At 45.2% G+C, this 259588-nt stretch overlaps 72 protein-coding genes across 75 annotated transcripts; 36 read left to right on the forward strand and 36 right to left on the reverse strand.

The window, feature by feature from the left end:
• Window positions 1–8600: 8600 nt before the first annotated feature.
• GL218_05454 (Anucleate primary sterigmata protein A) lies at window positions 8601–12724 on the forward strand (the record flags this gene model as incomplete). The annotated part of the gene is made up of 4 exons (XM_033582117.1): window positions 8601–8755; window positions 8822–10164; window positions 10249–11649; window positions 11703–12724. 4 exons carry the CDS (start codon window positions 8601–8603, stop codon window positions 12722–12724), a joined length of 3921 nt encoding a protein of 1306 aa, XP_033434480.1.
• Window positions 12725–13833: 1109 nt separating this feature from the next.
• Window positions 13834–14532, forward strand: GL218_05455 (NEDD8-conjugating enzyme UBC12; the record flags this gene model as incomplete). The annotated part of the gene is made up of 3 exons (XM_033582118.1): window positions 13834–13854; window positions 13914–14001; window positions 14084–14532. The coding sequence occupies 3 exons, from the start codon at window positions 13834–13836 to the stop codon at window positions 14530–14532; spliced, it is 558 nt and encodes a 185-aa protein (XP_033434481.1).
• Window positions 14533–15491: 959 nt separating this feature from the next.
• On the forward strand, window positions 15492–16973 carry GL218_05456 (Ketol-acid reductoisomerase, mitochondrial; the record flags this gene model as incomplete). The annotated part of the gene is made up of 5 exons (XM_033582119.1): window positions 15492–15699; window positions 15774–15805; window positions 15871–16149; window positions 16205–16872; window positions 16946–16973. The coding sequence occupies 5 exons, from the start codon at window positions 15492–15494 to the stop codon at window positions 16971–16973; spliced, it is 1215 nt and encodes a 404-aa protein (XP_033434482.1).
• A 564-nt stretch (window positions 16974–17537) lies between these two features.
• On the forward strand, window positions 17538–19074 carry GL218_05457 (Serine racemase; the record flags this gene model as incomplete). The annotated part of the gene is made up of 3 exons (XM_033582120.1): window positions 17538–17847; window positions 18041–18412; window positions 18614–19074. The coding sequence occupies 3 exons, from the start codon at window positions 17538–17540 to the stop codon at window positions 19072–19074; spliced, it is 1143 nt and encodes a 380-aa protein (XP_033434483.1).
• Window positions 19075–19332: 258 nt separating this feature from the next.
• On the reverse strand, window positions 19333–21147 carry GL218_05458 (MFS antiporter QDR3; the record flags this gene model as incomplete). The annotated part of the gene is made up of 2 exons (XM_033582121.1): window positions 19333–20633; window positions 20733–21147. 2 exons carry the CDS (start codon window positions 21145–21147, stop codon window positions 19333–19335), a joined length of 1716 nt encoding a protein of 571 aa, XP_033434484.1.
• A 1169-nt stretch (window positions 21148–22316) lies between these two features.
• On the forward strand, window positions 22317–23204 carry GL218_05459 (putative gamma-glutamyl phosphate reductase; the record flags this gene model as incomplete). The annotated part of the gene is made up of 2 exons (XM_033582122.1): window positions 22317–22617; window positions 22681–23204. 2 exons carry the CDS (start codon window positions 22317–22319, stop codon window positions 23202–23204), a joined length of 825 nt encoding a protein of 274 aa, XP_033434485.1.
• A 1308-nt stretch (window positions 23205–24512) lies between these two features.
• GL218_05460 (Cellulose-growth-specific protein) lies at window positions 24513–25720 on the reverse strand (the record flags this gene model as incomplete). Its single annotated transcript, XM_033582123.1, has 4 exons — window positions 24513–24560; window positions 24674–25081; window positions 25208–25550; window positions 25620–25720. 4 exons carry the CDS (start codon window positions 25718–25720, stop codon window positions 24513–24515), a joined length of 900 nt encoding a protein of 299 aa, XP_033434818.1.
• Window positions 25721–30062: 4342 nt separating this feature from the next.
• Window positions 30063–31333, forward strand: GL218_05461 (uncharacterized protein; the record flags this gene model as incomplete). Its single annotated transcript, XM_033582124.1, has 4 exons — window positions 30063–30159; window positions 30293–30342; window positions 30417–30535; window positions 30721–31333. 4 exons carry the CDS (start codon window positions 30063–30065, stop codon window positions 31331–31333), a joined length of 879 nt encoding a protein of 292 aa, XP_033434817.1.
• Window positions 31334–35816: 4483 nt separating this feature from the next.
• GL218_05462 (Metaxin-1) lies at window positions 35817–36779 on the reverse strand (the record flags this gene model as incomplete). The annotated part of the gene is made up of 2 exons (XM_033582125.1): window positions 35817–36482; window positions 36540–36779. 2 exons carry the CDS (start codon window positions 36777–36779, stop codon window positions 35817–35819), a joined length of 906 nt encoding a protein of 301 aa, XP_033434820.1.
• Window positions 36780–39859: 3080 nt separating this feature from the next.
• Window positions 39860–40084, forward strand: GL218_05463 (putative thiol methyltransferase protein; the record flags this gene model as incomplete). Its single annotated transcript, XM_033582126.1, has 1 exon — window positions 39860–40084. One exon carries the CDS (start codon window positions 39860–39862, stop codon window positions 40082–40084), a length of 225 nt encoding a protein of 74 aa, XP_033434819.1.
• A 2196-nt stretch (window positions 40085–42280) lies between these two features.
• Window positions 42281–44642, reverse strand: GL218_05464 (uncharacterized protein; the record flags this gene model as incomplete). Its single annotated transcript, XM_033582127.1, has 4 exons — window positions 42281–42426; window positions 42481–42966; window positions 43630–43858; window positions 43947–44642. 4 exons carry the CDS (start codon window positions 44640–44642, stop codon window positions 42281–42283), a joined length of 1557 nt encoding a protein of 518 aa, XP_033434822.1.
• A 2353-nt stretch (window positions 44643–46995) lies between these two features.
• On the reverse strand, window positions 46996–47913 carry GL218_05465 (INO80 complex subunit 4; the record flags this gene model as incomplete). The annotated part of the gene is made up of 2 exons (XM_033582128.1): window positions 46996–47392; window positions 47516–47913. 2 exons carry the CDS (start codon window positions 47911–47913, stop codon window positions 46996–46998), a joined length of 795 nt encoding a protein of 264 aa, XP_033434821.1.
• Window positions 47914–57582: 9669 nt separating this feature from the next.
• GL218_05466 (uncharacterized protein) lies at window positions 57583–57957 on the forward strand (the record flags this gene model as incomplete). Its single annotated transcript, XM_033582129.1, has 1 exon — window positions 57583–57957. One exon carries the CDS (start codon window positions 57583–57585, stop codon window positions 57955–57957), a length of 375 nt encoding a protein of 124 aa, XP_033434824.1.
• A 105-nt stretch (window positions 57958–58062) lies between these two features.
• On the forward strand, window positions 58063–58810 carry GL218_05467 (putative carbohydrate-binding module family 1 protein; the record flags this gene model as incomplete). Its single annotated transcript, XM_033582130.1, has 3 exons — window positions 58063–58226; window positions 58308–58675; window positions 58749–58810. 3 exons carry the CDS (start codon window positions 58063–58065, stop codon window positions 58808–58810), a joined length of 594 nt encoding a protein of 197 aa, XP_033434823.1.
• A 344-nt stretch (window positions 58811–59154) lies between these two features.
• GL218_05468 (putative aaa family atpase protein) lies at window positions 59155–60000 on the reverse strand (the record flags this gene model as incomplete). The annotated part of the gene is made up of 4 exons (XM_033582131.1): window positions 59155–59273; window positions 59328–59576; window positions 59633–59762; window positions 59809–60000. The coding sequence occupies 4 exons, from the start codon at window positions 59998–60000 to the stop codon at window positions 59155–59157; spliced, it is 690 nt and encodes a 229-aa protein (XP_033434816.1).
• A 2709-nt stretch (window positions 60001–62709) lies between these two features.
• On the forward strand, window positions 62710–64474 carry GL218_05469 (4-coumarate-CoA ligase-like 7; the record flags this gene model as incomplete). The annotated part of the gene is made up of 3 exons (XM_033582132.1): window positions 62710–63932; window positions 63983–64328; window positions 64388–64474. 3 exons carry the CDS (start codon window positions 62710–62712, stop codon window positions 64472–64474), a joined length of 1656 nt encoding a protein of 551 aa, XP_033434815.1.
• A 629-nt stretch (window positions 64475–65103) lies between these two features.
• On the reverse strand, window positions 65104–65859 carry GL218_05470 (uncharacterized protein; the record flags this gene model as incomplete). The annotated part of the gene is made up of 1 exon (XM_033582133.1): window positions 65104–65859. One exon carries the CDS (start codon window positions 65857–65859, stop codon window positions 65104–65106), a length of 756 nt encoding a protein of 251 aa, XP_033434456.1.
• Window positions 65860–67697: 1838 nt separating this feature from the next.
• Window positions 67698–68879, forward strand: GL218_05471 (uncharacterized protein; the record flags this gene model as incomplete). The annotated part of the gene is made up of 1 exon (XM_033582134.1): window positions 67698–68879. The coding sequence occupies one exon, from the start codon at window positions 67698–67700 to the stop codon at window positions 68877–68879; it is 1182 nt and encodes a 393-aa protein (XP_033434457.1).
• Window positions 68880–69375: 496 nt separating this feature from the next.
• On the reverse strand, window positions 69376–70017 carry GL218_05472 (uncharacterized protein; the record flags this gene model as incomplete). The annotated part of the gene is made up of 2 exons (XM_033582135.1): window positions 69376–69745; window positions 69794–70017. The coding sequence occupies 2 exons, from the start codon at window positions 70015–70017 to the stop codon at window positions 69376–69378; spliced, it is 594 nt and encodes a 197-aa protein (XP_033434454.1).
• A 5351-nt stretch (window positions 70018–75368) lies between these two features.
• GL218_05473 (uncharacterized protein) lies at window positions 75369–76768 on the forward strand (the record flags this gene model as incomplete). Its single annotated transcript, XM_033582136.1, has 2 exons — window positions 75369–75659; window positions 75716–76768. 2 exons carry the CDS (start codon window positions 75369–75371, stop codon window positions 76766–76768), a joined length of 1344 nt encoding a protein of 447 aa, XP_033434455.1.
• Window positions 76769–77298: 530 nt separating this feature from the next.
• GL218_05474 (putative l-fucose permease protein) lies at window positions 77299–78291 on the forward strand (the record flags this gene model as incomplete). 2 transcript variants are annotated; one of them, XM_033582138.1, is made up of 1 exon in its annotated part: window positions 77299–78291. In XM_033582138.1, one exon carries the CDS (start codon window positions 77299–77301, stop codon window positions 78289–78291), a length of 993 nt encoding a protein of 330 aa, XP_033434460.1. The 2 variants fall into 2 exon arrangements, with proteins under 2 accessions (XP_033434460.1, XP_033434461.1); XM_033582137.1 differs by having other exon boundaries at window positions 77743–78291.
• A 1339-nt stretch (window positions 78292–79630) lies between these two features.
• Window positions 79631–81760, forward strand: GL218_05475 (Vacuolar basic amino acid transporter 1; the record flags this gene model as incomplete). The annotated part of the gene is made up of 6 exons (XM_033582139.1): window positions 79631–79853; window positions 79983–80328; window positions 80416–80488; window positions 80543–80698; window positions 80756–81079; window positions 81137–81760. 6 exons carry the CDS (start codon window positions 79631–79633, stop codon window positions 81758–81760), a joined length of 1746 nt encoding a protein of 581 aa, XP_033434462.1.
• A 629-nt stretch (window positions 81761–82389) lies between these two features.
• Window positions 82390–85316, forward strand: GL218_05476 (Meiotically up-regulated gene 14 protein; the record flags this gene model as incomplete). The annotated part of the gene is made up of 4 exons (XM_033582140.1): window positions 82390–82696; window positions 82745–83303; window positions 84745–85128; window positions 85193–85316. 4 exons carry the CDS (start codon window positions 82390–82392, stop codon window positions 85314–85316), a joined length of 1374 nt encoding a protein of 457 aa, XP_033434458.1.
• A 378-nt stretch (window positions 85317–85694) lies between these two features.
• GL218_05477 (uncharacterized protein) lies at window positions 85695–86207 on the reverse strand (the record flags this gene model as incomplete). The annotated part of the gene is made up of 1 exon (XM_033582141.1): window positions 85695–86207. One exon carries the CDS (start codon window positions 86205–86207, stop codon window positions 85695–85697), a length of 513 nt encoding a protein of 170 aa, XP_033434459.1.
• A 9596-nt stretch (window positions 86208–95803) lies between these two features.
• On the forward strand, window positions 95804–98611 carry GL218_05478 (putative integral membrane protein; the record flags this gene model as incomplete). Its single annotated transcript, XM_033582142.1, has 4 exons — window positions 95804–96261; window positions 96311–96379; window positions 98254–98447; window positions 98538–98611. The coding sequence occupies 4 exons, from the start codon at window positions 95804–95806 to the stop codon at window positions 98609–98611; spliced, it is 795 nt and encodes a 264-aa protein (XP_033434452.1).
• Window positions 98612–98696: 85 nt separating this feature from the next.
• Window positions 98697–99080, forward strand: GL218_05479 (Methionyl-tRNA formyltransferase, mitochondrial; the record flags this gene model as incomplete). The annotated part of the gene is made up of 1 exon (XM_033582143.1): window positions 98697–99080. One exon carries the CDS (start codon window positions 98697–98699, stop codon window positions 99078–99080), a length of 384 nt encoding a protein of 127 aa, XP_033434453.1.
• Window positions 99081–100191: 1111 nt separating this feature from the next.
• GL218_05480 (uncharacterized protein) lies at window positions 100192–100742 on the reverse strand (the record flags this gene model as incomplete). Its single annotated transcript, XM_033582144.1, has 2 exons — window positions 100192–100429; window positions 100525–100742. The coding sequence occupies 2 exons, from the start codon at window positions 100740–100742 to the stop codon at window positions 100192–100194; spliced, it is 456 nt and encodes a 151-aa protein (XP_033435022.1).
• A 2412-nt stretch (window positions 100743–103154) lies between these two features.
• GL218_05481 (uncharacterized protein) lies at window positions 103155–104117 on the reverse strand (the record flags this gene model as incomplete). The annotated part of the gene is made up of 2 exons (XM_033582145.1): window positions 103155–103867; window positions 103949–104117. 2 exons carry the CDS (start codon window positions 104115–104117, stop codon window positions 103155–103157), a joined length of 882 nt encoding a protein of 293 aa, XP_033435021.1.
• Window positions 104118–105865: 1748 nt separating this feature from the next.
• On the forward strand, window positions 105866–106957 carry GL218_05482 (Fe-S cluster assembly protein dre2; the record flags this gene model as incomplete). Its single annotated transcript, XM_033582146.1, has 2 exons — window positions 105866–106592; window positions 106650–106957. The coding sequence occupies 2 exons, from the start codon at window positions 105866–105868 to the stop codon at window positions 106955–106957; spliced, it is 1035 nt and encodes a 344-aa protein (XP_033435020.1).
• A 5059-nt stretch (window positions 106958–112016) lies between these two features.
• On the forward strand, window positions 112017–113287 carry GL218_05483 (Casein kinase I like protein 1; the record flags this gene model as incomplete). The annotated part of the gene is made up of 4 exons (XM_033582147.1): window positions 112017–112145; window positions 112260–112329; window positions 112391–112539; window positions 112595–113287. 4 exons carry the CDS (start codon window positions 112017–112019, stop codon window positions 113285–113287), a joined length of 1041 nt encoding a protein of 346 aa, XP_033435019.1.
• A 1500-nt stretch (window positions 113288–114787) lies between these two features.
• GL218_05484 (putative membrane protein C16E9.09c) lies at window positions 114788–115739 on the reverse strand (the record flags this gene model as incomplete). Its single annotated transcript, XM_033582148.1, has 3 exons — window positions 114788–114937; window positions 115114–115479; window positions 115536–115739. The coding sequence occupies 3 exons, from the start codon at window positions 115737–115739 to the stop codon at window positions 114788–114790; spliced, it is 720 nt and encodes a 239-aa protein (XP_033435026.1).
• Window positions 115740–116495: 756 nt separating this feature from the next.
• Window positions 116496–118340, forward strand: GL218_05485 (SWR1-complex protein 4; the record flags this gene model as incomplete). The annotated part of the gene is made up of 1 exon (XM_033582149.1): window positions 116496–118340. One exon carries the CDS (start codon window positions 116496–116498, stop codon window positions 118338–118340), a length of 1845 nt encoding a protein of 614 aa, XP_033435025.1.
• A 1752-nt stretch (window positions 118341–120092) lies between these two features.
• Window positions 120093–122474, reverse strand: GL218_05486 (putative maltose O-acetyltransferase; the record flags this gene model as incomplete). Its single annotated transcript, XM_033582150.1, has 5 exons — window positions 120093–120158; window positions 120217–121475; window positions 121529–121562; window positions 121646–121679; window positions 121747–122474. The coding sequence occupies 5 exons, from the start codon at window positions 122472–122474 to the stop codon at window positions 120093–120095; spliced, it is 2121 nt and encodes a 706-aa protein (XP_033435024.1).
• A 9170-nt stretch (window positions 122475–131644) lies between these two features.
• GL218_05487 (Phenylacrylic acid decarboxylase 1, mitochondrial) lies at window positions 131645–132333 on the reverse strand (the record flags this gene model as incomplete). Its single annotated transcript, XM_033582151.1, has 2 exons — window positions 131645–132029; window positions 132122–132333. 2 exons carry the CDS (start codon window positions 132331–132333, stop codon window positions 131645–131647), a joined length of 597 nt encoding a protein of 198 aa, XP_033435023.1.
• A 647-nt stretch (window positions 132334–132980) lies between these two features.
• On the forward strand, window positions 132981–134782 carry GL218_05488 (Ferulic acid decarboxylase 1; the record flags this gene model as incomplete). Its single annotated transcript, XM_033582152.1, has 4 exons — window positions 132981–133626; window positions 133690–134017; window positions 134084–134198; window positions 134252–134782. The coding sequence occupies 4 exons, from the start codon at window positions 132981–132983 to the stop codon at window positions 134780–134782; spliced, it is 1620 nt and encodes a 539-aa protein (XP_033435028.1).
• A 3355-nt stretch (window positions 134783–138137) lies between these two features.
• GL218_05489 (uncharacterized protein) lies at window positions 138138–138854 on the reverse strand (the record flags this gene model as incomplete). Its single annotated transcript, XM_033582153.1, has 1 exon — window positions 138138–138854. The coding sequence occupies one exon, from the start codon at window positions 138852–138854 to the stop codon at window positions 138138–138140; it is 717 nt and encodes a 238-aa protein (XP_033435027.1).
• A 2441-nt stretch (window positions 138855–141295) lies between these two features.
• GL218_05490 (putative transcriptional regulatory protein C1F7.11c) lies at window positions 141296–143717 on the forward strand (the record flags this gene model as incomplete). The annotated part of the gene is made up of 4 exons (XM_033582154.1): window positions 141296–141420; window positions 141478–143157; window positions 143208–143556; window positions 143613–143717. The coding sequence occupies 4 exons, from the start codon at window positions 141296–141298 to the stop codon at window positions 143715–143717; spliced, it is 2259 nt and encodes a 752-aa protein (XP_033434285.1).
• Window positions 143718–144891: 1174 nt separating this feature from the next.
• On the reverse strand, window positions 144892–145467 carry GL218_05491 (putative pentatricopeptide repeat protein; the record flags this gene model as incomplete). The annotated part of the gene is made up of 1 exon (XM_033582155.1): window positions 144892–145467. One exon carries the CDS (start codon window positions 145465–145467, stop codon window positions 144892–144894), a length of 576 nt encoding a protein of 191 aa, XP_033434286.1.
• A 2376-nt stretch (window positions 145468–147843) lies between these two features.
• On the forward strand, window positions 147844–148240 carry GL218_05492 (putative cwf18 pre-mRNA splicing factor; the record flags this gene model as incomplete). The annotated part of the gene is made up of 2 exons (XM_033582156.1): window positions 147844–147997; window positions 148059–148240. The coding sequence occupies 2 exons, from the start codon at window positions 147844–147846 to the stop codon at window positions 148238–148240; spliced, it is 336 nt and encodes a 111-aa protein (XP_033434289.1).
• A 1011-nt stretch (window positions 148241–149251) lies between these two features.
• On the reverse strand, window positions 149252–149634 carry GL218_05493 (uncharacterized protein; the record flags this gene model as incomplete). The annotated part of the gene is made up of 3 exons (XM_033582157.1): window positions 149252–149327; window positions 149379–149517; window positions 149598–149634. The coding sequence occupies 3 exons, from the start codon at window positions 149632–149634 to the stop codon at window positions 149252–149254; spliced, it is 252 nt and encodes an 83-aa protein (XP_033434293.1).
• Window positions 149635–151369: 1735 nt separating this feature from the next.
• Window positions 151370–154075, forward strand: GL218_05494 (uncharacterized protein; the record flags this gene model as incomplete). Of its 2 annotated transcripts, XM_033582158.1 has the most annotated exons (7): window positions 151370–151423; window positions 151509–152023; window positions 152125–152397; window positions 152450–152779; window positions 152829–152917; window positions 152975–153300; window positions 153353–154075. In XM_033582158.1, the coding sequence occupies 7 exons, from the start codon at window positions 151370–151372 to the stop codon at window positions 154073–154075; spliced, it is 2310 nt and encodes a 769-aa protein (XP_033434281.1). The 2 variants fall into 2 exon arrangements, with proteins under 2 accessions (XP_033434281.1, XP_033434280.1); XM_033582159.1 differs by lacking the exons at window positions 151370–151423; window positions 151509–152023 and having other exon boundaries at window positions 152135–152397.
• A 1083-nt stretch (window positions 154076–155158) lies between these two features.
• GL218_05495 (Eukaryotic translation initiation factor 3 subunit F) lies at window positions 155159–156201 on the reverse strand (the record flags this gene model as incomplete). The annotated part of the gene is made up of 2 exons (XM_033582160.1): window positions 155159–156010; window positions 156094–156201. 2 exons carry the CDS (start codon window positions 156199–156201, stop codon window positions 155159–155161), a joined length of 960 nt encoding a protein of 319 aa, XP_033434282.1.
• A 489-nt stretch (window positions 156202–156690) lies between these two features.
• Window positions 156691–159016, forward strand: GL218_05496 (U3 small nucleolar RNA-associated protein 25; the record flags this gene model as incomplete). Its single annotated transcript, XM_033582161.1, has 4 exons — window positions 156691–156697; window positions 156942–157653; window positions 157707–157846; window positions 157941–159016. 4 exons carry the CDS (start codon window positions 156691–156693, stop codon window positions 159014–159016), a joined length of 1935 nt encoding a protein of 644 aa, XP_033434283.1.
• A 353-nt stretch (window positions 159017–159369) lies between these two features.
• On the reverse strand, window positions 159370–160084 carry GL218_05497 (54S ribosomal protein L8, mitochondrial; the record flags this gene model as incomplete). Its single annotated transcript, XM_033582162.1, has 2 exons — window positions 159370–159753; window positions 159869–160084. The coding sequence occupies 2 exons, from the start codon at window positions 160082–160084 to the stop codon at window positions 159370–159372; spliced, it is 600 nt and encodes a 199-aa protein (XP_033434284.1).
• A 510-nt stretch (window positions 160085–160594) lies between these two features.
• GL218_05498 (uncharacterized protein) lies at window positions 160595–163130 on the forward strand (the record flags this gene model as incomplete). The annotated part of the gene is made up of 3 exons (XM_033582163.1): window positions 160595–160615; window positions 160707–161291; window positions 162483–163130. 3 exons carry the CDS (start codon window positions 160595–160597, stop codon window positions 163128–163130), a joined length of 1254 nt encoding a protein of 417 aa, XP_033434672.1.
• A 1365-nt stretch (window positions 163131–164495) lies between these two features.
• On the reverse strand, window positions 164496–168330 carry GL218_05499 (uncharacterized protein; the record flags this gene model as incomplete). Of its 2 annotated transcripts, XM_033582164.1 has the most annotated exons (4): window positions 164496–165890; window positions 165946–167332; window positions 167406–167829; window positions 167898–168330. In XM_033582164.1, 4 exons carry the CDS (start codon window positions 168328–168330, stop codon window positions 164496–164498), a joined length of 3639 nt encoding a protein of 1212 aa, XP_033434673.1. The 2 variants fall into 2 exon arrangements, with proteins under 2 accessions (XP_033434673.1, XP_033434674.1); XM_033582165.1 differs by lacking the exons at window positions 165946–167332; window positions 167406–167829; window positions 167898–168330 and having other exon boundaries at window positions 164496–165008.
• Window positions 168331–176240: 7910 nt separating this feature from the next.
• Window positions 176241–176782, reverse strand: GL218_05500 (Small COPII coat GTPase sar1; the record flags this gene model as incomplete). The annotated part of the gene is made up of 2 exons (XM_033582166.1): window positions 176241–176609; window positions 176690–176782. The coding sequence occupies 2 exons, from the start codon at window positions 176780–176782 to the stop codon at window positions 176241–176243; spliced, it is 462 nt and encodes a 153-aa protein (XP_033434751.1).
• A 554-nt stretch (window positions 176783–177336) lies between these two features.
• On the reverse strand, window positions 177337–179079 carry GL218_05501 (putative leucine aminopeptidase 2; the record flags this gene model as incomplete). Its single annotated transcript, XM_033582167.1, has 5 exons — window positions 177337–178224; window positions 178292–178462; window positions 178516–178752; window positions 178814–178906; window positions 178969–179079. 5 exons carry the CDS (start codon window positions 179077–179079, stop codon window positions 177337–177339), a joined length of 1500 nt encoding a protein of 499 aa, XP_033434752.1.
• Window positions 179080–180422: 1343 nt separating this feature from the next.
• On the reverse strand, window positions 180423–181645 carry GL218_05502 (Delta-aminolevulinic acid dehydratase; the record flags this gene model as incomplete). Its single annotated transcript, XM_033582168.1, has 2 exons — window positions 180423–181334; window positions 181403–181645. The coding sequence occupies 2 exons, from the start codon at window positions 181643–181645 to the stop codon at window positions 180423–180425; spliced, it is 1155 nt and encodes a 384-aa protein (XP_033434650.1).
• Window positions 181646–182854: 1209 nt separating this feature from the next.
• GL218_05503 (Monocarboxylate transporter 14) lies at window positions 182855–184385 on the reverse strand (the record flags this gene model as incomplete). The annotated part of the gene is made up of 4 exons (XM_033582169.1): window positions 182855–183126; window positions 183332–183722; window positions 183824–184128; window positions 184178–184385. 4 exons carry the CDS (start codon window positions 184383–184385, stop codon window positions 182855–182857), a joined length of 1176 nt encoding a protein of 391 aa, XP_033434750.1.
• Window positions 184386–185110: 725 nt separating this feature from the next.
• Window positions 185111–186044, reverse strand: GL218_05504 (Tyrosine-protein phosphatase; the record flags this gene model as incomplete). The annotated part of the gene is made up of 2 exons (XM_033582170.1): window positions 185111–185442; window positions 185543–186044. The coding sequence occupies 2 exons, from the start codon at window positions 186042–186044 to the stop codon at window positions 185111–185113; spliced, it is 834 nt and encodes a 277-aa protein (XP_033434653.1).
• Window positions 186045–186719: 675 nt separating this feature from the next.
• On the forward strand, window positions 186720–191267 carry GL218_05505 (putative amidohydrolase YtcJ; the record flags this gene model as incomplete). The annotated part of the gene is made up of 6 exons (XM_033582171.1): window positions 186720–186993; window positions 187058–187263; window positions 187317–187785; window positions 187839–188569; window positions 189462–189969; window positions 190039–191267. 6 exons carry the CDS (start codon window positions 186720–186722, stop codon window positions 191265–191267), a joined length of 3417 nt encoding a protein of 1138 aa, XP_033434654.1.
• Window positions 191268–192195: 928 nt separating this feature from the next.
• Window positions 192196–192927, forward strand: GL218_05506 (Fatty acyl-CoA reductase; the record flags this gene model as incomplete). The annotated part of the gene is made up of 3 exons (XM_033582172.1): window positions 192196–192425; window positions 192547–192815; window positions 192875–192927. The coding sequence occupies 3 exons, from the start codon at window positions 192196–192198 to the stop codon at window positions 192925–192927; spliced, it is 552 nt and encodes a 183-aa protein (XP_033434651.1).
• Window positions 192928–194056: 1129 nt separating this feature from the next.
• Window positions 194057–195098, reverse strand: GL218_05507 (uncharacterized protein; the record flags this gene model as incomplete). Its single annotated transcript, XM_033582173.1, has 3 exons — window positions 194057–194353; window positions 194428–194532; window positions 194586–195098. 3 exons carry the CDS (start codon window positions 195096–195098, stop codon window positions 194057–194059), a joined length of 915 nt encoding a protein of 304 aa, XP_033434652.1.
• Window positions 195099–197133: 2035 nt separating this feature from the next.
• Window positions 197134–198787, forward strand: GL218_05508 (Complex I intermediate-associated protein 84, mitochondrial; the record flags this gene model as incomplete). The annotated part of the gene is made up of 2 exons (XM_033582174.1): window positions 197134–198560; window positions 198613–198787. 2 exons carry the CDS (start codon window positions 197134–197136, stop codon window positions 198785–198787), a joined length of 1602 nt encoding a protein of 533 aa, XP_033434308.1.
• A 164-nt stretch (window positions 198788–198951) lies between these two features.
• On the reverse strand, window positions 198952–199806 carry GL218_05509 (uncharacterized protein; the record flags this gene model as incomplete). The annotated part of the gene is made up of 3 exons (XM_033582175.1): window positions 198952–199179; window positions 199313–199632; window positions 199707–199806. The coding sequence occupies 3 exons, from the start codon at window positions 199804–199806 to the stop codon at window positions 198952–198954; spliced, it is 648 nt and encodes a 215-aa protein (XP_033434309.1).
• A 410-nt stretch (window positions 199807–200216) lies between these two features.
• GL218_05510 (U3 small nucleolar ribonucleoprotein IMP3) lies at window positions 200217–200898 on the forward strand (the record flags this gene model as incomplete). The annotated part of the gene is made up of 3 exons (XM_033582176.1): window positions 200217–200303; window positions 200367–200435; window positions 200503–200898. The coding sequence occupies 3 exons, from the start codon at window positions 200217–200219 to the stop codon at window positions 200896–200898; spliced, it is 552 nt and encodes a 183-aa protein (XP_033434694.1).
• A 621-nt stretch (window positions 200899–201519) lies between these two features.
• On the forward strand, window positions 201520–204717 carry GL218_05511 (DNA excision repair protein ERCC-6-like 2; the record flags this gene model as incomplete). The annotated part of the gene is made up of 1 exon (XM_033582177.1): window positions 201520–204717. One exon carries the CDS (start codon window positions 201520–201522, stop codon window positions 204715–204717), a length of 3198 nt encoding a protein of 1065 aa, XP_033434693.1.
• A 1082-nt stretch (window positions 204718–205799) lies between these two features.
• On the forward strand, window positions 205800–206917 carry GL218_05512 (putative gpi anchored cell wall protein; the record flags this gene model as incomplete). Its single annotated transcript, XM_033582178.1, has 2 exons — window positions 205800–206224; window positions 206329–206917. The coding sequence occupies 2 exons, from the start codon at window positions 205800–205802 to the stop codon at window positions 206915–206917; spliced, it is 1014 nt and encodes a 337-aa protein (XP_033434696.1).
• Window positions 206918–208071: 1154 nt separating this feature from the next.
• On the reverse strand, window positions 208072–209700 carry GL218_05513 (Pisatin demethylase; the record flags this gene model as incomplete). Its single annotated transcript, XM_033582179.1, has 5 exons — window positions 208072–208337; window positions 208385–208436; window positions 208507–208740; window positions 208795–208855; window positions 208913–209700. 5 exons carry the CDS (start codon window positions 209698–209700, stop codon window positions 208072–208074), a joined length of 1401 nt encoding a protein of 466 aa, XP_033434695.1.
• Window positions 209701–211065: 1365 nt separating this feature from the next.
• GL218_05514 (uncharacterized protein) lies at window positions 211066–212175 on the forward strand (the record flags this gene model as incomplete). Its single annotated transcript, XM_033582180.1, has 1 exon — window positions 211066–212175. The coding sequence occupies one exon, from the start codon at window positions 211066–211068 to the stop codon at window positions 212173–212175; it is 1110 nt and encodes a 369-aa protein (XP_033434698.1).
• Window positions 212176–213563: 1388 nt separating this feature from the next.
• On the reverse strand, window positions 213564–214345 carry GL218_05515 (Glutathione S-transferase 3; the record flags this gene model as incomplete). Its single annotated transcript, XM_033582181.1, has 2 exons — window positions 213564–214256; window positions 214310–214345. 2 exons carry the CDS (start codon window positions 214343–214345, stop codon window positions 213564–213566), a joined length of 729 nt encoding a protein of 242 aa, XP_033434697.1.
• A 616-nt stretch (window positions 214346–214961) lies between these two features.
• GL218_05516 (DNA repair and recombination protein rhm52) lies at window positions 214962–216648 on the reverse strand (the record flags this gene model as incomplete). Its single annotated transcript, XM_033582182.1, has 3 exons — window positions 214962–215881; window positions 215938–216578; window positions 216641–216648. 3 exons carry the CDS (start codon window positions 216646–216648, stop codon window positions 214962–214964), a joined length of 1569 nt encoding a protein of 522 aa, XP_033434700.1.
• Window positions 216649–224159: 7511 nt separating this feature from the next.
• On the reverse strand, window positions 224160–224892 carry GL218_05517 (FAD binding domain protein; the record flags this gene model as incomplete). The annotated part of the gene is made up of 2 exons (XM_033582183.1): window positions 224160–224570; window positions 224626–224892. The coding sequence occupies 2 exons, from the start codon at window positions 224890–224892 to the stop codon at window positions 224160–224162; spliced, it is 678 nt and encodes a 225-aa protein (XP_033434699.1).
• Window positions 224893–226696: 1804 nt separating this feature from the next.
• Window positions 226697–227472, reverse strand: GL218_05518 (uncharacterized protein; the record flags this gene model as incomplete). Its single annotated transcript, XM_033582184.1, has 2 exons — window positions 226697–226813; window positions 226894–227472. 2 exons carry the CDS (start codon window positions 227470–227472, stop codon window positions 226697–226699), a joined length of 696 nt encoding a protein of 231 aa, XP_033434702.1.
• A 2535-nt stretch (window positions 227473–230007) lies between these two features.
• Window positions 230008–231822, reverse strand: GL218_05519 (Oxygen-dependent choline dehydrogenase; the record flags this gene model as incomplete). The annotated part of the gene is made up of 4 exons (XM_033582185.1): window positions 230008–230209; window positions 230281–231306; window positions 231357–231456; window positions 231525–231822. 4 exons carry the CDS (start codon window positions 231820–231822, stop codon window positions 230008–230010), a joined length of 1626 nt encoding a protein of 541 aa, XP_033434701.1.
• A 7729-nt stretch (window positions 231823–239551) lies between these two features.
• Window positions 239552–240471, forward strand: GL218_05520 (Trichodiene oxygenase; the record flags this gene model as incomplete). The annotated part of the gene is made up of 4 exons (XM_033582186.1): window positions 239552–239743; window positions 239796–239906; window positions 240062–240228; window positions 240309–240471. 4 exons carry the CDS (start codon window positions 239552–239554, stop codon window positions 240469–240471), a joined length of 633 nt encoding a protein of 210 aa, XP_033434340.1.
• Window positions 240472–240936: 465 nt separating this feature from the next.
• GL218_05521 (NAD(P)-binding protein) lies at window positions 240937–241809 on the reverse strand (the record flags this gene model as incomplete). Its single annotated transcript, XM_033582187.1, has 1 exon — window positions 240937–241809. One exon carries the CDS (start codon window positions 241807–241809, stop codon window positions 240937–240939), a length of 873 nt encoding a protein of 290 aa, XP_033434341.1.
• A 756-nt stretch (window positions 241810–242565) lies between these two features.
• GL218_05522 (uncharacterized protein) lies at window positions 242566–243585 on the reverse strand (the record flags this gene model as incomplete). Its single annotated transcript, XM_033582188.1, has 1 exon — window positions 242566–243585. One exon carries the CDS (start codon window positions 243583–243585, stop codon window positions 242566–242568), a length of 1020 nt encoding a protein of 339 aa, XP_033434342.1.
• A 3983-nt stretch (window positions 243586–247568) lies between these two features.
• On the reverse strand, window positions 247569–248511 carry GL218_05523 (60S ribosomal protein L10-A; the record flags this gene model as incomplete). The annotated part of the gene is made up of 3 exons (XM_033582189.1): window positions 247569–247804; window positions 247864–248248; window positions 248467–248511. 3 exons carry the CDS (start codon window positions 248509–248511, stop codon window positions 247569–247571), a joined length of 666 nt encoding a protein of 221 aa, XP_033434343.1.
• Window positions 248512–248926: 415 nt separating this feature from the next.
• GL218_05524 (60S ribosomal protein L30) lies at window positions 248927–249499 on the forward strand (the record flags this gene model as incomplete). The annotated part of the gene is made up of 3 exons (XM_033582190.1): window positions 248927–249002; window positions 249066–249220; window positions 249401–249499. 3 exons carry the CDS (start codon window positions 248927–248929, stop codon window positions 249497–249499), a joined length of 330 nt encoding a protein of 109 aa, XP_033434344.1.
• Window positions 249500–251375: 1876 nt separating this feature from the next.
• On the forward strand, window positions 251376–252908 carry GL218_05525 (putative m serotype protein; the record flags this gene model as incomplete). Its single annotated transcript, XM_033582191.1, has 1 exon — window positions 251376–252908. One exon carries the CDS (start codon window positions 251376–251378, stop codon window positions 252906–252908), a length of 1533 nt encoding a protein of 510 aa, XP_033434345.1.
• Between the last annotated feature and the right edge of the window lie 6680 nt (window positions 252909–259588).

Raw genomic sequence — 259588 nt, forward strand, 5'->3', positions numbered from 1 at the left:
AAAAAACTTTTTAATAATTAATTTAACGATTTAAACGCGTTTTAAGTTTAGGTTGCTGGCGTATAAAATTTATAGCCTAATTTTTTCTAACAGGTTCCTTATTACGTTTTTATAATAATATATTAGCTATTTTTTTAACGTGAAAAAGCTTAAAAAAAAAAATTTAAGTATTTAACTTAAAAAATATAAATAATAATATTTTTTTTATATTAAGTTAATTTTTGTTATAGTTTTATTATATTTACGCGTTATTAACAATTATATATTTTATCGCGTAATATTTTATATAAAATATTATAAATATGTATAGCGCGTTTTATATTAAAATTTTTATTATTTTTATAGCGTTAAGAGCTAGGTTTATTTTGGTTTTTTTAAATAGTTAAAATATTATAAATTAATTAAGTAATTAATTGTTAAAGTTAAAAAGTGGTAGTTTAAATATTTTTGGGCCTTTAATTTATGTAGGCTTTTGACTTGTGGATTACGTTAAGTTATTTAGTCTCCCTCTAACATTAATGATTAGGTTTCTCTGGGATATTATGTTAACTCTACCGGCTGTAAATTTAGTTATAAGAGTATTAACTTTAGAACCAAGTATAAAGAAAGCTGGTCTTCTACCATATAGGAAGGACATCCAAAGAAGCGTATCTATGTGATAAATGACTCCTTATATTGGTTTTGTTGGTTTTGTTTGTTTTGTTTACAGGTAGGAGGTCCTGCGTAATATATGTTTAGATATAACTATATCCTAGTTTCTATTAGGTCATTGACTTAGTTTTGGATTCTTAGCAAACTACCTGTGTAGTAAGGATTATAGGTGAAACCGAATAGTGGTTCATCAACCTGGTATTTAAAATAGACAATGCCTGGCAATAATGTTGACGCCTCTTGGGTACTTTTTTCTTGTTGTCTCTTTGAGTTTACAGGTATATATACACTCCCACCGGGAATAGTTATGCTCTATACAGAAATGTGTGATATTTTTGAAGCCTTTCTTCGATTCTGTATATTTCTAGCTTGGGTTTATGGAGCTCATCTAAAAGAAATATACGTGCACGACCGTGCTACTTACAGCATATCTACGGCTACGATTGATAGAGAACGAACGTTGTAAAGTAAAGCTTGAAACTCGCCTAGGTTTCATAGGTTTGTCTTGTAGTAGTAAGTATATGGAAGGGTTACTAAGACGTACCTGCTATTTCTAACGTGTTTGAAAAAGGAGTTATAGTAAACCAGAGTTAAGCATACCTAAGTAGTGATTCCGTTATATCCAGAGAAAGCTTTTATCAGAAACAAGGTAAAAGGTCTGTCTACTGTTGACTACGCAGAACAAGTATATTCTTAAGTTTACCTTCGCTGATAAGGTACGTAGCAGGCTCTACTCGCAGAACTACTCAAATGAAAAGAATAATGACATGTCCCTTTATCACTACCATCGATAAATCAGGATTAATAGAGGATTTGTACATATCCCTCAAGTGATATTACAAGTAGACTCAGCCACGAAAGCTCAAGAGTATTTGCCGTGGTTTACATAACGGTAGATAGGGAGATGCGTAACTAGTTTCTAGCTTTCTTAAGATATGTATGTATTCGGATTAGTATCTATTTACTACTGCAACGCACGGCTTTGTATCAGACATAGCCGTGTGTTAGTCGAAGCCGGGTATCCATTCCGTAGCGTCTTCTAACAGGTACCTGTTATGTGGCGGCTATTCCTAGTCAAAGAGCTAAAGCCATTTGAGGTTGATACCTAGGTAAGTTTGCACATCATCTCCCCAATGCAAAGACTTAAGCCAACATGAAAACTTTTGTTAGTTGTATCTTGTTCGAATTGTCCAGATGTAAAAGCGCGGGATCTCCCGCGTACCATATCGTCTAACTGTAATATCAACGTCTTGTTGGGGATACCGTGTGCTAATCTCATGTTCTTAATTAAAGCCACCCTAGGACTAGCTGGATGAAATTGCAAATTCGAAAGTTAGGTACGAGTGCTGTGGCTGCCGCGGAATCATACGTTCTGTAAGCAATAATTCTAACGCCCTGGAAGTTCTGGTGTAGCCTCAACTGAGGAAACCATGGTAGCTATATAATAGCTTTTCGGGCTACCGGTATATGGGGCCGCATAGGGCGAGATCGACGACACGGTTGTTATGGCTCCACCCACGGCTTATTATTATGGTATATACATACACTACGCATTATCTCAGATCGAGATGTCGATAGGAACACGTGAAGGACTTGGCATGCAGAAAAGTTTTACGAACTCTCATTAAGTTACCGAATATACACATAAGTTCGTATATACGCCCATTCATGTTGGTCCTACGTTGTCCAAGTAGCCTACGAAAATGCGTTGTGGGACAATGGTGGCTAATCAGGGATTATTATATACTAATACACAATCGCCAAGCCATCATGATGTGATGATAGTTAGGTTGATTGGCTAGAGCAACCATGGTGATAATTTGACCGAAAGCCCGCAGGTCTAGGTTTTGGATTGACTTCCTAGGTTTGAAGCACCGAGGTTCGTCTTAATTCAGCGCACCTCGGATGACATAGTCAGCTAACCAACATCTAACCAGCCACGAAGTCTCAAGTAGAACTGTCTTGGATAGGGGTGATCGCGCGAGGAGGATTTAAAAGTAAAGCGTAACTCCCTTGCGAGAATTACACTAGAGAGCGCCTCTCAACCAACCGCTCATATGTAAAATGATAAAAAGCGGCCCGTATAATCTGACATGTTAGTTCTTACTAACGACCGAGACGATTCCTGGACTAGATCGTGCAGTAGTACCTAGTGTTATGTTAATTGCTTTCAAGCACAGTCCAACTATATTACCTTCCGTTATGCGGAGATGATTGAGCCTCAACGTTCCCTTACGTGAGAACCTTAGTAGTACGCTTTCCGGATATTGTACGTGCATGGATTTATCTTCTCGATGACGGACAATCCACTAGTATCGATGATGATGATGGAACCCTCTTTGATTGGAGTCCAGGTTGTGATATACGCATAGGTTATGCGTAGAGGGCCAGCCACTTAATACTTGAACTAGTTATGAAGGCTAGTTAGTTAAGTAAAGTGTCTGTCACAGTTAAACTTTTATGTCTTTCGTGGAGAAATGGTCAAAGAGAAAAATCCGGGGTAATACATAAGTGGCTAGCAGGTAGCTAGCTAGCCACCTATGTAGGGGTAGCCAGTAAAAAGAAGATAGGTGTTGCAAATCTCGGTTATAAGCCTATAGGCGTACGGTACAAGTTAACACGGCACGTAATATCGGGTATGGGGGTGCTAATCTACCATCTACTCGTATGTATGTGGTTTCTTCCCCTTCTCGATTGTTAATTCAGTGATCATATGCAAGTGCGTTGAAAGTGGCACAAGCCCCGAGATGTGATTCTCCTTGCATACACGGAGAGCCGATCGCATTCGAGGGCGGGTGAGTGGAGCACCAAGTAGCAACTCGTGTGAAATAGGAACTAGCCGGATGCGATAATTTTTCTCTTTTTGTCTTTCCTCTTTCTCTCTCCCTTCTCATCCGCGCCGTCCGTCGTATCAGTTTCGCGGAACTCACATTCGGAGCTGGCGTGGCTTGTTTTAGCGGGCGGGATTCCCCATGCTGTTGGACCAACCGACATCCGTAATATTGACACGAGAGACGGGCCGCACGCACAGGGAGGAAGCCATGATAGCGTGGCTATTGGTTATGGCTATTATTCCCGCCGCCTCTCTGCGAGTGGGACTTCATCCAAGCATGGGTATTATGTTTGCTAGGTATGTATCAAATTCTTCCGTACGTACGATTAATCGCTTATCAAAAGCTGACGAAAAAGCCTCGATTGATAGCGAGAGACCTCCAGACTGTCGGGAATATTCTCGAAATCCTTCGGGGATCCTTACCGGCCTTGATGAGGTACCGAGCTATGTAAGTTGCCAAGTTGCTAAGTTTCAGAAGATCCCAGTGTGAGCCCATGTTAAGCCCGATATCCCAATTTAGCCTTGTGATGGACGTATAATGGACGTAATGGGTAAGGTAGCCCGTCAAGTTTAGTTAGAAAGTGATTGAATAGTGTCCACGCCGAGAGGGTAGCAAGGGCTCTAATTTAGTATGTATGTATGGTGTAGTTCTGCTAGGTACTGTCATAGATCTTGGAACAAGTTAGGCTTCTGATCCTACTACTACTCTACTACTACTGTACATACTGTAATCCAGGCTTGGCTCCCGAGTTGTCGGGGACGCCATGTTCCGTCTCGGTCAACTAAAACTGGCGTGATGTGTAAAGGCTGAAACTAGAACTATTAATGGCGCCAGGGCTAGTTGCGCGTCTTTATTTTTTTTATCATCTCCTATTGCTTAATTAAAAGTCTTAGGTACCTTAGGTAGGTATTTATCATGTAGGTATTTGATGATATGGCAATTATAGGCGGCTCATTAAAGCCCCTTGTGTAAGGACGGAGAGAAATATCAAGTCTATTATTAGGGACCGTTGTTTATTTATTTATTCATTTATTTATTTATTTGAGCCTATCATTCAGCCGCATGGGGTGGTTATATATTTGAAAAACCCTAGTATTTTATGTACTAAGCCTTGCGACTCACGAGCTGTAAAATTATTAATTATTACATACCAAGTATACAAACTATGTATGTAGAAGATCAAGGCGTTCCAAAGTATGAAGAAACCTGTTTCTCCTCGGCTTTCTGTATGTGTTTAGACCTTGCTAGCGGCGTAGAAACACGTGCTTCACTTTTCCCCCTGAAAGGTCATGGGTAAGGCTTGGGTGAGAAGTGTTTTGGTTGATCGCAAAGCAGGGTTACCTTTTTTCTCCAGACCGGGGTGATGCAGGTCCCGTCACATCGGTCACCGTCGCATCCGGCTGTCAATGGAAGGGTGATCTTGTCGGGTTCTCTGCATCGATTGCGTCTGCGTCTGCATCTGCGCCTGCGCGAATGTCGCCCTATGTCGTCCTTGAAACATGTGAAGTCAATATCGATATGACAGGTAAAGTCTCTTCGACACTTCGGCAACGATATGTTTGGGCAGCCTCAGAATTATTACCTTGGAACATGACCTAATTGTACGCGACGGCTGCGGCCAATGTAGCTGCTACCGGAAGGGGCCGAGACTCACCTGTCAAGTTTAATAGGCTGGTCCTTACGTCCTGATGCCTGACTCCCGACGCCTGGTTGTTCAAGGGTTTGCAAAATTTTACTTCGTTCTCGAAGCGAAGCGAAGGGAATTATCATATTATCAGAAGACCCTTAAAAGCATGGGGAGCTTGTATATAGCTCAAATTCAGTAAGTGGCTTATAGCCTAATATGAAACAATGACGATGGAATATTCCGAAGGGCCTCCGATATAATTTTTATCTTGGTTACGGGATTGCGTATTGAGATGTCTTGCAAGATATCAAATATGCAAGAACTCGGCATTGGATATGATTATGGGTTCTGCGTGTCCACTGTCCGAGCAATTGGGTTCCAGCCGGCTGCATACGATATCTGATCTTAGTCTATGATCGTCTGTGCCCTTCACCCACAGACTCTGCAATCCGGGGAGTCAAGTTGAGAACGCATAATCATAAGCGATATCTCTTGGTAATACAAGGTCTTGGTGACACGCGTAGAGGTATTAATGGTCGTTCTTAAGAGTAGTATTTTTTCTTAATGAGGCTAACAGATCATGGCTAAAATGTTCATCGTCGAGGGTCCTTGTCGGGTGGCCCGTCCCATGCATGTCTGTCAAAGTTGTGCCTTGCATATGCACTTCAACATCACTCGGAGTGGGATTGGTACCTACTTAGATGAGCGATCATTTGGGATGAATGCCTAACTGGCGGGTTTGAACCTTTCTCAGGTATTATCCGCGTTGGTTCGTTCGGGGTTACCTTATATTAGGTACGAATCAACATACGAATTATCCAATCGTGGGACGTAGACAGTTACATGTACAGCAACACTAGGTACACTATGTCCGACGTGTAGCAGTTTAGAATAAGAGGCACAGCTGGGGAAACATGTTAGATCGGCATTGTAAATAATTGCTGCCATAGCTTCCTATTCGACATCACATTTTAAGATATCCTAGTGTTCGAATTACATTAGGTTAGTAGCTCGTTTGAACTTTTTCGGGATTCGGTCGAGTTTCCTCTTCAAAATTCGTCACCCAGCGGGACGGGATACGCCTCACTTCATCTCAGGTGAACCCCCTGGATATCTTAAAAAAGGCCAGCCCAGTTTGCCAGTATGCACATAGGTACTAAAATGCTGCTAATATTCCCTGTAAATCCCCTGTAAATTACTTGTGACTGGTCCACATTCCGCAGTTCGTCCGCTGTCGCTTGTCTGATGCGCTAACGCGCCGAATGTGCGTAGAAGCGGTTCTTTGCAGATGCCAAATCCTACGTTAGGTGGTGTACGTGGCTAGGTAAGTGACGAGAACAAAGGCTTTCTTCAGCAAATCGATAGTCTTGATATCAGATGCTCAGTGGGGGATATTTATTGCATGAGAAAACAACCATTGAGAGTTCTCTAATTCAATAAGCAGCTAGCCATCGCCTTCCTGTAGCTGCAACAGCTTGCTTCCAATTAGACCTCTCCTCCTTAAGGTCGCTTAGTTTAACGGTAGCTTGACGGTAGCTTGTCACCTACTACATTGCCATCCCTTTGCCGTTAAGCCCCGCCTCAACCCCCCGTTTGGATTGCCGTTCTAACCTCCCTGGGAACGGCATGGCCTTGCTACGGCAAGGTACCTAGCTGGGGCCTGCCTTGCCAAGAAGCCAAGCTATTACAGCGGGCCATTGGGCAACAGTTCCATATTAGTTACCTATCTTAGTTATTCAGGGGAACCCTCGTTTGTTACCTTCTCTTGATTTTAGCACCTGCTTATTCCACGGATTTGGAACCGCTTGGTCAAATTTTGACCCCTGATAATCTTGTCGAGCGTGTCTGTCACTTCTATGCCTGTCAATTTGTAAGTTAGCACGCTCATAGGCTGACATGCTATTAAATGCTTGTCTACGGCTAGTTGATTGGGCATTGCGAACACGAGTAGTACGGACATGGAAGCATATACTATGTAGTTATGTACAAAAGATAGAATATGTTTTCTATCACTAACTACTCCACATATACTATGCAAAGGACTATGTAGTAGGCAACGCACATCCTCCCGCGTTGTCTACCCTTCGTGTACCTACCTGTCTACCTACCTATTACTTTTATCCTGGCGTCATGGTCTGGCCCTGTATCCCATGTCGAGTGGGTATTATTACGGATTACTTCGTTGTGTACATACGACGCTAGAACCTGGTTGGTTATAGGCTGTTTTCTTTGCTTCTGGATATCTTGTCAACTTGTTCTACGACTAGTTACTCTCTATCTTGCTTTTTTCTTTCCGTCTCAGTTGTGACAACGCTTCGGTACGGTAGCGAACCACGAACTACGTTCTCTCCTTTTGCTTCTTCTCTTTTCTCGGATTGTTCTACCCGTTTCCCAGCCCATTCACTCTGTCTTACCTATCTTGTCCTTGCGTTCTCTGGGGAAAACCCATTACCATTACCCCAACTCTTGCATATTCGACCGAGCGTCTTGGACGTCCGGCATAACGCAACGACTGCCAGCCTATGCTTTTGATTATATTCATATGAGCGCGAACTTTCTTCTTCGACTAGCATATCTTGACAAATCGTTTCATTTCGTTGTACAACTTTTGACTTGTAATTTTTCTTGTAAGTTGAAAAACGCCGATGTTGGGTTTTCTATAATACATTTTTTAGACCAAAAAACTATAATAGCCACCTGGGTACTGACTGTAATCTTTCATAGGAACTAGTTCACCTTTAAGGTGCATGCTTTTAGTATATATTTTCATATATGTACACGGTATCTCGAGTCTCGTCCAATAAGTTTGAGTAAGCCGGAGCATGTCTATACTGGTTTTAATTCTATAACGGCCTGCCAAGCATAAGGGTAATGCGTTAATGCTTGTTCGATTTTACTCTTATCAACCGTTGCTACTCGACCAAAGAAAATACAGAATGAATTAGGAATCGTATCTAAGGAAGCTTAGGTAAGTAAAGATAATATCTTACTATTTTACCTCTTGATCTCCCGAATTAGATGCAGATCTAAAGTGTATGGTCTTATGCCGTCCAAAGCATTAATGACCAACTGTAGCAGAAATGACAGAATCACACTCTGTAAAATAACTGACCGAGGCTGACAATACAAGACAGTCGGTAATTTCCATTACTTACCATTTATTACGCCTGGTATGTTCTAAAATGTCCAAGCTCACATCCATTCCTAGCATCCCATGTCTTTGGAGGGATTAGTGCTAATTGCGGAGTTAGTTGTATTAATGCAGAGTCCACTTGCACATCGTCACTCTCTCCCACGCAGAACAAATCACCCCACTGGCGACAGGGGGTACATAGTGGAGCCCGGTGTTTGGACCCTTTTCTAAGATTGAACAAAAGAGGTGCAAATCTGGAGTCGATGTAATTTAGCCTGCTCTGCTCTGTTCTGTGTCTCTTAGACGCCGCCATCTTCGACCGGGAAACCGGGCTAGATCGTGAATACTGGCAGATATGGCCGTGTGGGAAACCGAAGATGAGTTAAGCAGCGTTGCAGCTTCACCACTGCCGGCTCCCATTGATACACCATACCGGACGCCCTCGCGAAACTCAAAGAAGTCGCGTCGTTCTGCTACTCCGCCGGGGGGTTCAGCTTCTTCTCCTCCCCCGTTGCCACAGATAAGATGAGAGAAGAAGAGCAAGCGATCATCGAGAGATGTAAAAACCGACGAAAGTAACGGCATTTTCGATCCTCGCCGATTTACACCCACCCTTCATGCGAACCTAGTGTCAGAGATTCTGTCCTTACGAAGAGACCAAGAGGAGAAACTCAAGATAATCGAAAGCCTTGAAAGCTCACTACATGCTACTCAGGAGGAACAGGAGTCTCTCCAGACCAACCTATCCAATACCTCCAAGGAGAGCAGGTCTTTGAAGAGACAACTATCCCTGCTCGAAGGAGGGACTTCGTCAGCTATAGGCGAGTTAGCAAAGGAACGTGATGAAGCGGTTGACGCGATAACCGAGACTAGGAGACGGCTCGAAGCTGCGCAGAAGAAAGTCCGGACGCAAGAAGAAGATTCTCAGAGAGTCCATGATCTCTGGGCCAAGGAGAAAGATGAGTGGGACGAAGAGAGGCGCCGATACGAGCGAAAGATACATGTTGCCGAGAGTCGTCTCCGAGTCGTCCTGGAGGAGGTTGCCAATTTACAGGCAGCACAAATCAACGGGAATCATGATAAACCCGAAAGTGATATCGAGAAGGAAAATGATGGTGTCAGCGTACGAACGATGAGCATGACTAATAGTGTCCGGTATTCAGTGATGAGCGGACCCGGCTTTGGCAAGATGAATGGATACAGTCTTGCTGATGAGCTCAACTTCGACGACGACGATGATTACCAAACAGATCCTGATGGCCGCCAAAGTGTGATATCGCTTGCAAGACACCACCGAAATCAGAGTCGAGACAGTATGATGTCTAAAACTCATCGACGTAACCAGAGCAGTGATAGCCAGATACGACCGGGTAGCATTGTACGAAGCAGACTATTTATGAATCAAACTGTACTCGACAGGCTCGAAGGCGGAATTCGCGAAGACGACGAGACCTCCGTGGTATCTCAGAAGGTACAGTATACTGACACGGGCGTTCAATTCTCACCACCACCATCCCCTAGGACAGTACCGACGAAGCCAGCAACGCCAGAGCCTGTCTTGAAAAGTGAGAAGCCGATGGGCCTAGAAAGTCCATCTCGAGTTGAGGGTGAGATTGAAGCAAACCAGAGTCGCAAGAGGGTATATGTGAATAAGCCAGGACCAATGGAATCTCCTAAAACAAGACCGATGGTATCAGCCGCATCTCAAACATCAGAGAAAGCGCCCTTGCTCGCTACATCTCAACCAGTAATCGTGGAGACGAAGCCCGCTCCCGTCACAATTTTGATGTCGGCTGCCACTCAAACAGAACCTGCCGCGCCTAAACAACAGCCAGTTACTCCTCCACTTTCGATACCGAGCATTAGCATAGTTCCACCAACTAGTCGACCGTCGAGCCCGCGCGAGCATGTTTGCCTCAGTACGTCAAAGACTTCGGATGCCAGGTTTCTATCTTGCAGTCAAATCCCATGAGGTCGATTTCTGTGCAGACAGATGAGATCAGGGTTGACAAGAGGCTCGATAAATTACCGCCACATCTTCATCCGTCTGCGATCACTTCAAGGCCTACGTCCCCTACTACCTACCGCTACTCCTACTACTGCGACGGTCGATGAGAGCAAAAATTTCACACCGGTGCCTGGACACGTCCCTCCGCGAAACCCACGTCGCCTCGAAAGTAGCAGACGAAGCTTTTCAGCAGAATTACCTACTTCGCCCCCAGCATCACCAAGCGTTGACGACTTAGAAACGCGGGACGCATATCCTGGCAACAACGATGATGGTCCGTTATCCAGTGCTAAGGCCCCCGTTAGGCGACCGCATCGTATAAGTAGCTTATTTGCGGGTTTCGATGTTCAAAGCTCAGATGAGCAGGACGAGTTTGATGAGGACCAGAGCGACTCCGAATACCGTACGGCACTTGCCCCGAGACCCAAAACTGGCCCTAGTAAACCTAACAAGCGAGTAGCATCAAGCGCAGTCTCTGCTTCTCCCGAACAAAGTAAACCTGCCGCTAGACAATCGACGAGTGTTATAAGCAAGATCGGAAGTCCAGAAGTTTACAGTAGTTTCCGTCTCGCTGAAGCCCCGGAAGGTCTAACACGAAAACCTTCTCTCAAGGTGGCCACTGGAGCAGCTGGTAGACCGTTGTCATACAGTACGGGTTCCCGAGCTAGTGTTATGCGAAAATCTGCAATGATTCAGAGCGGCATTGCCTCGCATCAAGGCCTTTCGCGGACCCCCGACTTGCTCGAATCGAAGGACCCCCCGTTCCCAATTCCCACGAGAGCGAGCTCAAGGAAGCCACCATTTAGTATCAGTGCCCCGAGCGACGGCCAACGTAGTCCTACCTATACTGGCGAGCATTGGCCTCGTAGAGGCAGGAAAGCTAGCGTGTATAGGAGTAGCAGCATCCGCAAAGCTCGTTCGGCGGCAGCGATACCCCAGAACCAGAGGCCCGGAAGACGTGGTAGCCGTTCGCCACCACCGCCCATGTCACCCTCAGAGGAGGCCCCTGAAAGCCCGGGTCTCCCGCCGCTGCCGACCAACGACATCACCACCCCTCGACGAGATCGTGGAGGATCTCGATACCGTAGCCATAGATCTCAACCTTCTACCAACACTGCGAACACCGAAAATACGAACACGGGTTCCGTCGGTAGCAACCAACAATCATCGACTGTAGTAGATGCTATCGCGCAGACAATGGTTGGCGAATGGATGTTCAAGTATGTTAGAAGACGTAAGTCGTTTGGTGTAGCCGATGGTACCGGCCGCGGGGAGGAGAATAGCAACGACCGCCATAAACGGTGGGTATGGCTCGCGCCTTATGAACGCGCGATCCTGTGGAGCAGCAAACAGCCTGCATCTGGCAATGCGTTGATGGGCAAGCCAGGCCGGAAGCGTAAGTACTGTCGAACTACTAGGTTTAGGACGACACCGCTGACCAGATTATAGTGATCATACAATCTGTGCTTGATGTAAAGGATGACAACCCCCCACCCAAAGGCAGCACCCTGATCTTCAATCGTTCTATCCTTATCTTAACACCGCAGAGAGCATTGAAGTTTACCGCCACAACGGCTGAGCGTCACTACCTTTGGTTAACAGCACTGTCATTCCTGGCGCATTCACAGCAAGATGTCCCTGAGATCATCCCAACAGCTAACGCGCCAAATATCGGCCCGGCGCCAGATTTCGAAGCGCCTCAGGCAAAAACCAAAAGGGGCGGCATTCGTGACTCGATTAGGCTAACGAAGGGAAAGAATCCTGCTTTGATGGCCCGTCATGACCCTGTCCCAACCACCAATCATCTAGAGGAAGCCCTATCAGCCCAACAAGATACGTTCCCTCCGGTACCTGCTCATCAACGTGACCTGTCGCGCGACGCAGCGGAACCCCCCTTCATCCCGCGATTCCATGAAAGGTCACATGAACGAGTACATGAACGGGCAAACCAGGTTGTTCTTCACGGTCGTAAGAGGAGTAATACTGGTGGCCACATCCCTCCGCCGCTCTCGTTCCGAGGCTTTTCGGGACCGGCAAGCCATAGCAGCTCTTACCATACCTCGACCAACAGTACCGCGGGTAACAGCGTGGATACGGCGGGCTCGTCTGAGATCTATCAATCGCAGGGGTCCACCAACATAACCTGGGGTATGAGCACCGCCGGTTCCCAACGAACGTCGGAAGCATCATCTCGACCACCAGGTAATTTCTTCGAAGCAATCGGCACCGTGCGGATGGAGGCTTTCATTAGCCCGTTGGCATTCCCGCGATTCGAAGATCATCCAGACGAGCAAGAGGAGTGGCGATACAGAGCCCGTCGACGGAGTAAAGAAGCTCGTCGCCGCCGTAGTCGGAGCAGACATCGGGATAGCTACGTTTCTCGTGGCACGCGCGGCACCGATTCTTATTATTCCGGAAGTAGGGCAGGAGAAGAAGATTACTTCCGAGATGATCCATTTAAAGGATTCTAATAAGATCGCTTGCCCTTTTAGTACTTGTGTTGTGCGCGGAGATACCCAAATTCATCGTATTAGATGATACCATTCGTTTAGCAAGCAGCAGGAGGTCAGGGATTCTTTCTACAATATGGTTTGTTTTTGTTGGTGCTTTGGAGTTTTATACGTCTCATACTATTGTAGATATTGCCGAAATCTCGGTGTACGAGTACGACGTGGGTTTCCTTGTCTCACATTCTTCCGCTTCTTTTAACTTGTAACTTATTTATCATTTGTCGTCTTCCTCTCTGTCGAATATTCTTGTACAGTAATTTCAACTAGTTTTCAGACTATGTTATGGGGTTGGAAAATGGAAGGAGTTGGATGCCTAAGGATAGGATCTGAACAAGGACCAAACAGGACAGGAGGGTGGTTAGGTAGCCCGGTGTTATTACCAAGGCAAGGAAAGCAACCTTAGATGAGCGATTTGCTTGGGTCTCAGGACCGATTCTGGGGTTAAAAAATAGTCGGCTCAATGGGGTTGTTGGTATATTATCTGAGGATAGGTTTAATCTAGCTAGAAGGAAATAAGGATGAAATCTCCTGAATATTGTTGTGCATGCGTTTGGTTTTGATTTTGATTTGAAATGTTTAATATAGAATGATTACTGTACGGAGGTACTTAACTAATGTACCTACCGTTTGCTTTGCTGAAAATTTCGGGTTTGTACATGACTAATGGATGTTGGACATTGAGAAGGAGGCGGGAGGGGCAGAGTTTCGCGGGACGTGCCTCGCTAATTCGATACCGGGAAGCCGGGTGGATCATGACTACCCAGCGTGGCAAGGTGAGGCTTCTAAACTTATGCCTGAGCCTTTAATTCTAGGTAACAGGTACACCTGAGTTGTCTCATCACGCGAGACGGCATCCGCCATTCTGCTACTCTGCCCTTCCTTCTAGATCTTTTTATTTTTATTTTTTTACTTTGTAAACGTCATAAAAACCTACGCAACATACTACTCCTCGTCCTGCCTCGCTGCATCTATACCTACAATCCTCATTCCGAACGGGCACCTGTGTTTTCTTCCCTCCATATCCACCCGACTCATCTTAACAAATACGCCTTCGCTCTACAACCTTCACGATGTTGAAGATATGGTCTATGGTAAATCGCGCGAGTTGTTGTATCTTACTACATAATACATTCTAACGCTTATTGTATAGAAATCTGCCCAGCAAAAAGCTGAAAATGCTGATGGCGCAGCTGGAAAAAAGAAGAAAGTCACACCCGCTCAACTACGGGTACAAAAAGGTAACTATCACCATTCTGCTATTAGGTAGTAGTTTATCTTGATTTTGGTTCACTGACTATTATTGTTATCACTTTAAATTAGATCTCTCCGAGCTATCTTTAGGATCGACTATGAAAACTGTATTCCCCGACCCGGATGATATCCTCAATTTCGTGCTCGAAATCACACCAGATGAAGGCATCTACCAAGGCGGATTATTCACCTTCACATTCACCATGGGCCCGAACTACCCGCATGAGCCACCCAAGGTGCGCTGCCAGCAGAAGATCTACCATCCCAACATCGATCTCGAGGGCAAGGTGTGCTTAAATATTCTGCGCGAGGACTGGAAACCGGTACTTAACCTGAATGCCGTCATTGTTGGTCTACAGTTCCTATTTCTCGAACCGAACGCCTCGGATCCTCTAAATAAAGAAGCTGCCGATGACCTACGTTCGAGCCGCGAAAACTTCCGAAGAAACGTACGTGCCGCTATGAGCGGTGGTTCGATACGCGGAGTTACATATGATCGTGTGCTTTCTGGTAGGTAAAGACTAGAAAGATCTAAATGACTTAGCGACGGGGCATTTTGTGAACAAAAAGGCGCTTCAGTCCAGTCGGACTACACGATATACTCGAGCTGGCACAATAAGAACCCCTATACAAATTGGCTGATGCTCAAATGTAAGGGGGCAAGATGAGACCAAGGGAGAAGTTTTAGACTGGCTTTGCGGACGGCACATAGCAAGGCGTTTACGAGGGGGCCGCATTTACTCCAAGGTATCAAGGAGACTCTTAATTTCGTCTCTGCTTCCGACGTTTTGCAGCTGTAAATTACTTTATGGCCAAGCATTATGCTTAATTCTTTACGTGGACGACCAACGACCACATCACGATAGATAGATACTGGTATATGAATATGACGAAATTATAACTACAGTATTCACGTGGGTGTTCTTATACATCCTCTTTAGATTCTTAATTAACCATAGAGGACTCTCGAATAGAATTTAGGTGGTATAAGTATATACATAGGCAGACATCTGATGCAATTTATGATTGTTGAGATTTCATCGTCACCGCCTATTGAAGACGTGGGATATTCCCTTACTTGCACATCCTACCTAAATCATAATAGTACCTGTACTAGAAAGTGGCTTTAAAACTATACTTGTATACAGGTTATTTTAGGAAGCCAGGTGTACCTGTACGATGAGACCACTGCACCCCAAAGCCCGCTCTAGCCAGACCGGACCGGTGATTAACCCCACCATTGGCCTGCGGGCAACGGATTGATTCGACTCAGCGCCGAAGTCGCAGTTTAAGCTCTCTGCAAGAGCTCCCAAGACCCTGGAAAAAATGAAAAATAAAAAAATAAAAAATAAAAAACGTGGGTAAAAAATAAAACTTTGATCCGTGAAACAACAGCGCATTTATAGACATCGTAATACCCATTAAGTTGTCTTTACACCTTTCCTCACCTCAATCTCCACTCAGTAGATTTTTCACGATGGCTTCCAGAGGCTTTTCCAAGGCTCTTCGTAGCCAATTGGCCCGTCGAGTGGCTTCGCCCGCTGTTCAGCAACGTTCTTTCGTTGCTGCGTCCAACATCGCCAGAACTACTATCAAGGCTCGTCCCGCTCTAGCTGGTGCCGTTCAGCAACAGGTTCGCGGTGTCAAGACCATTGACTTCGCTGGAACCTCCGAGGAGGTCTACGGTAGGTTCAGTTAAAATATTATATAAGAACATTATATAGGTGTCATCGACTAATACTTACTGATATATATATAGAGCGTGCTGACTGGCCTAAGGAGAAGCTCTTGGTAAGTCTTCAAACCTTATAATTAGGTTAAGAGAAATTAGAGACAATAGCTAACACCAAATAAAGGAATACTTCAAGAACGACACCCTCGCCCTTATCGGCTACGGTTCGCAAGGTCACGGCCAGGGTCTTAACCTCCGTGACAACGGCCTGAACGTTATTATCGGTGTCAGGAAGAACGGTCAGTCGTGGAAGGATGCTGAGCAGGATGGCTGGGTTCCCGGCAAGAACCTCTTTGAGGTCGACGAGGCTATCTCCAAGGGTAGCATCGTCATGAACTTGCTCAGTGACGCCGCCCAGAGCGAGACGTGGCCCGCTATCAAGCCCCAATTAACTAAGGGCAAGGTATGCTAATATGAGTCACCAATTCTAAGAAGCACAAAAAGTTGACAATTTATAGACTCTATATTTCTCGCACGGTTTCTCGCCTGTCTTTAAGGATATCACCAAGGTTGATGTTCCCAAGGACATTGACGTCATCCTCGTTGCCCCTAAGGGCTCTGGCCGAACCGTCCGATCTCTCTTCCGTGAAGGTCGGGGTATTAACTCTTCCTACGCGGTCTTCCAGGATGTCACTGGCAAGGCTGAGGAGAAGGCTCAGGCCCTCGGTGTTGCTGTTGGCAGCGGATACCTCTACAAGACCACCTTTGAGAAGGAGGTCTACTCTGACTTGTACGGTGAGCGTGGCTGCTTGATGGGAGGTATCCATGGTATGTTCTTAGCTCAATATGAGGTTCTCCGAGAACGTGGCCACAGCCCCAGCGAGGCCTTCAACGAGACCGTTGAGGAAGCCACCCAGAGTTTATACCCTCTGATTGGTGCCAACGGTATGGATTGGATGTACGAGGCTTGCTCTACTACCGCCCGACGAGGTGCCATTGACTGGACCCCGAGATTCAAGAGCGCCCTGAAGCCCGTCTTCAACCAACTCTATGACGCTGTCAGGGATGGTACCGAGACTAAGCGATCGCTCGAGTACAACAGTCAGAAGGATTACCGACAGAAGTTTGAGTCTGAGATGGAGGAGATCCGCAACATGGAGATCTGGAAGGCCGGCAAGGCCGTGAGGTAAGAATTACTTGGAACTAGGAAGTCCAAATTTAAGCAACTGTGATCATGGCTAATCAATTTCTCTGTATAGATCTCTCCGACCCGAAAACCAAAAATAAGTGTATTTGGCGTTAAAAACTAAGAGTATCGGAACGGTAAACTAAAAGGTGGTGTGGCATATTCCCCGGGGGCAAAGGGAGCTTTTGTACTTATATTTGGGATTCCCCAATGTCGTCTCACGAAGATCTAGGGATATTCCCCCCCAAAAGTGTTCCTAGTCGAATTTTCAATAAAGCTTTTAAAAATCAATCGTCTTCAGGTTACTTTTACTCGTAACGGATCCTCAAGTATTGCTTCTCCGTTATCGGACCTTAATAACAAATCGTAGATTTTTGACTGGATGAAATATCATTGTTAGGCTAGCCTTAAACATTTACCAAGTCCTTGCCACTTTTGGTATAATCTTTTTAGCTTTGACTTGTGAATATCTAAGGAGGATTGGCCAGGTATACGATAATTAGACCTTGACTTGCATAGCCTACTTAGGTACCTTACAAGACATTCATTTATTCACTTATCTATACTACCTTTAACAACCTTTCTTCCCGCCATTTAGTTTTAAATACTAAAACCCTCCTTATTGGCCCCAGGACAAGGCCGAATCAAGGAGTTCAAAGCCAACTATGGCGGACCCATCCACGTCGCCGCCCCTGACGCGGGCCTCGGTGGCAGCGGCCCGGGAACTTATCAAGCCGTTCGTGCACCGGACGCCGGTGGTCACGAGCACATCGCTTTCGACGCTGGCTTCCGGCGCGGATGCGGATGCGGGAAGGGCAAATCCAAAGCTGAGGCTCTGGTTCAAGTGCGAGAACTTCCAGAAGGTAGGCGCCTTTAAGGCCCGCGGCGCGTTCCATGCTATCGAGAGGCTGAAGCAAGAACCTGGCTGGTTAGAGGGGGGAGGGCCGGAGAAGGGCGTTGTTACGCATAGTTCTGGTTTGTTTTGGGGTTTCTTATTTTATTTTATTTTATTCCATACTTTCGTCTCTATCTTGGCTCCGTGGAGCATAGGTTGGTTCATGAGGAATACGTATTTCTATGTTGCCTCAACCTCTTAACAACTCGGCCGTATTTAAGACCGACTTAGATACTTAACCTACCTCCTAACTAACCACCACCAACCAACCAGGGAACCACGCACAAGCCCTCTCCCTCGCAGCCCGCACCAACGGCATCCCCGCATACATCGTGATGCCCAAGATCTCGGCGCCGCCCAAGATCGCCGCGACTAAGGGGTATGGCGCCCACGTGATTTTCAGCGGCAGCACGAGCGTCGAGCGCGAGGCCGTCACCGCCAAAGTCATCGAAGACACTGGCGCGCGCCTCGTGCCGCCCTACGACCACCCGGATATTATCCTGGGCCAGGGCACGCTGGGCCTCGAGTTCCAGGAGCAGGTCGAGGCTCTGATGGCTGAGGAAGATGGGAAGGAGGAGGTGGGAAAGAAGACTGGGGGGAAGAGGGGGCTTGATGCCATTATTGCCCCGTGTGGTGGCGGCGGTAGTAAGTGTCTATTTTTGATTTATATTATTTTCAGTTTTGCTTTGAGAGTCCGGCTGTTCTAGAGATATACATATGTCGTACTTGTACATGCGACTGGTTTCTTCCTTCTTCCATTCTCTTAAACACCCTATGCTACTAACCATATATACTCTCCTCTTCCCCCTTTAAAAACAAGCCACGACTAACACTAACCTCCTATAGTGCTCTCCGGTGTAGCTCTCTCCTGCGAAGGCACCGGGATCCGGGTCTTCGGCTCGGAACCCTCATTCCAGGGCGCCGACGACGCGAAGCGAGGCTACGAATCGGGCACCCGCGTAGAAACCGTGTCTTCGTTAACCGTAGCGGATGGTCTGCGCACGCCGCTCGGTCGTATCCCCTGGTCCGTCATCTATGAGCGCCGCCTTGTGTCCGGCTTTTACAGCGTCAGCGAGGCCGATATCATCCGTGCGCTACGCCTCGCCTACGAGCGTCTCAAGGTCGTTATCGAGCCCAGCTCCGCCGTGCCCCTCGCCGTCGCCCTGTATAATGAGGACTTTAGGGCAATGGTCGAACGCGAGGCTGGCGAGGACGGTTGGGATGTAGGTATTGTGTTTAGCGGAGGGAATGTCAGTTTAGAGGCTTTGGGTAAGCTATTCTCCGAGAGTCCTGAAATAGCCAAGTAAATATAGAAATTTTCTCCCTTTGAAGACGTGGTGAATATATGATTATGTGGATTACATTTTGGTATCTTGGGGTTAAACTAGAAGGCCTTGCTAATACTCGGCCTATATGCCAGAGAAGGCAGCGCTATATGACTAAAATAATACTCTACCTCGACCTACATGCTTCTCAAGTTTCATCATATCGGCAGCGTCTCGTTATGTCATGAGCGAGGCGTCTTAGGCTCGCTCTGACTAAATAATCTAAAATGATTGTTGGGCTCATTTACTTAGAGCCTTGTCCATCTGTTCCCTCCATTTCCGACTGTTCTTTCGCAGGAACCAGATCGATAAGTTGCCGCTCAGCCAGGCGATCAAGCCGACCATAGTCATCAGCCATCCAATGCCCATTGCATTGATGAGAGGTTGGCCTACTATACCACCCACGCAACTAAATATATTCCGCACGAAGTTATTAAGAGCAACACCGCTACTACTTCTCTGCGGCATGAACTCGGTGAGCATAGTGGTAGCAGCACTAAAGACAAGCATACTACCGACGCCGAAAAAGAAGTTAGCTACGGATGGAGCCATCCAGTGAATTCCGTACTGTATTGTCCAGCCGGACCAGATTAATGCCCCGGGATATAGTGTGGCGGAGATCCATGCATTCTCGCGCATACGATCCTCAGGCAGATAGATGAGCTTCCCATTGGCGTCGTATCTTTGGGCCTTCTCCGCTGCTCGGACCATGATCCGGTCGATCCATCGTCCGCCAAGCAGCGACGCTGCAAAGTAACCTAACGAGCTTGGCAGGTACAAAAGTCCTATAATAATAGCTGAGTAACCATAGGGAGCTGACGAGAATGCCGATTGAATGGATATGTTGAGTACGTATAACGACCCAAAAGTGATCGCAGCATAGTACACTGTAATTGCCACAGCGGGGAAACGCAGGTACATGATTATCTCAAGCGGATCGACAAAGCATTTCTTTAACTGTACGAATGCCTGTTTAGTGTGCACCTGCACGGAGCGTGTAGTAGAAACACGCGACAGGCCGTCAGGGTGCGATGGCTCGGCTGCAGCCGTAGGCTTACGCTTCGCCAAGGTCTCCGGGACACAGAACAAGACAAGGATGAAAACGACAGCACCATAAACAGTTAGGAACCATACGGTACTCCTCCAGCCAAACCCTTCTGTGAGAGCGCCGCCTATGATCGGGGCCAAGAGGGGTCCCATAAGCGGTCCAAGGTAGAAATATCCCATAGCGCGGCCGCGTTCCCGGGGTTCCCAGCAATCTGCGATTGTGCCGGCGCCGACAGCTTGGACGGAGGCGGCAGCACCGCCCGATAGGATACGAAACACAATCAGCATGCCAATATTGACGCTTAACCCGCTCAGTAGTGAGAAGACAATGTTTAAGAAGAAGGACGAGAGATAGATATTACGACGTCCTAGGGTTTCGGAGAAGGAACTCCACCAGAGCGGGAAGATTGACATTGCTAACATATATAATGCTACCGTCAAGTTTACGACTGTTGGCGAGGCACCGAGGTCCTTTGACATGTCCGGAAGGGCAGCTAATATGATCAGGTGAGTCTTCTAATATACCTTGACTAAAGGGGGGGGGGGGGGGGGGGGGTTGTGCTACACTATAATGGAAGGTATATATTGCTTACGATAAAAGATGGCAGAACCCATTGGCGCTGCACACGCCGCTAAGGCTATGAAAACTGTTATTGTCCATTTCACTTTATTTGGATAATCGTAAGGTCGCTCGACCTCTGGGATGAAAGTCAATTGCGCAAGGAAGCCTCGCCGTTTCAATCTTGGCACTATAGACAGCGGCTTAAACCGAGCAGATGACGCCTGGGACCTAACTCGGTCCATTGGTACTGTAGCCGCAACCTCTTCGTCCACCAAGATGCCATTTGGAGTTAGCAACTGGTCAGGGACGGCGTCTATAGATCCATCCTCCACATCACGGTCCGTGGTGGTTATAGACGCGGCAGTATCGTCATCATCCTCTGGGCGTTTTCCTTGCAACTTATTGTTCTCTGTTTTCTCATCCATATTTTCTGAGTCGACAGCCATGTCAAATTGTTTTGGCTCACCAGAGCAATAGTGTTTAGCGGTGTGTTCGCGTGAAGACAATAACTGGTAACCGATATCGGTGGGGTAAGAGAAAAAACTAAGCGAAATACAGGTATTATGATATTAGAAGGCTCTTAGTGTAGGGAGCTTCTTCAGTCAGTCCGTGGTGAAATCCTGTACATATGTGAGGAGATAGCTATAACGATAGGAATGGGTTGGTTAGAGATTGGATGTTAGAGATGATGAATGAGTAAAACGACGTTAATATTGGTAAATATACCTAGGTAAATATTGTCTATTGTCGACGTTGTTGGATGATTTGCTGCTTTAATTTTTGTGTGGGGAAAGTCTGCAGAAACGGGAATTGTAGTGCATCTAAAAGTTGAAATGCCGACAAAACCGAGACTATGACTGATGACTACTTGGGTCAGTGATTCTGTTCGGGTATTGATTCCGATACACCAGACCATAGCCGGCAAGAGCGATCTCCATCGCCTAGGTCAACAAGGTTACAATGAGGTCCTCAGCACACTATTTCGGATGTACCTAATGTATGTAGCATCAAACGGTATCCGCGTCTATAAAAGATGTCGGCGAAACGAATAGTTCCTCGGAATGAGTGTAGGTTAGATAGTTGATAACGACCATCCCAGTATTTGACTTGGAGTTGGATTATCTTTCATTGGATAAATTCTACGACAGGGGAACAGATTTACATAAACATGTCCCGGAAGCTGTCGGAAGCTGAACTGGCAGCTGATAATTGGAGACTTGTCCATGAGAGGCTCTTATGAAAGTGATTGTCGGAAGTTAGATCCCCATCGGCTATCGCACCTTGAAGACGTAATGTATTACGGATGTTAGTATAGTAGATCTTATTGGATGATGATGTTGAGTTGCACAAAAATCGTAAAGTGTACCTAAGGTACCTAATGGACTACCTACCTAAGGTATGTAGAGGCTGAGATCCATTGTGGCTTACCTTGCACTAGTCTGTGTAACCGGCCAGGTGATAGGGTAAAATCTTTAGTGGGTACCAAATTGCATTCAATTATTCAATTGATACCAGTATTAACCACTCATATCCTTTCCTCAATGCTATGAAATGATGCTTCCGATAATAGGCACATACACATACACACATTCTACATTGTAAATATCTGCATGCAATGTCTCTCACAAACGCATCCCCTTCGGAAGCTGCCAAATCAGCCAAAGAAGCATCGCATGTACTCGCTACATTATCCGAGTCAGCGAGGAACGATGCTCTAACAGCTATCCACGATAGCTTAACTGCTGCCAAGGATGACATACTTGCAGCCAATGCTCGTGACCTCCAAGCTGCACGTTTAGCAGCAGAGCATGGTCAACTAAGCCAAAGTTTGGTATCAAGGTTAGACCTTGGTAAGAAAGGGAAATGGGAGGACATGCTTAAAGGAATACTTGACGTTAGAGGCCTCGAAGACCCTGGTGAGTCACTAGCAGAATTTGATCCAATATGTTAGGTACCTAATAAAACTAATTGTATTAAAGTCGGCAAGATTACCTTAAAAACTAAGCTTGATGATGGGCTAGAGTTGACAAGAGTCACTTGTCCTATTGGCGTTTTATTAATCATATTCGAGGCGCGACCTGAGGTTATTGCCAATATCGCTTCCCTTGCAGTAAAATCAGGCAATACTGCTATCCTGAAAGGTGGTAAAGAGTCAACAGAATCCTTCGTTGCCATTTCCAAGGCCATTTCTGCAGCTCTGGACAAGACTAAGGTGCCCAATGGTGCCATCCAGCTGGTCACCACAAGAGATGTAATACCGCAGCTGCTAGATCTCGACCAATACATCGATCTTGTAATACCCCGGGGCTCCAATGAATTGGTCCGATATATCAAGTCATCCACCAAGATCCCGGTCCTTGGCCACGCCGATGGCTTATGCTCCATCTTTCTCGAGCAGTCGGCAGATCCGAAGATGGCTGCAGATGTGATTGTTGATTCAAAGACTAGCTACCCCCAGCGTGCAACAGCTTGGAAACATTACTGGTGCAGGAATCTTCTCTAGACACGCTTCTCCCCACAGTAGCCGAGGCCCTCATTACAAAAGGCGTTGTCTTACGCTGCGATACCAAAACCAAAGCGGTACTTTCTAGCAAGCTATCTTCCGATCTCTCTACAAAACTCGAGGATGCCCAGAGCGCCGACTATGATACTGAATTTCTCAGCCTTACGCTTGCAGTCAAAGCAGTTACAGACATTCATGAAGCAATTACCCATATCAACATTCACGGTTCCAAACATACGGACGTGATACTAACTAGCTCTTCGGAGCTCGCTGAGCAGTTTATGTCGAGCGTAGATGCGGCAGGTGTATTGGAATGCCTCAACTCGCTTCGCCGACGGTATGAGGTACGGTTTCGGGACAGAAGTTGGTATCAGCACAAATAAGATCCATTCTCGAGGCCCCGTAGGCTTGGAAGGCCTCATGATCTACAAATACAAAATCCGAGGGCAAGGTCATGTCACAGCGGCATACGGCGAAGGCGAAGGAAAGAAGAGTTATAAACATGAAAAAATCCCTTTGTAGGTCGTTGCGCTCTAGGAACGACGTATGTTGAAATCTAGTGGCGTTTAGGAAGCATGGTGTGTGGGTAAAAAGTTATGTAGAAAAGGCATTGGATTCTGCTAATTATATGGCAAGACCATAGTAGTTATCTAACTCTCAGTCCTTGGCTACTAAGAGTAAAATTATATCTTCCTAATACTAGTTGTCGAAGAGGCCCCCTATGCTTGCCGTACTATTAATATAATCAAAGGAAACTATAGATTTATATTGAGCCATGCGCTTTCTGTAAAGTCACCTGTAGGTTAGGTACCTATCAATATATCATGTCATTAGTTAGGTATTTTTATTCTATTTTTTTAGGGTAGTTGGTGAGGCAAAGTGAAAATAGGGAAAGGTATGAAATTTAGTCGTACCTCAGACATGAATCATGGAACGATACTTTTAGAGAGCCCTGGGTAAACATATCACCGTAAGGGGTATATCCGAGTAGTATGTGTGCGTAAGGTGTTTAAGATATGAGATTATCGAGTATGATAGTAGTTGAATTGATAAAATGGAAAAAGTTCGGAGTTATCAGAGATTATGATAACTTCGTATATCAGCATGAATATGTACTAATGAGCGTTATAATATACCTAGGTATTGATTATAACTACCGTGTTCCCAGGAGCCCTTCACGACATTAATACAGGTCGGCCAGTAAAAAATAAGTACTTCCTAGAAATTTTTAGAGCATCTTTAAAGGAATGACCTTTACAAGTCAATTGTTTCAAGAACGTTATCATCTTCCATCTCCTGAAATGCCCCTTAAGCCTTTGAAGGATCCCAGACCTTGGGGCCGGGTATAGTATAGTTCTATATTTCACATTAGTACATTAATATCCAGAGATTAGATAAATGGTGAGAGATATTCCGTGCCTATGGTAAAATCAAAAGACACACATCAAGAGAAGATACATAATACTCACAAAAATACTGTGTCCGACTTTGGGGTTATACAGTTCGCCCGCCATCCATAAACCAGGGTCATCCGCGCTATATGCACCAGGGAATTCGACAAGGTAATCCTCGGAGGGGATAGCATCGCCGTCCCCAATGACCTCTAGCTGTGCACACTCAGGGTAGAACTGCAGGCTTGCCTCGAGATTTATGAGTTCGTGCCGAATCAAGTAGTTACCAGGCTTCAGGTTAGGAATGGTGATGTTCCAAGCACCAGTGGTGTCTCCGCGTTCTATTACATAATCTTGCCACCACCGGTCCTTGGTTGAGATGGGCTTATCCGTGCCGTACTCATAGGCACCCTCCCATCCCTTAGGGTTGTAGCCTGCCTCCCAGATTTTAAACCAGCGCTTCCCAGTGCCATCCCATTCATCGCACTATTGGTAGTTAAGTGCTTCCACTACAATATAGACTACGAGGTATCTGGGATCATTGCTCGCATCTACAGTTGGGAAATTGGTCTGGGAAGAGATACGTTGTGACAATTAAGGGAAAGTACTCACGGGTCCTTGACAATCCGCCATATACACCATCATCGGTCCCTGGCTGTGTACCCATGTATACTCCGGCCCGGAACATTTCATGGGCGGGTCTTCCTCGTCGTAATTTGGCACCGATGGCGTTTTTGGGAACGGGACAGGCGGCGAGGTGGGACATAGAGGTGGGTAATAAGAGGCTATAACCTCGCTACCGGGCCGTACAGTCGCATGTAGTTTGGTGATACTAGTAGCGAGAGGATTTCCTCGGTTGCAGGCGAGATAGGGGTGGTCTGCCCGATAGATTGGGTCGGGCCACCAGCGGCGCTGGATCGACACCTGGCCTTCTTCCGGGAGCCAGGGGTAATGCCTAGTAGATCTCTTTAGCGAAGAAAGATCGGGGAATTAAATCGGTTACAGGGGTTGTTGGTTGGCTTACCCAGGGTACTCCACGCCGTCAATGGTATAATTGTATAAACCTCCATGGCCATAAACCTTGGAGATAGCCGCTGCGCTAACAATGAGAGAGATTGGCTTCATATTGCTATGATCCGTGAGATCCACGACCGAATATCTAGCCAAGTTAAATGATGTAAAAACGAACTAGATGCAGACGCAAATTTGCATGGATATTTTCTTTGGTTAACTACCTGTTAATTCCTCACGATATATATACGTCTTCGCCCGGGAGAATAAAGCCCTTGGACAAGAGTTCCCGTCCTGTGAAGCTCAGAGTGACCCCTATTCAAGAATATAGATATGCATATGCGCTGCAAGATCCCGCTGTAGATTCTTATTCGCATACGGTAGCTTCCAGGCCTAATTCTGTCAACTTACGCGGGGTTCGTAAGTGAACCAACGGGCCAAGACAAGAGGTGCATTGTATTCGATCGACGGCTAAACTACGAATACAGACCTCTATCATAAGGGGATTGCTAACCGTATCGTATTTGTATAGGCTATTCGAGCCAGCATGATGAGAAACGGAGTCATCAAACAGCTTCCTGTTTGGCATCACTGGAAAATATTGATTCCGATTGACTATTCGAGGCTCCTGCTTGCTCATATTCATTACCACTGACAAGATAGAGATGATCCGAGGGCCCGAGCAGAAGTAGAAAATATTCTCAGGATAAAAATAGTAAAAATTGCAGTTGTAGTGAGAGGGTAAAAGATGTCGACGGCATAGCTGATTCCGTACCGTGACATAGACGAGGTTACGACTTATAAGTATATATAGTAATTAGCCTTACTTGGCTTGTGAGTCTTTCATGGTACTAGAACATGACAAAGAATGTAACAGAGACCACATCGAGTTGAAGGATAGAGAGTGTCAGTTAATACTAACATAGGTAGACTTTAATGATAATTGATATTTATATAAATACTCGATCTAGAGGGATAGTTGCAACACATCTGTAAGCTCTATTATAGACTTATATTATAGCCAATTTTCCAAGACGATACGGTAGTGGTTTATATGACTTCCCCCTTAGCATAGTAGGATATAAAGAACTAGTTGAACGTCTTTAAGTATATCTTATTGGGTGTTGGAGTAGTTGATAGGTATTAATAACAAGAGCATTACAGATGCCCCTTTCAAAAGTTTTTACCATAGGGAACCCCTATCAAGATTGTCGCCAGCTGTCTGATACTTGGCCAGCAACTGTCGGTGATTTAAAGATGTATACATTATTATCCCTTAGGTTTACTACTAGCCATAGCGGGGCTATATGGGTTCGTGGAACGATTACAACCCCCCTATAATGATGCCATGCATAGTAAGCGTTCAAATCAGACCTAATCATTCCAACATCGTGGAATGATTCCAATATCGTGGAATGATTCCAAATTGTGGAACGGTCTTGTAAAATGCAATGATTCCGCAAATTCACGTGACTTTCACGTGAAAAAGTGGGGTAAAAAGTCAAAAAAGTCAAAAAAGGGGAAGACTGGTCCTCGAACCCACAACTCTTACGTGTGTAACCATAAACCCCACAATAAGGTTTAAAGTTTTAACGTTTGAGCTAATGGGACGAGGTGGCCAATCTCATCGAATTATTTCGAAAATTTCATTTGATTTTAGACCTTATAACCTTTACTTCGGACAAAGTAAAAATTTTACTTAGAAAAATTTTTAAAATTTTTTTAAATTTTTTAAATTTTTTTTAAAAATACCCTGCGGAATGATTACAAATTGTGGAACGCTTGGCATATTTGCGGAACGATTCCATATGCGATTTATTGATTATATAAGAAATACCCCACTAATATTTGGATTTAGCCAATTAGAGGCCTTAAATAGGTGGAGCGTTCCACCCTTGCCAACCGTTCCGACATATTGGAATCATTCCACGAACCTACATTTTGCCGCTATGGAGGTTTTACAGCCAAATATAATTTCAAAATAAACCAGAAAACTTAAATTTTGAAAAAGATTCTTTTTTATTCATAATTTCCATTTTCAAAGAATTTTAAATCTTTTTTTAAAAGCATTATATTTTATTGAAAAAATAAAGTAAAATAAGATACATATGTTAAATAAGTAAGCAGCTGTTGCCAAGCTTGGTCAAAGCTTACCGGGGGGGGGGAGAGGAGTCTTCCTATGGTAAAAACTTTTGAAAGGGACATCCGTAATAAATAATAAAATCTAAAGAGAAGTTGCTTTGGGTTTTCTTAGGCCTAGACTAGCTTCCTCGCTACTCAGATCAAATGTAGCAATATCGGGAAATAATTCCTGACGTGAATAATTCCTATGCATTGTCTCCACACTGAAATCCTTAAAATACTGCAAGATGCAAAGCGAATCGATCCATAGAAGCTCCAGTCTCACGTGCCGAATACTGCTAACCGTATTCTAAAGACTTTCGTGCAAAGCCAAGAGAGGGACTTTGTCCTTTTCCCCTCTTCTGAACTCCCGGTTCCGTAGTGCATACTTCTCTGGCTCTGTGCAAATTGAGCCCGTAAGACACCAGCATAAAACTGATATGCAGCAGTTAAATGATAGTGAAGCCAACTGGTCGTCGATACGAGGTTAAACTGGCTGCACATAGGGATGGCTTGGCTTGCATATATTTATTTTAATACTTATACATTACATTGATAGTATTGAGATGTAGCCTGGGGATAGCTTCCTAATTCACTCCTATAATAATGCGAAAGAGTGAAAAAGGGGCAGGTAAAGTATATGTATCTAGTTATTATCCAGTTGAATATGCGTATATCTGCTGTGGTAGCAGCAGGATATAGTGGAACATAGGGGCACATAGATAGAGGAGAATATTTCTCGTGTTGAGACTTTTCACTGTGAGCAATCATTACTCTATTCATTGAACTTTTTACCCAATCTATACCTTTCGTGTTGTTGTAATAGCAACCATCCTTCAAAAAAAAGCAATGGGTGTGGATGACTCACGTAATTTTATGTTGACTGGCATTGATATTCCGTCTAACGCACTAAGAAAAGAAAAGACGAAAAAAAAAGATTACTGTTAAAAGTTGGTAAAAGTGGTACGATATTGCTGCATCAACAACTTATAGACTACTAATGTATACTATTTTAGAGATCTAACCTACCTTGCCTCCTTGATGGGTCGTCTGCATTAATGCATGCGCTAATTACCGAATATAACCACCAATATCCACCGGTTTGTCAAGTATGGAGAGTTGTTTTTTAATAAATATTCATGAAGGCTGCGATGAGTAATGATACACCTTGACCGGACATATACCTTGGACACCAATTACCACAAGACTGGTGGATTTGACGAATGGAGTTGTCACAAATAATAATGATACCATGCAGGCACCGATCCGGTATAGTTACAGAGTCTGCTTCGCAAAGGGCGGCAGATCAGGTCACGCATTATACGGACTTGTCTTCGTGATGTGTCTGTCCACGTCGTCGCGCACCGGACCCGACATCACGGGGTTTTCAAAGGAGAGTTCCGCTGGGGGCTAGGGGCTGGGGGAGGAATGAGGGGCTGAGTAGAACCACATGCGATCGGCTCTTCCGACCTCCCGAAGTTCTCGTGGCGCCGATAATTGTTGGTTCGATTTGACGTCAGTGTACCACAATCGCGGGTTCGTGCTTCGCATCATGGACCGTCCGTTGTGGGTGAAGAAATGGGTTTTCATGCGGATTCTAAAGTGCAGAAGCAAAGAAGGTAAATCGAACACCCCGCAGCGGGCCGGGAGCCCAGATTTCCAGATTTCTCTTCATGTCCATAGGCGTCCGTCGGACACGCCAGACCCGATCAAGGAGGAATGTTCGAGAGTTAAAGTGGAATAGAGGGGGTGAGGGGGAGGGGAGGAAAAGAAAGAGGGAGGAGGGTCAATCTACCTATTGTTCTACCTATTACATGGTTGATGAAATTGCCCTTATCTCAGGGAATGGTTTGGAGTTGGCGGAAGCCAAATGGCGGTGACGATGTGGTCGATTTTCTCTGGCTAGCTGAAGGGCCCTAGTATCCACTTCGCCGCCTCATTCCCCGGCGTCCGTTGTCCCCCTTGTGATCTGGGCTGACCATATGAATCGCTTGACTAGGATATCGGAGGATGGTGGAGCCTCATCGTTGATGTAGCCATTAACAACTACAGGAGAAATGCATACTCTATGCATATCTGGTGGAGTTGATGGAGTTGGGCAGCATCACCGCCTACACAATTCGACAAATAATAAGGGGTTTCATTCACTACCAACACGTGCTAAACATTACTAGCAAGAAAAAAAGAAACCCCCCCTTCTAATTACTATTCCCTTTTCCTCTCTTTGAAATCCCTAATCCCTAAATATAACTCCGAACGAAATCGGCCCTCCTTCTTAATGCCCCCTTCTCTCTTTTCTTCTCTTTCTTCTGGCTTCTCTTCTCTCTCGTCAGAGATGGGACCACGCGATCAAGCTACTATTAGAAGTGACTCAGGCTATGGGGACGATGCGTCCGAGGTGCCGCGGGACGGGCCAGATGCTCATCCGTTGAGTAAGTTTGATTTGTAGTTATTGGAAGAAAAAAAAAAGAAGATCTATGATTTACTATTTTCCCCGGTGCGAGCCTGTGCAGTTGGATATGTGAAAATATTTGTATCGTGTATCGCTGACATTTCATTCCGCAGCCCTTAAGGGATACGACATCGGACCGGCGTCCAAATTGCAAATCGGCGACGTGAGTCTATTCTGATCTACCGAAAATGTAAAATTGGAAATAAAGAAGAACGTGCTAAATATCGTATTTTCTAGGTCTTCGAATTTCTCTGGGCCGACGCTCCGGAGTTCGAATGGGAGTGGAAATGTCTTGGATACACTCGTTTCATTGTTTTGCGCCATAGCGATACCTTTCCTCATCATTGCGCTTGCATGTAAGTCAACGACCATACCACTCCAATTCACCAACATTACTCCCATTCTCTCAATTTCGCCGATACCATGAACTCCTTTTTGAACTACTCTGGGTGTTTACGGATAAACACAAGAAAAGCGAACGAGAGTTAGCTTCACTAGTGATCGGTTTCATCAATATTTGACTGACCGTGACCCAAATCAGACCTATTTCCATAGGAGGCAAACATGAGTTCGCCAAGCCTGGCATTGACCATTTCCAGCAAGGATACGTCTTCGGCAACGGTGATCCGACACCGGGCCTCGATCAGGGCGGTGTAGGGCAACGCCTACCGTATTCCCCCGTAGGAATTGAGCTGCGCCCCGGAAAGCTCCGCGTGAAAGAAGACTCTCGGGCCAACTATGCCGATATTGTCGACGTCGACCACGATGCTCAAGTCATGGTTATTGGTGATGTGGTGCGCTACTTCGATCGAGTCAGGAGGAACGTCAATAAGGCCTTCATGCGTCAGATTCTGAGGAGGGCTCTGGAAGAATATAAGCGTCATAGGGCGAATCAAGCAGAGAGCAACAGGATGTCTAAGATTCCCCAGTCGGTACTCGACGGCGACGAAGCTCAATTCAGCGCCTCAGAAAGCGTCGTTCCACCTTCAGAATCAGCAAGCACAATTGGGGAGACCAGATACGAAAGGGAAGGGAGGAGACACAGGAGATATTCAAATTCCAGTTTAAGCTCTCGAAGGCCGAGAACCGACTCACGGACTGGTAGCGTCAGACCGCCTCGGGAAGCCCCCCAAGAAGGCCGGAACGAAAATTGACTACGATATGAAGTCCATGCACAACGTTGCGATGGCCGGATTGAGATAAGAAAAGAAAAAAAGGAATCAGGACTAAATTCTAATTCATGAAAAGAACCTTACCCTGCATGGATTTGGCGTACGGAGAGGAGTTAACTCGAGAAAGAGGACTCGAGCATTTCCCAAGATGCAGCATGCAACAGAACAACATAGACAGGCAACAGGTACGACGTGTATATTACGATTCTACGACTCCCCCGAAGTTCAGATAAACGACAAACAACACTTATAATGATTTATGCCAGATTAAACTAGTTAAGACGCGAAAACGCGCACCAATGGTTATGAAATGATATTTACCTTATACCAAGCATAGGAAACCCTTCGTGGGAAAGTGGGATTACCTGCAATATTTTTGCAGAGGACCAGAGAGCCGGGTTACGCATGTGATAGGCTGTTTTAGCATTGTCGTCCAGTGGTTTATTTATTATAACTCCACTGGTAGAGTTCTTGATATCTCATGAGCTTGAAGATAACCCGAGCCACATGATCATCCACGTTAATAATATATAATGGTCTCAAATTATGAGGATGCGTGAGAGTGAATGAGCTATAGTAGAAGCCATATAGATAGGGTCTGCAGCGTATTTAATCTGATTTAGCATCCTGTATGTCTTACTTGCCGGCGCGAATTCATCCATCTGCCTTGCGATCTGACCCGAAAATGACACCAAAGTCCAAAAGTGGGACATCCGATCTACTCTCCGATCATTGGATCCCTTGGTCTCTGGTCCCTGAAGCGAACCGAGGCAGCCGCTAAGAATGAAGCATTTCCAACGATCGGGTAAGATTAGTTGCATCTACAGGGAAAAGGATCTCTGGACGAAATTTCTCGGGACTATTATATGTGGGTTTTGGGGACGAATAAGTCGAGCACCTCCTTTATTTGGGGGATATAACAATGCAAACGGGCCGATCTACCGGGTGGTCAGAAGCAGTACGACCACCGGATATTGACTCATTGGCTCGGTGGAATTTCATATTACCGATCCAGCATTATTCTAAGTCCCGACTCCGTCGTCATTGATGCAACCTGGGAATTAGACCGTGTCTTCTTACAATATGATGCCCAATATTTCAGCGCCAGGTATTCAGGGAGGCGGGCAGATGGATGCAATGTATTTGATTCTTATCTGGAGGCCTTGTCGATCCTCGCTTCTGGGTAAATACCGACATGCTTGTAAGGCTTTCCATATGATACATGACCAATGGGCGCGCCGGCTTGTGATTTCGAAGCTGTGAGGGTGGGTATAATGTATTAGTCGTCCTATGGTATATATCGTCGCTGCATCCCCCCCCCAACTAGGGGCTTTTTAGAGACTTGGGTAATCAGTATGAATTAGTTGATTCGTTCTCGGAATCAGATCGTCCAACATGATCCCAGAAGCAGATCTCTGGGGAAGGCTTCCCCTGGAGTTGATCGAGCGGATCTTAGACCTTTTGGTAGACGACTATGACCAAGACCCTACATATCAATGGACGACCTTACGACATACAGCAAGAAGACAGATGCGCCGTATCGAACGTCATTTCTTGTGGTATTGGGTCCCGAAGCTAACTATTACGCTGTACTCGGGGCCACGATGTCAAATCGATTATAAACTCTCCAACCATACTAGTGAGGGCGGCTTTGAAACTAGTCGTGTTCGATTTCAAACTTCGGGAGCTAGCCTTTCGAGTTCATTGAACAAAAGGGAAATCTATACACTGTGGAGTCAATATAGCTTCGAGAATCGAGTCGCGCATCTCAGATTAGGCGAGGGCATCTTAAAGAAGGGTATGACAGGGGGCTATATTGTCAACGACACCGACATCGCCGATCTAAAAGTAGAAAATGATGGCCTCGATATCATATTTAACTGGCGGAAGACGCTTGACGCACTTCTTCGGGAGGAGGTAATGATGCGTAGGCTACAAGCAGAGATGGTATGCGATCTCTATTCCCACCTTGCCCAGTCTCTCTCCGAAACCCTCTGCTTATCGTCGAGTAGGCTTTGGATAAGAAGACGAAGTTAGCAGCTGAGCATCGGTGGCCGCCATTTCCAAGGATTCAAAGGCTAGCCCTGGTTAAGCATTTCGTGCTGGACATACAAATGGCCAAACGAGTTGCTGTCCAACAGCACCGCCTGAAGCATTATGATGCATCCAACGAGATTAAGTTAGGAAGCCTAACTCACGAGTCCCAACATCTGCATAAGCAATCTCTGCCTCCGTTGCCTCCAGTGACAAAGCCGAGAAGAGCGTGCTGCGTAATCTGCTCTCGCCAAACGGGTCCATCCATATTCGAAGTTGTCTCCTGTGAGGAGAGCGTGGTGCTCAGCCTAGATGGATGGGAGAAACTCGGCAAAGAGGAGCTACTCGACTTGTATGCCGAGGCGTACGGCTGGAACTGTTACCGATGTCTGGGACAAGAGAACAATATCGAGTGGCAGCAGATAAGTAAGAATGACTGGCTCACCGTATGCGCCAGCGGTGCTGAGAAACTGCATAACGTACGAAGGTGGAACCCTTGGTTCTAGACGCGACTATGAAAGTTTGAACTGTAAGGTTGGTTTCTCTTCTTGAATCGATGGTATAAGTTCTAAGTTGGACTACATTAATATAATGTATAACTAGGAAGAAGAGGTGTACCTTAATCATATTTTATAGCTATAGGTTGGGGGCTGCTTTTCGTTAGGAGGTAACGAGAAGTTAGAGTGTAAGTTTGCTACCTTAGGCTATCAGTGCCTAGGCATTCACGAGTTTATATAGGTTAATGAGGAAATAGTACCTAAAGTAAATGCAACTATGCCCAAGTTCTAAGGGTTTCAGACCTCGTGTATCTTAGACTGCATTCAAACAAAAGCTCTAAGTTTAGCTAATGATTTCCACTAGATTGTTAAGTGTTAAGTCTATGACTATGATTAATCTTATAGTTAATAAGGTTAATTTTTAAGGACTCGTAAATGGTTGGGCGAGTAAATTAAGACCATATAAGGACCTCGCAGCAAACCTCCTTGGCCTCTCCCCCCGGTGGAATCTCGCACACCACTAACCATCTAGGTCAGACACCAATACTCCCTACACGCTACAGTAAAGAAAAAAAACAGACAACAGGTAATCAATCTTACCGCTTTATTACCACCAACCCCACGATGTCCTCAAGCAACGTCGCCGGTAGCAATGATCCGTCTGGAGCATCCAACTGCAAGAAGGAAGGCAATGCGACTCATTCGTCAACCTCATATTTCTGCGGACTCTGGCATCCCAATTGGCCGTTCTCAAAGAGTGCTTACCACAGTTTCGTTGCTAGCAATGATCCAAATTTCGTCGCTAACGCCCGGCGGCGGCCTCAGGTGCAGCCAGAGCCGGCGAAGGAAAAGCGGTAGTGCCGGGGCACAAGGCCACGGCGCAGAATCCCAGTCGAAATAACGCCGTGAGGCTTAGAACACCATTTTGAACGGGTATTTTACCAAATGTATGCTAGGATGAGGGAGGAATATCCCAATAGGGACTGTTGGTAGAAGGCAAACAGAAGCCTCGGTATTCTTACCGTAGTATGTTCGTTTACTAGCGATTTGATTTCCGAATATATTATAACACGAAACCAATTTTCTTTTCGATAATAATGGTATGATAGTCGATTGTTTCATCGTATTTCACGGGTTAGTATGAAATAATAACTCTACACCTAGATATTTAGGTATGCATTATGCTATGATTTGCTCACTAGATAGTTAGATGGGATATAATGCCTACCTACGGTTTCCAGCTCCTTTACATATACCTTACAAGATAATAGTGTACTTGAAATACCCTAAATCCTATAGTAATCTAAGTCTAGCTGGCTTACGTGCGTATGCAGGTGTAAAATAGATACATACCTCCTAACTAGAACGTATAGGCCTTTTGCTGATCACTTTCTATATATCCTATTAATTACTTTACATTAAACTATCAGTTACCTATTACCTAGGTACACGCGTTTATTCAGAGTACTTCTCCTTAATAGGGTCAATTTAGCATTCAAAGGTAATGGAGCTATCTCAAGTCACATCTCACTTAACCTGAAACCACGAAGCAAGAAAGAGAAATGTTGTTGTATAAAGAAGCGTGAGCCTATCTGAGGCTCAGATACTGATACAGCCGCAAGCTCTTTGTTTTCATTGCCTTAGTAGGTAGTTTTAGGATAGCTTAATTAGTTTCTTAGATAATAAGAATTATTCATATAATCCTATACATGGAAGTACATAACACGATAACATTCTTGATAGCTACCTAACCAGGTCTTCATTTATGCCATAGATATTTGTTAATGGTGCTTAATATGTACTACCAAGATTTACGGGGGTATATTGTCTATCTTCATATCTCGTGAATTCGTACATGCACTTGCCCAACGTCTACTAGTTCGTTATAGAACTGTACGATATACACAATCGTTTAACCACAGTGGCTTGCTATTTCAACCTAAGCCCTGACCCCAACATTTCTGTAATATTCTGTTGCGGTGCTCGACTAGATTTGGGAACTCGCTGACGATTTCAGTAAGCCTCCTATCTTCCCATGCTAATCCCTCATCGAGTAAGAGGTGTGTATAACTGAACACTGTAGAGTCAAATAGACTTGGCTCTGGTGCCTCAAAGAACCAATCCCCCGAGCCTAGCACCGTTGACAAGGCCTCAAAGGCTTCCCTCGCCCCATCATATAGCTTCCTCGAATATATAACCGGCGTCCCTATAGATCTTAATATCTGAGCCTCTGCCGCATGACGCAATTGGTATAGGATTGTCGCTTTCACGATCTGTGATGCGGAAGCCGGTGTGACGTAGAGATGCGAAAGTAGGGATGAGTTTGGGCTGGATAAATATAAGGAGTAGAGCCACGCGTTACGTATTCGGTGGTCGAGCAGCGATTCGTAGGCTTCAAGCTTCAGGCTTGGGACTTCGGAAATCTTATGTGTGCCACTTTGAGCTGCATATTGTTCTAGTTTGTTGGATGGTATAGGTAAAGGTGGGTCGAAGCTGTTAGGACTCGACGAAGGAATCAGAAACGGCAATGCGCCTGTTGGTGAAGCGTGATTGTTTGAGGGTATTACTTGGAAATCGACCCCGGATAGCTTGAGAAAGGTCTGTATCGACTATTAGGTATATAAACTTGGAGCTTAGACAATATACTTGTAACATACTTGCCATTTGAGGCAAGATGGATTGAAGCTAGGTAAGCTATCTAGGGCATTTTGGTCGGATATAAAGACGTATAGAGTCGCTACGTCTCTAGTTCTAGGGGAACGAATAGGTAGCTCGTTGGGAGGATATGTTATGAGGGGAAATCTCTTGAAGAGTCGAGCTAAGGGAGCTGGTATGGTTAACCAGCCCGATGCGCCAGAGGGCTTTGGAGTAATAGCACCGTGGGGTTTTGAAGACATATTAAAGAAACCGTGGCGCGTATCAGTTGTCTTGCTTGTGAGTGTTTATAGGAGTGAGACTTGAATAAGTTAACTTGCGACTTCGCGCAGTGTTTCTAGTCGCATTCAGTAAAACTCCATCATTTGAACCCGCAAAAGAAGTCATAGTTTGGTAACTTCATATCTTATCGATTAGATCTTGATACGATGTACAGAGAGATAGGACCTAGGTATGTACTTTGTAGACCGAGGATTTAGCGAGCTGACGAGTCTGCGAGTCAACGAGTTTCCGACAAATTCGCGTGTCCTAAACCTAGACTCGCTAGATTCCGCTAGTCTCGGGCGTTATGTGGATTATGTGGGGTTATGCAGACATTTTTCAGGGTCCTTGTAGTGCTTAAATGGGTATTCCGAGGTACAATGCCTGTATATATGATGCTTTGACGTAGTAGGGAAGTATTTAATAGGTGGGTTAAAATCAGATGAGGTGTTAAAGACAACATGATTAAACATACCAAAACTTGGAGATAAAAATCTATATATCGCTTAGACTATGTAATATCCCTTGGCGCTATCGATATTAGGTATGAATCTAAGATGTATATACGGAATAAGATGTACAAGATTGGCGCAGGAGGATTCGCGCGAAAGCAAGAGACCCGTCGATCACAAGCTAATTCCGACAATGTCAGACATCCAGAGTCCGGGCGCATTGCGGGGTGGAATTCTATTTTACCTCATCTGTGGGGGCACAAATGGCACATTAAATGACAATAATTATGTACCGAAAGTCAACGTAGGATAGATGTACTTCCGACTTGCAGAGTCGGGCATCAACTCAGCCCATATCATCCTATCTGAAAATATGTTGGCTGGTATCGTTAAATGCCGATTGCTATCTTGATGTTTCTTGGTGGTCAGATATAGTGACTCACGAGTTTCGAAGCCCATCCATAATTCTTCGAGAACATGGCGTAAATTTCTATTCGTTCCATTTGTTTCATTGCCAAGGAAAAAAATACATGAAATATTGGAAGATGGAAGAGCTGGAATAATGGAAAAAGCCAACTTCTTCGTCCTCCGGTGGAAAGATATCTCGGCATGGTGGTGGGGGATGCGATAGTAATGGACTAGACCACTGTAATTTTAAATAACTTTTAATCGCCTCACTTGCGCTCGTCGGTGCACGAGCCGTTCATCCGTTTACAAGAGACTACCGATGACGCTAGAAAGTCTAAAGTAATTGAAAATAGCGGTTATATTCTCGATAGACAAGATCTACCTGCTCATTTGAATCATAGACTACAATTATTACGGATTCATACGGATTCATATGGATTCAGGCGGAGGACGGACTTATACTATTTCTGGGTATGGTCGACGAGATCGACTAATTATCCCACTACTAAATCTACTTTTCAAATGTACTATGATGTAGATTCTCAGTAATGAGATCTGAGATCAGTAAGGGGGATCGAAGCTTAAGAAGCTTAGGAAGCTGAATATGATGTTCCATTGCCAAAGTCGCATTTGGGTCATCCCTAGCTACGTGGTACTCATTGCTACGACACCTGACGAAGTCTGTTCAGCTTTCCCTGCGGGATGCTGTTAATAGTTTGGTTTATCGAATGAAGCTGAATATAAGTCTAAGTACCTAACCTTCTAAATGACTTATATATCTGGGTAATTTATCTACAGCTTATAGGGTGAATCACCCATATGCATGTAAGCCAGCATATAAGCCGGGACAAATAGTCGCTGTCGCAACTACTGATTACTAGGATCGACATTGTCTTTATTTTCTCTTCCCTTGTTGAGGGGTCAAGTACTTGATCAAATACTTGGAAGATTCGGCAACTAAATATTAAATACTTACCCGAATAGGTTATCCTCGGTCATGTCATTAATCTCCGGTTGGTGTAAATAGATATCATGGCCACGCCTAACTTAACTAGTACGATACTGCTACGATAGAGGTAGATATTGTTCCGGACGACCGTTGTTACATACCCATACTGCTATATCGCTATATCACCATATTACATTAGGTAGAATATAAAATATAAGCAAGGTAAAGATGTAAGATGTACGGTTAGGTATACATACATGCATATGTACAACGTATTTTGTTCGGATCTCGCCTGACTTGCTGCACCAGACCCTATATGCAGTCCCCTCCTGAACCTCTCGAATAACTTTTTGGTTACTACTATATATATTAAATGGCTCGATATCCATAATTCTGAACTGTTCATCCAGATCCAGCCCATTCGACAATCTGCACGTACTTGCAGCCCGCTACTTGAAAAATTAAGGGCCGGTTGGAAAAACCCTGGTCTTAAACGTGCGTTGCGTGCGTTATTGAACTCGGAATTGGGGGTCAACACAGTAAAAGACCCTCTCCTCCTCCACTTTAGATTGTTATCAAACAGCCTTGCAACAAACAAAGGGAAACTAAAAAAAACAACTGATCACGATACCTTAATACCTCAATACCTCAATACTTGAATACTTCAAAGATTAGATACATATATCCCCACGCTACCTACTTCCTTCGACCATAATTTTTTATTTTACTCTCAAGCAAGAGATTATTGAAAATAGGAAATCAATCATCAAGATTTTCCCCCAACTCAACCCACTTTCTCTCTCTTGGGAAAAAAAAAAAGGGAATTACGACACGATATACTCCTCGCCTTCTTGACATCCTCCACACTAATTTCGTCACCGCCTAACCCAAATCAATTCTTGCGTTGCATTCTGATCGACGACTTGGCTTATATAGTCAGACTCGCCTTTAAAAGCCTTTACCGCCAGCCTGCTGTTAGTCCACGAAAAGCTCTCGTCCTCCTTTACCTTTACCTTCACATCCTCAAAGACACGCCCACTCTCACACGCCTCTATCTGTTGTCAACTCATACATATAACCGCTTCTGTACACCAGCAGCAAAACTCCACCTGTCGTACGACATCGCACCATCTCGTGCTTTTGCTACCACAGGACCTACCCCAGGATAAAAAGGCCGACGTTGGACCAGACAGCGCATACTCGTCGTGCGCATCTCACTACGAACAAACCTCTATCTACGCACTCCAACAATATGAACGCCCCGATCACTTCTCCCACTATGGCCCAGCGCCAACTACCATCCACAACGGCTGTAACGGGTACAATGACACAAGGCTTTGCACCACCTCCTCCGCCAGTTCAGAAGACGCCTGGCACAGATGCCTTCATCCAGAACCTGAACTTAGTCGCAGAGGCTGCGAAACGTGCACAGATGGCGGTGCTGATGAGAGATCTAGAGGGCATTGCCATCTCGTGATTTACCCCTACCCCCCCTACTTCCCCCCCTCTCTGCCACTTTCGAGAACCTTTATGTTGTGTGATGCGACAGTTATATTATACTACTTAATACGTCCTTCTTGCTTGCTTCTCATCACTATTCTGGAACCATTGGATACACAACCGAGATTGGAGAAAATCTATCAAGAACGGACAATCCGGGTTCATCACTACCTCTTTTTGTGCTACTTTGTGCTACTTTGCAAATTTGGCACCTGACATTGGCATCTTTGGGGGTCACGGATATAATGACGTTGGGCGTTTTTTTTTTCTTCATCTCCCCCTCCCCCCACCAACACCAAGAGTAGCGACCACGCAGCGAGAAACTTCGGTAACGAACTCCAACTCCATCGGTATAACCCGGAAACTTCCTCGAGACACGCCCCGTCATCATGATCATGACTTGTTCTACATAATAAGACTAAAGTTCGGCGAAGGGTTGAAGACCATCACAAGCAAAGAAAGAAGATAAACGAATTCCTACGAAGAAGAAAAACTCAATATCTAATACTTAATTTCTGGGTTATTGTTTAGGTACACCACTACGCTTTTTCTATCGTTCGAGTGCGGATTGGGGGGGTTACCTATGTCTATTGGCACCGTTGCAGTTAGGGCACGGCTGGATTCGCGAATCCCCATGCGCCGCTGCAATGCGGCACCACGCATCAGAGCGCACGCAGCAGCAGCAGCATAGACGGGTGGTGGACATGTCTGAAGGGAAGGTCGCAGCGATCATATTAAATTTTGGTTTTTTTTTTTTTCCCCCTTTTCCTACCTAATCTTCATTCATGAATGCATGCGCATGCGGACGGGTTCTTTTCCGGATACAATTGATACAATGGATGGTTAGGCTGGCGCTTCGGTTGAACCCAAGCCGCATGACGAAACGGCCGTGGCCCGGACAAAGGCGAAATGGGATCAAAGATACCTCAGAATAGAAATAAAGAAACTCCAAAGATCTCGATCTTATTTACATAGTCTCCAAAGCCAAGCCCACGCGACGCGGGCTGTCTAGATTTTAATTGGTCTCCCTCTGGCTTGTGGTCATGGTATTTTGCTGATGTGTGCATGTGAATAAGTGCGCGGGTAACGGATGTTGCATGCCTACCTACCAGATAGGTATCTACCTAAAGCATCCCTCTATTCTGCCGGACCAAATAGGTTCCTAGATTAATAGATCGATCGGATTCCATATAGTAGTTGCTATATATCTTTTGCTACATATCATTTTTCCAATATATATTTGTCATACATCGAATGCTTATGGTAAGTTTTCTCTAAAGAGCGTAGTGACCAATATCAAGTTTGAATAGCCTCCATGTCATCCTTACATGTGTCATGCACTCACTACGAGTTTAAATTGCTTACTACAATGTATCTGGCCAGAATCTCTGAATCTGTTATCTGCCTGTTATCTGCTAACTTGCGTGCTATAACGAATTCTATTCATCTATGAGCAGGATGACTTATGCCATTTTTACATTCGAGCATGGGCTAGGAAGCCCAGCTATCATCAACGCGGTTAGTCATGATAGGATAGACTAACTAACTACCTATTAAACAAGTGACTTCCAGGGAGGCGTTCGGTTCGATTCGATTCGCCCCGCTGTGTGTTATGCGCCTGGTTACCGGAAACCTATGATGAAAGCCCCCAAAATATGCTAGGAGTGAGGGGGATGATAAGACAAACAAACTTGTGCAACGAATACAGAAGAGAAGTGCTAAGAGGTAGAAAATGCCTGCCCGCTTCTCTTGCCATGCCATCCTCCTAAGTCTGCACCGCCATCGCCGAGCTAGTCTAAAAATAAGTAGCATTTCTTCCTCCGAGGAAGCTTGGTTTGGTGAAAGGCAAAGTATCGAGGGCAATATACATGAGTTTTGAGACTGAATATTTTGTTGGATGTTCTTCTATTGAGCTTCCGTAGGACATGAGGCGGGCCAGTTCTAATGAGGCTGGCACTTCTAAGTCTCAAGTTTTACTATGAAAATGATGGAAGAAAGCTTGAGGCCTCATTGATATCATCATATGAATTATGATTCGGTTATTGATGGGGAACAAATATTACGTTCCGCATCTAGCCACATTTTATCCGCCTTGCTCGGTTAGTGGACAAGGTCTCGGCGGGAAGTAGAGATACGTTGTAACGTCTTGCACCAAGTTACAAACCTCATCGTACTAGAACGGTCGAGGTATCGCGTCGACAACAGACTGAATGGTAATAAATGAACCTGGCCCACCATCTTCACGTAGGTAATCCAACAAGACGCTCGTTTGTCCATAGAGGTTTTCTAATGCTGATCGCGACGATTTTCCCAAAGATGCTAGTATATTGTTTAGTTACACACATGATTTCGTAGATGGAGAGGTGGACTTACAGAGTATTGCTGAGTTGAGCTCTTCGGCCACAGCTACTCTACCTTTGCGATCTAGTAAAGGCGCAACCTCCTTAACCTCTAGGGGATTAGGATATGCCAGAAGCGAGAATACCTCGTTGAGTGTTTTCGTGGTTTCTGGTCTCGTATCATCCCTGAAATCCTCCTGTAATGATTGCCCATATTGGACAGCTTTTACAAGCCAATCCTCTTGATTTGTTTGAGTGTCCAAGACGTCTTCTTCCATCTGGTCTGGGAAGCCATTCTCATCGACGTCCATTTTGTTAAGAGTGTCATCGTATGGGTGCCCGTTACTCTTTTTGGTATTCGAGTTGCTTATCTCAGCTGATTTCCGTACCATTTCGATGAAGGTTCGACACCTCAATTTGAAGTACACGTCGTAGTTTTCCCTCAACACATCCGGATAGTAAGTATAGGTGTACTTGACAGCCTTATCAATATCGCCCTCGAGAATGGCTCTCCGGATACCTGGTGTAGTTAGTATATGGTAGGCCAAATTCATAACTCGTACATACGTTGTCTATGGTGCATCCTCATCATCCTTAATGTTTGCCAGGTACAGGGGTTTGTTGATCGATTTGTAAGTCTTGCTTTTCTGCATGTATCTCCTCGGCAAACGCCCGGGCTGTCTCGACGTATCCATCGTGTTGTAAAAATTGCAAGACCTAGTACGTTTCGTTAGCTAAAATGAGAGTATAGGACATGTCTGCTAGCTTACGAGTTGTTGGATTAAGTCGGTCTCATTTTTAGGAGGCGATACTAATCTCTCTATGCTACATCGTATAAGTCAGCTCTCTTGCGACTTAATAGTTGGCTGGATTTTAACTTACCTTGTCCTATTTATGGCCGCCATCATTTTTTCTTGCTCTTTCTAAGCATAATAATTAGCCGGGCTGCCTATCTCCCGAGAGAAATTCATTTTGTAATATGGGGAAATACCTTTACCAAGTTATCGATTTGGAACATGAACTTTGTCTGGCCAAAGTTGATGCGAATGTGTTCCCCTGTTTTTCTTCATGCCAACGGTAGGGTAAATATCTCCTTTTATGTCCCGAAACGCAGTTTCTGTATTTAAGGTTAAAAACCGATCTAATCACGGCAAGGTTACGTGCTCGCATGCACTGGAAATACATACTAAACTGCCTTCCATTTTTTGTAAAAATGCTTCGCGAGTTCGGAAGTTGACTCCGCATCCAATGATGTCTGGTGGCCCGAAGTTTTTTCCTTCGTAGGGTTTCCCAATCTTATCCCCGGAATAGATATCACCGTCATCGCCGTGATAACCCCATGAGTCGGGCTCCCAACCTGGCGGTCGGCCAGAGGGACGTTCTTTGCCGAGAAGCCAATACATACTGTGGTTCTACGTTTACCCAAGTTAGACCTTACCGGAAGTATAGAGAATTATTGCTTAACACGTACTCGTCTCTTCTCCTAGAAAGAAGACTGACTTCAAAATAGTAGAGGCCTGCTTGCCATGGCATTGGATGGTCTGCACGAATCGCACAGGCTTCATGCTCTTGTTCCCTCGCGGTGCGACCTGAAGCGTACTTAACCTCCAAGCCGTCGGCTAAAACCTCTAGGGGACCTTGTTTATCGTCCTTATTCCATTTAGTAGGTAAAGGCGGAACTATGGTCTCATCGTCGACGGTCGGTGCTCGTTCGATCAAATCGTATGTCATTCCTAGGTGGGAGGCTGGTGGTTTACTTGCTAGGGCACCCGTTGTTGTGATACCAGCTGATAACCCATTTCCTGCTTGCTGCTGAGCCTCTTTCCGCGCCTGTTTAGCCTTGCGCGCTTCATCAAGCTTCCGTATGTAATCCGAACCATGTAAATAGGATGGTGTGAACGCGACCTCCTTATTGTGCTCTTCATTACGCATAAATGGTTCGAAGGCCCTCGAATATAACGGTAATTGCGGGAGACGAGTCTGGGAGGATATAACTCCATCCAAGTAGCCATTATTCATATCTGTGTCCATGCTGTCATTAGGTCTTTGGGAGGAAGGGTTTGCCGCGTAGAGATCCGAAGTTGGTTCGGATGGGGGATTGAGGAGATATGAGAGGCGGTTAAGCGGCGAATGGGGCGAACGTGTAAAGCCTGCACCGAATCTACTGGTTGGAGGGGGAGGAGGTAGATCTCTCATCTGAGGATAGGATCTTTGGGGATATGAATTCGTATACGATATATCTGTTTGGAAGCGATCATGGTTAAATGGGTTTGCCATAATCAAACTTAAGTCCGAGTTGTGTCGCAGTACGACTAAGGAGGACCAGGAGCTCGCTGAATACGCTTTGAGTCTTTCTTGCCCGTGGTACACTAATCCAAATAATGCGGAACAAGCGGTAGGAGCGTAGGCTTAAAAAAAAAGGTGACCTTTACGGAGAGAACTATAAACTCGTATAAAGCGATTAAGGGATGTAATGCTTAGATTTTGCGCAAGACGTGGTCGTTTTTGCTCGAGGAAAGAGGTGGTCCGTTTTCGTACCGTGTCGTAGTGCAAGGACACCTATATTAAGTGATTACATGGGTATATGTCATGACCAGCTTCTAATGAAGTCAGTAATTATCAGAAGCGCTTTACTACGTATGTATCTCGAAGGCGGTGTGTTAGATGTGCGTTAGATGGGCAGCAATGATGCTAAGGGTATGTCGAGTGATGATAGGTTATTGCGGAGAAATGCTAAAGGTAGTGGTATGTACAGCACACAGAGGTGTAAGTATGTAAGAGGTATGCATCAATCACGAGGTCACGGATGCTGTTGCTTTACTTAGTCCGACTTTCCCCAGATAACGTACAGCTAAGGTAATGCCAAGTTTGTACCTAAGTACATATTTATGTACTTACCTGGTATACATGGTGCACTTTAACATTGATAAGCGCCAATCGGTAGATAAACCCAGAGTTAAGGTTACTCCTATATAGGTACCTACCTACCTATGTATGTACAAATTGATATACCTACGTATAGGGTACCCCGTAGGTACCTATAAAAAGGTGGCTTTTGATATCTCATTTTCAATGTAAACATCTCCAAGTGGCTGACATCAAGAATGACATATGCGTGAGTAAGTAGATTCCCTCGTTTACTCATTTACTTTTTACAGCCATACCTAACTTGGACATGCTCGTATATAATCTTTTTTGGTTGGCTTATCCCCTTGGCTGGCATAAGACAGCAACTCCATAACTTTCAGTATTAGTACATAAGGCTTAACGTCATTCATTAACATAATAGGAAAAGGCCTTATGATTAGTCTCTAAAACCGCAACCCACAAATATTATTGGTCGATTCAGTACCGCACGAGCGTTTCTTTCTTTTCTAGCCAATCCGTATGTATTGATACTGAAAATTATGGAGTTGCTGTCTTATGCCAGCCAAGGGGATAGAACGCTAGGCTAGGTACGTACTGCGGTAAATACAATACTTCTCAAGAGTTATCAAACCAGATGATGCAACGATTGCCTTGCATTGCATCTTCTGGATGAGTTAATATATGCATTACAGGTTCGACAGACGATGAAGAGGGGCCGATTCATTAAAGTGGCACTTCCTCATTATATCAATTTCAGATGTATATACGGATTGTTGAGTGTAAATTCATAGCTGTCATCAGGTAGAGATAGGTACCGGATACCTAATAAGGGTGACGAACATAGTTCTGCATTATAAAGGGGTAGATCAGATACATACATATGTATCTTCTTCTGGATCGGCCTGATCGGGTTCTTATGAGATGAGCTTAGAATGCGCTATCGTTACTCACTTTGGTATGAGTATTTAGGAACGGAGTTTGAAACTAAAATATCTGAGAACCAAGATACTTATAAGTACCTGACTACCTAACCTAAGTCGTCTTATACGAGTAGAGATATGTACATTATATAAATACAAATATGATGTTAAAGCATATCCGTAATTCATCATAGGTCAGCCTAAGTTAAGTATACTAGAAAAGATTTATTTGAAAATTGTGACAGATATATTATATGCAGGGCATCACAGCATCACTAGGTCAACCAGGTAGTCTAATATTTCAAAGCTCATAAATTAAGCAACTAGGGCTCACAAGCCAGTCACACAGATCCTATGATCTCAAACACCTAAGCAGTAATAACAACATTGTATAAGAATTCATAAAAGCCATGACCAAGGCAACAAATGTATGACTTTGCTTCACCATTGTTCCGTGCCGACTCCGTATTTTTATAGTCGTAACGCCAGAATGTTAAGCATGGTGTACAATCCTCCCCTTATCCCTCTAACGCCAAGTAAAGCAAATCTGAATCTGCCATCTAAACCGAGACTGCATTGTGACCTGAGGCAAGCACCTCGCAGTCTATTAGTACGAGTAATGTGACCCCTCACCACCCCTAAGCTCGCATCGTAGCTGCAGTCCTAAACGCCTTGCTTTTTCGTCAACCCTGTAGACCCTTATCAAATACACGTGGCGGCCAATGGCGCCGTTATAATGGAATGCCAATGTAAGGCATCGCCTAAGAAGCAGCGGCAATAGGTGTAGGAGCCGGCGAGCTCGCATTCACGCTTGGTGGCATGCTTTGCTGTTCACCATCAGCATGGCTATTGCTATTATCGCTCTTTAACTGGCTGCCCTCTTTGTTTTCTTTATTGCTGCTCTCGGCAGAGGCGGCAGTCCCCTCTGCGGTGGGTTGAGGCTTAGGTTTAGGCGGGGCGGTCCAACGAGGAACCTCCCAGATGACACCAGTAAAGCTCTTCACTCTGAAGCCGCCCCTGTTCCACTTTCGGCAGGGGGCACCTGATCGATCAAGTGCGCGAAGCCCGGCGTTGATAGCACCCTGATTTGCCTTCGGTCCGAGTTTGTGATAGTTGCCTCCGTTGGCTCGTCCACTAGGATCAATAGTGCCGTCCTCCCTAATAGATATAATTAGTAAATAAACTTAATAGTAGTTGACATTAAACCAAACATTCTTTAACGGTAGCGCCGTAGAAGAGATAGAGTAACTCTAGGTAATGATGACAACACGTTATACATACAATCTAGGTTTCTTCTTAGGGCCAGGCTTGCCCCTAATCTTAGCCGTTGGGTCAGATCCATTCGCCATAGCAGCACTTCTCTTCACGCCTTTCTTCTTGGGAGCCTCTGTCGGGGGTCCCATAGGCACCTGCGACGGCGTTCCCGCGGCGGCTGGGGTACCAGGACTAGACGCTGAACCATTGTCGCCATTTGACGCGGCCGGAGCTGGCTCGCTGGGAAGGGTAGTCGAAGCAGGAGACTCCTTTACGGGCGACTCTTCCTTAACGGATGTCGGGTCGAGGAGCTTCTTAAGCTTGATAGACGGGACGCGCAGAGTAATAAGATTCGAAGATTTTCCGGAGGATTTTCGTCGATCCTTCTCTTTGGCAGAGGCAGACGCCTTGCTTGGAGTTGGCATAGCGAAAAAAATACGCGATGATTTGATGAAGTTGCGTTGGGATGATGATGCGTCGATGAGACAATAAAGAAAGGTGTGGAAAGATGGTAGGAATGTGCAAGAGTAAGATCTTTCTTTTGGGGGAAAACCTTTGGTGGGATTGTGCACTTTGTATTTAGATTGGGTTGGGTCAGGTCATCAACCTGGCAAAGTGTGAAGTGATCCACCCGAGATCCGACGTTTAAAGCGCTTCTTGTCCTAAGAGGCGTCGGTGCCAATCTGCCCTTTCGGAGATAGGCCCTGGGCGGTGCGGTGCCTGCGGACGCCTGCGATGCCTAGGGTTACGGGCGAGGCGGTGGTTTCTAGGCTAGGCACGGTCTGGCGAAAAAAGTGACGACGATGATGGGAATGGTGGTGATGATTTGGGGATTGCAAGAAGAAAATTATCATGGGATGGGAAATGGGAAATAGAGATGAGGGTGCGATGGCAGGGTCAAATTATGAATTACGGGGGCAGCCATTGTGCTCGTTGGTGGTATGTAATAAGTTTTTGGGGCAGTCTAAACTGTACAATCTTTTTTAAAACGGCCTCCCGGGCTGCTGCTCTCTGTCTGATGGCTCAAGATCCAGCTCGTCGCGAAGAATCTAAACTTGGTGGTGCACGCACCACATTCCATCCCATATAAACCTTGAAAGTCACGTGTTAATACTACTGTTAGTCACTCTTTCCAACCAGATCCATGCCGATTAAATAAATAAATAAAAATAAAAAAGGAAAAGGGGATTAAGTTAGATATATACATATAGATAGGTATGCGATTAAGTATATTTACATGTAGTGATGTACTTACATTAGGTACATATATACATATATGTACTCGCAATGGTAACTTAATTCTTGTATCCATACCCGACACTTACTGACCTGAAAGTTTATAATTTCTAAATTCTATTCAATTGAAACTTCTTTTCCATTCTTTTACCATCGTCCGTCATTGCGTGTTCTCTTTATCATTGACAGGTATACATTGCTTGGTCCTTAAGCTTAGGTTCCTAGCCTCAAAGTTTGAAACCCCCTGGCTATAACAAAACCCCTCGATTCTGCCTACATTGAGATAGTGACACAGGTAATCAAGAAGAATGAGAGGTACTTACTCAGCCCCCCCTTCCCCTAGTAGCCTAGTCTAGGTAATGATACTGTTTTGTATCACCCGTTGACGCCGTTTGTCCTCCTGCCATTGTAGTAAATGAGCCCAACCAAGTAATGGGGCTGGTGATCAGGAAAGGAACCCGTGAATGGTACCTTTTATTTACGCATCGCGCGGAGCGAAGGGGGCCGACCGTTCGCCAAGTCAACCGATGGATTTCTCTCAGGCTTATTCCGTACAGTTTGACCTTCCAAGTACTTTTTTTTAGGTGTCGTCACCTACTCCTAGTGCGCCCGGTAGAAGCGTTCCAGCTCAACGAAGATTTGAACTACGTATGCCCGCATGCTCGTATGTAGTCAGGACAGTCAAGCCCATCTTCACGTGCCTAAGAAGCAAATTTCCCCAGATTTCTACTCAACCTGCGAACCGGGTTACAAGTCAAGATGATTTTTGTTACACCGGCTGTACGTTTAGGTCTGACCACATACACTTTACTACCTAATATACGCATGATTGAATGCCTGATTTTTGCTTCATACATTAGGTACGCATGTATACGTTTCTTTCATCGGGGCTTCTAAGTCCTCTAGTGCTTGCGACTCTCCACACAGCCTTGAACTAAATTCAGATAAATACCTAAAGTACACTGCTACATGGGGAATTTGGTTATAATTGGAGGATGCATTCCTTATCAAAGCCCTTTTCCTACACAATGCTGCTACATTATTCCTCCGATCATAAGTTTGGGCTCACAAGGACGTATAGTCCATATTAAAATGACCTGCTCGGCAATGCAATATTGTCAGAATCCTGATTTGTGTTGTAGACAGGCACTCGGGGCTATCTACCAATATCATAATTCGGCCATTTGTAAGGATTTATCTGCATAAAAAACGTTAAGTTCGAAGAGCCCTACGACAGATAAGTATCAGGAACTCAGCATTTAGGTGTCTCTTGCCAGACCTTGTGCATCATGATCAGCTCTTGGTCATATGTGATGAAGGTCGTCATCACGAGTTATCTCTGAGACCATCTCGAGATCACGAATCAATCCAGGTAGCCTCAAGGATATCTTGTTATATACTTATCATTTCCAGTGTACAACTCAGGGGCCCTCCAAGCTTGCTATGAACTAAGCCAAATATATGAGTCAAGTTGATAGTAAATCATATAATTATATTGAATAGAACTTGAAATGCTTATAACCAGTGTTTGCAATAACTTTAGTTTACCAAATAAGTGTTAATTTTTATAAAAATGCGAAAAGGAGTGAGAGCGCAACTTTCCCAGGCATCATAAGGGGCATAGTGACCTAACAATTTGAAGTTGGGCTCCTTTAGATTGACTATCTTATACCACAAGTGGTCTTAACAGTAACTATCCCTAAGATCCTCAAATGGGTTCGACGAGAGTATCATTCCCCGTAGTATATGTAATCTATTAAATATTATACTATTAAATTCAATATTTTGATCTTGTGGATAATTGATATTATACTAAACAATATGTATCACTCAAGTTCTATTAGGATATACTCATAATTTTTTTTTATAGAAAAGCCCATTCTGCTATTTAAAGTAAAGAGCACAAGCATCAGGCTTATTTATACTGTTTCTGAAAGTTACTTAAGTAAAAACCCCTTTTTGTTGGTTGACTCACTGGGGACTGATCTAATAGTTTGTTATATAGCCAAACGCTATAATTGATTATAATATTGATTCATAATTATATGTTTAATTACCTAGATATCAAATCATATCTTAAGAATAAACAAGACTTTCATAATTGAAAAGTTTGCTAAAAGTCTTTTATTTGGCCTCGGTGTGACTATTATAGACTAATAACATAGAGGTAAATGTTTAGAACAGTCAGCCTAACAGTTCATTGCCGAATAATATTCAAGTATGCAAATACTCCAATGTGTATTGGGTACTTTGGACGATGATAACCACTCTTATTGCCGTAACTCTAAGATACTTCCATCAGAATGCAAAGCAGAACTTATACTGACCTTATCTTAGGTATACCTATGAACCTACAAATGGGAACGCCTGGTTCGTAAGAAACACATCAAGTAATTCAACCCTTCGATGAGAAGGTCATCCTACTCATTCTGTCCTCCCTGAAGCCGTATATGAAGGAAACGTGTCCTGCTTTAGAAAGCTAGTTATATTACAGCATCCTGCGTATCGTTGGGCAACAAAGTGGCATCATAATGCATGCTTTGGTCCGGCCCTACTACGTTTTAGTCATCTATAAAGGTTCGTGGAGGTTCTTGATGCCTAATACTCACCCCAAAACACATATCCTATATGATTGGCTACTTCGAGGTCTTTTTTAGTAATATACGAAGATGATGCTGTTTATTGGGTTTTTAATTAGTCATACACACATAGGCGTGCGCTCTCCTCGAGATATTACCAGTATGTCCTCCCCCACGCAAGGATGCTGCGATAATACCCCCAGATAAGCCGACGGATACCCACAGCACGTCCAGTTGGGGTTTCGGTAGAAGTATAGTCTATTATTTCTTGGCCACCTGCAACAACTTGCCTATCCGCGTCAGGTATTGTTTCGACCCGACCCACGATTGCCGTGTAGTGCATATAGAGCGTCACGCGAAAGGTCAGGAACAGACGATATTGAAACTTAGACACGCGGCCGGCTACGGACGGGCCGTAACTGCCAGGGGTTAAATTACATATCTCCTTTTTCTAAAGGTACGAAAACTCCAAAGGTAATATTTACCTTACTGATTGTCAAGTTCACGGGATCAGTTTGAATTATCCGGGGTTTCCGCTAGTCTACTATCACATTCTACTATACACGTATAGTAGCGCGAATACAATTTGTTGAAGTTATATTTTCAATACAAGCCTACCTATATACCTCACGAATCATGGGTTCTAACGACGTTGCATCTCTCGTCAACCCGTTACATCCTACATACAAACTCCCTCGGTGAGGCGCTACCCGTGCTTTGCTACGAGATCTACACATTCGCTACCAAGGTATTGGTTATCTTGAAGCTGCTTCTCTGTATATCATATTCGGTCACTTACTAGTGAGCCCACAGCATCTAGACTACGAGCTGATCAAGTTTCTTACGAAGAGTACAATCGTGACCGGAAGAAATACGACTTCCCGACAGCTAAAGTCGCCGGACTGGCGCCAGACGTAGCCAGCACCAAGATCTACCAAGTTCCCGTATCGAATCCTTCTGGTGAAATAGCTATACAGGTGTACGTGCCTACGCCGGAAGCAATAATCAGTGCTGGACTTGAACGGGAAGGCTTGCTTCCAGCACTGGTGAACTTCCATGGCGGGGGCTTTGTAATCGGAGGTCTAGACTCGGATGAATCTCTGTGCCGAAAGATCTGCCAGAGAGTTGGCTGTATTATAGTAAACGTCGCCTACCGACTTGCTCCGGAATATCCTCATCCAGTTTTCAGCAACAGATAGTTGGCAGGCGCTGAAATGGATATTTAAAAATACAGAGGGGTTGAAGATAGATCCCTCACGCGTAGGCGTCGGGGGACTTTCTGCTGGGGCGTGTATTGCGGCAGTTCTCTCGTTACAGGCTCGAGATGACCCGAGTTTACCACGTCTTGCGGTGCAATTGCTCATCGTGCCGGTGATTGACGCGAGATTCGTCCCGAAGGAGGGTTCATGCGACCCTACGAAGACGCCGTATAGGAGTTATGTTGACTTCGAATTCGCGCCGATGTTACTCTCAATCGTCTAGTATGGTTCTATAACTTGTGGCTGGGAACGGATGAAAGCCACGAAGAGAAGGCAAAAGACTTTCGTGCATCACCAATCGTTGCCGATTCGCATGCCAATCTAGCGCCGGCTATCATCCGTTGCGCTGAAATTGACCCATTGGTCTCAGAGGGGATTGCATATCACGAGAAACTAACAGCAGCTGGAACTTCCAGTAAAATTAAAGTCTATAAGGGACAAGGACATCCGTTTGGTCATTGGGATGGATCTAACCCAACGTCAAAAGAGTTTGTTACTGATTGTGTCAACGAGCTGAAGGCTGCCTTTGCTAAAAATTAACGAGATTTTCTTGCACCATTACTATTGAAATATATTACAATGAAGCACAAGTTACACGATATTTAGTCTTGTGGGATTTGGTTATATGGCTGGCAGTGTATGACTTACTCTTCCTTGATGTCGACTGTGTTTAATGGGACTTGCTAAGCATTTATACTTAGGAGGTACCTAACTATAGCAACTTGTCACAGGTATATGTCAAGTATTTTGATCAAATAAGCAAGAGCCTTTTATCAAAAACATTATAAGCGTCGATTGGCACAAAGACAACTGTATGTACCTAAGGTAGGTACTCTAGAAGATGTGTCTATAATTCGCCTATCACTTACAGAAGCCAACCGCTACACATAAATGAGATAAAACTATCCAAACCGACCACGACAATAGAAAGAGTTAGTAGAACATCACACGAAAGCTCTCCTCATCAACCAACAAGGATAGTTGGCTTATCGGCTCTATCTTAAACAAACCGATTGATCGCCTTATTATTTCGGCTAAGCACACGGTCTTCGCTACATGCGCAGAACCCAGACGAGTGTCTTTGGGTTGAATAGAAATCATCCGGACATTGGTTCCAGATCAATGTTTCACCGGGTTTCCTACTAGGTACTACATGCTCACCTACCTCTGGCAATCCTTGTCCGATTAGCAGAGAAAATAATATAGGACGAGTCCTACTACCTGTTTAAGATCTCTTTCGGATGCAAGCATCAGCCTCGCCGATAGTAACGCCACTGATGAAAAGTCCAGTCGCCTAGCCTAGAAGCCTCAAAAGTCCAGCCTAGGAAATAGTTCTTGAAGCAGTCGAGGTCTGTAATCCATCTGCCCCTCCCTGCCCATATATGTCACCCGTCTAACCTATCCTAGTATTCGAAGCAACCTGATGGTGATACGAGTAATTGCGAAGTTTATATTGTAATCAATACAATCTCAGCATTATTGAGATCTTGTTCAGCTATACCAAGAGAACTAAAGCTAAACCCCTTAAGCTTATGTCGTTTACTCCAGCTACAAGTATGGCTCGAATTTTATGCATTTCTCTTCGTCATTTCTCTTCAATGGCACTACATAGAGCCTAAAGTCCTCCTTTTATGGAAGAATCGATAATATAGACAACATTGAACACCCTGATGGTACTAATAGGCCCTACGCTAGAATATAAGCCTTGCCGGTGTAGTTATGTATAACTACCATAGACTTACCGTTAAGTTTTCCCGCGGTCAGACCTCTCCTCCGTTCAACATGCCACCTCTACCACTCTAAAGGGGGTTTCCAGCACCAAGAAAGGACGTGTTAGCTTACTCCTAGTCTCGCTTAAGGGAGACCCTAGGGTTACTGTAGGCGGGTTTTATATGCCTTTCGCGAGCCAGCAAGACCGGTTAATTGAGGGCGACTAGATCAGGGACGCGACACTGACTGATGGCGGCGTTGCGGAACATAATCTTTTAGGAGAGATGTTTCCGTTTGGATCCATGGTTACCAATATCGTATCGTCTCCCCTACGACGTGTTATTAATACTGCAATACTTGGAATTCTTCCAATAATACCTAATAACCACACCAAGGTTAAACTACTCCCCGATCTACAGAAGACCAGCCCCTTACCAAGCAGCACGGGAATTCCGAAAAGCGCGCTCTCTTCCTAATATAGCGGTGTTGCTAACTTGAATATAGATAACCCTGACAAATATTGGTATCGTAAAGGCTTTAATACCTCTTACGCGCCAATGCTGCACAAATTCGAGGCATGGGCACTATGGTCAAAAATGGTCCGACTCAGGTTTTACCTTGGGCATTGCTGGGCGCTGAGGGTAATTCTATCTCCGTTATAAGAAGTCGTGTTCGACAGGTTTTCCCCTGGTCAAAGTCGGCTACCTGGCGCTGGCGCTAACTAGGTAGAGTGATGCTATAGACAGGAAGTGGAGGATCTCTCATGTCAGGCGAAACTCTAGCTCTGTTTCCTTTGAAGGGGGTACTCTAGACTTCTAAAAGCGCCATAGATGCGTCGCTGTAGCTACCTAACTTATAACAACTAATAGACATTAACGTTCTCATCATCATCATCATCGAGGCGCGGGGCGCGATCCGCACGTCAATACCTACGGATGCTAGCAAGAAGGGCATGGAAGAATCCATATAGCAGGTAACACGTCACATATAGTCTGTTTAATACAGATACCTTTGGCCAGGAAATCGTCTGATATATTGTCGTGGGATATTACAGATAGCACTTGGGCGACGTTGGCTTTTTCCCATATAATGGCAACGAATCCGTCTGCTACGATCTCGTCGATTGCACCCATTTTAGTCGTTCTGGGTATAACAATCTCTTTGTCTGATTGGTTGATGAAAGCGATAGCTTGGACGGCGTCTGAAGTACATATACTATGAAGGGCTCTTGGGTAAGCAGGCTGGAATTGGTAATCTCTTCCTTCGGGGAGATTGGCGAATTGTACCGGTATGGTCATCATCGTTTTGGCTGGTACGATAGTCTTCTGTGCGGTGAGGACTCTACGGCGTAGGCTCCCGAGATTCCTCAAGTAGTTGGTATATGGCAAATAATGAAAGAGAATGAACCTAGATTCTAAGAGAAGGTATCGAATCTGGGAGCTTAAAAACCAGACAACGTATCTGAAGTCACATCCAAGGACGGAGTACATTGTTGCAACACATCACAATCGTTTGACAAATGATTGGTAGACATATCGGAAAGCTATGACCTATAGGAGAAAATTTGGGATCTGATGTTTTCCAACGACCTATTGGATCTCTAGCGTTGAAGTTGGAATACTATTTGTATTGCATAGTTACGTAGATAATGAATTAGTTGATATCGACTTAGTTATAATTGTATATGTCTTAGGACTATTGTCCATATAAAGCAGCTATTTTTAGCTATACCTGTTTATAGTGTTTCGACATAGTTTAACCTTAGAGAGTATTCAGATGTTATTGGGTACGCTTATGGGCACGCGCCATGTTGATTTCTTCGTGTGGACATAAAATCGCTAGGTACGTAACAGCGACTAATGGAAAGATTTTACTTTGAAGCCGATAATATAGGAGTTGCTCAATAAGGTAGGTAATTAGAAGATGGCTACCCCTAAGCTTTTAATGAAGAGTGGATTTAGATACCTCGGCGGTAACGCAACTGTCCTGGTAAATTGTTCATAGAAGAAATATTTCCTATTTACGTAGGTAACTAGAAAGCAGAATAATATATACCCAAGGTACCTACTTTCATTAGCTGTATAAAGACTATTGGACTTTTTTGTTTCGTGACTTATATTATACTATCTAGGTTCTGCCACTCTTTGAATATGTGATTCTTACTCTCTGATATACATCTAGAAGTTGAGAATTAATAACTTGCACGTACTTATATATACTCAGCCTACTGTCTCCTGAATTTAAGCTCTATAGGGACGTGTGTAGATCCTTAAGCCGCGTCAGTGTGGTCATCTGCCTTACTAGAATTAAGTAACAAAATCTAACCAAGGGGACGGGCCGATAGCTCTCAATCTGGAATTGCAAGTAAGTACACCAAGTTTCTATATAAAACCTCGGGAAAAACACATGTGCCCTTGTCGGATTTGGAATTTCTCCCCTGGGACGATCCAAACAGCGGTAGCCGAACAAGGGTCAACTCATGCATCTCATTTTATCCGGGGAAACAAAAAGCATCTAAATAGGATGCCGAACCAGGTTACGTATGCATGTAAGTCTCTACATATTTCCACTGCCGGTGCTACATAATCCGGGGTTGTGGCCTATATGACAGCTACTAATGCGCCAAGATCAGATGCAGACACATCCTATTATCACCTGATGATTGACTTGAGATCTGAAAACGTACCATTCAGCTACCTAACTAAGCTTTATCTGATCTTGACGGAGGCAGGCCCGTGAGAATTTTGCTGATTTGGTGCTCTCTTGGGTGTTATTTTTACCACAATGGTAGCTAACATAGCTAGGTAGTCTAGAAGTAATATGCCCCTACGTTGAGATCCTTGGCGTGATAGAGAGAGGGGGTACTTGGCCGTTTTATCAAAACTTAGAGTCGCCATCGCTTAACTCCCCCACGATTTTCCTACGGGTTTCCCATAATTACATAGTAGAAACTAAACCTAGCCAGCGGCAATACTCGTAATATTCCGCTGCGATGTCAGACACAACGTGACAACCCCCCTGTCTATCCCCATAGCGTGAATGCACATTCGCGGCTCGTCGTTCCCCATGGGAAACCAGAACCAGGGGGTGATCTCGGCTATATTCAAGATATTAACCGCCATGCTTCTATACGACGATACCCGTGACGGGACGGCAGCAGCATGCAAAAGGAAATGAAGAAAAATCTCCGGGCAAATCTACAAAAGGAAGATTTGTTCACCCGGCTACGAGTTTAAATAGGCGACGAGTTCCACATCATGACAGCGAGCCCGAAGAAGTATCTACAACGATCGCCTTCGCTCTTCTCAGGATGCAGCTGACCGTGAACTCGCTCGCCGCCAGCCTGGCGCTGCTCGCGCCCAGTGCCCATGCGCTCCTCCGTTTCTCGTGCTCGCAGCTCGTCGTCGAGCGTCTCGACCCGCTCGTCTTCCCCGGCGTCACGGGCTCGCCGCACGTCCACCAGATCATCGGTGGTAACGCCTTTAACCAATCTATGGAGTACCCGCGCATGGATATCCCAAGCGAGGCCACATGTACCACGTGTACCTTCGCCGAGGACTTGTCCAACTACTGGACTGCCGTTCTCTACTTCCGTGCGCGCAACGGCACTTTCAAGAGAGTCCCGCAGATGGCAAACTCTGGCTTTGAGGGCTCAAATGGCGGTATGACTGTTTTACACGCCTAGCTACAATAACGGCAAGGTTACTGCTTTCAAGCCCGTGAGTAAAACACCTGCCTACTAGAGATCTAAACTAGAGGCTGATCGTGAATCTACCCATAGGGCTTCCGAATGATCGTTGGAGACCCGTCATACCGAACTGAGGCCCAGGCCAAGAAGTTCCGTCAACTTACTTACACCTGTCTCGAGAACATCCTCACCCGCAGTGGTGAGACCCTTGACATGCCGAAGAAGGTCTGCAAGGCCGGAATCATGGCTAACATCCGCTTCCCGACGTGAGTACTCAAAACCTTTGTCTCCTGAAAATGAAAGTAATACTATGTATTGACCCCCTTTAAAGCTGCTGGGACGGCAAGAACCTCGACTCAGCCGACCACTCGAGCCACGTCGCGTACCCCAGTGGTACCTTCGAGAGCGGCGGTGCCTGTCCCTCGACTCACCCCGTCAAGATCCCCCCTCTTTTACGAGGTCATCTGGGACACACGCGCGTTCAACAACCCCAACGACTGGCCTACCGACGGCAGCCAGCCTTTCGTCTGGTCCTACGGCGACCCAACCGGATACGGAAACCACGGTGACTACATGTTCGGCTGGAAGGGCGACGCTCTCCAGAAGGCCATGGACTCCAACTGCAACATCAACTGCCCTCAGCTCAAGACCCAGTCCATCTCGCAGGGTAACCAGTGCAGCAAGAAGGTCTCTGTTAACGAGGAAATCGACGGCTGTAAGTAACACCTTTATTCGCTCCAACTCCACACATATCTTATTAGATAAATATTCTAACACTTGGTATCTAGGGCTCAAGGAGCTTCCTGGCGGGATGCCCGTCACTGATGCAACTGGCAAGGTCCTCTACTAAGCAGACGGTGTTTGAATGATAGTGTAACGGGTGTATTTAATGAGTAGAAAGATTAATGGTCTTGGTACAATGAAAACCGGCGATGTAGGCACGAGTTTATCAAAATTCCGTCTAATTCTAGCAAGATACCTGTCTAGCTAATCGACCATGAAACCATCAAAGTCCAAACACCTGATATTAGTTCATAAGAATTTATTCATCTTGGCATCTACGTGCTTTTAATATACACTATAAACATGACAAATCTCTAATGCCTTAGGTAGGTTAGGTACCTAGCTTGGCTACTATAGAAACTCGCTTCCTAAGATATTGAGAGATGTGTCATGGTAGTACATGCCCCGACATTAGAATGTTTTGACGCCGTTAAAGAACTCCAGTGCAGTCCGTTGTCGTATGTCAAAAGGGTCATGACGCAAATCGGTATAGGCACCAGAGTCATTGATTGCGGCGACGAGCCAAGGGTCTGGAGTGATATGTCAGACAGGGTTAAATTTAAATGAAAGTTATATTGACTTACACTCGTAATCGTCAGCCACCTTCATGAGAAGAATATCCCATTTGCGCGTGGCGATCTGGAGGCAACCTTGGAGAGTACCTTCCGGGGTGACGGTGCAATCATAGATGATCATGGCATCCCATGTGTGGGCCGAATGGCTCTCGGGCGGTCCCTGGAGGAACTTGAACTTGTTCCAGAAGGACCTGAGGAAACCAGTAGTGGCGTTGAACGTGTCTCGTTTGTCTTTCGGGATGTCGACCTTGACGTGGACTAGGAGCACGTTAGCAAGGGCGTGTTATATTTGTAGGAAAGGAATAAGAACTCACGTTCCCTTTGGCGATGCCTAGCGGCCAAGAAGAAACCTCCAGGTCGTTCTTCATTGCGTCTCAATTGTTCTTCATTCGTGACGAACAGTCTCTTGCCAGACTTGACTCTCATCTCCATCGAAGCGGTAGTCTATAGAATGTTAGAAACATGGGAATAAGTTCCGCGAGAAACTTACGATCTTGCGGAGGTAGCTTGTGTGGTCGTATCCGATAAAATCGACGGGACCGCAGCTGAAAAGATCAAGGTCTCTCTGAGAGCAAGGTTCGAAACCCATCCAGAGATAGGGGCGAGCAGCCAACGCTTCCCTTCCACGGACAAGTCTTACATGTACATCGTCGGCCTCGTCAGTATGCCCCTGTTCTGCCATGATGTCTAAATGAAGTAATAGAAACTTGAAGGATATAGATGTAGAATATCCGTATTTTCTAGTCCAATGGTAGAAATTACCCAATGGAAGCTGGAATTTGGTGGGAGAAGAAGATGAAACCAGGGGACAAGATATCTTTAAATACATGATTTTGAGGATAATTTATCTGCTCAGGGTGTGGCTTCCTTGAATCAAAATCAAAACAATCGAGAAATACGGGGATATACTGTGAGTCGCTAGGCGGAGAACTGTAATTTTTCTACTCGTGTTGCTTTCACATGATGTGGAGTGGAATCATGACTCTGGTTTTTTTCTCACTACGGCTGCCAACAAATGCAGTATTGGAAGACTAAGGAAGTAGCACGCGAGATGAAAGCTTAATGCAGATTCCTAACTTCATAGTTCGAGAACTTTTCCTTCGAACAATGTTCAGTTAGTCATATCTTCACCTATGCACAGTCGAGTGACACGATCCAGATACGGGGCTACTACTTGAGTAGATTTCTTTGATATTTATTATCTATATGAGCTCGATAGGTTGATATTTGTAAACTGCTTTTGATCTGTTTGTGTTGGTTGCGTAACTCGAAGAAATACTGCTTAATCCTGTCGAGCTATGGGCTGGAGATTCTAGGCAAGCTTAACTGAATCGAAAGTTCGAACCGAAATTCTATAGTTAATGATAAGTGACAATGCTTATCCGTGTCAGTGAGTACATACTTAAATACCTAGGTACCTAACCTAGGTACCTAACCTAGGTGTTTATGTTAACAAATCGTAACAAGCAAGCCCGCACTGCCTTTTATTAGGTCTTCTAAGATATGACAAAGGCTACCTAACTCATATCATCCAAAGTATTACTTGCAACCCGATCCGTGTAACCTACCTTCATGACATTCAAGTATAAATAGGAATTATGTTTTATAATATATTTTATATATCGTCAAACTAGAAAACCTCGCATGCGGCTTACCATACACACACTCTTTATTGTGCTCATCTTTATATGACTTGTTTATTCATATTTTTATTCTAGGATATACGTATATACGTAAGAACTTCATAGTGTTTACAATACAACTTATCTAGAGATTGAGAGGGTTGAGAGGGTTTCGATGGTAGTAGGAGCTGTAGTAGATATCTATCATGCATCAAATTTTCATGCTACCCTATTCAAGTAAGCTTTTTGTACCTATTTACTTATCTTTCGATATTAGTATTTATATATTCTTTCGTCGTTGAAAAAGCGCACAGGGCGGGAAACTGGTATCGAAATGACTGCAATAATAATGGCTGACACAGCTGTTCAAAACTACAAGCAATAGTTGGTTGCTGTATACAAAGGTTGAGCACCTGAATCAAGCGATGTGACACGCGAAAAATAATTATAAGCCAAACAGACAGACTGGTATTCATGATAACAAGCGAGATGGGACGGATCATTTTTGGTGGCTTGCTTGTACGCGATGGTACCTAAGTATCCAATCGAAGGCGTGGTTAGCGAGGTGTGACACTGGACTTATAGGATCGGGGAAAAAGTAACGCTCAGCTGGAATGCAAGTAGACGTGGTGCTTTTATGATTTAAATATTGTCTTAGTTACATAGATAGACTATTAGCATTTAGCATCTTGTATCGACTTTTTTCATTACCTACCTAGGTACCTATATCTGCAGCTCTTATAAGTATACCTCATAAGCATAGTTGGAGTAACTATTGGTTAATTTAACAATTAAACACGTTTCCCGTTACATTGGAGAATTACGTCACAATCTCTATTGTAACTGGGGGGAATTACTAGAATCCTAAGCCAATGGTTATGATTATCTTACTCATAGTAGGTATAGTTACTCCGTACGTGTAGTCCCCGTCTAAGGTATATAGTGTATATATAGGTAGTGTAAGGTTACACATATTGTCTCAGGAGGCGTGTCGTGCCGGACCGAACGTATGCTAAATAAACCTCAGGTGCTTGGTTAAGATAATGATCAAGATAATTAGTGTAAATAAATCGCTACGAGGAATAACGGCAACGGAATTGCGAATACACCGAGTTTGGGGTAGGCATCTCCCCCCCCTGCTCTGAATAGATATAATGGTTAAGTATCCTAGGTAGGAATGAAAAAGGGGGGCAAGCCTCGGTTCATAGCTACTACCCTAGCGTTTTTCTCCACTGCTCCCAGGGCTGATTTGCGGGGATAGCGACCGAAAAGGGACCACTTCAACCCAATCCTATTCGTCACCATCACTGTCTCTTATAAACCATACGTTTTGGAGCCAATGATAAGGCTCCCGTAGCGAAGAAGCTATGATTTGCATCACTACGGGCTACGGTACCAACGAGGTCATTCGTTCGGCTCCATATCCGCCACGCCCGAGCGAGTTCTATATTAATGTAGGTAGGTATGATTTCTTTTATACACGAACATGCAACTCCGACTTAATCTTATTTATGTCTGGGAGTCTGGGAGTCACAAAAATTGTGAACTCTAAGTCTTCGTGATAGTGGCATTTTGAATCGATACAGCTGCCTGAATCCCCTCTTTTCGGGATAATATTCATTGGCGGGGCGACGAAAAGCTGTTAGTCTAACTTTATTTCGAAGAAACTATTCGATACTTTTCGACACTTCATAGGGAAGTAAATTTGAAAATATTTTAAATCGTTTCCAGCCAACCCTCTTGTCATTCTTGCGATATCTGTTTCCGCTATGGTTCTTGAATCAAGATGGACGGTACCAATACCGAATTGCTCCGTGCCAAAATGGGTATTTGGATCCTCCTTCGACTCACTCCCAGATAATCCCCAATTTATTGATGTCGACCGGCCGGAGACGCATTTCATCACCCAATCTGATTTTCGGCTGTGGTCGAAGAGACTGGCCTTGGGATTGATACGAGCAGGCTTGAAACCTGGCGATCGCGTACTCCTCTTCTCTGGCAACTCACTTTTCACCCCCGTAGTTTTCATGGGTATCCTGATGGCAGGGGGTATTTTCACAGGCGCTAACCCTAGCTTTGTCGCTCGGGAACTTGCTTACCAGCTGAACGATAGCGGCGCTTCGTTTCTAATTGCAGCCGACGCTAGCATGGAGATCGCGATAGAAGCCGCTGACAAGGCTGGCCTTCCGAGGAGTCAAATATATAGTTTTGACATAAGCGCACTCGATAAGAAACCGGCTAATGCGCGACTCGGGACTCAGCATTGGACTTCTCTCCTCGCCCCTAAGAGCGATGCTGTCAAGTTTGACTGGGTTGAGCCCGTCGATGCGAGAACGACAGTGTGTGCTCTTAATTATAGCTCAGGCACGACAGGTGTGCCGAAAGGTGTCGAAATCACACATTACTCCTATGTAGCGAACGGCCTCGGGGTTAACTACATGGAGCGACTAGATCCTGAATATGACGAAAAGAAGAAACGATACCGCCGTTTAGGCTTCTTACCGATGTATCATGCATACGGCCAGACCTTCTTCGTCTGCAACTATCCGAAAGAAGGCGTTCCAGTATACATTATGCCTTCGTTCAATTTTGAGAAGATGCTACAGTGTATTGAGAAGTTTCGTATTGACACTCTCATCGCTGTACCACCTATCATAGTTCTACTTGCCAAAAGTCCTCTTAGCCGCAAGTATGATCTTAGCAGTCTCGAAAATATAGGCTCTGGTGCCGCACCGCTAGGAGCCGAAGTTAGTGATGAGGTCGCTAAGCTTTGGCCAGACGGCGCATTGAATCTTCGTCAGGGGTGGGGCATGACAGAATTAACTTGTACGAGTACAAGTTGGCACCCTAAAACGGCTGGTAAGTCTGCAGCCGTTGGCGAATTATTGCCGAATTGCAAAGCACGTATCATGAGAATCGACGGCTCAGGCGAGATCACCAAAGCCAATGAGAGGGGCGAGGTATGGATTACTGGGCCTACGCTATTGAAGGGGTACTGGAAAAAGCCAGAAGCTACTGCGGCTACCCTCCATGTCGATCCAGATGGCACCCGTTGGCTAAAAACTGGCGATGTTGGGTTGTGGAGAAGTATGAGCAGGGTGGACTGTTCCACATTGTCGACCGCATCAAGGAGCTCATCAAGGTGAAGGGTAATCAAGTAGCGCCGGCCGAACTCGAGGACGTATTACTCGAAAATAAGGGTGTCCGCGACGCCGCTGTCGTAGGCGTAACTATTAACGGCGAAGAAGTACCACGTGCATACATTGTCCCAGACCCCGAGGTGAAGCAGACGGAGCAGGAAATTGCCAAGTGGATGGAATCCAAGGTTGTCAACTACAAGCGGTTACGAGGCGGTGTGAAGTTTGTCGAGGCCATTCCCAAGAATCCGGTGAGTTTAACAAGACCTATATGCTTGACGAGAAGTCGATGACTAATAGTTATATGTAGTCCGGCAAGATCCTTCGCAAAATACTTAGAGACCAAGCAGCGAACGAAGTTGGTGATAGTAAACCAGGAATGGCGAAGTTAGCCTAAAGTTGAACTTGAACAGTAGCTGAATTGTTAGATTGCTTTCTCTTGAAAATGTACCCAATGTAAAGAGAATTCAATGGAATATAGAGATTCCTATGGGCTTAACAGATTCACAATATATAAGAAACTCTGAGGTATATTAGAAGTTGCTTCTCTTAGCATCGACGTCTAATAAACTAGGTATTCAGCATCCATAATCACTCAGTGTTTAAATACATATACGGGTATAATAGAGGAAACATCCTCGTTCATACTTATCAAGTGACTATTAAGACACCTACTCCTTAGACAAAGAAGTGTTATATATATGTATATACATGTATTTCCAGCCCGTGAGATCAAAATCTATAATTAGTTCTTTGTACACAGGACCTTATTCCTTATTGACATTGTTAAATTTCGTCATGAGAGGCGACTTTGCATAGCTTCCTTCCAACCCCAAATGACTTAGACTTAAGACAAAGAAATTGTTTTTAATAAATTAGCAACTATCTTACAGACTTGCTAAAGTGTAGTATCAGGTTGGGTATATTAACTATCATCTAATAAATATATCTTAGCTAATGGGTAATACGACTAGGTGTCCAACGGACTCCTTTAATATATCTATACTATGGCTCTCTATCAGCTACTTATTTTTCCCATACCATTTCTGGTATTTTTTGTACGGTACTGTGCAACCCTATCCTTCCTCCTCCATACATGTCAATTCCACCCTTGATGTTGAGAGGGTTGTCAGGCTCATCTGGGTATCCATAATGGCCCGTGTTTTCCGATTTAAATATCCAACAGCGGCGCATGAGATCATCTGCCTCCTTATGGAAAGCCTGGACTCCAGATTTCCTCTTAATTAACGGCTGCATCTTCTGGAGAACCCTGTAGATCCAATAGCGGCGGCCTCGACCGTTCACCAGCCTATAATTGGTTATATCTCCAGAGCGATCCGCATGGTGCACAATGTCCTTTAGTCTGAGGTTATTCTCGCAGTCGCGTCCAGTTACAAATACGCTAGTATTACGAAGTCTCTCAAAATCGTGGCTTGGGTCGCGACCATCAGTGAAGGCGCGGAAAAGAAATAGGTGTTGCTCGCCAGATCGACTACGTCGTAGCGTGCCGTCGCATATCTCAAGAGTTATCAATTTGCCGCCCTGAAGCTTCAGAGCAATCTTCCACGTATTAGGTAGTGGAAGAAAACGATCCTTCGATGGGAGGGCGAACAACCAGACGCTTTCCACGACCTCTTCCCAGAGGCCGGGCCAGACGTCAATTGGTGTGGAGGAGGTAAGGCCAAACCAGAAATTGAGGCTGAAGTTGTATACGGCTACGTCGAACTCCTCACGCGAGCGGGTGGTGAGGTGATCCGTGACGTGCTTGAGCTCCGTCTTCATCTTGGTACAATAGTAGTACGATTTATGATGAGTGTAAAGCAAAGTTGATGGTATTAGAATACCTAGTTGAAAGTATTAGTAGGCAAAGTGTCTTGATTCCGAAGTAAGAGAGTTGAGTTAAGCGTTTAGTTTGCTGTTAAACTTCTTTTATTTCTCTTGAATAGAGGCCGAACAAAATGGTTTTTATACGGCATAGATCCGATAGTTGACGAGGGAATTGTTTTCTATTGATATCTAACTATGTTGTAGTTTAGGAACAACACCAATGTATGCAATTGTTGGACATTTAATAATGTGTATTGTAACAAAAAGACTTTTGCTAAGGTGTGAGTGTATATTATCAATGAATTAGAATTTATTTGGGCTCTTAAGTTGTTAGTTACGATATAATAATTATTAACTTAGAACTTAAATAGACAGGATCTGAAGTTAGACTCACTTTAGGTGGGCTTAAACGCGTTTCTAATGTAATAACTATTCGTATTAAATTTAATCAAGTTTACTACAATATAGTTAGATAAAAGTCATAGTTGAAGAAGAACCAGTGCTCACTTCAATGGCGTATTCAGCACTTGACTTACTATCATGGTAACATATGTTTTTATATACTTTTAGAGGTTACCTTCGTCCTTATGAATTAAGTTAAGCATCTCCCCATGTAATATAGAAACATTGGAAATCAATTGTTTTCTTCCCATTTAATGAAATTTATTTACCGTCCATATGGCTAACGAAGATCATAAGACAGTAATGGGGTTGTTTTTACTTTTGATTACCTCTAGTGATTATTATTAATAACCATATATACCTATTATAAGAGTAATATGTAGTTAGTGCTATAAGTTACTAGGAGCTATTATTCTATCCATATAAATTCACGATTGGCTATAGTTGTCAACATTGACCCTATTTAAGTTAATCCCAATGCGCAATGTGCATATACTGTATAGATACACAGTATATGCTATGTCAACACTACAACCGTGGTTTAAGATATTGATATAAATCAAAGCATGGAGTGTTGGTATCGTACAAGGTTACCGAGATATCTTACCCGTATGCACGTATACACGTTAGACGAACACTAGGGTTTCCATGATGAACATAGATAGGTACCTAGGTTAGGTACATTAGGTACCTATACACGAGCAAGTTCTTGACATGTAGACCAATCAAGAGTAACCTTCTATTGATTCGGTTATATGGCCCGAGCGCCTAACCCCTTTTGACCACAAGAACCTATGCGAAGTGCTGTAGTATTATGTTGATAACGCATATTTAATTCGTATATGTCGGAGACCTGCAGTGCTTGCGCGTTTATCACTGATAGGGTGTTGATCTGATTGCACCATGAAGAAAAAAAAAAAGGTTGATTCACAGATCGATCGACAAGATAGAAACACCGCGGGAACGGGAAGGGTGGGAAAGGGTGTCAGTGTCCATCATTCAGCCCACCGATTTATTCCTGTTCCTGTTTCTCCCCCCCTTCCTTTTCCCCCCTTCTCCGAAAAAAGAGGCTGGGCCAATTGATAGTGGAGACAAGAATCGCGTACCCAGCCTCCCCTATGTACAATACGAACATTTTAGCTGTCATAAATCTGTCAATTTTCAATTGAATCGACACCGCTTCTAACATTTCCCAATTCCAATTTCAAATTCCTTTGTTTGTTTTCGTTTTTCTCACACTTGCGATAGCCACCAAACTATCTAACTTAACCTAACGCGCCTCGTATTAGCGCTATCAAGTATAGCTAACATTACCTTACATACTGTACATACCGCCACGATTTATGGAATGAAAGGAAATGAGTAGTAGTACATCTCGTCATCGTACCACTATGAATTCACCTTCTTCTAGGCCTCGTCCACGCCAGGCCCAACAACCACGTGATTACGAAGACGCAGCAGCAGCGGCGGCGTACCACAACAGCGGGAAAGCCCCGCGCTTCGATAGCCACGAGGACTTTTACGATTTCCTCGAGAGCAATCGAGGAGGTCCTATGTCCGGCCTAGGTGCCAATCCAGCCCCTAGCGCAAATCACGGTGCTGCGATGCAAGGCCAACCCTCACAAATATCCACACAACAGCTACAACAGCAACAACAGCAGCAGCAACAGCAACAGCAACGCTTTAGCCAGGGAAGTCAACCTGGTAATAGCCCATCGCAGCAGAGTAGGCCACCATTGACAAATTCATTTCCCCCTCAACCGCAAGGAGGAAACACGCCGAATCAATCGCGACCTCCGTCATATTCAGGCAGTAGTCGTTCCGAGGAGATGCTCGTAGCAGACCGTACCAGCGGCGACAGCAGAATCCAGCGCCAAAATGGCCGTCGCACCGGACCAGGCAAGCCTGTAGCAGGACCGCGACCGCCCAGCAGCTCTGGCGGATCGTCCCCGCCACGGAATTCGGCAGGATACCCGACCAACCATCCTCAGATCCAGCAAGCCCAAGCCCAGGCCAAAGCAGTAGCGGCGGCCGCCGCAGCAGCAGCAGCCTCAGGATCCGACCCCAGCTTAGCAGTCCCCAATGCCAACCTAGGCGCGTCCATCCAGCGGCTCAAGAGCCCCAGCGTGATGGATTGCGTGCTACAGCCGCTAGACCAGAAGGTACACGAGTACGCCGAAGTGATGCACCGCGAGCAAGACGAGATGGACCGCCTAGACGCCGAGATCCGGGCGCTGCAGGAACGACGCGCCGACGCCGAGACACGGTTCCTAGAGGCCAAGAGCAAGCACGACGACTACCGACGGCAGTATCTCGACGTCGAGCGTGCTATGCGCGGCGACCCGCTACCCCCTCCTACACCCCGGGAGCTCCCCCAACAACCGCACCAGGTGCCGCTAGCGCGACAGCACACGCGGCCTATGAGTTTCCAGGACGACGATGACGACGACGACGATGAGTTTGCGCCGCCGCCGTCGTCTCATCGCCGTATTAACTCCCAACAGTCATTTGGACGGACCTCGCAGAAGATGAAGGGAGGTCGTTTCCGGTTTAGTTTGTTTGGAGACAAATAAATCGAGAGAGTATCTAATTTGAAATCTAATGCTTGGAAGAAAATAAAAGGGAAAAGGACTATTGGTGTAGTAAAGATGGATGGACATAGGTACCTAATGATTTATGCTATAACGTCTTCCACTTCATCAATGTAATATGATGGGATAATGGTAACGACAATTAGAGCATGTGAACCGGCGTCAGGGAAAATAAATTTAAACTTTTTCAGGCCCTTGGCAGCTGAGAACCCCTCTATGCTACATCTCGAAGGGAAGTCGAATTGGTTTCGGAACAAACGATTGGGGAATAAGGAATTTTCCAAATAATATATTTTTACCCATTCATCGCCTGGGAACATTACATTTGCTTTGTCTCGTGTTAGGACCATGCCAGCTGAATCTCTCTTTACAAGCTCGCTAATTGAACTTAGCACATGTGTTATAGTTAACTCGTTTAGATCTTCTAGATACCCCTCCGAATCAGCCGATGCTATCGAAGCAACTTTGAATAGATCTACTACCACTCAACTCCCATAATACAGAGTCTTTCGAGTTGAGACGACCAACCAAAAGTCAGCGTAACGCGTGCGTACAGCAGTTGTTCTTCGATGTCTCTAAGCGCAGCGGTGCCGAGAATTGTCAGATCTTCCCACGACTGCTCCACGAGGTTGGTTTCCGGGTCATCCCCGGTTTGTATTTCGTTCGATGTGCCTCCAAAGAAGAGTTGGGACCAAGCATCATCGTGCCACACGAGCTTACTGGCCTTGATCATACCGCTTTCGTCGATCATTGATCCGATTATACGTGGGTTGAGTGCCAAATCTCGCCGCGCATCGCAATTCTTGCAAATTGCAATGGGTTTGTTGGCGTAAACTGGTATGCCACAGCTGAATAAATAGTTAGATTGGTAAGATGAGATGTTATGTTGGACTCACCACTCAAAGCAACAAAAGGAATGATTCTGCCACTGTTCCACCAATCCCATCTCGAGAATAATGACATTCAATTTCCCAGTGAAGTCAAGTCTCGGCTCGGGATTACGCACCTGATCTTCAATATCGGCGATCGTGTATAATATTCGGTTAGGGCCACAAATCGCAATATTAATATCCCAAGTATCATGAGGGAAGGGGATGTGTACGCTCTGCTTCTTGCTCATATTCTTCACTCTATCTCTAAGCCAGTCGGCATCTGGGAACTCAGGATCCACGTCGATCATTGAGGTATAACTAATACCAAGTCCAGATTGCGGACCGTCCTGTCGACAGGTTGGTTTAGATATAAGGAGAATAGTTCGATTTGGAATCCAAGTTTTAGCCGAGGGAACTTTATCCTGCCATAGCCTCAGAACGCAAGTTGCCGTATCGTCAAAGATGCTTACGTCCACCATATCAAGATCACATTGGCGTTTTTTCGAGTGGACAGTTCTACGCGGTCCAACGCTTTTCACGCAGACAAGAATCCTACCCTCTACCATATCGTATCCGGTAGAAAGATAAGCCTTTAAAGTCATGAGAGCAGGGAGATAGTTATACTCCTTTAAGTTGCAATCTAAAGGGCAACGAAATATACGGTAGCCATCGGAACCGGGAGTGTCGTTATAGAGGGCAATGTGTGTTGCAATATTGCGGCCAGGATAAATCTTGGTAGACGATGCGCAAAACGGTATATTACCCGCGCCACCCTGGACTGAAGCGGCAATATGAGTTGCCCAAACCGTGACTCTCTGGCCAAAAAGTAATTGGTAGTCGGAAGCCTTCGCATAGTAAATTTTAACCTATAAGATCTACTATTAGCATCAAGATATAAAATAGGTTACTAGATCCTAATAGCCATACTGCAATAGCCCCTGATCCATCAGATATAACAAGGAAATGATATCCTTGCTCTTGGGGGTACATAGAAAAGTTTACAATCCTCCCAGAGATTTCATAGTTAAATAGCCCTGTCTGGAGGAGTGAAATGGGACATTTTTCATATGATCGTAGTGGTTTCCAGGGTCTTGAAAGCGGTTTCGTCACTACTTCTATCTCGGATGGCGTGAAACCATCCCCCGGGATCTGAGAATCTAAGAAATGATCATTCACATCTTCGGAATTTAACTGTACTTCTCTTGAATAGAAAGTCTGGATAGATGGAAAAGAGGTACCCATGTTGGCGAGAAACAGCTTGGTAAGAGGTTAGGTGTTAAGTACCATAAGGACTGATGAGAGGTGTCGATAGAAAGTATTCTTCTTTCTTTTGCGATATTTCTAAGCTTCCCATGTCAGCATGGATGGTAGTTTAGCAGGTGTTTCCTACCGGTCCATTGGAACTTCCTTTTTTCAGTATTCTCATGTAAGAACGCACCTACTTCGTTACCATTTTCTCTAGAATACGCTTTGGGTAGGTACCTTATGTACCCCTTTAGATCGAGCACCAGTTACCTAATCTCACATATGAGGTAAGTACGCAGCAGTACCTGACCTAAGACGGTTCTGATTAAGGACACTAAACTTCCTATTATTCTACATGTAGGTATATTTACTATATTCTTCACAATTATTCATAGCCCCTTAACGAATACCCCCAGTATCAGATTCCTTTTTCTCGCCAGAACCTCTCTGAAAATAAGGTGCACTTCGTCTATCGTCACAATAGTCATTTAAATAGTTCCAGGGTCGATATTGATATTTGCCTGTTACTATGGCCCCAAGCTTCCTTTTTGTCGGACTATCGTTTAAATGACTTATAGGCACTGGGTTACATATATGCTTTAAGACTATACCTCTAAACAGCTCTTGGACCATTCATATAATATTATACAAAGTAAATAGGTACCTATTTAAGGTTTTAAAGCTCTTTAGATTATTGAAAATAAAGTTGCGGGATGATGAGAACCCTAATAGGAGTCGGGTTGGATATTTGGACAGTCTGGCGGAGAAGCCGAAGTAAACAACACATGATTGAAATAGTCAAAATACATTAATTTCTAATTTGTCCAGCTATATAGGTATCTTCGACAAATCCCAATCTAGAACTCTTCGACTGAACTACCTAATTAGGTATCAACCCCTAATGTTGTTGTACGTGGTTTATCTATTTCGCAGATCCACACCTTCCTAATGGGGTCGCTGCATACTTCGGGTCACATTGCATTGATGTTATAGCTTATTTCAACGACGGAAACTTTGGTATCTTTATAATTAATATTTATTATGGGAGATTGTTTAGAGAATATAGATAAATGTAAGGTTTTGCTATTGGTATTGGTATGGTGGCTGGTTTGTAGCCCAGAAGACGGCCCAGGTTATCTTAGGTACCTATCCAATCAGCCCAAGCTTTTATATTATATTGTGATACCGGTAAGACTAGACCTATAAACACACTTGTGGTGGCAAACTATAAGCAGCACGGTAATGGAGTCTAGAAAATATAGGTATGTTTTTGGGCTTATACTATAATCCCTTGTGGGTTATATTATAGAAAGTAGATGTACTTCCGGATAATAATTACATAAATTCAAGAACCCGAGAAAATATATATATTTCATAGCTTGAACTAGTACTTATATAATTATATTAGGTACTTTCTAAACCAGGATAAATAAAGTAGCCGCAGGTGGATTGCTTTGATAAATCTTGATCTGCCCCATCATCAAACATTGCGGGGATAGCTTCTTTATTCGCATCCCCTTTCGGCGATAGGCACTAAAGTCGAATCGGTAGTTACAATAAGATACTGATAGCGCTAATGGGAAAGTAACACTAAATTCGCTCATGGCTAAAGCGGTAATGTAGGTAATGAAATTCAATGTGTCTTCAAGATGCATTATATCCACGGCGGTGTGACCTACCTAACCTTTGCTGGTTCGCTCAATATCCCCTCCCCCGATATCGAGATTCTACAAACCGTTGCTGTAGTACAAACTTACGGTCTCGTGCCTGTGAGGTGTAGTTGGTAATGTCAGCACTACTTTAAGCTTAATTAACCATGGGGAACCGATATGGGGAAGATTCTTACGACATCATCTATATCCATATGTTGTGTGAAAGGGGCTGTAAGATCTCTGGGTTATGTAATGGAGATCGATCCTCTGGGCTTTGGAGTAAAGTCTCCTACTCTTGACATTAGGTATACGGGCACATTAACCCCAGCCCTAGATAACATATAGTTAATTTACGCAAGTAACATAAAGTATTGTTGTTCATAGAGTGCTGCAGTCACAGGGCCAAGCATGTAAGGATGTTGAGTGTGTTTTCATACCTTTTATTTTCCCCTCTTCTGACTTATAAGCTTGATCAACGTGGAAGATCTAGCCCACTAGCTCATAATCATTGCGTATTAAGATGGTTCAAAGTCGTGTCTAGTCTAGATCGAAGTCACGCGTATCGTAAGTGGAGCATCAGGAATAATAAGATAGGTATTGGCATGATGCTAAGCTAAAATGATCTAATAAGGCCGCTAATTCGAATCTTTCTAATTGGAGCATCATCGATAGGATTCACTAATACTCGAATCCAAATATCCGACAACATAAAATGAAGTTTCACGCGGATTACCATTTCAGGACTTCCTAATAGCAAGGAGAAATAATTTCGTCATAGTTAAATGGGCTATATATAGAACCGGGATAGTCAAGGGATGATTTATTAAAGCGGAGAAATCTATATTGGTTATAATTGGTCGAATATAACGTAACGAGACAGTTGTATGGTATTAACCAACCGATTTTGAGAGAAATGTAATATGGTCCAAACACACACTTTACCAAACACCTAAAAAAAGGTATAAAGCAACTGTGTACATACATGTAGTGAGTTAAGCTAGTTTTACCACGTTGTGTGTTTGCGTACCACAGTGAGAACAATAGCGGTTGTTAGCAATGGGCGAGACGCAAGCTTGCCGAATTAAGTACCTACAGCAAACCATACATTTGACAATTCAACACGTTTTTTAGTCATGCATAGGGAGGTCGACTCGGGCTTCGTCCGTCTTGCTACGCATGTGGATAAAGTACCTAAACTTAGGATAGGCCAAGCCGAACCACCGTTGTGTGTACGAGTTTTATTACCTAGCGGCGGAAGTATGAAGACATGGCACGTGTAATTATCAATTGAAAAATGTAGATATGAACTAATAAAGAAAACTTGATTAAATGGTATGATTTGAAGCTAGAAGTCAGGGAAGATGTCAGTAATAGACTCGAATCTTTCAAGGCTATAGGTTAGGTAGGTACATAAGACAATACTAAACAAAAGCCAATCTAGGCAGTACCTACCCTAAACGGTCTTCGTTAACCGTTCCAATCAGTGAAACAAACGTTAGGATGCGACGTAGATCTGGGGCCAATCTGGGGTAACTAGCGGTGATTAAAGTGGAGAGGCTTATTATCCTAGTCTGTTTCTAAGCGTATCAACGTCATCCCAGCGGAAACTAAGGAAGTTCCACCAAAGTAGCCGAGCTAGCTGTCCTCGCTAAAATGCTAACAAAATTTTCTTTTCTTTCGCGTAGGTATTACCTTGTTAGTGCCCGAAGGTAATTGGGTGTGCTACAATTTCAAGCTTAGGAAGAAGGTAACCTAGGTAGGTCTTCATACTTTATGTACTTCCGAACATGCAGGACAACTCCAAATACGCCAAGCTACTAAAACCGAATTAAAGAAAAGGAAAGAAAAACATCTCATTACCGATATCTAGCAACCAGTGCATTATAGCAGCCGAGAAAGGCCAAAATTGCGGCTTTTCTGGTTTCCATACTAGTATCCTTCTAGCCTTTCAGTCCTCTTTTTTCCCCTTCTCTCTTCTTATTACACATTACACGTATACCTAACGCACATACGGACATACACCAAATACGCAAATACAACTACACATACACAAGTCTTTGTGCATCCGTTTCCATTCCCCATCCTCCATCCTCCATTCTCCATTCTCCAGCTTCCCGCTACCTTCCGCTACCTTTATTTCTCCCTCGGTCCAGGTCATTATCGCTCACCTATGGCGGTCGCGGGGTAGGCAGTTTTGTCTGCCTCATTTACAATAGCTCCAGCTCTCTCCTCACCGCCACCAAAACGCATACTTTCTTACCCTCTTTTTTACTTTACTTTCCCTCCTCACTCTCTTGCCACCCTTCGTTTCCATCGACGTCTCTGGCCATTATATATACCCTTTAGTTGATACTTGGTTAAATCAACACCCCCTGGAAAGTTGGGATTCCTTACTCCAATCACGGCCTCGACGACAATTCGTTCTTGAGGTCCCACCGGGCTGCACTTATATACCTATCTAGGTACCTAAACAACACTGATTACGAGCCGGCCAGTGTTACATGATTTTTATTCACTTAATGTCCCCACGTAGTATAAATCTAGGAAGCACAATCGCCTTAACCTTAACGGGACCGCTTCGGTCAAATATACTATAATTCACGTTCCCTTAAAGGCATCTATCTCATCTCCTCTAAGGAGCGGATACGTTCTAATGGCCTTGCCTGAGGTACCTAGTCGCAAACGACATCCCCATACCAAATATGTCGTCAAGCGATTTCCCCAATCGCGGTCCTGCGGTCTTTGCTGTGACCATAGCGACGCTTGTCCTGACTAGCTGCATCGTTGCGGCAAGGCTGCTCTGTCGGATCCGTATTGTACGAAGTGTTACATGGGACGACTACTTCATTATTATTGCTTGGATTCTAGCCGTTGCTCTTAGTTTTTCCATCGATCTGGGTGCTAGTAAGGGACTCGGCCGACACGACGAGGACATACCTGCTGAAAATTTGAACACTCTGCGGCGTTCCGAATATGCCTTTTCAGTTCTATATGTAAGCCCAATCCCACAGTGGAGGTTACGTTGAGCTCAAATCTAATCATACTACAGAACCCGGCCTTGATGGCTACAAAGACGTCCGTTCTAGTATTTTACCTCCGCCTGTCTAAGAATACGCAGAGGGTATTACGACTAGCTTCGTGGGCTGTTCTGGTTATTGTCAACCTAGCTGGCACAGTATTGACACTGATCAACATCTTTCAGTGCCGCCCGGTCCAAGCGGCATTTGATCCATATCCCGATACGGCATACTGCATCCCATTGCTTACCGAGTTCATATGTTCAGCACCGGTCAACGTTGTAACGGACCTCGCCATCTTAGCTTTGCCATTGCCTGTTCTAACTAGCATGCGGCTTCCACGGCGACAGAAAATCATCTTAATATTCACGTTTGCTTTGGGTATATTTGTTACTATAGTTGATGTCGTCCGGATCTACTACCTCGAACAGGCCATTACTCAGGTATCCTCAACAGCCTCGAGTAACCCAGAGGCAACATTCGGAAATTCGTCTCAATTCGCCTGGAACGCATCCTTCTCCCTCATGTGGTCTGCTGTCGAAGTCAATGTTGGTATAATCTGTGCATGCATTCCGACACTGAAGCCTCTCATCCGTCGTATCTTGCCTGCTATGCTGGTCGACCCTAATGCGACCCGGACATACGACAAGGATACCTCGACAGACGGGAATGGAAGTTCGAATACTGGTCGACCCCCAACCTCCGGTATTCTAACTGACGACCTGGTCACGTCACCTTCCCAAACACGTGCAGCGGGTAGTCGAGATAGTCAGGTATCTGCCGTCGATTTTCTCACTACGCCAGAAATGAATTCACATCCAATTCCTACGCCAGATCCGCTTGATCGATCGCCTACTGCACTAACGAGCATCACGGGGACCTACTCGACATTCGAAAACTCGGTGTATTTTGGCTTCGTGAACATGCGTCGGCCAAAAAGCATGATTAGGACCTCTGTCCGGGACTCTTTCAAGTATTGCACTGTGGTCACAATCTTGTTTTTGTTGTGGGGGTTCTCATATGGCCTTCTTAACCAGCTCAACGACGCGGTCGCTTCGCTTCGTCTCAGGCATGTCAATCGCTGAAACGATAGGATTATCTTCAATTTACTTCGGAGGAGGTTATCTAATTGGTCCACTGCTCGTTGGCGAGTGGATCTTGCGACATGACGAGCATTCCCGGTCGAGAAGGAAGAAAAACGGCCCGGACCAGATCGGCGGCTATCGGGCAACGTTCATTGTAGGACTCTGTTTCTATGGCGTGGGAACAATTATGTTTTGGCCTAGCGCTGTTCTGACTTCGTTCGCCGGCTTTATGATTTGCAACTTCGTTGTCGGATTTGGTTTGGCGATTATTGAAACAGGGGCCAACCCATTTCTTATATTCTGCGGGCCGATGGATTACGCAGAGATGAGGCTTTGTTTAGCCCAAGGAATCCAGGCTATTACCACCGTTTTGAGCGGACTTCTAGCCCAGAAAATATTCTTCACATCCGACAACACGGAGACATTGTCACTACTAGACGTCCAATGGACGTACTTAGCCATTACGCTTCTCTGTGCGGCACTGGCTCTCTTCTTTTATTATGCCGTTACCGGAGGTTACTGACGCTGAGATGGAGCACTCCACACGTTACCTCCCCGTGGACCCCCAAAAGCGTAGCTGCGGCGGGCTAAAACTTCGGACCTGGACCTTGACGTTGGCAGTTTTGGCTCAATGGACATATGTTGCGGGCCAGGAAACCACCAGTATCTTTTTCCACGAAATTCTAACGCAACAGGACCATGTGCAAGCCCCACCAGGCTTTAGGAACACGACAAAAGAATCGTTGTACCCTCTACCGGGTCTCGCGCTTTCAGTTCCAAACTATCTTCTTATTGCTCATACTGCTTTCGCCCTTTCGCGTTTTGTTGCCGCATATCTCGCTTATCTATCACCGACTCATCCAAAGGTGCCACAGCCACGTACAGTTTTGAGCATCACGACCGGGCTCAGCATTATCTGTGGCATTTTAGTAACAGCCCTCCGTGAAACTAATCCGAATCTTATTGCTATTCCAATGATCCTTTTTTTCTTTTTCGAGGGACCTATGTGGCCTCTTATATTTACGCTTGGGCTTCGCGGACAGGGAAAACGTACGAAACGAGCAGCGGCGTGGATCACCATGGGAGCTTCTGGGCCGGCATTCTGGCCATTTGTCGTTTACGCGATCACCGAGAAAGGTGGCAGTATCCAAACAGCTTTCAGCCTGGTTCCAGCTCTTCTCGTTATTACTGGAGTCTTCTCTCTGTTTTTGGATTTGAAACGTGACGCCCGTGCGTTGGTTGATGCTCGAGTCGGCGCCGAGGATCAGTCTAAAATACAGGACCGAGCTAATCGGGATATGGACCTCGATACAATTCTTGCAGCACGGCGAAGGGCTTCGGTGGGTTTAATGCCTATCGACGAGGAGAAGTCTAATTTCCTCAAGCGCTTTTCGGTCGCTTTGAGCAAAGGGAACACTGCGTCCCCAGGGAGAAAAAGCTCCGACCCTGGAGCGGCCACAGAACTCCACGAGATGAATGGTAGCAGTCCCGGTAGTCCCAGTAGCCCCGGCAGCCCTGGTTGAGACAGAGTACAAAGAACCAAGGTGTAAATGAAATTCATAATAACTATTAACAACCAGCCAGCATAATACTCTTTCCGAGCCGACTTCTTGGTGATAAAAATTTACCGAACCGGTTCGGGGCGAGAGGAGAATGAGATGCGCCATGAGGTGAATTTGAGAGCCCTTGAGTTCTAAATCCAAAAATGGTTATTCTACTTATTCCCAGGATTTCGTTCCTTCGTTGCTCCAGCAGATGGGAATGCTCGCCGAAAATTTTCGATTTGCTTTACTTCATATGCTCTCGGAAATATTTCAAATCCTCATTTGGCGTATAGGGAATGAGTTCGCTAGAAACTGTCATTGCGAAGGTACGACCACATGTATTCGCGAGATTTCCTTTATGCTAATAGGATATAGACAGAAAATCATGGTAATGAAAGACTATATTCTATATATACTATATATCAGCGCTTGAACGTACTCGGAAAATTTGGGGCATCTAGAGCCCCCTAGGACTCAATCAAAGCTTACGAACTAAGTTGTGGTCCCCAATGGCGAGTCGCTTGCATTTAGGGGTTGAGTTATACGGCGGGGTTCCCCTTGCGCAATTGATATTGCGAAGATATAATAGATAACCCGAATGAGAACTTAATTCATGCCAGATGCAGCAGTGCGGTAGATAGCTCCAGTGAATTTTGATACGAGACGTCGACAGGACCTTTGAATACCTCCGGGTAGTCAAAGATAGCTCTTGGATAACATCCACTTAGTTGGGGACAATTACGGTGCCAATTAACCTACGAATATTTACCCTAAGAGTCAGTGCACCTTAGAGATGACCGGAAGCCTCGGGGTATTCAAATTTATCGAAATTTATGGGGTCGGAGTCTGTAAAGCAAATCCTTATTGGCTAATATATTCCAATGGCAATTCCCATCTCAAATCAACCACCAGATATCAAAGAAAGGGATAATGATCCTAGTAGCGCCGGGGGTAAATTACATAGCTATTCGAAGGCCGAGCCATATGATATAAAAGCTTACATGCGCTAAGAAGAAAGAGATACTACCCACCCCGGACATGACCAGTACTGGAACATGACTTATTATGAGCTTACCAATCAATCAGCTATTCCATAACAGGCATCTGAGTTATGTTTTCCATCTTAGTTTCTATCGTACAATATCATTCAACGCTTCTTATTTTCATATTTTTACTTCAGCCCTACTTTTATTACCGGACATTTACCTAATTTTCCCTATTATATTAGACTTGAATATAAAGGAAGCATAAAGGTGTGTCGGCACTTTGGTATCGTGGATATTGTGGGTCCGAGAGCCTTGATATTCTTGAAGCTATCATGACCCCCCAACTCGGGTCTTCCAGCAGCGGCTCTCCCTCCAAGGCTGGCCCGGGAGAGCCTATCGATTCTAAGGATTGGCCCTCAGTAGATGATTCTGCCACGGAGGAGACACCGCTCCTGCGCTCCGAGTCGAGTTCTCCGGCCGCGGGCAGTGTATCATCTGCCACCTCTGAAGTCTCGCAAGATGAGACTTCCCTGACTTGGACACCCGAACCAGAAAGTTAGTCGGGCACGAGGCCTAGCTATCATACTCAGTGTCTACCTTCTGATCTTCTTACAAGGTAGGCTCGACTTTAAGCCCCCATTCACTAGTAACTGCCTGCCTGGTACTAACGCAGTCAACAAATAGCAACCAACATGTCGGGTATTACCATGGCGCAGTCAACGATAGCAGCTGATCTAGACTCGTACGAGAACGCAATGTGGTTCACGACAGCGTTCCTCGTAGCGATGTCCTCGTCGACGCCCCTAGTTGGGAAGTTGGCTTCTATCTTTTCGCCTCGTACTATGGTATTATATTCGTCTACGCTCTTCGCTGCTGGATGCTTCATAACGTCGCAGGCTCGCTCATTCCCAGTCTTCATCTTGGGGCGACTCGTCACGGGGCTAGGTGCCGGCGGTTCCACGGCTTTGGCTATCGTCCTCATTCTCGAGCTAACAACGAAACGAAAGCGAGGGCTGTTCGTTGGACTGCTGTAAGTTATCACATGAATTGATTTAACCACACCTACTATATATCTCTATATATTTAGGGTATAACGGGTTCTAATATTTTGGACTAGGAATGCCGGCTTTACGACGGGTGTCTCATTAGGGGCTGTCTTATCCGGTGCGCTGATATCTGTAACTGGCTGGGTAAGGGTGTCATCTCCCCCGAACTGAAATACATGAACTCACATCGTCATTTAGAGAGTTCTCTTTTGGGTCCAAGTTCCTCCTAGCTTAATCGCTGGGCTTGGGATTTACTTCAGTATCCCACATACGTTCTCGTCGGGACAAGGCTCTAAAGACGGTTTACTATCTACAAAGCTGAAGCGGATCGATTATCCGGGCGCTTTGTTCTTGGTAAGCTTTAAATTTAAATGCATACATGCAAATCGACATCCTGCTAACCTCATGCAGACCGCCACTGTTGTGCTTTTCCTATATGGGCTGTCTGGTACCATCCAGGTCGTTCCGCTTATCGTCTCGTTAGCAACACTTATCATCTTCGTGTTGGTTGAGTACTATGTTGCAGTTGACCCTATTATTCCGATTAGTGTCATTCAGAACCGAGGCGCCATATTGACATGTGTTTCTCAACTTGGTTTCATGGCAGCTCGCTGGACGGTGTTGTTCTATGCTCCGATCACAGCACTCGCGGTGCGTGGTTTCACCCCGGCGACCAGTGGTAGTATTCTTATACCCACGAACTTAGGGTTTGGCCTGGGTGGACTTCTTGTTGGTGTAAGTTATTCCTAAATGACCTTATTAAATTTTGACAGTTCATTAACAGCACTCTAGTGGTTGCACGTTCGCCGCATTGGGAGCTTCTGGGCTTCTTGCATCATATCTTTCATCCTCTTCGCTGCAAGCCTCTTTGCGCTCTCGTTGGCATCTACTCCAGATATCCCGATTTCCCTATACATCATTACTGTGTTTTTAAACGGTCTCTTCGCTGGCGCAGCGCTGAATTATACACTCGCGCATCTACTGCATCTAACCTTGCCGGATACTCACTATATAGCTACCAGTCTGCTCGGCACATTTAGAGGATTTGCGGGCAGCTTCGGTAGTGCAATCGGTGGTGGCATCTTCTCCAGGACTCTACGAGCATCCCTTGAGAGAGGATTCAAGTCAATCGATGGCTCTAACGGCCCTGAAGACCGCAGTGAGCTAATAAGGAAGCTTATCGGCAGTCCGGCTTTAGTCTTCAATGGTGGCCTTGGAGCCGAAGAGCAGACAATCGCAGTACAAGGTTACGTTGACGGTCTGAAGGTTCTATTCCATGCTGCTGTGGTTTTATCCATAATCGTCTCGGTTGTCCAGGCTGCTACGGGGTGGAAGGGCCCAGGGGATAAGACGAAGTACCAAGAGAGCGGAAGCAGCAATGCTCTACGTGACGAGGTGAGTGAAGATGGACAGTAGTTGTTGGATAATAGATGATTGATTGAATAAAAAACTAATGATACAATTATTATTTTTTTTTTTTACAAACACTCATCTATGATGAGCGTTTGGATGACACGTGACCGAAGGTCACGTGTTGAGATGTACTTAGGTACATCTCACAGTAGTTCAGTTGATAGATTATAGACTTTCGTTAGACGACTCCTAAATAATAAAATATTCTTGTCAATGTTAATTTCAGTGCTATATTAAATAATATATCACTATTAAATAGGTAAAATAAAAAACTCGGTCGTATTACCGCTCAACCAACTTTCGGATCTGATGTGACGTTCGTACATACCGAACAACGGACAGTGCAAATACTGTACGACTTCGTCATTCTATCATTTAGCTTCTGTCAGTTTGGAGAAAGAACTCCAACAATATCATCAACCAAGCTCGCAATTGGTGGGAGATATTGTTCATTACAACTTCCCCGCCAAGCGGAGTTGTGTAAGCGATACGGGACTTGTTTTGCATAAAGGGGTGTTATATATACTAGGTGACTAGGCACTGTCTATAGTTTATACTATCAAGAAGCTGGTTCTCGATTCTTATTCTATTTATCACGTAGTTAGTTAATTGAACAAGTTCACAGTCGCAATATGTCTACCACGGAGACGATCACCAAGACAACCCCATCCTTCTCCATCCCTGAGAGAACCTCGGTTAATGGGTCCAACGGAAAGGAAAGGATTGAAACCCCTCCCCAAGTCCAAGTCGCCGGTACGACGAAGAGCGGAAAGAAACTGAGCATCAGGACTTACCCCAAGTTCGAGAATCTAGAAGATGAACGGCTCTATCGGAAACAGCACCTAGCGGCAGCATTCCGGGTCTTCGCCGACCGTGGCTTCGACGAAGGCGTTGCGGGGCACATATCTGTCCGGGATCCCATTTTAACCGATCACTTCTGTAAAGTCCCAAGCTGCTAGGAATTCATGTTTCTAACTCCGTTCTTAGGGCTGAACCCGCTCTCGATGCACTTCTCCCTGATCAAGGTATCCGACCTGATCCTTTGCGACGAAGATGGCGACGTGGTCGAAGGCGACGAGCCGGTGAACGCAGCCGCTTTCGCAATCCACTCGCAAATCCATAAGGCGCGACCGGACGTGCATGCGGCGTGCCACGCGCATAGCGTCCATGGCAAGGCGTTTTCGGTCTTCGGCCGGGAGCTAGAGATGATTACCCAGGATGCCTGTCGCTTCTACAAGAGTCACGGGGTGTACCGGGACTTTAGAGGCGTAGTTCTCGACAGCGAAGAGGGGAGGAGAATCGCCAAGGCCCTTGGAAATGGGAAGGCTGTCATTCTCCAGAACCACGGTCTGCTTACTGTTGGCGGCAGTGTAGACGAAGCGGCCTTCTGGTTCATTAGTCTTGAGAGGACATGCCAGGCTCAATTACTTGCGGATGCTGCTTCGGTTTCAGGACACAAGAAAATTCTCATTGACGATGATGAAGCCTCTTATACTTCTCTTCAGGTTGGAGGTCCTGAGAAGGGGTGGCTTGCTTTTCAAGCCATGTAAGGGTTTTGCCAATTGACATTCGTCCACATTCAACTGAAAGCTTTATCCCCCTTCCCCTCCCCCCCTTTTTGTTTTCACAGCGCTATCATATTAGTCGATTCTCTCTAACATGTACTAGATTACGATGAACAACTCGCAAAAACTAAAGGCGAATTTTTAAATTAATACCCTAGCTCTTATCATATTCTACCACCTATATACCGGCCTACCTAACTGGATGACGAAGGGGGAATGTCACAACCTCCTATATTTCCCATCTACAAGCTGCCTATTGGAAAAGTTTTCATAGAAAGGCAATTGCTTAGGTACCTAAATTATACTACCTACCTACCTCCTATATAGGTCTGTACGTCAAGTATGAAATATCTAACCGATACCAAAGTTCCATAGCTTTTACTCAAAGTGGAAAAATAATGTGCGCAAATTTGATCAAGTGGTTAGATTGATATGAGCATGTGTTCATACAATTCATCCCTTGTGGTATCATGAGCTGTCATTATGACTTGTCTATGTATAACGTTGCTTAGCAACGCCGCCGGTTCCCATGTCATAAATATGATCCCTATCTTCACACTCTGGTATCTATGAAACTAAAGATTTCAGATCAAAATCCGACCAAGTCACACACAACCGGTTGAATCTCTCCTTCAGCCATCCTAACGCACCTAGATCGAAACCACTCACCCACTCTCAGAAACATCTGGTTTGTTCAAAATATTATCAGTAGTTTCTCTTATCGAATCTTATTCTTGTGTCCCTCCCTCCAAGATGGCAGGAAAACAGAAACAGGCAGAAAACGCTACAGTCAAAGCTATATCTAATGATATCGCGGAAATGTACAATAGTGATGTCCCGCTATTCACAAAAAAGAGTATGCTACAAACTGCGATGCAACTTGAAAAGTACAGAGATAATGAACTAGAAGTTATCGAGCTCCATTTCACTAATATGAAGGGAGAAGATGTCGAAATTACCCTCAACCCAAACAAGCAACCAGTTTGGGTAGATAGGCGGTGCAACCATGGTTACAAGCGGTAAGAACTCTATAAACCTCTTTTCTTTTCTTTCAATTTAAAGGCATATACTAACTTCTCAAAAGTGTTGGCCCGTACATATACTACCGTTCAATACAAAACGTCCTTGCTCAGGAAGATATGACGACCCCTGACCCCCAGAAAGCTTGTCTCGGAATAGGGGTTACGTGGCCAGGCCCATGCCCAGTGGTACATAACCATAAGATGCCTTCACTCGATGCAGCTCTATCCACCGTCTTCTCTACCGCGGAGCTAGGTCAAGTATTCAACAGCGTAAGACAGCAGTGGGAGACGAGCGATCAGTACAACCAGCTCAAAAAGTTACTCAAGCGAAAGAGCGCAGTTGTCGAGCGTCAAGAAAATTGTCGCCTTTGCCTTAGGCACGCTAACTACTGGGCTCAAGAATTTCCAACCCTTCGATGGTCCAGCACGCGCTTGTCCTAAGTCTCCAGCAGATGCTATCGAAGACGAAAGGAGGCGACGGCAGGATCTCCAGAACACTCCAGACCATTAAAGGCTCCTTATCGAAGAGCAGGGCGGCTGAGCCTCTAATTCCATGTTTTGCGCAAGACCCAGCTTACTTGCTTGGAGACAAGACGGTTCTGTCGGAGGTAGGAATCACAGTTATAGAGGACCCCTGGGCGTTTTTGGAAGTAGACCATACGAGCCTCGTGGTATCTGTTGATCCTAACATTCCCGTGCGACAGATCATCGCTGATATCGCACGCCCTGTGGCGATTATCCAGCACAGAATGATGGAGATGAATGGGCCAAATTCTCGAGCTTGGTAAGTTTTGCCCCTGGTTTTTCGATATTGTAGATTACTACTGATGACTTACAAATATTTATAGCGCTGATCACTCATCTACGCGGGTCCAACGGATGCTAGAAGATGAGTACAATGAAGAACATATAGTATATCATGAATCTTTACACGAGGTCGTCATGTACATCAGAAAGCCCATCCGCGAGTAAAAACCATATAACCAACTTTTCAGTTCAGTTTAAACTGACTACTTCCATTAGAGCTAATTACTCGATGCCGCTAGGTATAGCTTAAAGCCAACAAAAACATATACATGCCTATTCTATCGTGCTATAATAACCCACGCTCTTAAAGGGGAGAATACCTAAATCCTGAGAACCACTCTTCCCCCAAAAAGAAAAAACCAGACCAGATTCTCAACGGTCATAATACTATACGGAATTCCAAAGTTAAGCGCCACGAGAATGGGTACCAATAGTTTAAAGAGCGTGATACTGTTTTTCTGCAGTTTGGACCGTTTTTTAGCAATCACTGCTCCACCTCCTGGGCCAGCAACTAGGGGGGTCGTCCGCGCCCCGGCTTGATTTTCAATCATCATCGCCGCAGCAGATCTTGTTGATCCAATATGCGCAGCAGCCGCAGGGCTCTCTAACACAGTTTCCGGTGTCTCCGCCGCGGAATGTGAATTCGCTGCTCTCGCTTCCATCCGGCCCCGCTTGGGTGGCTCGCCGCCTTTGCTGCTGCGACCCCTGGGTCGAGCTCTGTCCCTGCTGATTATCCTGGCCGGTCCGCTCGGTGGTGACCTTCTTAGTAGCAGCCGGCTTATTTGATGCTGGTTGACTGACTTGTACTCCTCTAGTCAATATGGCGAGCGGGACGTCCTCGTACTCCGGCTCGCTACTATTGGTACCCTTTTGAGCTGCCGGGATATTCGATCCTGACTTTTCGGAGTCGTGTTGACACAAGCTGCTAGGACGTCTATTAGAGAGATATAGAGCCTCGCGGATGCTTGATGATGATAGGGCTAAGGAAAACACACCCAAAGAATCTTCGTAGATGCTTAGAGCCGCTGACATTCCCGCAACTCCCGCTTCTGGCATTTCCGGTGCTATCACCTTGAGAAGCCTTTTCGTGTTGGGGTGCGCTACTACTACTACTGCCTTGAGCAAGGTCTCCTTGTTGAAGTTCAGCAGTCATCGGGAGATGAGGTCGAGGTCCTTGTTGAACAGTGCGATCCATTTTTGCCGGTATATTATATAGGTGGTACAAATTAAATGATAGACTGTGCTGTGTTTTATTTGGCAATATTCGACGGGATACTTGATGCTTGGGTCCAAAATTAAATGATAATCAGCTAGATAATTCGTCAATGTTATAAGACGTAAGAGAGAGGAGAGAGGTTTTGTAGGCATAAGCCTCTCCTCTTCTCTATCTTTCCCTGACTCGGCCATAGCTTCCATCCGCAAGTGAGTGAATAAGGAAGCCATGATGAAGATATTCATTTTATACTCAATATCAGGCAGGAAACATCTGACATTCAACGCGTTAGGCAGGTATACCTAATGACGTGTATCCCCCCAGTGGTGCGTCCTGGTGAGTTCATTTCTGTTAGCGACCCTGGGATTCGAGGTGGCCAGCTGAGGCCAACGTTTCACGAAATGCTGGCATACATGTAATCACACACACCATGATCCCTTCTATTAGCTCACCATAACGGGAATTCATAATCAATACGAAAAGTAAACGGGGGCGTAATGAGTTGATAGGAATCGTATAAGTAAATTAATGCTTGACTTAATGTTTGACCTAAGCGTTTCGCTGCGAGGCCTTATCAATGGGCCAACGGGCATAACTAATATGTCTGGTTCATCACCGGTTTCAATATTAAGCGCTGGTGATGCGGCATGAATACTCTTCATTTCCAAGTAAGCGCTAAACCCATGATACGATTTACCTCACCGAAACCGCCGTGGCTAATGATTTATTCACATTTAAGCCTCATTTGATTGAGCGATAGGAGCAGTTAATTTTAACATTTTTCACCGAATTTGCCGTCGTCATCTTCGATTTCGATTTCGATTTCGATTTCGTACAAGTACTTGCGCGTATTGCTTAAAAATCGCGCCGCATATCTTACATACCTGGTACCTTGGACACTTCATTGATCTACTTTCGATAAATGCACCGGATATTACATTGTAGGAAATGACTAGATATTTCACTTAACTCATCCTGGATCTACTGTAAGTTCCTGATGGGGATATATTTGTGAGTCGATAGACTGCCGAGGTAGCTTACCACTTCTCAAGCTTCAATGTCCTACATATGCCCATACCTCCTCCCAAATGTAGTTTAATAATCATATCTTCTTCAGCTTTGCTTACGAATAGTGCTTCAATTATAGCTACAACATACAGTGTTTATTCGTTAATATGTTACCGACTTGACACTGTTCTACGGTTAGTAGTTAGTAAGTCACCTACCTAATGTATAAACCTGGTATACACAAAGACTTCTTAGAGCCTTGTATTTAAATATTTTATGTTATCATCTTCAAACTTAGGTATATAATCCAGGCCTTTTTCACTTTCTAGAAGGTAGCCGCCCATATCCTAAATAAATGGACCAAAGTCCAGGTTTATCGGCAACCCAGAAATAATGTCAAGGAAACTTTCCCTGATTCACATGGTCAAGAAGCCGACCCCATAGAGGAGAACACCGAAGTGTCTACAGCCGGAAACGAGGGAAACTCTCAAAATTCCCAAAAGGGATGAGAAGGGACCCAAGCAGGTGGAGGCAAAGGGAAAAGGGGTGGCAGAAGTGATTTGAACCGGAAACGACAGGTATCCAACGCAGAAGTGGAAAACAGGAAGCGATTCCCGGCGTGTTTGCTCTTCTACTTTCTACCACATTACTATGCATTCTCAACAGAAGTGCCAGTCGAACGGAGACTATCATTTCCTCCGCAAGAGTTGGGAAAGTCAAGATTGAAGAACAACCCAGGTTCAGAGGAGGAGATATCTTGCTTGAAGAAAGACATAGAAATATGTCAGAAAAATTGACTCTATAAACGGGCTGCCGGGAAGGTGAAGGCATCAGTTGTGATTACACATAAGGCGCATGGAACATTCACTACCATCTTTTTTCCATTCAAGAACTCGTCCATGTTGGATTCCGGAGCTACGCTTCATGTATTCAACATGATCACTCGTTTATTGAATTTCAGAAGAGCTCTGTAAGGGGATTATATCTATGCAGGTAATGTCTAGATACCTATTCTAGGATACAGAGAGGTAGATATCAAGGTTCAGATCTCTTAAAAGGCACACATTATGCGATACTTTAATACGTATTTTATATATATCTATAAACCGACAGCCGAGAATCTAGTTAAATCGTTTAAAATTATTCTAGGTACTCTTGAGAATTAGTATCAAATAAGTATAAAAGTTCTCAAATGCAATAACAAGATTATCACGGAGCTAGTCTTATGGATCCCAGGCAACAGTGATTCAGGCAATTGCTGCCTGCATTCTATGCATATAAAACATAGCTAGATCCTAATCCTGTAATCAATAGTTAACTTAACAACGATGTCACCACTATTCTAGGAATCACAGCCTCCACAATTAATAATTACCCCTGAATACTTTAGACTCCGTATAAGTGCTTTTACATTTACCTCACGTTTAAGAATAGAATAATAGTTAAGTACCGAAAGCCAAATCATGCTCACTTATCAAGGTACGGTAAAGGGAACTGTTGTTGCACAAGGAGAGAAAAGGGAGAGCCCCTTATATAGCGGTGAGCCATAGCCGCGCTGGCGCTCCACTATGCTACAAGCATGGCTACTCAGGAAGAAGATAAAGAACTTAGCAATCTACAGACGCATCAAAGCAAAGACGTTGAGGAGATATCCAGTGGACATGGTCCTGAAAGCCAGGCGTAGGTTAGAACACGAACTACTTGCAGTAGAGGGGCTGAAAACCCCTATACTCAAGCTAGATTCGTGTCACTCCTGATCACAGGTACTACTCCACCGCTGATGACAGCATCAATAACGGCTACCATCAGAGGGCTTACGTATCGTCAAGGGTACATATATTACTAACAAGATGAGGTTAATCGCACTCGGCAGTTAGAGGATAGAGAAAATCTCTGGATTATCAAACAATATCGCTCAAATTGGGAAGCAGCTTTTTAAGGCGGATATAATGACCTCGTCCCTTAGCAGGTATGATAGCAAGCGGGGGTCAAAGACGAATTCCGAGAAACTGCTGAACCAACCGTCTAGACACCCTGATGGTGAAAAGTTGGGCCAGAAAGGGCTAGCCAGAATATAGCAAGGCAGATTACACAGGCAGAATATTCCGCTTCCGCCGAAAAGGTATATAGATATAGAATCGCGCTCTACGAGACTGGGGTTCCTACAAGCTAGGAAATCACATCTTCAAAGTCATATAGAGTACATGAGAACACCTATGCATCCACACTAGCAGGATTATCTTTCCGAAAACTAATGGCTATTGCTATTCGCTTTGTCCTGAAGTTTATCTGGTGCGATGCTATAAGTGCATTCATCAACACTCCACTGTGCCACGATGTGTTCATGAGAATGCCACCAGGGTATAGGAAGAGAGGATATATTATTCACCTAAAGAAGGCCCTATGTGGATAGCGAAACCCTTCTCTAGATACGAAAAGGAGTCTTCGTTTTCTTCTATGTGGATAGCATAGTAGTAGCCTACGGGAAGAGACAGCGGGAAGAAGTCGATCAAGTCATGAAGTCACTGCATGGAATCTATTACTTGGCGGGTGAAAAAGACCTATAGTGGTTCTTAGGATCAAAGTGATCCGAGACCACAGAAAAAAGGCTGTTTTGGCTTTCCCAATCTAACTATATCGGCAAACTAGCTAATCTCGTCTCTAAGAAGGATAGATCAATTCCCGAGGCCTCTATGAAGCAGAAGAAACTTGTTCCCAACAGTGGCAAGACTACTTATAGCTCGATAAATATGGATTAGCATCGGATCAGATCAATAACCTATGCTATAGTCATCACCCGACTTTCCCGACTTAATATAAATCCTAGCGATGAACATCTCGAGGTCGCTTCACGAAAATAAAACCGAAAACGAGTAGACTATACACATACCAAGAGAATATTGGCAGATGGCTTGACCGAGACATTGCCTGCAGATGGATGTAAGAAATTTAGGGAATAGATTAATTTGGTGAACATTGCGGACCGGCTTCGGGCCCGGAAGGAAAGGAGCTAACACGGGAGGATATCGAAGCTGCGGCATAGGGATATTAATTGCACTATGATGTGTTCATCCACTACGGTTAGATACAGCCAAGAAGCCCGGAGTCGATCATAGTCCACTCTCATCAAATCATTCTTTCTGATTATAGCTTATCACGCCGCATGATTATTTATGATGCATTAATTAAACCGCCGTACCCCCATTTTTAATGCTCCTAGATTCCCGACCGGCCGTAGAACTCGGCATCGCAACGAATTCTGTGGGCTGCAAGTAACCACGAGCTCCGCACTTGTCGCCACAGAGAAAGCACCAGATGAGCTGCGGATGGTATGAAATACAGGACTCCTATAGACTTCACTTTTCTACTTAAACTCGGCCTCCTTTCCTCCCAGACTGCAATACTTCTCGACCAACATTCCATTTTCAAGAAGCAGTACTCAGAATTTAGCAACTCGCCCGTTCTTCCTACCGTTCCACTTCTCGAAGGAAAAATGCAATTCGCCATCTCATCTATCGTTTGCATTCTAATCAGCCAACTTGCTGCTGGTGCTGCTGTACCTGGTGGCGTTGCTGTCCCTGTTGTCCCTGTTGTCCCTGCTGGTGCTGCTGCCCCAGAAACACATGACATCGTGTTCGAGACAATCATCCATCACGACGAATCTGAGGGAACCTCCGATCATCAGGTCTTTGATATTATGTCACAAAAGGGCGACCACAGTGCCAACGGTGAGTTTCATAGAACTTTATCGAAATATCCCAGAGAGTAAAGATCTGCCACTAACTATCCAATTTTAAGCCGACTGTCAGGAATATGGTCATTCGTGTTTACCTGGCCAATGCTGTCCGGGTTTAAGCTGCATAACCCTTGTCTTCGGTTTCGGTGGATGGTGCTGGTAAATTACTAAGTTGGACTTTAATTGAGCTGATTGTAGCCTGTGAGAATCTAGAATCATGGATGTTTCTGATGCAGTCTATAAGCAATCCTCTAACGAAGGAGTGCAGGTATCTATCTGGCGGTTGTTAATTGGTGATAGGGGTATAGGTACCTACGTAGTTAACAAAAACCATGTTCAAGAGCAGTTAGTTTATCTTGTGAACACTTTATATCTCTTTGCCTTTGACGGACGAGCTATGACTATTGCTATCTCATATTCGAAGTGATCGAGTTGGCATGACCATTTGGACCACTGCCCACCTCCTAATGAGAATTCTGTCGGCATAGTCTAAATCTAGCCAAACTCTTCCCATTTGTATCTCCTAAAGCTGTAATTCCCCTAGGATCTGTCAGGATTCTAGATGAGTCATCTAGAACAAAGGACATATATAAACGTAGAACCTCATAGATTAGGTAGTTTATAGTTCCTTGCGGAGCAGCTTTGTTGTTTCCATGCTGTTTAGTTCCACCTCGTAGCTAGATCTGCCTCGGTGACTGCTCTATTGAAGCTTCCTTGCTTCACCGGAAGACTGCATACCCCCTCATATACAAAAGTTCCTTACTCCGACTTCGCTGCTGCCCGAAACTTGAAGGTCCCATATTTGACTTGCATAAACATTGAATAAGGCATTGCAGCTTGATATTAACTACATGTCACTTACGGAAGAGAACCGTTATATTCATCTACCTCGCATGATAAGATGTAAGTAGCCGCTTCGAAGAGCGAATCACGACTGATTTACTATATAACCACCTAGGGTAGGTGCCATAAGCCACCAATATAAAACTTGGAATGGTGGAGCCAGCAGATGCCATGGCAGTAGTCAGAAATGAAGCGAAGGAATACAGGGGTGGTAGGAAATCATTCCGGATCAGGACCTGGTAAAACTTGTATAAAACTCAAAGGTCGGATATATCAAGTTACCATGTAGTCCTAACTGAGTATACTGTTCAATGATGACCAGAACCATATCACACCCCTGAATTTGATTATTCTTTGATTACTTTATCCTCACTATGTTATTCTACCTAATTGAGAAACTAAAGCCATTTCAACCCATTTATCTTCATGTTGAGCCCAACGAACAAACTCAGCCAAATTCAGCTTACTGGCACCTTCAACACAAGGAACTTTACATCAGTAAGCTGAGGAATATTCTCAAAGTCATTACTTTATCAACGATAAGTGTCCTGGTTGGACTAGTGGTTGGATACCAATGGCGCAGCCCGAACACTATTGAAACCACAGATGGAAAATTGTATTGTAAGTAGCTTGGATGAATCGTACACTCCCTTAAAGGTTTGACTTCAAACTGACCGAGTGCTGCAGCCCCGTTCGTTGAAGGGCATCAATCTGCTACTCGCTCTCGTCTAGTTCAATTCGACGCTCGAATACATCACCCAACACCTTACGGAGGACCTGCATCCCCGGCTGTAGATCGGTTGTGGCAGGATCTTGCTGTAAATTGTGAGTTGGATCTCCCCAGAATCCATCATCCCCAGAATACCTACCTCGCTATACTAAACTCGTGGCCCTACAGGGACTACGGTCTCGATACCTGAACAACTTGGTAAAAAGGCGAACCTAGGTGGTTCGGCGCTTATAAAACGCAGAGATAAAGATGGAACCCCTATTCTTGAATACTTTGCTTCGGTTGAAGTCTTCCATCAGCTTCACTGCCTCGACTTGCTTCGCAAGGCCGCACAGCCCAACTACAACTACTACTCTCAGCTGGGGGAACACATGTTTCACGATAATGAACTCTACCAGCTGAGCACGCACATTGGTTAGTACTACAAGCCTCTATTTACCTTTCAATGTAGGCTCAAGGCTAACATGTATTCTAAAAGGCCACTGCGTCGACATCCTACGTCAAAGCCTGGTATGCAATCCGGATTATGCTCTGATAGGCTACGTACACGTTGATGGGCAAGACTTCCCCGTGCCAAACTTTCCAGCGGTGAAGCATCAGTGCCGCCCGTTTGAGTCGTTTGAGGAGTTGCGAAGATGGACGAAGAAAATGCTGTAAGGGAGTTAGGATTGGAAGATCTTCTGGATAGGACCGATGAACGAATCACTGTACTAAGTGAAGCTCCTTAGGAAAAAGACTACATGAGTGATGCACCTGTAATCAGGTACTTAAAACGATTACTTAATGGCTGATGGTGAATAAGAAGGGTTACCGTAGATTTTACTATTTTCAGAAAAGGAGGTAAATGAAGATGCAGAACCATCAAGATAACGGAGCTCATCCAGCCGCAGCTTAGCGTAATCATTATGATTTCATTATGATTATTTAATGCACATACCTAGCTGAAATAAATAGAACAGCGTTATTATATAAGCCAGTCAATTCGTTTCTCACACGGCGAAGGATTCAAGGTGAGCGAATAGACAGCCGTATAAATAATCCGGGATATTTAAATGGTAACATCGTTGGGTAGTAGTGGCGGTTCGCTACGCGGGCAAAGGAATATTCTGGTTTCGCCGTCAGCTCGGCTCGGTCCCGGGGATTTGAAACATTTTATTAAGCTGGAGAATCTGCAAGGCCGGCAGTTCAGGGAACACAGGGGGTTCACGCACATGGTAGTATTTTATATAGTATTTTATAGCTTGTTACTAATCTTGGTTTACCTGCTTGGGTCTCTTATTGAGGTGCGTCTATAGGATTCTGGAGATGCAATGATTATCTACCACCTATTAATACTTTGGTGATGGCAAATGCTACGCAACTATGCACCTCTAAAACCGCGTTGATTAAAAAATATAACACTTCTTAAAATACTGGAAAGTACTTAAGCTCAGCTACTAATTGAATCACTACAGACACAAACGTGTAGCCTAGCAGTGCTGCTATATTTGTACTTCGGCTCCGTTACCTGATACCATATAGGGGTTGATCTTTCAATATTGGTTACCTAGCGATAAGATATTTTCTGTGATCATTATTAAATGTGATAATTATCTGAGCAGCGCAGAACTTTGTGATACCCTTGGGGAAATTGAATCGACCGTAGATGAAGAAGTGATATTATTGGAGCGATGCTGTCTTACGTTCGGAATGCTATACGATTTATTGAACATGGCTTATGGCTTATGGCTTATGGCAGTCTGGGCGGTGTGGTATATTCATTAAGAGTCACAGGCGAACTACTCGATCATGATCAAGACCTGTCTTATTTAGATACTCCAAAACCCGCGTCTATATCACATTACACAGACATGTTATTCTGTAGCATCGTTCCCTTTCCCCTCACGTGTGACACGCAACGGCCACACCGGTTCGCACTTATTGGATGTTACCCAAATTATAATAAGCTACTAAAAGTAACCAGTATATTTATGACAATTTCCCAACCATAGGACCATCCTAGTTGATGGCTCTGCTAAGTTACACGGGGGAAAAAGCATTGCCACAAGTATTTATCAGATAGGTAGGTGATCAAACCCTTCTCGCAAATAAGCCTATCTTAGGTAGATATGTAGGTCCCTACTTTTCCATTTAAAGGAACCCACACGATTGGATAGAAAGACGAACAAGCTATTCTAGCCCCGTACTACGAAACAAATATGGTTTACACGATGATTCGGTAAAACATAAAACTTGGAGTCCTAGAGAGATCGACCGAGAAGGATTTCCAGACGGACTCAATAGACTATTTTATGTAGTATCTGCAACCACGATTCTCACCACCCAGCCCATATGCGTACGCATCGGCACATGTCTCAATAATCTGACGGCACGAAGCGGCGGTACCCAGATGTAACGCACCCCCCGTCTACCAGTAGTCTGGTACCCCCGCGGAACAAGTGGCGACGTGAGCAAGCTATGCTTGCGCGCTGCAGCCCAGGACGCGGCAATGCACATCTTTGCCCTATGCCGTAACACTTCCCGCGTATCAACCCTACCACACCTCTCCGACCGACTGACACGCATTTAAAGGGAGAAGGAATCCTTCAGCATTACATGCAGGTCTCCGAACAGGATGGGAGAGGCCCCGTCAATCGCATTGGTTCCCGTCTCGCCCGATGTGACTTCGCCGACCCATCAGGCGGAGGCTGACTGAAGCAGCGAGATCTGTAAGAAAATTTCTTTTTTATAACTTCAGCCTGGGCTGTTGTCTCCCCCTTACCCGTCTGACTTTCTCTTCGATCCGCCTTTTTTGCCTTGTCTTCGATGTGAAGACAGTCGGCCAGTCACCTATGCCTATACTTCTGCCGGGGGTCGTCGAGTCAGGATGAGCGAGAACGCAGTGGTGCCGAAGCTGCCCGCCGAGAATGGCGTACACGTATGGAGGACGGCTATAGTGATGCCTTTCATCACTTTTATGTTTGTGGTCGCGAGATTCTATTGTAGGATCTACATAGTAAGACGGCCGTGGGCTATCGATGACTGTAGGTCTCGTCTCCGAAATTCAACTGGGATTTCTCTTATTAGTTGGAATAGATGTGGTGGCAGCGACGATGGTCAGTATTATCGTCCACGCCATACTCATGGGCGTCGCCACTTATCACGGCATGGGCCTGCACATATGGCAGTTTACACCGGAGCTCAACTCGGAATATTATCTCTGGATCGGCATCTCCTCCGAATTCTACGTTACGAGTCTAGCCGGCTTCAAGTGCGCTCTACTCCTGCTCTATCTGCAGCTCTTCGGTATCAATCAGAAGTTCAGGATAGCATGCTATCTCACCATGTTTTACACGCTTGGCTATCTTACTTGCAACGCCCTTACCGAGTTTTTTGGTTGCCATCCCATAGCGAAGAAATGGAATGACGACCTTCCCGGGTGGTGTATCAACAGAGTTGTAGTGAATATCATTTACGGAGCTGGCCATATGACAAGCGACCTCATTATCGGTATCCTACCCCTGGTAATGGTATGGAGATTACAGTTCCGAACGACGAGGCAGAAGATTGGGCTCAGTCTCGTGCTTAGCTGTGGTCTTATGTGAGTGAACTATGATACCCCGTATAAAATACTGCTGACGGTAAGATAGTGCCTGGGCTGTGGCCTGTGTCCGCTGGGCGTTCTCGACATATGACTCGTTATCGTATGACCGGCCTTGGTACGAATCCAACGTTTTTCACCACTAATCCCCCAACTGCACTTCCTATTTCTCTAATTTTATTGATACTATACCAAGCCACAATATGCCCAATCACTGCTAACTGGCATTATAGGTGGTCCGGTATCAGTTTCACATTCTCTATTCTTGAGGTGAACACAGGTCTTATTTGCGCTTGTACAGCGACATTCGGTCCGCTATTCAACAGCTTTTCTTCACAACTTAGATCATGGTCCGATCGGGCGACAACGAGTTTACACAATAACTCCCAAAAAGCAACGGCGAGCTGGCGTGGTTCTCGACACGACAGGGACCACCAGTCTACTTGGAGGCACAATAGTCTCTCCGGCGACCTACCCCTGATGCCACCTATTGCCCATAAAAAAGACCACAGCAATAGCTTAGAAGAAGATTCATACCACATGGAGTCAATTGCCACCTCGAATGCGATGCCACCGTCAAGTGCCAGGTCAGATGACGAATTTACTCGGTTTGATCTCCAGGGACTACAAGCGCTGCACCCTGACGATGGGAAGATGGTGTAAATGATCAAACATCCCCGTTGACTAAGTAATTCATCCCATGGCTAGGGATCTTACAATTTCATCCGCTGGCGCATGGAATATTATAGAAGAGCTGTGGCACTGTCCCGTGCTTCGCCTCAACGCTGCTATGCGGTGTGACATAGCTAAGCCGGGCCGTGCCGTCGTTGCCACCTGTATCTCACACTGGCAATTATTTTTAGGGGTGATATCTGGTATATTTATCTGCTACTCAATCGGACTGGCGTAGTGAGGATTAGGGATAGGCTCGGAGGCGCTTATAGAGAGGAAAGTAAGGAATCATTGTCGTTATGGATACCCCTTTTTGTTAGTGGATTAGGGAGGTAAATTCTGGTTAAAAAGATATACAAAGTGAAATGGTAATGAATAATATTATGCTCAATATCCTCATGAATTGAAGGTTTTAATTGCTCATGTTGCAGAGTGAAATTTGCCATTTCAAACGATTTGAACGAACGGTGTGTACGAGAATGAAAATGTACTGTATTAATACAACGCCAATTTAAACAGTACAAAAGAATACATAGCATATTAAGCAATACAACAATTCAAATCGGATCTTGAATTAGGATACATTGAGATAACATAATACCGAATAACATTTGAATGTTTTTTTACAGTAAATTCCCGGATTAATATGCATTCCCCTATCTAACTTGAAGGCCATTTCCAATAGGTAGCGTACAAAACGGTACATGTTGCTATGCGTGCCAAGAATTTTCATCGTTAAGCTCTTTTCTCACAACTCACTTAATTCTCAGTTGACCTGAAACTCAACAACCTAATCACCACGATACACGTTTGATTATAAACGATGTTATCGCTTATTTAAGAGTTCAACTTAACTCGAATAATTTAATGTTTTTAAGAACTCACTGAGAATACGTATATTTCCCTATTCTATATATTCCGTCTACCTTTTACTAACATCACATAGCTCACTCCTAGATCATAGCTTCTGACTTATATGAACGAGGGGAACTAAGAACCCTAGCGGTACACCTGCTGTTTGACTCTGGTGTACTTCCAACTCATAAACCAAGGGCCTCCGAGGCATTGGGAGACATATCAACCAGGGATATTGAGATGCGACCACTGTTGCGACAAGTCGCCACGGCGCCTTTCCGTTCCAAACCATGTCGCGAACTGTTGAGGACACGGGAACTCGATGCCTTACTACTACGGTCTAGCAATGCGCCCATCTCCCAACCCGCAATGCGGAAGCCGACCCAGCTATCGAAGATACGTAGTGCACGTCGCCAGACACGACAGTACAGTAGCAACACTACAACTACCACTAACCCACTAAAGGGGGGAGCGAAGGAGAGAAAGGCGAAAAATTAGATCCTCTACCATCCTATTCTGCGGCTCCGATGAATTCAGCTGTGCCTCCCTCGAAGCACTGCACCAGGAGCACTACGCAACCCGGAGCTCATTCAGTCTATTGATGTTCGTAGTCCGGCCGGGTAAGCGCACGGGGAGGGGAAACAAGATCATCCAACATCGTAAGTTGCCATCTCTCTGCTCTCCTACCTATTTCAATAGATATGTTCAACATAGCAGGCCATACATATTAACTAAGAGATCTTAAATAGCACCGATTAGAGACCTAGCTACTAGGCTGGGCCTTCCGATCCACGAGAGGGATACTTTACAGGATGGGATGTAAGCTTAGTATTCATATATATATGCAGATACACCCACCTTCCAATCATCTATATACATGACATACACCCCATGCTTACACGTCCCAGATGCCCTCTCACACCAACCTCATAATCGCCGTATCCTTCGGTCTCTTCGTGCCCCCGCGTCTCCTCCGCGCAGCTCAATATGGAGGTCTAAACGTCCACCCGTCTCTTCTACCTGACCTACGCGGACCCGCCCCCCTACAACACGCCTTGCTCGCCGGCCACACACACACCGGCATCAGCCTACAGACACTCGACGACCGAGCCTTCGACCACGGCTTAATTCTCGCGCGCACGCCGCCCCTGCCGATCCCGCCTGATACTAACTACGCTTTTACTCGGTTACGCAACGCCCATCGCCGCGGAGTTATTGGTGCAGGGGTTGAGGGACGGGGTACATGTCCCGCCGCTAGAGGAGGAGGCGGCGGCGGCGGACCACGGCCATAGGTTAGAAGAGAGTAAGAGTCAGGGCCGAGAGATGATAGAAGTACGTGGGAAACCAGAAACCCTCCCCACGCGCCCAAAATCACAAAACAAGACCGCCAGCTCCGAGCCAGCAACCTACCGCACTTATGGCGACGGTACCGTGCGCTAGGCCCGCTGTGGTTCTGGGCGCGCGATCGGCAGGGTGTGCGGAGGCGCGTTATTGTTAGCGGGTTGCTGGCGAGGACGCTACGCTATCGGATGTAGCGCTTACCTTTACCCTGCCTATAGACGCGAGGTCTGGGTCTGGTTTGGGGTTAGATGAGAAGCAGAAGAAGACCTTGGTCCTTGATGCGGCTGTATATGCTGCTGCAAGTGGAGTCGGACCTAGTGTACCGCGGCTGGTAGCTTTTGAGCAGGATGATCGCTACTGGCATTGACCATGGAGGTATTGGTGAGACGGGCAACAGTGCCGAGCAAACTCATCTCGTGCTATGGTTTCCAGAGGGAGATAGTGGAGTGTGTTACTTAGGACCCTACCGCATCGAGATGCTAAAGGTTGAGGGTGACAAGGCGAGGCCGGCGGCGCGGGCGCTAAAGGATTTCCTTGTCTCATTGGAGTTACCTGAGATTGAATGATGGAAAGATAAAAACAGGTTAGTAAGTAGTTGTGAGTAAGAAAAGCTTGTTGTGATAGCGCTTGCGAACCCGTATAGTATATCAAGCAAATCACATAGCAGAACACAGAACAAGGGAACAGATATCAAAACGGAAATTTATTAGTACATGACAAATAGTCTAGTTCCTTGTAGAACTAATGTCGACACATAGTAGTAATACATTAGTGATAAGTTCTTTCCATCAAATCACCATCATAACAGTTGCGCCGCCCGCCGAATCTTGTCCCGGTACATAAGGTAACTAACACGGAAGGAGACGTACTCATGTCTCATAACCCGCCAAAATCCCGTCCCGAGTTCCAGCTAGCTTTACAGCAAGATGGCTTTCATGAAATATCCTTCATAGTAGTTTCTTCATAGTCACACATGATAATAGTAATTAGGAGGGATGGTTGTAGTAGTGGCCGGAGTCCCGATGGGACACTCCCCCACTTGTATACGGTCCGAGAAGTTTTCTACTTTTGCTCGTCCGATGAGCTTCCCGCGCTTGAAGAAGTCTCGGTCTTGCTGAGGATATTGTCGTCCTCAACCTCAGGCCCGTGAAGTCTTTCCTCGAAGACGGGTTCGGGTTCGTTGATCTCAAACTTAGACTTGAGATCCCTGAGGTGGGTAGAAAAGCTACTGCTGTTGGAGCGGCGACGAGCATTGACAAAGTTGAAATCCTCGTCGACGACTTCAGCACCCGCTGGGCCCCTGGAATTGTTTAGTTAGTATAGTTGCATCAAAAATTTGATATCATGTTCTGTCTATGGTAACAGCAATGATATATATAGGAGAGATGGGCTTACCAATTACCCTTGCCTCCGCCGTTCTTCTTGGTCTTCTTTGGGTCAACTCCATCGAAGCCGTTCTTGGCGAAGAACTTGGGGACGTTTTCATGAGGGACAACAGTTCCCTCAGCAAGGCCAGCGTGGTCCTTGTCGTTGAACTTGTGAGATCGAGTCACTGCAACGATGACACAGGTTAGCAAATAGTTCATACAGCATGAGAGATGTTCAGTTGTCATCGTAGATAGGTTATGTGTCTTAGGTTTACTCCTTAAGAGACGTTGGCGTTGTTTGTCGATTGACATACACCATATAGCAAGTGATGGAAGGGCACGTCACACAAGTATCATGCGGGGGTTGAGAAGAATAGAATATGTAAGCTGGATTGAACCTACTTTTGATAGAGAGGTTATGAAGATTGTAAGATGGGAGGCTCGATGATGAGTTAACAAGCACAGATGGATGGATGCTGATGATGAGCTCTGATATGGTTCAGAGAGAGAAGGATCAGAGAGAATTCGAGAGTAGAAAGAGAAGTAGTATGAGATGGAGGAAGAAAGTTTGAATAGATGAGGAGAGAGAAGATCAAGTTTAGGTTGTCCGGTTTGAAGCCTAGCAGTAGTGGTACAGCTGGTGAGGATCAAAGAAGAGTGGAGGATTTGATGTGATGGTGTGGGTGGTTATGGTAGATAATTAGTTCAAGGAGAAATTGGGTTGCATTAATATGTCTTTGGCCGAAGTGTTTATATGTAGGTGTGAGTAGGCAGGTAGGTAATGTAGGTATGTATGTATATATGTATGTATATATGTACGTATATACGTATATGTACTCAGTTGGAGACATAAGAGAAGTTCAATGGATGGGCAGGGTCTTCCCTTTAAGACATCGGAGATCAAATAGGAGGACTCTCTTGAATTCAGTTCTCCGATGTGTCCTCCTGTGTCCCGTCTCGTGCCCCGCCCGCCCCCTTTGAATCGAGTCAGAATACATGCTCATACATATTGCTCATAGTCAATACTATGTCAATACTATGAGGTGGATAAGATAGATGAGGTGGAATAAAGTGGAATAGGTACAAGCTGTTGCAAGATTTACAAGGGAGGCACGCGAGTTCTCGAACGACCTTCATCGATTGCGAACCACTACATTTACTACATAGGACTAGGGTGAGCTGATCTTTTTTTGATGGGGCAATTGAAAGTCGACCAGTCGCGTGACCGATTGACGCAAGCTTTAATGTAGTTTTAAGGTGCCTTAGCGGATGATGTGAGCGAATGATCCTATTGGACAATTCATTCGCGGTCTTCGCCGTTGAAAGAATAGCAATTAAACCGTCTAAAAGAAAGTTCAAGAATCTTCTCCAAAAAGGGGGTCTGCTGCCCATACATATGTACCTCATACTGCCATGTTATATCTATTATGTCAGTAACGTATTACACTTTAGTATTACATTTTAAGTAACTACATACTTTCGACTGTTTCAATTAGCTCACAGGTTCAGCGACCGGGAACGATTACCGAATATCTTAGCGGGGTGAAGTTACAAGGGTAACCCTGACTTGCTTTGCAGGATCATTGCGGCATACGATATAACAAAATACATACATAGAGTTAAGAAGCAAACAAGGACCAATAAGAATGTAATCGGCCGTTAGAATTAGGTAAGTTGAAACATTAGCAGAGTAATCTTCGCAATCTTTACCAGTTTTTTGCCAGTCTTCTCAAGTCTTGGGTGCTTTTGTCGATCTCGAAATCTCGAGAATTTACCCGCTCAATCCGGCCCCAAAAATTACGGGTGCCCAGCCCAACCAAGCTACCAACTTCTTCAATATGAAAACACAACCGGTTCAATTTGTGATTCCGATTACATCATACTATTACATCCCATCTATTTTGTTGGGAACCTTTTTACCGTTCCTTACCTCCTTCCAACTCTAGTAATTCAGCCTCAGGCACGCAGACATAACTACCGTAACGAAGGAAGCAAGAATCCAGCCCTGAACGGAATGAGACATACGAAAAAGAACACATGCAGGTTTATGTCACACGCCCAGAAAACGGAATGTAAAGATCCACTTATACCCCAGGTATTTCCACAATACTATACTCTGTACCGGGTACCCTGCGTAACCTTCCCTACCTTTCTATCCCAAGCGATGATGAGCGGCTGCGTTATAATGCGGGGAAATCCACATTTATTTCTTATTCGCAGCTCCCTTATCCGCCCCCTTTGAATTATCTGACTGTGCAGCTGCAAGTCCTTTCTTTACGTCTGTAGCGTAGTCAGCAGCGACAGCTCAAGGACAAATAATGCATGGTAGTTATGATATCTATATTGCCTACCTCAGGACAATGATATTATTTGTATGTCTGCCAAGTTGATAAGAAAATTGGACTTCTACTAGTACATTACTATTATCATCTCTACCTACATACCTTAGGTATGTATTGACTTCTCTATCGTCCCTTTTCTATACCCTTCATTGGTTAACAAAGCATATCTTCGATCGGCAATACATACCTAGCACAAGTACCTAAGGCATATGTATATATATTAATCATTAGGTACATAGGAGAGAAAGGTGAGACCAATCAAATTCGAGACTAATGTTTGTATTTATATTTACTATATGAAGACTAGCTCCTATACCTATCTCGAGTAGTAAACTGACTTCTTATGTCTTCTCGCCCCCCTTGAAAGTTGAAGCTGGTAAAACGACATCGGATGTACAATTTGGTCTTTTAGCTTAAGATGGCGAAGAATAGAAGCGGGAAAGCTTGTACCATCTATTGGCAATTCCATATCGCGGAATCCAACGTTGTGATGATAGGTATTCTCATGCACCGTCTTAGTCCAACACTGCATAACCCTTGGCTCTAAATCAAGTTCCCAAGTACCCCGCCACGTAATAATGCTAGTGCTTCCATCATCATAGTAACGAAAAAAGCAACCGTGGGTTGTTCTGAATCCATTCCAAATCTCCATCACTCGGAGAGCAGGCATATTTCTCGCGGCGATACCCGCGGCATAAAGTAAGTCGTTAACCTCTTCTAATGGTTGATACGGATTTAGAAGTTCTGATGTGAGAACTATAGTTTTTAGTTTATCCCAGCTCCAGTTTTTATAAGGAGGTAGGGTTGACGGCCAGAATGGTTGAAAGAAGTCCTTAGCATCCACTATGAAAGATGCAGACAAGTGCTCCAGATTTCGACTCTCTCTAAACAAGGTCATAGTAATGTCATGATTATTCGCAGTACCCATTTCGTTCAAATCCATACGGGAGTTACGGTGAGAAGGGTCTTCGAAAATGGTCAGTCGCTTGAGTGTTTGCGGAAGGTTGTAATCGGAAAGAAGCCAACGACCTACACAACTAAAGTTAGAGACTTATTACTTCATAACGGAGTAAATTATTGCGGTATTTAAAAGGAATAATGCCAACTTACGTTTCTCCTTGTAAGTTTCAGTGTCGTTACCTGCTCTTTCTGGTAGTTCGTAAATAATTTGTTCTAACCCAACCAAGCCTCCGAGAATTTGGGCGATACGGTCTGAAGATACTTGGGCATAATACTGTCGACGAAGAAGAAACGTAGTGACTACATCGACTTTAGGCATTCTTCTGTTGCTGTACCTTCCGCTTTCATCGCCAAGTCGTTACTAGAGCACGATGAGGTCCTCCGAGAAGGAAAGCCGTGGTCATACGTCGATCGGGAGAGCAGATTGTGAGTTGTTGAGGGATAAATATAGAATTATTGAAGGACTCGAGTACGGATCATGCACAAATGCTAGGTCATACCCGTCATCGCACAGAGACCGCGCGGACAGCTCAAGTGTCAACCCTTCCTTGTTCAAATCGCCGGGCCTTTCCCAGGTGCTGAGTATTTGGAGGAGCCTCTCGATTGTATTGACAAATTCGGGTTCATCTATAGAACTTGTAGGGATCGAAATCCGAGATTACCGTCGTCAAGTTCCGCTTTAACCAGATATGCTTCACCACTTTCTCCTCGAACCTTGTACAATCTGAGCGAAACTCTCCAAACGCTTAGACGACAAGAGAATCCGCTCGAAATGCTTTCTCTCGAAGACCGACTGCCACTCTTTAGAGACGGTGGCGTATTCATTGTCCTCTCCGTCGAGGAATCAGCCACAATCTCTAGTATTGACAGCCGAAGTTCGACTGGGAGAGCTATGAAGTTCATTTTATCTTGCTTGAAGTTATTCCACCTGGATACAATGTTGGATTTAAATCACAGCAGGTATTGAAGAGAGTGGCGAGGAAGCAGTTTAAATGGGTAAATCAAAACGGCCGTGCGTAACGAGTAAAAGATGGTGTGTAGGTGGATGAATGAAATAAAACAAACGTTCCACTGCTTATTGTTTAGGTCAGGAGGTAGCTATCCCTTTACATAGCGGGAGTTTCGTATATACTTCCTCCTAAACCCATTTTACTAACAACAATAGACTTGTGTTTAAGAAAGAAACCTCAGAAAGCTTCCATCTGAAGGGATGACCAGAGCTTAATCCAAAGCCCAAGAAACGGGGGGTGGTCATTACAAGTAAGTAAGGTAGTTAAACCAGAATATTCTTACCAGCTTACTTGATTTTTTTCCACCTTGATATCTTCCGAGTTAGTTATATAATCTTAATCATGGAAGTAACTCATAAGTATCTCATCATATCGTAGCTTCTGCTTATAAGGTAGGACCGACCAAACTTGGTTAGAGGTTGTCGCGGCATTTTTTAGATCATTCGTGTTAGAATGGAAGGGACGTCAAAGGGATTAGAGTTCAACACCAATCAGCCCAATCAGCATGTTGTAATCAGTTCCTTGCCAATCAGCTCTTAGAAATTACTACCAAATGTTATCATTAAAGTGGGGTAAGGTTGCAGTACGAAATACTTAGCGCCGCAATCGGATCTGATAACAGTTTGCGCGGAGAAACATTTCGTCACAGTTGATAATTTTCTTTTAATCATCAAGGCTAGCTTAGCAAAGACGTTCCTCCCCTACATAATTTGTATTACCATACCTTACCATACCTGACTCAACCTGTGAAAGCCTTCGACTTAGGTAATCCAGTAAAAGAACTTCTCAAAAATCAATTTGTAATCAGAACACTAATTCACCTTACCGCCAAATAAATAATTGCAAATCCGATAACTTGAAGAATTTCTTATCACAAAGAACCTCAAAAGCCTAGACTGTCTAGTTGCCCCTCGCCCTTGCCCATAACCGTTTTGCCCCGCGGATAAGGCACGTAACATTACCTATTACCTCTCACATTCATTAAATTCACCAACACAACAATCCTTCCACAACAATTCTCGACTTGGAGGCGCACCAGGCGCATACAATCTCCATCATGTCTCCCTCAATCGTCACGATCGATAACACATCAGACTTCGATGTATTCAGCTCAACCCCGACCCAAAATGGCTCCTCAGGCCCCCGAACCTTACTTCTTGCCCCTCCGTCTATCGCAAGTCACGAGGAGAAGTTACGAAATGTCTTAGCCGCCCACGACCAGTCCGTTACCAACTTGCAGATGCTTGACCGTCTTTCTGCCGGTCTTGTTAACCTTCCCGACGCAACATACGACCTAATCTTAGTCCTCACAGACGCCGATGGCACGCGTGCTGAATCAACACTCCTTCTCAATCGCGATGTTTTCGCTAAGATTGTACCGACTCTCAAAATTGGAGGAAAGATCCAAGCGCAGGACGGCTCGCTAGCACAGAATAGTCAGGGACCTGATGCGCGAGAGGCCCTCCTATCCGGCTTGTTGCCTGGCGACGATGGATTCTCGAAGCCAGATGATGGCGCTGCTACTGCAGTTCCTCTTAAACTAGGACTAGGCAAGAACAAGAAGAGAAGTGCCGCCGGCCCTGCCGTAAAGAATGTTACTGTCCACCAAGCCAACGGGAAGGATGCAAGACTCAACATGGTGCCTCCCACTGTGAAGTCGACCCCTGCAGGTGTCGGCTTTGTGGACCTTAGCTATGACTTTGACGCTCCTGAGGACGATGACGAGCTAATCGACGAGGACACCTTGTTAACAGAGGAAGACTTGAATAAACCCTTAGCTATTCGTAAGTAGTCTTTTCCCATAAGCTTCGTTCAGTACTAAGTCCTAACCTATATCGCAGCTGCGGAATGCGTACCGAAGGTTGGCAAGCGAAGACGTGCTTGCAAGGATTGCACATGTGGTCTGGCTCAGAAGCTCGAGGCTGAAGATGCTGCAAGAAGGAAGCAAGCCGACGAGAAACTTCAGGCTCTAAAGCTCGACTCCAACGATCTAACCGAAGTGGACTTCACCGTAAAGGGCAAGGTTGGATCCTGCGGAAACTGCTCACTAGGTGATGCTTTCCGATGTGACGGATGCCCCTACATAGGACTGCCAGCATTCAAGCCTGGAGAGGAAGTCCGACTACTGAATAACGTCGTTCAACTATGATAGTATTGTGAACACTGCAGCCATTTCCGGCTCAATCATTTGGTTCATAGGACATACCGTCAAGCTATATCACGATACCGACTTGATGAAGCATATTGCCTTAAGCATTGCAGGCCGCATGAATCTTGGTTGCGTTATATCCAAGGGAAAAGGTGTTTGGGGGGACTAAAAAACACGGTTTTATACAAGGCATGGTCGATATCATGACAAAGCATGATGCATCCACAAGGATGGTGATACATGGATTTATAGATGAATTCAGCAGCTCGTTTGCGTTTTAGCCTCGACTCTCCGAGTAGCTTGGCTATGATTTCTCGGAAATCCTCTACCTCACATGACTCTTAGAGATTCCTTTGAATCCAAAGAATATACGAGGATCCCTAAGACATCTCGGTGAATTAGTTTTAGTAGTGTGATTCAATAGAAAATGTATAGGTATCTAATGCCTGCCTCAATTAACCATATGTCCAGTCCTTCATCTTAAGATACTAGACTTAAACATGTCTATGGAATCTATGAGGCGTGTAAAACCTATAAATGGCTTCCCCAGCTTAGCCGTCCAACTTTCCAACTAGAAAATCCCTTTGAGTTATCGACAATCTCCCCTCCTGAGTATCTGTGAGCTGGATTCAAAGACTGTGACTATAAATAGCTGTGTTATTCCTGGCCTTATAAAGAATCAGCGCCAATATGCCCTTGATACCCTTAGCCATTATAATTCGAGCTGACATTCAACAGGTACTTCCAAGTACGAGAGCAAGGGAGGAGTGTGAGAACTCACAGACACGACAATATATCCTATAATAGTAGTAAAGAATAACCAGATTATGAATTGAGAGAAAGTTAGGTAGTGTAATGATAAATTATAAATCTTTCACACCTACTATGATTTGTGTACTTTCTTGGACATATCGGGTTTTATAGCATTTTATTCTAGACTTTCGTCAAGTAGAACAACAGAGGCTTTAGTTCAGATCAGATCCGAGGCCATTGGTACCGTGTAATAAAAAGCTATAGGAGAAATCAAAATCGTAGGACCAGCTCCAATTCCACTTCTGTGCCTTTTCTATACTAGTGGTTACCCCCGGGTAACACAATAGCGTAAGGTTTACACCGCATCATAGATATTTATCAGATATTGTACCCCTAGTGAATATCAAGATGGATTAAATTACAGATACCTGCTCTTTACCTTTTTATATGCCCTCTCACGAGGGCGCTACTCACATCTTATATACTCACTCATTCCTAGTAGATCAACTCCAGAACCCACCCCTAAGTTAACCCCTAAGTCATTTATACCCTGATAAAATTCTACCTCCTTTGTCGTTTATTTCATACTACTTCCTGTAACGCAGGAAAAACTCGCATAAGGTAATAAGGCATGTATACCGAATAGGAAATATTTACTCGCATTTGGCACAATACCCTAAGGTACCTAAAGGTAAACCTTAGGCATATGCCAAATATTCTAAGACGCCACTTCCTAGTAGAATTATAACACTGTAAAAATGAATCGCGAATAGGATTCGGCTTGCGTTGAACATGAAGTCAATCTTGTCGATCGGCTGTAGATCATATCAACCTAAGGATGTAACTCTAAATATCACGGATTCTCATAGTAAGTATTAATTATATTAAAGAGCTTAGATAGACTGCACACTGGCGCTTTAACTACAAAATTGGAAATGTAAATGAGTAAACTAGGTCGAGGATCATGTCTATCATCGATCGAATTGTGTTGGTAGTATATGCCTAGATACCGGTAGGTAGCTATTGATTTCATAAGCGGAATATATACTGACCCTAGAACAGTAATATGCATGAATGATCTACTTAAGTGAATCTTGCTTGCTGTGATCTGTAACCCAAACATCTGATCAGACTCAAGGCATATCGGCTAGCTTATTTTTGAGGTCTGAACGCATTCCTAAGTCATCTTGAGGGTTATTGTTGCTGGGCAGCGCAGCGCCTTCTGTTAGCCTAAAGTGTCTGTTTTATCATTCCTAAGCTTTATATAATGAGACAACCGTAACTCAACTTCTCTAGTTAAGGATTAGACGGGCCCTCTTAAGTTTTAAAGGACATCTAATCTTGAGACTAGTATAAGGCAGAATATAAAACACGCCACCTGTTCTAAATACTAGGTCAAATGATTGTATATGGTGGTGTTAATCTTTGGAGTCGAAGTTTTTTTTTGTCTCTCAGTTACTTTTCTCTTTCTTGTTTTGGAGCTATAAATAAAATGACTTGGACACAAACAGGGCTAAACAGGTAGCACATCCCTTTTTCTCTCTTAAACCGAAGTTAGCTACATGTCTTGTATGCAGTGCTTGTTTTACAGGCCCGCTCTAAGACACACGGACAGCATCTGGTGTCTTTCCCTCTTCCGGCGGGATGCAACCTCTGACGACGCAGTTGAAACGTAGGAAGTGTCGGCATTGAATGCAAATTTATCATCTGCATACTCTTCTTGTCATTGAACAGGAACAGGTTAGATATATTCGCGGAATAGGATGAAGTCGAAACAAGGAATCGGGACCGCATATATCTCAACGGCTCGGGACTTGCGCCACTTAGCTCTGATCCGGACAGGGAATATGTTGGTGGCTGAGTCTGAAACCCCTGCTTACTTGCTTACAGGTTTTTATGTTTGCTCCGATTTCAGCTCTGCTTCGCTCGGAAAAACTCGGCACCAATGGTGAGGCTGTTTTCAGCTATGGGGTTGACAAGCTTGGCAAAGTATTGGGTAGGATTCGACGTGTCTCTGACCTTGCGCAGCAAACTATTTTCTGTGTTGCTACTGAGTTGTCAGAGAAGATCCACCTGTTATGTCGGCTCTGGTGTAAATATACACGTATACATGAGATAGGAAATTGGCTCGTGTAAGACGACTTTGTTGATGTATGAAAGTTTTCTCTTATTGGACATTTTCGCATTATCTGATGGCAATAACAGTTCGGGTATCCTCGTCTTAATATCTTGATTATTAAATAAGCAGCCGCCCATGATTTATGAGTGGGTGTATGCCAATTTGGAGAGCCTCAATATCATGAGTTTGGAATGAATACCCACCATATTAAAGCAGTCTATGACGCTGTATCCGGGGTAAAGAAGTTTCTTATCCATTACGAGTACGCGGGTTTATTGTTCCTTATGTACACGGCACTTATATCTACGTAATGTAGTTGTTGAATCGTCTAGCTAGCTATTTCGCTTAGGAAGCTCGCAATTAGAGCACGGAGGTAAACTGGAGATAAATGCAAGCGGATCGATCGGATTCGAAATCTAGTATGTACCTTACTTAGATCGGCGATAACCGCCTTACCAGCTGAAATATATAGGCGTTATTTCTGAAGAGAGTATATACGTATAACTAAGTCATAAATATCATAGTTATGTTTGGGATGCTCATGATATGTATATGGTGAACTGGTGAACTGGTGATAAAAAAGAAACATACATAAAACTGGCTGGAGTCAGCAGGTATTGCAAGACGAGAATAATTGGAGGAATATAACTCTTGGCTTTGATATAGATCTAACCAACTGGGGTATTCAATTCTCTAACAGCCAATGAACTCTTTCAGGTACAGAGCCTTGATTTGGGTTTTTTTTTGTCTTTTCTTTTCTTCGCAAACCTGGAGAAAGGCAATTGATTAGTTAGTAGAATGACCTTTTACGATATTGTTAAGATCCTACGGTATTGTCGGATTGAGAATAAATGCATAATATGTAGCATACCTACATACGGATTACACATCCACAGAAACCTAATGCACCTTTGTCAGGTCTGGTTCGGATCACCCCAATCTCACGCCCCCTTCATACATTTGTACTGCAAAGTTGTTGGCCCGTGATGATTGATCGTCAATGCGATGCTTTGCAACCATTTTAACCTTTTGGAAGCCAGCAATTTATTTGCTCTGTAATAATCTAACTTAACTCTATCTCGATAAGAACATTGAAGATTTGTTAGATGATGTGAATGCGATTTTAAAGATCGGTTTAGCTGTCTAAAATTCTGGACAAGAAAATGCTTCTTTTGGGATTTACAGCCAGGGGCACCAACAATTTTGCCGAACAACGAGCATAGCTGCATGGGAGGTACCAAGGTTGGGATAGCTCCTAAACTAATAACAACTTCCAATCAAGGGTCCAGACCATGTAACGGACAGACCGATATTTTGTATTTGTTTCTCCCCTTTACATATAGTTGCAATAAATATATTTGGACTCTTTTGTAAAGATGCTTTATAGTAAAACATTTTTTAAACAAAGACGGTCACTGTAATAACTAAACTAACTGTACATTTATTTACTTCTAAAGAACGCTACTTATAATTCGTCGATTATTATTCACTACAGCAACTGACAATCGAATTGTTGCGCCGGACTTGTCTTGATTGGAATTTCAAGACCCTGGCCGGGTGAGTTGGAGCCATGGCCTCAATTGCCCCAATGCCCAGCCTTTTACTGCCTGTTTTCAGTAAAGCTTCTGTTCCGGTGGTGATTCAGGTGGCCCCCCCAGCACTACCTAAAATTACCTAGACCCCGCCCAAAATACGCTGCAATTTGGCTAGTACGAAGTACCTAATTGACCCAATTGTATTTTATGTATGTATCTTTTTATGTACCTAGGTACACCTTGAATCAAGGCTAAAGGGGTCGCGGCGCAGTTGGACCACCTGCAACTTCCACTTCCTTAGCCACTCTGCTGCCACTCTAGCCACTGCCGTTCCCCGACCGCTTTCCCCAAATTCCTCTCTTCCTGATCTTCACTTTCTCAAGTCACTTTTCAATCCATCCCGATCTATCAATTCACTCAACAACCACCTACAAGGATTGACTAATCCCGTCAGTTCAGCTGCTCGAGTCATAATTAATTTAAACACAACTCGAGGGGATGAGCTTTCGGTTTTTCTGAGTCGTTTCGAGTATCTAGGATACTCGTGTCGGACCAGGCGACATTCGCTCTCCTGTAACCCCCTTCCGACCGTATCGCTCCCGTCTCCTGCTGGTCCCCGACTCCCAATCGACAACGGCTTCATACATCCACAATGGCCTCCTCGTCGTCAAACGTCGTAGGCGTCCACTATAGGGTGGGAAAGAAGATTGGTGAAGGATCATTCGGTGTCATTTTTGAAGGCACCAATTTACTGAACAACCAGCAAGTCGCCATCAAGTTTGTAAGTAAATATGACTATTTTCATTCGCTCTCAGCAAAGTTTCTATGCTCCTTGGTCAATCCTCAATTATCGTAGCATACAAGGCGTCCAGTTCTAACCACATACTCTTGATAGGAACCACGGAAGAGCGACGCGCCGCAATTACGAGATGAATATCGTACATATAAGATTCTTGTCGGATGCCGTAAGTTAACTAATGTGTTTTATCCATAAACTTCTTGTAACTGACAAGCTTGGTTTCTTAGCTGGTATCCCTAATGTCTATTATTTTGGACAGGAAGGTCTGCATAATATTCTTGTCATAGATTTGCTTGGACCCTCGTTGGAAGACCTGTTCGACCACTGCAACCGAAGATTCACTATCAAGACCGTTGTAATGGTAGCGAAGCAAATGGTAATTCATCCAGGATTTTGAATCAATTACGCGCAGAAACTAAACAAGATTCTAGCTCTCCCGAGTGCAAACCATTCACGAGAAGAATCTCATCTACAGAGATATCAAGCCCGACAACTTCCTCATCGGTCGTCCTGGGACCAAAGCCGCGAATGTTATTCACGTCGTCGACTTTGGTATGGCTAAACAGTACCGAGACCCGAAGACAAAACAGCATATTCCGTATCGAGAGCGAAAGTCCTTGTCCGGAACTGCCCGATACATGAGTATCAATACCCATCTTGGACGCGAACAGTCACGGCGAGACGATTTAGAAGCTCTCGGCCATGTGTTCATGTACTTCCTCCGAGGTGGGCTTCCGTGGCAGGGCCTGAAGGCTGCGACGAATAAGCAGAAATACGAGAAGATTGGTGAAAAGAAGCAGACCACACCCATAAAAGATCTATGCGAAGGTTTCCCAGAGGAGTTTAACAAGTACCTTACTTACGTGAGGAACCTCGGTTTCGAGGATACCCCTGACTACGATTACCTGCGTGAGCTATTCACCCAAGCACTCAAGAACACTGGTGAGGTGGAAGATGGCGAGTACGACTGGATGAAGATTAGCAAGGAGTCATCCAAGGGCTGGGATGCTATGCACAAGCCTGGACCTTACCACAATCCCAATAAGCAGCCGGGTGTCTCTGCCAGAGAGATGCACAACCAATCTCGTATCAATGCCCCTGGCGGTTTACTCACGAGCGTTTAAACGCCGCGCAGCCCCCACCTCCGTCTCCAGCCAGACCGACGGACAAGCGCCGGCAAAACGCCCTCGCCGCCACGGGAGCGCAGCGAGGTAGCGCGGGGGGGGCCTTCGGGACATGGCTACACCAACTCCTTCAACCCAAGCCCAATTCCAGAACAGCAACCAAAACTTACCGACGAGGATGGCACCCCAAACGAATATGGGATCACCAGCTGCGGGCAATGGAATAGCATCAGAGGCCCAACCGACAGGATTCCAGAAATTCATGAAGGTTCTTTGCTGCGGTTAGTTCAAGCGTTGCCCATATTAGCAACGAGCATAGAGCTGATAAAGTGATAGGTTAAACCCAATCTAACGTGGCACACTGGCGATCTTATAGACTAGAACTGATCCTGGATGGAGTTCCTGCGCCGATTTTTATTACTACTAATGCATCCTGGCCTAAGGTGTTCATCCTACTAAGTCTTGGTCGTTGTGTGTCGTTCCATAGTTGTCTTCTCGATGGATTTTGCTTGCGTGGGCTAAGAGCCTCGATAGTGCTGCTACACTCGATGTGTGTGTTTGAAACAACAGACTTATCAACACGTTGAATCGCAGCCTGGATCACCCTACGCAAATTTGCGGAATAATACCCCTACAGAGCCTCGGGAAGACGGCCAATCGAATACATGATTTCTTATTAGGATCAAGGCTTGGCGTTACCCGAGACACGAATGAATATCTTTTCCTTTCACGACTCTCGTTTTCATGAGATAGATACAGGCCGTTTAATTAGTCGCGCGCAGCACGGCGCTGGTGGGATTTGCACTGTTGGCGAGCATTGGGATCGGGTTTAGTTTTTTTTTGTTATCCCATCCCTTTATACACCGTTCATAATTAAGAAGCAGGGGGAGGGGGCCCGAGGGTTGAGACGGGTTTTGTATTAAGCAGAAGTAGTATATGAAAGAGGGCAAGCGCAGAGTGGCTATAGTAGGAGGGGATCTCGCAGTCGGTGCCTGAGAAGCATGGAGGTGTTGAGTCGGTAGATGGGAGGTATAGGGCAGAAAAGAAGAGATTCATAATGATTTCGGTGCTGAGCGTTGCACCGTAAGTTGATTCAAAGAGATATATTGGGACTTATGTTGCGTTTGATCGATACGTGATGCTAAATTGTGTTGACTTCTAGTAGTACTACTGTAATCATTAATATGCACTTGTCACTACTTGATGGCATCCATCCCTTGGAAATACACATTTTCATGCTAGTCTATCCCTAAGTTCACAAAATTTTATCTGTAAGATTCTTCCAATGGGTCAAGTGTGTCCATCTAGTTAGTGGTAGACGGCCTCCGTTTTAACATGGTAATATAATCAATACATGACGGTCGGTCATAATTATAACACCCGAAGTATCATCACCTTCGTAATCCTTCTCCCGTTTACCGTAAGCTGCGTTAACCGTGACAGCTTTCGTACAAACCAAAACTCCCCTTGCCTCCTGATAACAACATGATGGTCGCGGACTTAAGTAAGCTTCTGCTTGATGAAGAAAGACCGGAGATGAGACAGCTGCCAAGCGCATGTAATACCGAGAACGACAAGCTGGATAGTCATCCAGCGCACAACACGTGAGTTAGTAGACTCGGATTGATCTCGGAACTCAGCTTCTCGTTCCTATAGGTTTGAAGAGACTGTTAGTATTTCGTTGCTGGATTCTTGGGCTATATTTAAACCGAATCTGTCACGATCTATGAGGATAGTGAACTCCCCTTTTCTACCATCCCGTCTTTTCCTTCTACTGAATATGAAAAATACCAAATGAGAAAGAAAAAGAATAATAATAAACTTACCCGCTGGAAGATTTGCTCACGGCGGATATCCTGGAGGCGGGCGTTGAGATCGCGGATGCGCTGGGAGATGTCCATGAGCTTGGTCTTGTCGGTGGACTCGATCTCGGAGGAGCCGATGGCGAGGTCGAGGGTCAGCTTGATGCCGCCGTTGGGTTGTGCGGCCGAAAGCCAGCCTGGGCGTCCGCTGTGCTGCTGCTCGGCGTGAAGCAGAGCTTGTGCTCGCCCGACTCGGCCGCCGTGAAGGTGAATTTTCCCGACGAGGATCCCCGCTGCGAGACTACCCGATGGTCGTTGTCGAAGATTTCCTGGGGAAGAGGTTAGTGTGATCACTATGGTTGGGGTTGTTTTGCGCATCTGTGCTCTTGGCTGGAGGAAGAACTGATGTGATGGTAAGGCGGGAGTGTGAGAGTAGGAGGACTAACGTCAACGGAGATGTAGATACTGATGCCGTCGTGCTTCGCCCAGGCGTGTGTGTTGTCATCCCACTCCTCAGCCTGGTAATGCCCGAGGACTAGTGTGTCCTTGGGCAGCTCTTCGAAGAAGCATTTCGCGTTCGTGCCGTCGAGGAAGAAGTAGAGCGCGTGGGCGACGGAGCCCAGCATCAGGAGGGGAAGAAGCACCCTCATCGTTGTTCGGTAGCGTACTTTTTGAATTGATTATATTATTGTCAATTGATTGTATCGGGATTTATTTAGGGTCTGCTCAGGTCGGGTCGGGTCGGGTCGGGTCGAATGGTGTTATTTGGATTATATTGTCAAAGCCAGCCGTGTTATGTGAAGCTCTCGCCGACTCTAAATTCCAATGTGCCACGTTCGAAAAAATGGCCTGTACAGGGGTTAGACAGTGCTGTAGTGGTCTAAGTGCTATAGTAACGCTGGAAAGGAGCCCCTAGCAGTAGCACTAAACTTGCAGGGGTATACGGATCCGTATTGATAACTTGATAACTTGATAAACAAATCACGTGACTAAAAAGCTAGGTGAGGTGCATTAAGCTGACAGGTGAAAAGTATGATGTGCCCCTGTTTTTCAATACTCCTCTTTGACGCATAAGGTTCAAATAATTTTTTGCAGTCTCAATCAATCGGTTGCACCACCAAAAATCAATGCGCGATCCTCTATTTCCACGGTAAAAATAGCGTCATCCACTTCAATAAACGAAACATCAAATAGACGCGCCGAGAAGTCCCCACTATCTCGAAGGATCTCTCTTTATTATTATTCTGCCATGTGTTATTACGCGTATATAGTTTAATATCTCCATCTTTGGCCATTAAACCGCCCTTCCCATCTCGTACTCCCGCCGCTTCCACCAGTAGTCATCTCTACCATTTAATAACCAAGTAAGGCGAAAGTTACCGAAACTCCAGTAATAGCATCATAAAATGGCTTCCCATGACGTCCGCGATGTTCTCAACCTGCCGCTTGATGCTAGTTCGCGACCAGCCAAAAAACAGACGAATGTCCCCCGACCGAGTTTGAAGGGTTTAGCAAGGGAGGTACAAAACTTAGGAGGCGATAATCCTATCGCAATTGTTCCCGAGTTATCTTCATTCAAAAAGCGGCGATTTGGAAGTAGGAAGCCGGCTGCGCGATGGGAATCACGGCCTTTCCGCAACTCAGCGCGAAGCGATCAATCACTACATCTACGGCATTGGAGGAAGCAGACGGAAGATCAGACAAGACCGCAGGATGAGCAAAATGGAGAGGATGGGACTAACGTAGGAGATAAATCAGCGGAACTCGAAGATTCAGGGTTTTCTAAGTTTAACGTACAAGTGGACATCCCTCAGTACAGCGACGACCAATACAAGTCTAACTTGGAGAGCGATGAATGGACGAAGGATGAAACAGATTACCTGTTCGATCTTGCTAGAAACTTCGACCTTAGGTGGCCTTTAATATGGGATAGATATGATTATCAACCGAAGCTAGACGATAATATAACGAATGGCGAAGGGGCAGACACTACCGACCCTAAGACTGCCGTAGTCCCGGCACCTAAAATGCGGACTTTAGAGGATCTAAAAGCTCGGTACTATGAAGTTGCGGCAAAGATGATGGCTGTCCAGAAGCCTGTTCAATACATGACCCAAGCTGAATTTGCGCTTCACGAGGTCATGGCTAATTTCAACCCCGTCTCGGAGACAAAACGCAAGATTTTCGCAGCAGAAGCCTTGTCGAGATCTAGGGACGAAGCTCAGGAGGAAGAATTGCTACTTGTTGAAGTACGCCGAATACTTGCCCGCCAAGAGAAGCTCAACCAAGAACGTCGTGAGCTTTACAACCGCCTTGACTACCCGCATACGGAACAAGATATCAATGCGTTCAAGTCCAGCGCTGGATTGCAAACGCTTCTTCAGAATCTCATGAATGTGGACAAGACTAAGAAACGAAAGTCACTCATGGAAGCTGGTGCGAATACGCCTGCATCAGCTCATCCCTCGGCGCACCCCTCTAATCACCCCAACTCTACTCCAATATCAGAAACCCGCCGGGAGAGCATCGCAGCTTCGTCAACGGGTCATCGTGATTCTATCGGAGGCGGCGAGCGTCCCGAACGTCCTGCCAAGAAGGGGGCCCAGCCCGAGAGAAAGAAGCTCACCGAACAAGAAGAACAAATCTACGGTGTATCACACCACGATCGTTTGCCCTCGGGGCCAACGTTCCGTTACGAACGAATAAATAAGATCCTCACAACAAAAAGTAATGCTCAGCATCAACGTATTACCAATACCCTAGCCGAGCTGGATATCCCGAGCAGACTCAACATGCCTACGAGGGCAGTAGTGGAGGAAATGGAGAAGTTGCTCAATTCTATTGGCATACTCCTAGACATGCGAAAGATGAACGACAAGATTGACGCCGAGATTAAGCTCGAGAAAGCTAAGAAGGCTGAGCGTGAGAAAGCCCTGGCCCCTTCACAACCAGAGAGTGAAGTTAAATCTAGAGAGTCGGAGGGTACTGCTACGACGAATGGTGAGGATAAGAAGGAAGATATCGTGACTGACGGAGATGCTGCTGGAAAGACTAATGGCGAGGCATTTGCGACTAATAGTGCAACGAACGGAGATGTTAACGACGAGAGTGGAGGAACTGCAAATGCAGATGATGCGGAGAGCAAGGCTGAGGATAAGGGACTGCGACCGGAGAGCAGTAATGGGCACAAGAGAAGTGCTAGCGTTCTGAGCGCTAGTAGCGATAAGAGCGCTAAGAGACAGAAGAAGTAGGGCCATATGCAGTGTGAAAATAAGGCTGAGATGAGGTACGAGGAAGAGAATACCTAGTGATACGGCTGACTACGATTACCTACGACTGGGTAGGCCGACACGATGAATTGGCATCAGGGGCAAGCCGGATGAGGTTACGATAGTAAGACAAGTTAGTTAACATTAACTAACATAACATACTTACGCATAGGGCTGAGAATGCCGTATGCCGTTTGTCACTCCTCTCCTTACAGCTCGACGATGATATGAGATGATGAAGTGATTAGTACTGATTAATTCCTTGTAAGCTGTGTGTTTATAAGTTGTTTATTAAGCCTGCTAGTGTTGTAGCCTGTTAGCTAGAAGCTGGTCAGTCGGCCTACGAAGTTGATAATGAAGTGATATTGAAGATTTCAGTACGGATCTTTATGTTAATAGCCTTGTAGTATGGAATAAGTATCCTCTTACACATAGGTTAGGTAGGCAGTCTTCAGAAGTAGATATGTTGTAGCAAAGTAAAGGGGCTGACCCTTTGAGCGATCTCCATTTCCATCCATTTACAATACATACTTCATATTTATATCATGTACCTTAAGTTAGGTACCTACCTACCTCCTAGGTATTCATATATACAAGTACATACTGACCTACCTAGCCTAGGTACCTTCTAAAAATTAGTATCTAGTGCCACAGAAATATACAAGTTAATCTATATACGTCTTAATCAATACGATAATACATTAGATATACTTTCAAATTATGTTAAGAAATTGCATGCTTCCTTGCTTGCTTGCTTACTTTGCTATATAATACCTGAGTAAGCTACGTTTTACTCAAAACGTCCATGTCGTTAAAATCCCACCGGAGGAATATACTCGACCCAATACAAAATACTAGGGAGGCTATTCCCGTAAAAATAGAATAGCCTATGCTCCGTTGTTTACAAATCATTCGTCGGGGGCAAATGGAATAACATGTTTCTGGTTCGGATCGTATCGTACCTCTTATAATATTACCTCATTGATCCTTCATATATATTTACGCATCAGTTCAAGAAACCAAGTATTAGATGTTTAAATAAAGTATCAATTCCCCTAACAATATAATATACAAGTACAGTAGTCACGTCCTTCCCGCACAGTCCTAAGTAAAAAACTGCGACTGACAAACCATAAACCGGGTATCTTTAACATAGATCTCTCTATAGTGCCGTATCTCTCTTTTCGTCGAAATCATCGTCTTCGCGTAAGGGCGCAACTTCGGCCTGCCTTCGTAAAACACCATGCGTGTATGACGGCCGTGATCTCGTTAGTGAAGCCAGTTCCTATCCCCCCCAATATAGTCCAAGATATATGACGGTAGGGGATTCGTGAGATCCGTATATATGCGCCCCTGGAAACGAATAAAAAAAAAAGGAATTGGCTTGCTTCCAACACCTAAATCTACCAAATAGCTGCCAGAGCTACTTGATATCCTTCTATTAGATGCCCCAATCCATCGTATATATACAAATGCGTCGTCGTCCCCATAAATTGCTGCCGATATCTCATCTGTTTTTACGGAGGGAAGCCAAAGCTGAGTTTTAGGTTCTGCCATTGCAGAACCACCCATCGTATGCTGTGCGAAAATTCCCATGTCTATATATGCGTGAAGACGGCGCGAGTGGTGGAAACGACAAGGCGTTTGTATAAACAGCAACTAGCAAATTCAGATATTAAAGCCAGTATCAAGAAACTATAAGCGATGTACATAAGCATGATCCATCATGCCCTGTCAGCTAATAGCACCGCGCGTTACTCGAGCAGGATTGCCTGCAACGACCGTAAACGGAGGTACATCCTAATCTTTCATCAGTACCGTGTCTATAGTATAATGGAGTTGCCGAGCGAAAACTCACCTTGGTGACCACTGCGCCGGCAGCGATCGTTGCTCCCTTCCCGATCCTAAGACCGAGAAGGATTATGGCGCCGCCTCCGATCCACACATCCTCGTCGATGTAAATGGGCGAACCGAGATGGGGGCTTTTACTGCCTTTCCGTTTTTTGGGGTCTGTATGCAGGGTACCGCCAAAGAGGCTGACGTTCGGTCCGATGTAACAGTTGTTGCCAATGATGATCTCCATAGGATCGATAATTGTGCAATTCCGACCAATAAAGACATTATTTCCAATAGCAATGTTGTAACCATAATCACAGGTAAACGGCGCCTCGACAACCACCTCTTGCCCAACGCTACCAACATTTGTAATAGACGATTGCAACTGCGGGTTCATAAAGATAGGCTCCGTCGGGTGTAGGATTTCTCGGAAAAGCCGAGAACGCTCGGATGCTGAGACTCCAACACTCGGGTTGGTGGAATTGTTAAACCTAAAACATGCGGCACTACATCTTTGCCTCTCAAGTACCAATTCTTCGTCAAACGGATAGTATTGATTTCCTGTAAGCATCTCTTCCTTCTGCGTTCTCTCCCGGTCAGGAGGTAGGTGTTGCGACAGGGCAAGACGTGCTGCTTCTTGAGGGTCAGTTGCGGTTGCAGATGGAGGTGGAGGAGGTGGAGGAGGCGGTGGCGCAGGTTGGCTTTGATGACCTTGAGTTGGTGGGCTGCTGCTTCGTGTTGGTGGAAGAATATTAATCTGTGGGAGCGAGCCCGAATGCGAAGTGTCATGCTCAGTACGGGTAAGGTCGTGTAATGGTGGCACCCTCTGGTAGTCTTTGTGCCGGTCAACACTGCTTAACGGCGTTGGCAACTGCATAGTACTGCTCGTAGCGCTTATCGGGGTAGGAAACATGGTTCCTGGGTTGGTATATGATATCGAAGATAGTTTGTTGTTTTCCGGGCTTGTAGCTGATGGGGTAGGCGTAGGAAGGGTAGCGGAAACAATTTGCCGGCTATCATCCGCAAGAATCGGCCGGCCCTGTACCGGTTCTATCCGGAGCGGTTGACCGCGGTAGGCCTGAGCTGGCTGATCACGCTTTGGAGGCGGTGGGGGTGCAATCGGGTAACTATTCTGCTGAGGCATTCCGTAGGCACCTGGAGGCACGTAGCTAGGGTCCTTAGATTCGAGCGGAACAGCCGCGGGCTTGTTCTCCATTTTCGGGTAACCTCGCTGGTTGGGGTATCCGTGGCATACAAAACCGCCTCGGACGCAGTTGGTACCTGCTCAACTCATAAGTAAATGAGGATTTGGTTTCATCCAGGGGAAAGCTCACATTGCGGTTTTGTTTCATCGCACTTCTTCTTTCTCTTTCGACAAGTTAGGCAGCTATAAATGTTGGTACGGAGAGCCGATACCTCGTCCTTAAGTGCCGAGGTGCCTAGGCACCTACAACACGTAAGAGGACGCGGAGCCGGCCGCCATACCTAAAAGTCAGCAACGGGATCCTGGATGCAATGCGTAAGACGGGCGGAATGATGGGGTCCTAGTTACCCAGTCTTGGTCCGATTACTGAAATTGCGCTTCCTCTTCTTGGGGTCAGATTGAATCATAGCATCTCCTTTTCTCTGTTCCTGGCTATAAGAGCCACTGCCATAGAGTACAGAACTGTCGTCACCGTCGGGGCTCGTCGCCGCGTAATCGTGTTGGGATTCCATATGGGAAGTTCCTCTTCGAAGTGTCTCGCCGAGCTGCTCATCGGTTGGCGAGGGAGCCATGCCTGCGGAACTTTGCCGGTCGTATGCGCTGCGTTCATCAGCGTGCCCTTGTCGTGGATACCAAGATTCGTGGTGCTCTCGACTCTCTTCACCATATTGTCTATACTCGCGCTCTCTCTGCGGAGTTGAATATGATTCACGTGACTCTACTTGAGATGGCTGTTCTCGCTCTCGAGCAATTAGTCCCTCTCTACGCGGCTCATCCGATATTGAGCGTTTGCGCTTGTGCGCACTTTCAGCATCGGGATAATTGGTAGGTTGGTAAGAGGACCGTTCATGACCTAGCCCTGACCAGTGCTCTCTTTGGCTAGTAGGGGTTTCTCCGACTTTGGGTTCCTGGGTAGTTATTTGACGAATGGGTTGCTCCTCGGAGGCAGCGCGTATTGAGGTAGGGCTGCTTCCAGGCCTCTCGACACCTTTTTGCTCGCTCCCGTTTAAAGCCGTAAAGGTCGCCATAGTTCGTCCAACAATATCTTCAGCCCAACAGTCTTGCGTGAGGTGCATAGGAATTTGATGATTCAGACGTATATTAGTGAGCGATAATTACTGTACGATGAAATTCTTTAACCAGCCGGATCTGCATTTAAGATCCAGTAAATCCGATGCAGGTGCCCTTTGAGAACTATCAACTAGTAATTGACGGCACGGCTCGGGTCGCAGCCGAAATATGCAGCCTTGGTTGACGTATGGCCTGGTTGAAAAGGCCTATAAAAACCCTAGAACAGGTGCTAAAGGGAAACAAAATAAGCCAACGAAGTCGTAAACAAAACCACCGGAGACGATGATGCACACAGCGATCACGTTATGATCTAGCAAAACTTTCGAACTAAGATTCCTGGAAATGAGTGTTTTGTGAGAAGTCAATATAAAGGCCTAAATCTGACAGAATTCAGATGTTTAATCGATGCGCGCGTCGTGGAGCTGAACAATCGGGTGATCTGCAAAAACTCTAGGTTTTGACTGCGATGAACTTCAAAAGTGAGTGCGCGGGGAGGCAATTTTGTGCAAGCGAGCGGGATTGAGCCAGCCGCACCTCGTTCTTATCGAATCCGGCAGCGTAATACGACGGTGATTTACAAGGGCTGATGCGGTACGTTGCGTAGTGGTGTTGTGGTGTAAGCAGCAGGCAAAGCTCGCAGGTTGCTGCGCCTAAAAGACTGCACGTTGGTCTGCGCTGCTAAGAGGATTCCTATCCAGGAAACGTTAATTTTTGTTAGTGATAGTTGGGCCGAGTATAGCTATCTGGGTTTCTGGACCGCGTGGAAAAACTCCAGACTATTTTCTCGTGAGGTCCGGCCCACGATACAACTTGTCGAATTCGAACCAACTATAATAAAATTCCCGGCTTCCCACTCGTTTCTCGTGTTGGGATCCTTGACCCTTTTTTAATGCGTACAAGAAAAAAAGGACCAGCCAGCGCTTGGCGATTTGACGCGCGATTAACTCTTTTGCCCTGCTGCGCCTGCGGGAATGAATGGCTTTTCGGATGCCTCTCGCTCTACTCCCTTCACCAACGTAAGAGTAAGTGTCAATGTAGACAGCCCCTCTTCGCCTCCCTTCTAACTGCGATCAGAGAGTACCACGAAAAACATAAAATGAGTGGAGGGGAAAGAGAAGGTAAGTAAAATTGATTTGCAATAATGCAATTGAGTAATAGTAATCAAGGTAGCATGTAGTAGTTGGCAGCAGTAGGGGGGGGGAGTATAAGAAAATATAAAGGGAAAAAAAATTATGTGGCTAGCCAGCAGCAGAACCTAGGCGGAGCGGGAAGTTGATGGTTGATGTAAGGCAAGGATAGATAGGTAGAGTAGGACGGGTAGGAGGTAGGCAGGTAAGGTAGAGGGTAAGGTAGGTACGTCGGTGGATAGGGCAGGTAGCCGGGGCAAGCCAGTATCCTCTCCTCTTGATCAGATATAGTAGGTACGTATAAGTATTTGTATTTGTAGTTGCGTTGTATCGTAGGTAGTATGTATGTATAAGGTATGTATGTATTGTATAGGTAATCTATACAAATACAAAATACAAATACCAAGAAAAATAATACAGTATATGTATGTATCTACTTAGAGTACCTTATCTGGCAGTCTAGCATTCTGGCATGCACGCATGCAAGGCAGTAAATAGGTGAGTGTTAGGTAAGTACCTAAGGTAAGCGAGCGCGAATGGGAAAGATGGAAAGGAGCGAATGCAGGCAATTACCTAACGTTGCGTTAGGTTGATGTAGCTGGCAATTGGTACATGGATGTACGAAATATGCATGTATATACCTATGTAGTTTCAATACTGCAACTTCTTAGGGCAAAAAAAAAAAAGAGCATTCCCAAAAAAAGAATTGACCGTAAGCTCCATGTCCGCGGGATGCCTCGATACTTTTGTACCGCGGACAAGATCGACGAACCCTGCACATGTAGCTAGCTGCCCCAGTTAATTTACGTATGTATTGGGCGACATGGCGCTTGGTGACCAAGGCTAAGGTCAACTAGAAGGAGAGATACAAGGCGCCCAGGTACCTTGGCTTTTTCCAAGGATTTATGCGTGCATACTTAGGTAGTATACCTAGGTATGGAAGTAGGTAAGTAGGTAGATATCCAGTATGTCCGCGCGAAACGAACGTCCATTAGAAATAATATTAAGAACCTGGAAGCGAGTCAAGGAATGTCGGCTACTAAGCAAGGGTATCCGCACGTTCTGTATAGTACCAGGAATACCGATGTATACCTTAGGTCCGTTAGGTTAGGTACTTGTAGGTATGTAACTTAATACCTACATCATAATTCACGTATTGTACCTCCGCTACGCTAGCATCTTACATATGTAGACGCCTACATACATGTATCTGTAATTCCGCGGTAGATCTTATGTACCTACATAGTAGTCCTAGCATATGTATCTTGGAATTGGAATTGGAATACAAATATATATACTACATTATATCTCTTGAAGCATTATATAAATGCCAACTTAAAACATCTCAATAGAGAACGAAATTGTATAGTTACTCCTCTTTTTCAAGATTGTACGGGGCCAAGTCCCGCGCGTTAAAGCCGATATATCGTTGTATGTATGTTGTAGTTATGTATATAGTGTTAAGCTCTTGTAGCTTCCTTCATCCCTACCTTGGTTAAAGATATGTACGTAGTCTGGTAATCAGTCTTATGTCTCCCGCTGTTCTTCATGCGATGTTACCGAATCTGAACCGGTAGCACTGCCGCAGGAGCATTCATCATCGAATACGTATCAAATACGACGAATAGAGGCGTGTACCTGATCTAACCCCAACGGCGATGAACTCCTCTTATTACCACCAACGGCCCCCCTTTTAACGTTGCACCAGGGTTTCTCAAAAAGTGCCATTGGGCTATGCCATTCACTACAGTATTTGTCACGTCTCGCCTTAAAGCTACCTAGGTAGGCTATGATAGGTGCAGCACTTTCGGTCCGCGATAAGTCTATCGTCGTGACCATCTTCAGATGTTACTAGCACTTTGACGTGATATGGGAATAAAAAACATTGATGAATCAACAAAGGCCGCTTCTTGAGGCCTAGCCGCGGCCCTACGAACCCTTGGCTTAATTCTCCTAACCCACGACAGTTCAAGCCGCCGCTAGGTAAGAGATCAAAATAGCACACGCATGTGTTAGCGGGTTTGGTAAATCTGGCCAGGATGTAGAAGACGAGGTGCGATTGGGAGGATCTAAGTAGTTTGAAAGGGACCTCGATCTTGTAGAAGTGCGCGAGCGGCACAGCAAAAAGGTGCAACGTCAATTCCCGCTTTGGGTCTTGGAATTCTGCCAATTCTTGTCGCGGCAGCACTGCTTCCAACCAGAAAAGGTCGACCCTGGAGCATTGCCGGCAGGTGTGGTCAGAGGAGTTTGCAAGTCTGGTTGTACTCTGACCGTAGCCAATAGGTGTCTTTAGACAGGGATGCAGCTGTCATGCAATTTGGCGCGGGCGTGTGATGTCGAAAATGCCCAGGGCTCTTTTTAGGACGCAGCGAATACCCGCGTCTAGAGCCGACGAGAGGTTGTTGATTTGTTGCTAACGCATGTGCTCACCCCGTCGTCACAAATGTCTCGTATTAGCTTGCGAGTTACATCCATCTTCAACTCCGAGAGTTGAAACTTAAACCAAGGCATGAAGAAGTCGCTAATACAACAGGCCTCCGGCCCCGGTCATAAGAACGCTGTTGATACTGAGCCGAATGCGGCGGTGCTACTCTGCAACACGACCGCTTTGCTGACGTAGCTACGTAGGTCATCATCTTATATCGGGCTGTTTCTCGGTCAAGAAAGGAGTAATAGGGAGTAATAAGGCTACATGAATCCTTCACCAAGCACCAAGCAAACAAATAACCAAAGAGGGATCATAAATAATGTCAATGCTGTTATTACCGCTGGTCCCAGTCCTTCCCCTGGATCTTGTTGCAACGTAATCGATCCGGACACTGCACGTGCTGACCTGCTTAGCTCCGGAATCTTTTCCATTTTCGAATATAGTAGATTGGCCATGCACCCTGCCGGCCGGATAACACCCTTCAAGCCGTGACTCGAGAGCCCGTCGCGTACGGCACGCACGGGACCACCCTGCCCTCGGCGTCTGACACACAGCCAGCACAGCCAACATCAATTTGCTTTCGTCCGAAGGCACCTACCTATGCGATATATTAAAGAATTCTTATTAGTTAAATGTCAAACCCTTTTAACTTTAACTTTGAGTAGATCTGTTACTAAATCTGGGGACGATTTATGACTTTGGTACTGGAGTTGTACTGTTCTTAGCTACGAGGTAGGTACTCATTAAACAATTGTTTAGGTTAGATAATTTCTTAAAGTGCCATAATGGTTGTAATCCTGGGGTTTCCTTTTCCTTTTTTTCTCCGCAGGCGTTTTCTGATTATCTCTCTGTAGCACGCTCGGTGGGGCGAGCGCAAAGCGCTTGTCGCGAATCATCGAGACCTTGCTCGGATGCGTTTGCCGCCGTTCGGGAAGGTGATCGATCCATAAGCGGCTTACCACTGCTCATTGGCTAGAAGTAATAGCTTCTAGTTGTTTAGCTTACAACAAGGGAAGCCATACATCGGACGAGACAATCGATCAACCGCGTCCGCGCATAAAACCCATATTTTGGCCCGGGTTTCTTTTCTTAGAAATCGGCGGAATATTCTTGGGTTCCAGCTACGACCCGCTTGGGAAGCCTAGTAGGGCACAAGAAACTTTCGGTATTGTAGTCAAGACCTATGCATAAAAACAAGAAGAGGTTCTCATGCGGCTATTGTACATACCTTACATAGGATTGCCGTGTCCTGGTCTCCTTGTGTCGACCTGTGATTAAGGTTCGTTGCTACCCCTCATGACGCTAATACTAGAAAGCGGAGGTGAGTTTGTTTAATGCTGTGTCAAGCTGACGGCGAGGTTGCTTATTTGTCTCCAGTGAGGCCGAAATCAATATACTCTTCCTATATTTCTAGCTACTCGTAGCCCCTCATTAATTCGTAATGCTAATGTGGCACGAAGTGGTACGGCATTAACATAACCTTCGGTCTATCAAATTGAGACAGACGTTGGGGGCCACCAGCCTTCCAAATATGAGTGTAAAGTGGAATAATCCCTATTGGATCCAAAGTAGAAACACGCCTCACCTAGTTGCCATCAGGTTTTCGGGCCGTTGAGTAATAATACATAAGCACCGTAGAGTAGATGGTGCTGTCAATGTTTGATGGTCGACGTCTTGTTCGATTTGACTATTACTTAGGCCCGACCTTGCGAGACTCAAATGATGCGGGTTACCTGGAACAATATCATACCATACCAGAAGAAGACAAGGTCTATAAGCACGGCGCCGCAGTGAATGCGGGAAAAGGTCCGTTAGTACCCCTGCTAGGCTCCTATTACTGTAAGACTGCGGGACCACGTCCAACAGCCGGCCGTCATGTAAATAATAAGCGCGAGGTACGCTCCGGAGACCGACCGCGCTTTGACAATATGTACCAGGCATGGTAGGTGACGTGAAGACGACAGACCGAAACTCAAGCAAACCAAGGAACATATGAGTGACAAAGATTGTGGCTTGCCATACAAGAAGATAAGTCGAATCAGAAAGCATTAAAACTAAAATAGATCCGGCCAGTTGGCTAAATGTTAGTTATCAGTTGATAGTTAGAAGTAATGACCTGTTAATAATGGCCTGTTAGTAGGAAGTTGTGTAAGTGTTTCATCCCAGGCAGTGTAAATAAATAGAAGCCCATGTAGAAGATCTAGGAAAAGAATACATAACCAAGTAGAAAATAGGTACATGATAATGCCGTAGGAAACGTGCATATATGTACCTAGGTAATTATATACCAACGGGCATGTTAACCTAGTCGTTTACCATATCTTTACCATCGCTAATTCGGCACAAATTCCTTTTTTTAGGTAATAATTTGTTCCCAGCCAGGCAGGACTTGAAAATATGACAAGTCACGAGCTTGGCCACGTTGTCGGGGGAAGATTGCTGCACATGCATATTCGTACAATATGTGTATATGTACGATGTACCGTGGCGATGGTGGCTTTTTGAGATAGCCCGAGATGATAAATGGGTAGCACAAGGATTACCTGGTAGCCCGTTAGGTAGTTGATGTTGGTGCAGCACTATGAACAATTGATGTTGGTGGATGCGTAGTGCGACTGACCCTCAGCCAGGTTCTCGTAGTTCTCGTGGCTGGCGTTGGTAGATGTAACATGAAAAGATTCCTTGTCAGGTATTAGCTTAACCTATTGTTAGATATGTGCATACTGTGCATTATATCAAATCCGACTTTAGGGAGATCAATGTGCCTTCAGTTCCAGTAAAAGACCCATTAGTACTTCCCTGTTTCGTACCAAACTAGACGTAGTAAGTACCTGGTAACCGCGTACCCAGCAAAGTCGTATGGAACCTTCTTCAATACAACGCAAAGTCACATGACAAATAGGCGCTATACCCAATAGCATTTTAGGTGTGCTAAATTCCAGGCCGCTTCAACGGCCGACCTAAACACTACCCAAACACTAAACAACAAGTACTGCATAAACAATAACCAATCTTTAAGCCTCATCATATCCCCGCGAAAATATGTTAGACTTAAGCAATGAATGCCACATTCAGAGCGCTATATCGGCATTGTCTTCTTTTGTCTTCTGCAAGTGTAGGAATATAGCTAAGTGATCCCAAAAATACCCTGTCTCTAAAGTATCATCCTCAAATCAGAAATAGTTTACCGACTGTTCGTTCATCCAATAAGAGGCAGCCAGTCTCGCATAGCCGCCCACTGGCTAAAACATCTAAGCGCCTAGACATCACCGTGTAGTGTATAGCTTATCGCTCAAGTATACGCTGAAGCATATCCATTCGAGAAAATTTCCTCCAAGCATGAGCGCAATTCAACGTTGTGGTAATGCTCCTTTGCATACCGCGCACCTCCGTCTACTATTTTTGTCCTAGATCACTTGCAGAAAATCTGTCTGTCATACCTCCCGCCTGCCGCCGTCATGATCCTCCCTGCAAGGCACCAGAGCGACACTACTACCTTATAACCAGGCTATCTTCGTCTGGTTGGGTACCCGCAGTCCGGGGAAAGCCAAATGCGCGGGCGTTTCGCTGCCATGTACAGGGACCCTCAACGGTGGTACCCCCGCCGCTGCGAGAAGCGCCTACGAGTCGTCATATTGCATATTAGCTAGCTTCCAGAAGCGCCTACAGACCACCGGCTTGCCCTTAATTCGCCAGTTTTCTATCATCATTGTCGTTCATAGTAAGTAGACTCAGGGGCAAGGCGCTCAAGACGCTCATTCTGTGTACCAAGGTGCTAGCAAGCTGTACGCAAGACTACCAACCGCCAGAGGTACATGCACGTGTATATGTTGTTATCACATCCCCCCTATTAGTGTACCTAACAGTACAGAGCAGAGTCAAGGTTCAGGACTTCCTACGCCCCTTTGCGGCCCAGCCTTACCTACCGCCCGTGACGTATCTTACTTAGGGATTCTAGTACCACGAGGGATCTGGGGCGTTTATTTTTGGAGGCTGTTGCTAAATTAAGAGATAGCCTCAATCTGCAGCCGCTCGCGAGCTGCAAGTGTTAATTAGACGTCACCTCCTGAAATGAAAATCCCGAGCTTCCCTAGTTTTTACACAACGATATACAACGTAGTTCCCCTTAGCCCAGAGCTACCTTAAGCGCGCTCAACTAGGGCATATTAGTTTTAAGCCGAGCACTTCCAACTTGCCATCTTGTTCCACTCGTATATTTGTTTCCCTCCAATAGGAAATGGTTCTCTTTGACTCACCACCTATCCATTGGCGGTTACTTTCTGCTTTATCAATATATGCTGTTTCAGATTCATCCAAACGGCGTCTCCCCTTTGTATCTTACTATCTACGAGCGGCCGAAGATACTGCCTATCGTCTTTGACACTACTCCACATGAGCAAGGTTACGTTGGTCTTCTATGGATCTAAAATGAAACAAAGTATCACCACAAGGTAGTTATATAGCCCTATAAGCGCGATATAGACTAGGGATGACTCACTCGCGGCACTGAAACAACCACATACTATATTCTTTGAGAGGCAACTCTACTCCAAATGACTCACCAAGTGTAATAAGGCCTCCAGGTACATCAGGGGCATTACCGCAGATCAGTTGGAACATGTGGAGAATCCAGCAAGAGTTTCTAATATCTTAATGAGGATAACGATGATCCTCAGTATAACTTAATTTATAATCTAGGTCATACCTAACTCACTACCAGCGTTGTTTCCTATACCCTGAAACCGCTCGATTCGATTCGCCAAGCGTCTAGAGCCCATCCGTCGAAAGGGACTATAGCTTGATTCGCCTATGATCAAACCGAACTTACCGGCTGCCAAATTACAGGAAGTAGTTTGGGTAGTATCGCATATCACCCCGGATATTCCTAGCGCAGCGCAGAATACTCGGAGATTGGCCCCTTTTAATGTTCCGTATCATCGATGCCCAATGCTATTAATATACATAGAAGTAGAAAGTAGATATTGTCCGAGGAACGGAGAGGCTATCAAGGCATACAAGCAGTTTTACCTTTCTATTATTAGTGATAGAGCGTCACGATGTGACTTGGTGATAGGAAATTTACTATGCTACGCAAAGAACCACAAACCTAGATACTCATCACAAGGTCACATGTATACATACATGTGGCCAATTCTTTTCAAAGATATCTTAGGGTAGTCTCGTGATAGGTTCTCTAACACAGCCAGCTTCTAGTTATATAGAAAAAATAAGGGATATCGATAGGATATAACGCTAAGTCGTAAAGGGCTTTCCTTATTGGTGACTTTGAAGTTGCGAGCACCTATCACTGTAACTAATATAGAAAAGGGGTAAATTTACTATGAGAACTGATCAAGTTTAAACATATTCTATACAGTCTCATCTACAATCCCTATAAGAATAAAAAATATATTATAATACTTGTTCCGTTTGATAGACTAGTATAGATCTCTATTCCTAGTAGATAGAACAGTCAGGAGTGATAGGGACAGTAGTAGAGCAATAACGATATAAAGAAAATTTCCATTAGTTATATAACTACATTTTCATTCTGGCTCTCAATATTAGTACCTAGCATTCGACTCTAGAGATCCCATACCACACTTAAACAAACAGCCCCTCAACTCTCCTTACGCATACCCTCCCACCTAACAAAGTCCTTCGCATCCAGCCCGAACAAATCTAGCAACCGCCCCGTCATCTGCTCGATGACCTGCTCCACAGATGACGGTCGCGTGTAAAACCCAACGACAGGCGGTGCGACGATAGCCCCCGCGCTAGTGACGCCCAGCATATTCCGCAGGTGAATCTCGCTAAACGGGGTCTCACGGACGGCGAGGACAAGGCGGCGCCGCTCCTTGAGACAGACATCTGCCGCGCGTGTGATGAGGTCGTCACATATGCCTGCGTTGATGGCGGCGAGCGTCCGCATTGAGCACGGTGCTACGATCATCCCGTCGATGTGGTAGGAGCCGCTGGAGATCGGGGCTGCGAGGTCATGCGGACTGGTGTTGTAATACGAGGGGTTAGTAAAGAGGCCGAGAAAAGGGGTGGCTTCCTGTGTTATGTAGAGATATTTTGAGAAGGTGTTTGTTACCTGTATGCGTGGTCTGCTAGTGCTCGTACTGCTGATACCGTGTAATCCGTTTCCCATTTGATTGTCTCGCCCGCCCACTTGCTGATGATAACATGTGTTTCGACATTGAGCCGGCGCAGGGTCTGTAGAAGTTTAATACCAATATCTGCTCCCGTAGCACCTGTGATGGCGATAACTATTCTCCTCCTAGCTTCTGAAACAGGGTCCCCCATCGTGATGTCACTTGTAGGTGTTATGTATGTGTGGGTATTTACGATTCAAATCGTCATGTACGATTAGAGTACCAAGGCCTTAATTTTTAAGTATCGGCTAAGAATGCTGAAAGGATGTGAGAAAATTATAAGAGAGAAGGGAAGATTGGTATATAGATTAGTTAAACCCGAGACAGGGTAGTTGTAGTACGTATAACTATATTCGTCGTCGACAGCAGGTAAGATGTGAACTGGAATATGTCGAAGGAGAGTTTTCCATGCTGCTCGGTTTCAATGGAACATCTACCGATAGTTAAATAAAGATATTAGGGTCTTCGGATTAACAATCCCCATACCGCCTCCTACCTTAGTTAACGGAGACTTTCGGACGACTCGGAACCAGTAGAAACAGGCAGATCATATCCATCTCATGAGATGTTGCGAGCGAAACGGTGTAAGAAATATACTTTTATCTACTGATATTTACTAATATATCTTATCATATTCGACTTACTCTAACCTCCGAGCACGGTCTGTATTGTCAGATTCGGTATGCCTCGGAGCCTTCGGGGGTCTCGGACTAGGGGGATCCGGGACATATGATACTATCAATATAAAGGTCTTATTTTGGGTAGATATAAATAATGCTAATAAAGTCCTGATTATCGATGATAGTATCAATCCGAACCATCAGCATAAATCCCCTTCAACAAAAGTCTAAGCAACTTTCAAGTTTCTATCCAGTATCAGAAGAGAAAATGGCATCTTCCACTCAGACAACTGCTATCAGCCAGCAGGAACTCCCTCACTTGAGCTTCAGGTCGTATGTCCAGGCGCTCAAAGACGATGGTGATATCGTCGAAATCAACACAGAATGTGACCCGCACCTCGAAGTCGGCGCCATCACCCGGAAGGCCCTCGAAGACCAGGAGCGAGCTCCCCTATTCAACAAACTCAAGGGCCAGGACGAGAACGGTCTCTGGCGCATTCTGGGAGCTGTGAATGGGCTCAGGCCGAACCCAGAGCAGGTGTTTGGTCGTGTGGCTAGACACATTGGCTTGGTCCCTACAGCATCAGCCAAGCAGATAATGAACAAGGTCATCGCGGCCAAGAGCGCCGCGCCTATCCCTCCGAAGGTCGTTGAGTCCGGCTCCTGCAAGGAGTTTCGCCTTACGCCCAACCAGTTCAACCTAGAAACGCTGCCATGCCCCTTGCTGCACCAGTCCGATGGCGGAAAGTACGTCCAGACGTACGGCATGCAGTGCTTCCAGTCTCCAGATGGTAGTTGGACTAACTGGGCGATCGCACGTGCTAGTTAGTATACATAATTAAGAGTTCTATTCGATGACATATAATCGCTAACTCCTATGGTTATAGTGGTGCACGATAGGAACCACCTGGCTGGGGCCGTATTGCCAGCTCAGCACATCGGTAAGATCCTCGCTATGTGGCGGAAGCTAGGGAAAGACATGCCCGTAGCGATTGCGTTTGGCGTCCCGCCCGCCGCCATCATGGCCGCAAGTATGCCCCTGCCGGATGGCGTATCCGAGGCTGAGTACGTCGGCTCGCTCGTCGGTGCCCCCGTGGAAGTTATCAAGTGCGAGACCAACGACCTCTACGTCCCCGCAAACTCCGAGATCGTTTTCGAAGGGACTATTTCGGCGACCGAGACGGCGCCTGAAGGCCCTTTTGGTGAGATGTATGGGTAAGTTGAGATGTTCATTTCTCATTTTTACGAATTAGCGAAGAATACTAAATAACTGTGTGAAAGATATCTCTTCCGCGAAGAAGTGCAGCAGTGGGCCAAGTACACCATCAACATGATCACGCACCGCAAAGACGCCATTTTGCCAGTTTCTACCCCGGGGAGACTAACTGATGAAACCGTACGTCAGGTCAACTTCCAATACCAAACCCTGCATGTTAACAAAGCTCACAGCATACCATGATCGGCCCACTCGCGGCAGCCGAGATCGGATTCCTCCTCAAATCCCAAGGGCTCCCCATCAAGGAAGCATGGTGCCCGTTTGAGTCGCAAGTAGTATGGGTGATTCTACAAATCGACACAGAGAAACTACGCGCGCTAAAGACGACATCGGAAGAATTCTCGCGCAAGATAGGCGACATAGTCTTCACCGCCAAATGCGGGTTCATGATCCACCGTCTAATCCTCGTAGGCGACGACATCGACATTTACGACTTCAAAGACGTCTCGTGGGCTTTCAGTACTCGCTGCCGTCCTGGGCTCGACGAGTACTTATATGAGGAAGTCCTCGGGTACCCGGTGGTTCCGTTTATGGGCCATGGGAGCGGCGACCCGTGGAAGGGCGGGAAGGTCGTTTCGGATGCTTTGCTGGCGGCGGAGTATACTACAGGCAAGACTTGGGATGAGTCTAGCTTTAAGGGCTCGTACCCTAAGGAGCTCCAGGAGAAGATATTGGCCGGGTGGAAGACTCTAGGGTATGATTAGAAGGGGTTGGGAACACATCCCGCTGTGTAAGGCACGGGGCACTATCATTTACAAATATAAGGGCTTTCTTGGGTTTCTTAAGAAAAATAACAAATAGATACATTATATTTATGCACGCCGTCACTTTTCCCATGGTTTCTATTCCAATTGTCTATTCGAAAATCTACCCGAGGAATGACGCAGATGTCTCCTCATTTGCGAAAGGTTCCGACATAATGAAATCGGACACACCTAAAGATGTAGCCCCTGAATTGAAGGAGACCAGCCACTCGGTCATGTTCCATGACCTATAAATATGTTAGCTGAATAATGGGGAGATCGAATGGTCAGTCTTACTCAAGCTGGCTAGTGAAGCTATCCGATTCAACTGGGAGTCTTGCTTCATCTGTTTGTGTAGAATTACCATGTGTCTGAGCATTTAAAAGTCCTTCCTGCGAGTTTTGCGATGTCATCTCTTGCTCCGTTAATGCTTTCATCGTCTGTAGAGCTCCCAATGCCTTATTTAGTGATACTGACAACAGGCTAGCCTCTGCCGAGTCGGGCTCCAAACAGTAGTCCTTCTTTTCCTGCTGAAGGCTAATAATCAACTTTTCTTGAAGTAATCTAGTCTCTTCACTGTGCCTAGTTTCCTTCATTAAGCTTAAGAGGAGGACAGATGTCAGTCCGTTGTGAATGAAAGCCCACGACCGTCTAGCGAGAGGGCTAATAGTCCGTATGCTTATGTAGGCCCAGCTACTGCGCTTTAGAGAAGTTCGGAGACGCTCCAGCACACGTCGACTCTCGACATCACCAATCCTAGGACCCGACTTGTCTGAGAGGAACGATCGGCAGATTACTGAAATAACAAAATTCTTATGTATAGCGAAAGCGTAGCATTCTTCAACATCCTGCGAAGAGCTGCAGAAATGTCGGTCTTTCAAATGTGGAGAAACGGATAGGTCAATACGGTCAATTTTGTTCAAAGTAAGCAGTGAGATAGGTGTTGTTGTGCCTTTCCGAGACTCTAGATGCTGTATCCCAAGATGGCAAAGCCAGCTCACAGCCTGTCGGTACGTCAAGCCTTCGCCCTCGTTGCCAGAGGTAAGAATAGGTAGATCTTCTTCAAAACTCATATCACTACACGATGGGTGGTGTCCAAGAGCCATAGAGAGTAGTACTTCCTGCCGCACAATGGCAAGTCTAGTCGGGTCAACTACTAGCTATATTATTAGGCTGGAAACTGGTTAAAACATACCGCAAAAGCATCGCATCTTCTAGGGTCGCGGTTGACGAACTGGATCTGGATTGTCGCATATGAATAGATAGACTTCGTGCAAGTCGTATCGTTGTACCCACAAGAGCCCACGCCGCTTGCGGTTTAATTTCGTCTTGAAGTATATTGCCTAGCAACAAGAGCGTCTGAATTACCTCTCTGGAGGGACGAGCAAGATAATCGGTCTTCCTAAGTAGCTCAAATGAGAGTTTTGCTTGTTGACGTTAGCACTCTGGATGTAGAGCACCACCTCTATATGTACCTACTATGTTCCCGCGATAATAAAGACCGCCGTTCCAGGGACATCTCAGAGAACTGCGCTCCAGATGCCAACACAGCGTGTAATAAGCAAAGCCATCGAGGAACTTTGTCAACCTCTAGTCCCACTTCAGCCCCTGGATTGTGCCTAAACTCGATGATAGCGCACAGTCGCTTCTCCATCTGGTCGAGGTCGATAGGGATTGTGTTAAAGGGGTGACACGGCGCTTGTAAGATTGGAACAGGGCATAAACGTCTTGTTCAACAGATAGAAAGTCGTTGAGGAGACCACCAAAATGCGCCATGGACAGATTGGCACCCATATGCTCATTCATGCCCAAAAGAGGTAAGTACCAGTCTCGAATGCCGAACGATCACCGGGACGATCGGTGAGATATGAAGAGGACTCTCGAGTAACCGTCGCGAGCGAGGTTGCTTGCGGGAGATGACGGTCGACTGAACTTTCATTACTAGGAAATCTAAGATGGTGACTATTTGTATCCGTGATGAGTTGTACAGGTGGTGAAAGTACGCTAGAAGTTTCATCAGCCAGAGCTAGTTGTGCTGTTACCAGTTCGTGTTTCCATGCTATGGCGTCGTGGCTGTGGTTCGCGGTATGCGCACAAGTCTGGATAACCTCGTTTGCTGCACGTCGCGCATGGATATCCCCTATCACATCTTACTTTCCTTTCTCGACATGGTTCACAGCTTTTGCGATTCCTAGCCTCCTGACGACTACGAAGGACCTCCCTCAGACCACTGCGAGAGTGGCCGAGGGGCTTGCTGGTGTCGGAGTCATCGCCGTACCACGTTTAACAATACACTTATCTTATATAATTAATTACTTGTAACGGAGTGACAGGAGAATGTCTAAGATTACAGACTATAAACCGGAACGAAGTTGCATGATGCATGAGCTGCTGAATCATCTCTAAACCCGTGTTATGTCCTTACGAGCATTACCCCTATCACATCCGTTTCCTCATTCTTTTTTGGATACTTCGAATAAGAAATTAGAGTATATATCACTTGCATACAATCATTTTTGCAATTCTAGTAATCCGATTTTACGAGTAAACCGCACGATCTAGATGAACTTTACATTATAACAGAATAATTTCTGTAATCTCGCAACCAAATGCATATTTCATATGGCTTTACATATTAATATCCTGTTTAACTTTACTATTCTCTCATTAGAATTGGAACTAATTTCAGCACCAAATATGTCTGCCTATCGTCATGTCACAATCCAAAGCGCGTCCCGTTAAACGAAATGAGAGAAAAAAAAAGGTATAAAAAAAAGAATATTGTAGGAATTCTTGAAAAGAAACAAAAATGAAATGAGACGAGCTCGGCAGGGATCGAACCTGCAATCTTTAGAGAGCCGGAAATAGGACCGAAATCTAACGCCTTACCATTAGGCCACGAACCCGAATGTGCAAATTTGCTGTTTATTACGCACTATATTTCTATGTTGTGGAGAGCGGGCACGATGTGGGTATAACGATTCAAAATGTTTATCATGACACTAACCCACAAGAGGCCGTCTAAGTAGAAGCTAATCTATCATAATTATAAGTTCTTATAGGATTATAGTAAACTTTCTACTCATTCATATCTCCTAAATATTAATGTGCTATAATGGGAAAGTGGAGTTTCACGTCGAGGTATTTCATTGGTGGGGTATGAATTAGACGCACTACCGTCTGATTTAAAAGTGAGGTTTAATACTTCGTGGATTCAGTTAAGTCGCCTAGTTATTATTTATTTCTTAAATCATCCAATTTCTTTGGTATCCTCCTCATGTACCTGATAACATATCTCCCCCACTTACCGCTCCCCTTATTTCCCATTACTTCCTCTCCCCTCTGTCGGTCCCCTCGGTGCATACTCATCCAAGTCTATATCCAGCTCTTTCGTGGTCTCGAACCCGAATTTCTTATATGCTTCGTACGCCTGATGCGACGAATGTACCCACATGGAGAGGCCCAGGTCGTCGGCTATAGAATTCCCGTATCGTAGTAGGGCACTGCCTACACCTCGGGATTGGTATGAAGGTGATACGGTAAGGCCAATAACGAAGATGCAAGGCGTATCCGAGGGGACTAGATCAGATAGCCATAATTGCATATCGGCGTCTTCAAGGGCGTGGAGACGATCGATAGAGTTCTTCTCCTTTCCCTCAGCGCATTCATGCTCATCCGTTTCGTCATTCTTCGTTTGCCGTCGCTCTTGCTCTTCCTCCGCCGGCTTCGTGTCTCCGGGTCCATTCCACGGAACTAGCGCTGGATCTAAACCCCTAAATGCCCACCCGGCGTGCCCAACAATTCCGCCCGTTTCCTCATCCACGGCTTTGACGTAGATGTATGTTTTCCTATGCAGAGTATCGAAAAAGCCGGAACGGGATATGTCATACATATCAAAAGGCTTTCGGCCTAATTGCTTTACGATAGTGTGGGGGTCGACGGAGAAAGCCGATGAGGTAATGCGGGCGCAGACGGGGATGTCGGCGTAGTTGAGGGGTTGGATGGAGATCGAAATTGGCTTACCGGAAGACATGATGCCTGGTAGTGCTGCTGTGAGTAATGAGTAAGAGATATTGGCGGATTGTAGACGGCCATCTCATAATGACCGGTTCGGGTTGTAGATGGGTCTGTTGGTTCGGAATATTTCCCCGCTTCCTACGGGGTGGTCCGGTGTCATTCCCCGAAGCTGCCTTCCTAATATCTATCCAGTAGCTGTATATGTGCCCCCCGACAACACGGCAATGATACGCGCATATAATGGATGTTAACGCAGTGAGATATGAAAGACGTTTGCTATACTGAATCTGGACTCTACGTGTTTGAAATCCAAGGATATGCGGAATTTCTTTTATACATGCTTAATATGTACATAGCCTGTTTAATGCCTCCGAGTAAGTTTTAAGGATGAGGGATAAACTAAAGATACGAAGCCCACCCTTTGAGGCAGTTGAAATATGGTACTCAGTATGAACTCGACACCCTCGAGCTAACTTATAAAAAACGGAGATATAATAGAACATCCAAAAAGATGCGGTATAAGGGGAATCTAACCCCTTTATGTTGGACTCGCGGGGAATCGAACCCCGGACCACTCCCATGCTAAGGGAGTATTATACCACTAAACCACAAGCCCCAACCAATTTTTGAATCAGAGACCTCGGAAGATACGATTCGTGCTGAAGATTTTGGTATCTCAAGTTTTATATTCACTATGCCGGTTGAAGAGGTAGCGTGCCCTAATCGACGGAGTGGAGCTTTAGGTACTTAGCGTCTTTCGTTCGTATTTATAAAATAACCAATAAGTCACTTCTATTACAAAGACAACGCTGTGGGAGATTTAGTTGACTACCTAGGTATGTCAAATGTCAAAGCATCCACCCACTTATTCAAGTGTAATATCGGCTTACTTAGTTCCCTTAATGTAAGAGCAAATAATGATTATGTAAAAAAAGGATGACAATAATATAAATAGTAAGCATCATATGGAATATAACAGGTAGATATCTTTAATCCACCACCAGTAAGTTTTAACATTATAAATATCCCAACTGGTTCACAAACATCAAGTCTATACTGAGTACATACCGGAGTTATATATTCGACATTGGTGGGAAAACTAACGCCGGACTCATTTTGGGCATGAAAAAGGTTGTTAAGGCTGTGTACGTCATGTTGCCTTTACATCGGTTGAGGTTTTTCGGGCCAATAGTATTATAATAGTATTATTACCGGAGATGCCGGACCGGCAAATTCGGATTGGGCTGTCGAGTGAAGCATAGTCGGAATGAATACTACCGGAAAGGCGTTTTAACTACCGCGACTTCTGGGTCTAGCATCTTGCAACTCGGTCTGAGTCTCGACCCCGCTGTCAAGGGAAGATACAGAAAGGGAAGGATGATGCTGGTGGTAAGTGGTAAGTGGTAAGTGGACCTAGACGAGTCGAGATGAGAGATTAGATCTCGATCCCGGAGGATCTGGTTCGATTCGAAAGCAAGATCAACGCTCTAGAATTTTCCTCTTAAGTGATAATAGTTGTTTTGGGTTGCCTTGGAGGTTACATGCTTTGAGACTGTTGAACGAAATGGGATAGTCGCGTTTGCATCACATCGTCAAAAAATCAGTCGATGGCGTCTTGGAGGGGGAGGTAAGAGATACCCCATTAGGAAAATCACTAGGGCGTGTTTTGGACTGCTAATCTGCGAAGTATGAAAGTACCTAATACCTAATCTATGTACCTGTATATTGAATCCATAGCCACTCGGAATGTAGTGGCCCTGGCAGAAAATTGGCATAGAGGTTGCAATTTGAAATCATCGGTTAATAAGTGGCGCACCGGACAAAACATAAGTGGATAATGGGTTTAAGCATACGGTAGTAAAGATTTGAAATTTTTAAGGCCGTACCTTTCTCGAAATTTAGGAGGTTTAGGTTTAAAAATAACTCCCGAAAAAAAAAGCAAAGGGCTAGAAACGGGTCGGCGTTTTGACCGTTTTGGCCGTATTTGCGAAGAGAAAAAGAGTAAGGAGCTATCTTTAAATCCAGCCGGGGATATTCCGTCGGTCGCAAGTTCCAATGAGGCAATGCCAAGATATGCTGGTAGTTTGCCCGTTTAGGAATGGTCACAGCGGAGTTTCCAGGTGCATTTCCTCCCTTGTTTCCGATAACCGTCTGCATTTGCACCGGGGAAACTCCAAAGAAGGTTTCATTAGTCCAACATCCAGAGCCATTTGAAGGTATTTGCCAGTAGCTTTTTTATTTTTATTTTTTATTTTTCCTTCTCCCGCCGTACTACCGGACTTCTTCTCAATCAGGCATTCTCTTAAGTCCTCGCTTGAGAAACCGCGCGGAGGGGGGAGTATTCCTTTTACACTGTTTTTGACTTCGCTGAGGCCGTGAGCTGGACTTTATTTCCGACCGTTTCAATCCGACTCTAAATTATTTATTGACTGGTCGTGAAGTCTTACCCTGGGCACGATGGACTCTCGGCCCGGCAGCTATCAGACAAGTGTCTTTCGAGCGCAGCCGACCGAGGGAGTCCAACGAAAGATCCAAAAGCGCAATCGTCCTCCTGTATCTTGTCTACTATGCCGGACACGCAAGTGAGTGACACTTTCCTGTCCCCCGTGTACCTATTCTAGCTCATCATCCTTTGATAGGGTGAAATGTGACCGCCAACAACCCTGTGAGAGGTGCGTTAAAAGTGGCGAGGCCAATTTTTGCGAATATGCGCCTCGTGCCTCTCGCAAGGCTCGCACGGATTCGCGGCCGCAGGCGGACGTCCGGGCCAGACATGAGCCTATGTCTCGCCCCGTTCTGCAGGTCCGTCTCCAGAAACTTGAGGAAATGGTCAATAGCCTGGTCTATACTACGCGCAATCGAGAGCCTACTCTCGATACCCCTTCAAGTTCAGACCAGCGAACGGAGACCACTGAGACTCGCTCTGACCTGAGCTCACCACCGAGTTTGGCGGCGTCCGGATCGGGAGGCCCGCTTCTCCCTACTACGCTTGGTGAGCATAGTTATGTCGGCGCTACTCACTGGGCCTCAATTCTTGAAAGTATTCATGATATCCAAGGCATTCTCCGAATTGAGACGGATGAGCCTCCTACTCCTTCACCTCCACCGCTGAAGGACACCGCGGATAGCACGGATATTCTCTTCGGCAAGTTGGTACCCATAACTCTCTCGCAGGCTGTTACACGATTACCGCCAAAATCCAAGACAGATGCGCTCATCTTGGTTTACTTCCGCCACAAGTTTATGACTGCCCCGTACATTCATACTACGAAATTTCAACGAGAGTACGATGCTTTCTGGGATGATCCGTCTTCCATTAGCTTATTGTGGCTGAGCTGCCTTGCTTCTATGCTATGGGTCGCTGCGTCGATAACTATCATGAGAGGCGAAAGCGACGAATCTGTAGCAACGCTCCCGGACAAGCTGAGGGCACTATCAACTGAGTGTCTCGTATCGGGGGATTACCTATCTGCTGGGCCTTATTCCATTGAAGCACTTCTATTACACAGCTATACGGAATTGCAAAGGAACAGAGAAATTGACTCTAGCTTGTGGGCTAAATTCGGACTTGTCGCCCGACTTGCTCAACGTATGGGATATCATAGAGATCCCAAATACCTTTCTAACATCACGCCCTTTGAGGGTGAACTCCGTAGGCGAGCATTCTTTTTCATTGAGGTTTTCGATGTCCTCTTCTCGTTTCAGCTAGGCATGCCTCCGATCATCCGTGACGACGAGTGTGATACCGAATCGCCTAGCAATCTATTTGATTCCGACTTTGACGAGAATGTTATGACTCTACCTCCATCGCGACCCGCTACTGAGCCCACTTCCACTTTGTATTTATGTCACAAATCAAAGCTGTGCCGATTACTACGCCGGGTGATTCGCTTTGCACTATCAATCCATCCTCCTCCATACGAAGAAGTTTGCAAGTTGGATGATGAACTCCATCAGTACCGCGAGCACGTCCCTCCTTCATTACAAATAAAACCAATACGCTCATATAGCTTTACGGACCAGACATATGATATTATGCATCGACTTATGTTGGAATTGATGTACCTCAAGAGCCTTTGCGTTCTACACCGCCCATATCTTAATCGTGAGAAGGACAACCCCGCATATGATCGGTCACGGAATACATGTCGAGATGCAGCTCTTAGGATTCTTGACCTACACGCCGAGTATGAGGAGGAGAGCAGGCCTGGTGGCCGAATATATGAAGATAAATATATGCTCTCAGCCCTAACACTCCACGACTTTTTAATTGCGTCGATGATATTATGTCTGGATCTTACGGAGAATCTGCCGAGCAGGTGAGTTCAACTCAGGGAACACTCTTAGTCACTAGCTCACAGTTTCACAGCCCAGTAGATCGATCGAGAAAGCTGAAGGCTCTAGGGACGTCTTACAAGATGTGGGCTGAGAGAAGGCAAACTTCCAGGGATGCAGCGCATGCTACCCGGGTTGTGGGTGCCATTCTCCGGAAAGTATCAATGCAGGATTCTGCCGTTACTCGCTCGCCACCGCCGCCGCCACCAAGGCCAGAAGTTCGGGACGGTTCGCTAGCTAGCTTGTTGAACAATGATGTTCAGCCAGCTCCAGCGCCGTCACCCCCGTTCGATCATATAATACCATCTTTTGATTTCTCTTTAGAATTTGCTAATAATGCGCCGCTTGATATTGTATTGAATGGCAATAACACAATTGACTGGGTAGGAAGTATCCCCTTAAGAATTCAGACTATGAGACTCATTGATTTGTTTTGCAGAGCGCAATCGACCAGTTCCTGCTAGACAGGGACGACGGCGGATTTAAATCTGTCCTTAGATACCGGCTCGGGAAGCGCTGTTACTACTATTCAGATTTATACTAGATAATACCTAGAATTTTATCGGCGACGGAATCACGAACTATACGCTAACCTACCTGATGAGTTAGCACAAAACTACCTGCCTAGTACCTGGGTGTTGTAAGAGGCGGATGAGATTTCGCAGCTAGGCACTTGTTGCCTGTTACCATATAGATATTTGTTTTGTTTTCTTGAGACGTCTACTGTGTATAGATACCTAAGCTGGGCCTTCGAGGGCGACTTATTATAATGCATTCATCGAGGGCGTCTGGGCGCCTAGTTAGCAAAAGAAGCAGGGCTGTCATTTAAATAGCGAGTGGTTTTATGGAATTTTGCTTTTTTTTTTCTGTTTCCCGAGTGTTGATTGTCTTATGTCGTGAGGGGTAGTGTCTCGCGCCCCCCGTCCGGTTGCTTATGACGGTGGTCCAGGGGTCAGTGCCAGGTATCGTAATACTTGTTCTGGCTTAGATGTGGTGGGCAGTTTGTCTAGTCTATAGAAGAATGGTTCCCGGGTGCTATGAGCTAGAAAGACTCTGCTTGCACCGGGGGATTCTAGGATTGCCTTCTACTGTTAGTTGGATAGATATCATAATATTACAAACTACTAATAGCTGGAGTAGACCGAACTCTTTGAAATGCTATAGTTAATATGTGTGTGAATAAATGTGTATAAATAAAGCGTGTATATGTATAATATATGTATAACCAAAAAGAGGGATTTTACTATTATGTTCTTTGATGGTGTAGCAAGATTTTATGTTGTGTTGCGTAACCAGGCATAATTGAATCGAGTCTCGTCTGCGGTGATAGTGCTGAGACCGGCATCACATTGTAATTAGATACATCTGTAATAACCCGAACAGTCTCAATAACTTTGGAGACTGTAGTTGAATTTAATTCTATACCCGTCATCTAATATAACGGGGAGAGGGTATGTATAGTCTAGTGTAACCGGGAAATGCTGCCCCAACCCGATGGTAAATAGCCCAATATACCTATATACAGTACATGGTTCGTAGATTAATTTCCTCACTAATCTGAAGGGACCTCAACATCTCCTAAACTTGGAGGATACCTAAGTAGTGGCTCCCCAACCTCGGCGAAGACTTCCCTTGGACATGTTTAACCTCCTTTCTGCTCACCTAGGTAGTACAAGTAGGACTGCAAGACTATCCCACGTAGTCATGTATGTCTCAGTTCAGGCTGCATCAGAAAACGCCGTACTTGGCTGCGTAAGCCCATGGCGCCCGTGGCTTATCCTATAACCTCTTCGTGTAGATCGACGGCCTATCAATTGATCGTCCGGCTTCTCCCATCTACGTAGCAAGGACTTAGCGAACAGGCGTTGGTCGCTAATGTCGGTGGGTTTCTCGTCTAGCTTCCTCATTAAGGTCGCAACCCATTTCCTTTTGACCTTGGACACGTTGGTAATTTCTTGCACCGTACGAGCGTTTGACTCGAGTCCGACTTGCTTCAAGTTTCGCATGACCCTAACCGCTTCCTCTATATAGCCTTTTTGAAGCAGAGCCCCGATCACAGCGTTCCAGGTGACGATATTGGGCACGATACCTTCCTTGATCATCATGTTAAGAGTCACGATTACTCCTTGCGTGTGTTTATGATTTCTGAGACCCGTCATTAATATCGTGTAGGTGTAGACAGACGGCTGCGGATGAAGTACGTTCTTCCCGAGCTTTTCTAACTCCCGGTTTGCGCGGTTATGCATGCTTTGTACTATGCGGATACCGTTTTCGAATGTCGAACCGAATTGCATAAAATTTCGTAAGAATGTGTCAAGAGCTATAGTTCCCTGGTCTTTTATGATCTGGGTTATAATCGGATCGCCCTTATTTAAAAGCTTCATGAAGTAGTTATAATACATTCGTAAAGGTCCCGTCCTTTGAATGGTCCAGAAATGGACTCTAAACATAAGTCCCAGGGTGATGCTGTCTGGCTGTATGAGCAATGCATCTGGTAGTGGTTTTAGCATAGCAATAAATCGATCGACTCCTTTTAACTTGGGAGATACCTGCTCCGGGCGCGTGGCAAGTAGATTCTCCAGTGGGAAGAGAGTGAGCCTTTGCAACGGGGCGAGTTTAAAAAATTTCAAGTATGCCTGGACCATCAATCTCCAAGCGCGTGCTGTGTCCCTTTTTCGTTGTCTTCGCCTGTGCTGCCGTTGAGACTCATTGTATTGGTATATGAAATCTAAGACATCATTCACGAGGTATAGGGACCAGACTTTGCGTGCCTCAATCATGGTGATAATATGATGGAGCGATTCAAAATCCAAAGCATGCTTTGCTCCGTTAATAAGAATCGAGAATATGTGAGGGTCCGGTTCGATACCACGATCGGCTAAAAGATCAAATATACTCAATGCGACCTCGACTCGTCCGCGAATGCAAAAGTTCCGCATGAGTGTAGATAGAGTGAGTATATTCGGCTGGAACCCGGCGTCCAAGAGCATTTTGAATAGCTCGTCTGGGGCTGCGTGGTCACCTGGTAAATTGCCTTCTTCCACTGAGAGGAGAGTGGTACAGGTGCTGATCGCTGCTGGCGAATTAATGTCGAAGCCAGGAAGGCTCGAAAGAAAATGTATGATTTCAGCTGCGTGTACTTTATATTTCGAGCCACGGGCGAAACGGCTTGCGAAATGTAGTAACGTGTTTTGGTTTAACGGATGCTCGATGTTTTTTAGGTCTTCATGAAGCTCAACTAACTTAGATGTGTATAGCGAGGAGATGACTTTCCGAATCACCAGTTGCTCTAGGACCATATATCTTGGGGTACTGTTCTTAAGCAAGAAGAAGACGAGCTCGGTGACTTGCCGGTGATCACTCTTGCTGATCTGATTATCATCTAAAGTCTGGGAAAGGAGATAAACTATATCCTCCACGATGTAGCTTGGGCACCATGACGGGTGAAATGTTGCCCGAATAAGACTGGGTATTGTGCTAAGGTGTGAACGAAACGCAGATATTATTATTTGCGGCCATAGGGACTCGCGTCTTGTTTGGTTTTGTCTCTGCCATACTTCCTTCATTGCTTCTGAGTCTTGTCTCCCCGAAGGCGTCCATAAAGGGTGCTTGGATAAATCGTCATCCGTCCCAGAAGCATGATGTGAGCTAGAGACTATTTCGAACAGTTCTCTGAAATGAGTTTTCCACGTGTGAAAATGCTCGAGTCGTGTTCCAGCTTCCATCGCCGACCGCCCCCCAATAAGTCTTTCCAGTTGGCTTATCGCATGACGTGTTTCTCCAGGGGAGAGACCATACGTGTGCATTAGATCTTCATATACGATGCTGTAGTCTCCTAGAGATTGTAGTATCTTTTTTTGTAGGTCATGAGAACCCTTGACTGGTAGATTACGGAGTTTATCCAGCTCTGGCCGAGGTCGAGGAAAAAACTTCTTAAAGTTTCCATCCCATGCGGGTTGACTCTCTACAATTGGGTCGTATGTAGGAAGTCCAGAACAGTGACTATCCGCAACATCGTATCCATATGAGGGTTCTCGTCTTTGCTCTGCTGGAAAAGTCCATATCGACTGCGGCGCTGCTGTCGAGATAGCTTGAGTATGTAATTCAAAACGCTTAGGTCTTATTCGCATAGAACGAGGTTGGGTAAACCGGGCTATGCATTGGCGACATATGAATGGTATTGTCATGATCGAAAGATAAAATTGTTGCCAGTGCGGGCAGATGGATTCGATCGATATGTGGTTGATGATTAGGCATTTTCATGACCATTTGCATGCATCGCGTTGTAATTTTAAGGGAAAACAAAAGTGAAGAAAAGCCTAAAAGTCTACCATTATAGGAATTTGGAGGTATACTACCTCTAAAGTATCAATAATATACAGAATTAGATGTCGTAGGGCGGCATTTCTCTAGATGTTGAAGCATTTAGAAGATCCGCTAAAAGTTGCATAGCAGGGGTTAATTTCCTTATCGCACCTAGTATTCTTATCGATAAGTAATAATAACGACTACCTGCACGCCAAACCGCCATGTCGAACTTGCATGTACCTTTACTTTTTTCTAAGCTTAAGCTTAACTCCATTTTCGAACCTTTATTATTATTTTTTTTAACAACTCTACTTCTTCACAATTCTGAATAGGAGGGGAAATATAATTGGCAGAATACGAAAATGTCAACATCACAAGCAACACTCAGCGCGGCAGCCGACGACCGCAAGGCGCGACTTGCTAAGCTCAAGAACCTAAAGCGCAAACAACCCGCCGACGAGATCGCGCCTCCAGAATCAGAACGTTCGGCATCGCCACCTATACGCCCGCATCTACGTCCGTAGAGAACCCAGAAAACCGGGAAACAGAAGAAGCCGTAGCGCTCTTCACCTATCAGGCCGCAACTATGACCCCGAGATGAGAGGCCCGAAGCTGGGGTTTGAGGCGCCGCCGACACTAGGTATGGAAGGGCCAACGCTGGAGGAGCAAAGCAGCCGAGTAGAGGCCGAGATCAAGCGGAAAGCTGCCGAGGACGCAAAACGACGACAAGGGTGTCGACCTGTTCAAGCTCCAACCTAAGAAACCGAATTGGGACCTCAAAGGGATCTGGATAAGAAGCTAGAGATTCTCAATGTGCGTACAGATAATGCTATTGCAAGCTGGTTAGGGAACGTATTTCAAATGCCCAGGACGTAGCGAAAAGACAGCTAAGCCTGTGGAAAATGGGGATGAGGGAAGTGTCGAGGCAGCAGGTATGGATGGTGTTGCGTTAGTTGAGGGTGTACGGGTACGAGAGAGGGAGAAAAGGAAAGAGAGAGGAGCGCGAGGATGAGGATAATGCATGAAGACATCTTGAGGAATTGAATTTGCATGGCTACGGCGTTTGGTTTACAGCATTGGCGAAAAGTGGACTCAATTACAATATATGTAAGCTTAAGTAGAACTGGGTTTTCCTTAACTTAATACTATGATACCCAAATCTTAACGACTCGTGTTCATTGCCTGCGTAAGAGCTAATCTCTTGGAGAAGGGGCTTAGACTACGCTCGCGTTGCTCTCGACGCGGCGGTGCGCCCCCGTCTTCGGTCGTTCCTGTGAATAGGTACCGGGTCCCGGCTTGCTTGTTTTCGTAGTCTCGCGGGGGCTTTTGTTACGCCTTCTGGGCTCATTTGGAGATCTGGAACGAAACTGTTGTCTTTCGCGTGGCGGCGGAGATCTGCTAGGACTTGAAGAATATCGTCTACGCCGATTATCTAGAGATCTTTGTCTCGGGGCTTCATCTCTTGCATCATAATGACTTCGTATAGGGCTATCATCCCGGCTGGGGATCTTGACCGCCTTGTAGGCCCACCTAATGGGTTGTCATTTTTAATTGACCTCCGAAGGTTTGGGTCTTCGCGCTGGTTATAGTCGCTGGCGGAGCTATACGAATCCCTTCGCACGCTATGACTATTCTCTTTTAGGAATATCTAGATGAGCCGCAGTGGATTGCTGAGCTAAGGGTGGCGGTGAAGCGGACCGCCTCGTAGATATGGAAGACACAGAATCATAAGAAGCTGATCTCCTACGTTTCGGGGATTCGTCACCCGATTCATCTTTCTCTAGTTTCTCGCTTCTTCGCTCTTTCGGCTTCTCTCTTGGCCAGTTCCTCATCAGCCACACCCTTCCTGTAGAACTGTTAGTGGTGCCTAGGTTTAGTGTCTCTGGGTAATTCATACTGCTTCTGTAAGGCATCTGGGGTGTCACTGGCTAGCTTTGGAACAAGTTTCGGGTTGAAGAGTTGCTGTGTCCGAGACGGTCTTGAGACGTAAGGCCGCTCTTGTGTTGTGGCCTTACATTCATATGAGTAGTGACGTGCTAAAAATGTTAATAGATTCTTTAAGAAAACTGAATTGGATAGGACATATCTCTTTTAAGACACTTTTGGCATTGTACACTTGTAGGAGTAGATTTTGGAGGACCCCGTCGATACATGGCTATGAGGTTGATTGGCTCTTATGATGGTGTAGTTGAAAGTGGAAGAGTCAAAATGACGGTCTAGGCTTAAAGTATGAATTATAGGTTTGAATTATAGGTTTGAAAAGAATGAGATGGAATTGGTATTTTGTGAAATATTCTAATACAAGTGTATTGTTCGTTTGCTTAACATTCTGCGCAGACCTTTGATGACATTGAAGGTTGGTTACATGTATCTACCTTAATGTCCTTAGAGATATTAAGAAGTACGTACCTTTATATTGTGGCGGTGCAAATTCCTCAGCCATGAATCACAAGTTCCGTGCACCGTCTTACCTTATGTACATCTGAAACTCAGAAAGCTAAAGTAAAGCCTCATGCTGAACATGGAAGATGGAATTTTGGCAGGTACGTACATGTACTGTATACATCTTTAGGTACATATATGTACTATAAGGGAGTAACCAGCCGCAGTCAGGGACAACGGCTCCTACCGGCAGCAGGCGGCAGGTAAACTGAGGCGCTAACTACTCGCTAACTCGCTAACTAGCGCCTCCCCAAGACTTGTCCCAAAAAGCCCTGCCCATTTTTAATGTTCCAATGTTCATCGACCGAGAACTGACCCGACCTGGAAGAAAGATTGAAACTTGATTTTACTTCACTTGGTTTTGGTCACGATCGATTTTTCACCATCTTCCAATCCGCAACGACTAAACCTCATTTTAGTCCTTCGCATTTTGGAGTACATGAGGACTTCACTGTCGCCCTCTTACCACCCAAAAGGCTGAGTGCGACGGCGAACCAAATTTAGGAATAGAATAGAGGAAAGGTTATATGGTAGCCTCATTCTCCTCTTATTCGGTCACGGTCACGGTCACGCTATATCTAGCCATCGGTACGACTCGATCCACCGAATAATATCGTCGGTCAGAAGAACACATTGGTGCCTGAGGTGGCTTACGACTCTACCCAAATACGGATATACCACCACCTGCGCATCATTTTAGATCTAATCTTTTGCGACCGAGTTACCAGTACGAGCCATACTTATACTTTTACCCTCCATAGGTATTCTTTATATGACTACCTACATACAACTACATACGACTACATACAACTACATACCAATGTACGTGCAACCCAACTTTTCTCTATATCTACACATACATACCTACCTATATATACTACCACTCAACTATTACATCGTCTTTAACCAATCCAATCCCCATTTGATCCCAGTAACTGACCTAACTGATCCGGTCTGGGCCTAAGCCTACCAGTCCCCTTCTATTCTTTTCACTCCTCCCCCCCAATCCCGCATCCCACCCTGATCTTCCTTCCCATGCTGACAGCAGCCCTATTCTAGTCTCGACCACTCCCACTACTATTCTTCGGCACCTCACACATAGTTCATCATCTGTAGCTTGAGAACCTCAACACGGCCCTCTGCGCTTCAATACTCGAACCTTGGAACCTTCCGATACGATTTCGAGATATCCAGATCACAACAATGATTAGCCGTATTTCGTACTCCCCGAGGGCTGCTTTTGTTCATTTTCTTTCCTGATTCCCGGCTATTCTGACGTCGTCATACCGAAGCTATTGGTCCTCTCGGATCGTTAAGTGTATTTGTTCGTTTGGGGCTTTAATTAGAACTTGCGAGATTACCGTCGCCTCTATTTCTGTCGTTATCGAGAACGAGTGAATACGTCTTGCCTACTATACTCAGCTTTAAACGCGATCCGTACGAACTATGGCGACCGCACCCCCCGCGACCGCTGGTCCTAAAAAATTGTCTTTTGCCAAGGTATGACTGATCTAAGCTTGAGCTTCGTTTCTGCGCGTTGCTTCCCCTCCTGTCCTATCGATATTTAAGCTGACGAAAAATTTAGGTGGTTGCGTCTAAACCTAAAGAAAATATGCCCGTTGTTTCGGCCCCTCGAGTTGCTGTACCAGCCATAGAACATCGCTCGCAGCCCGTTGTCGTTTCCACTACTCCAGTCGCGACGACTAAGAATGCTACAGCTACATCTGGGAATAGTCCGGTAGCTGCCGTCAAGCCTCCTCTAGTTTCTAAAGAAAATGGTATAGTTGCTGTTCCGTCTAGTAGCGTGGTCGTTGATGGTACCAGACTTGCGCAAGGCGGGAAGAATATGCATGCCTCTCTCTCTATTGCTAGCGTTTCGTCTACGCCTAGTCTTGTTGTGAATGGCTCCTCGTCTTCCGTCGGCGAAACACAAACTAAGAATGACAATGGGGCGTCGGTATCGGATGACGCTTCGCAGAGGGCTGATTCCAACTCGGAGATGGGTACTAAGGCGCCCAGTATTGACGGGAAGAGTATTACTTCGGGAACTACATTTCGCTTGATGAGAAGGAATCCCTACGCCCTGATGACAGTGCCAGCGTGAAAGCGTCTGCGGAGGAGGACGAGCCCTTTTCGATCAGGGGCTCACTAATTGCTAACTCCCGGATTGGCTCTGAAGTGGCTCGCATTCATCGTCTTAGAATTGGCGATATGCCAGAGAGACGAATCGTCCAAATACTCCCCGAGTTGCAAGACAAGGGAATTGCCACCCCACAGAGCGGGTGCTTCCAGTCAGCAGCCTCCGGTAGAGCAACCTCAGACACTAGGAATCGTGAATGGGTCGTCCGATGCCTTTACATAATATACGGCCAGAACCCAGACGAGAAGCTTTTAGAAGCTATGCAATCCCCGAAAGACCGGATTTTCCTCCTACGGCTGGAGCAAGATGTTATTAACTTTGTTCAAACCTCTAAGTAAGCATAGACCCGATTCCTGTAAGCCTTGAAGGTGCTAATATTTGACCAGGGAGCCCTATATGGATCTTCCACCGAATAACTCATTCTGCAGAATGTTAACCCACAAGCTTGCTGACTATTATCACATGACGCATTCTTTCGAAGCCATCCAAGGTTCTGTTCGTATCTTCCGGACTCCTTTCTGCCGAGTTCCTCCCTCCTTAGCCAGTATTGTGGGCAATACCCCCAATAGCAATACTACCACAACGCCTCCGCAACTACTACCGAAGAAGATCATGCGGCGTGGCGAGGAAGGTGGATCAGGACAAGCTAGTAGCAGTCCATCCAAAGCAACCTCCGAAGTGGGAAGCGATGGCAAGGAAAAATCGGCGAAAGACAAGTAGGTATCCTAAATATTAAACGCATATTCAGCGCTGACCGTACGCTAGGCCTACTAGAGAGGAGCGCGAAGAGGCGTACAAACAAGCCCGAGAGAGGATTTTTGGCAGTTCGGATAAACCTGGAGAGTCTACACCAGGTGAGATATTTAATATTCTACTACCAATTATGTTAGCAAGCTACTGACTAATTTTAGAAAATGACGATGCGAATGGCATCTCTCGAGCAAGTTCCGTATCAGCAAAGGATAAGTCAAGCCTTGGGAAACGAGGAAAGACGAGCAAGCAGCGAAGAGATGACTCCGAGAGCTTCGATTCCCGATCACAGTATCAACCGTATTACCATCCTCACCAACCTAATTGGACTACGCCTCATTATATCCCCATCGGGCATCCACAGTACAGCAGTCCTGTTCAGCAGCCGTACCAAAGCCCCATACCCCAAGCCTATGCGCCACCTGCGCAACCCTATCCTGCTATGATGCCTAATGGCGCATTTCCGCAGTACGGCAATATGCCAATGGTGAGTGTTCTCTCAACACGTTGTATACTTACGTAGCTAACCTTATCTGAAGTATCCTCCTCAGACGCAGGTCACTCCGCCACGGTACACTGCGCCTAATGGCCCCGTGGGTGCTTACGCTGGCCCGGTCCCGGTCCCGGTCCAAGTCCCAGTCCCAGTCCAAACCCCTCCGCCTCAACAATGGCAACCCAATTATACTCAGGCCCCACCACTAAGCCCGTATCAAAGCCGGGCCCCTCAACCTCAGACCCCGGGAAACCCAGGGCCAGTTGGTATTCCTTACGCATTTGGACAGCTTCCTGCGAATGCCAATCCGCATGATCCAAAGAGTCAGCATCCTATCCCGGGGAGCTACAATCGGCATGCATTTAATCCCAAAACCCAGTCGTTTGTCCCTGGCAATGGCATGGTACAGGTCCAACCTCCGCTACCCCCTTATAATATGGGCGGGCACGGTAGCCCCCAGGTTGGCTCGCCTCATCTAGCCTATAGTGCATATAGCAGCTCTCCGGCTCCACCTCAACCGTATGTAGGTGGACCAGGCTACGGGATGAGTCGGCAAGGATCTAACAGTTCGTTGCCGGCTTATCACCCACCCCAGCCCCAGCACCTCCCTCAGCATCCTCCAGTACATCTACCCCAAGTGCCGGTTCAGATGCCTAACAAACCGAACATTCCCATTCCCCCGCCGACCGGACCAAACCAGACTTTTAGCCACTTACCTACCTACGGCAATCCGGCCACCCTGCCGCAAAAGCCACCCACTGGAATCTAGACGAAAACTCGCGCAAGGCAACACGTGCATGAAAAGTTAGCAAGCATTAGTGGTGTTTATTCTTTTCGGTGAGGACTTAAGACAGTTTTAAGGCGGATGGATAAAGGGAATCTTACAGAGACAACGACACCGGCGTAAATTGGCGGGTTGTTGTATTGGTATCATTGGCTGGCGTTCTGGCGCAGGGGAAAGCTTTTTCACTGAAGACGTTGATGGTAGGATGGGATCACATGGCCCCCCGTATCAGTGAGCATCGAAGTTGAAGGTGTCCGGTATTATTCCCATTCTGTTTTGAAGTAAAAGGGACGGACTCCTCTCTACAGTGACGGTAACTAGGTTATGAATACCTAGCATCGCAAGATATATTATTTGCTTTTTAAGGCGTAGAATAAAGCAAGCAAGGAAGCAATATTACGTTATTCTACATCGAGCTTCGGTTGTTCTATGAGTCAATATGGTTATGCATGTGATGATGTTTTGCCGTGCAGGGGAGATAAATAATAATAATATCAGTGAGAAGTTTCAGAATCTTGTTTTTCATTCCTGTAATAGCATTTCCCTTTCTAAATAATGACTGAAGATACCCCTAAGTAACCGGACGCGAACGCCTAGGGCGACGACTTGCGCATCTTTCACAAGTTGCTTCGCGGCCCCTTTTTTTCATCGCCCCTTGCCAATGCGTATGTGTTTGTATATGCGGTAGGTAGAGGCCGCACTAACGGCCCCCCCTTTTGATCCTACCACTGCCACTACTAATCGTTCTTAGGGACCATCCATCCATACATACATGCTAGGTTTTCCCTTTTTAGCCACCGCCTCGCTTCTCTTAACAACACTAACGGAGTACATGATAAGCCCAGCCCGTCGTAACGTAGGACTTACATCTCGTCTATTCATTACTTGGCTTCTAAGTTTGGGGGCGTATACGGGCTTCACTCGCCGTTCTCGCGAGGCTCGCGAGGCTCACGCGGCTCTCGCTGGCCGCCGCCTCTGCCTCCGCCACGACCACCTCGCTTGCCACCTCGGCCTCTCTCGCCACGTTCGCCCCTGCGGTCTCCACCCTCCTTGCCGTCGTCCTTACCGTCAATCTTGCCGCCCTCGTCCAGTGGCTAGTATGGCGGTGGCTAGGCGCTGGCTGAGGTCGATCTGGGTGCGGATGCTGTTGGCCAGGTAGCTGACCATCAGCACGTCCTGGATGTGGTTGTTGAAGTCGGACTCGACCCTTGTGGGGTCTACCTTGGGCGCGAGAGACAGCGCTCCCATCAGGTACTGGCCCAGAGCGTTGTTAGGCTCGTTTTCCTCGTCGATGACACCACCCACGTAGTCTGATACCCGATCGAGCAGGTCCTGCGCGTGCTCCAAGCTGCGAGTCAGCGACTCGACGTCGGAGATGACGGGGGCGGCGCGCGCCTCGGTGTCCCGCGCGCTTGAGATCAGGTCGAGGGCAGAACGCTCGGCGTCGTTGTAGGCGATGCGGTGGGGTACCTGGATGAAGAGGCAAGACTCGGAAGCGCGCTCGGCATTGACAGCGATGGGGGCAGAGATGTAGGCGCGCGTGCGGACGGGGGTACCGGGCTCGGCGGAGACGGTGAGGTGAATAGCCGGGTGAGGGAAGGTGCCGGTCTCGGGGCTGGCAAAGAAGTTCTGGATGAGGGCGCTGAAGGAGTTGAGCTCGTGGGAGGTGGTGTACCAGCCGAGCAGGACCTCGCGGGGGTGGGCGCGCAAGTGCAGCGACAACATATTCTTCTGGTATTCAACATCGACTTCGACCTGGTCCTCGTTCTCGGTATGGGGGATGGCGAACGACGACGCTACGATGGCTTCGCCACCATCTTCGGACCGGGTACCGACCAAGGCACCGATGACGCGGGAAGAGCTCGTCGGCGCGGGGCGGATATCGCGACGGGTGGCATGGTCGAGGACGGAAAGGATAGCCTATTTATTACTATTAGTTAGTACTAATAAGAAAACGGGTATATAGCTAAGAACAAAAAAAAAATAAGGCAGTAGTGACATACTTGTGGTAGGATGTTAACGGAGAGCGGGGAAAGATGGCTTTGGAAATGCAAAGTCGTCGGTGCCAAAGGTCGCGCCAGATGAAGGAAAGGTTCCGTATCTACGGCCATGATTGCGGTATTCTAGAGGCCGGATTTATATTACGGAGAAGAGGGTAGGTTGACGGACGATTATCGTAGTTTGTTGTCTTTCAGTCCAATTAATCGAACCTTTTTTTAATTCTATCTTTTTATTTTTACTTTTTTTTCGCTGGCGACGTTGTAATTTTCACGTTCTGGGCGTAGTGGGGTTCGCAGTGGGTTGTGGGCAAGGCTGAAGATTTTTGGGGGGGTGGAGGGGTGAGGGTGCGAAGATAAGAAAATAAAAAATCTGGGTTTACAGGGGTATATTTACCTTAACGTAGCGATTGGTGTGGAGCGTGGCAAAGGATCCATAACGCGAGGCTTGCGTGCAAGAAATTCTGCAAGGCTGATGGACCATCAATTAGAATTTCCCTTACAATTCAATCACCATATAAGATTTTGATTTTTCTTTAATAAATTATGCAACTTTAATTTTTTAACAGGATTTTATTTTTTTATTCTCGTTCAACTTATATTATGCGAGGTAAACCCAGAGGAGGAGCTCGCCGAGGAGGTGCTCCTAGAGGTAGAGGTCAAGGTAGAGGAAGGGGAATGAGTCGGGGAGGAAGTCGAGGAGGAGGACGCGGACGAGGACGCGGAGGTTTTAATGGAAAAAGAACTTTTGACAGCGCAAGAATTATAGAGTCCGAGTAAGGCTTCTTTTCCATTTCTTTCTTTCTTCTATTTCAATAAGTAATTGATCACTAATACTTCTTATAGGGAATCAGAAGATGAAGTGTCTGAAGAAGAAGAACAGCTACCATCAGATGATGCATCTGAAAATGAAGGTTCTGGATCAGAAGATGAACAGGAGCAGGCGACTAGTCGACCTTACTTTGCCTTAATGCAGAGTTTATCTAAAGAACCATCAGCTCCAAGCGCTAAAAGAAGAAAGCTTGACACTCAGTCTGAAGAAGTCAAGTCCAGTAAACTTAATCAAAAAGAGGCCACTACAACCGAAGAAGATGAAGAACGAGATGTCGATCATGTAGAGGAAGCGGAAGAGGGGCCAGATAATGAGATCGAAATGGATGATGACGACGATGAAGATGTTCCAGATTCATCCGACCCATTCGAAACTCACTTCGTCAACCCAGATCAAAACGAAGTTCAAAAGCGTATAAAGGCTATTCAAAATAACGAGTATTCCCAGTCTCATTCTGAGAAGAATAATTGGCGATTAATACGGAACTTTCCTGGAAAGGATATAGCTCAACCTGCAGCTCTCCCGCCCCCTATACCCGGACCATCCAGCTTAAACCTCAAACATCGACTTGCTGAAACGGCCAACCGAAAACGGCCAACATTTGACAAGCTGGAGCAAGTTCTATATCCATTGACATTCGCTTATAATGATATATTATTTTGTGGAAGAACCGCGAGAAACGCCGAAAGCTTACGCCGAATGGCATGTCTTCATAGTGTCAATCATGTCTTCAAGTATGTATTTCTTGAATACCTTTTAAAGCTATGGTTCACTAACTATAATACAGAACTCGAGATCGAGTTATTAAGAACAATGCTAAACTAGCGAAGGATGCCGAAAACAGCGACTTTGAGCCCAGAGATCAGGGTTTCACGCGTCCCGAAAGTATTGATGCTACTTCCGACACGGAACTCGGCTGTCAATATGGTCAATACGATATGCGCCTTATGCGAACCGGAGCAGCAGGAAAATAGGAAACGCTTCGACGAGTCATACCTTGACAAGGACGCTAAGTTCACAGAGGACCGCCCAGAAGACTTCCGGGAGCTTTTCGAGGGCAACGACGATGACATGTTCCGCATCGGCATCAAGTTCACCCGGAAGACCATTAAATACTTTGCGCAGTTCTATAACTCGGATATTCTAATAGCGTCTCCGCTCGGCCTGCGCATGGCCATCGGATCTGAGGAAGACAAGAAGGTTGACTTCGACTTTCTAAGTTCCATCGAAGTTGTGGTCGTCGACCAGGCCGATGCTCTACTTATGCAGAACTGGGAGCACGTCGAGTACATCTTTGAGCACCTCAACCTCCAGCCACGCGAGGCCCATGACTGCGACTTCAGTCGCGTCCGCGAGTGGTACCTCGACAAGCAGGCCCAGAACTTCCGACAAACACTCGTCTTATCAGCCTTCAACACGCCCGAGCTCGTCGAGCTGCATCGCCGCTTCGGGACCAACTGGACCGGCCGCTTACGTGTGCAACCCGAAGCCTACCCTGGCGCTATCGAGGAGCTCGGTGTCAAGGCCAAGCAGACGTTTTCGCGGTTCGAAGCCTCCTCCGTAGCCGCCGAGCCCGATGCCAGGTTCGAGTACTTCACCAGCGCGGTCATACCGGCGCTGACGAAGCGCGCCAAGAGTCAGGACCTCAGCGGCACTCTAATTTTCGTCCCGTCTTACCTCGACTTCGTGCGCGTGCGCAATTACTTCGCCACCTCCCCTGCCTGCGCGGGCCTCGCGTTCGCAGCTATATCCGAGTACGCCGAGGTGCCGGAGGCATCGCGCGCGCGGTCCCATTTCGCAAGCGGTCGACACCAAGTCCTACTATACACGGAGCGCGCGCACCATTTCCGACGGTACGCGTTACGGGGCGTCCGCCGGGTTATTATGTACGGATTGCCTGATAACCCGACTTTCTACAAGGAGATTGTAGGCGGGTATCTGGGGCGTAGCGAGAGGGAGTTGAAGCTCGAACCGGGGAGGGGGACGGCGAGGGTTATGTTCTCGAGGTATGATCTTCTGAAACTGGAGAGGGTTGTTGGGTCTAAGAGGGTGGGTAGGATGATTAAGGAAAAGGGGGATACGTTTGATTTTGTATGAGAGATAAGTAGATGGGAGTTTATACACAGGCGTTTTTAGTAGTGTATATGTGAATTGGGAATTTTTTTTCTTATATGTGCTGCGGTTATGGTACATAATTCGTACAACAGCCATTGTCACGCCTGGCCTTAAGGGGTTCAATCCCTCTTCAGGTAGGTCATAATGGTACGTCTATACGCTTTTCTCCCAGTATTCCCACGGCTTCGAACTCGAAGCACTCGAGGTCGGTAGTATCACTACCTGAACTTGGGCCTTGTAGGTTCAGTGTTCCTAGACTTCCATCCCGTAGTAACAAGACCAGACCAAAGCAACCTCTTCCTCCACTCCTTCTCATAAAACCAACCACCCCCTCTCTAACTAGCAGGAGCTTCCCCCTGACCCTGCGCACCAGCGCCCTGTCCGGCAGCGCCCTTCACGCCCAACCGCAACCCCTCGACCCTCTTCACCATCTCGTCGAACGCAGCCTGGCCGCCAGGTCGGAAGCGGGTGACTTTCTGGCGATTGAGCAGGGTGAGGGCGTTGTGGGGGCGACCCAGGCGCTGCTCGCGCGCAAACGCAGCAGCTGTCATGGCGAACCGCAGATCCTTGGGCCCGTCGACTAGTTCGAGGATGGCCGAGTCGCCCTGGTCGTAGCGGGACTTGGGCTCCGTTCGCAGGACGCGCGTGTATCCGCCTGGGCGCGAGGCGTAGCGCTGGCGTAACTCGCCGAAGAGCTTGGGGAGGAGGTTGTGGGGAGTCTATGGTGGGGGTGGTTAGCGATTGGGGTTACCCTTTTTTTTTTTATATCTGCTTCTGAGTTGGGATGGGATTGGTGTGTGTGAGGGAAGACAAAGAAGAAGAGGCCAATCGTACAAATAATATACCCGTAGCTTTCCGTCTGCTAGTCTCGTTGTTCGTCTTAGCGAGAGTAATGAGCTTTTCTGCTAGACGCTGGGTTTCTTTGGCCTTGGGCCATGTCGTTCGGACGGATTCGTGCTGGACGAGGGCTGTGACTAAATTTCGCAGTAGGGCTTGTCGATGCGACGATTTTCGACTTAAGTGTCGGTACTTGACTAGACCACCCGCCATCCTTCAGCTTGACCGGGTGACTTAATCTCGGGTGGTGGTGCAATTGGGCTTTGTTGCGGCAAGGCAAGGCAAGGTAAGGTAAGGTAAGGTAAGGTGGGATGGGTTTGAGTTGACGATTTGAGGTTCAAATTATTGACTGGGGAGGTACAAAGTTACTTTGAATTTTTGGATCTTGGTAGGTATATGTACCTAGGTACCTACCTCATAACGACATAATCAACGAATCAAGCGGGATAATGGAATAGGTACCCACATACAAGGTATAGGTAAAGGTACGTACTCAATCAGGGAATAGTAGCGTGACTTCGTCATTCGTTAAACGTCAAATTCGAAATTCGAAATTCGATTTATTTAATATTTGATTTAATATTCACATTGAATTTGGTTCTACAGACAATCCTACAAGGGAGTTTGTCAAGACTTACACTCGTTTCTCCTGATTTTACAAATTCATACAAAATTGGGTTTTTATAGCACCTGCGCCATAGCGCGCATATTAAACACCTCAAAATGGGCTTCACAACTGGATTTGTACGTTCTCATATGGCACCAAGTCATAACACCAAGTCATAACACCAAGTCTCAGAATAATAAACTAAAAACTACTTACTTATATGAATAGACTGGAGGTGTAACTCTCACCCTCTCAGTAGCTTACCTAGGTGTACTAGCACACCAACGACACCGAGAGCGTCAAGCTGCCATCCTACGACAGCAAACTCGTCTAATATCTGGTATCATCGACCCTCTGCCGCCTGTCTTGCCACCCACAAGGGCCGAGCTTGCAGCAGCCGAACGTGCCAATCTTATCGAGAGGGCTAAAGATCGGTGGAATGCTGAAATAGAAGGTGCTGTCCATTGGGCTCAGAATAAAGACTGGGAGGAGGTGCGCGAGAATGTCGAAATCGCTTTCGGTAGGCTCTGGGCTAGGACATTTGGTGATGTTCAGGGACCTATAGAGAAGGGTGATGAGGTGGCAGCAAACGTAAAAGCAGTTGCAAATACAAAACTGGACCAGGGCAAGGAGAAAGCCTCGAGTGTAGCTGCGGCGGCCAAGAGCGCATATGCGGATGCAAAGGCCAAAGGCTCTGAGGTGGTTGGGCGTACAGAAGAGAAGGCTAAAGAATCCAAGGGCTCATTCCTAGGTGGCTTAGCAAGCAGTATCTGGAAGAGCAAGGATGCAGTTGACAAGACAAAGTCGGCAGTGGTAGGAGGAGCTAAGCAAAAAGGGAAGAGCTCTCATCACAACTATCTGCAGAGGAGAGGACACTTAGCCAACGATATAAGGGGTCGACGTCGACTAAACTTGAACAAAGTCAGGAAGAGGTGTTAGCTGCAAGATATGCTTCGACTGGTCAGCGAGATCGATCACAAATAAAAGCCTCATGAGGGAGGAAATGCGAGCAAGTTCGAGTTCCTGGCCTTCCTATTGTTCGTACAGCGTTCAGCGAGAAAAGCATTCGAGCCCCCAAAGTAGTAATGGATGTACTTATGTATTATACGAACTACGACTATAACTAGAGGATTAATAGAATACCTTAGGTACTTAGATACCTTATCTACTCGTTGTTGCCATGGAATCGTATTGGCAGACGGCAATAAAAAGCGGTAGAATCAGGCACCTCGACAGCGGCAGTACGATTCACTCAGGCAACGCGATAATAATTTACACAATCCGAATCACGGCAACGAACCCTACCTTATTATTAATTTCGTTTTCCCCGCGCCTGTTTATTTCACGTTCGACATCTACAACGTCGCCAATCAATTTGGCGCGCAACCACTTGCTCATTATTAACCTCTAAGCTTCTATCGCGCGCCGTCTAGGGATCTAACTGACGAGGTAAGACGACATATTACCTATATAAAAAGTAACAAGAAACTAAATTATTATCATAGAATGGGAGGTACTTCCAATAACTCTTCGCCCGGCCGTGGCAGAAGTCGTCACAGAACCCGAAGACCTACCGTCTCTGGTGACGACTCTGCTTCGCCCTCAAAGCACAAGAAACGAGACCATTCTCATCCTGCTAAGCAGAATGTTTCTATCCCTCGCATAAATATCCAGTCTCCTACACCTCCGCTCTCAGCCTCTAGCTTGGCGCATGATGAGATACGCCGCAATGAGCAATCTCGTCGCATACGCCATTCTCATGCTCGCGAAATTCTCCGTCCTGCTAATGACGGTAACAAGGACACCAAGGACAAAGATAAGGGAAAAGGAAAGAGCACAAGCAAGGACAGAGATGGAGATAACAGCAAGAGCCGTACTGGTCGCTGTACTCATGTCCATCATCATCACTACCACGTCCACAACCACTATCATAAGTACTATATCAACAATGATAAGCAGGTGGGCGAACCTACTCATGATGTAACGCATTCAATCTATCGTCAGCCACCATTCGACCAGTCGGATCCTCAAGCAGCTATGAAGTATCAAGAGGAGCACCATCAAAAGCACGTAGAGCAGCACCAAGACCGAGAACAGCAACGCGAGCAGGAACAGAAGCAGTCCCAGCCCTCTCACCATCGTCACAACAGCAAAGGTGTGAACAACCCTGGTCCCTCACAGCAACGTCCTTATCAAAGCACGCGTTCCCACTCAACAGCTACGCGAATTCCAGGACCACTTGAATATCCGTCTCGTCCGTCTAATTCTCAGCGTGGTGCTGTTGGCCTAGAAGAATGGGTTCCCCACTCATTCACGTCCCCTTCTCTCTTCACGTCTCCGCCCCGCACAAACATACAGCAAGACGTAAAAAACACCATGGACCAAGCCGACAAATACAGCGCCACAGCCCTAGTCAACGCAGACGAAGAAGCAAGCGCTATCGTGCAGGCTAACTCTCCTCGCTCCTGGACCTCCAGCTCCAGCTCCGGCCACGCCTCCGTCTCCACGCTGACTACCATCTCGCGCGGCGTAGCCTACGACAGACACAGACGCCGGGATTCTTACGAGTCTGGATCGGGCTCAGGGTCTGTGCACAGGAAGTTGAAGAAAGGGGGTTTTCGCGCGTGGGTCTCACGACATCTGCGCGACTAAGGGAGCTTGTTCCCGTGCTTGTAAGTGCGGTACTGGAAGATATTAAGTACCTATGAATACATGAAGAAGACGTGAAAGACAAGAAAAAAAAAGAAGGGAGGATCGAGAGTGAACAGATGCAGACATATACATCTCTGCATGTACCAACGAATAGGAGCTGAGACCCGGAACGAGCAGTAGCAGCACGCATACAGACGTGCATGCCCATGGTATGACAGGACTATAGTCCAACTATCAACCGTGATGTGCAGGATACGAGATGAAGGCCGAGCATAATAATAATTACGACAAGGATGTATTTACGAAGAAAGGAAGAGAGAGCCAAGTAGCCAACCACACTATGCTAAGCTAATCCCTCTTCCTGGCATGTTTATTAGTTTTATTTCTTTCCCCCTTTCCTTTGTTCCTATTTCTTGTACTGCACTGTCAGCCAACCAGCAGAAGACATGCTATTTCCATTTGTATTCATTCATTCATTCATTCATTCCTGTACGATATGCTTCGATTTCTTATAGCCTCGTTCCGTAGCTAGGTACCCCAAGTAAGCTAGTAGCTACTTACATACCTATACCTACCTACCTCTCTACCTAATAAACAAGCTGATTGCTTTCTTCGTATTATGCCTTTTCTCTAGTTTCCGATCTTGTAGATGATGGCGGATAGCACATAAATATCAGGCATCGTAATTCTCTATGAGCATATGGGCTCACTTCAAAATATCGTCTGTCCTTAGGAGGGTTACCGTGCAGGAGGAATGTCAAGAGTGGTTTAAAGAGCAAATGATAGATAGAACTACCAAAATGACAGCAAATATAAAGTCATTAATTAGCAAGAACTGGATTCTTATAGATTACATGCTATACTAGAAACGTAGCACTATACATATCATGTAGAACAATTAATGTATAACAATCTTCACTGCATTCAAGCCAATAAATATTTGTTCACTCAGTGTAGCCAGTTCTCATTTCGCTGCAACGTATCCAAAACTGGGTACATATTATAGCATCTGAACAGGATCTCAATCAATGATCCCCCCTTCGTATTACGTTCCTCCCCTCAACCTCTGCTAGTAACGCAAACGAATAATAAAATGGTATCCTTCAAAAAAGCTCTTCTGGGTAACTGGCCAACTAACTTGTCAAGATAACTAATAAAGTAAAAAGAACAACCACCCAATATCAACGAGGGATATGCGCGCGACATATCCGTAAAAAAATCGGATAGTAATTCCGCCATTGTAGAATACGATTTTCAAGCCTGCCGCCCTTCGTCCCAGCTCTATATTCCGTAGGAAGCGCCCAATGTTTTGAAATGAAATATCAAGTTTATACACGGAAGATTGGAATGTAAAGTTAAATTTGATTAATACGCTGTAGACTTCTTGCGGCGTTCGAACATCCGGGAGAATCCACTGCTCTTGCTTTCGCTCTGGGTAGGGAGCGACATCACAGGTTGTGGTGGTGGTTCGGAATCGCGCAGGAAACTAGCGAGGTCCGACGTACGAGTATTAGCGGAAACGGCATCCCGTGCTTCGAATTTCTTCATTGGAACACGGCCCATCGAACTACTGGGAGCGGTTGGTGGTGGTCTGGGATTGCTCCCAAACTTATCTGCCGAGGTTGGGATGACAATAGGCGTGTAGCCTCTGCTAGTGCCAGCTCGGCTACTGAGAGACCTCGAATCAGCCCCAAATCCTCTAGGGTTTGAAGCTGCTCTGATAGAGTTCCCGCCCGATCTTAGGCGTGCGATCAAATTTGGCGCACTGGATTTTTTCTTCGGGATAGCAACAGGTTGAGGCATCGGTTCAGGGGGAGGGGGATAACTGTTGAGGAAATCGATCAAGCTTTCTTCCTTCTTCGGTTTTGGTTGAGGCATTATATCTAATTCTTCGTCTTCCTCGTCGCTAAAATCAAGGGCATAAGGGTCACGGACTCGTCGCTGTGTCCGCTTCGGTATCATATCGTCATCATCAAAGTTGTTGCCAGAGTATTGCTGTACCTTGTTCGCTTTGTTCAAGAGTGCGCTTTGGGAATTCATCGACGACGGAGCTGAAGCCTCCGTAAAATTCGTTGATGCCTCGCTACTTCGAATGTTTGGAATCACTGCATCGATTGCCTTGCCTCCTACAGCACCGGCCATCTGCAGTTGGTCTGAGTCCATGGTACTCCGGAAAGGGGCAACGTGACGAGGAATCCGGGGGTTATTTGCATTGGTGCTTGGCGGCCCTCGTCGAATAAAATCAATAAGATCCGAGTTTTCGCTACCGAGGTTAACCGTAGCATCCCTAGCTTGGAAGTGCGATCGGTGGCTTGAACTGGTCTGTCGGCTATCGATACTCGCACTCTTCTTCACGTGAGTAGGGCCCCTGGGGGCCCGGATAGTAGAAATCGAAGCCGCGTGTCCTCTGCTATGCGGAACGCTGCGCTCGCTAGGAGGTCCTGTTGATCGAATAAAATTGGCAAAATCTTGCAACGATTCCCCAGGGACTCGCGCTTCCCTCGCTTGCGCGGCCATGCCTGATCGACTTTTCGGTGGAATAGAAGGGGGTGCACTTGGGATTACTTCGGAGAATTTCCCGGTAAAAGGGATGTCCGTAGGAGGATGGGAACCCAGAGGATTAGAACCGAGATTAGTCTGCTTCGTAAAGGATGCGGTCCTTTTAATAGATGAGGATCGTGAGCGCTCAGAATGTCTGGTGTCCTCGCCCCTTTGGAACCTATTAGGTTTAGGACTTCCAGTGTGCTGAGATGAACTAGACTGTATATTCCATTAGATCGGGTGGCATGGCAAGAAAAAAAAATTAGAAACTTACGTCAATATCACGCATGTTTTCTGGGGTGAGAGTATACTGCAGGGTTTCCTGGCTGTGAATTAGTTGCTCAAAATCGCGAGCTCTATCCTCGGAGCGTCGAGGGCTTCCGTCCTCAGAGGTACGAACGGCTTTGAGTTTAGCAGACATGGAAGAAGGTGACTCGCTTGGCATAGGGCGCGACATCTTTGGCGATTCCGGCGTACCACGCCGGGCAGGTATATTTGACGTAGTATCGTTAGAGCTCGACCGCCCATACATGGGCCGGCTTGTGCTCCTCTCGAGTACAGTTGGCATTGGCGGGTTCCTCGACGATTTTAAGGGGGCCGCAGGCCTTTCCTCCAAAGGCGGTTCTGTTGTGGGACCATTCAGAATCGACACCTTAGTGGTGGTGGTCGCAGCAAGTTCGTATACTGCTTGTGAGTGGACGCTTCTCAAAGGACTGGGATTTCGGGCAGGTTGGACTACCCCAGAACTAGTCTCCTGAGAATCGTCGAATGACCGCTGAAGGACAACGGCATGCTTCTTTCCAGATGATGCTCCCGGATCATTTTCCTCGGCAATGGGAGGAGTAGAAATTCTACGAGCAACCAAGGCAGGGTCCTGGAAATCCATGGAATTCGTTCGCGAACCAACCGTCGGGCTGCGAGGGCTTTGTACCTCAATAATTCGTACCGACCGGAGGCTATTCGTTCTTACAGGCATAATAAGGGGAGTAGGCCTGCCAGAGTCCGATGTAGAAGGAGAGGAGCTTCTTCCTCCAATAGAGATTCTTGATGAGGTCAATATTTCAGGTTCTTCGGCAAACTCATCAATTTCGTCTTCTTCAATTTCAGCTAGCGGGACAATGCTACTAGCTCTCGTCGATATCGTAGGTGTAATGTCGTTAGTGGCCACTGGCATTAGCCCATCCGGGATAGCTTTCTGCTCCAGTGTTTGGTTAGGTTGCTCGTTCTCATCAACGTTGTCATATCTAATGTCCTTTGTAGAAACGCCAACGATTGTCTCCGCCTCATCTTTGCTTGGATCTTTGTGAGGCTGGATTTCAATTTCACGACTAGCGCCCGGAGCAGAAGGATACCGGGGGCGTTTCCGAGATGGAAGAGACCGTACACGGCGAATCGATGAACCTTTTAGCGAAGCTCGAAGAGACGCTAGTCTGTCCTTTGTTGACGAGGACAATATGACTAGACTCTTCGGCCGGCCAATATCCTTTTCCTCCTCACTCTCCTCATCGCTATATATAGCCTCGACATCGCTATCCGGTAGAGGTACTTCAGCCGGATCCACCTTCGGAATTGACTTCGGATTGGACGACTTCTGATCTGTTTTCTCCCCGCCTGTCTCCCCATCTTGCTCTTCCTGTACATCAAGCGCAGGGTCCGAATCTCTAGGTGTCCGAAGCAACTGCACGTAGTCTGTTGCAGCGCTCCCGCGTCGCTGGTTAATTATCCCCGAAGTACTTGAGGAACTGCGCGAGAAAGGACGGAGAATAGTTAGGCTCTCCGGGCGACCGAATCCTCTTCTTCCAAGCACGCCAAAGTCGACCGAGAGTTCGATCCAACGCAACACGTTCCATGTCTAATTCCTCAACAACAAGACGTTCAAATAATTCACCGTGTACTCGCGTCCCCTCTTTCAACTCTTTCTCGCACTTGACACGTAGTCGGTTAAAGGCCGCTTGCCCGGCTATGACGAGAACCTGCTCACCCATAAATTCTAGAATCGAGGTTAAGAAAATAGCAACCGCCGGGGATACAACGTCGGACATGATGTCATCCGACTCGCCCCTGAGATGTTCTTGTTCCATATGATAGTCTTCGTCTTCTTCCTCCATATCACCCAAAGACGAATAAACCATACATCGTAGTCTCGTTCTTTTCCACACTAACTCTAGATCCCAATCGACATGTCCCTCGGTATTGGAGATTGTACTAGATCTTCAATTTCATTACCACCCAGGTATTCTCGAAGCTCTTCGTCGGCGTTATTAATAGCATCTTTAGCAAGTTTCGGTTTCAGTACTTCGCTGACGGCCGGCCGTAGCGCCGATAGTGAAGTGGACTTCGCGACACAGATTATGTTGAACAAGAGCTGATCGATAAAATTATTGGCGAGCTGAAGAGCGCCTGGTGAAACCAAGGCGGTCTCTTCCGAAGGCTCAATTCCCATCTGATCGTACCATATCTCAGAATGGCTGTCATGATCATTAGTGACGATTTGTGAAGCAGCAGATGCAGCGATGAACACCGCCTCGGGCGACACAGAGAGAGGGGGAGACATCATGCCGTGGCTAGTCGTAGACGGACGGTCGCTCGAAATACTCTGGGTTCTAGAACGAACATGTCGCGATGAATTCGTGACAGCAACTGAGGAAGAGCTCGACATGGCGGAGTCGTGTGATTGGAAAGTCTCAATCGGAATGTCCGTTGTAACGGCAGACCCGGGAGGTCGCCCTGGCTGGGATACGGCGACAGGTTGAAATGAAGGGCTGCAGACTCGCTGTCTGCAAAGGCCCTAGCGGCTTAAAACACAGTATTCGAATTATCGAGGGGTAAGAGCTGTTAATATAAAATATTAATGGTAAATTCTCAAGGAAAAAAGATAAATTGTAGTAGTTTGTACGTAGGAAGGATTGCACTGAAACGGTGGTCGAAAAGAGAGTACGAAGATCACTAGTAAATCGAATGAATGGAAGCTCGCAGGTGAAACATTCCGCGAGGAGACTGGGGAAAGCTAAGCGAGTCAAGATTTGGGTGAAGGCATGTTACAAATGGAAATTATCTCTAGCTTGAGACTTTAGTTATTCATGAGTCAAGAGTCGTGACAAGGCATGTTAGACAGCTAGTCAAGGAACGAAAAGAGAACGGGTGTATGTAAAGGTGTGAGTCTTGATGAAGCCCTAGATCATCAGTGTGATGACATGTAATGTGATGAGAATCATCATAATCAATTGGAGTGAATGAGTAATTTAGATAGTTAGATGGCCACTGGACCACAAGAAGTGATAATTCCCCGGAGACCGCACAGCCAATTTCTCTGATAGTGCTTCCCCTATTCCGTGAAAAACATGGTAGCGGGAATGAGGCTTCAGAGATGAGAGCTAGCCCCTGTCAACAAGGGGGTTCACATGTGGAAGTGAAAAGAGTAGATCAAGTAGACAATACCAGATCTTACGATCCGGGTATCCGCAAGAGCCTCTGATGAAGACAATTAAAAAAAGAAGCAAAATATAGTAATTGGCAGACATAAAATCGGCCAACGTACCCTAATATTGATTAGAAAGAAGCGAAAGCGTCCACCGGGTAAGCTTGGAGATTTCTTCCGGGTTTCTTCGAATAGAAGTGAAATGTTCTAGTTAATATGTTAAAATGTCATGTTTTGTGTTGCAAAGGCGGGAAGGCTAATGATGTTTGTCGGGTGTCCAATATCGGCAACCATCGAGCTACGTGATAAAAAGAGTCGGATAGATGTTGGAGAAGAACATGAACGGAGGACGAGAGAAAAGAAAAGTACAAGCAGATAGAACAAAATGGTGTTCTACTTTTAGCTTGCCGGCAACGCGCCAGCGTAGGAATTGGAATTTAAAATACATTTAAGTAACCTTCGAACGTTTTTTGCGACTGCGACTGCAACTTCCATTACAAGCTACCTACTATGGATGGATGGATGGAAGGCAGGGTACATCCCACCTTGAGGAGTACGGATACCACCTACCTTGTTTTTCATTACCCACATAGGTACAAAGACTACCTACACCTCCTGCAGCATGGTAAACCATAGCGTACCCACTAGACTCCGCAAGTAGTCGCCAGGGGATTTTATATGAGAAAAAACTACGTAGTAACTTATGCAGTGGCTTGTGCAAGGCCTAATATTTTCAAATTCGAGATCAATAAAAGATCAGCAAGTAAAAGCCAGGGTATTTTCATATAAAATCCCTGGCAACTACTTGCGGAGTATGTATGGGTTTAGTGGGTACGCTATGGTTTACCATGCTGCTGGAGGTGTAGGCATATGTAGTCTGGGCTGTACGTAGTGTAGTTCGTACATACCTTCGGTAGCACATCACTGCAAATCGCCCCATATAAGCCGGGGCTACGAGAACGTAATAGAGCTAATTTACAGCTACTTAATTCCCTAAGCCGAGCTAGGCTCGGATAAGTTTAGTCTGACCCCTGTCAATGTTTGAATGTGTTTGCACGCAGCTCGCTCCGGGGGAATCGAAAGGAAAAAAAAAAACCTAAGCCAGGTTATATATGCACCCTGAACTAGGGTCTAAATCTTCAAAAAAGGTATTGAAGCATTCTAGGCCCCTGCAAATGCACATCAGAACATGCAGGATGTAAATCTATACCTATCTTTAGGCCTTCCCAATAGGTATCATTGCCGATATTCAAGATATACTCTAGGTACACATTCGATTTTTCCGATATTGTTTTCAATATATGATAAGTAGGTACCTAATGAACATGAGCAAAATAAATCGATTTGAATAGGCTCTCCATAAGGTTTACGATGATAAGTATATAACTAGATGTTTCAAAAGTTGAACCTCGGAGATTTATCGCATACGTAAACGTGCTACGGGTAACACGTCCACGAAATGTTTCCACTTCGCTCCGATGGGAGTTTCCCTTTAACTTATAAGTCTCCATACATCAGGCAAGGTGTCACGTCACAACTTACAAGTTATAAAGTTTTTAAATAACTATCGAAAAGAACTGTCCATCAATAGTAACTTTGGAATTAGCTACCAACAACCAAGAACGAAGATAGCAACAAGGGGACTAGACCAGAAACGCGCGAAATTTGATATTGCTCAAGGAATGGCATAACCCACAGTGGAGGCCGTGATCTCGTGGGTCTTGTGTGGGAAGTGGATGAACCTACATAATACCTGTGCCTGTTCGAATCCGGGTGGTGATTCCGAACTAGTGTTGCGATGGCACGCGAGAAGTGACAGGGCCGGCGATATGCTAACTGTTTACAAAATATATCTTACAAAACAGGTAATTAATAGGTACATAATATCTCGGCTGCGCCGTTGGTAAATCGAAAAAAAGCATCAATCAAAACCTACATCACGGACTTTGAAGTGTTAAATTATATAATATCGCACTGGGGTGAGATGATAACTGCATAGGGGCTGCGCCATCATTAAACATGTACAGAATACAGCAGAGATATTCTTCAAGGCACCTTCAAGGCACAGTCAGACAATCTAATGATGGCTTTACAAAATTGAGGGGGGCCAAAGAAGCGAGATAGCCTTGTATTTCTCGACTATATCCTTCGAACAATGTCATTCCTTTCTATATCAGTTCTACAGTCTATTGGCATTATGGTATCTAGAACGCCACGTAAATAGATGTGGAAAAGATAGGCTTTAAGCTCCAAGTTCCGTCTAAGTTTCGTAGGATGTGGGATTCTAATGCTGGCCCGGTTTTTCAAACTTGTCTCTTGACACAACCCCGGAGCTTCCATGCTGACTGCAACCTATCTGACGTACAGCCAGCCGACCATATATCGGTTGTGATATTTATGTCCACCGCGTGCCACAGGTTTGCCGATCTAGAATACCTACCAAGCAGGATTTGCTGAATCCTTCACCGCAAGGTATACTTGCATTTGAACTAGTTCTTCATCCTGCCATCGAGAACAACGTAGTAAAATGATATGTCGCATGCTTCCGGTCCGTCTCAATGGCTACGTACTATTTAAATATTCAAACATATTCACTCGCAAATTGAAGCATTTTAAGCCGAGCATAATGGCAGGCTCCGGTACGATCTTCCCGATAGGCTCGAGCGTTACCATAAATATAGGGTAGTACGGTAAGATTAAAGCGCACGGCCACCGAACGATCCGGGCTATATGTCTGTATTCACTTCTTCTTAACGAATTTTAGTACATAGTAAATCAGTCATTAACCCCATCTTCAGATGGAGGGTGCTTATTGCAGCGTACCATTTTCAATCCTTCCAAGCCACCGTTCTGCACTTTGCCACAACCAACGATGCTTACTGCATTGGAGGCGTGCTACCGATTGCTATGATTTGGGGCAAACCCCAAGATGTTGACTATCCTTCACAACCACGTAAGATATATACGGTAGGCTGTGCCCGACTGATCTACGTATATCCCTAGTGTCGATCCCAACGACGATGAATCAATTCCGCAGATGTCACGCACATGATGATACATAACGTTGCTTTGTTTCATCACTGGGGGCTAGATATTATATACATAGTTACTAAGAATGTCAACCTTAGAAGAAGAATAATGACAGCCAGGGCTGTTGGGCGCCGTAACCCGCTGTCCGGCTAGAACCCTGACATGGACATACTTCATAAGCAGCCGGGCCGGGCACTTACGCAAGTTTCCTACCGATCCGACCGATCCGTTTCGGAGATGCGTATATACCAACCAATGAGTGTATATCAACCTCCAAAAGCCAGTCATCCTTTCAGAGCTTACGATATAAGTGGTCTGACAATCCTCTTTTCCAGAAACCTGGTAACTGAGGCACCTTACCCAGAGGAATTCTCAAGTATCTGCCTGGTCACTGTTACACCAGATATATATTTAAATAGCGTCGTATGATTAAGAGCCGATAGTAATGTAACTATTAAATACTAGTCATATTAAGCTTAACTACCCAATATATTCTCGATCACTTATATTCAATGCTCTTCTAACTAGTGTATTATTACCTCTATAGAGGAAATATCTTTCCCGGCTTGTAGCCCATATCATACCATTCAGAATGATACATATGTTGCTATCGGGGAAGCGCTTAAGATGGAATGCCAACGCCTAATACACACACCCGGCCGTCGAATCAACATTGACTGGGCTTAAACAAGGCTAATTTAGCGCACCAGGTACTTGGAATCTAGGGCTAGATTATTTAGGTACCTCCTATAAGAACAATATCTCCCAGCAAGATCAGACCACGACGTAAAGGGGGCTTATTATAACAGTGACTCCTCAACTGCAGCTTCCCGACGACTAACGGCCTCATAATAAGTACTGTGTCACGTTAAATCATTTCCACCGCCTGGCTATCTCGCAACACGTCTTCCGAAACAGTAAGACGATTATTCCCTCGACGGGTATCTCAGATAGGCATGGCCGGGGGCTACCAGCCACGCATTACGGCATCCTTCCATGCATCTTCGACGCAAGCCGGCTTCGAGCATAGGCTACCCGACGCACGATTCCTCGCGGCGGGATTATAGCCCTGCACGTAGCCATATTATTACCTTGTCCGGCATGTCTTGCCTTGTAGCCTGCTGTCGGGCCTGCTCGCGTTTGGGGGGTTTTCGTGAATGTATGACACCAACGCGGTGCTACGATAGTTGAGGGGGTAGATGGTATAGCGTCGTTTCTTTAAAAAGAAGTTTACCATTCTCCCCGCGGAATGCTGCCTTGTCCTTGTTTTGGCTTGGGGGCCATTGGAACACTTGAGGACTAGTAAGTGGACTTGAGTCATTCATGAAAACTTGGGGGCTGTTCTATGCGCGTAATCGATGTAGCGGTGTTTGTCTTATTGGCTACTGGATGGATACAAGTAGTTTATCTGTTCCAAATCTTGGGGTGGCTTGCGGCTGAATGCTTATTTCATGCATATGTAGGTACCCTTCAGAATACATCGATGCTTCGTATGTAGTGCTACCACTTACCTTGAGACCAGCAAACGGAGGTGAGACAATGTCATGAGAGCCCACGCTCGCTAGTTAAAAAATATACCTGCCACTACCTAATCCTTGCCTCCTCTCTTGCTAACTTTTAGCTATAAGATACTTATATACGTATCGTGTAACCACATTAATACATGGATTTAAGAGTATCTAATTAGTTATGATATTGATAGACATCTTAGCCCTACTAAACACATATTAAAGTGCCACAATCCGCCCATTGACATAGCACAGAGGATAAATTATTTAAAATATAATTCCACCGTGAGAATCAGGCCACTAGTCCTCACTTTTATATGCTGAGTCCTAATCCTTTAACCCCGATAGCCCCTCCCTGAGGTATTACGCCGGCTAGTTGATAAAGATATAAACAATGTTAAAGGATGAGATATTAACAGTGATGACGTAAATACCCTGCTGTCAATGACCCTATATATTCCTTTCACTAAAGATATATACTGAGAGAATAGTTTAACCTTTTATCGCACTCTATTACAACAACGGCGGTAGTAGGTTTTGGGTTGGTCAACTGGATGATATTGGTATAATATTATCTATTTTATCCACACAAACAACTTTTTATTCCTTTTATCCTTTATTCCCATTGTATCCCTGTGGAATCCTCTAATGGTCTTAGTCTAGGACGACGTCCTGGTGATTGATGAGCTCCTGATGTTAGAGAAGCTCCTGGCGAAGTGAATAGTGTCCTACTAAGAGGAACTTCTCTCCCAGGGGTTCCAGGCTGTCCCGGTGTGGGGGTTCCTTGGGGTGGTACTCTTAAGGGGTGTCTTGTTGAAGGGCTTCCTGTTGAAGGCGGGATTGAAATTGGTGTATCTACAGGACGTATTGGTGAACTTCCCATCGAAGGAGCTGTAGAAGGAGCCGAGGCTGACCATTCATCAGTTAGTTCATCAATGTCATCAGTTGGAGCGTCATTAACAATGGTCCTCCACGTTAATGAAATAAAATCGTCTTGTTCTTCTGGAGCGTTATCATAAGCTTCTGGCGGTTCACCCATGCCTCTTAATCCAAGCCGAAGCAAAGTGTTTAAAGAAGGGCGGTTATTAGGAATTTCCGCCATACAAGCGCAGACTAGAGTGCACAGCGCATGATCAACGCCCGCTGGGGTTGGGATGAGGGCGGTGGCATCGGTTCTATATCTTCTACACACCCCACGTATAAGAAGGGTCGTCGACCGCCGCGTCGCGCCCACGGTTTAGGTTAATGATGCCAACCATTACCTATTAAGCTGTTAGTCTTTAATTAAGAACTAGCATATTTAGTGCAGAATACGTACTCGCCCGATGTCATATACATTTTCATTGTCTGCATTCTCAAATAGGGGGTATTGCTCTGTGCCGCCGAAGTCGATAAGCTTTAGTATTGGTGTGAATCCATGCTCGTCATCACGAGGAGGCTCTCCAAGAAGTACTGCACTCATGTTAGCTAGTTTGCCATCGCATCTAGCTTGGGTACCTATTGATATACTGTTGCCTTGATGGATGTCACCATGTACTATTCCTGATAATTCTTCGTTTCTTTGAACTTCTTCTCCAGAACCCGGCCACTAAAATTGAAGAATTAGCATCTTCAAGTAAATACTTACCTAACTTGCGCAGATAAGTAAGATATATGTCATATATGTCACGTACGGCCATAGCTATGCAGCACCTCACCACTATGTTTTTGATTAGCAGAATATTATGGTATAAATTTATCAAATGACTTACAGCACATGAATAACCTCCAAAGAAGGCGGTTCGGTAGCCTTGTTCCTCTTCCTATCATTACTCTTGACTTCGAAATAAACGAACGAAGCTCTCCATGCTCCAGCCATTCCAATACGATATAATCTCTTCGATCTACTCTGCCGCTTAAAGGGTTATTTGGTAGATTAACAAGTCTTACTATATGCAAGTTATCTTGCAACGTCTAGTATATTTTATAATGTTAGCCTTTGTATCACTTGAGAATTTCATTCTCAAAAGTGCAAACCTGAAGGTGTCTTCTCTCAGTTGCCAAATTAGCTCTCGAACCTCTGGCTCCGTTAACGTGTTTAACTACAATATTTTCTAAACTCGGGAGCATCGGATCCCTGATCTGAACACGAATTGTAAATCCATAAGACCCAGTCGCTAGTAACCCCACGGGTTCAAATCGTCGGTCTCTTTCAAAGATACTTTTAAGTAATGCGACCTTGTTTTCTATCGTATCGTGCTGCCCAGTCCGACATTTGCCATGTTTAAAATACGGTTATGCTAACAATTGCGGTATAAAATTTGAAGTTTTGGATAGGTAGGTACCTATCTTATAGGAAGATTTGTATACCAGTTTTACTGTTCCTGTTCCGGCGGCATTGATCAAAGAACTTTGAAACCCCTTTCTTAAGGCCACCCCTTTTAGATGGTACAATAGCCTTATCTCTCTGTTTTTAAACAAAGCGCATAATCCATGTCATTATAGCTATACGGTGTTAAGATATAAAATTAAAGTAAAACTATTTATTACTAACTAATTAAAAAAATACTATAGTTAAAAAGGTATATCGAATCGAATCTTTAGCTTGAGGTTACTTAAGGTAACGCCATGCTTTTAAATGGACCGGGCAAGCCAGCGCAGACCTTCTTCGTATCCCTGCCTCTTGGCTACGGAACACATGAAAAATCCGACCTTGTCGCGTACGAGATTGTCAAGACCTAGCTGGGAACGAAGTTCGACATCTGATACAGCGTTGGGATGGTCGGTCTTATTTCCTAGCACAAGAAAAGTAACCTTGGCTAACTCCTCCATGGTAAGAAGAGCCAACAGCTCGGCTTTAGCTTCTGCGAAGCGCTCGGGATCCGCGGCATCGACGACAAATATAATCCCGCCAACCTCCGGAAAGTAATCTCTCCAGAGGCGCCTGGCTTGCTGGTGACCCCCAAGGTCGAATGCGGTACACACAGCATTGTCGATTCTGAACTGCTCCGAAGTTGGATGGTGAGTAGGCTCTAGAATGCCAAGGTGATCGCTTATAAGTCTGAACAGTAATGTTGACTTACCGGAGTTGTCGAGTCCGAGAAGAAGAGCTTTGCTTGCTTGTCGAGAAAACCAAGCGAGGTCAAAGCGCCACGAATCCAGTTAATAAACTCCATGATATCAGAAGAAAAGGTTTAATATTATTAGAAAGGCAATGTTTGAAAGAGAAAGGGCAAGTAAGATCCTTGTTTACTGGAAGATTATTTTAGCTCTCTAAGATGATTGGGCAGCGCATCGTCTTATACTTTATGGCGGATAGGGATATCAAAGGCTTTGTTTGTTCTACGTCAAATATCAATATCCAAGGTCAAATACTATATGTCTGAAGTAAAACAGGAAATACAGTATATCTTCAGTAACAACGGACACTAAAAACTTTCAGCAGCTGTGTGATGAAACCTCTCGGTTGTAACCTCACTCTTAAGGTAAATTTCCGAGTTTGGATTATATACACTATGTTAATCAATACCTATTGGTGGCATATTGTTCCAGCACCTTTGAGATTAAGCTTCACTGTAGAGTGTATATTCACAAATTATTTTGGTCAAATATCAGCTAGGGGTATTGTCTAAGAGTAGTGTCCCTGATAATTATTAATAGGTAAGCTATTTTATCTAATGTAAGAATAGCTTCTACCAAAAGATTGCCCCTGTGGTTCCGTTATAACCTCCTAATAGGCTCGCTTTTCACCCTTGGACTTCGCAAACTTCTTTGAGTAGCCCGATGACCTCCTGGTCAATGACGTGACATTGCGTGTCGGGAAGCCTTGCCAGCTAGTACCGTACGTCGCGACCGCATGGGCAATGGCCCGGCTCGTCGCCTCGAAGGCATCGAGGTTTAAGTTCGTCACATTGTCTTGGGCCGAGTGGTAGTTCGGGTCGTACCAGATACCTGCCGTACCGCCAAAGAGCGTGACCTCCTCGTCGGTCTTAATACCATCCGCACCGGTATCCAAGCCTCCACACGGTACACCCTGGTCTAGGAAAGGCCCGTAGTCACTCCGTCCGTTGAACTCAGATCCTACAAAAGGCAGGCCTTCCGACTTGTACCAGTCCTCAAATAGCTTCTCAGCCTGTGCGGACCCAGCTGGACCAGACAGATTAAAGGAGCTGCCGTCGCCGTCGTAGATGCCGAGCACATAGTTTGGCGAGGCAATCATATCAAAGTTGAGGTATAATCGGACCTTGTCGAGCTCCGAGGCCGCGGTGACGTTGACGTAGTGCTCTGACCCCAGCAGACCCTCCTCCTCAGCCGTCCACCATGCAAAGCGTACTTGGTTATTGGTGCGCCAGCGTGAGAGCTGCTTAGCAATAGTCAGTAGTCCGCATGAGCCGCTGCCGTTATCGTTGATGCCCGGGCCAGCCTCAACAGAGTCACTGTGCGCGCCTAGGAACAATACGTTATTAGCGTCGCCGTGCTTGGAGCTAGCGACTACGTTGTAGCTCGTCGTGTTGTCGATGTACTGCCAGAATTCGCCTGAGGAGACCAGTGCTGCGTTACTCTCGATTTGTTCGACGAGGCGTAGACCATCTGCTCGCGAGATACCACCGACTGGGATCTGTGTTCTAGAGTTTAGTTTTGCTATGGTCTTATAAATATAATTTGGGCCGTAGGTAAATCCTTACTAGGTCATTCACGCCACCAAGAGTGCCGGCCGCGAGACCTGCGGCCGCGTTGTTGTAAATGATAGCGCCGATAGCACCTTTCTCCCCGGCGAGAGTGATTTTTTCAACGAAGGTACAGTTACCTCGAGCGATTAGAGCGACGACGCCGTTCAAGGAGTCTGGATGGTCTTCCTGAATATAATTAGAGATCGGTATTCTCAAACAAAGGCTACATGGAAACTTACGGCATTGCAGCCAAAATTGGCCACGGAAACCAATGGCTTATCCGTCCAAGTCCCGTTATTGCCGAATGAGAAGCCCCCAGCTTCGAGTGTCTCACCGTTGATCGATAAGGACTCCTTAGACTGGAGAGTCACCTCTGTCGTGAACTCCTGTAGCTCGACGTTGTAATAGTCGCCTAACGACTTGAGCTGCTCGACGAAGTAATTGACGCTGTTTAGATGGCCTTCTGTGCCGTGGACCTGATTGACCGGATTTCTTAGTAGGATATTCTCTTTTCTGACGGGGAAGTATATGACATACTCGGTTTCGCCTCGAAGTTGAGTAGGCTATATTTTCCAAGTCCTGCGCGCAACCCAGCAGGTCGTCTAGGAGAACAGAGTCTACTAGAGCTTTCTATTTGATTATTAGAATTGTCTTGATGTTGGTTAATATTGGTAGCGTCAATATTTTCTTACATCTTGGACCAACGGGAGTCCACATTTCGCCCTTCTGATAGGTTCTGCGCTGCTGGTGGAGGCGAGTAGGTTCACAGCCGTGAAGACTATGCCAGAGTTTGGGACCTTCATGGCTCCTTCAACGAGTGTAAGTAATATCAATGGAGCGATAAATGACACTATACCTGAGCGAATGATAGGTATGAGCGTAACGCAAGCAAGGAGGCGTATCACTGGTAGTACGGCATGGAAAAGGGAAGCATAGGCAACCTATATATAAGAGGGATAGGTAATAATTTCTATTCCTGGTCATGTACCTGAGCTATGCAACCTAAGATCGTACCCATACCCGCGTTGCCAGCTCTAGATCGTGGTCCACTAACGATAAGAACAGTAGTGTAGCGGCTCGAGTATTTCCAGGACCATGGTATGACACGCCCCACGCGATATGGCCTCAGTTTTGCCAAGGCGTAGCATTGAATACTGCATTACCTTCCTTATCTGGGGTCGCCAAGAAGAGCTATGCGGGACAAGAAGCTCGGTTCTAGAAGAGATTACGAGTTCTATTCTATATATTCCTTGGAGAATCGTGATGCTTCTATAGGTAGTAGCGAAGAGAAACAAAGGTTATAATTGACCGGTCTTCTACGAATATTTGTGCAACAAAACGCGATATCGTCTATACCGCTATTGATGCTGACACCTACAAAATGACTCCAGAGCCTATAAAATATATAAACATTTCTATTATCTACTTATTGAGGTGTCATTCACGCTAGCGATGGTATTTTACATTTTCGGCGCGGCGGGATATACCGAAAGTCCAGAGTAGGGCCAAGTTATCGGCATATGGACTAGAAATGTAAAGTAGGATTCCGCAATCTCGTTTGTCCCAATGCCAAGTTGTTGGCGATTACACCAAGGTAGGGGTATATGATGTGAATTTGATAATATAGAATTGCGTATCAAGTTCGGGATTATCAACGGGATTATCAACATTGATTAAATTATTTATTATTCTAGATAGATACCTAGGTACCTACCTATACTATGTGTGTCTTGGCCGTAACGAAAACGAATAGAGGGTCTGGATGAATGCCGTCGTTATTCATATGTCTTATTCATATGTCTTATTCATATGCCTTATTGATATGTAATTTGGCATTATTAGGAGTTCACTTAGAAGGCTATAATAAGATTATAAGTTGGGTTGTTGCGATTAATGAATTGGTTATGCAATGTACATAGAATCATCGAAATCTTTTTTTCACTGAGTGGTTGACTACCATTTCTATAACAAGTATATCCATACACATTTAACTGAATTTTGGTATTGTCTACCTTCGAAAACAACGCAGGCAAATCTATATACGTCATGTCGTTCCCGCTCTCATGATATGCATAACCTATGCTTCTGTAAACGCCATTAAACTCCAACAACAAACAAGTGATGATGCTCTCGTCCACTAAGTCAATTAATTATCTAACCAGTCGAGGAATTCAGGAGTGAAGTAGCTGATGATGATGATCGTAGCGCCAGCTCGGAGTATTCCCTCGGTGACTTCGAATGCCATCGTCTTAAGGTCGAATACTCCGGCCTTCGCAGCGGCATGCACCATCGCGAACTCTCCGCTAACATGGTAGGCAGCAATAGGAAGATCTCTGCCTAGCTCCTTCGCGTCACTGATAATGTCAAGGTACTGGGCGGCCGGCTTCACCATAATAATGTCAGCTCCCTCGCCAATGTCTCTGACTATGGCTCGTCGGGCAAGCCCACGCCCTCCAGGTGGCAGCTGGTAACATCTTCGGTCGCCAAATGAAGGTGCCGAACCGGCGGCATCCCTAAAGGGGCCATAGAGACAACCAGAAAATTTAGCGGCGTATGACATTAATAGAGTCTTATGCGCAATTCCCTCCTCAATGAGCTTAAGTTTAATAGCCCGAATACGGCCATCATTCATGTCGGATGGTGCGACGCAATGGGCACCGGCTTGGGCGTAGGCCATGGCAACGTCGGAAATTCGATCCACCGACAATTGATTGTTCAAGGTGGCGTCATCTCTGAGGATTCCACAATGACCATGGGAGGTATACTCGCAGAGGCAGACGTCGACGACGATAAATAGGTGAGGAAATCGTTGTCGCAACAATCGGATACCCTGGATGACCGGGCCCTTTGGATCGTCGGCAGCTGTCGCTAATGCGTCTTTGGTACCGGGTTTGAGTGGAACCCCGAAAAGGATGACTGACCGGAGACCCTTTCGTACCAATGGTTCTAGAAACGGGACTAATTTGTTGACACCGCGGCGGTATTGGCCTGGTAAAGAAGGAATAAGAGTTTCGTCGTCCTCGATGTCTGAAATGAAGAGAGGGTAGATTAACATTGACTACATCCCGATGTTAGTTCTTAAAGCTCTCGTCTTGCTGGAATATACTGATATATTGGTTAACTAACCTTAGTCAATTGTCGTTCAGCTTGCCATGATCTAGCAAGAGGATGGTGGTAACCGCCATGAAGTTGGCTAGAAATATCGCCGGCAATGCTCACGCTAGTGGCTGCCGTGCTCGCGTAGGACATGGCCCTAGAGATATGGGAGGCTCGGTCGTCGACAGTAGAGGCCGAAGCAGTGGCTCGAGGTTGACGTGGCGTTATTCCATCGCGAATAGCAAGATCATGAACGAGATTGGAGAAGGACATTTTGCCAGCACTATGTAATCCTAATGAAGGAAGAAAAGATTGGCAAAATCGTCGACCGACTAACTTGACTTATGAAGTGTAGGAGAGTAATGCGACTCAGAGATATGATAGAGAAAATAGAGAGGATTGGTTGGTCTAGGTAATAAAAGAATGAAATCTATCCGAGTCGAAGTCCAGCTGCGAAGGCCGACGATGTAGAAAATGCCGTTTGGGAAAAGAGGAAGAATAACCGAGTAAGCCGTGGCCAAAATGGCAAAGCGGAAAGAAGGGTACTTAAGAAAGGTGATTCGGGAAATAGTAAGTTTGCGACGGAGTTCACGGCCGCTCTGGATGCAGTTGCGAAATTCGCTGCGAATGAATTTTTGCCCCTTCGGACCTGGTCGTCTAGATTCTAGTGGGGTACCTCGGAAGGTATTTTAAATACCTGAAACAGTGTAGTTCGCACGTACCTTGTAAGTACCTTAGTAGCTTGTGATCTACATGTATAAATTCCTGAAGGTATCTAAACTACCTATGTAGTAACTAACAGTATTAACTGGACCTTTTTTTAAATTTTCTATTCATTATATATCTTTTACGCTTTATATGGGAGTGAATATTAGTGGTTGCATTTATAAAAGAAATTGCAATTCAAAAGTAAAGACGGAAATCTAAAGTGTATAAGTAGATTATAATATTTAACTGAATTTCGGGATTTAATGGTCAAAGTCATGGAGTAGGTACTCTCACAGTGTAAAGAAAACCGCCGAAGCTTGTACTTATCATCTTCTATAACGGAACTATTTCAACAGCGGAAAGTGTCTCCTACGGATTACTATTTAAGACGGCATCCAACACCGACATTTACCGACTCCCCGCCTCGCAATTGGCCAATCAAATATGTATAATTTGAAAACACCTCTTATCTAATGTACGTGTAACACCAAATGCAACACTAACCCGGACGCTAGGCTTCGCTGGCATCAGTGGCTTCAAGTTGATCTCTACTGACAAACTTTATACAATCGTTGCTTCATTGGTTCCTCTTTGTATGACAAGACGCCAACCTGCATGATGATGTGCACGCAAAAGAAGTCAGGCGCTAGACGCCACAAATTTGAATTAAAGTTTTCTCTATAGTCATTTCGTAAGATACATATCGTGTTTACATTACATGTACGTAAATAATATGGCTTGCATACATGTAAGTAGTATATAATATTATGTACTTTACAACATACCCAGTCGCCTCCAGACAAAGCTCGCACCTCCTAGCAGAGCCGTCACACCAGTAAACACTATCAAGCTGCCGTAACCACTACTGTAGCCAAATGGTGCCGTGTTTCCTTTCCACGGCAGACTTCGTATTAGATTTTCGCTCAGAGGTCCCGAGACCACGTTACCAATACCTCGCCCTGCAGCAAGCCAGCCAAATACCATACTTGGGTCAATGTAGCCTTGATCTAATGATTCTCCTTTTCGGACGATGTCCATCATAACCCCTGGCCAAGTAGACGTATAAGAGCCTGCAAATAAGCCGTAGACAATACAGAAAAAGTATAGAAGCGGGAGAGACGATGACAAACCCCATATAACCAAGGCGCCGATGGTTGCACCAAGTGTCGATAACAATATGCATGTGGTAACGTGAAATCGATCGATGAAAAAGCCCATGGCAACACAGCCAAAGACGGAAGCAACATTTACCAAAAGGATAGTGTGCTGCTGAACCGTATGATGCGGCGCCGAGAGCACTGCGGGCATAATTAGGAAGATAAATACCCGGCAAGAAGAATCCCATCGCTTCTATCACATTGGCCAATTGGTATAACCAAAAAGTCGGCAACAAGAACATGCTTAAGCTGAAGGGTTTAACATGGCTGGTAGCTGAATAGGGGAGTCGTGGCTTGATGTAGAACGATAACGGAATCGTCAAGGCGAAAAGCACACCAGACCAGATCCGCAACGTTGTTCTGAACCCGACAGTGCGAAGGAGGAATTCCATGAGGAGAGGTAGCACTACTCCTGCGAGGCCCGTACCACTCCACATGATACCATAGGCGAGACCTTTGCGTTGTACAAACCACTCGTCTATATACTAATGGGATATCTCAGTTAGTAAAATTTTACCATCAAGTCTATTCTGTTTTGTTATTCGGGTATTTGTGTATATTCCCTTTAGAGTAGGTGTATACTTACCAATATACAAGGACAGTAGGCGATGCCACCACCGATAGCATAAAGGACACCTTGGGTGGCGATGAGATGTGAGATATTCGACGAAAAGGAGCTCATCGCAAGTGCAAGGCACATAGTGAATAACCCAACTATAGACGTCCACCGAGCCCACCGAGCAAAGATGCGGCAGAGCCCCATCATGAGAGGGCAAGTCAGGTACATGATACCCATTGCACAAGTACCGATGACAGCAACATTCGGCGAACCCGCAAAAGGCTCGTGGGTGCTATAATAGTCCTGGAACACTCCGAAGGAAAAGGGGAAACCTTGAAACTGGTTAGCAATTTGTTGCTTCTTCATATTATTAAAACACACCCCAAACTAAAGCTTCGATCGCGAAGCACGCTGCTAGGAAAAGCCAAGCATCCTTTCCCCCATCGACAGGTGGTAGTGAGAATTCTTGTCTGCCATCTTCGGGCTGCGAATCAGCTTGCTGAGTTCCGCTCTCATCTGGGGTCGTAAAAACCCCTGTCCTGGAAATAGGATGAGAAATAGACTCAAGCTCTATATCACGGCTCGCCATCTTATAGATGAGTGGTCGTAATGAGAAAATAGCAAGCTAATTGCAGCAGGGGAGTAAAGGCAGGCTATGAGATGCATCACCAAGACAGCTTCGAAAAATAGCTATTTGAGTTCTTACATCTCCGGTAATGGAGGTATGAAGTGGAGAGATATTTAATCAGACCGACTTTTAGTTGGTATTCACTTATCACCTAGATTTATCTAGCGGTGCGCCTTTCCACTTGACAATTTGTTAAAAATTCCAGTTTTCCTCGGCTAAGTTTAATGCGACTGGTAGAAAGTTCGAGCTCCTCTGCGAGCATTACATACACGATTGCCTAGGTACATTTCTTCGAGATGTTGGGAACTTATACGGCATAAATCACCTACCTTAGGTACGTAATCGACTTAGGTACCTACCTATCTATCTGTTGAACGAATGGCGCGGACTCGCGACTAGTCGCGCGGGTTTTATTCCAGTAAAACTTTATCTTAAGCATTCCTCTTAGATCGAATTACTAATACCAATAACCACCTAGGTTAGAACAGTGTGTTGAATACTAAGTCTTCGTTCATAGGTAATTGTGCTACCAATACCTTATTGTGTTACCCACGGGAGCGTGATTTCTTCTCCTTTTTGCTCGTGGATTGGATACTTGGCATTGATGGTATCACTTGATCTAACTGACTCTGATAGATTCAACTTTCATCCTATAAAATGCCCAGATGTTCAAACTACGAGTATCCTTAAGAGCTTATTAAATTCGCTTTGATCTTCGCCAAATCATCTTTTGAAAACCCTAGCTTATCCGTAACGAATTTCTCGAAGCCGCCGTACTCCTTCTGCACGCCGTCGACAAACGCGTTCCAGCTCGAGGCCCGCAGATTGATCAAATTGTGGAAACCCGGCTGTTCCTTGCTCTTCGCATGCGAACCGGCTACCGCGAACTCCAAAAGCATCAACCGAACTGGCTCGGTCCCTATGCGCGATAGCATGTAGTCTAGGATTATGGTTTCTTGCGACGCGCCGGCAAGGGCTAGCAGAAGACCGGAAAGTACGCCCGTTCGGTCGCGTCCGGCTAGGAAATATGTGTTAGTGTGGACCTCATATATATGATCTCCCTCAACTATAGGAATGCTGTCGTTGGATGGTTGGTAGGGACACGGTAATATACGGACCAGTGCAGTGGACCAGGAACGGGTCGCTCGGTCGATCCCTAACATGTTCTAGAATCGCCTTCCAGCTCTCCTGGTACACATCTATGACCTCGAGGTACATCTCACGGTACCCATCCTCGCCCTCACCGGGGACAAAGTGGTCTAGCTCGGGCGTCGAGTCGGGCCGTGTGCTCTCGATCCAGGTGTTCTCGACATCCTGAAGCGCGGGGTCCGGGGCACCCGCGCGCTCCTCAGGAGACCGTAAGTCGAACACACGCTTGACGCCTAGCTTACCCTCAAGCACAGCACGGCCGTTGTCTGTCAGCCGAACGAGAGCACCGGATCGGAAAGCGAAGTTAGAGCGGATCGGACTACCGGGAACTAGCCCGATGTCTCGCGTGTTGAAGGTGCCGTCGACGAACACGAAGGGCGGGTTCGTGAGAACTGGGATGTACTGCTCCTTGGTGATTTCCTGCGAGACGTCGGTCTCGGAGAGCTTGAGGAGGGCGGCAGCGTCGGCCATGAGTGCGACTGTAACTACGTTACGATTAGAAGGCTTAGTTCGTAGTAATTCGTGATATGTAAGTTGAACCGAGGCAAGACAAGTGGTATTAGCAAATTCTCTAGTTGTTCTTTAGGTAGGCAACTAAGCAAGAGTAAGGGTAAGTTATAAGAGCACTAAGTAGTAAGTATAATAAGGGCACTAGGTGCCATCCCTAAGAAAGGGGGGCACCTAAGTTAATAGAGTTACTATGGTATAGCACCTTCCATCTTGGCCGCAAGCTTACTGGCGGGGACCCTGGCATCTAGTGTAAGACATTCTGCAGGGACGGTTTTTTACCCCGCCCCCGCTTCTCGTACAACCTTATTGACATTTGACAGGTCTACGGTACCTGAAACACTCTGATAAATCGTTACATCATTCTAACCCTATTCGATATGCATCTACCCGTGAAGATACTCAATGGAGTTGAGGATATTTCGGTATCTAATCGCACAATATCGGAACTATTGTGATCAAAACGCTTCGGGTTACTCAGATAGGTACCTAATGTTAGTGAATGCGTATGGAATATTGTGAATACCTAGCTAGGCACATAGGACCTCGCTAACATATCCGGTTTATGTAGTCAAAACGCCAGTCTTCCAAATAAGACAGTGCCATATCTGATCTGCTAAATAACATAAACAAGTAGTCATGGACTGGTTCCGCCTCCCGCGCCTTGGCCGTGATACGATCTGGATATACTCATCAGCCGTAATTGTTTCATTAGCAGGGCTTATCAAGATTCGTCAGGGCGTAGTAGACTACGCTTATACGGATACCTACTGCTATCAATCTATGCGCACAAATTCAGTTGTAGAGCCGTTTGCGAATTGCTTCTCAGTGTCGCCTACTGGGAAGTTTTCTAAGGTCTTCAAGGCCGGAGCTGGTACAGAGCTTGCTCAGAATGCAAGTTCGGGCTTTGCTAGTATGTAACATTCAGTCTATCATACTTAATTATGGAAAATGGTAGCTTACTTATATTGCTATAGTGCCGGGACTATGGGATGGACATGGACATCTTCTACAGTATGGTGAGTTCTTGAACTCGGTAGATCTTTTCGGATCTACTTCTATGGATGATGTTCGGTCTCGTATACGGAAATATCTTGGCCAAATCCCCGAGGCTGGGTCGAAGGAGGAGTGGCTAAGAGGCGTTGGATGGGATCAGATGGCTCTTGGGCAGATGCCGACTGCTGTAAGTTTCGTGAGGGTATACTGGTCTTCGTTAAAATACTGACGTTCTCGGAGAGTGATTTAGCGGCGGATAAAGACCTAAAGGACTTATACATCATGCTAGATAGAGTAGATGTACATTGTATCTGGGTTTCTCAGGCAGTGCTGGACTTACTCCCAGAGTCTATCCCTGATGTTCCTGGCGGAGAGATCATTAGAGATCCTGGAATGGGCGTGTTCTGTGATAATGCGATGGATATGGTCATGGCATTATGGCCGAAGCCAGACAATAAAAAGAAGCAGCAATTCGTAAAGAGTGCTATGGGAAAATTAAACGAAGTAGGACTTGTGGGTATACATGATGCTGGTGTCACGCCTGGCAATCTAAACCTCTTCAAAGACCTAGCAGCTGGTTCCGACTGGACGGTACGAGTATACGCCATGATAGAGTGTTACGAACGGAATACGTTCTGTCCAAACGAAGTGGAACGATACACAAGTCCAGATGGCTTTTTAAGTATACAGAGCGTTAAGCTTTTCGCTGGTAAGCTTTACAGAGATTCTTCATACCTATTGATTAGGTCTAACTTCAAATAGATGGCGCTCTGGGAAGCTGGGGAAGTGCTCTAATCGACCCCTATACCGATCGTCCAGACACGTCAGGCTCTCTACTTGTTAATGCTTCGGAATTGGTATACGACACGATCGCATGGGCCAATGAAGGTTTTCAAGTCAACATACATGCAATTGGCGACCTGGCAAACCGATATGCAATTGACGCCATGGTTGCCGCCCTCAGACTGCTATGTCCCAACGAGCCTCTCTCGCGCTGCCAATCCTACCATCGCTTCCGCATCGAGCATTCTCAAATCATCCACCCGGACGACCAGACTCGAATACACGCAATCGGAATTATCCCGTCTATCCAACCCACTCACGCCACAAGCGATATGGCATATGCGGAGAAGAGACTGGGCAAGGAACGCACCGTGAAGGAGGCATATAGGATGCGCTCGCTCCTAGACGCCAAACCTGTGTTAGGAAGTGACTTTCCCGTCGAACCACCAAACCCGTTCCAAGGCATATACGCGGCCGTCACGAGACGAAGTCCGCATACCGGTAGAGGTAAGGATAATTCGCCTGAAGGGTGGTACACGGAGGAGGCCCTCGATTTGGACCAGGCAGTCTGGGGCTTCACCGAGGGCCCCGCGTACGGCGGGTTTACGAAGGGCAAGACCGGAGTTATCAAACCGGGAGCCTACGCGGATTGGATCGTTCTGGACACGCCACTCGAGAACCTTTATATAGAAGATCTGCGCGAGCTGACGGTACGAGAGACGTGGGGGGGGAAAAAAGGTCTACTCGCGTGACCAATAGACATGGTTGGTAGGGTAGGTCTTTTTATTATTATACATAGATCATCTAGACAATAGAGGGCTTATGAGTCTGTTATATTCTATGATACTTACCATAGATAATCAAATGATATTTCTATTTAAAGGGTTTTTTTTTTAGTTTACTTCTGACCAGCCCATTGGAAGTTCGTTTCAGGGGGTAGCAATGCCTCTATCATATGTTTCACAGCATCAGGACAATAACTCGAATAATGCCTTGCCATGATAACTATGCTCGACCTCGCCCCCAAATATTTCGTAAATATAGAATTTATAAATATATAGCGTTGGGGTCTGTATAACGGTTGTCTCTTTATTGGGGCCGTATGGAGGGACCAAACAAATACGGCTTAATTTCGTCCTCTCACAATTCTCGTCGATCATTATAAATCTAGTCGAAGTTAGCTCTGAAGCTTTACACATATACCTCTTTCTTAAGAGATTATGGCAACTAAACTAGAATCAAGAGATAATGGGGGTTCATCCGAGGAAGAACTTAACTCATTAACGAATCTAAACAATAGAGCTTCTTCGACACAAGATATTGACGTGCCATCGCCCCTAGGTGATAACGATGATAATACAACATCAGTTTCGGTTTATTCTGTTAGTAGGCAATCAAGTCAAAGTAAGTCATTTATAATTAGGGATTTCTTCTACTGACGACCTAGGGTCAATAAATCAAGTAATTCAACAACACCTCTCCCCACCGGATCACGACAATCATATCGGATTAACGAATGGCCAACAAACGCCAGTTTCTGACGAGTCTGCTGCCGCTTCACCAACATCCACTACCTCTGCCCTGCCTTGCAATAGCGACCAGACCTCACCGCCTCGCTCTTGGTGGTGGTGGTGGGAAATCGGTGCAGCACTTCTCAGCATTATCAGTATTTCTGCAATTATTGGGATAGTCATTTCAATCAATGACACCCCTCTTGAATCATGGCAGTTTGCCATTTCTCCAAATTCCCTTATCTCAATTTTGACAACTATCGGGAGAAGCGCAATGATGATACCAATAGCAGCTTGCCTCAGCCAGCTTAAATGGCACCACTTTCGTACACAGCCTCGGAGATTAAGCAGTCTTCAAATATTCGACGACGCGAGTCGGGGCCCATGGGGTTCGGTTCTTTTTATTTTCAAGGTTCGAACACGAGTTCTAGTGGGATTATTCTTCGCACTTATCACTATACTTGCACTTGGTTTTGAACCTAGCGCCCAGCAGATCTTAGAATTCCGCCCTAAACGTATTATGATATTAGAACAAGTGCCTATTCTAGGAAAAGCCGATAGATACTATTCTAAAGGATTTAACAGTCCGCAATTCGAAGGTAAGGCTCCAACGACGTGCTCTGCCCAGATAGCTCTATGGAACTCGGTCTGAACTCACTTCTAAACAGTTGCCGGGAGTAGCCCTAGTCATCATGCATTATCATTAGAATCTTCTCTGCTCAACGGAGCGGCTGGTACACTTTGGCAACCTAGGTTTTCTTGTCCTGAAAACGCAACTGATTGCGAATGGGACAATTTTACTAGCCTTGGGTTATGCGGAGAATTCCGGAACATAACGGACGAGAAGGTTCATAGCTGCACATGCCTCACATGCAAACAAGGGCGAGTACCCTGGGGTATCGGTCTATCTCTCGGGTGTTATTACGGCTTTAAATATCAGATAGATGACAATCCGCAGCGGGGAGTACCGATGTTTTATTCACTCACCGTAGGAGCCCAGGGACCACACGCAGAGAACCCGACAACGGCTTCCACGATTTTCCGTGCTGTAAAAAGTACGGAGAATCTAGGATTGGTCGTTGCAAAAGTAATGGGGGGGCAGGTCCATGTTGACGAGGGGGAAACTGCCAACGTTACGGATATAACAAATACGGAGGACCTAGAAAGTCTTCCTAAACTGCCTATGGTAGAACTATACACCATTAAGTGGTCTTGGTGTGCTAAGACATTCCTAAACGTCACTGCTAGTCCTGCCGGGATAAGACCTGGGACCATTGAGTCGGCAAATCTTAAACAAGGACTCCTGCCGAGCGAAGGTTGGGAGGTATTAACCGAGTCTGCAACAGGATCACAATTCCACGTCACCACCACCACAGACTCAAGCCTTATGTCTTATTTATACGACCTTTTCAACACTACAGTGTACGACCGTATACATCGAGAATCCCTATCTGACGCGGAGAAGAAATTTGACATTGGTTCTCTTCTGTATGGGACAGACCTAAGGAATCTTACCGGTAACATTGCGGAAGTCCTTACAAATCAGATTCGGAGTAATGACCCCGGAGACAACGCAAATGCCACGGTAATTGACGGGCGAGCTTGGACGGACAAAACATATATACGTGCCCGCTGGCAATGGATTATCCTTCCCTTATCCGAAACTATACTGACTGGGGTTCTTCTCGTGGTTTCAATCCGTATAACGAAGGGTCAAGGCCTCTGGAAGAGCTCTACCGCTGCACTTTTGTTGCATAAGCTCGGCGGCTGGACAGAAGAGGAGTTGAATTTAACATGGGAACAGACGTCTGAACAGTTGGATGCTAAGACGGAGAGGATGCTAGCTACACTGAAGAGGGATGAAAATGGTGTACACGGATTCTATAAGGCACCTTAGACGTAAATTGGTCTAAAATTCTCCCTACTTACGCGATTCAGGGGTAAGGATGACTCGCATAGAAATGCTATTTTTATGGATAGAACTATTAACGCGTTGCATTTATCCCTTTTTTATACTTTACTCGTGTATTGGTAGTTCAACAAATAAGCAACTAAAGCTAGGCCACCAAGGTACCAGTCACATTGAGCTCTGTATCTCTTGAATTGCGCCCACCGTCGACCTTTTCTATGTCAGGTATAAGCTGCAGGTGTTACAGTTTGTACGGAGTACTATGCAGCCGCAATGATAGACTTCTAGTAGACAACTTTATAGGAACAATTAACGGTTCTAGAGTTACCCCTAATAATAGGCTAGAATTATATATACACATATTATCAAAGTATATTACAAGGCAAGTTAATATAATACATCTTTTGAAGAAGGCTTTACAGTATACTAATGAAAGCTTAATAATTCTGACAAAAGGTATGGTATGATATCGTATTCTTCACTAACATAAATTGTTAGGCCCCTACATGGCTCTGGTGATATTTAGATAAGGCGGGATAAGTAATTTCTTGATGGCAGACAAAATATGGAGCCGTATAGTTTTGGCGTTAACCCGCTTCACCATTCCGGATTTAAACTTAAGTCCAACGAAATATGTATTTTTATACAGACCGGACGACATTATAGTAACCTCTTATGTCCTTCGTAGATCGGTATTGACCGGGCAGCGAAGACGCGAAGAACCGATATTTTCGACCATGTGGACGGTTATATCGTTATTACTCGGATCTAATATCAAGATAGTCCCTTAGTTATCCCCGTATATAACCCTCCTGATTCCCCCTATAAAGTTTTGATCTTTCCCCAGGACTATATTGATCTTAGAAACAAAGCACTAAGAATCGCAATTAGTATACTTCATTATAAAACAGTTACAATGTCTACTTTCACTAAACCAAACCGTCCTCTAACCTGGCTCATCACTGGAGCTACATCAGGCTTCGGCGAATCTCTCTGTCGTCTAGTCCTAGCTGGTGGCCACAAGCTGATAGCGACGTCCCGCAACCCTTCTCGTAACCCCGAGCTTGCAGCTGAGATCAACGCTCGTGGTAACGACAGCCAGTTAATTCAACTTGACGTTGATGACCGAAACAGTGGCCAGATCATGTAAGTGACCCTATGGCTGTTCAAGTCTTTTCTCCTTTTCACCCCTGAGCCATCCTCTTAGGCAAGACCATAACACCCTTGGCGACTATTTTAAGGGGTAGTTGTTGATTTCATATTTTAGCGAATCTCTGGAGGCTTCCAGAATTGAAATCGACGTTCTGGTGAATAACGCTGGGTATTGTATCTATGCTCCCGTGGAAACGGCCGCCGAAGAGGAAGTACGAGCTCTGATGGAAACATTGTACTTCGGCCCTGTCAGGCTCGCTCGTGCTGTTCTACCTTACATGCGCAGGCGTAGATACGGCGTCATCGTGAATATCAGCAGCGGCGCTGCTCTGGATGGAAGAGATAGTATGGGGCTCTATGCTGGAGCCAAGGCTGCGCTCGATGGTAAGGCATACCAAGTCGAGTGTTTTCATCCGCAATATGCGCTAATGATGGCGATCTAGGAATATCCAAAGTCCTTGCGAAGGAGGTTGCTCTGTTGGAATCCGCACTCTAACCGTTACCCTTGGGACTTCAACACCAATTTGCCAATGCTACTATCGTCGGCAAAATCCTCTTCCAGACGACTATAAGGGCTCGGTGGCAGAGCAGATGATTCAGATTAGTATGTAACATTTAAAAATCCCCTCTAAATCCGTCTTGGGTCCTAAAGCTTCCTCATGGGATCAATTCGCGACTATGTGTGGTTCAAAGAAGCCTTGATACCACCCCCCCTTTATTATATAAACTGATTACAGTACTAACTTTATCATTGTAGTGTCCAGTGGCAAACTACAACCAAATGGTGATAAAGATAAGGCAATGAAGGCCCTCTACGAAGTTGTTGTTGGCGAAGGTGCTGGAAAGGGCCACGAAGCTGAACGGCTTCTTCCTTTGGGCCAGGATATGACTCTTCGTTTGAAAGGCCAGTTGGAGTATTTTAACCACGCCTTAGAGGTCTTTGGAGATGTCACGGACAATGTTGCTGTAGACAAGAAATGATATATCTGAGAACCATAACGCGAGTAGATATCCTATCAATCGTACTAAGTACGAAGTTTATTCTAAGTATTGTGCAACATTGCTCTATAAATTATAGGGTTAATCTAAGGAGTTCCTTTTACTTTGCCTCTATACCAATACCTAAGCCAGTGCCGTTAACATTCATCATGAACCTAGTTCAGGAGATTCACTGGTCTTGTCAGATGCCCTGTGCCATATCTACTAGGATAATCCAGGTTTCCAGCCCAGGGCGAACTCCCTGATAAAAAGAGAAATAAACCGCTCGGACCTCTGGGTTATAAAGCTACCTAGGTTAGGTAAGTTGGAATTCACAAGCTATAATCCTTAAGAGAAGCTTAGGCCCTAACTGTGGAGTATCGGATAGCTTGCCGGGCCTGGCCTATATAAAAATCAAGGAACTAAGTTAAGGACTAGCAAATATCCTAGAGGTACCTAGTGTCCTAAGCCTTCGCGGCTTTAATGAGATATCATCTTACGGAAGGAATAATCTTAGCATAGAAGTTAGCTTAGGAATTAGGAAATAGAAATTTACAGGCGTAAGAACTAATCGTAGCTGATTAAGATTAGGTGCTTATGGTATTATGCTACGGATGCTGGGGCTATAATTTATGTCGTACTTTCATCTAGAAACCGCAAGGCCCAGGATATACCATCCCGCCAGCCGATCCGAATGGGTAGTCTTCTATACCAAGAGGGCATTTATCAGACGTAGTTGCGCCCGAAAGCTGTGCCTCCTTGATCAGAAGCTGACACATCGTACCAGTATAAACCGACGCAACGCAGTTTTGTCGCTGCTGACACTGCTGGCAACAGTCTTGGGAAGAGTTGGCCTGGACATTTTCAGCGCGGTTACCTTTTCCACTACCCCCTGTGTTGTAGCCAACACTGCAGCGGTCATATGCAACCGTTTGAGTTGCCATCTGAGGGGAGGAGTTGTTAGTTGAGATATGCCCTAGAGAGACTCAATTCTAGGTAAATAAGGCAGGTGACTTACAGCTACAACAGTAGTTGTGGTGCTCTTGGTAAATGTGACGATGGTCGAGGTTATCGTCTTAGTCGAGACAGTTATCTTCGACTCAGTGATAGTACTTGTGGTAGTCTGGGAAATTATGAGTAATAACTCTTCGTATTGTAGATAGGAAGCCAACTTACGGCATCAGATGATACAGTCGAGACGACAGGACTCACACCCAGACAATTGCAGGCCGAGCTGATGGCTAAGCTTGAAACGCTGTCCGTGGGCAAACTTGTCAAAGTAGGACAGGCGACAGCGGCAGAGGCAGACGAGCTGGCCGGAAGTTCATTGGACTCTATTTCGCGTCGACCAACTGGACCAGGTGAGGGAGTCGCGAAGACAGTAGTACTCGAAGTAGAGACAATTATTTCCGTCTCGGTCGTAGTAGTAGTTGTGAATACTACTCTAGTAACAGTACGGGTAGCCAACTCCGTAGTAGTTGTCAGAGCCGTTTCGGATGGAGGAACCGCGAATACTGTATTCGTGCCTAGGAAGCTGCTGCATAAAGCAACGGCATCAGTCGATACACTAGGAGCACATTGCTCAACAACTTCTTGGGCCCCGGCGAGGACGGCAAGGCCATTAGTGCATTGGGCGAATACACTGCGGGCTAGAAGAGCTACCGCCGCAATGGAAGAAGAGGCGCGCATTTCTAAAGATTAAGTATGAAATAATGAATGACGGTCTATTAAAGATAAACGAGCGTATGCTAGAAATGCCAAGAACATCGAACTTCAACGAAGAAATCAAATTCTCTCGCAACACAACAAAAAGAGCGTGTATATATTGAAAGAGAAAAGACTAAGCTTATGGGCAGTGACTATAGGCCTTATTAAAGGATATCATGGACTGATCCTTACGATCCATCATCTGGAGACGCATGGGAAAGCGACTACGAAGTCAGGGGTAAGCGAGCCGGCGTCTCAGACTATAAGTCGACTAATCTAAATATCTGTATAGTATTATTCGACTCAAGCCAATTTAGTATTAAGCTTAATTAGCCGCTACTCATTTTCGTGCTTCCGTAGATATTAGAGATTAGACCTCTGCTTGGCTCGAGGAATGGATGTGCTTGGCCTTACGTAGGTATGTAAATAGCTTTTCTTTTAGCGAGGCACTCACATCCCACGTGGTTGTGACGGGTTCTTCATGTGGGAAGGGTACCATCTCGTCGATTATATTAATATGAACTCTCGGCATATATTAGGTACCTCCTAATGTATATAAAATTTTTCTTCTTTTTGAGAAGCTTTTAATAATCCGTAGAGAGAAATTGGCATTTAGGAGGGGACCTTGATTTTGTGTATGGGCGAGATAATTTATACTATGCATAAAATAGAGATTATAAACGATTGATCTTGATATGTGATGGTATGGTTGCTACTTGAGTGATAACTATCATTTAAGTTATATCGAATTTCTTCGTTATACTTGAAAGTGATTTGTGCCGTAGCTACCTGTTGACATGCCTAAAAATCAAAGGATTAAATTTGTATTGCGGCCGTAGAAACAATAAGTACCTCCAACTGGCGGATTATAATTGGCAGCTGTCTTGCTTAAGATTCACCGGTTGGATCGGAATTATCGGAGGGGAATGCCCCAATTTACCGGCCCGGCGTCCTAGTAGCTGTGGTAGGTATTACAAGGTTCTATTAGCAAGGTGGATTATCGGGGGGTTATCATTAACGGAGAATGACGCGCGGGAGCTCCAACCAATTTTTCAGAAGCTTTAGATATATCGCATCGCATCCGCCACATCCTGCATCCTACGCCATCTTCTTATTAAGCGACTGTTAACAGCTTTAGCCATGCACAGGCGAGTCGAATAAAATTACTGGCGACAATAAAAGTTACCTAGTTGCTAATAATCATGTAGTAGCCGGTATACATAGTCTACCTCCCATTATGCGGTCGCAATTGACCCGCCATGTCTTGCGACGCATCCTTGCGAGCGAAGCACCTGTCGCTCTCCCCCCTTGCTTTGTCTCCTCGAGACCGGCATTCCGTATATATCCCGTGAGATATAGAGTTGCAAGGACAATCCAGAGGAGAACATTCTTAAAATTATTTCAAAAAGCTCCGCGGACATTGAAGGAACTGGACGCCGAACCGGGGTACGAAACCCTGCTCCAATTTCAGGCCGCAGAGAAGAATAGTATTCGGCCTCCAATGCCGGATGAATTAGTTAGAGCATGGCGGGAACTATTTGAATATAAGGCTCGATATGGCCGGGTAGTTAACTCGACGCAGGCCTTGTGTGCTCACCGGGTGCTGTTACATCTTCGTACCCTACCTGCCAATAATGAAGATAAGCAGCTATCTGAAGACGACCTTCGGACAGCTAGGGACTGTTTACTAAAACCGCCGAGAGACAATTATACAAGTCACCTTGAGCTTTCGAGGGAAATCTATGCAGATTTAAAGCGGAGGGGCGTTCACCAGACCAAAGACTTTTATGCCTTGTCGACTGCCTTGTCACAGTATGGGCAAGCTCTCCAGGCGAGGGACTTAGTGTTGGATTATTACTCTAGAATGAGGAGTAGAGAACCTAGCGATGTCTTGCTAAGACAATTTATACCTGTGATTCGATGTCTGGCTAAAGAGGGTCGAGAACCAGAACTCTTAGACCTCGTTTCCCAGGCAAGTCGACTTGGTCTTGAATACGACCCAACGCTCCACAGCATCATGACCACATTTTTCGCACAGAGAAACAAGGTTGGAGAAACAAAGTACTGGTTCAATAAACCAATCGGTAGGAGTCTCCCTCCGGCTCCTGCGACATACTATGAGATACTCAAGTTTGCCCTTCGCAATAACCAGCAAGAATGGGCGCTGGGGATTTACCAAGACCTAATCTCAAGCTTGGAGTCTCCAAGGCTACGTACCAATAAGCCCTGTTGGGATACATCTTACCAGTGGGCGATTTTATTACTTGGGAAAGGAATTGATCATATCGAACATATGCTTGCGGTTGCTACCGAACGCACACGAGACAAGCCCAGTTCACGACCTAATATAGGGACGATAAATGGACTTATAAGGACTGCCATTGAAAAGAATGATCCGTATCTAGCCGAACGTTTCATTGCGTTGGCCGATAAGCTGGGATTCGAACTAAACTATAAGACTTATATGCTTCAGCTCGAGTATCGTATCCACGCGAATGACCTCGACGGCGCCTTCGCGGCCTACCAGTCACTTCGAGACCTTGAGGAGACAACTAGGGATAAAGAAGTCTCAGTCCTGAACTTTTTCATTCGTGCCATGTGCTCTGTGCCGGAACCTAACCATGAGCGCGTTCTAGATGTCACTAGTTACCTCGAGCAACGACGTGTCACGCTGGAGCCTGAAACAGTGGTTTCCATTTGTATGGCATTCCTAAAGAATGACGAGACATTTGAAGTAATAGACACCCTATCACTTCATACTGTTCACTACAGCATTGCCGAACGCTCTATGGTTCGGAAGGCCTTCGTGCAATATTGTTTAGATGAAAAGAATAGTACAGCTCGTGTATGGGATGCGTACGCATTATTACGGCAATTCTTCCCCGAACTTGAAGCAGAAGATCGAGAAGCTATCATGAGTATCTTCTTTGATAAGCGTCGTGCGGACATGGCAGCACACGTATTTGGACATATGCATTCCCATGCAAACCGGCAACTCCAACCAACTCTAGAGACATATGTCCGCTTCATGGAAGGCATTGGCAAATGCCCAGACGAAGAGAGTTTAAAAACAGTCCACAACATGCTGAAAATGGACACGACGATCCAGGCCAGCACACGCCTATATAATGCACTAATGATTGGGTATACAGCATGCGACTTACCCTATCGAGCGCTTGATTTCTGGACGGAGATCGCTGCGTCTCCCGACGGGCCATCCTATGCCACACTCGAAATTGTATTCAGGACTTATGAGATCACACCCGATGGCGATAGCCTCGCAAATGAGCTATGGGAAAAGATAAAAAGGATGGATATCGAAGTGCCAGATAAAGTCTACCTAGCATACGCAGCCACGACAGCCGCGCATGGTCACCTTACAATTGCCAAGATGCTGTTAGAGGATATGGACAATGTCGTTGGAAAGGGGCCCAACTTTCATAAGTGAGCACAGACATCAAGTATTGCCGTGTATTGATAACTGACATTTCCTTAGCCTTGGCACCGTGTTTAATGTTTTACCGTCGCAAGAGATGAAAGACCAATTCGAAGAATGGGCAAAAGAATCCTACCCGCAAGTATGGGAGGAATTGAAGAAAAAGTACGCCAAAAAGCAAAACAGTGAAGGCCTCCCGGTATTTAAGATCCGCCCGCGGCCGTGGAAGGCATGATGTATATGGATTGATCTTGTACAACACTACTCGTACATTTATCTACATAGGTAGATAGCCTCTGCTGTCTCTTTGTATATAGACGGATAAGCGTTGAAAGACACGGAGATGTTATGTTGTTGTACAATTCACCCACCCATCATCTACCCAACCAATTATTAACCTCAAGACTTGACGTTTCTGTTGACTGTCGCGGAGACCTGCTCGTAGTATCTGGCGTTCTCCCGGATTAGAATCTCCGGGTGGTGATGCACGCTGGGATGGATGCCGAGACCGATGGCCCGCCGTACGGCCTTGGCCATCTTCCGCTGGTTCGCCGGCCGTAATCCCGTATCGACTGCGCGCTTTATCCTCCCGTGCGGCGTCATGTATTCTGATACGACAGAGAAATTCTACGGGGCTCTTGTTAGTAATTATCTACCTATACACATGTATATATATGTATATATATAGACATAGACGAATATGGTTCATCTTTTTCTGCTCTTTTCTTCCCTTTCAAATTGTTTAAGGTGTGTAACGTACGCGATACATATCTAGCGGCCGCAGACCGAGGATATCGACGAGGTCCTTCTTGCGAGCCTGTGTGCGGCGCCACTTGGTCATCTCGGCGGAGCTCATGTCGTGAGGGGCGTAGATGTCGCCGGTGCGCCAGCGGCGGGGTAGCTGGCGCAAGTAATCCTCGGCCTTGTTGTTCTGGCGCAGCTCCTCTTCGAGGGCGACGCGCCGCGCGACGGTATGCCGCAGGCGGTCGTAGATGTCGGCGGCGGCGGCGGTGGAATTTTTGGGGGTGGAGTCGTCGATGTCGAGGAGGTTGGAGGTTACGCTGGGGAGGTCTCTGCGGACTGGGTTGGAAGGGTTAGGTTAGCGGCGGAGGTGAGGTGCGATATAGTGGCTTGGGGGTCGGTTGGCGACTTACTGACTTCGCGTGGGCTGGTGCTGGATATGTTGGCGGTTTGGGATTTGAAGAGAGTGGAGGGTTGCCGTAGGGCGGCGAGGAGGGGTATTCGCGGTGGCATCTTGGGTGATTGACTGATGAATTTATTAATCTAGGCCTTAGATTCCGAGAGTCACGATTCAATTGTATTCTATCAGATATATAGGTAGGTAGGTATATACCTTAGGTACGCAATCGCAATCGGATGATGGAATATAGGTGCAATCCAATTCAATGGAGCACATCCAACATAGAAATTTAGTCGGTTAAACAATTATTCCAGCTGTATGTCCCTCGGTACCTAGGTACTTATTTGTACCCCCTGTCAATGCACCCCGCAAGGTCGTAAACTGCTGCAGGGTTCTCAAGCTCTTATCGGATCTTCAATGTGGGGCGCGAAAAGTTGCGATTAAAAAAAAGTCGAGCCTCATCAACTCCAGACTTTCTATATACAAACAATTCTGTAGATCTTCGAAGTGACCGGCAGACATCATGGTCCGAAAACTTAAGCACCACGAGCAACGTCTGCTCAGGAAGACAGACTTCATTACCTGGAAACAGGATAATGACCACAGAGATGTTTGTGCCTCTTAACATCTATTATCAAATCAATAATTTTGCTAACTTATGCGCTCTTGACAGGCGGCTGTTATACGACGGTACATGATCCAAAAGCCCGAAGATTACCACAGATATAACAGGATATGCGGTGTAAGTACTCTAAACAGTCAAATATCACAGCAAGGGAATTGCATGATCTAACACTTTTCACCAATAGTCTCTGCGCCAACTAGCACATCGCCTCAGCTTATTACCGCCAGAGAACCCCATAAGGAGGAAACACGAGGAACTTCTCCTAAACAAGCTCTACGACATGGGAATCCTATCGTCGGCCTCGAAGCTCTCGAACGTCGAGCACGGCGTCACTGTCTCGGCTATGGCGCGCAGGAGATTACCAGTAGTCATGACGCGCCTGAGAATGGCAGAGACCGTGCAAGCCGCTACGAAGCTCATCGAGCAGGGCCACGTCCGGGTTGGTGTTGAGACTATTACCGACCCTGCTTTCTTCGTTACGAGGAACCTAGAGGACTTCGTGACGTGGGCTGTCGGCAGCAAGATCAAACGCAACATTATGAAGTACCGCGACAAGCTGGACGACTTTGAGTTGTTGTAATTTAGGGCGAGGGTTTATGCATTTTTACGGCGTGGCGTCTGGAGGGTATTATTAAATAGATATTAGTAGTCTTTTTACATCAATTAGGTTCCGAATCGTGTTTCAATGCTCACTTTGCATAAGCCTTCTTCCGTACTCTGTGTTCTTATCTACATAATATCCTAACATATTGATTAGGTATTTAAGGATTGATTAAGTGACGTTATTTTGGACTTGTGGTAAGTAAATAGGTCTTTATCATATCTTTATTTTATAGGAAGATCTCTGCGTTTGTTATCCATACAATTAATAGGTATACAGTAGCCATTATAATATAGAAGATTCTTAAAGAAGTTAATGAGCTGGACATTTACTAAAGTATATAGATACTTAATAATCAATATTAAAAGTTCTATAATGAAGCTGAGGGGTGAATCATTGAGCACGTGCCTACGTGTAGGAAGTTAAACTCATGCGCCCCACTTCTTTCGGCATACACCAAAGGTAATCGCGGTCGCGCGTTTCTATCTTTACTCCATTTTGATCCTTCCAACTTATAGATAAATCCATCAATTCTTGTGCAAGTTCAGCTCAGAATGACTTACGCAGACTACCTTAGCTACCTGATAATGCAAGAAAATTATGGCCCGGCCTCAAGCTTCCATCGTCATTTCAGATGATGAAACGACCGAGTCTTCAGATTCGCCACCTAAGCCACCTTTGACGGCCTCTACCAAACTAGAGACATCAAATAAACGCAAACATATCCTGGATACTTTTGATAGCAAGGTTGAATGGAGTGATGAATCGGATGGTCTCCATGAAAAACCTAAAAAGCGAAAGAAGAAGAATAGCCGGGGAGCATCGCCAGTGAAAAATAAGAAGAAAGCTGCAACGAGAGGTCGTCCCCGTAAATATATTAGATCAGAGAAAGTCGCTTCATTGCAGAACGACGATAGTGTGTCATCTTCAGACTCAGATGCTCCCGAGGATTCACTACCCCAGTATATACGAGATCGCCGAAAACAATTTGATCAGACTCGTGAAACTTTACGTGAAGGTGGACTACGATTACCCCCAGATTATTCAGATGTCTACTTTTCCGATGATGAAAGGTTGGCGGATTTGGAGGAGAAACCACAATTCGACGAGAAGAGTGGTATCAAGCCATGTCGTGCCTATAAAGATATCGTCCTTGAACATTCAGCGGGCATTATCCCAGCTTCCATCGCACAGTATCTTCGGGATTATCAAATCGATGGAGTCAAGTTTCTTCACTATCTCTTCGTCTATCAGAAAGGCGGGATCCTTGGTGATGATATGGGTTTAGGAAAAACTGTCCAAGTCGCTGCCTTTCTCACTGCCATGTTCGGGAAGACTGGTGACCGTCGTGACGCAAAAAGGATGAGGAAGTTCCGACGCGCAAAGGACGATTGGTACCCCCGTGCCTTAATAATATGCCCTGGATCGCTGATTCAGAATTGGAAGAACGAATTAGACAGATGGGGATGGTGGGAAGTTGATTTGTATCATGGAGCAGGTAGGGATGATGTCCTCGGTGCTGCTAGGGCGGGAAGGCTAGAAATCATGATCACTACCTACACTACATACAAGAATAGCCGTGATGAGGTCAACAGGGTACCCTGGGATGTTGTTGTGGCCGACGAATGCCATTCGATAAAGGATATTGCTGCTGGAATTACACAGGCAATGAACCAGGTCAATTCTCTCTGTAGGATTGGTTTGACGGGGACGGCGATTCAAAACAAATACGAAGAGCTTTGGACACTTCTAAACTGGACAAACCCTGGGCAGTTTGGGACTCTAGGAGATTGGAGGAATACGATCTCAAAGCCGTTGACTGTTGGTCAATCTCACGACGCCACTCTACATCAACTAAGCGAAGCTCGGAAGACGGCCAAGAAGCTTCGCTTCAACCTCCTTCCTCGATTTTTCCTTCGTCGTATGAAGAGCTTAATCGCCCACCAACTCCCCAAAAAAAGCGACCGAGTAGTGTTCTGTCCACTTTCTAGCCTACAGCGCGAGGCCTATGCGAGCCTACTCGATAGCGAGATAGTCAGCTTTGTCCGGTCTGCGTATGATATCTGTCCATGCGGCTCGGGAGACAAGCGAGGATGGTGCTGTTTCAAAGCCACTGCTGAAGGAGAATCGTGGAAGTCACTAATTTTCCCCATCATGATATCGATGCAGAAGTTATCTAATCATTTCAACCTCCTCATTCCGCAGACTTCAGATGTTATGGACAAACATAGACGAGAACTCCGATTTCTCCAAGCTGCTGTGCCTCAAACTTGGAAAGAACATTATGCCAGTCGAGACTCACTACTCAACTTGGCCAACCCTGAGTATTGTGGAAAGTGGAAGGTCCTTCGGAAACTCCTAAAGCTCTGGCATACTAGTGGCGACAAAGTGCTGGTCTTCTCACACAGTGTTCGGTTGCTAAAGATCCTGCAGAACTTATTCAATAATACGAGTTACAACCTTAGCTATCTAGATGGGTCATTGAGCTACGAAGAGCGCCAGCAAGTGGTCGATAACTTCAATTCTGACCCCAACCAATTTGTATTTTTAATTTCCACCAAAGCTGGCGGCGTTGGGCTTAATATCACATCCGCTAATAAGGTCGTCATAATGGATCCACATTGGAACCCTTCCTACGACCTCCAGGCACAAGATAGGGCTTATCGTATAGGTCAAGTTCGTGATGTTGAAGTCTACCGCCTCGTCTCTGCAGGTACCATCGAGGAAATCACCTACGCAAGACAGATCTACAAGCAGCAGCAGGCTAATATTGGATACAATGCTTCCAATGAACGCCGCTATTTTAAAGGAGTTCAACAGGATACGGAACGAAAGGGAGAGATCTTTGGAATCCGTAATCTGTTAACATACCATGGTGATCAAGTCGTTCTTCGAGATATTGTCAATAAGACAAATATCGCCGAAGCAAAGGCGGGTGTCAAGCTGATAGACATCGATATAGAAAAGGCGGCCAGAGATGCTGAGGAAGATCAGTTTGTCAAGAAAGAAGAAAATGCCGACGATGACGAGACTGGAGGTCTCAAGCAGCTATCTGCTCTGTTTACTAAGGATGATAATAAAGATGGCATTTTGAAATCAGCAGGAACGCATAAGCCGAAGCATTTCGATCCTATCCAAGCAATACTAGCCTCCGAGGGCGTCGAATATACTCACGAGAACTCTGAAGTCGTCGGCTCATCCAAAGTGGAAGACGAACTGTCCCGACAGGCAGAGCTGGCCGCAAGTCAAGACCCAGATTGTACCCTCTTCTTTGATAGCCAGGGGCTCTCGGCTGCTCAACAATCGTTTGAGTATGAATACAACCCTCCGGTAGAAGTTAGACAGCGCCAATTCTGTACGATGGCGAAGACGTTTGGGTTCCCCAGTGTGACGGAATTCGCATTAGCAGTCGAAAGCATGACGCAGAAGGAACGGCGGAATTGCTTAGAACTGTTTTACAAAAGGCGCAGCGAGAAACTGAAGGAGCTGGGCGAAATTACCGAGGAGAACGCAGAGCCGAAGGAGGAAACTGGGGTAAAACATGATGCCGAGATGGCTGACGTGGAAACTGAAGATATTAAACCCGCCTTAGAAGATGTTAAGGATAATAAAGATAGAAAAGACGTCAAGATTAAGGAATTTAAACCGAGTACGCCAGCTATAAAGCGGGAGATAAAAGAGGCTACCCCTCTTACCGAAGATGTAAAGAGAGTCAAGAAGGAGGACTCGCCAGCGAAGAACAAGAGAGCGTCTACGTCTATTTGGATCTCGGATGATGATGAGACGGATGAGCTATGAGCTTTTCGTCGGATGTCGCACGGGTTTTGGATGAGGATCTAGGCGTTTGGGTGTAATACCTTCATAGTTCGGACGCGGTGTATGGACTCACCCAGAGGGGTATTTTTATTTTAGAATATGGCTTCACAGCTACGATCCTCAACGGACCTGATACCACGAGCTTAGGATAATAGTGGATTGTGCTTAAAGAGTAGAATTTGTCAAGTTATGGTAATTTACATGCCTAGTTAATAATGATAATGACGGATAGTAGGGAATTATAGAATTTGAACATGCCGCCAATCCTTGTTATGCAAGCTAGGTACAATCACGACTAAGTAAAAGCCCCTTAAAATTTATCTCGTCTGATAACTCGGGGTACAAGTCAATTTCATATGCATGAATTTCATATAGTTACATCTTAAAACTTTAAAGTCGCACATTCTATTCTATAGGACCATCCGTCATTAACGCAACTTCATAATGGCTTGTAACACAAAGAATAGCTTGTGTTAGTGTTACCTGTCTTAGCTTCAATGTACCTATGTACTCTTCTTCAATAGGAGGTACGCGTCCCTCTTACAGTCGTACAAAGTACAATCGGTGTGAAACGTTTTACAAGATCTAGTGTCCTACTCAAATTTTTTTTGTATATGTACTTAGGTATTTAATTAATTAAAAATTTTTTTTTCAAGAAAAACAGAAAGAAAAAGTTATGTAAGTTTCTGCATCGTATTAAATAAAGGCCTTGTTCGTCAAGTTGCTACGCCAGTTGTTCAGTCAGCCTCCTTTTCTATCGTTTAACCAACCAAAGTGCCAAAGTTAGAAAAAGACCGGGTGCGTCTAAGAACATTCCACAAATTCTCTTACTTCTATTCTGCCAGTCCTGCAAGTTATTTTAACCTTTTTACGTCTGCGGTTTATCCCAATTTCCCAGTCGCCCTAGAGACGTCATCTTCGTCATACCCGCTCGTCTGTGGAACCCATCATCAACCCTTGATCGACTGTGTACGAGCTACTCGATTTTCCAGAAAAGGGATCGCATTTCACGACAATTTGACGTCTACACTCGTTCAACCTACACACCATCAAGATCAGAAATAATGATTTCATTCGTTCAAACCTTATTATTTACGACAGCTGTCGGCGCTGCCCTGCGATCGAGGCAAGTCAATGATGGCTGCTGCTTTCAGCTCGCCTCGGTGGGAATGGTCAACGAGACCGTTTTAGAGGACCATGTCGGCGACTTGCTTCTTGGTGGTACTTTTCAGCAGGGCGGATTCTGTCTAGATAAGACGACCAAAACCATACAAGATAGTCTAGGACATAATTGTTTCATGAGAGGACCAGATTATCAGTTTGAGTGCTATCAAGGCGCCGTCGGAACCACAGCATTCGATATCGCACCTCCAAAGGCAGATGGAAAGTCACGCCTCACATATGATAATGATTCTGGAGTTTTCTACGCATGTCCTATTGACTCCGAAAGCTACGACATATATTCTTCAGACAAAGCTGATAAGACTGGGTGTGTGCCAGTTGTATTAGCACTCGTCGATGAGACAGCCGCTTGCTCTGCTACTGTTAACAACTCTACCCTCTCGATACGATCCAAGACACCACGCCACACAGCACGCCCAACCCGACCGTTACGACGCGCCAGTCATCACCTCAAAAATGCGCTATAGATCCATCAGCACCCTCACTTGCACCTTACCAATTACGTCATGGCAACTCGTCCGTTCCAAGCGGAAGCAATGATACCTCAGCTGAAGTCTTAATTAGCCGAAACTACAGCACCATGTTCGACTACGACATCCCGAGCACATTTCCTCCCGCCAACACCGCAGGAAAGTCCTCACTATGTGCTCTACAATTCCGCATGCCGGTGTGTACTTCCCTTCCCAAGGGTTATCCCTGCTATAGCTTTAGCGGTCTGGAGCAGGAGGTCCTGTCCAACTCTGGTATGACGTTCCACCTTGTGGATGACGACGGCAACGCCACGTGGAACAGCACAGAGTTGCACCAAGTGTTCCCCGGGGAGAACACCACGATCGGCACTTTCGAGTGCGGGCAGGCGGCCGGCTACGACGAGTCGCGGAAGATGAGCTGGCACGTCAGCAGCGTCAGGGATTTCTCTCTCGAATTCCTCCAAGCGGGCGTCGGTCAATCCGCCCAGTTCCAGAACGGAATCGGTGCGTGGATTGTGCCATGCCAGTAGCGGGCCCAACAGTCTCTTATCCGCTTTTCTTAGCAGCCATTGCTTGCTCTCTTGGCATAGAAATACTTTAATAATGATAGAAGTGTGAGGGCTTGGAGGATATACCATGATTAGAGACAGGGGAAAAGTCATCCCAGAGAGACTGGCGCTGGAAGATAATAATGTACGATGGAAGATTGATCGATAATGATAATGGACTTGGCGGCTTATGTGTTTGTTACATGAGATACATCGAAAGGACATAGAGTGCTTAGTTATACATACATGGAAGAGTAATAAATGTATATGCATATCAGAGTAACTTTCGCGCCATTCATATTTCATTATGTTACGGGGTTAAAGCCCCTAACCTGGTACCTAACAGCCATTTTTCTAAATGACTATATTCTCTTATAACAGGGTCACGCTACTGCCTAGAATATGAAGATAAAGTAGCACATGTATGAAAATGATATTGCCAGATATTTGATACCCTTGATAGTAGTCATACAGGGTGAATATCAAGTAGGTAGATCAGGTGGTAGATAGTATCGAACTAGTAACGCCTGGACTTTAACTCTGTTACGAAGGCGCTATGCGCCCCTTATGTAGTAGATAAACCACGCATACCCTGACAGATACTAGAAAGAAAGTTCTCTCTACTTCATAAGTTCCTATTTACTAATGAGTGGTCTCTAAGTTATCATACGCGATATGTTCTTCCTATATGAAATTCGTGTGATAACAATAAGGGTATCCTAAGCATCTCGCCTCATTGAAATTAGTCATAACGAAGACATATTAAGACCGGAGAACCGGAGCGAATAGAAAATTCATAATGGTAATTCAAATCGAAAGTCCCTTGTTTCTTAGCGCACTCTTCTCAACGCGTTACCTAGAAGTGATATGACAAGATCCACCCATGAAATTTCCATCCTCTGTGTCTTGGGGTACCCAGGATAAGATATGACTCGTTCGTTATATTTCGGCCTCCGTGATCGTCACCCACATGTTCCAATGGAAAAATGCGAAGTATACATTTTCATCCCAGCCTTTCTCAGGATTGGTTAGCTGGAAATCGAATACGCGAAGTAACTAAATTAAATATTGATCAGCACACGTTAGGTCATGGGGAGGTAGGAATAGAGACACGAGTATAAGAAAGTTCTCTAACCTCAAAGAAGACTTTGTGAAGCTCTATCATAACAATCGGCTTCCCGGCACATGTCCACCGGCCGTGACCAAAAAATGTCTATTGTAGACGCTCTTTCGGCCTTGGTTTTCTCATCACACTCGAGGAAACGCTCTGGTCGGAACACCTCGACGTCTTCGCCGAATATGGCTTCGCTGCGAGCCATTGCTAGGGAGTTGTGGCCGACTGCAGTACCGCCAGGAATAAAAATCCCGTTGATCGTATCCCCTTCCGGTGGAGTTTTCTTGTCTGCTGGACGTTAGTAAATTATGCCAGACATGACAATCTATACTTACAATGCCCGTATACTGAGGGACTTCGCATTCGAATGCCTTCTAGGATGATTGCCTATTAAATGATTGGATAAGTCTTATATAAAAAAGCATGAGCGTAGCTAAATAGAATAAAATAGGTATACCTTCAAGTAGGGCAGTTTTTGAGCTTCCTCGTATGTGATAGGGGTAGATACTTCGTTGCGCTCCACGCCTTGTTTGATCAATGTCTTAATCCGTGAGTATACCCGAGGCGTGGCCACGATATACATCAGCGTAGTACGAATAGCTACTGCTGTCGTATCCGCCCCAGCCAGAATCTGAAGCATAGCTTCGCTCCTGCATTCATCCTCTGTCATGCCGTGGCGAATGAACGACCCCTAATGTTGTTATTGAGTGAGAGGACTAAATTCTGCTTGAGTATATAACTTTACCATCATGTCATCCGGAGGGTTCGCATCTCGGAATCTTTCTCCAATAATCTTATGCGTGAGCCTAATATATAATATAAGATATACCATCAAGATATTGACAGAGACGGCCCTAACTTACCCCACAATCTTCCCAATGCCCTTTTCGTCGGTTGGCTGTGGGCCGAATAATGCGTGGAAGGGACGGGAAAATATTATCCGCTTAAGAAATGGAACCTCCTGGCAAAGGTTATTAATCCTGAGCGCCTTGTCTATCTTGGTCGTGTATTCATATAAATCCCCGTCAGCGTCTAGGAAGCCAAATGCTTGGCCATACGCAAGCCGGGTGATCACATCTAGAGTAAAGTAACGGGATAAAGAAGCGAAATCGACACAACGAGCTCGATTTTCAGGCCCCGATAGATACTTGCCCCTGATGACATCGATGAGGTGGGCAATCTGTTTATTAATAGCATATTCGAGATCGGCATTCTCTCGTCCGTTGTACCCTTTAATAGTCTTTGCTTTACGCTGGTCATGCGCATGGTTTTCGAGTAAAGTAACCATGTTCTCATGCTCTGGATCAAATTTAATCATTTCATACCACTCATCTTTACCGTAGGTACTTCGGGCTGATGCAATCTGGCGAAGGACATTTGGATCGCTGGTCACTACATAATTGGGCGCTATCCGTACTAGGGTCCCGTACTTTGCGAGCCCGGTGAAGTCCTTCTTGAGCGTATTGAAGAATATGCGTTTCGCTACCCAAAGGTGAGATAACGAGGCAAAGAATGGGCCGGGTATGTGTCGAAGTCGATACCATGCCACGATAGTTGTAATGATGAGCCATAATGAAAGCAAAGAAGCGAAACCCACGCATACTGTAGCTAGTCTTAGAGGACCTATGATATCAATGGACAGGAATCCCATATTGGTAGTGTAGAGAAACTTCTTCGAGTATACTTCAAAGATCCCACAAGTGCAATTATATCGAAGGAGGTCGGTTTCTATGCGGCAAGGAGGATGGGTATCTACTTTATATCGTCCTAAGTTGGCAGTCAAGATATATATAAACCGGTTTAGATCTATGAAATGAGCGCAAGTATAATATCATGATACAGGTAACTGAATGCGGACTATCCACTACTACCCCCTAAACCAAGTTCTTGGCAGTAGGTGAGGTGTCCATGGCCAATACAGACCTAGCCAATGATACATACATACCATAACTATAGCTATATGAGTGTATGATTGGTACCTCAACATTATTTGGAGTTGGAGACAGAATGTGCAGAAACGAAAAAGAGAAGCACCCGGTAGGCAAGTCGGCGGAAGGGGATTCCTGAATGATAGGTAGGTTAGCTATTCATAATATCCGATTTGCTCTAATGTAGGTATATATAAGCCCTTATGATGTTTCACCTGGTAATACTGCCATCACACTACATAGTTCACACCACAACGCTTGGAAAGTTAGGAGTGATTCTTTGACCGGTGAAAATCCCCACAGTATAAACATTTGCTTTTTTCTTATAGTTACACAAAATGACAGGTCATATTTACCTATTATCGTTGCGTCTATTATCAAGAACGCTAAAGCATTAATACATTCCTGTTAGTGGGTTATTGGGAAGTAGCGGTAGTATCATTGCCTTAGCCGCACTCATAAAGATCTCGATTGGTTTTCGATCAAGTAGAACTCAGAGCCAATATTCATGTGATTATCTTGGCTTTCATGTTCTAGACACTTGGATCTATAAATGACTTGTCATAGTATATTTTCGAATGCATCCTATCGTCGATGTAAGTAACCCGGTAAGCTATTCGATAGTTATTTCTCCTTTAGGCATGGGGTGAATTCTTCTATTTAAATTTGCACCTAACTACTATACTAGGTCAGAGGTTCATCTATAACAATAGTAGTTTCTCAGGGCAGTTTTTAGGTGATGCATATATTTGTTTTCTAAAAAAGTGAGGGCCTCGCTCCCCCCCCCCCCGGTAACGCGCTTGCGCGGACGGGATCAAGCAACTAGTATATTTAATTATATAATAGCAATAAATTCGGGATATTATAGTAGCCCCACAGGGGTGCCCTCCTATTTGGGCGAAAAATATTTCCTAACTGGGCCATGGAAAAAATCCGATACAATAACCCTCGTAAACTCGTGTATAACTCTAATAGCTGGCTACCCAGCTATTAAGCTTCTTCTCTTTAGGATTTACTTGTGATAAGTCGCACACCGAACGGTCGAACCCCTGATTCTAGCAGGTCTACACGGCGAACATTTGAATGATATGCTAGTTCGGAGCCTCGATCGTGTATCAATGGTTGGCGACGATAAGTCTCGATATGAATTAGTCGACCTCTTTCTAACAAAAGGGAGTGCGGATGTCAACTCCTGTGACGGCCGTCCCCTCGCGCTTGTGGCGGCAGAAGGACGGGCGAAAATCCTCGAATTACTCATCTCCTATCGCCCGCAAGTAAAATCGCTCAGGAGTGCTTTAGAGCCTACGATGAGAGTAGGCGATCCTGCATTAAGAATGCGAATAATCGAGTTGGTACTTGCCGGCACCAGGGGAGATACCTCGGCTATCGATGATCTGAAGGCTACAGCACTTGCATTAGCTGCGAGATTCCAACACATTGACATCCTAGAGCTTTTAGTTCAGTCGGGAGTGTCAATCCCTTCCATTAACGCCGGATTAGCTGAAGCTATCTCAGGAGGGGATCAGCTCTTTAAAGCAGAGGGTCTGGAGATTATCCAATTCTTCCTCGAACACGGGGCGTTCTGTCAGGCCGTGAGGCTGTTTGAGAGCGACGCTATTGAACTGCTGTCGACGTCAGCCAATCCAGCTGCCGTTGATATGACTTTCAAGGGTATAATAGAGCATTCGGATGACTGGCATGCTCCCGACGACTGCAACATCTGGCTCACTGAGCTCCTACTAGAACGGGGTCCAAGTAGCGAGACTGTAATGCTTGCTCTTATCCGAGCGATTCAGGCTTACGTCTCAGGACGCTCTTCGGAGATTCTCATCGATATGATACTAGGATCTAGGGAGGCCAACGTAAATTACAACAAGGCGGAAGCTCTCAAGATTGCAGCTAGAGCTGGAAACGTGAGTTTGTTGAAGAAGCTCGCTAGCAGCGGTGCGACTCGAGAGATCCTGACATATGCTTTTGCTGATGCGGTTGTGGTCAAGTCAGACGAGGATACAGTTCTGAGTCTAATCAATGCGCTCATTCTCGGACAGAATGCAGAATGTCGTCCCGGCTTTTCTGCTGTTTTATCTGGTCGATCCCCACCTATCATCGAATGCCTGATTACACATCCGGAATCAGTGAAGCTCGTGACCATTGGGACAGGACAGCCTTATACTATGCCGCCCAAGCTGGTAGTTTAAAGACTGTCAAGCCCTTGCTGAAGGCGAAATTCAGAAATACCGACGGCAGTCTCCACGAAGCGGCTAGAATGTTGTAGCTGCGCTCATAAAGGCAGGGTATAGTACCAGCTTTCCCAGCAGCAGGCCTGAGCACGACGGTCGGACCCCGATTCAGGAGTTAGCGTACAAATGTGATGGGACGAGAAGCACCTCCGAGATGGAATCAACACTTCTAGCGTTGAAGGCAGGAAAGCTCAGCCCCCATGACAAATGGTAAGGCAAAAATCCGCTATTCCTCGCACTCGAAAATTCATACAACATCACCCTTGCCCTTCTTGACGTTATTATGTGGTCTATCATTAACCATGAGGACAATGTTTTCGTAGACTGGGACCAAAACGGGAAGCGTCTTTTCTTCTCGCCCACCATGTACATGAAGTTTTACCGGTCGCATACTAGCGACCATCAGCAGCTAGAGGGACTTTTGAGAACCAAACATTGCGTAGACCGGTACTATGCAGAATTAGGGGCATAACAGCCACAAGGCGCCATTGGGATTCCAGACGATATTGAAAAAGAGTATAGAAGGATACGGGCAGAAGCGGAGAAGAGACGAAAGCGCGAGCAGGAGCACCAGGATAAGCTACGATGGGAGAGTGAAGAGGCCGCTCTGAAACGGGACAACATCGCACTGCTGCATCAAAGGCAGGTAGATCAGCAAGCGGAGAAGAATGTCATGACCGAGCAGTCTAAAGCTCATTCTATGTGATAAGAGTAAGCTGCTAGGCGGGACGAGATATAATGTGTCGCTCTGTGAAGAGCCTAATTATGCCGTGAGTTTACGAAGGGTCTATTGTGTACAACTTTTTTTTCTTCTTTCAAGTAAAAACAACTTTTAAATGATGTAATATAAAATATAAATGTCAACGCCGTATTGCGAAAAGAGCGACAAGATAAGGAGCCATTAAGATGTACATGTATTTTTTTTAAATAAAAAAAAGAAAAGAATATCTTACAAACACGAGTTGACTAGAAAAATGACCCGATGGTGTAACCAACCTTTTATATATACTGTTTTCTTTAAACCATATATTCATTAATTGTGATATGTTCGGTCGGAGCAAATATCGTTTAACCTGTTGTATAAAATGTACATAGGTATATGCAACTGTTGCATTTTCAATTATGGCCAATGATCTTATTTATCCACTACATCTTTTAAGCTAATAATATCGAGTGTATTGCAAGTATTATTTGTACAGTATACCGGAGGATGTGTTTTGCTCAGACTACCGATCAAGCCCGCCTCATTCAACCACTATACTTCGTACCAATTTAAGCCTTCGCACGCCAGAGTTGAGATTCGTAACTTCATAATTATTCATCATGTACTTAGACTCTTACAATCTCTAACCGCTCACATCGTATCCATTCCCCTTCTCCAGCGCCCTCTTCCACGCCGGCCTGCTAGTGCACCTAGCATGCCACTCCTTAACGCGGGGGTACTTCTCAAAATCCACCCACTTGGACTGGAACGCCCAGTCGACATACCACATGAGCGCGAAGTCAGTGCGCGTCGGGCCGTCCGTACCCAAGAAGTAAGCACGCGTAGAAGTCTTCCCATCCTCCCCATCCTTCTCCAGCTGCGCATCCAGAAACCCAAACACCGTAGCTAGCTCGGCGTCCAAAAAGGCGCTGTCGAGAAAGTAGCGAATAGCACGAACAAATGGGCGCACGAAAAAGGGCGTCTGCGCAACTAGCTGCCCGAACACTAGCTTAAGGAGCAGCAGGGGATTGAGAGTGGCGCCGCCCAGCGAGATCAGCTGCTCCTCGCGCACAGCGTCGTCGTCGGGCGACGAGGCCGGGGGCGGCGGGAGGCGGAACGGCGCGCCTGCATCGTACGTGTTGATAAGCCAAAGGGCGATGGCGCTGCGCTCCGTGATCAGACGGCCCGAGGGCGTAACTAGCGTGGGTGATTTGCCGAGGGGGTGGAGCGCGTGCAAGGCGGGGGGCGAGCGCTTGTTTACGCGGTTATGGAGCACGAGGTTGTACTCGATACCCATTTCCTCGAGCAGCCATAGTATTAGATGAGATTGAGAGTCCTATGTTTTGCTTTTGTTAATCTAGGTACTCATTACTTGTCTAATAAACTGACCTCTAAGTGGTGGAGCGTGGGCTTGTTGTCGGCCATATTTGTCGACGATTAGTAGAGTAGGATACTCTTATTCTCTAAAGTAAGATCTTGAACTTGAATCATTCAAGTTGGTCTAATGAGAGGTATTTATACATACATTCCTATAGGTGGGTCATTTGGTATATATAGAAGCTCTACTACTACAAGCATGTTTTAGCCAATCAAAAGTCGTCGTGTTACCTCATTTAGGAGTCTTACTTGATTAGATACACAGCTGAGGCAGGGATTAGCTTAACATTATGGCTGACTCCGTCATCTTCAGCTTTCGATATAGAACCATCGTGACGTTTTGCTCGACCTTTATCAGCTTACCTTAGGATATACCATACAGTATTTAGATAACGTTAGCTAAAGAATACTAGTCGAGAAACAACTCAGTATGTTACTTTAACCACGCTAATAGATGCTGGTCAAATGCACAGGTCCAAGGTCATGAAATTGAATGCAACATTAGCACTAACGAATCTAGTAATGCGGCTCTCTAGTCAGAGCCAGCATATATACTCCAAACGCCGAACATTGCCACCTATAAAGAACACAATTGCCTTGCCTTTATCGTAACCCGCGACAACCGAACAAACAAGCGAGACACATCACCTTAAATACTGCCTAATCAGGAAGTCTTTTGCCTCTTGGGATCAACTCCTCCATCTCCTCCGCCCTGGACAGAGCCATTTGAGGTAACTTCCGTCAACGGTGCCCTATTACCAGGTTCGGGCCCGGAAGGAGCCGGTCGTTTCACCGTTAACGGTCGATATTGACCTCTATTTCCCAACGGACTGCCTGCACTTCCCGGAGCACCGATCTGTCTCGCGTGATTTAGTGCGGGATTCCTAACATTCCCGATACCTGGCCTGCCAGGGCCAGATGCACCCCCGCTGGTAAAACCGCCACCGGCCGGAGCACCTCCCGGACCACGCTGTTGCTCCTGCTCTCTTTTAAGGGGAGCGACATGCTGACCAGTCCTGGACACTGGCTTGGACGAGTTGTGGTCGATGCCCGGCGTCTTCCGAATCGAGGGACTGTCTAGGCGAGGATCGAATGGCTTTATGCCTTGTGCCGCGATAATAGCAGTATCTGGAGGTGCGTCTTCTGGTAGCTTCTTGATCGACCGAGCCGAGAAGAATGAGACTTCTGCCGGCGCCGTACTGTTCGGCGGGGGCGTACTTATTCTGTTGCTAGCTGTTGCTTGTTGAACTTGGTTATTAATATGGGGAGCGGGTCTGGGGTATTGTTGTGGATTGGGACGACCTTGGAAAGTACCCCCTGTCCGTTGCGGTGGTTGGTTAGGGGTTTGGGGCTGTCTAGGGGGTTGAGCAGCCGGCTTCGGGGGCGGCTGCATGGGCTTTGATGCATTATTTGCAGATGGTGTATTGCGATCACCGCTATTACCAGTGGGTAGAGTTTGTGACTTCTCATTTGAACTCATTATATGAGAACCAGGTAGCACTACCTCATCGGGGTGGCCCTCATCTGTAACGCCAAATTCGGCGAAATCAAAATCCCCAAAGTCCTCGTCCAGTAAGTTTGAAACTACAAATCCAAAACATCAGCATCCGTCCAATCGATGCCGTCGGAGTCAAACCCACCATGCGCAGTCATCTCAACGTTCTTGTCAGCGGTATTCTTCGGCTCCACCTTCACAACATTGGGCTCCTTCTTGGCAAAATCGGAATGGCGATGCAGGTTTTCTTCGTCAAATTTGACCGGGCCAACCTTCATCTTTGTAACCTTGGCTAGATCCTTATCGTAGATACAATTGCCAAGAACATTGCCAAAGTTCCGCAACGCACGTTTCAAGGCATCCGTAGTTCCCTCTTTCTTGGCTTTTTCAAAGGCCGCCGCCTTTCCCTTACAGTTTTCTATGTGTCCATAGCCGATATCCTCGTGATAGGTGCCATCCCGGAGTGTTACTCGAACGATAACAGATAGGCCAAGAGATATCCTGAAGGTTTGCGGATTCTCGTCGACGAAATCAACCTGGATATTCTGAATACTAGACGACCATCCATTGAAACCGAAGACCTCATTGGCGAGAGCGATGCATTTCTCGGCGGCGATATAGTGAACCTTTTGGCCGGATGGGCCACTACGTGCGGAAAGGTATTCGGGACCAAGCTGCTTCTCCAACCTTGATTGTAGCGTCGCAATTTGTGTGGCAGTATATTCAGAGATTCGAGGTTTAGCCTCCTCGAAGGGATTGGCGATGCCGTTGTGCTGGTCACCCGGACTAGTCGCATGTCAGCTCAGACGCGTTCGAGGATAAATGGGATAATGAATGGAAAAACATACGCAGGCATCGTGACAGAATTATTAATGCGGAATAAGTATCATCGAACTCGTAAATGTGCTTCAGCACACTACTAGAAGCAAATGCAATATATAGATGAGACAAACTTGGAATAATGTTGCCGATTTCCACAAATGGACACTAAATAGAGGGATACGCGGATGTAATGCGGATGTTACGTGCAATGCGCGTTGATTGAACCTAATCCTAAAAAAGGATAGAATTACTTCCCCACTCTTAGTCATATCACATGCATGACGGCGCGTAGGCAGACACCAGGTCACCTGACCCACATTGTCAAGTCCTCGCAAGGAGGTACGAAGGTACTAAGTCACGCTTGCTTACCTAATCTATCATACACCACAAAATTCGTCTTTGCTTCTTCTTTTCTTCTTTTCTTCTAAGATGAGTTTCCCTTGAACGACCTTCATAAGGCCAAGGTCAGAAAAGGTCACTTGCCAAATTTGGTAGATATACCCCATTTTTAGGTATTTATCAATTTTTAAACCGAATACTTAATGGTCTTATTATGTTCAAAGTGTTTCAACCTCTCACCGTAATCGTAAAGTGATCAAGGGCATAATTACACAACAGCTTCTTTGATAACATTTCCAACTTCTTTGACCAAATTTAAAACATTCCTCTCTAAGACGTAAAGAAAAAAAGACACATACTACTTCACATACTACTTCGTCTTGACATAAACCGATACCGAAAAGTCTGCCGGTTCCGTGTACCTCAACGAAGAAAGTAACAAAAAATATTCGCCACATTGCGTTGAATAGGCCCCGCCGAGGATTGAACTCAGGTCTCAGGAAAGCTTGATATCAATCAAAATCCTGCGTGCTGTTTCTTTGTTAGTGACCTAGCTCAAGACAAGCAGGTATTTTGAGGGAGACATACCTAACCACTACACTACGCGGCCGTGTTTATCTTGTGGTGCCAAGATATTGCAGTTGGCCCTTAGTTTGCCTTTTAGCTTGCAATATGAGCGGAGATAAATCGGGGATTCACTTACTTAGGTGCATTTCGTCAGGCCACAGAAAATTTACTCCCAAGTTATTATTGAAAGAGACTATATATGACTGGTTCTACACCCACATATCTTAGTTCTTAGCTCTTGTTCTCTTTATCGTATTGTCGATTAACACATTCATTTATATGAGGGTCTCGAAAGGTTCAAACTAAGTTTCTTGGAGTACCCTTGTTCTAATTGAACTTAACTTAGTAAAAGCTTCAGTAACCATTGCACATCTTCTCATATCTCAGGGGCGGTTGGCTTTCATATAAACAACAACATCAATTATGACTAAAAGTAACTAGGAAAACAGGTAATTAAGCTATATTAGGTAGTGCTTCAACGGCCTAGAGATCTGAGAGACAATCCATTCCAAGGTTCGTATGAATGAGTTGACTAGATCTCGCGATGCAACACTAAAAACTTTAGTAGCCTGACTTCAGGCAAGGCTGTTATGAGAGACTTGAGTTATTCAGCCTTTATTTACACCACTCACAAGTTTCTTGACCCATTCCGGCATTGGCGGTGGTGTCTGCTTACGCGGCCTAATTGGTATATCATGTTTCACTGGCCAACTCGGTCTTACACGCTTTGTCTCTGTTCTGACCGGTGTCGGCGTTGGCGGCGTTGGCGGCGGCGTTGGCATTGACGTTGGTATCGTTCCCTTTTTTACTGGCGTTGGTGGTTCTGATCGCGTTTCATCAACTGGAGGTGTTTTCAGCCCTAACCGCGTTGGTGGCGTTACTACGACTGGTGGGATAAACCGAGGCCGCTTTGGATCTGACTCCCCATCTCTGACTTCTGGGCTATCGGGCGGAGATTTATAGAATCCGAGCCTCAAATCCTCTGTGGCTCCCTCCGCCCTCTTTCTTTTTCTGTCTTCGAAGTCTTTTCGGTCTAGCTTTGCCTTTCTGACGATATCTTCCCTCAACTCGGACCTCGCCTTTCTCTGTTCGGTCAATTCCCGCTGTGCCTTTCTCTTGGCCCTTTCCTCTTTAGCCGCCTGCAGTCTTTTTACCCGTCTTTCTTGGAGCTTATCTTGTACTTCTTTACTGTTGGGCCTATATTTCTTGTCGTCGGGCGTTCCCACAGCTGCGTAGAAGTTGCACGATATTGATTCAAGTAGTTGTAATACCGATCCAGGATCGCCTTACCGTCAATGCTCTTTCCATCAATTGTGGTGGCGGTATCTATGTTTGCTCAATTTCATGTCCTAGAATCGCACGTACCTCTCGCTCGCGTTGAAGTATGGATCCGCTGGATTGGCCATAGATCGTCTTCCACATTGAAGGAGCTGCCTTTTTCTTTGACTGGAACCCCACGATTTTTGGCAATTTCCCTCCACATCTTTATTCTTTTCTCCAGCTTCTGTAGTTCCTTCGTGATCGTAGCGTGGGTAGCCATCAAGTTCGAAAATGGTACCCCGACAAGATCGAGTGAAGTTTGAGAGAGAGGTCCTAATATATGAAATATTAAGAGTAGCTCTGAGCGCTATTTTAGCGAGGGCCATGGCAGCTTCGGCCTTCTCGACGGCTCCCCCTAATGTGTAATGAAGTACTTGCTAAACTGGAGGGGGGTTCCGTCAGGGAGCAACCCTTCTCTAATCGCTAACCCCCAGTCTTCGACTTCGATGAGCGCCCAGCGGATATTGCTGCTCTGTTTATGGGCTAACGTTTATCTGTTTATGTTTTTCTTTTCCGCTTTCAACTCTTCAAGAGCAACTTCTCTCTCTCTTCAATCTCAAGAGTCCTCCGGCGGATATTTCCCCCATGATGAAGCTACGAGAATCTCCCCGTGCTTCCGCTTTTTTCGCGTCTGCCATATTAAGAATGTTCGATGGCTTGTAGTCTTCGCCTTCACCAATGTGGGCGTCTTCGCCGATATCAGTCTCGTTCCTTATTCTATATCCGCTTTTACGCTCATGCTGAGTAGACGTGGAGCTAATAGACATCTTGAGCGATTTCCTCCTCGTCAAGTACAATGGTTAATAAGTTATTAATTTGTCAGTTGGGAAGAGAAGTGTTGGCCGAGTGATTCTGTTGGAGAGTAGATGATGGTGATGAGATGAGTGATTTCGTGGAATTTTGAGCTGCTACTCTACACATCATTAAATACACTTCCTGGGACATTGTTAATACAACAAGTGAAAGCTTGACAAAATTGTCGTATCGGAACAATAAATAAACAAGCGAAGTGTTTCTAGTACACACCTATCAGAAAGAGATTGTAGAATAAGGTAGTTAATGAAAACAATCAGTTTGATATTCCGGCTATCACGAGGTGAACCAAGCACACAAAAACAACTTCATTGTTTCGCAAGGAACTCTAACTTAGCTACAAGAATCTACGTCTATTCATACTGAATATGTCCTTTGTTCTAGATGTCTTGTATATAATCCTGATACCTACTAGGATTTTCGTCTGCTATCTCAAACATGGTTTTATTCAAGGACAATGTATAAGAAAGAAGAAGTTATTGTGCGGACTTTCAATTACTATGAATCTTTCAACTAGAGCATGGCATTACAATTTAAATTCGATGGGAATTATTGGCATATCAGGTACCTACGTTTTCAATGGTTTGGTATTAACCAGGTACTTTAGGTACTTAATGTTAGGTGCCTGGGTATAAGAAGATGGTCATTCAGATTTAAGATTAATATGATTTTACGCTTGAATAATAGAGAATGGCGACCTTAGGGGCATAGCTATTTTCGGGGATTCATTGTGTAGATTATCTACCTAAGTACTCTAGCATAGTTATATTAAACACTCATGGTTACTAATTCAAAACACTTGAATCTCTACTTGGCACACGTAATGAGTAAGAGACGGGCGTGTTAATATAGTCTTGGGTTTCGATTTATAATTCTTTACTATCTTGTACTGTACACGAAGTTAGAACTGCAGAAGATCGGTGACCTTCATTATTATCTCCCTTTACTTTTTTCTTATGCATCATGAGCACATAAGTGATTTTCAGAACTTCCTTTTTCATCGCATCCGGAGACATACCGGCCAATAGGACTACTTCCTATCCGCAGTTAACTATGCATTTCATCGGACTTATGTTTATGTGGGGATACATTTATCTCCGCTGGCCTTGGATCTATTACTCGTAGCAATAGCCAGTACTGAGCTATCATTTCTATTATATTGCTTAAATTTTAGCAGGGTTATTACGTCTCGACCGTTCCCCCAGGTTCCATCGTAGGTAAGACTACTTAAATAGGAAATATATGAAGGCTCGGCACTCGAAGGCGAATGGTTGAGTACAGCCATTAGATAAGGAAGGCTTGGCTTCAACAGTTGTGCCTAACCAAATGCGTTGCTAAGCTACCACCTACTAGCCTTACTACTTGGTTGTTTATTTTAACTTAGGTACTTGAGTAATTAGATCTAATCAATTAAATCTAATAAGCTCATGATATATGTTTCTGTCCAAGACGAGAATTATTCATAGTTGTCGTCATTTTTAACTTGATAGAATTGACTGTTTAGGTACTCCCCCGTGCTCCACTATTGTTGTTCAAAGCGCATTTCGGGCCAAGCCCCGAGGCATGCAACGATATTAGTGGAGATAGTTGCTCGAAGGAGTTAACAAATGCTAACATCACTCAGTTGTTTTGGCTAGATATAGAAACTCCCCGAAGTCATTAACTTAACTACACACTTTAATAAGTTGATTTATACGAGGCAGGTGTTTCAGAGATTACGGGAACTATTCCAAGTTATACTCTATTGTAGCAATGCGAGTTGATATATCAATTCTCTATGAAATATCTCCGCTTGTGCTTTTGTACGTCTATCCGACGCATATGCGTCGAGCTCGTCTAAAACAAGGCCACGCAAGCCTTAGTTAGAATAATTGGTATGTCCCGGTATTAAGTGACCCATGGTTCTTACATACTTACTCGCAGAAGGTAATGGGGATTTACAACTTGGCGCGGAGTTTAGGATACCTTACAAGAACAATTTTCGATTATGTCACTGTTTACTTCTCTCATATAAGGTCTATGACGAGAATGTAGCTTTATCTCCTTTCTATAGTAACTCTTACCTGTTGTCGTTTCTTCTTATAACTTTATAACTTTAAGGAATATTGTTTTATATATATAAATATATCATCATGGAGACCACAAGTTTATTTCGAGTTGACGGCATGGTAGCTGTTGTTACGGGAGGTGCTACTGGTAAGAAACTCGTAACTAATTATTTGTTTCGATCTAATGTGTCGTAGGTCTTGGTTTTATGATGGCCAAGGCTCTTGCGGGAGCGGGAGCGAAAAAGGTCTATATACTTGGGAGACGAAAGGCTGTTCTTGAGAATGCGGCTTCTCACCACCCAAGTTTCGTGCCTATAGTATGCGATATTACCTCTAAATTATCGCTCCAGTCTGCTGTTGAATTTATTAAAAATGACGTAGGCTACATCAATCTGCTTGTAGCCAACTCAGGTGTTATAGGACCCATCAACTCCTTCAACCCGGACTTCACGATTCAACAACTTCAAAAACTCTATTCGAGGAAGTCTCAATGGAAGATTTTACAAACACTTTCCATGTAAACGTTACTGCAACATATTTTACATTGATAGCTTTCCTAGAGCTTCTTGATGCTGGAAACAAGAATGCTCTGAAGGGAGGTTTTGGAGCCCCGGCTCAAGAAGGTAGCAATGTCCTTTCGATCCCCAGTCAAGCCATTGTTACAGGGAGTTTGTCTGGTTTTAGTCGTGATAGGCTTTCCTCACCCGCGTATGCTGGAAGCAAATCCGCCATAGGCCAACTTGCCAAACACGCCAGCACCAATCTTGCCCAATATGAAATCAGGGTGAATGCACTTGCGCCCGGATGTAAGTCATTGCGATCAGATGATTTATTGCATTATCCAATAATAATATGGTGGCTGATCTTATCATACCTAGTATTCCCGAGCGAACTGGCCAATGATTTCCTCGTTGGAAGAGACCCAAGTTCAGAGCCTCTCGATCAAATGGGAGCCATTCCTTCTAGACGGTTTGGTAGCGAAGAGGACATGGGAGGAAGTTTGCTATATCTTGCAAGCCGAGCAGGTTCTTACTGCAACGGTTTAATTCTTACGATTGAGGGTGGCAGGCTGTCAGTAACCACTTCCACTTATTAAGAGTCTCGGGGAGAACATGGTTACCTACATAGTAGAGAGTCATTCATATAGTTATTACCAAGACCATGAAGTCATGTTAGCGCTTAAAGATCTAAGCTATCTAAAGAGAATATAAATGCTTATTGTAAGCTTTTCAACCAATCAGATGAAGCGGAAATATTCCTGTTTCTTTTCTTTCCCGTCATAGGGCGTGTAACTCAGTGGTAGAGTGCTCGCTTCGCATCTTTGGTGCTAAAATTGCGAGAAGTCCAGGGTTCAACTCCCTGCTCGTCCAATATTTTTTTTTGCTAAATACCCTTGTTTGTCTGATAAAACATTCTTTTATGTGTCCCGGTATTCCGTATGTGGACCTCAGTTTCTAACATCTTGCTTTTAAGAAGGCTAAACTAAAACCAGGAACTAAAAAACTAGGGCGGAAAACTCCTTTTGGAATCGGAAATCAGAAGCGGGGCGATCTAAGGCAACTGTAAATCTGTAGTACGGGGATTATGAAGTTTTAAATTGATTCTCCAAACAAGAAATACTTGAGTAAGCAACAGTCGTATTCGGTCGTAATGGTGAGAGTGGTTCTTACTCAGGTGCTTGATTCCGTCGTTTGATTATTGCTTTATGATAAACATCATATTTCTAATTGACATGTGATAATTCCCTTTTACTTACAACATCAAGCTATGAATCGCGCGGTATGGTGGAAGCATCCCGTCGTATCCGGGCAATGAATATTACGTGCATGTATATCCGTGCGCTCGGGTAACTATGTAGATTAGGTAGGCTTTAAAGCTCTTCCCGCAATCACGACATTATTCCCTTGCTACATGAAGCATCTTATCAGGGTAAGTACAGTACACGATGTCTTGGCGTGGAACGTGGGGGAAAGGGGGTATATTTCCCCTATAAGAGATAATATGAGGTTCTAGTAACACGGCTACACAAGATGCGTAACATAAAAAGTAATAAAAAGCACGGAGCCCAGATTATGGAGTATCTCTTAGATGCTATATCTAAATACTATCAAAATAAGTATATTCGATTCCGTCATGAAGTATTGTTAACGAACTAGTCCACAGCAGGCTAGAATCAGAGTTCAAGTGTCGATTTAATAGCCTATAAGAAAGGTCATTCACCCGAAGTTTTGGCTGTCAAAGTTTGATTACAACAATAGGAGAATTACTATACTTTAAATTAGTACATCGAATATTAGTTACAGTTTCTATAAGGGCTTGTGAGGCATGTAACATCACAGAAATTGTTGATACCATACTCATATGATAGTTCAATATTCCATCTATATTGATATAGATATAAATGGTTACTGTTTTTCACTCTCTCTCTCTCAAGGCACTAAGGCATAGGAACAAATTCTTATTCCAAATCTTCATCGTTAGAATTATCGGTCGTCGCTTCATCCTCCCATGCCAGCCGGCCACGCGGAAAATTATCCATCCCGATATAATCAAGCTTTGGTCCCCCCTTAATGATCTTACTGAATTGGTCAATTAGATATCGTTTGGGGAGCCATGGGAAAATCCATCGGGCGAATAATTTGATTAGTGGAGTATCCCAAGTTAGGATTCTTGTGGTGAAGAGTGAGAGATTCATGATCATCTTCATTGGTGCGTGGCGCTTAGCCTGGTAGGATTCAAATACGCGTTCTAGCGTACTTAAGGATAGACTTGACTCTTTGTGAGATACAATCTCACTCTTTAGCTGGCTGCAAAGGGCTACGATGGATTCGATTGATGAATTCCCGCCGAAACCCATGTTGATAGTAACCTGTTTCTCTAAGCAATTAAAAACGTAAGAAAATATACCACATCGTTCAACATACCTTATGAGCAGCATCTCCAGCAAGGACAATTCGACCATAATGCCATTTATCTAGCACACCGTCCTCAACATTCACAAGAGAGGCGCGCTCACGCTTGAGCCACAACTCTCCAAATAGCAGTGACTCGCAAACAGGATAGGAGGCCACCGTCTCAGCCAGCTCTTCGGCATCTTGAGCGGTATAAAACGTCCTCCTTGGCCATATGACCGGTTCTTCGAGACGGAAGGTTACGAACGTGTATACGTGGTCTGGTTGTGATATGACCATAAACGTAAAATGCGTATTGTATACGAAATGAGTATCACACCCGAGCTCCGGCATAGCAGGCCCGGTTAAAAAAAGAACTTTCCAGTTTGCCTTCATACCTATTTGGCTATTAGTCTCCTAGAAGTATGTATAAAGCACTACGTAATTCAGCACATATTGTCAGTTTACTTACACATCTTTTCCTTGGTTGTAATACTACCAGGAATAGTTTTATTTGAATAATCCCACATCATACTCCTAACAGAGCTATGCACTCCGTCGCAGCCGATTACCATGTCACCTATCTCAACCGTTCCATCCGCAAGAACAGCTTCGATGCCATCCTCAACGTGTCTTAACGCTTTAACGGAGCAACCCGTCCTAACTAGTGATTTAGTAGGGAGGTTATCGTAAAGTATTTGCAATAATCTTCGCCGTTCAATTACGACCTCAGAGATTCCATGGCTGATATCAATTATAATTCAGCTCATACTCTAGTGGTCTTGTGGGGTTATCGCATACATACTTCTCTTTAAGGGGCTCAGATAAAGCAATATCCGATATAATAGTCCCATCCGGTAGCCGGAATTTTAGTCCATTCACCGGCGCACCTACTGATTCGACCGCTTCTAGACAACCGATCTGGTGCAATATTCGTGTGGAATTCGGATATATAGTTATACTAGCACCTTCAGCAGGCGCGATCTCTACGCGCTTCTCGAGGACGACATGATCAATGCCCGCTCGTTGTAGGCAATTAGAAGCCGTAAGACCAGCAATACCACCACCAACAACGATGACTCTAAATGGACGAGTGGTCGAATCTTGCGAATTCATATCTAAGATGGATGGGGACCCCGGGATTGTATTTAGACGTCATAAAATAATATTCAGTTGCCTTGATTATGAGGCTCTAGTATATTAGAATATTAATGGAATAAAATGTAATGGAATAAAATCCATTACCAAATAACCTTTTAGTGGTGCAGTGGTATGCTGACATATGTACGTCGTACTTGGCTGATTGACCCTTCTGCGTCCCGCTCTCCAATGAGTCTATTTAACAAGGCATTCCCTATAAGTTAAGTACACTTGTCAAGATATTCCTTAGATTCGGCTACTAAAATATTTATAAGCCAAAGTAAACTAATTCCTAGTTTATGAAGACATTTATATACCTAATATATCATTTCCATACCTCAAACTGAATGATGTAAATTTACTTATATTTCCACACGTGTCTTTGGAAAGATACATAAAGAGCTAATAGAGAGAGTAAACTGAACTATGCCCAATAAAAAAAAACTATGACCATCTCGTATGTGGTAACCCATAAGATACCATTAGTCTCATGCACTCTCGGGGAACTTGCATGAATACTACCTCCAATTGAGCAAGTTGATCTGACACAATTTAACCCGATATGTCCCCCAATACACCCCTCTGCGAGGATTTAAGACTATTATTATATTCATAGATACTCAGGTTACTTAGGTACGTGCCTAACACAGTCCCAACCATCCCAAAGATTTAGCTCCGTTTATCGAAACCCAATTAAGTATACGATAACTTATTATCAAGGTGGCACGTTTACGCAGGTGTGCATATGCATATCACAAATCAGGTTGAGACGATGACCATCGCTGCTGACAACAATAGCACGAGGCGCCAGAGCGGCTAGAGGATTGATGGATACACCATAGACTAATATAGAGCATATACTATTTTTTATTATTATCTTGATAGACTTAGTTCTATATTTCCTGGATCTCTGAATAAAACGCCGAGTCTGCTCAAAGACAAATCCAATCAGTAACAACGAGTCTCACAAGCCTGTGGAACGAGACGCCTCAACCACCAGGTCGGCCAGTTTCTCCGGATAGTTTACGTATGCCGCATGCGCGCAATCCAGTACTACTTTCTTAATAGCGACCTGAGCCTCCTTCGTATTTGCGAAGCACAAGTCTTGAAGAATGGGCGGCACGCGACGATCCTGTGTAGTAAAGATATATGCTCGGGCACATCTTTCCAGGCTTCGTACACCGTCTTCCCCTTAATAGCGTCCAAGTTATGATGCGTAGATTGCCGTTTTTGTTCCTCCTGATCCTCAAGACTTACGTCGTGACATAAAGCCTGAACAGGATCATTAAGAAACCAGGTGCCATCTTTTTCAAAAGTAATTTCTGGGATGCTCTCCAATGAGACACCCAGATCCTCAATTAGGGTCCAAATACTCTGGCCCTTGGCTAAAAGGTAAGCCGACAAGTAGAACAGATAAACAACGCCACCGGAAACGCCCTTGGCTTCGCGATCCTTGCGAGTGAGACCCTCGATAGCATTCGTTCCCACGACACCTCCGTACGAATGCATGAATAGAATAACCTCTTTGCCATCATTAACGAGAGGCTCGACTATTTCGCGTACAGCCGCCACATCAGCATCGTGTGATGAATTGGGCGGTCGAGCACCGTTATTTGATGGTAAAGCCGGTACATGAACAGTAAAGGATTTTGCTTGGAGTGCATCAACCAGTTTTCGGTATGCACCAGGTAGCGTCCATGCACCAGGTACTAGCACAACGGTAGGCTGTGTCAAGGACATGATATATCGTTGAAGATTTGTAATTTTAACAGTGTTTACCTAAGTTAGTCGGCATTCAAAATGAGACTTACAAATCAGAATAATACCATTCCTAAACGCGACCCGCATATCATCGGGCAGTATAGCGGGGTTGACAGTTGTCTTTCTTAGCACATGTTAAGCTAACCCTAACTCTAGGTAGTTATAGTTATCTATAACTAACTATTTCTAAAGTCTTTCAACTTATGCGTATAACCGCTCGCAAAGACTAATTGAATATTGACTTAATTTAATAACAATTAACTATGTTAAGCACTTGTGTTAGAGCTATTAATTGAAGGTCTGAAAATAATAACGTAAGTGGCAGACATGTAGAATTCATATTTTGAAAGGGGTTTCGTCGTTACGAGTTGCATTCTCAACTTCTCTTCCAAGAACTAATGCTTATATTCATCCCTAAGGTAATTATAACTCTAATACCTCCTGTTGGTCTATACTTGTCTCTTGCGCACATGGATTCCCAATCTCAAATCCCAGATCGATATCGTGTTGCTCGTAAAGCTGCTTCAGTATGCGTAGCGCCTTGTGACATATCTCCGCTACACTAGGGTCACCGCTAAGTTTTCGTCTCGTGCTCAACCCTTGAGCTTGGACCCCGTCATCATCAGTGTAAGTTAATTCTACTTGATCCTCATCGCCCTCTCCTAAATTAAGCGATTGTTCAATGTACTTGAGTGGAATTGGTGCGCAAGGCGGCGGCTGTGCATAATTCTCAAAGTGAATAGGTACGTTTTGAGTGCTGTAAAGACAAGTTCCGGCAACGCTGTCACACGACTCCCTCTCGCCAAGCTCGAACCAGTGGAACGGATCGGCATCTGGCGTGAAGTACGTTGCATTACCCCTGTTACTTCTTAATCTCCACCTGAAGACACAAAATCAGCAATCAACAAGTAGAAACAAGATGATGCGGTGGATGAACATACCAGCCGAAACTGAAAAAGCCCTTCTCTGTCATGTAGCTGAAGTAGTCGGCTGGGCATATCGTGTGATCCGCCCAGGCCCCATCACTCGAGACCTCGATAACAGATGTGGCGTGGAATAACACTGGTTGTATAAACGGTGCTGCTCGGACCACAGCGGCAACGGTGAAGAGAGCGAGTAGTAGTTTTTGGTAGTCCATACTTTCTCCCTTATTGTGTAGCTGTTGTAGATACCAAGCTACGATAAATGTTAAGGCGATAATATGCACTTGACCTTGCCCCTGAGATTTTCTGCGTAGTTAGTATGAATCAAGGCGACATTGAAAGAAACTTGAACATTATAAATGTATTACTATGGTAAGTTATCTCGGGGAGTTGCAATAGCAAACGTGGATTTCTTTCGGATACCCGCATCCAGTCTTGGCTTTTAAGCCACAGTTAAGTTGAGGGGTAAGATGTTTTATGGTAACGACTTATTTCCTCCTCCTAACCCTTCCTTTGTCAGTTCAGTAAGAATTCTATTAGGAGCTACTATTGGCAATTATGTAGTAATAGCAATCAATACCCCTTTAGGAAGCTTCCAACTCAGTAAGCTAGGGATCGGATCCCCAGTAAGCCTAGTCTTGGCTCAGCTTTTTAACTAAGATGGAGCAATAGGGAAGTTAGAAATGTAAAATATAAAATGTGAAACAATATTCATCCTGCTGATATACGAAGTTATCACAATCTCTGGTAACTCCGAACTTTTTCCACTTTATCACATCCAGCAAATGCAGCATACTGTCTCACGCAGCGATAACATCGCCGATGCTATCGGGCTATCTGAAAATTTTATCAGCGTTATAATTCTCTCCATGCCTACAAAAAGTTCATTGCCATCACAAGTGACCATCGAAGGTCATACGGACATCCTCGTGGCCACTTCAACCGGAAGCAACGTTTTTCTACTTTCGCTCTGTATGGAAAATATTATGGTCGACGTATCTAGATACATGTTTAGCCATGACAATGTCATTCTCACTGAGCTAGCAGTGATGTGGCGTGCAGCCTTTGCTTTTATGCTAGCCGTATAGTTCAACGCGAGATATTCTGACTGGATTAGAGGGGCAATGTTAGGAGGCTATATTGTCTTCATCGCCTTAGAGTTCTCAGTTATCCTTAAGGTTCCCAATTCAACGTAGAAGTAAAGTGTTAATGTAGATATTTTATACTGTGTAGCGATACATAGGGATTGTTTAGTTCACGGTGTAGGGCTAATTTTCAGACTGGTAAATAATCAGATCTATGGATAAGTTCAAATAGCGTAAAAAGTCATCATTACAATTTCAACAATAACAGGTACCTAGGTACCTAATTCAGTTTTGTTCAGTTAACCTTTTAAAAACTTGATCTTACGAGGTACTTAGATGAGATTTTACCTTTGAGTCTAACTGGTGTTTTAAGCCTTTCCCATCTGCACACCTCTTTTATGCAATAAGTAATCACATCAAATAATTATCATAAATAAAGGAGGGACGAGCCCGGGCCTCAGCTAACTGAAATAGATACCTAGGTAGGGTACAGAGACACTTCCAAGTTATGCAGGCTTGCTACGTTCGGCGTGGATAATCTCAGCAGCTTGCTCAGCTAAAGCATATACAGCAACCTGTAAGTGCCCGGTAATAACAACTGGGAAGACTGAGGCGTCGACCACGCGTAGATTCTTCACTCCTTTTACCTTCAAGTTGTTGTCCACCACTTTACCCATTGCTGCGGTCCCCATAGGGTGTTCGCTCGTACTAAACGAACCTGTTAGTCCTGGTATAAAACTAGACAGTATAAGAATTGATAATTAAAGATAGGTACTTACCCTAATCCACCTCGGATGCGTGCATCGATGTATTCGTCAGTAGAGTTTGTAGTCAGGACGCTATCAAACCCTGGAGCGCCGACCTCCCCATCGAGAATTTCTCGGCCAATAATCGTAGCATCGCTCCCGGCAAACTTGACCTGCATCTTTACAGCATCGCGTATTGCATACCGATCTACGGCTGTGCCCAAGAAGTTAGGATCAATCAGTGGTGCTTCCTTAATATCGGCTGACGCAAGCTTTACTGATCCTCGAGCTGTAGGCAACATTGTAATAGTCCCCAACGTAACTAGTGACCCATCCGCTGCACCGACGTACATGAAGACATGCTCATAGAACGTACGTTCGTTAGCGAGAAGTGGATGGGTAGCTGGATCGGGAATAGCACCCTCATCTTCTGCGATAGCGGCAGCAAGACCCTTTTTCTCTACGTCACAAGACACGATTAAATCAAACGGTTGACCCCAGCCGTATTGCGGTTCTTTGAACAAGGGGTTAGGTGATCCAATCGCCCAACCAGCCTTAGGATCTTTAACCTTCCATGTGTGGAAAAAAAGAGCATGGTCAGCGAGGTTCTGGCCGACGTCTGGGTTGTCTACCAGGACAGGAATGCCAAATTTCCCGAGCTCAGCAGCTGGTCCGATGCCAGAAAGCATCAGTACTTGTGGTGTACGCATGGCACCGGCAGCGACGATGGTTTCACGTCCGCGGATCTCGGTGCCAGTGGCCAGCCGGATTCCGACAGCAATGCTGCCCTCGTGCTTGGTTGGGTTCTCGATCAGCACCTTCTCCACTAGAGTGTCAGTCAAGACAGTGACACCGTCAAGTGGGTATACAACTGAGGCGATTTGCCGCCTGCCGTCCTTCCTATTCTCCTGCAGATCACCAACTCCTACGCGATTGTACCAGTTGGCATCAAGTTCCGGCAAGGGTTTAACACCGAGTTCAGCCCATGATCGTAACGTGTATTCACGAAGCGGGAATTTGCGACCGGTTGAGGCAGCTGTCTGGATAGACACAGGTCCGCTATGACCGTGTTGGTCCGGATGAATAGTATCGCTAGGAAACTTTCCGACCTTCGCATGAATGGAAGCTGACCCTCGTAGCTCCAGCGCGCGTCGTTGATCAATGAGCCCCAGATATCATAGTCGATCTTATCGCCCCGAAGCCACCCTCCTGTAAGGATAGCTTCAGCTTAATATGTCCGAAAATTATTCATAGGGTTGAATAGTTTAACGACGTACCAGTGTTAATAACCGTACCTCCACCAAGGGCTTTGCCACTTGGCAGATCGATACTTCGCCCATCGACGTGGGACTGCTTAACGCTATGGTCTTTCCAGTCAAAATCACCGCCGATTAAATTGGTAGAATTCACCCAGACAATGTCAGATCGATTATTTGCATTGGGCCCTGCCTCCACGAGAAGGATTTTGAGGCACGAGTCAAATTGATAAAGCCGGTGGGCAACAACTGACGCTGCAAGGCCACCGCCTACAAATATATAATCCCAGAATATGCTGGATACTTGAGAGGAATCCATAGTTGTGAAGCGGAAGAATAAAATGATAGTAGTGAGCAATCCGTTCCAGAGAAAAGGACGAGGTTCTAGGCTTCGTTAAATAGGCCGTAGCTTCGCTCGCTACCGTCACGGGTAAAAATAGAACCCCTTTAACAGTATCAAAAGAAAAAAAACTAAATAAAATTTTAATTTTAATATGAAGTGATACATTAATATTATAATAAAATAATAATTTAATTTAATTTAATTTATGTTAAAAGTTACTAAATCTTTATTAGTTAAAACTTTTACATATGTGTAACTTACCACTCTTGTCTTTCCTATTATATGCCACTATAAATTGAAAATTGACTCGTGGTTTACTTCTTCACACAGGAATCCTTGTGGCTGTTAAGATGCATACCCTTTGGGTTATAATAATCGAAACTGGGCACATTAAACTTGGATAAGGATGCGGGCAAGAAGTACGAAATATGCCACCAGATTACCAATATAGCTGCATCCATTTTGTCGTAAATGTCTCAGTCGTTCAAGGATATGACTAGCCGCTTGTATTACCACACTACAAGTATATCCATAATACCTGATTTACACTCATGTATCTCGAAGGTAATTCACGGGACGAGAAATATGATATACTTAGGATCAAGATCAACACTTTACTAATTACCTACCTACTTAACTTTGGGCACGTATCTATGGCATTAAAAAGTAAAGTACCTGATTCAGTCGTTCACTTTCCTGTGAGATTAGATTCTTACAAGATGAAAGTATACTCGTTCAGTTGCAATATCAGCCCAGTCCAAATTTTACTTATCTCATAGATATTAAGTATATCCTCGGATCTTCTAACTACTTATACAATGACAGAAAAGGCGAACAGCGGCCCTATCCTCGCGATAACGATTACCATGGGCACTCTAGTCTCGTTGTGGGTCGGTATGCGAATATTGACGCGGCGTATGCAGGGATGTCTTCGTTACTACCCGAGGATATTCTTTGTTATCTTGCCCTGGTTCGTCTCCTATCTATAATGAGCGGTCAATTTACTAAGGGCCTCGATGAATATCGCAGTTGACATACTATGGTTTGTGTGTCAATGCTGTTCTTAGTTGGTTTTGCCTTCGCCGATATCTTTTCTGATCCCACTAATATATATTGAAGTGAGCGTTTTAGGCGGTGCCGGACTACACGTCACGCAGTTAGAGTCTCATCAACTCGAGATATTCTCTCGGACTGTATTTGCGGCTCAAGTTCTGTTTGCCGCATGTTTGGGGTTAGTAAAATTAAGCATTGCGAGATGTCTCCAACGTATCTTTTTTACGCGTCGTTTTCGAATAGCTGCAAATGTTGTCATGGGGTTTTCGATAGCTTGGACACTACAGACTATCTTAATTGGCGTGTTAATATGTCAACCCGTTGAGCTCAACTGGGACCCAACCGTACGTGGGACGTGCGGTAACCAGACGATAGGGTTCACCTCGGTCGCGGTGGTCGACATAATGACAGACCTTATGCTCATAGCGCTTCCATTGAAGCCATTGCTAAAACTACGGATCAGGACTTTGCACAAGGTTGCCTTGTTGATAATATTCGGTGCTGGACTCATGTAAGTAGCCGTCCAACTTCTAACTCTTCCTTCTTCCACTACGTGTTTCTCTTGTAACTATTTTACATAGGTATTACCCATGATTCTGACAGACAAACAGTACTATGGCCGTCTCCGCTGTTAGGCTTTATATCACATTTAAACTCATTATAGTGACTTGAGCTATTCCACAGTTAGCAATAATTATCTCGTGGTTATTCAGCCCGGAATCGCTATCATGGTAGCTTGCAGTCCCCTTCTCAAACCCATCCTAGACCGAGTACTCAACTCATTGTCTGGCACCCAGCATCATAGTTTAGGCGGAAGCTCGGCCCACAATCTTAGTATAAGGTTAAGGTCATTAGTTAAGAACGACCACAAGGAGACAATTAACTCTTCACGATCAATGGCAGCCGAGTTCGAACAACTCTCGGATAGCGAGTACGATATCCGCGGGGGGCTTGCGGATATGGGTACATATCAAGCAAGGATTCAAGCACAAGAGAATCCCTACTCGGGACAGGATTTAAGCGGCAGGGTGGTCTTCGGTAATGAGCAGATTAGGGTAACACGACAGGCAATTGTGACAAGTAGTCGATAGCTCATGGTCAGGAATATCAGTGACTTATGCGGGATACGAGTTAGACATAGTGCAAAAGGTTTACCCTTGAGTATGAATATTAAAAGGCTATACCTACATGGATGTACCCATGTTTGAAGTGATATGTTAGGATCTAATGTAAGCAATGAGCAGGAAGGCGGCTATATCGTTACACGAAGGCGTCGTACCGCCCATAGGTACTTAATATATGTCCTCAAGTGCAAGAGTGCTACAGTACGTTGCTTATTTAAATCTAATTGGCTACCTACCTAGACATGTTTTACTATTCCTACCTATGTGGCATATCTTGAGTCTTTTTGAATAATATAAGCAGGCTGCATACTGTACTCCCGCACTTGAGGACGTACATGTAGCGGTAAGTTTATTACTTGGATATGTCTCATGGCAAAAGTTATTCATACGATATGACAACTGATTGGATCACAGTATTGTCACGAGGTGGAACCAAACAGCATGGAAACAACTTTGTTGTTCCGCAAGGAACTCTAACTACCTAAGAAGTTCTACGTCTATGCAAATCATGTTCTTTGTTCTAGATGTTTCATGAATCCTGGCAAGTATTTGTCTCGGAGCCTCCGGAAGCATAGGTGCCTAGGTGGCGAAGGCAGCCGTCTACGTAACATCCGGTCGACTACAGAAGGATTCAATGCGCACATATATATTAATCTATACATTAATCTATATTAATCATTACGGTATGTTATTGCGCCAACGGAACGAGATATCGGATCCTGTCCTTTAGATACCTAAATTACCTAACCTAATGCGAGAACTGGTTCACCGGTATAGCAACACCAAACAACCCCTGTCTCTATTAGAACTCTTGGTGAGACATACTCTGCTGCCAGAAGCCACTTGAGTGCAAATCTGAAAATTAGGTATTTAGAAATTGTTATATAGGTACCTAGGTAAATAATACGAGTTCTTGTGAGAAATTTAGGGATATCGTAGCTGAATTGGGGGAAACTAAAAACATGTACCTCTCTGGGTATGTAGTTAAAGGGCTCCTCTTGTTACAGTGTACAGGGCTAGTCTAGCGGCTAGGAATATAGGTAGTATAGTAAAAAGCCACTAGCATAAGTACGTTGTAATAGTAAGCCTAGGCAGAATAGACCCATACTAGTTTAGCATTCTCAAGATAGCTTCAATCTGCAAGTCTTTCCTAATACATGATCTTGCCGCTTGGAGCAACACGTTTCAATAACCCCAGTGTTGGCATTATAATATTCCCTATACTCCTAAACCTGTACTCAAGTATCCCTCGCCCTATAACTACCCCAAAACTCCAAAAGTCATAATGATAGCGTCAATAGTATGATACGCTACATATGGTAGACCCATGCTCAGTCTCCCGTAAGCAATGATGAACTTAGACATATCTTCAGATATACCGTCTCTACGTTCCAGGATTTTCCCCGCGTCACCTAACAGCATATCTGACCTATAGTCGAATTCACGGCCCCATCCAGGCTTCTTGTTATCATCGAGCAATTGTCGATGCCAGAGACTGTGGAGGTCACGTATGATAGGACCTAAGTCTTCACTTACGCCTAAAGGTTGCTTCTTAACCAGTTGCGTTGAACCATCTTCCACCATGTCATACCATAGGTGGAAAAACTTATTGGTGGGAGATACAGGCAGCTGAGACCGTGTACCAGCCCTCCTAAGCCCACATATTAGGGGCTCGGCGATGCCGGCTTCGGTCACTTGAGACTTCGCCATATCATAGATTTTCCAAGTCCTAGAGTTGCAACGTTAGAAGGATCCGTTAAGCTCTCGCGCGACGAAACAGCCGAAACTTCCATAGAGGTAGGAGGTGTTGAAGATTTAAATTGATTAATATACGGTATAAGAGAGGTACCTCCGCAAGGATATCAAAATGTAGATTATAATAATTAACACAACTTACCATTCCCAGAACTGGGGGTACTTATTGATATACAGCTCGAGAGTTTCGAAAATACGTCGGTGACGGGCCCGACAGAAACTGTATGCCGGTGAGGTTGATGAGACGCGCCCATCCTCACGATTGTGCATTCGTGCTCGGTGATGGCCCCTGAAAACTTCGCAGAGCATAGACGATAAAATAGTAGATGTGGTTTGCATGCTTTGGTTGATCTTGTCAAAAGGAGGGTATAGAAGACGAAGTAGGTTTCGTGTCTCTCCAGTCATAATATCGGTATGGAGATCCATTATATCGTTCGCTACGGCACTGCCGAGGATTGAATCCATACCTTCGTTGTCGAGCCATGCAGCACCATCCCGGCGCATATATGCGGTACCAGTAGTGTCCAAAGCGCGGGCCGCGATGATCAGATCATAGTCCAGCCCATGTTCAATAAAAGCTTTTCTAGGAGTCTTAAAACACCTGACGTTCTCGCAGCCATTGATGGCCTGGAGATAGCCAAGCGCAATTCGCCAGAAGCAACGATCTTCGCCGGATTTAGTGTCGTCAAGATACGGCACGGATGCCCGCGCTAAAGTTTCGAAAGCGTCTATGCGATTCTTAAATTCATTATTCCCCTTGACCTGTAGCATTAAACCAATTAGCGGAGCCCATGGCTGGTGTTCACCAAGAAGCGCTTCCGTTAAGAAGTTAAAGATTCTCGATATAGGAACCATTAGTTATATACTAAGTGCCTATTTGTTCGGATACGCTCACAAACAGAAGGTCTCTTTAGAGGGATTAAAGAAAAGGACGATATCCTTACCCAGTCTATACCGGTCAAGGCAGAATACACATAGTCCTCTCTGCTAGTAACCGGCTCAAAGGTAAAAGATTGGCACATCAGCAGGTAAAAGGGAAACTGGACGATAATAGGGGGGTCACATTCAAGGCCTGTAAGTAGCCTTCCCCACGAAATGAAGTGGTCGTCTCTCCCGGCCCTTGATGTATGGAGTTGAATTGATAGTTCCATCGGGTCATCAGTAGCATCTGCAGCTAAAACAATGGCAGCACCAACTTCTAGAGTACATTGGTATGTCAGCTCAATCACGTCAAGGTCATGCAAGCCGGAGCTGGATTCTCTCTCCTTTTCAAGCAAGTTGTGGAATTCGGCCGCAAACGGTTCAATAAGTTCTAGAACTTCGCTCGTTGGCTGATAGTTAGCCAAGGTATTTCTGGCCCATGGGGCAACTTCAGTTGTCAAGGGATATGTCCCAATGTGTCTCTGTGTCGATGACTGCGGAGGGCATGACTGCAATTTATTGCTTAGCCACACCCGCCCTGACGAAGTATGGCACAGCTTGTTTATATCATTATCGACAGGGGCGGCACTATCTTCGCATTTATCATGAGTCTTCAAGTTGTCGTCCACACCACTGTCCTTGAGGGCAGCCTGTCCACATAATCAGAAAGACTTTCACAAAGATAAGTTAACCTTGTGATTATACCATTGCACCCCCTGTATACCTCATCTTTCGTGCATTTATCGCAATAGTGGTCGTCATCATGATGGATTCTTCACAGACTTTGTGTACAAATATAAATCAGTCGACGTAGATTTGGTCAAAACAACAGATCATTAATGATATAGTTATTCTTCAGATAACTTTGCTCTTTTTTAACATATGCAACATACATTCTTATGTAGATCGATTACCTTCAACGCCCTGTTGAACACAGCACCACGGTCAGTAAACATACACGTAGTACAGGTAGCATCCGATTGCCCCAACAGAGCTGCGATCCTACTACTTGCTTGCATCGTCACGCAGGCCGATCAGGGAACATTCGTTGCGAGCTAATGAGCGAGAATTCCCTGGAATAGCTATGTGCTTAATCTGACTGGTGAGCCGGGTAGTCGTACTATAGCTCAATAGTCCATCTTCGGCAGCACAGTACAAGCCTGAACACACTTATAATTAGCCCGTATCATCTCATCAAGTAAGTATATTAAGCCCTTGCAGGAAGTCGTCGAGTGCCACTAATTCCTATCCGTGCAACCTTCATCCTAATATCTACAGGTTACGCGCATCTCATCTCTAGCCGACGCCAAAATCTTACTTGTCTTACGTACTACCTATGTCTCAGTCCTAGGCCGGGTTCTCGCGCCACTGGGGCTGCTTATCTTAGTCGAGTGCTCGAGTTCAATCTTCTTGGCCACGACCTAAGGCTGTGCGTACATACTAGAAGTATCATTTATATTACATGTCCCATCTGGGGTTACGATAGGTACGAAGGATCAGACACTCTCCCTTTCTTTCCTAATCCGCGGATAGATGGAATACCTACGTACGTTATAGATATAGCGTATCTCGAGTTAGTTATCTTAATTATTGCGATCAAAGGAGTGGCTTAAGTCCTTAAACAAAAGCGAAAAGTAAAGCCTCCCAGATAACATGCTATAGAGATATTCTAAGTTCTTTGGAACACTATTGTGTTATTCCAATGGCCCCTTCACTCCTCTTTCTACTACTAGTTGCCATTGGTTTCTTTTACAGACTCTCTATAATCATATATCGCCTTTTTTTTCATCCCTTATCTAGATTCCCTGGTCCCAAGCTTGCTGCAGCTACTGGGCTTTATGAGTTTTATTTTGACTTCCTAGTACAACCCGGAGGTCAATTCTCATTTCAGCTCAACAGACTGCATCATATTTATGGTAAGGGAGCATCTTGTGCCACGAAATAAATCGTTTAATGAGATAATTAGGTCCCGTAGTCCGTATCACCCCCCACGAGATCCATATTAAAGACTCCTCATGGATTAACATTCTTTATGTGAATACCCGGCACGTAAGTACGGGAGTCACAGACGATAGCGCAGCTCAAGCATACTTATACCATCCAGGATATTCGTGACAAATACCCACCGGCGGCTCATATGGCAGGAATAACAGAAGGCAGTAAGTTAACTGAACTGGCCAGTGACTTATTGATTACTAACTTTCATATATAGCCTTTGGTACAGTTGCCCATAGCATTCACCAAAGACGACGCAACGTATTAAGCCCTTACTTTTCCAAGACAGTAATTGCCCAATCCGAGACTTTACTTTATGACAACGTGGATAAACTTCTGAGTCGTATAGATGAAGACATATCTCAAGATAATACTGCCGAACTGCGATTGAATTTCCTTACAATGATGACTGACAATTTAATGGCATATTGCTTCGGAGAAGATAATAGTTGGAATCTCCATGAGAATCGTACCCGGGCCGAAAATTGGTTAAAAACAATACTCGCCATGACAAGCCAAATTCACATTCTTAAGCGGATTAGTTGGGCTGCCCCTTTAGCTCTAAAGTTCCCAGTCTGGCTTTTAGAGATAATGTTTCCTAATATGGCCAAAGTCGTGGTATTACGTCACGTATGGAATTGCTTTATGCGCCCAATTATGCTTCTCATGCTAATTATATATTACGGTAGAATATGAGCAAACTTTCATTTACGGCCATTCAGGCATTCAATCGGTCTACAAGGGATACCAAACCTGCGGCACAGCCTTCTAGTCTCCCACAGAGAAGATTTGCAACTATATTTGATAGCATATTAGCAAGCAAGACACTCTGTGCTTCGGATAAGCTCCCTGAACGTATGGGCCAAGAAGGCTTTGAAATTATTCTAGCAGGGGCAGAGACGACAAGCCAAACTCTAGCAACGGCAGCATACAATATATTAACCAACCCCGACAGCGTTCTCTCGAGGCTTCAAGCGGAGCTCAACGAGGCAATGCCGGATCCGAATTCTAGGCTTCCTTTGAAGCTGCTAGAAAACTTACCATGGCTTGTAAGACACAATTACAGTACGCCACAAGGGTCTACTAACGCAAATATTTCAGACTGCAGTCATTAAGGAGAGCCTTCGTGTCCAAGCAATAATAACTTCACGGCTACCAGTGATCTCTCCAGAGAAACCTCTCCACTACAAGGACTGGATATTTCCTGTTGGTGTGAGTGAATTTTATAGGCTTCTTCCCCATCACCTAATTTATTATACTTCTTTAGAAGGTCACTTGCTCTAACTACCTTTCTACTTCCTATTATCGCCGCTTTCACTATTTCAAGGCCGACTGTGGCGGGCTAATTAGAAATATGGTGATTATAGACCCCTGTTGGCATGTCACTGCGCGACGTTTTGTTAGATCCCGACGTCTTTGATGAGCCAGACAAGTTCCTACCCGAACGCTGGCTATCATCAAATCCAAATCCCGAAAGGCTTGACCGTTACTTTGTACCATTCAGCCGTGGAAGTCGCATGTGCCTTGGCATGAAGTAAGTCGATGCCATCCTGCCTAAAAACATAGCCAAGTATACCACTAAGATAGGTACCTAATTAACGAATGTGTTTGTAGTCTTGCAATGGCAAATTTGTATATCACCTTAGCGGTTATGTTTCGGCGACATAACTTTAAGTTGCATGATACAAACTGGGCTCGGGATATTCAAATTGTGCGGGAAGACTTCATTGGTGAAGTATCAAAAGACTCTAAAGGGGTTCGAATTAAATATGCGTGATATCTTAGAATATATTCCCTTTCTATGTAATATGCATGATTTGTTAGCAACCTGTATGAAACATTGGAAATATTTTTCTACTGGACTTTCCCATAAAAATATCGCCTATAGTTGCCTCCGCTCAGATTATGATTCTACTAATCATTTTAGTAATAATATGAATGTTCTTGATCATGTATCAATCTTTAGCAAGACCTTTAGCTTTAATACAATATAAATCATTTTATTTACGTATATGCGAGTGTCATCTGACTTACATTAAGTACCTAGGTAGTCAAGTCGATCGCGCAAGTTGACTATTGATGCTTCATGGTTCGATCTTACATTATGCCCGACTTGAACAACTGCAATAAAATAACACTCTGAAGTCAAAACTAAACCCCCAGTGCTAATTTCCATCGTAGTACCAGCACAGAACTAGGTAGTATGCATCTTCCCCTTCATCATACTCCTATTCTACCGATTCTATCTCTTTGTTACATCTCCGCGAGTAGCAGACAAGAGCTGATCCGCAGCCATTCCTAGCAACGTCTTCCGTGTCATCTGCAAAATAGCTTGTGACCAATAGGGGTATACAATAGCGCTCCTGCTGCTAGAAGCTGCATGCAGTAACACTGTCTCGGCTAGTGCCCGCTGTGCAGAACGGTGGAACAACAATTTCTCCTTATGACCGACAGCTACATCGCCGATATGGCACGAAACAACGTTAACGCCGTCTTGAGAAAGGCATTCATACTCCCTGTGCGAATAACACGGCTGTGTCCCATAGCCGCTACCAGGCATCGAAGAAGCCACGTTGATAATCAGCGCAGGCGTATTCCGCTTAAGAAGTGATATCAACACAGCCTTCAACTGCGGTAAGACTATGCCACCAGCATCGCCAACACAATCAATCAGCAGAGTCAAATTCGCACCCTCCAGCGACCCCCCTACCCTCGCCACAAACCCCTCCACCGCATCGCCCTGTGCGTCCGTATCTACAACCACAACGCGATATTTATTCTGCGGGTTTGCCCTCAGAAGCTGCGCTCGGAAAGCTAGCAGTCTGTGCATCGTAACTTTTCCGCCGCGGCAGCCAGGCCCAGTGCCGTACAGAACGATGTTGAACCCGCGCGCAGCCAGCCCGAAGCACAGCTCCCGAGCGATAGGCTCCTGCCCAGCGCCCGCAACGAATGCCCACGCCGGCTTCCCCCGCGCGGCGTGTAGGAACCGTGTCAGCGGTGCGTCGTTGGCCATCCAGAGTCGCACGCGCGGCCAGATCACAGCTAAGATCTCGCAGGCGGCGCAGAGGGCGGCGCCGGGGCCGAATAGAGAGAATAGGGACGTTATGATGCCCATTCCTATGGACCGAAAATGTGGAAGGGGGTATAGTGACGATGGAATATCTCGCCGTCTTATGGGCGAGGCAGGTTAGTTTTCTCTCAGAGATAAGAGGGAATGGGGGAAGGCGAAGATTTAGCAGACAAAAAACGACCACGGCGGCTCGAATATTCTTTAAACCCGCCGGAATACCTTCAGTACCGGTTTTGGGCGACATCTATAGATTAAGGCATGAGTTAAAAGGGGCATTCTAAGAAACTATCGTAGCATAGCGCCGAGTCACTTGTGAGTTCCTGAAATATGAGCTTTAGATAGGTAATTTACCAATTCATCCTATGAATTGTAAAGATAATAGCACATAGAACGAAGAATGTGATAATGTGAACAAATGGAATATAGTATTAATTAAAAGATCGAATAATAGTAGGTCGTAATCATTAGAAGTCATAAGCACATCACATCGTGTCTGTCGTAATACATCCGTTTCCCCATTGGGTATCATCAACTCCGACTAAACAAGATTGGTACATCCATGCTCCTGTGGTCTTGCATTGAATACAAGGTGCCACCCACACTAGAGGTACTCTTCCCAAACAACCCCTCTCGAAATCTCGAGCTGCTGAGGAAACTCCCAGCGCCGAAACTCTTTTTTAGGCCCGGCAACACCCCTCTTGCCGAAGCCGCTATTACTGGAAGAAAATTCGCGACCTAGCCGACTAAGCACAAGCTCTTTGGCCCTCTTTAAGGCACTTGTCTGAAACTCGGCATCCTCAGCTACACGCCTCTGCGCTTCTTCCGCTTCAATATCACGTTGTACGCCGTGATTTCGGAGCATAGCTCCGCAATGGGGTCATAAACGTGAGGTTCTAATAATACAGGCATGCTAGGTGCTGTGCTAAGAATAGGTGCCGATATGTCCATCGGTGTAGTGGTAGGTGTACTAGGGCGGAAATACTCATCGACGACTGAGTCTGAGTCATCAACAGGTGAGTGTGTGAGCTCCGGCTCGGATCCCGAGTTAGTGAGCTGCGATACTTCACCAAACAGACGGCGCGACGAGGTTGAATAAATGCTCTCAACTTCGCCAAACAAGCGATGTTGAGAGCTTTGTGGCGAGATAGATAAATGTAGCGGATGGTGAGGATATTCAAAGGACTCATCCGAGGGCCGACGGCTTTGGTCAAAACCATGAATTTCTGGCTGCCTTTCAAAGGATTCTTGGGGTTTCTGATGTCGGTGGCGGCGATGACGACGATGTTCATCACTAGGCTGGTCAATAGAATCTTTAGAAGGTTGCCGGTGATGATGACGTGAATGAAACTCGTGTTTATCATCTTCACGAGATTCGTTCTTATCCTTTCTTCTGCGACGACGCTTTGTGACTTTACGCTTCTTAAGCTTGTTTGGAAACGAAAGACTAGCTTGCCTGGCAGCCTCTAGGTCAGAAGGAAGATCAAATTCATCATTTTGTTCCGCTGATTCATCATCATCTTCCTCGTCGCCATTTAGATCAACATCTAAAAGCTTTTGCGACGCTGCCGAAACAGCTGGCGAGTCACCTGATAGATCATCTATAAAATTGTCTGATAGGTCCGGTGAAGGAGCGCTTGCATCTTCAGTAATAGTAGCCATTGACTGTCGAATCCAGCGGCTACCACGAGACGATTTGTTCAATAAAGGTCCTAGTGCATCATCCCAGCTATCATCATTAATTAAAACAACATTCTCAAAATCGAACTCGCGTACACTGTGTCGATGCGCTGCGATCAATTCCGCCACCTGTGACGAGTTCATGGTGGCATTCCGAATGGCCATAAAACGTAATTTACGGAATACAATAGGTTTCCTAGAGGGCGCTGGAGGTAAAGGTACATGGGCGAAGTAACCTCATTGAAAAGTTTCTGTGAACTCCGAGGCGGCGCAAACAACGGGTCAGCCGCAAGTGACAATGGGCATGGACCCTTTCGGCCTAGCCAATTAAACGTTAATTTTTCTAGATTCGTTGAAAAGTCGCGTATATAATCGTCAATCATCTTTAGATGATCAAGTCCGGGTGAAGGACCATAGAAATCCCAAGCTTCTACCGAAATATTTAACTTCCGAATCTGCTTCCACCGAGCAGCTGATGGTAGACAGCCGAACCCTATAACATGTCGCAAGTAGATAAAGGCGGAGGGATGGACGGAGGATAACGAAAGCTTTGTGAGCTTTCTCATCGGCGCCCGCTCCAATGATATACGGAGGCTAATAAGCGCATAGTCCACAATATCCCTTCGGTATCTCTCCTTGGGATTCTGACCAGGCGTCTTGATAGTGAGATGTCTCATATTCGGTAAGTGCTTCATCGCATTGATGAAAGACGGGACATTAGATGCGGCGTGGAACAGTGGCGGATATTGTTGTGTAAGAATCTCACCAAGTCCAGAGTTGGCGAACTTAGGTCTTTCCAGAACAGACGCCATCGAAGTATGAGGCTTGTAAAGGAAACTGATCTCACGACCAGTATCAGGGTGAACCAGTGGCGGTAAGAAAGTAGCCTCTGAGTGTGGGAAATAAAAGGTAAGATGTTCTATATGCTGGCCTACTCTCGACAGCGCTTCTATTCTACTCTGTCGAGTGAAGGTACTAGAAGTAAAGGTCAAGTGGGTTCGTAGAAATAGTCGTTTGGTAACAAGATTGCAGCATGCTGACGATGAGAGTCGAACATTGCAGATATCTTCTTTTGGTAATAATTGGAAGAGCTTCTCACGGATAGCCTCCTTCTGCCACAGGCAATAGAATGCTTGCGGTCCTGTTGCCATAGCTCTAGCATGTCGCTAAGGCAAATGTTATTGAGGGGGGGGGTGTTAGTTCGAGGAGCCCTGATAGCGGGCTATAGTCACGAAGATGGTATGGGCACTTGAAAAGTTATACAACTGAAGTCGGATCAGAAGTATATATGTAAGTGGTTAATAAGTAGGACGATATTGAATAATAATAGATGGTCTAAATATATGATAGTAGAGCTACACTGCGAGTATGAGACGGTAAAATGAGGTTATTCGCAGTTATAGCAACAGCATTAACTGAATTAGATATAATCCAGTCACTCAAAGTTGACACTTGATATTCTGAAATATAAGAAAGTCGGTCGCAACCCAACCGGGACCGTGAAGGCCTGAGGCGCATGTTATACCAGTTCGACATATTCCCCCCGGTTCAGAAAACTTTTCGTGCTACCTCTCGACTTCATCGGCATAGTCTCTCCAAATTTACTAAGATAGTCCACGAACGTCAGAAAAGTCGGACTGGTTGGGAATGGTTGGCAAGTGAGTCATTCTCACGACTTTAGTGCATTTGCAAATCTGCACGTCGCCATGCAGCCGTGGAGCTCAGAGAAGTCGGAAACGGAGCAAATGACAGACGCGATAGTTATGGTAAAGCGCGATGCGAGAAATGACTGGTCCGTTAAGAAGTGACCTGCATGGTGCTAGATGCAATTCAGCTGCAACACAGTCTCACCATCCAAACATTTCATCCAGTGGGAGACATTGAAACATTGTGGGGGAAGAAAAGACTCAGAAGAAGCGCCCGGTTGTGGGTCTTTGATAAACGAAACGGATGCTAGAAGAACCCGGTAACTTCCTTATAGCCAATAGTAACTTCCTTTTCAAATTTTCAGTGGCTGGTGATCCCTGTTACTTCCCTGTAGCCTCGCTGTAACCTCCCTGGACGTACTGGATGCAGCGCGCTTGGCTTCTAATGCACACACGAATCGGACACGAAATAGACGCGATTCCCGTACACGTGGATTCCATACATAAAAGCTTCTAAGCGCTCCCGACAACAAAGCTGCACTAATTAATAAGGTTTCCATTTTACGATGGGCTACGAGAGTTCGAAGGTTTTTAAAGATCAACGATATTTAACCAATTACCGGTGGAAATGTTAGACTATAACTTCGAGTCTCTAGAAGAAAGGACGGCAACTTGAGGTGGGAGAGGTGACACTGATATAAAAACGGCAACTGACTGAACGCGGCTTTCGATACGACGGGACCAAAGCACGAGGTCGCGTTGACCATCCTCCAAGTCTAAGAACTGCAGCCGCCACCAAAGGCTCGAGGTTGATCGCGTCAAATATTAATTCCCGGCCGATCTGTTTCGAAACATTTAACCTGGGATTTATTCCAGAACACATGAACTCCAACTAACCCTACCTTAGCCTATCTCTGCATGAGGGACTCCGGATACCGATGCAAGGAGTCTGCTGAATCTTGGCGAATCAATTTTATTGCCGATATCGCCATTTTACTTCACTCCTATACTGGCAAGTATATCAGTATATACATCCCTTGTCTTGTGAACAAAATGCTCGTGTGTTATCAATATAACAATATCGGATAGTTACTTGATAAAGTAAGAATAAGTTGTGTTCCACTAAGTAAATCCACAGCAAGCCCAGTAGGTAGTAACAAGCTCGCGTACATCAAAGAGCCTGTATGTGTTACCCGAAGAGTGCATGAGTACATTAGGCACATATGTTTAGTGGTTTAGTTTGACTGTCTTATCAACGTCAACCCCCTATAGAGTATATTTCCTGGCCATCGATATTCATTGAGCCAAATGAAGCAAATCCTCTAACCCTTAGGATTATACTATCTTTGCCTTCCAGCTTTGACTCCGGTACCTCGACGCTTAAGTTTAAGGCTATGCAGTGGCGATTTATCTCTCATTTAGATTTATACCACCAATACAGTGTTATGGATAACGATCTAATTATGAGTTAATACGTTTCCTCATGAGTAGTTTGGTTAACTACCTAAGCTAAGTTTCTTTATAAGTGAAAGGGAGGCTTGACTTATATATACTCTTGCTATGTAAGATGCCTCATGCTGTACCTAACATCAGTCCTTTGGCGATTTATCTTAGCACATTTGATTTATCAATAAACAATTTAAAGGGTATGTATTCACTATACCTCCTTTCCTTCTACATGCAAGACCTTTTTCCCCTGATATAAAATGCTTATGACATATCTTTATGTTTCCCCATTCAACAATGCCACTTAGTCTAAAGTGATAACTGTAGTTCATCCACTACATACAATATAAAGCGTATCTCTCAACGAAAGAGACCTGCTTATTTCTTCTAATGTGTATACCTTACTTACTACAGACGTTTCCATGATGAATTATGACTTCAATATATTATACTTCCCCATTGTCTTAATCTTTACAATAAGCAGTCGCTTCTTTTAAACCCTACTTCAAGCCTAGTATCTTTTGATCCAGTCTTGTTGGGCTTAAAAGAGCTTGCCCCGTAATTGTATCCCTTGAAAATACATCCATGTTATTTCTCAAAAAAGAGTCACAACAGGTACTAAACTCTAGCTCACCACGTTAGCTACGACGTGGCTAACCAACTCAGAGGTGAGTCACGCTTCGCTGGCCGCTGTGGAACTTTAGGCTAGGATCCGAGAATCATAGAGTCACGTAGAGGTCATTCTACGAGGATATGAACTCCCTCAAGTATGCCTACTTGGAGGGACTAATTTCTATTTGAAATTAAGACATGTAGTGGGAATACTAGGAGGAATATTACAATCAACATTGAAGCTAGATACAGTAAGTTTCACTGTTTTCTTGATCTAGGAATTCATAGAACTAAAGTCACTAAGCCAGCAATGCTACTGTGTAAATGCAAGATCCGAATTGACTGTCATGTAGCAGTGCTATGGTAATCCATTATACGCCTGTCCCCTCAACCCAGAATTGCTTCCTTGTCACGATAATCCATTTAAGCAGACTCAGTGAACGCATCAGGGAAACGCTTGATGTTCTGCGCAAGGTTACCGTGGTTGGTGAGGAACTGAACGTAGGCACCGTCAACCTTGACACGGCCGGCAGCCTTCTTCTCGAGGTACTCCTCACGTCGGAGAGGAGTGAAGCCCCAGTTCTTGGAGATGATGATCTTTTGTCGGCCAGGGAACTTGTACTGGGATCGTCGAAGAGCCTCAAGAGCGACAGCACGGTCTACGGGAAAAGGTTAATTAACGCATTCTTGTAGTTGCGGCATACGTCATTTTACTTACTAGAATCACGAGTTCGGACACTCAGGATGATCTGACCAATGTTGACACGGGCAACAGTACCGTTGGGCTTACCCCAAGCACCACGCATACCAGTCTGCAGTCTATCGGCACCAGCGCAAGACAACATCTTGTTGATACGGACGACGTGGTAGGGGTGAGCGCGGACACGCATGTGGAAACCTTCCTTTCCGGCAGTCTTGACGAGGTACTTGTTGGCGCAAATGCGGGCAGCTTCAAGAGCTTCGGAGCTCAGCTGTTCGTACTCGTTGGAGACGAGGTGGATGCAGAGAGGGAAGTCATCGACGGTCGCACGCTTTCGGCCAAGATCGAAGATACGGATCTTAGGGTCGGGGACACCACGGTTGAAGCGGGACTTAGGATACGGCTAAGAATTATTGACGTCAGTATGTTTTGACCTATATTTGATCCATATCTAATGAATCGCTCGGGTGTTTCGTGGAAAATAATGTAGTTCATAGTGGAATGTGTAATCGGAAACAGGTAAGGGAATCGCAAGTCATTTGCGATCAACCGGATAAATTTTGAAAATGCGTTTTTTGTGTAAAAAAAATATAATAACTATAGAATTCTTGTAAGGCTCACCTTGTTCTTGCAGTATCGGTAACATCTTGCCGGACGACGCGCCATCTTGAATGATTTTCTCGATCAATTTGTCGTTAGATGAGGGTATGTTGTTGTAGAGAGGAAGATGATGTCGACAAGGAAGCAGAGGGACTGGGGCTCCTTTGAGGTCTGCGGTGAAATTCCTACTTTGATTTCAAAGCAAGAGCGAGTCACATAAGCGGGCGAAGTGGGTTGGTGGCGGGGTATTTTATTGGTCCATTGATTATCAATTCGCCTGAGGAAAAGTGGAGTTAGGGCTAAAACCACGGACCACCAGAATATTCGATGCGGTGCGAGCCTCTAAACGGGTAACCCCACCAGGACTTTTCGCAAAAGATAATTATTTTTTTTGCCTCCTCTTGGTGACTTCCATTCATTCCTAACTACAACATCAACCTAACGTCGTCAACGAATAGTCAATTCATATCTAGCAATCAAGATGGCCCCCAAGAAGAACAAGAAGGATGCGAACAGCATCAACTCGCGTCTTGCGCTTGTTATGAAGTCCGGAAAGGGTACGATCTCTCTACCTAACCGAAAATAAATAAATATGCCATATTTACTGACATTTCCTCTAGTCACTCTCGGCTACAAGTCTACCCTGAAGAGTCTGCGATCTGGCAAGGCCAAGCTAGTCATCATCTCCGGAAACACTCCTCCTCTACGCAAGTCCGAGCTGGAATACTACTCCATGTTGTCCAAGGCCCCGGTTCACCACTTCTCCGGCACCAACGTAAGTTCCTACATCTCTTTGGATCAAGTATAAAAGACATATCAATGCTTTTATATTCTCCGCTTTCTCTTGTCTCTATGGTCAGTAGACGGGTTTATCTTGTCTACGACCCTACCCAGAGAAGAAGCCCTATTGGCTTTGGAGGGTAATTCAGTTGGCTTACTTTTTGGTTGAATATAGATTGAGCTGGGTACTGCCTGCGGTAAACTGTTCCGCTGCTCCACTATGGCCATCATTGATGCTGGTGACTCCGATATCCTTAGCGATCAACAGGCTTAGGTCTAGATAAGGCATCCTCGACGGCGTTGAGGTTCATTGGTTGGGAAAAGGTCATCGTAGTTGGCTGTTCATGAATGATGACGGCTGGTATAATTCCACATTAGGAAGCACATTTGCGAGGCTCCACCTTGAGCTCTTCTAGGTAGCCGATTAGACCAATACTAAATGTCAATACAACCGAAGTTTACGGACTTCGGAAAGAATATAAATGATACCCGGCAATCCCTCTTTCTAGCGCTATAGCTAAGATTTGAATGCTCTGTGATAATCAGTTGTGACCCGAGTAGACGATACTAGTTGGTTACAATATAGTGAACATCTCAAGTATGATGCAAGTCTAGCCTTAGTATCTTGACGAGGTAGTTTTCAACAATGTGAATAAATAGAGATGAAACCTTACCTAATTCACTAAGTCTTCACGCGTAATCCCGTCGGGACAAACGGATATAGCAAAATCATCATATCTAAATAATTTACCAATCCAGTTGGCATAAGGTTTACCTATGTCTAGAAATATCTCGTATTAAGCTTTCGAGAATACCCGTATAAATACTTATAGAATTACATGTAGGTAACCAAGAGTGATATATCAAGGACAATACTAAATAACAATAGGAGGAAGAGTACGAAAGTGAGCATGCTTATACATATAATGAAAATTAACCTCGCCTGACGTCTGGATTTCTTTATCACTTATTCTGATTCGACCACTAAGAAGAAAGAAAAGTCAAGGAAATCCTCAAACGGCAATTGTCGGAGACATATATCATAGCAAGTACAATCACGAAGATACTTTATCAGTCTCCTATTAATGGGACGCGTCCTTTTGATATAAAACATGTTCCACAAGGATCCAGCATCCACACCGTCACTCGTCGCCGAGCGCTAAAGTATTGGGACTTATGTACCTAAGTACATAAGAAACCGCATAAACGCTAATTAAACTTTACAAGCAGAAAGGGGGGTAAAAGGGAAAGAGGACCCAAAAGGAGTTGGAGATATGAACATTTAAAAAGAGCTTCTACAAATATTCTGTAAAGTTGACGTTACTACTTAACTAATACATACTACATACTACATACTGCATACTACATACAAATTACAAACTACGTACAAATCACCTGGTTATATATGTACCTAGGTACATGCTATTTTTACTTTTAATCAGAGACAGAAAAGCCAAGTCAGGATTTGTGATTCCCTGGGAAAAGGTGATCCCGCGTGGCTGAGTCTCGCCTGACTTTAAAGAAGGGCCAAAAAGGGTCAGAAAAGGATAAACCCAGATAGGCTAAGCGCCTTCAATGCTCAACGGTCTAAACCAGCTCTAGCGCGTTAGATCCAAGTCCCCTATTTATACGAAATACAAACGGGAAACGGGGAATTTACCACAGTACATACATACCTACATACATGATACATACAAGCCATACAAGCACTTTGGACAGCGGCTGTCAGTGTCACGTTGTCAATGTTCCGTTGCGAATTCTAACCCAAGAAAGTCTCCCCCGAGACCCAAAGAGTTGTGCATCCCGCGCCACCAATCCACGAACCACAAAACGCATATGAGCCACTCGGACAAAAACAACATAAGGTACGGTCCAAAAATCAACCAGAAACATACCTGCGTCGTCTACCGGCCAACAACGTATTGAGTTTCCGACTTGTCTCATTACTCGCGATTGACCTAGCAACCAACTATCATATTCAATCATACTATATTCTCCAACATTACGTTGAACTTTATATTGTATCTATTGCTTCGGCTTTCGAATATATTGACGAGACAAACCTACCGCAACTCGGCTACCTATAGTAGCATTCCTGTATATACATTCGCCTTTACCCTTTACCCGCGTATCGCCATTAAATCGGACAAATGTCCGCTACACCTAAGAAGCCGCTATCCGCGGCGCAGGGCCGGTCTTCCTCGACCGAGAACACACCTCCGTCGAGGCAGACCCGAGCGTCTACACCGACTTCTTCTACAAATGGTGCAGGAACCACCAACAGCCCCCAGAGAACACGGTCAAACCGAGGCGGTACTCCAATGTCAGCGCGAGCCGCTGCTACGCATAGGACAACCTCGTCGCTGAGTATCTCTAGCACAGTTGGGGATGCTGAGGCTCGCGCCGAGACGGTTGCTCTAATCGAAGACCTAAAGGAACGGTTACAGAAGGCAGATATTGCTTCCGAGCAGCATAAGAAACAAGCAGAGGTTTTACAGACAAGACTCGACGATGCTCTTAAAGAGCAAGCCAAATTAGAAGAAAAGGTGCACGAGAGCGAAGAGCAAATCGAGGCGCTTAGAAATGAGAAACGGGAAGCTGCGAGACAGATGCGCGAGATGGAGGCAATCTATGAGGCCGAACGGAGCTCCATGATGAAAGAGAAGGAAGAGATGGCGAACCGCGAAGAAGAGATGCAAGCTGTGATCAATAGGTTAAAGGAAACTCTCAACCAAAAGAACGCAGAGGACGAAAATCGCCCAACAAGGCAATGTGAGCATCCAAATTGCATGACTTTTACATGCGCAATTGCTAATTCGAGCAACATTACAGCGAGTAATTCATCTCCTAATGTAGAAAATGGGAATTTCGCTCCGCCTTCTTCGATTCAGCGTAGTGATTCCAGGAATAATTCTAAGCTATTACTTCAGAAGGATAAATTGATCGAGTCTCTACGTCTTGAACTCGCAGAGGCTCAGATTAAGCTTGTTGAGTCCGAGAATCAAGGTGGCGGGCGCGTGCACGAAGTTGAACGCCTGCTTATGGAGGCCCGCATGGCTAACGCACGGCTGATGGAAGATAACGAGTCGTATCAGCTACTCCTCCAGGAGAAGACACTCCACGGGGAGTTTGGCAAGGGTGATTTTGGCTACATGAACGTTTCCGCCAACCAAGACGCACTCAATGCTCTTGAAGGTCGATCCAACGCTGGCGACAATCCACCAACTCCGGGGGCTAGTTTAGCTGATGAACTGGGTGCTCTCGGCGGGGATGAGAAGGCTGTTGATGAGGAGACTTTGCGCCGTCTTGAGACTGAACTCCGTGCTGCTAAGGACCAGAATAAAGCCCTTACGTTGTATATTAACAAGATCATCGAGCGGCTCCTCCAACACCAAGAGTTTGAACACATTCTTGACCAATCCTCCGACTTCAAGCCAGGTGCCAATCTACACAAGGACCTCCCACCACCCCCAACAGATTCTCAGGGAGCTTCATTCCTATCACGCGCGAAGTCTATCGCCGCTGGTCCCACGCCTCGGCCAAAGCCTCGACCCATGACTATGTCCGCAGCGCACCAAATCCACGCTGTATCTGCACACACTAACCCGAGACGGCTCCTAGCATTCCCCTCACCGGACTCGGGCGCTCGCAGAGCACAGCACGACGCCTCGGAAGGCCCATGAGCGAGCAACTGACGGGGGCAGCCGGCATCGTGAACGCCATGTACAAGGGCCTGACGGCCCACTATCTCCGACTTTGAGCACGACATCATCATCTGCACGACATTCTCAGACATTCTTCTCACCCGGAGGCCGCTCACATTCGGGCGCCAATGGTAGCTCGGGTAACTTCCCGGGCATGCGCAGCGAAACCAGCAGTGTAAGCGGGGACTCGGCCGCAGAGGGAACAACAGCCACCTCGGCCAGCCAAAGCCCGCCTAGGACTATAAGCAGTATAGCTGAGAAAAGCACCACGCTCGCGGGTAACAAGCCGAGACCGTTGAGGCTTGTTCAGGAAAACAACGAGAAGGAGCGCGCGGAGAATAAGCGTGCGAGTTGGATCGGCTGGGCGAGTAGCGCGTGGGGGAAGAAGGATGAACATGAAAACGTGCGGTAGTGTGGCACGTTGATGAACAATAATGACGAAATTGATGTCGATATCAATATCGATATTGATGTCGAATGGAAACCTCCTAGAAGGGAGGTATGATTAAGAATTGTTATTCAACTACAGAACCTCTACCTATCGTGCCATGAGGTGGATGGTGTGTTATGTACGTAATGCCTCTTTTTTACCTTTTTATTTTTTTTATTTTTACTTCGCTACGACGGACAAGCAATCAACTATGTAGGTTGGATGGGCCGCAGATGACGGAACGAACGAACGGATAGTAGCCACGAACGACCAACCATACTTACAGTAGTTAAGTAACGATTATGCCCGGGGATATATTTATTACCATTGAAATATTTGTTTATTTGTTCATGTTGATGTTAATTATGCTGTCTGGGATGAATGAATTTGAGTAAGATAGATTAGAAAAGAGGATGAGAAACAGAAGAGGGAAAGATGAGCTGGGTTGCTATAGATTGAAGAGAGATGTTTTGCTTGGGATCGTGATTCTTATGTCTTTGTGCTAGCATGTAAAGCATTCGGTAATGTGTGTGCTTACCTTTTAAACATTCTACCTGCCGTGAAGTGTAATGCTTAAAGGGGCTCAAGGGGAAGACGAGATTTGATACATGAGCGTAATGCTCGCGGGGATTGTCATCTTAGGTAGGTGTAGATACGCTTACTTTAGGTATTTGAGGCAATATTCAAAGGAAAATATCGAGCCAAAGCTGAGCTTAATGCTTCGATTTTAAAGACTGATTTATCATCCGAGTCATGCTTTGCAATGGTGATAGTTTGGGTTTTGGGATACAATGACCGGGGATTATATTTACCGCATATGTCTACGTAGATTACCTCGGTATAGAGCGTTATTTTGGGTGTTAAACTATAAGCTACATATTGTAACTTTTCTTTTCGCCAATATAAGGTGGATAGTCGATCTACTAACGCTTCTGTGTGTGTGCGTATGTGAGTAAACACGGAAAGTAGGATGAATCTAGAATGGCCATGATAGAGGGCTACTTAACATTCTACGGAAAAGGTTCTGAGGTGACGAGACGTACATAGGTGTAATACTATTCTGATGAGAGTTATATCCGGGTCTATACATCTCCCCTTTATTTGATTGGTACCACCTAATACATGATACATCTCACCTTGCACGAATGATAATATGGATCAGCAAGCAGCTTAGAAGCCACCCAGCTTCTGCTGTCTGCCAGATCGATATGTTCAACCCCCCCTTGGAGATCGCCTACCTTATCCAGCTATGACGGAGGTCTAGTCTATCGTCTTGTTGGAGTGCTTCCGCGACATTACAAAGACAGTCTTAATTCAGAAGCGTCACTCACCCGAGACATTTTAATATGTACCTCAGGAGTTGTTCAGCCAAGCTGCACGATCTAATGCCAGTATCACGTCACGATATCTGCCACGTGCCAACCTTATGAATCACCATTATCCAAGTTTTTTGGTAGGCAATCCTAAGACTGTCGTCTAGGACATGAGAGAAAATATCTCACTTAGTCTCCTATTCAAGCCTCTCAATGTTCATGACTCGCTAGTCTGGCTGAAAAACGCTGTGCTGGGTATCATCAAGCGAGAAGTCGGGTCTTGAAGCATGGGGTAGGTAAGCAAGAGTATGGGGATTGGGGAGTACAAGACTGATCGTTAGTGTCAGGAGTAAAATGGCTCAAACCCCACGTCGTGAATGCTCGGATAACTCGCGTGGTTGATGTATAATACATACGCGTGTGGCTTTTCTAAGTGGGCTGGTAGTACGGATCTAGGTATACCGAAAGCTTGGGAGAAAGTCCGAACTCGCTAAGAGGTCATTCTAATATTAATACTTACATCTTCAAATATGTAAGTGGTAAAAAAATCATGTAGGAGTTGCTCACTGGTCCCCTGTTTCCCTATCAAAGAGCCTCACTGTCTATCTTCCTACGTTAAGGGACAATGTTACCCCCCACGCGAAAAGACAACACACCAAGTCGCTGGTTGCCCATATGAATATGGAGGGATAATGGTAGGTAAGTGACGAAAAGGCGTAGTATTTCGTCACCACTTTGGGTCTTACTCTCCCTTCTATGAAATTAGGTGTCGATCCATAGTAGCCAATTTAGCATATACTATAGTCGAAAGGGTGTAGGATGGGAGAATTGATGTTGTATTCTGACTCCCAAAAAAGTTGAATACCCCCACACTGCAGCTCCTTGGACGGATATTGGCATCAACCGGGCCTATGGGGATCGCGGGTTCCTGCGCAGATGACCACCCAACCAACCAGTCCCGGTGTACTCCAGGCTGCCCGTCGTGATCGATGACATATCAACTTGGCGCAGGTAAGGTAAGGCAGGATTCTAGGCTGAGCAACATATTCCCATCAGTTTGGACGGGCCGCTTATTATGTCAGATCGTACAGCGATGTCTGACAGGGTGGCTGCTGCGTTGGATAGTAGTAGTGAGCATACCCGCATTGCTACGTACCTAAGGGGATTATAGGAATTATGAGGGTGCTATTTTTACAAGGGAGGAGAAAAGGTGTATTATTAATAGTATGTAATATATTAGTGCCGATTCCGAAGCAGTATACGACGGGATAACCGGGACGTCCCGTCGAGTTTTCGACTCCAAGGGATAATGGCTCTTCGGCTCTTGTTCGCCTGAGCGCAAAACCCGTCAGCAACTCGTCATCGAGAGACTAGTCACTCTTCTGATTTCCTAAGGAGGCAACGCTAGAGATAGAGTAATATATAGTATGCGCAATGTCTGTCCGTTATGATATAGTCGTCTCGACTACCATCTCGGGAACTCCCAAATTGAAATTGTGCATATGCGATGTTCCCTTTGGGCGATTAACGCCTGGAGAACTTGGTGGTGATTGAGCTGTCAGGGTCACGTTCGTCAGACACGCATCAGCAGAATCATTCGCATGCGTTAGCAGGTCGTCCACATGTCGATCTCTGAGAGGTCCAAATTTGCCGGGTTTCTATTGGAAAAGCGATGTTGCTATAGGCTGATGCAAGGCTGAGTAGTCTAAGGGAAGCCTTCCTCTTAACATTATTCTTAATTCGTCCTGGCCAGCGTTATTCCACACCTTTTCTTAATTTTTGATTCGACCTGGAATCCGTGCCTAAGCATAGCAACCACACTCGACCAACCCATTGGAGAACAGACCCTGGTCCATATCTGCTGTTCTGGATAGAGACGGATTCGGTGCACCATCCCACGGCATGTTTGTAGTCATGCTCTATTTTCTTAAAACATGAATACTGCAATAGACCGCTATTTGTTCGCAAAAGCAATACTGGTAAATTTGAAGGATTGTCCTCAACTTGTTAGAATAAGCGGTAGACGAGACCTATGCTTAGGTACCAAAGTATTATGTAGAGAGGATGTAAGTGGAGAACTGCAAGACATGCGAGGAACGATTTGAGTGGAGAAGAATAATAATATTTCGTCTAGAAACCGAAAGGAAAAAGACGGCGCGGCCATCGGGGGTCTAAGGCGAGTGGATCAATTAACATGGGCTAACAATTGTGGAGGAAAACATCCGTAGAAACAACTTACGGTCAAACGGCAGATACCGCGTGTCGACTTTCGAAACCGCTGAGGTGGAGCTTTTACTCTTGTAGCACCAAGTATCTATTAATGAGTTCATAAGTACCTTTCTACATGTGAGATTGTGTTCCTGGATATATGTACATTTTATTCCTCCGGGGCTTCCATTAATACCGTAATTGCCGCATTCATTCTTCATACATTAGGTACCTATCTATTTGTTCCGTCTCTTAAAAAAGCTTGTAGTAGGGTTACGTATGATACGTTAGATGCCTAATATAGTATTGTAATTCCGAATAATCCTACGCTACTTCTTTACTTTCACTCTGTGTTGGGTTAAGTCTCTCGCGACTTGTCAACCCTACGGTAATTACCCAGGTACCTACGATGCCACGACCTAGGTATGGATGTAAGAGTTCACAATATATGAGGTAGTATTGGTACACCTGTCTTTATGTCTTCCATGGATACATACCTTAGGTACCTACATAGGGATCGAGTGTTTCGTGTCACCGCTCTCACAACCCTAGATATCTATCCCAAGCGGATTGTAAGGCAAGAAAGGCCCACTTAGGCTAGATTTCTGGGGAGCAGACGGCCGACCAAATGCTATAGCTGGTTTAGCTTCAGGGCAAGGTAAGTCCCTGAAGAAATTCCTCCCTTCGGTACGAGGGCGCACCTCAACCCAAAGCTATCCTAGAACCTCAGCCCAAAATCTAACCCAATTAAGCAAGTGTGGACCTGTTTTCACCCCAATAGTATTAGCGCACCCAAGACTGAACTACCATTTCATTAACATTATATTTATACAAATATATACTTTTATACATTATTATGATATTTAATAAAATATAAATAATTTTATTTAATTAATTATTAATTAATTAATAATTAATCATTAATTAATTACGTATTAATTTTTAATTAATTTTTAATTAATTAAAATAAAACAATAAAAAATAAAGAATAGGTAAAAGTATGCGTTTAATTGATTGACTAAAATTCAAATGTCAAGCGCTATAATATAAGGCATTTAGTGATTATAATGCGCTATAAATATAGGGCACTTAAGCTTATATTTTAATGAGACATCGAAGCTCACCCCAAAGTCACCTGATGTAAAGCTCACCCCAAAGCGGGGACCCTGTCAATTGTAACTAATCAAACCTTTGGATCCAAAGTCTTAGCTTTTACTAAATCGGGTTAGACTTTGGGCTGAGGTTCTAGGATAGCTTTGGGATGAGGTGTAGACTCTTCGGTACACATGCCGACTCTTTAAAATGCAAAGCGAGCAAATTGTTGAAAATTCATGGGTTACCGAATCTGCAAACGTCTTTAACCTTTGCATCTTTTCCATTTTATGGTTTCCGACGGGTTAGGAATAGTGGATATATACTATGTACCTAAGATACAGTACCTCGGTTCAACAAATGTGTGGGTTATAGAGATGCAGAAATATCAGCCCATCAACTCAAGTCTTGCTTACATGTATATGCCTAATATACAAAATATACAAAGTAATAAATGTCAATTCTATATTCTATCGAATCAGTAAGATGGATGACCGAATTGTTTACGTCCGTACCTGCGCCATAATATGAGCCAATTCCACTTTTTTAAAAGACATCTCGGCAGCTGGATAAAGATGATTTTTCATTATATCTTGCCCCTTGAATAACATTGAATTGACTTTCACAACACAGCAAGAAGTAACCTTAATAGGCATGGTAACCCCAACTAATGCACATTAGGCATTTACCGTTCTCCCCGTCTCTTATGTGTCTCATTTTCATACTTTTTTCACTAGCCGGTTTAATACGGGTAAGTCTAGAATTTTGAGAAAGACAGTTATTAGGTATTAGTGTGGTGTACCTACTTAAAGCGTAGAGATTGTTGGCATTTGCTATGCACGTTAGGTTAGGTACGTTCGTATTATAAACAGGTACGTATTCATCTTTTTTTGCCACAACCTTATTCATAATTCAGGTTTCTACATTAGATGTTTGGTTGGTGCTTATTCAACATGACCGGGTAACTATGTACTTACGTATAAATTTATCTAGGATAAATATATTACCTACAACATCGAATAAGGCGCAACACAACTCACATTAAAAGTGTCTTCCATGGTTGGGTTACATACATGTACATATACATGCAGATATCCATTCCTATGCATGTTTGTACTTTGTACGTACCCTCCATCCTCCGTAACCTAGATATGTAGGTACATAGGTACTTAGATGCATGTGTACCTACAATACATTACCCTCAAATCTGATAAGTTAATCGAAAAAGGACTTACAATTCAACTCCCCGTGTTTTTCCCTTCCAACAAATCAACCTCTTCCTCGTTTACGCCTCGTTTCCCATACTTTGTCCATAATCTATCTCTCAAAACCCGTCTTTCGGCTGGTCCTTCCTCTATTTACTATCATACCTCATACCGCTGATTGTCGCCCTGTTACCACTTTACTCGATACGTGCCGCCCCCCCATTTCTGCAGTACACCTTAAACCATCCGCAACTCTCCACATTATTGTGTCATTCAGACATTTTGCTTCCCGCGCCCAATCCCGCGTTTGCAGTCTTTTTGTATCCTGATCCTGACCACTGACCACACCGGCACAAACAACACATACCTACGCCCCATTCGTCAATCACTGCTGCAAGTTCCTGACTGGGG

The sequence above is a fragment of the Daldinia childiae genome (assembly GCF_008694065.1).
Source record: "Daldinia childiae strain JS-1345 chromosome Unknown Scaffold5, whole genome shotgun sequence".
NCBI lineage: Eukaryota > Fungi > Ascomycota > Sordariomycetes > Xylariales > Hypoxylaceae > Daldinia > Daldinia childiae.